Raw genomic sequence first — 273,782 nt, 5'->3', positions numbered from 1 at the left:
TCTGAACGCCTCCTAAGCAGAGGTTATAGTAGGAAAATGATTAAGAGTGCCCAATACCAGGCTCTCAAAACGGATAGACAGACCCTGATCTTCTCCAACAACAAATCTAGTGAAACAAAAAACCAAGTACGTTTCATTACAAATTACTGTAATGAGTGGCGAGAATTGCAGGAAATCGTCACACGACATTGGCATGTCTTACTCATGGATGATGATCTGAGAAATTCTCTGGAGAGTAAACCCACCTTTAGCTGGTGAAGATCCCCAAATCTCAGGGATTGACTGGTAAAGAGCCATTTTGTAGGAAATCCCAGAAGGCAGATGAAATTAAAAGGTACTTACCCATGTGGTAAGTGTAAAGCCTGTGGCTATATCACCAAAAAAGATAACGTTATCGATAGATATGGCCAGACTATCATGCTAACACAATTTATCAACTGTGATGCTATGGGGGTTATATACTGCTTGGAGTGCAGTTGCAACCTTAGGTACATAGGCATGACAAGTCGCATCTTTAAACAGAGAATCTTAGAACACGTGGGGAATATCAAAAATGCAAGAAGCGACTTCACTAAAATGAAGAAACTGACATCTGTCGCCAGACACTTCTTAAAATACCACAATGGAACAACACAAGATCTGAAAGCCTTTGGGCTAGAACATATTAGATTGGGCATAAGAGGTGGCAACCTGACAAAAATATTACTACAGAGGGAAAGCAACTGGACCTTTAGACTCAATACTGTGAGCCCTAATGGACTCAATGAAATGATCAACTACAGTATCTTTCTCTGAGAGGTCTTTTTTCATTAAAACTTATGTCATGTCTGACTAATTTTTATATGCAAGCAGCAATGGACGATCATTGGAAGCTTAACTCCAACACAGACATAATTTTAGTATTTTAGTGACCAATTCTTAAACTTGATATTTCACATATTTCTTAATATATATTTTTTTACACTTTTTTCTCTCCCACCATCTCCACATACACTTATTCTCTATGTATAAATACATATCTCAGCATTATTATTGAATACTCATTACCCCACACTGTTTTCATTTGTCTTCTCATTTGTTTATCTTAGCCATGTTCTCATCACTTTGATGTTTCATCAATTTTATAACCTTAATTCCTGATCACTCTATACATCCAACATATCCTTTTGGTATTTACCTTATACTTCATGTCAACTTATGTCAAGGTATTTCTGCACACAATCTGTATTCACATTTGTATACACTTTTCTAGAATATATAACTGTCGTCACATCACCATTCATATTCATATATTTATTAATTATTTATTATCTACTTTTATTATTATTATGATTATTGTTATTATTGTTGTTATTATTATTATTTTTTTATTATCTTTAGATTTATTTTTATCTTTAATATTTTTAATTTTAATTTATTTTTATTTTGGTATCATTCTCTTTATTCTAATCACTTTATACACACTTATTTATATCTACTATTTATATATCTGTATAATTGGTATTAGCATTTTTGCATAACTATTTTTGCTGCAAGACAGACACTTTAGCTACTAGTCAGGTTTTCCACCTTAGCCTGTTAGCCTGATTGTTATGAGCTTCATCTAACCCAAACACTCCCCCCTCCTATGACTCACTCCCTCCTGTTGCTGTGGACCAATAGAGGGAGTTAACACTTGGACCTATTGACAAGGGTATTGCATCTGCAACACACAGCACCTGCTCTCCCATTGGTCACAACGCAGGTTAAAGATCACCTGTGTATCACAGTCCACATGCATCTGAGGAAGCGACAGTGAAACGCACGTCTCAGACCCGCGAATCCGGCTGTGTACAGGCGGGATTCGTCATGGCAGTATACTGACAGGCTCTTCTAGTGGCAGATTTTCTATACTACACACCGGCTCCCTGGAGGTGAGCGCTCAGGTACTTTTCATACTACACTTTCTTTAGCGCACTGAGTGGCTTTATTTAACAGAGACAAGTTTGTGACCCTGCAATACCTTTAGGGCAACAGAGCTCCACTTGTCCTGTACTAGCCATAGTGCAGCTACACTCATACTCTTTCTTCCTATCACTGCATATGCGATCTGGGTTTCCCACCACTCACCACTACCTTTGGTATATGACTGGCAGCAGCACAGATCGCAAACCTATGCTGTGTTATTTCATTACGATAACTATTGTCTCAAGGAGTACTCTCATTGGGGTGCGCCTATTAGAGGTTCCTGCAATGTTTACACCAGGACCTTCTTTTTAACGCAGTCCAACAGCAGATACTCATTGTACTTATTCCCTACCCTGGGAGTACCTTTATAGTACGCTCACATGCCATTCAATGGCTATACAATGGCATGCAGCAGCTGCTATTTTGTAAACTCCACATAAAGGAGTAGCTTTACTTTTTCCTATAACCTTACTGTCTACAAGTACCTGGGTGGCATCACAGGCGACCTACGTGTGATCTGCCTCTCATTACAACCTGTGATTTACTTATATTCATTTTGATATTTGCAGGGTCAGCTATTATTTCATCTGACCCCCTTATCATTGTATTTCTCTGATTACTGTTCAGTGTTATTGTGCTGTGATATCTCACGTAACCTATATTGAATATTGTATGGTTATTATCACATTCTTTTCTAGATTTCCTTGTATGCTTCTGCCGTAATTCTGATTAGCCATTGTGCTATGACGACATTATGAGGTCATTGAACTAGTATATGTTTTATATAGGTCTCAATATTGTATGAGACAGAGAATTATAGACCTATTTGTAATATTTCACTTAGCTTCACATAATTGTAATAAGTATTGTATTATATGTTGTCTTATGTTCTATGTATGTTCGTGTTCTGCTTGTGATAAATTATAGCTGTTATTCCAACAGTAATGCCAATAAGTAACAGGCTCAGACTTGTTTTTGGTATTTTAAAATATATCTAATAAAAGTTATTTTTTATATATTATTCTTATTATAACCTTTACATTCGAGTGCCCCCAACAAGAGAGTTTTCTTCTTCTTCCCCATACTAGGGCAGGAAGAATGTTGGCAAGGAAATTAAGGAGTAAAATAGCTAAAGAACGAGTTAAGATGATTTATAACTCCAAAGGAGCGAAGGTAACAGATCCTTGTGAAATAGCAAATGCCTTTGCCGACTACTATTCTAAACTATACAATTTAAAAGATGATCCTCTAATATCCCAACAGACCACGACAGATATTGATAAATTCCTAAATAATTTAAGACTCCCTTCCTTAGATGACACAACCGCTGCATCCCTAAATGAGCCATGATAGATTGAAGAGGTGAATGACGTGATTAAATCTCTACCCTTAGAAAAGGCTCCGAGCCCAGACGGGTTTATCAATAAATTTTATAAAGAATTTAGAGAATTGTTGAATTCCACATTGGCAAACCTTTTTAATAAAGTCTCTGAATGCAGCTCTTTACCCAAGGAAATGTTGGAAGCTAGATTAGTGGCATTTCCCAAACCAAGCAAAAACCCATCCCTTATTTCAAATTATCGCCCGATAGCATTATTAAACACAGATATTAAGATTTACGCAAAACTTATTGCAAATAGACTGAAATTATTTTTACCCTCCCTGATTCACCAAGACCAAGCGGGGTTTGTCCTGGGCCGCCAGGCCCCAGATAGTACCAGACGAGTAATTGATCTGATCGGGCCTTCTCTGGTTCGGGTGAGCCATTGTTGGTGCTTTCCCCGGATGCGGCGAAGGCATTCGATAGACTCCACTGGGGCTACTTAACAGCGGTTTTACAGCATTTTGGAATAGGAAATAGAGCCTTGTCCTCTATAATGGCCCTATATTCTAATCCCACAGCTAAAGTGTTTTCAAATGGTATGCTTTCTAATGGGTTTGATATAACTATTGGCACACGCCAAGGTTGTCCATTATCCCCGCTAACATTTGCGCTAGCTATTGAACCCTTGGCAGAATCTATCAGATCCATATCAGATATTCAAGGACCTATTATTGCAGGAGTACATAATAAAATATGTTTATTTGCAGATGATGTGTTATTGACCCTCACCCACCCCATTTTTAGTTTGTCAAAACTTCATGACTTAATAGAAAATTATTCGCATGTATCATACTATAAATTAAACACATCCAAGACTGAAGCCCTCCCGATTAATATTGAATCAAATATGCTTGCCTCACTCAAGGCATCTTACTCATATGTTTGGAAAACCGGGAGCCTTACATACCTTGGGATCCATATTACCACACAAATTACTAATCTGATATCAAGTAACTACCTCCCTTTATTGAATACGCTATCTTTATTGCTGAAAGATTGGATGATGCAGGAGGTTTCTTGGTTGGGACGAATTGCTGCATTAAAAATGCTTCTTCCCAAGCTGATGTATCTTTTTAGAACAATTCCGGTGTTGGTTCCAAGATATATATTGGATAAATTTCATAAACTGTTCGTTACATATGTCTGGAAAAGTAAGAAGCCTAGAATAGCTAGGAATATCTTATCCCTACCAAAACGGAATGGGGGATTGGCATTTCCAAACTTGCAAATATACCAATTAGCATGTTTAGTGAGTCAAATTGGAGAGTGGTTCGAATTAGACAAACCAAAAACATGGGTTATATTAGAGAGGAACACGATTTTTCCGCTACCTTTGACGGATATGCTATGGCTGCCCCCATCCAGTAATTTTCAAAATACGAAGTTTTTAACAGCTACCAAGTCTTCTAGAAAGGCTTGGCTAGATAGTTTCTAGATTGAATGACTTTTCCCTACCTACTACTAATCTCTTCCTTAGGGGAATCGCGGCCCTTATTCCAAATACCACCTTGAGCTCTTTTACCCAGATTTGTGAGAAGTTTTCTATTCCAACAAAGGATTTCTTTAAATTTCTACAATTACGCCACTGGTTATATAATGCAACAAACTCCCCTCATCATATTAGTAAAATACCAAGTTATTTACAAAAAAGGATGGATAGTTACTTCCAAGGGAAGCACAACCTGGTGGTATTCTCTTATACTTGATTCCACAAAACCCTTTAAATTTTCTTCTCTGGTTAAATGGGAATCAGATCTATCATGCTCTTTGAATGAAGACTGGCAGTCAGTCTTCCGTAACTGCTTTACACTCTCAAAATATATCGCTCATGTAGAACAATACTATAAATTATTATTATTATTATTAGCATTTATTTATATGGCGCCACAAGTGTTCCGCAGCGCCTTACAAAGTACAAAAACAAATTGTATACAAGTGACTTACAGAACAATACAATACAGGACATGGATAATATATATTGCTACATTAGTGACCATATCACCCAGATAAGCAACAGAGCATAAGCAACCAAGTGTTAGGTGCCCTAGTGGTGAGTAAGAAGTAAATGACACTATAGTAAGGAGAAGCGCAAGAGGGTAGGTGGCCCTGCTCGTGAGAGCTTACATTCTAAAAAGGTGGGGGAAGACAAACTGGGTTGACACAGATGGGGTAGATGGGGACGAATGAGCATGTAGCAAGGAGTTAGAATGATAGCTGGAAGGCTTTGATGAAGTAGTGGGTCTTGAGAGCCCGTTTGAAGGATTGCAAACAGGTGGAGAGTCTGATGCGGAGTGGGAGAGAGTTCCAGAGGTGGGGAGCAGTGCGGGCAAAATCTTGGAGGCGGGAGTGGGAGGAAGTAATCAGCTGGCATGAAAGGCGGCGTGCATTAGTTGAGCGAAGAGGGCGGAGAGGAGCGTGAAGGGAGATGAGATCAGAGATGTATATGGGAGAAGATTGGGTGAGGGCTTTGTGAGCGAGCGTGAGAACCTTAAATTGGACTCTGAAAGGGAAGGGGAGCCAGTGTAGGGCTTGTAGGAGAGGGGAGGCAGATACAGAATGTTTGGAGAGGAAGATAAGCCGTGCAGCAGCATTGAGGACAGACTAACCCCAGAGAAACTTCATAAGATTTGGCCTTCAGTTTCCAATCTATGTTGGCAACAATGTGGGATGGTAGGTACGCTATCATACATGTTTTGGACATGTCCCATGCTACGCCCACTATGGAGCCAAGTATTTAAACTTATAAAAACGGGTTTTGAAGATCTCTATTGATCCAGATCCTTTAACTGCCATCTTCCATATATACCATGGACCCATTTCCAATAGTGACCATTACATTATGGGACATATATTGATCACCACAAAATTATTAATAGCTCAACAGTGGAAACGAATTCGAAACAGCAGGTGCCAAATACTCGCCATCAATTTCTAACTCCTTGGACAGCTGGTTTGTATGGTCCGAATATAGGAACCATAAATGTGGCCCAGATAGCTAACGTGAACTAAACAATACAATAACATGTTTAAGATTTTATTTGATAAAATTTATAATAAGGTTACACGGTAATACTGATTATCAAGTGGAGTATTGAAAATTATTATATAAAGAGATTACGACTAAGTGAGTATGTTTTTTAATAATAGTGCTATATTTTCTGTATTTGAATATACGATTTATTCTGATTTAACAATATAATTATATTGTATGTACCTTTCTAAGAGGAATTCAGCTTTTTGTAATTTTCATTTACCCCTATATTTTTATTCTTTATTTTCTGTTTCTATTATGTATATACATGTTTTTCTTTTGAAAATCAAAAATTGAATATTGAAAAAAAAAAAAAAAAATTTAAAATGTAGAAAATGGAGGTAGGAGGTGCAGTGAAATAGGTTGTCTGCTTATTGGATATGGTCATGATTCTATTTGTGATTTTTATATTTTTCTAATTTATTCAACTTGATTTTGTGTAGGGAAAAGTTCAGAATTCGGCACGGACCTGGGTGGGACACTATGGACAAGGTTTTCTGCGGGATATCTATGGGTGAATGGGGTGAGTAGCCATGTTGTCTTCTAGAACCGACTCTCCCACCCCAACCCCTAACTATTGTTTCCTGGAATGTTGGTGGACTATATACTCCTATGAAACGAAAAAGGGTAATAATTCATTTGAAACTACTCAAACCAGATATCGTTTTTCTTCAGGAGACACTGGGTTTCAACAGAGAATAATTCATTAAAAGCTTCATGGATTGGTCAATGTGTATCGGCCTATTTCCATAGGAAGGTCCGGGGAGTGGCCATTTTGTTTCAGAAAGATTTACAGGTCTCAATACTATCACAAACCGTGGGTTGTTATATTATTATGCATGTGGAAATATTTAAAACAAAATACACATTGGTAAATTTATATGCCCCTAATGTCAATACTCATTTATATATCCAGAACCCTAGGTCAAATTATACAGGGATGGACCAATTATGCCCTTATATTAGGAGGAGACTTTAATATGGTAGAGGACCCTCTTGTAGACAAGTCGTCTCCTGCACCGAGACTTCCATTGTCACAATGCCAAATGCTTCAATCCTTTACGGTTCATCTTGGTTTGGCGGATCCTTGGAGGATTTTAAATCCTACGGACAGAACGTGCACATCCCTTTCAACGGTGCATGGTTCTTTCTCTAGGATTGACAAAATTCTAGTATCAGATGAATGGATGACATATCGCTCGGGTAGATATGTCATGACAATCATATATGACCATGCCCCTGTGATAATAAGTGGATCAAGAACAACCAAAGCCAAAATTCCCATGACTTCAACCCTGGTTTTTACTAGGGTCGAATTCCCGGGAATTGTAACCTGGGTTTACCCTTTCACACAGAAGAAATACCAGGGTTAATCTGCAAAATACCAGGTCCAAATGCTTGACCCAGGAATTTGATTATCTGTGTGAAGGGAATACAGGCTGGCACCGGCAAAAACAGTGCATCAAATTCAGGGTAAAAGCCAGGTTATTTCGATTTTCCTGTGTGAAAGTGGTATAAGTCATCTGTTTAATCATCCTATTAAAGTCATGTCTTTTGAAGTGGGTGGAAATGAGAATTACTACATTTTTTATTTTATTTAAATACTCTAGGATGATATATTTGCATGCGTGGTGCAACATCTCTTTTCCATGGTCTCTGAGAACCTTCACAAGATGTCCTGAAACATCAGGCAACATGGTTGGGAATATTGGGATGCCATGGAAAAGTTCCAGGAAATGAAATAAACTGAAATCCTTTCCTAGTTTCCTGCAGAAACGTCACAGCAGCCACAATTCAATGACTGGGATGTACTCAAGGAATATATGAAAGAAAAAAAAAAGGTAGCATAAGCATAAAAACACTGATTGTTTTCTTTACACTATTTTTTATTTAAAAAAAACTGAAAAATGTTCCTTCCACGCTGAAGATCAGAAAAAGATGCAACATCCAGTAGATAGTTGTTTTTTTTTGGTAAAAAGGTATAGAGAAGCACCCTGCTGTTATGCTTAGAATGGCCTGTAGAAGCCGGAGCCCCGTGTATCCAGAAGGGTGCTACTGCCAAGTAGAATACACCCTTAAGACAACTCACATCAGTTCCCCTTGGAAGCCTGTGCACTAACATCCCTGATCTATCTTGCAATATTATGTTTGGACAGAGCATGTCCTTGACAATGTCATACAAGAAGGACAAACCGCTGATCCAGCTTTCTGAAACCTTTCATTCTGTAGGAGATACAGACATTGCCTTGACAATATCCAGAATATGTAACCATTCTTCCTTTAGGTGGTTGCGGTCAGAGATACTGAAGTATAATATCCTGATTGACATGAAAAAAGGAAATTAAAATTAGTTTGCAACAACAATGTTCAAAACAGGCGCTTTACACCATATAACCTGACTGGCAGATATGACAGCTACCAGAAATACCTCAAGTAAGAGCCACTAAAAGTAGGCAATCTTGCAAAGGTTCCACAGCACATGGCCAAATTAAGGCCATAAAATGCCACAAAAGACTTGTTAAGAGATCCAAAAAACCCATGCACTCACACTACAACTCTGAAATTTTTTTTCGTTCACTACTCAGCTGATGAGGGATTTAACTCGTTGGTTATGGCCACCATTGCGTTTGAGAGCAGGTTTAACTGGGGAAGACATAGGTTTAGATTTACTATATATATTTTATCAAACCCACTGATTATAGGCGACTTTGATCGATGTTTATCATTGACTTCTATTGTCTTTGAATCCAAAGTTAGTTTTGAATTTCTTTTGCGGGTTTTAAACCCATCGGTCAATGCCACCAATCGGCTGCTTCAATAAACTGATTTACTACCTACCAAATGTTTTTTTTACAAAGTAATGTAAATACTAAAGGCCCTTACACACGCTAGACTATTTTATAAATGATTTGACAGATTCCGATGCATTGGAACGACAAATCGTTAAAATCTTCCAAGTGTGTATGCACTACATCATGTAGTGCGCACTCCCGTGGGGTTGTCAGCCGCATTGCATGTTTTTTTTTTGTACATGCAGGAAGATGTGGCAGAGGATCCCATGCGGCGAGCACCTGCATATTGGGTGTACAGACAACCCGATATGTTGGCCTGTCGGCAGGAGGATCTTGGGTTGCATCACTTGGTACACGTCAATAAGTGTGTACCAAGCGTACAACTATTGTGATCATTAGTTTCCTTTTTTGCTTTTTATGGACAGGTGTATTATTGTTCATTACGATGTCTGTAAATGTGACACTTGACGATACAATATAAAATGTGTTTATAAAAAAAAAAAAAATTGTACCGAGGTTTAGAAATATTGTAAAATTGGAACTTGTTATTAAGGGGACAATTCAATCATAGGCAATGGCCGCAAGAAGCCAGTATTCCGACCACCAACATTGCAGATTTTCCCTTGAACTCCCATGGAGGCGAGCAGGAAAATCTGCAATGTTAGAGTACCGTAAAGAAGCAAATGTGTACAGCCACAGTTTGCTAAGTGCCTAAGAGGGGAATTGAACGTCTCACTGAGATATACAGAGATTAATTTATGCTAGCAAAGACCCACAAACATTTTAAGTGTCATGGTATCTTCTAAAGGCTACATGCTAATTTTAAAACCAAGTCATCATCTGTGCTAGTCTTAAGAAATTCTAGTTCAACGAACAAACTTAAAACAACTGTGAATAAGTACTTTGAGGACATTTGTGCTCTGCTCATTTCCTGAACCAAGTATTTATTATATACAGAAATCGAATCAATATCAGCATTTCCAAGTACATTCATGAGATGTAAAAATTACAAAAGCAAATGGATAGCTTGGACAGATAGGGCTGACATAGTATATGTTGGAAAAGTGAGACCTAATGTTTTACTGTTTTCCTCCATGATCAAAGCTTTTCCTGCAATCAGTCACAAAGTCAAAACTTTAGTAAAAAGTTCTTAATTTAATGAACAAAAAAAATATAAAAATAACCTATTTTTTTCCAATGATAAAGCCATCAACATGTTGTAACAACCTATTTACCTTTCCATAGCTTCTTATAGTATCAGGATAAACAAGTCTTCCTTTAGAGCAGTGGTTACCAAACTTTCTTGAATCACGGCACCCTAGAGTATCAGCATTTTTTTCACAGCACCCCAGGGAGAAAAGTTTCTTATTGAGAAATTTAGGCAAAATAATTAAAGTAAATTGCACTTACTGGTCATCCTTCGATTCAGTTATGTTGTAGAGGACAGTGTTGCAATTTTGTTTGCCAGCCATGAACACTGGTTTCACCCATCACATTGATCACAAATAATTAATTTGAATTGGTACCGGACCACCAACTCATGGTGCCCAGTTTGGGAACCACTGCTTTAGATGTCAATATACGGCAGATTAGAAATCCCAAAGTACTGCCAAGTCCAAAGGAGATGGCAAGATGTACAGTAGCTGCATCTGCAATATACTGACAGCTAGGGTTATGCACATAAATTATTGCATATAGGGACATTTTAAAGCCAATGGTGGCAAATATTAAAAGCAAAGTCTTGTATAGGCTATCTTGCTGCATGCCAATAGTCGGCAATAATTCCGCGAACAGGTGTATTCACACAATACGATAGACTTAATGAATTACTCTTCATGCAATTGGTTTTCCCAAGTTTATTGGAAATGGTATAATACAAACATTTAAACAGCCCCCCGTGGTGTTTTGAAGTTCATCCCCACAGTAGGCTGGGTCACTTGCAGGTTGGACAGGCCGCCAAAGTCCTGAAATCAGATAGATATGGAGTTAAGAGTTTGATTACATAGAACTTCCTTTACAGATGCGCTGAATTCTGTGGAAAGCTGGATCCACTGGACAATGAATGCTGGATATTTGCTAACAGACTGCAGCAGGTACATTTAAAAGGAAAGGAGCACCACCCTTAATGAAATATGCCCATCCAAACTAAAATCAAAGTCGGCTGGTACAAATGTGTTTTTCTTTACTGTAAACTCTACAGAGCGGTCTATAGCACTTCTAGGGCCTTACCGACTTCCCCAGATTGCTACACATACTTATTGTATTGAGGATGGGGACATTTTCCTTTAAGATTGATTCGCTTTCCTTCTAGTCAATACTTTTTGTAGTATTGTGGCAATTTTAGTAAACAGTCTATGAAAGGAAAACCAAGGTTGTTATGCTATTCACAGGCCAATATGTTGTCAATAAATGAACACACTTTTATAAACTTAGATGTTTGAAAGATACAGGGTTTGAGATGTACAAGTGACAACCAAACACGGGAAAGTCTCACATTATGATCTCCCTGCAGTATCAATGACTGGGCCAATGATCAAACCACAATCACTTTCGATGCAGGTGTCATAGACCAAGGTCTAAATACTGTCTGTAGACTTGCAAAATAATAAATATAAATAGATTTAAGACAAAAAAAAAAAAAAAAAAAGTTAGTTCACCCTGGGTGAAATATTTGCACCTACCAGCAACTTCAGCATTTCCTTGGTGTCAGGATCAACCTCAATGATCTCTTGATCCAGGGCAGATACCTGCAAAGACAGACCAATTGAATCAACAGAATAAGACCTGTTCCTTGTGAGGACACTGAGAAGCAGCTGGCGGTTAATTAGCACATGTTAACTTAAGAGAGCTAATTGAATTCCCCCACACAATGAGCCCAGCTTATCGGGAATTTCTTCTTGGGGCTCCAGAGACCTGAAAAGAAATGTGCACTAACCCTGCAGCTAGATACCGTACAAATCTGTGTACTTTACATGGCTTCTGTGTGCCAACGGCCGTTGACACGTTCATCTAATGGGCATTAACAGCTATCGGGGGAATTTTTTAGGCTAATTGAATAGTCCCGGGTATTAAAGCACGAGGCTACCTCCCATTACCCGCAGTAAATTACCGTGGGTAATTGAATTTCCTCCTGTAGATCAACTTAGACATTAATCAACACTGAATATTATTTGCTATACTATGAACCTTAGAAAGGAGTAGGATACAGTTTTCCAGAGAAGTTTACATGCAAATCAAAGTCTCTTAAAAAGGAAGGGGTTTAAACAATACTGAGCGCTGCTTATCAGAGTCACTTTATATCTATACTATAATACCCTTTATCCAGTGATACACTGATCCTGCTGGATGTCAGGTTACTGACGGCAGAAATCATAGGAGCCGTGTAATATAATCGCCACTGATATGTATACAGTCAGTCCATAAATATTGGGACATTGACAGAATTTTCAGATTTTGGCCTCTATTCACCACCACAATGGCTTTGAAATGAAACAAACAAGATGTGATTTAACTGCAGACTTTCAAATTTAATTTGAGGGTAATTACATCCAAATCAGGTGAACGGTGTAGGAATTACAATGGTTTCTATATGTGCCTCCCACTTTTTAAGGGGCCAAAAGTAATGGGACAAACTAAACAATCCTAAATCTAACATTCACTTTTTAATACTTTGTTGCAAATCCTTTGCAGGCAATTACAGCCTGAAGTCTGGAACGCATAGACATCACCAGACGCTGGGTTTCATCCCTAATGATGCTCTGCCAGGCCTCTACTGCAAATGTCTTCAGTTCCTGCTTGTTCTTGGAGCATTTTCCCTTCAGTTTTGTTTTCATCAAGTGAAATGCATGCTCAATCGGATTCAGGTCAGGGGATTGACTTGGCCATTGCATAACATTCCACTTTTTAGCCTTAAAAAACTCTTTGGTTGCTTTTGCAGTATGCTTCGGGTCATTGTCCATCTGCACTGTGAAGCGCCGTCCAATGAGTTCTGAAGCATTTGACTGAATATGAGCATATAATATTGCCCGAAACACTTCAGAATTCATTCTGCTGCTTTTGTCAGCAGTCACATCAATAAATAAAAGGGAACCAGTTCCTTTGGCAGCCATACATGCCCACGCCATGACATTACCACCACCATGCTTCACTGATGAGGTGAAGCATGGTGGTGGTAATGGATCATGAGCAGTTCCTTTCCTTCTCTTCCTATCACTCTGGTACAAGTTGATCTTTGTCTCATCTGTCCATAGGATGTTGTTCCAGAACTGTAATGGCTTTTTTAGATGTTTGGCAAACGCTAATCTGGTCTTCCTGTTTTTGTGGCTCACCAATGGTTTACATCTTGTGGTGAACCCTCTATATTCACTCTTGTGAAGTCTTCTCTTGATTGTTGACTTTGACACATATACACCTACCTCCTGGAGAGTGTTCTTGATTTGGCCAACTGTTGTGAAGGGGTTTTTCTTCACCAGGGAAATTATTCTTCTGTCATCCACCACAGTTGTTTTCCGTGGTCTTCCGGGTCTTTTGGTGTTGCTGATCTCTCCGGTGCGTTCTTTCTTTTTAAGAATGTTCCAAAGTGTTGATTTGGCCACACCTAATGTTTTTGCAATCTCTCTGATGGATTTGTTTTGATTTTTCAGCCTAATGATGGCTTGCTTCACTGATAGTGACAGCTCTTTGGATCTCATATTGAGAGTTGACAGCAACTGATTCCAAATGCAAATGTCACACCTAGAATCAACTTCAGACCTTTTACCTGCTTAATTGATAATGAAATAACGAGGGAATAGCCCACACCTGTCCATGAAATAGCTTTTGAGTTGATAGTCCCATTACTTTTGGTCCCTTAAAAAGTGGGAGGCACATATTGAAACAGTTGTAATTCCTACGCCGTTCACCCGATTTGGATGTAATTACCCTCAAATTAAATCTGAAAGTCTGCAGTTAAAGCACATCTTGTTTGTTTCATTTCAAAACCATTGTGGTGGTGAATAGAGGCCAAAATCTGAAAATTCTGTCAATGTCCCAATATTTATGGACCTGACTGTATATTAGGATTGCCTGACCATATTAGAGGTGTTTAATCCATATGTATAACCATCCAACAATGATGGTATAAGGGTGATAGTATATGTGGAATAAGTGCATAATATTACTTTGTTAGGTATTTATACCAAGAGCAACAGAACGTTGCTATAACACCAGCTTCTGGATACAATAAATATCCAGTAATATACTTGGCAACTAAAGTGACAACTGCAACATAAGCGTTACAATTACAGGAGGAATTTCTGTAATAGTCATATCAGTGGTCTATTACAAAACAACTGCACACAATATATTAAGAACAGCACTACCTCAACTTGAATTATTATTTTATGGTGAAAGCATAGACATATCCTGGATGCCAGTTTATTTATACAAAAGCAGAGTCATATTTTAAACACTTGTTTATTTTCACATTCTTCTCTATGTTTTGTTTTTATTTCGCTAGCTTCACATGTGCTTATTACAATTAAGTATTTTATATGATTTAATAAAAGTTATATTTTAACATTGAATACATTGCCAGAGTGCACCTAGCTTTACGATTCTGTTTCCACTTTCCCCATTCCCTGGTCAAGTTATTGCATCTACATGTAATCTTTGGTAGCACCTCTTTATTGGACTCTATTAATATTATTTAAATATCTAGACTCCAGTGCAGTGGAAATATTTATGGTTTCTAAACAATACTGATGCAGTACTTCAATATAGCAAATTATTATTATTTTATCATTTGTTATAGCGAGAGAAGATGAAACAAATCACAATTTATTCTAATACATTGTTTCAAGTGGGAATTCAGGACAAGCAAAAATAAGCTTGAGTAGATACAGGTACTTCCATGTAGCTTAAAGTAAAGGGCTTAATCCTATTGGAACAAATATTTGAGTTAGGAAAGACTAGAGGAAAAAAAAAAAACACTAATTACTTTACTGCAGAAATGATTTTATAGGCAATATTAAAAAGGGGCTTGAGGTAACTGGAGTAATAGTGTTACCGCTAGGCTGTTATAGCCACACCAGGCACGATTTTTAAAAGGGCTAAATGCGCCCTGCTAAAACAGCCTGCCCTGAGCCTTCCCCATCCGCGAGCCAGTGTCTCGTGGGTGGGAAAAGTTGCAGATACCAATCACCGCCGGGTGAATAGCCATGTACCACTAAGTGCAGGGCATCACAAGGACACGCTCTATCCAATCAGCCACACACGTGCGGAAAATGTGCCCTCCCAGCGACTCTTCCCCCCACTTTTTAGTGGGAACACTAAGTAGGGCTCAAAACAAAAGTGCAGGAATGCATGTATGCGAGAATATATTAATCTCTGGTCATCATTTTGCAAAGCCATGAGAGAAGGTAGAAGGGGCCCTCTCATAAATCTTATATCTTTATAAGCTGAAAATCCAAAAGTTACAGTACAGTTTAACATACGATACAGTCCAAAATTCAGGTCGTGTGTGAACGTTACAGGGTTTGACAGGTACCATATTACACAGCAAACACGGGAAATTCGTTCAGTTATGCTCTCCCTGCAGTATCAATGATCGGGTCACAAGCAGAGCCACAATCACTTTCGATGCAGGTTGGACCACAAGTTCTAATCACTTAATGAAGGATATAATATGAGCTATGGTAAGAACTTACCCTAGTTATCTCTAATTCTACGAAGTCCATAGGGTTCCACAGGATACCTTGGGGTATAGGTGTGACGTCAGTTGCCGGGCACCATAGAGTTAAGCTTTTCAGCCTCCCAGGATGCACTAGGGTCCCCCTCCTATACCCCGGCCCCGAGCCAAGGCACCTCAGTTAGTTATCAAGCCATAGGCCGGAGGAGAAGGAAGAGAGAAAAAAGATCTGGACACATACAAGAATCACATTCTCACCAGAGGGAGACGGACTTTGCTCTGGTCACCGGTTTTCCATCTGCAGCACAGGTGCGACAGGGTGGGAGTCCTGTGGAACCCTATGGACTTCGTAGAAATAGAGATAAGGGTAAGTTCTTACCACATCTCATATTTTCTACTTAAGGGTCCATAGGATACCTTGGGGATGTCCCAAAGCAGTATCCTTTAAGGGTGGGGACGCTCCTGTGCAGAAAGGAGAATCCGCCGCCCGAAGGAAGCATCCTGAGAGGCGAAGGTGTCAAACCTGTAATACCTCACGAAGGTATGGACAGAGGACCACGTAGCAGCCTTGCAGATCTGGACTGCAGAGGCACCACGTCGAGCTGCCCACGAAGGACCCACCGACCTAGTGGAATGAGCCTTCAGAGAAAGAGGAACCGGTAGGCCTTCATGAAGATAAGCTTCAGAAATAGCCATACGGATCAAGGCTGCCAAAGTTTGCTTTGAAGCAGGCCAACCCTTTTTACGGAAGCCATAGAGGACAAACAAAGTGTCCGACTTCCTAAACGAAGAAGTGCGGTCAACATAAGTCCTTAAGGCCCGCACAACATCCAAAGAGGCCTCACCCAGGGAAAGACCCGGTGAGTTAAAGGCCGGAACAACGATTTCCTCGTTAACATGAAACTGGGAAACAACTTTGGGAAGAAACTCGGGCCGAGTGCGGAGCACTGCCCTGTTCCCATGCAAAACCAAGAAAGGGGGTCTACAAGAAAGAGCCCCTAAATCAGAAACACGTCTGGCCGAAGCAATAGCCAGAAGGAAAACAGTCTTAGCTGTTAGCCATTTAAGATCCACTGAGCTCAGTGGTTCAAACGGCGGTCCTTGGAGAGCCCTCAGGACCACAGCCAAATCCCAAGGCACCACAGGTGGAACAAAGGGCGGCTGAATGCGGAGAACACCTTGCATAAAGGTGCGCACATCCGGGATTGTAGCAATCCTACGGTGAAACCAGACAGATAGGGCCGAAACCTGTACCTTCAAAGAAGCAAGGCGAAGCCCATGATCTAGTCCCGCTTGCAGGAAGGCGAGAATCCGAGACAGACGAAACTCCCGCGGTGCATAACCTCTCGGTCGACACCACTGGAAGAACGTATGCCACACGCGATGGTATATCCTCGCGGAAGACTGTTTCCGAGCTCGCAACATGGTACGCACCACAGAGCTGGAAAACCCCCCGGGACCTCAGCATGGCCGTCTCAACAGCCACGCCGTCAAAGACAGCCGAGTCAGGTCCGGGTGAAGACAAGGACCCTGAGACAGAAGGTCCAGTCGTAGCGGCAACCGCAGAGGACTGTCCACGGACAGACCCTGGAGGTCTGAGAACCAGTGCCGTCTGGGCCACGCGGGAGCTATCAACAGGAGCGTCCCTCCTTTCTGTTTGAATTTCCGGATTACCCGTGGAAGGGAGACCGGAGGGAACAGGTATGCGAACCGGAACGTCCACCGGACGGACAGAGCATCCACCAGAGACGCCCCTTCGTCTCTTGTGCGAGACCCGTACACCGGCAACTTGTTGTTGTGCCGGGACGCCATGAGGTCGATCTCTGGAAGACCCCACCTGTCCACCAGCAGTTGAAAAACGTCCGGGTGCAGGGACCATTCCCCCGGATGAACGTCCTGGCGACTTAGAAAGTCCCAATTTAGCACTCCCGGGATGAAGACCGCTGATATGGCTGGAAGATTGCGCTCCGCCCAAACCAGGATCAGAGAGACCTCTACGAGAGCCGCCCGACAGAGTTCCTCCTTGCCTGTTTATGTAGGCCACGGTGGTAGCGTTGTCCGACTGGACCTGCACCGGGTGACCCTGGAGAAACTGATGTGCCTGCTGGAGAGCATTGAAGACCGCACGGAGTTCCAAGATATTTATTGGAAGCTCCGCTTCTGTCGGCGTCCACCTGCCCTGGAACATGTGTGGACCCGAAACTGCTCCCCAGCCCCGAAGACTGGCGTCCGTTGTCAACAGGACCCAATTTGGAACCCAGAACGGACGTCCCTTGTTGAGGTGGGTCGTCTGTAACCACCAAGCAAGGGACAGGCGAACCTCCGGGGTGATCACAATCGTCTGGGACTTCAGAGACTGAGGCAGCCCATTCCACTTGGACAGGATCAGGTGCTGCAGAGGTCTGGAGTGAAACTGGGCGAATTCCACCATGTCGAACACCGACACCATGGAGCCCAGTAACCTCATCGCCGAGTGTAGGGACACCCGGCGGCTGTGCAGACAACTGCGCACCCTTGACTGTAAAGCAGAGATCTTGTCCTCCGTCACAAAGATCCTTTGCTGTCCCGAGTCCAATAAGGCTCCCAGAGGCAGAATCCTCCGAGACGGGATTAGAGTGGACTTCTGCCAGTTGATTAGCCAGCCGTGCCGTTGCAGCAGTGCAATGGTCAGGTCCAAGTGGCGTAACAGGAGCTCTGGAGATCCTGCCACCAATAACAGGTCGTCCAAGTACGGCAACATGCGGACTCCCTGCAGCCGCAGAGAAGCAGCCATGACCGCCATCACCTTGGTGAAAACACGTGGTGCTGTCGCCAGGCCAAAAGGTAACGCCCGAAACTGGAAGTGGTCGCTGCGGATTGCAAACCTGAGGAACTGTTGATGGCGCAAAAGAATAGGGACATGCAGGTAAGCGTCCTGTATGTCCAATGACACAATGTAGTCCCCAGGTTCCAGCGCCAGAATGATGGACCGTAGGGTCTCCATCCGAAACTTCGGAACCCGCAAAGACTTGTTGAGTGCTTTGAGGTTGAGAATCGGACGATACGACCCATTGGGTTTCTGTACCAAAAAAAGATTTGAATAGAAACCCTGGCCCCTCTGGGAGAATGGAACAGGCACTATAACTCCAGCCTGGAGCATAGTGTGCAATACCTTCCGCAGCCTTGTTCCGGTCTGATGGTAGACCCGTGGTGAAGAATCGCGCCGGGGGTCTGTGCCGGAAGGAGAGGGTGTACCCGTTGGAGACCACCTCGAGAACCCAAATGTCTGTCGTAGTGGCCGACCAACACTGGGCGAACTGCAGCAGGCGGCCTCCCGCCCTGGGATCCCCCAAAGGGAGGCCCGGACAGTCAGGCCGCAGGCTTGTCATCTGTCTTGGGGGCCGGACGTCTGGTACTCCATGCCTGCGTCCGGGGCTTGGCCAATTTCTTAGGGCCAGCCTGTCGAGGAAACGACTGTTGTTTGGGCCTGCCCTGAGCCCTAGATGACCGAAAGGACGATGGTCCAGAACTAGAAGGAGCAGCGGCCGACGGGAGACAAGCAGATTTGGCTGCCGCCAGCGTGGCCACAATCTTATCCAGATCCGGACCGAAGAGAACTTCTCCGGTAAACGGCAACGCATCCAGACCCTATTTGGAATCTGCGTCCGCCTTCCAGGATCGCAGCCACAAGGTGCGACGAGCAGCCACCGCTGCTGAAGAAATTCTAGACACCAGAGTACTAATGTCTAGGGCCGCCTCGTTGATGTAGGTGGCCGAATCACGGAGATTACCAATCAACTCCGCCTGTTCGGCCGGACAGTCGGAATCAAAAGAAGCCTCTAATGAATCCGCCCAGCGCTCCACCGCTCTGGCAACCCAGCAAATGGCCATAGCCGGTCGTGCTGCCCCCCCCCCCCCGCAAGGGAATAAGCGAATTTCAGGCAGATCTCCACCTTGCGGTCCGTAGCATCCTTAAGGGAGGACATGGATGGCATCGGCAATGTGGCACTACGGACAAGACGGGTCACGTGAGAATCCACCTGTGGAGGGGATTCCCACTTTGCAAAATAATTATCCGCGAACGGATAAGCCACCGCCAGGCGTCTCTGCGGCTGGTATTGCTTGCCAGGCTGTTTCCACGCCTCCTCTAAATGGTCCACTAATTGACCCGAAAGAGGAAAGACTGTGGCATCGCCCTTCACATCTTTGAAAAAGGCATACTTAGATTTAGCCGCTGGGGGAACTTCGTCCTCAATCACCAAGGCTGTGCGGACCGCCCGAATAAGTCCAGGAATATATACTTTGGACTTAGCATCAGCGTCCTTAGTGTGGAGAGGTTCCTGATCGTAAGGATCCAGAATCTCCCCATCAGACGTCCCCTCGTCATCCTCATAAGGAGCCGACAGACGCCACCGGCCGTTTATGCGGCCGCATCACAGACTCCCCTTGCAACACATCCGACAAGTGCTGTACAGAACTCGTCAGGGAGTTAACCCACGCTGGCTCCTGAGAAACCGGGAGCGGGGAAATAGGGAGACTGTGGGGTACCACCAATTGTCGTGGGAAACCCTGCATGGGTGACGACACCACTGACTGCTGGGACAAACCCATCGGTGTAAACGCGGGCTGCGGAGCTAACTGGCCCACTAAGGCTGTAAGCGCCTGAGCGAAACAAGCCCAGGGCGGCTCCTGTACCGGTGCTGTAACCGTAAGCGGCCGCGCCATGGACAAACACTGCCGGCAAAGGCCCTCCGCGCTACCCTCCCCCTCCGCTAACGGTACTTTACATGTAGTACACTGTAGCCGGAGAGGAAAATCACTTTCAGACATGATGGCACCAGGTATGTGACCCCTCTCAAGAATTATATAGTAAATAGGCGAGAGACCACCCTGCAGCACCGCACCGCAAGGGCTTAGCAGAAAGAACAGGGACAGAATAAAGCTGACAGTTTAGAAGAAAAGTTACAGGCAGCAGCGCTAGCACAGTCACATACAATGCAAAGAAAATCAATTCCTGCACTAACAGCGCTGATCACTCAACTACGCAGACACAGGGCCTGGTAGGACACAGCGCTGCATACACAGACCTGACCACAGCGGAGGAGAGGTATGCAGGGGGACCCAGACCACGATGCTTCCTTCCAGGCTTCCAGCAGCGTTCACCATGCGTTCAGAAGAAGATGGCCGCCGAGGAGCAGAGAGGAGGCTGGCCTGGGGGAGGAGCGCTGCCACAGGGCCAGTCGGCAGCGTGCAGAGAGGGCTGTGTGCAGCGGGGGAGGCGCCGGCTGTGAGACAGGGAAGACGCGCTCCCCTGGCATGCATTTAACCCCTGGGACGCCGCAGCGCTACCACTCTGCTGCGGTTCGCTGTTCCAAGGGGTAGTGGAAGCGCAGGTTGGTCGCCTGGCTCCACGCTGCAGCCAGTCCCCAGGGAGCCCCCTGCCTGGGGACTTAGGACCATGTGACCAGCGTGGACCCACCTCGGGACCCCGCTGCTTACCTTTGTCCCCCTTGAATCCGGCCATGGTCCGGAACATCTGGGGTCACCGCTAGCTGTGACACCAGATGCTCACCAGCATCCCCGGATCGGTACCGGCGTTCTGGTACCGGCGGGGGTGTAGGGAAGACAGCATGGACGTCAGGACTGGCTGTCCATGCTGTACATCCAGATGTGCAGCCACAGCTGCATAGAAGAAAGCTTCAGGGGCTCTTCTAGCCCCCACTCCGACAGGTGCACCCGACTCCGGCCGGGCACCAAACTAAACTGAGGTGCCTTGGCTCGGGGGCGGGGTATAGGAGGGGGACCCTAGTGCATCCTGGGAGGCTGAAAAGCTTAACTCTATGGTGCCTGGCGACTGTCGTCACACCTATACCCCAAGGTATCCTGTGGATACCCTATGGACCCTGAAGTAGAAAAAACAATTTTCAATTCAAGAGATAGTAATTACATGTTTATGCATAGATCAGTGTGCAAATAACACCATTGACACTTAGAAACGATGTAAACCAATGTAGATGGTTGTTAAAAGTTACAACACAAATGCAGTGTCTGCACCACTATTCTGTCAGGCTTCTCAAACAATTTTGACTCTAAACTTCTGTTCGTGGTCTAAGCATTACATACTCAAACTCAATGGGTGGTATTCAATTGTATCACACCCCTACACGCCCGACAGGCTTGGCTTGGCGGAAGAATGTGTAACTTTTTCCAGAAACCAATTTTGGGCAACAAATATCACTACCAAAGATTCATAACATTCCAATCCCTCGCTGTCTTATTTTGAGCCCCAGATTCTACTCAAGAGGGTGATTAAATTCAGCGCAATGCTGATTAACCCAGGGAATGATTTCCGGAGGTATTCAATTCAGTGCGTTGCAAAGTCCAATTACAAAATTTCTGCTTGCACACTCCTGAGGCACGAGCAGAAATCCGATTTAAAGTGACAGCAGCGATGCAGTTTTCCAGCTTAGCGCGGCGCCAACATCCTCGTGGCCGCACTTTAGTCTGAGAATGTCCAACAAGTGACCAGGAAGTCAGAGAAAATGACAGCTGAGAGTAGCTTGCAGCAACTACTGAGAAGTAATTCCAAATGCTGATTAAGGAGCTTAGGGGGTACAGCGACTCCTACACCTAGGAGCACTATGTTAGTGTACAGCTGACACTTCAGAGTGTGGCTGGACTACCCATTAATAGGATAAGGACAGTATGCAGTGTTCTCCCAAGGCTGTTTTTTGCGGGTGCACCACCTGGCAAGAAACAGCCTACAACCCGGCACTTTGGCAGCCTGTCTCCAACCAGATACTGGAGACAGTATCTGGGAGCCGTTTAAAAAGGACCAGATCCTACAGACTTTGCAGCTTTTTCATAATCAGACTCGGCCTCTAATAAGAGAGGGAGAATATATAAAATGTTATTTCAAGTTTAAATCATTATAAAAGGTCAGGGTCTAAAACATTTTATTATTGCGAAGGCCCCCACCCAGCTACTTCTTGATGCCACCCGGCTGGAATAGTTTTCTGGGGAGAACACTGAGTGCAATACCCAAGCTGTAGTAAATCCATTCCCTCACCTGTAAGCAAACACCTCTAGAACCCAACACATCTTTGACACTTTCTGTAAATCTCTCAATTTCATGATTATCTGAGTATTATTATTTAATGATTGCACAGACTGTGCGCCGATCTTTTGCAAAACTTTTGTATTCCTGGTATTGTATTGAGAATAGGAGTTTCTCTTATTTGAAAGTGGCTGTGCAGTGTTTAGTTGCGCCTTGGAAACCTATCCAAGCTAAGGAAGATTCCCTGGAACTACTTTCACTTCCACTAAATTAAAGAATCAAGACAAAGCTCACAAATCAAATATCATTTTCTCATGCCTAAGGGCAAAATGGGCAACTTTATCACAATACCATCATGGGGCTGACCAGGAGACTATGGACTGGTACATTAACACAAAATCAGCTCAGACATACTTCATGGGATCATATAATCCCCAACATTATATACAAAAATGTACAGAAGATTTACAATTTATAGCAGACAAGTTAGCAACAGTGAATTAAGTAATAAAGACTCAAATTCAGAATTGGCCCAATGGTCTAATAAAATCGCTAGTGGTGCCATAGCACTCAAGTAAAGGTGCGTACACTCTAGATGATATTTAGCATGATTTGCCCAATTTCGACGCATTGGAACGACAAATCATGTAAAATAGGTCCAAATAGTGAGAGTCCACTCATGATCACGATGCGCGTACCCGCGAGTCGTACATCACATCTTCAGATCTTGCCTACAACAGGCAAGACCTGCCAATCTCGTTAACAAGATTCGGGTCGTTGGTCAGATCGTTTGTCAGATTGGACAGTTTATGCAAGATATTGTTTGTCCGGGAGTGCAGGGAGTTCAAGGGAAATAGTTGACGACTTTGCATCTTTCGCGAGTCGTCTAGTGTGTAGGCACCTTATGAATTCTATTAAACTTAAAGATGGGATTAAAAAGAAAAAGAAACCAACCAAGTTTATACAAAGTCCAAAATTTAGCAATAATTTAGGTGGCCTATACCTACATCAGTCTACCAATTCCATTGTTAATACCAAGAGAAACTTCTTAATACAAGCATCTGTGCTGCAAAACACTGACCTCTGGGACATAATTATCCCTCCTCTCTCGCTCCTCCTCCTGCAGTTTGATAGAGATGCCTCTGACAGGGCCTCTCTGGATGCGCTTCATTAGATGTGTGACATACCTACAGAGAGGAAAGTTAAACACTGGAAATCCAAAAGGTAACAGAAGTCTAGCCTAGGCTGTACAGACCAAAATTCAAGACTTGTGTGAACGTTACAGGGTTTGGCAGGTACCATATGACACGCCAAACACGGGAAATTCGTTCAGTTATGCTATCCCTGCAGTATCAATGACCGGGTCACAAGTAGAGCCACAATCACTTTCGATGCAGGTTGAACCAGTAGCTATCATTTAACACAATGATGGTCCTAAAACAGAGGCCCATATATTACAATACTACTGTTTAAAGCAAAGAATCTCCCGCCATTTTTGAATCACATTAGACTTATCCTTGTTACTGAGGTCAGAGGTCACTGCAACCTTTACCAATGAGTTTGATAAAGAAGCATTCCAGGCAGCAATGCTAACATTCAAAATAGTTTTATTTCAGTCTTTTTTTATGTTGCTAGTAAAACACATGAAGTTAATGCCAGTTATACTGCACTGTAGATTCTATACACCAGCACAAGGCAAATACTGCTACTTACGGCTCAGTTATACTAAGACTGCAATAAATTGTCCATGTCTGCATTAGACTAGACACCAATATAATGAGCCAAGCAATATATTCTCTGTACCACTTCTTACCCAGCGATCTTGTTGCGCAGCTTTTTGCTAGGGATGATGGCGATCTCCTCACACACACGCTTGTTGGTGTGGAAGTCATTGCCCAGTCGGGTGTAGTATTTTTCAATGATGACCCGGGCGGCCTTTTTCACGGTCTTTGTCCGGACGCGTCCCTGTGTCAAACATACATAAATGAGAAATGACAAAAAAACCACCGCTGTGTTTCTGACTATGCAGTGTTATACCCCAACTTGAATGGAAAGGAATCTGTATAAGGCAAGATCTGTCAAACAGTACCAGAAACACTTAAGGCATATCTAGCAAACACCAAATGAGATTATTCCAGTCAACAAAATGTTATCCTTAGCACAGCTAGCAGATCATACTGTATAGGCCAATAACATTAGCACATCTATACAAGGTACTACATGATAGTCAATGTTTGGTACCCAGAGTGTACTCTAACCAAGCACAGGAAATGCTTTCCATCTACACCATCGTCTGCCTGCAGCTTTGTTATATGGGCTGCTCCCAGAACCAGTCACCTAATGCAGATTCTCAAAAAAAAAAAAAAAAAACACAAACAAACATGCAAAGTATATAAGGGACATGCAAATACTCTGCATACATAGAAAATCAATTCTCCAACATGTAAAACAAGTAATGGGAATACATGATTGTCATCTCAGCTAGAGCAATCAAAACCAGCAAACGTGATACACAGTACCTGGCAGGAACCATACTTTACCTGTGACAATATAACAGCAGAGACATCTAACAAATGAGTGCAACCTTAAATCGCTGTATGACACACTGGGCGATTAAAGTGGACGACTGAACGATAACGATATCGTTCAGTCGTCCACTTTACCGTCCATTTTTAACACAAAAAAGATGAACGATGACGACGCGCGTTCCCACGGGTCGTTCGTCATCATCGTTCATCGCGCTGACATGCAGGCCAACCTGACGACCTCGTCAGGTTGCTGCATGTCAGGGAATGGGTGAGAGAGCCCGGCGCTGAACGATATCGCTAATGATATCGTTCAGCGGCTGTGCTCAATGTCATGAACGACATTGAGCACAGCCTGCCGGGGACACACTAGACGATATCGCTCAGGGAGCATATCGTCTAGTGTGTATGCACCTTAAACAGAAAGCTGGCATATGTAACATGCTGCATTAAACAAGCTGATATATTAGCCTAAATATAAAATGTTGTGTAACATGGGACATTAGTGTCCCAGACTTAAAATGACGTTGGAATAAATTGTACACAGCAAGTGTGTTACAAACCCATATATACAGTGCACACACACACATATATATATATACCGCCTCCTATACCACCACCACCCTGCCGGGCTATCAGGGAGCACAGCCCCGCGGTGCAAGCACTGCAGTACCATACAGGGAGCTATAGGCCCCAATCCCCGGCCTGTCCTACAGGCACTACCAAGCGAGGCACCCCACAACCCCACCCACATGACACAGCGCCCTCCGGTAACCACCATGCCGGCATTGCACAGGAAACCCGGCAAATAGCCTCAAAGCCCCAGAACAGGCCGGCCTCCATGACACCCTCCCTGACTCGGTCACTGCTAAATAATGACGATTAGACCCGACTCCCTCCACTAATATATCACTCCGCTGCACGGCCGAGGTATCAGGCGCCCTCCGCGGCCCCGAAGCAGCAGCCGCTGGGGGTTTGATCGGAGGATGAAAGGGGATTGCACAGGCTGCACACTCAGAAAGGAAACCCACCATGTTGGACCGAGATGGTAGAAGAGGGCAAAGGATGCCGGGAGCGAAGCTATAAAGAAGCGGAAGATATAGCCATGAGAACGCTGCCACTGGGGACCCCTAGCGGTTTGGAGGAAAGCTGCAGTCGAAATGATCTGTCTCTATGTCTAATAGCGTCACTTTATTCCATGTTTTTACCTTTAGCGCTCTGTAAGCAGAACAACAGTGTTTCCTGGGTCTTTTCTACATGTTACAACAACCTGTTATGCCGGCTGCAGGATGCAGAAACAAATTAAACAAAAGGAAACCTCACGTGTCCACTATGGATATTATTGCTATTTTACCTGTGGTGTTTATTCTGTTAGCCAGGGCCAAGTCTAGGGGTGTTCGACCTGAGCAGTCGAACATGGGAGCCACCCATAGAGGGGTGCACCCTTCCCCGCTGTTCCACCAGTGGGCCGAAGTGGCCCGCGAGTGGGCAAATTGGAGGGCGCGTGGCATCCATTCAGTGTCGTGAGAGGGCTGGGGGAAGCGCAGCTAGTGAGGCTCCCCCCAGCCTGACATTATTTGGAGGAGTGCCATGCGGGTACGCCCCTCAGATAAGGTCACATAAGGAGGCGTGGCCTATGGTAATTAGGCCACACCTCCAAATTCGGTCGCTAGGCGCGATAAGGAGTGCAGAGCATGCGGCCGGCACAGGGTGGTATTAGTCCTGGGGCCGGCCCTGCTGTTAGCTGCATTGTCTGTCACCGTTTATGCCTCAGTGTCAATTTTATCCAGGGTTGCTGTTAAGTAGTTAGTGAAATTTTGCATGAAATTTAGGAGTATACTGTAAACAAACAATCACACCTTCAGAAGCTGTTGCTGTCCTTGATTTCCAGGCAGTCCCAAGATTTAAAGAATTATCCTTTGTAATTTTTGTCCCTGGAAACAAGACTAATGCTGGGCATACACTATACAATTATCTGTCAGATATCTGTCCAATCTGGCTGGTTGGAATGAAAATCTGGTAATGTATGATAGCAAATGACAATCGACCATATGGTCTTTAACACTGGAAAACATTGGACTTATGCAAGTGTGCATGAGGCTGCGATGGTACCTGATTGTACCGATGGTTTTGCAGGCTTGCTGAACATTCCGGATGTGTGTAAGGTAAAGTGGGCGTCTCTGTGTAGTGCAGCGGCGGTATTGCGATCACAATGGATTAGCATACTATCGCAGCCCAAATTACATTATAACAACATTCATTATGGTACACAAACGTCTACCTAGACAAGGTGCACCTGCTTGGCAGCATAACATCCCAGGGATGTTGTGCAACTAGTTTTTTTTTTTTTAACAAGTGATTTTTATTAACATTTTTAGAAAACATAAAACGAACAAAATATAGCAGAATCCATAGCATACTGCTTACAGCCATGTGTGCAATAATCCTAAAGAACATACAAATCAATCCATCCAGCAAATAAAGAAATTGAAGTCAAAGTAAAGCATATTGACATACGGCCACTGGGCATATAAAGGAAAACTGGGTATTACAGGCACATATGAAAATATAGACATGGGCAAAAAACATATGTTAAAGAAATGAGTAGAAAAGGCACCTGTGGGACACAGTGAAAAGATACGGGGAGTATCAGAGGAGCCCCATCCAGTTTTACCACAAGGACCATATTTTACCAAATTTAAGAGGGCATTTGAGTCTGGAATACAGGAAGTGCTCATTTGCACCCATGAAATTTACCAACCCAATCCAACCCTGTTCAGTTGGGGCCTGGGGGGCCATCCAGCACCTGGTTATGCACACCCTTGCCAGCGTCAGAAGAACTTTAACATAAAGCTGCAGATAAGGGAGTCATGAAGATGTAAACCAATAAAGTAAATAGCAGGAGTCAATTAGGGGATACGGCTCCCAGCATTATCAACACATTGCGCCACCTGAGCCCACAATGAGGAAACAAGGGGCAGGGCTACGGCTGGTACCTAAAATCTGCATCTAGCACTCTACATATTGGGCAGGTGGAGGAACTCGATCTGCCCACTTTAACCAATGTGACCGCAGTCCAATAGACTCCGGGCCTGATTCAGATGTGGACGCAATGCCGATAGGTAAACAGATTGAACAGTAGTTTGCCATTGCACATGCATGTAAGCCACACTGCACACCCGCCATGATTGATTTGTGGTAACACTCACACAGAGAATTCACTCGTACAAGTAGTCAGTGTTTGGGGGAGGTAATGCAGTGGTTAGAACAACTCAGGCAACAGTGCCGGACTCACTGTTTTCTGGGCTTTCATAAATTAGCCAGGGTGTCCTTGCTCCTAGCAGGAGAGCCCTCTGTGTGTCTGGAGACCCGCTGTGTCTGCGGCAGCTTATACTTACTCAGAAGGCTGATGGCCGCCTGATCTGCATTAAATGTTTCTAGTATTGTGCAGGAGTAGCGGATGTGAGATGCTTTCAGTGGGTGTCTCTAAGCACTGAACGGTGGGTGAGTTCAGGGCCGTTTCTAGGGGCGGGCAACCCGTGCAATTGCACGGGGCGCCCCGCCTCTGACCCCTACCTGTGAACTTCAGGGTGCCCGCTGAGATTCAGTCACCAGCGGGCGCCTGAGCGCCCGGCCCCCTCAACGCAGAGCAGCTAGATACGGAGGCTGGAGCTCACGGGTGAGTTCCGGCTTCCGCAGTGTGCACTATGGGAGAGATGTCATGACGTCTTTCCCATAGTGCAGAGGAGCAGCCAAGCGGAGCGGGCGACGGAGCGGAGCTTAAGGTAAGTATTAGGGTATTATTTTTTTTTGTGCAGGTGGCTTTTACTAGGGACAATACTTGGGGGAGGCACTACCACTGGGGGCACCGGGCACTACTATTGGGGACATTACTCTGTGGGAGACACTTCAGGGGGCACCCGGGCACTACTACTAGGGACATTACAAGGGGTGCACTTCTACTGGGGGAAACACTACTACTAGGGACATTTCTCTGGGGGCACTTCTACTGGGGGAGACACTACTACTGGGGGCACCCGGGCACTACTACTGGGGACATTACATGGGGTGCACTTCTACTGGGGGAAACACTACTACTAGGGACATTTGTCTGGGGGCACTTCTACTGGGGGAGACACTACTACTGGGGGCATCCGGGCACTACTACTGGGGACATTACATGGGGGGCACGTCTACTGGGGGAGGCACCACTACTGGGGGCACCTGGGCACTACTACTAGGGACATTATAAGGGGGACATTTCTACTGGGGGAGGCACTACTACTGGAGGCACCCGGGCACTACTACTGGGGACATTACAAGGGGGGCACTTCTACTGGGGGAGGCAATACTACTGGGGGCACCCGTGCACTACTACTGGGGACATTACTCGGGGGGCACTTCTACTGGGGGCATTGCTTAGGAGGAACCACTACTGGGGGTATTACTCAGGACCCAGGGACACTACTACAGGGGGCATTACTCTGGGGGCACTACTACTTGGGGCACTACTACAGAGGGAGTATTACTATTGGGGGCACTAATACAGGGGCATTAATACTGGGAATTTATACAGGGGACACTACTACAGGGGGCAATACAACTGGGGACACTACTGCAGGGACAATTACTATTGGGGGCACTACCACAGGGGGCATTACTACAGGGGACATGACAACAGGGGGCACTACTAATGGGGGCATGGCATAGGGGGCAGGGGCTGGCTGGCAACTTTTAGCCTGGGGGCAAATGCATACAGGTGGCCCTGGCAGAGGAGTAGCGTGTAGCCAGGGTGCCCGAAAGAACGTGCGTGCTACGGCGCCCCCCCCCCCTCCCTCAAGTGTTCTAGGGAGGAGGCGGGTCCATATGGGATTAATGTAAGGTAAAAATAAAGATTAGGGGCAGCCCCCTGTCGTAGTGCCCATATGCAGTGCCACCCTGTGCCACAGGAGGACACACTTATGCAGGCCTCGAGTAGTGCCCCCAGTAGTGATCCCCCCTGTGCAGTGCCCCTTGTGCCCCCAGTAGCAAGCCCCTTATATAGTGCCCCCAGTAGTGGTAACCCTTATGCAGTGCCCCTTAAATAGTGGACCCAGTTGTAGTCTTCCCCCTATGCAGTACCCCCACTATTGCCCTTCAAAAAGAGCCCCCAGCAGTGGTCCCTCGATGCAGTGCCCCCAGTGGTAGTCCCCTCCCCCCTATGTAGTGCCCTAGTAGTAGTCCCCTCCCCCCTATGCAGTGCCCCTAGTAGTAGTCGCCCCCAGTAGTAGTCCCCCCCTTGTAGTGCCCCCAGTAGTAGTAGTCCTGCCCTTGTAGTGCCCCCAGTAGTAGTAGTCCCCCCCTTGTAGTGCCCCCAGTAGTAGTAGTCCCCCCCTTGTAGTGCCCCCAGTAGTAGTATTCCCCCCCTTGTAGTGCCCCCAGTAGTATTCCCCCCTTGTAGTGCCCCCAGTAGTATTCCCCCCCTGTAGTGCTCCCAGTAGTCCCCCCCTTGTAGTGCTCCCAGGAGTCCCCCCCTTGTAGTGCCCCCAGTAGTATTCCCCCCCTGTAGTGCTCCCAATAGTCCCCCCCTTGTAGTGCTCCCAGTAGTCCCCCCCTTGTAGTGCTCCCAGTAGTCCCCCCCTTGTAGTGCCCCCAGGAGTCCCCCCCTTGTAGTGCCCCCAGTAGTAGTCCCCCTTGTAGTGCTCCCAGTGGTATTCCCCCCCTGTAGTGCTCACAGTAGTCCCCCCCTTGTAGTGCTCCCAGTAGTAGTCCCCCCCTTGTAGTGCTCCCAGTAGTCCCCCACTTGTAGTGCTCCCAGTAGTCCCCCCCTTGTAGTGCCCCCAGGAGTCCCCCCCTTGTAGTGCCCCCAGTGGTAGTCCCCCCCTTGTAGTTCTCCCAGGAGTCCCCCCCTTGTAGTGCCCCCAGTAGTATTCCCCCCCTGTAGTGGTCCCAGTAGTCCCCCCCTTGTAGTGCTCCCAGTAGTCCCCCCCTTGTAGTGCCCCCAGGAGTCCCCCCCTTGTAGTGCTCCCAGGAGTCCCCCCCTTGTAGTGTCCCCAGTAGTAGTCCCCCCCTTGTAGTGCTCCCAGGAGTCCCCCCCTTGTAGTTCCCCCAGTAGTAGTCCCCCCCTTGTAGTGCTCCCAGTAGTCCCCCCCTTGTAGTGCTCCCAGTAGTCCCCCCCTTGTAGTGCCCCCAGGAGTCCCCCCCCCTTGTAGTGCCCCCAGTAGTAGTCCCCCCCGTAGTGCTCCCAGGAGTCCCCCCCTTGTAGTGCTCCCAGGAGTCCCCCCCTTGTAGTGCTCCCAGTAGTATTCCCCCCCCTGTAGTGCTCACAGGAGTCCCCCCCTTGTAGTGCTCCCAGGAGTCCCCCCCCTTGTAGTGCTCCCAGTAGTATTCCCCCCCTTGTAGTGCTCCCAGGAGTCCCCCCCTGTAGTGCTCACAGTAGTTCCCCCCCCGCCGCAGTAGAGACATAATAAAAAAAAACACACTTACCTGACACCCGCTCCTGGTCCCGCCGCCGAGATCAGCTCCTCCGTCCGCCGCTTTGCATTATGGGAGTGACGCGTCATGGGAGTGACGGGTCACTCCCATTACCCACTGCGGGAGCCGGAAGATGTCCGGCTCTGGCAGTGGGAGCAGCAGCCGATGAGAGTCTGTCTGACTCTCATCAGCTGCTAAAGCAAACACACAGCTGCTGGAGCCGGCGGCTGTGTGTTTGTGCTGTGTAGCGCTGACCGAACTCCGTCCGGTCAGCGCTACACACGCGGTGCAGTCTGTGTCACAGTGACAGACTGCACCGCGGCCCACATGACGCTGTGGCCCGGGGGGCACATGGCACCCTGCCCCCTGGCCCAGCCCGCCACTGATAGGGGGTACCACTCCTGGGGGCACTACTACTGGGTGCACTGCATAAAAGGTACCACTACTGTGGACTCTGCATAAGGGGCATAAATACAGGGGGCACTGCATAATGGGCACTTTTGCCTGGGAGCCAGTGGGGGGGGGGAAGCCTAAGACCTGTTGGGCTGGAATGGCAAGGGAGGGGGCTGGAATGAAGTGTGTATTATGTGAATCTTGTTTTTTCAATGTGTTTTATGTGGTTCTGGATTTCAAAATTTATTTTATGTGGTTATGGATATAATAATGTATTTGAGATGGATGTGGTTTTAAAACGTAGTTTATGTGGCTCTGGTTTTTCTAATATATTTTATGTGGAAGTCGTTTGTTGCAGTGTAATACTGAAGTGTCTTTTTCAGTATATTTTATGTGGACCGGGCTTATTTCACTATATTTTATGTGGATCTGGCTTGTATTTTCAATGTGCTGGGCTTGCGCCCAACGTGACTAAAAACGGATGTGATACAGGGTCATACTCCTGCAAATGTCACACCAAAGGCATGCACACACAAATGCGGCGTGGGCTTGTGACACTAGGCCACACCCCATTTTTTGAGCGCACGCCTCCTTACAGTCTTTAATTTACCTACATATATTTTTCAGCGCTTTGCCTCTGACAGGTTAGCCACCCCTGGGCTCAGTAGTCACAGAGGCTGACATTCTGTGGTCTTTAGAGACCACGCTCCCTTACTGTGATACCACACCCCCTCACAATGAGGCCACACCCACTCCTCAATATTACTTTTTCTTGGGGGGGTGAGTTATTAGCATATTTTTGCAATTGCGATCCGTGAGAGATCGCAGCTGCAATGGCATTTGCGGCCACATCTGAATCAGGCCCTGTATGCACTATGGGCCTGATTCAGAGCCGGACGCAATTAGCACTCGCTCGTCCAAAAAATAGGGGTGGCTATTCAAATTAACCGTTCGCTCTTTGCGGTCTGTTCACGCCTCTAGGTCTGAACGAGCGAACAAAACTTGCGATCGTTTTTTGGATAAATACGCCCCCTGGCCGCTCGCATCCTATGTCATGTCCGCTATTTATTAGATTAATCAAGTACATCGACCAGCGTATGAACTGCTCGCTATTCTTGTGGTTGGTTTTTGCTGCCACAATCTTGCGAGCAGTTCTGGCTATAAAATAACCCAGTGACGTGGTCAATGACGCTGCTGTTTTAATAATGCACACCCATAAAACGCCCGTTTTGACCTTTAAGCACGCCTGCGTTCGGATCTCCACTCCCCGTTTTCAAGCACCTTCACCTGTTACCACCCACATACGCCTCTTTCTGTCACTCAAAATAGCAGGCATTCGCTATTTAGCGAACAAACGATTTTCGGCCGCACTGACTGGTTCGCGCATGCGTATTACGCTCCGTACGCATGCGCAGTTGGGCAAACATCGCTCGGAACGAGCGTACTGCCACTTACGAGCGGCTCTGAATCAGGCCCCATGTACAGCTGGATCTGTTGAAATCTCGCTGATGATGTAGCACATCTAGGTGAGCTAAAGAGAAACAGCCATTTTGCAACTATGGCCCGTATTTTGCCGTTTTTGCGTGTTTTTGGCGGAAAGTTTTCGACGATGACGTCATTTTCGCCTATTTTGACTTTACTCCGTATTCAATTTGGAAGACTTTTCGCCTAGGTGGAAAGTCAATGCAATGTAATAGGCAGAAAAGTTTCGCCTATGAATAGCAGGCGGAAAAAAGTGCAGAATTGGGATTTTGGGGTGCAATGTTGCGGAAACCCCCGTGCAGCCTTCAGACAGTCCCCCAAAGGTAAACTGTGTCAAAAATGTTTTAAAAAAGACTTAACACCCCAAAAAATCACTTTGAATTTGGGGGCAAAAAAAAAATGTTGGGGGACAAAGTTAAAAACTAGCGAACTTGACTCTGAGGGGGTCCCCAAGTATGCCCCAGGTGTTTTTTTCATTGCAGGGGCTTGCGGCTTCTGGGCATTCTCAACCCTGAAAAAATAATTGCGCGGAAAGAAGTTCTCAACAGATGAAGTGAAAAATGCCACAGCTGCACCACTAAAAGTAATGTAACAAAACAGTCTACTGCTTGTCTTTGAATCGTTGTTGAAATGCTGCAAAAAATAATTATTAAATATGAAGGACGCTACTTTGAAAAAGAAAAATGTTCAGATCCTGAGGAGTCATCTGATTCTGACTAAAGAAATCAGGGGGTCATTCAGACCCGCTTGCGAGCGGCAGTACGCTCGCAAGCAGGTCGATGTTCCCCACTGCGCATGCGCACGACAGAGGGAGCTCCGTGGTGCGCATGCGCGAGACCCGGGGAGCGACGGGCTCTCCATCGCTCCGGGTCTCGCACCAAAGGGGGTGTGCTGTCGATGTTGATTGACAGCACGCCCCCTTTGGTGGGCGTGCCTGCCAGACGGAGGCGTTCCCATGGGAACACCTACCGTCTCAAGCCGGCCCCACTGACATCACTAGTGATGTCAGTGGGAGTGATTTTGGCTCTGATAGAGCCAAAATCACTCCAGGGCTTGTGGCAGGGAGACCCTACCGCAGGGTCTCCGTCGCAAGTCCGATGGTCGCGATGGTCTAGACCATCGCGACCATCATCATGGACGCTCGCTATAGCTGTGGGTGGTCACCCACAGCTATACGAGCGTCCAGGAGGCCGCTCCATTTTCATGGAGGAGGGCCCTGATTCTGAGCGAGCGCTCTGGTGAGAGCGTTCAGCTCTGAATCAGGCCCTCAGTCTCATTACTTTTCAATCAGCCCTCGTATGTCTCTGTGTGTGAACATAGCACTGTGGATTATAAGGTGAAAAAAATTATTTGATCTGTAGCCTAATGCATGTATATGATTTTATATCACCAGGGAAACTATATAATTATATACCAAGGTATGGATTTATTATTCCAGATATCAGTTGCTACTTATTATTTTGCAGAATGTAAATTTCTTCACTGGAAAGCAGCATTTGTATATGTATGTAATGGAATGGGATTGAAATACAGGTTCAAATCCTGACAGCGGATGCCCGACAGGATGAAGATTCCGACTGGGGCGTACCCTAACCCTCACCAGTCCCCCCCCCAGGTCCTCCCTTAGTGGTGCCAAATCCTAACCTCCCCCCGGGGGTGCCTAACCCTAACCACCTGTTACCACTCCATAAACCTAACCGTCCCGGGGGGTGCCTAACCCTAATCTCTCCCTGGGGATGCCTAACCCTCCCTCCTAAGGGTTCCTAGACCTAATCTCCCCCCCCCAAACAGAACCCTAACCCCACTAGACTCCCTAATCCTAACCCTACCCCCGCGGTAAATGTTAAGGGTGACTTACCTTAGTTCGGGCTGGCGTCCTCGGCGTTCCGGCATCGGGATTAAGATAGGTGTTGGTATTTCGACGCCTATCTTGAATCCCTTGCCGGGATTCTGATGTTGGGATTGCGGCCGCCGGTCTTATAACTACATCCTGTATGTAATCTAAAGGTTGTTGTACAGTTACAGTATTTTACACCCATTAGCCATAACATTAAACCACCTGCCTAATATTGGGTAGGTCCCTCATGTTCCACCAAAACAGCTTTGACCCATTAAGGCATGGACTCCACAAGATCTCTGAATGTGTCCTGTGGTATCTGGCACCAAGATATTAGCAGCAGATTCTTTAAGCCCTGTAAATTGCAAGATGGGGCCTCCATGGCTCGAATTTCTTTCTCCAGCACATCCCACAGATGCTCGATCAGATTGAGATCTGGGGAATTTGGAGACCAAGTCTCAAACCAATACTGAACAATTTTTGCAGTGTGGCAGAGTGCATTATCCTGCTAAAAGAGGCCACTGCCATCAGGGAATACCGTTATCATGAAGGGGGTGTACTTGGTCAGCAGCAATGTTTAGGTAGGTGGTACACATCAAAGTAATATCCACATGAATAGCAGAACCCAAGTGTCAGGATGGGGCCTGGGATCAGCTGCTACTCACCTCCGTGCTGGTGTCCTTGGGCTTAGGTGTTCAGTTGGTGGGAGTGGAGGTGAGTGGTGTCTGAGTATTCTCCCAGGGGTCTGATAGGGCTCCCGTGCGTGCGTCCTGGTTTCCGGGGTGCATATTACCTGACTAGTCTCTCCCAATGGTAGTCCTGTGGTCACTCAGTTGATCCTCTGATCTAATGACCAGCTACCCAGGGGTATTTAAGTCTGACTTCAGGAACAGGAAACTGCTGTTCAACTTTGCTGTTCCAGTGATTGTTATGCTCTCCGGTGTTTTCCACAGAATATCTACAGTGTGTTGTTTCAGCCCTCACGCTGACCACCAGTGTTACTTGCATTAGCTCCCATGCTAATTCCCAGTGTGTTACTTGAGCTCTCACAAAACTCCAGTGTTTCTTGTAAATCCATGTGTTGTCTTTTAGTGTGCTGCTCAGCTCTCTAACTGCCTTCCTGTGGTGTCAGCTTTCATGCTAATTACCAGTTAGCTCTCAGCCGGATCTCTAGTAATTCCCAGTACATGTCTGTATCCACATTTCTCTGTGTTTCTCTGTGCAAGTCAGCACCTGGATCTCTTGTGCTCAAGTATTCAGTTCATTGCTGATCTCCTGTATTTAGATATTCAGTTCATTTGCTGATATCTCGTATTCAAGTATTCAGTTCATACCCTGATCTCCTGTGCTCAAGTATTCAGTTCATTTGCCGATCTCCTTTGTTCAAGTATTCAGTTCATAGCCTGATCTCCTGTGCTCAAGTATTCAGTTAATTTGTTGATCTCTTGTATTCAAGTATTCAGTTCATACCCTGGGTTCCTGTGCTCAAGTATTCCGTTCATTTGCCAATCTCCTGTGTTAAAGTATTCAGTTCATACCCTGATCTCCTGTGCTCAAGTATTCAGTTCATTCCCTGATTTCCTGTGCTGGAGTATTTAGTTTTCACGCTGGCCTCTAGTGTTATTACATTCTTAAGGTTCCCAGTGCTAATCCATTCTAATATAGTTCTGGTCTTCCTGCCACTCCCAGGTACCTGTTTCTTCAGTCACAAGTTTCATCTATACCTGCAGCAGAAAATTCTTCTAAGTCTTCTAGTCCACCTTTTAAGTGACCTCTGACCTCGCAATTTTCTGATACCAGTGTCATTAAACATCTTACGATTTTTTCCCAGCTATTAAAACAACTACAACATCTTCTCCCCAAAATTTTTCAAGGTTTCTTTAAGTCTTCTAGTGCCACCTCTGATTCAGTTACCATCTCCTCCAGTCAAGGCAGGTCTAGCCAAACCTGGGTTTGGCCGCAATAGGGAGACCTAGCACTGTCACTCACCTGCTTGTTCCCTAGCCACCCTAACCCCCTGGCTTTTCCCATATGGTTCCAGACACCAAGGTTTCTCAGCAGAACGTTACCCATCATGCTGCCTCTACTGGCTTACCTTCTTCCCATAGTGCATCCTGGTGCGATCTCTTCCTCAAGTAAACAATGCACACGCACAAGGCCATCCACATGATGTAAATGAAAATGTGATTCATCAGACCAGGTGTCACAACTGTCACTGGGATTATCTGGCTGCTGACCGTACAATTAGGATTGGTATAAATCCAGAACAGAGGTGAGGAGTCTAACGTTTCGGTGCCTTCACCAGGGACCCTCAGCAATGGAGTTTGGGCTTCGCTGCACTCACTTCGCAGGTCAGGTGGGTATGAAGACAGGCAGTAAGACTGGCTACCGTGTGGCGTAATGGAGCATAGTCATCAGAAATGGGTCAGAACCAGACGGGCAAAGTGGTACCCGGGGATAGGCAGAAACAGGTCAGAAATATAGCCAATGTCGGAACCAGGAATCAGTAGAGCTGTACCAAAGGGACAGGCAGGGAGAATCATCAGACGGATTAGATCAGAACACATGATAATATTCAGAGAGTTCAACAGGAACAGACACTGGAAATCAGGTAGTGAGCCTAATACTGAATAGTGTCCAGAGGCTTCCATAAATAGAGAGGAGGTTTGAATTTGGTACCAAATGTAATTTGTGATACATTATCTCCTGTGGGATAGGACCAGACGGGCTAGCCTTCACTCCCCAAGTGTATCAATGAGCCTTGGGCACCCATGATCCTGTTGCTGGTTCACCAGTTGTCCTTCTTTGGACCACTTTTCGTAAGTACTAACTACGGCATACTGGAAACACTCTGCTTTCCCATTTTTTCTGCTTCCAACACATCATCTTTTTTTTTTCCTCTGGATTTCTTTATAAATTGGGCATAAATATTATCTGCTCCTTATCTAAGTCACAACAATAGGAATATGCAGTCTGCTTAAACTGATAACACACAAACAATGATATGTTTTGATGTCTCCATTGAACATACTGTGTAAATATTCACTGTGTAGGGTGGAAAAAGAATGTGAACCCTTGGATTTAATAGCTGGTTGACTCTCCTTTGGTTGCAATAAGCTCAACCAAACATTTCCTGTAGCTGTGGATCACACCTACAGAACGGTCAAGAAGAATTTTGGATCATTCCTCCTTACAATACTGGTTCACTTGAGCAATATTCCAGGATGTCTGGTGTGAACCACTTTCTTGAGGTCATGCCACAGCAGCTCAATCGGGCTAAGGTCAGGACTCTGACGGGACCACTCCAGATGGCAAATTTTCTTATGTTGAAGTAATCCAGGCACTATGATTTGGGTTATTGTTGTGCTGCACATTCCAGCTTCTGTTGAACTTGAGTTAGCACACAGCTAGCCTTTCATTCTTCTGCAAAATGTATAACTTTAGATTAATTATTTTCTTTCAATGAGAGCAAGCAATCTAGACCCTGAGGCAGCCAACTCCCTGCCCTGTCTCCCACTATTACTCCCCTTTCTCCCTATTGTGCAGAGGTGGTTGTTTTATTTTCTCTATCTGTCTTGGGGCCCATCTTCTCTCCCTCTTTCCTGGGATGCCTCCTCTCTGCACAGCCACGTTGTCCCATCTCCTCTCTCTCTCTCCTAAAAGCCCTCATCTCTGCCCTGTCATTGCCCCTCTCCTCTTTCTTGGAACCCCTCCTCTCTGCACTGCCATCTTGTTCCCGCTCTTCTCTCCTGAGACTCTCCTCTCTGCCCTCCTCCAATCCCAAGCAACTGAGATCTGTGAGGGGGCGGGGCATCCACTCAGTTCTAGTGTGCATCTGCTAGCCATTATATTATATTATAGATTTGTTTTACCATGGACTGATGAACATCAAGGCTTTGGTGATACTTTTGTAACCTTTTCAGTTTTATCCGTAGAACATTTCCTCATCTAAAGTCTTCTGAGATATAATTTGTTTGCGATATGATTCACATAATGCAATGCTCCCTGTGAATAGCAAACAAAATATGTGAGTGGTTTTTTTTATAGGGCAGGGTAACTTGATTTGACATTAGGTTAACTAATGCAAATTAGCTTTTTTAGAAGTCATTTTTACGTCTCTAGTCAGCAGCCTGCTCTTATATATAGCTTCAGGGGCATAATTGCAGGGGTTGATGTTGCTATGGCTCCCACAGCAAAGGGGGGCCTCTCTGGGGCCCAACTCACATGCATCTGCTGGGCGCGTAAGGCTGGACCATTACGCCGCCACCAGTGGCAGTGAACCACTGGAACTCACTCAGTCCCCCGCCCATCCCGGACACTGACTCCTGTTATCGGCGCACAGCTCCATGTGTCCCGCCCTGTCCCTGTGTGTCTCCCGCTCTGTCCCCGCGGCCGGCCGGATTGCTGGGTTAGGGCTATTTCACACACAGAATAAAAATATACTGGACTCATACTATCTCTTATGCTGGGACATGTGTAAGACACAAAGCAAGTTAACTGTATGAAATAGTTTAATGATAATAATTAAAATTAGGAAGAAACCTTGTATCACAAAGAAATATACTATAACAAATTGCACATAAATTTTAAAAGAGTCATGGAATATTGATATAACGAATACACATTATAAACAACATATATTCCCTTTATGGACTCCCCTCCTCTGTGTGTGTATATGTATATATAAACTATGTGTGTGGGCCTATATTACAACCACTTACCACTTGCCTTTCAAAATACTGATCTCATCTTATTCTGGACAACTACTTCATTCACCTCACCTGTACCCCCCTGATGGCGGCCCTGCTTGGAACACTGGGCCTGATTCAGAGCCGGACGCTATTTGCGCTCGCTCAGAAAAAGGGGCCGGCTATTTAAATTGAGCGCTCGCTCTTTGCGGTCTGTTGACGCCTCTATGTCTGAGCGAGCGAGCGAACGAAACATGCGCTCGCTATTTTGTAAAGACGTCCCCTGGCCACTCGCATCCTACGTCATCTCTGCTATTTATTAGATTAATCGAGTACATCGAAAGGCGTCTGAACTGCTCGCAGTGCTTGTGGTAGGATTTTCCTACCGCAATCATGCGAACAGTTCAGGCTAAGAGACAACCAAGTGACGTGGTCGATGACGCTGCTTTGTTAATTATGCACACCCTTAAAACGCCCGTTTTGACCGTTTGGCACGCCTGCGTTCGGATCACCACTCCCCGTTTTCAAGCACCTTCCCCTGTTACCACCCACAAACGCCTCATCACTCAAATTAGCAGGCACTCGCTATTTTGCTAGCGCTCGAATTCCGACCGCACTGACTGGTTGGCGCATGCGCATTACGACCCATACGCATGCGCTGATGTGTGAACATCGCTCGGAGCGAACAAGCGGCCGCTTACGAGCGGCTCTGAATCAGGCCCACAGCGCTGGAGGTAAGGTTGATGTACCGGGACACCGCAGTCACAGGCGGCGCCCGTCTCTTTGCTGTTTTTGCGCCTGTGACTGCAGTGTCCCGTTACATCAAGCCTACCTCCAGCGCTCATGCTCATTTAGCGCTTGTCATATATCTAACTATTTCACACACACCAGTTTTGACCAGCCAGCAAAGTGGACGTTTTTTTGCCTTGTACTAATTTTAGTGAACTACGTAAATAGATGGATCCTTTCAGATGGCACGGACACGGCACGGTTGTTGTGTTACAGCCAGAAGTATCCACTGACAAGGATGGCTGCTGTGCCGTGTCCGTGCCGTCGCTGCAAGTCAGTGAAGTACATGTTGCTATGTTTGCTTTCACACACCGGCTTTTCTGAGCTTGTACCCACCCACAACTCCATTTTTCCAAGTGTTGTGGTACCTGAGTGTCAACATGAGTGACGACTTTGACATAGATACTGAGAGGCTGATATCATTAGTAGAAGCCAGATCCAGTTTGAGCAGGGGAGGGGAATCGGTGAGTCAGCAGCACATGCGCGGACACCTCACTGTATTTTTTGCGAAAAATATTGTGAGAAGACTATGCAGAGGATTCACAGGGACAGAGATTTATCGCAAGCTCTGGGCCTAATGCGCCCTAATGCGCACGACGGAGGGAGCTCTGGGCCTAATGGTGCCCTAATGCGCATGCGCACGACGGAGGGAGCTCCGTCGTGCGCATGCGCGAGACCCACATAGCGACAGCCAAGCTGTCGCTATGGGTCTCGCACCAAAGGGGGCGTGCTGTCGATGGTGAGTGACAGCACGCCCCCTTTGGTGGGCGTGCCGGGGGCGTTGCTGCCCAGACGGAGGCGTTCCCATGGGAACGCCTACCGTCTGGGTCCGGCCCCACTGACATGACTAGTGATGTCAGTGGGAGTGCTTTTGGCTCTGATAGAGCCAAAAGCACTCCTGGGCATGGTCATGACCATCTTTTTGGCCGCTCGCATAAGCTGTGGGTGGTCACCCACAGCTATGCGAGCGGCCAGGAGGCCGCTCCATTTTTAGGTAGGAGGGCCCTGATTCAGAGCGAGTGCTCTGGTCAGAGCGTCCGGCTCTGAATCAGGCCCTCTGTCCCTGCAAGAGATTTTTGATAAATTCCTGTTATATTTCCTAAATTCACAATGCAAATTTAGGCAAAAATATCACACTACAACCGCATTTGAAATGTGGATTGTAGTAAATAGGGCCGTAAATCACTTTCTTCCAGACTAGCATCTAGGATCTTGTAGAGCTGCAGCATACATGCTGTAGAGGAGCTAGGTAGGAGCCCGTCAAGCACATTCTGAGGAGAGCAGCAGCAGAGTGGCCTGTGATCTGGGGGCACTATGTAGCATACTGTGATCCTAGGGCACTACAATGGGGCATTAAATTAACTGAGGCACTACTATGGGGCATAAAATGAATGACCGCTGGGGAGAGTTGTGTCTCTCTAGAAGTATTGTAATGCAGCTTGTAATTCATACTTTATGACTTCTTGGCTGCCCCCTCAGGTTAGCTCAGTGGTGGGGCATGTCGCAAGAAAGTGGGTGGACTGGTGGGCATGATAATGTAATTGTGATTACCAGCATTATAAAGCAGGGGAGGGGGCCACGATGATGTGAATTAGCATGAATTGTGTCATCGGCCGCCCGGACAATCCACTTTCGATTGGTAAGTGGATGGCTGCGGGTAGGTGCCGGCTGGTTCTGGGTAGCTCCATGAAACCGGAGACCAGCGTTACAGGATCAGTTTCCCACAGAATCGATGATCTCAGGCTAGCCAATCAGGAGGTGAGGCTGTTTAATGGGCTGGCAGGACATTGGCTGGCTGCAATGATTGGCTCACTAGTGCAGTGTAGCTGGTGAGGGGGGGCGGATGTGGATTTCGGTGCTGCTGTTTCTGGTGGAGAGACAAGGGCTAGAGCAGGGGGAGTGTGGAGCAGGCAGAAGACAGGTAAGTGGGAGAGCTGCTGTCTATATTTGATTAACTCTCCAGCTGTACTGCAAGTCTCAGCATGTCTCTGACTGGCATTGTCCGGACCCGGACTGTCAGGCTGCAACTGAAGTCCCGGTCAGCTGCGCACCTCCTATCCAGATTCCGGCACACTTTCCTGCATGCCTGCTCTCCCCGCAGCTGTGAGCGGCGTCTGCCGCGTGGAACAGTTTAACACTGCCATGGACCCTAGCGTCCAGTCCCACTACCCAGTGGTTCTCACTCACCTGCTATAGTGCTGCTCCGCTGTATCCACGAGGGCTTCTCCCATCCATGGGCGCAGCCATCTTGGTTTGATCATGTGATCTTGCAAGTACCAATTCTATTCACTTCTGGGATCAGCTGTTAGTGTATGGCCAACCAGCAGCAGGTACAGGGTATATAAACTGAACTCTCAGTCAGTGTCTGTGCAACGTCTCCTAAAGGTTTCCTTTTGGTTCCTGCCGGATGTACGTTTGTTCCTGACTCAGTACACTTAAACCAGCTTCCAAAAACTTTTGCTATTTACTGAGCATTGCTTAGCACCTTGCTACAAGAACTTTGCTAATTACTGAGCATGTCTCAGCTCCTGGCTAAAAGTACTTTTATTATTTACTGAGCATAGCTCAGCACCTTGCTCCAAGAACTTTTGCTAATTACTGAACATAGCTCAGCACCTAGGTCCAAGTACTTTTGTTAATTACTGAACATAGCTCAGAACCTGGCTCCAATAACTCTTGCTAACTACTGAGCATAGCTCAGCACTTTTCTCCTAGAACTCTTTTACCTGGACCCAACCTAGTGCTTCTGCATACAGTCTTCAGTCTCAAAGAATCATTCACGGACCATTTCAGGCATCTATCTAGTGGACTATTACTCAGTATTGCTACTACGTATTACTGGGACTGGTTCTGTGCCTATACCACTATTTCCTCCAACCATTCTTGTTAACATTAAAGTTCTATTTTTCAGATCAACACGTTTCCAGTTCCAGCTTCTATACAGTCTATATGCATCTATCGTTCCTGTAATCAGTTCCCCCAGTTTCATGCAGTCATATGAGGAAAACGGGATGCAGTCAGGAAGCCAACTGTCGAAATGCCGACCGCCGGCTTCCCGACTGTGTAATCCCGATGGGTTTAATGACAGGCGTCGAAATCTCAACGCCTGTCATTATACCTACGCCCGGCAGACCGAACGAAGGTAAGCTGGGTGCAGACAACCACAGCGGTTAGGTTAGGGGCTACCAGGGGGGACTTAGGGTTAGGCTTGGGGAAGGGGGGGGGTTAGATTAGGCACCCACGGGGGGAGGTTAGGGTTAGGCACCCCCCAGGAGGGTTAGGTTTAGGCTGCGGGGAAGGGGAGGTTAGGGTTAGGCACTGGGTGAGAGGTTAGGGTTAGGCACCCCTAAGGGAGGGTCAGGGTTGGGAGGGGAGAGGGTTAGGGATAGTGGGGTACTCACCTCCGTCGGGATCCTCACTGTCTGCTTTACGGCGTTGGTATGACATCCGCCAGGCTAACGTCCGGCGGTATATCATAGTGATTCCGGGGAACACTTATCTTAGACCTCCTCAGTTTGTGCTGCCGGAATCTCAGACAGCAAAGCCTGTTCTATCACAGGAGGCCAATTTCTCTAGAGTCATGACAGGCATGCAGGGATCCCTAGTCACACAAGCACATCTGTAGAGTCATAGGCTAATAATAATAATAGCTCCTGTATAAGTGACTGACACTGGTGTTGGCACTCTCCACAGTGAGGCTTCATTGGTATTATCAGGCTTTTGGAAGGAAGCCTCAGTGCTCAAACCTTTTACGAGTGGATGCATTTTCTTGTAATTAATTTACTGAAGTACACAAGATGCATATATTTTATTTCAACATAACTGTTTAGGAAATTACATAGTTGTATTGTACATACTATTATTGATATATGCTGAGACATTGAGGGCAGTGATAGCACTACATGACAGCTCAGCAGTAGTTTATTCCACAATGGGGTTCCAAAATCTTTTTTTTTTTTTACTTACCAAAATTATTAGGGTCCAGCCGGCCCTGGAGAGCACCTTAAGAAAATATTTTTCTAGGAGGTAATTCATTTTTAAATAAATACACACACGCACACACACACGAAAACCTTTAGATAATAATCCTAATCTGTTTAGTGTACACTGTTACAAACGCTACAATCATTAAAACAAGAGACAGTATATAGGATGAGTGTAAATTTAAATCTAGGAACCAAACTCAAACATTGATTATTTTGGAAGAAAATGGGGAACAAAAAATTAGAGTTATGGTAGACTTACCTAGATAACTCCTTTTCTTTGAGGTCCATAGGGTCCACAAGGATACCCTGGGGCTATTATGGTTGGAAGACCAGGCACCAAACAGTTAAAGCGTCTGCTCCCAGAATGCCCTGGGTCCTTTCCCATATATACCTCACCCCTAGCTATAGGACAGTTTAGTTGACAAGCTTCAAGGCAGGAGAAGGAAAGAGGAGAAGGGAGAACAATCGTACACCAGAAACACTCTTACATGGGATGAGGGAATCTGTGACCGAAAGAATACAACCCAATGAAGCCAGGTGCGTCAGGGTGGGTGCCCTGTGGACTCTATGGACCTCAACGAAAAGGAGTTATCTAGGTAAGTCTACCATAACTCTAATTTTCTTTTTTGGGGTCCATAGGGATCCACAGGGATACCATGGGGTTGTCCTAAACCAGTTCCCCTAGGGTGGGGGATGCTCCTGAGCAGAAAGTAGAACTTGTCGCCCAAAAGAAGCATCTGAGAGGCAAAAGTATCAAAGGCATAAAACCTAAGAAAAGTGTGGACAGAAGACCACGTAGCTGCTTTACGCAACTTTTCAGCAGAGGCACCACAACTAAATGCCATGATGGCCCTACCGACTGAGTAGAATGTGCTGTCACCGTGCTTGGGACAGGGAGATCAGCCTGTGTGTACGCCTGAGAGATAGTCATGCGTAGCCATCTCGCCAGAGTCTGCTTATTAGCTGGCCATCCTCATTTGTGAACACCATATAATACAAAAGAGCATCTGATTTTCTAACAGAGTTTGTACGCTCCACATAGATACGGAGAGCACAAACTACATACAAGGAGGCTTCACCTACAGAAAGGTCCGGAGCCTAAAAAGCTGGAACAATTTCTTCATTCACATGAAAACAGAATACTACCTTAGGAAGGTAACCCTCCCTTGTACGAAGAACAGCTGGTGAAAAATCAAAAATGGGGAGCAACAAGAGAGCACTGCCAAATTAGAGACTCTGCAAGCAGAAGAAATAGCAAGAAGAAAAAGTGTATTTGTTGTTAACCACTTCAAATCCACAGAGGTTCAAATGGAGAAGTTTGTAGTCCCTTAAGAACCAAAGACAAATCCCACGGTGCTACTGGTGGAACAAAAAGGAGGCTGAATGCTCAAAACTCCTTGGAAAAAAATTCTAACATCTGGTAATGAAGCAATCTTCTTCTGGAACCAGACTGACAGAGCAGAAACCTGCACTCTCAAAATGTCCTTTAGACCTTTGTCTAATCCTGCCTGAAGAAAGGCCAGTACCCTGGAAATCCTGAATATCTTAGGATCATAATTCCTATGGGAACACCATTGACCAAAAGAATACCAAACTCTGTAATAGATGAGGACTGAGGCAGGTTTCCGTGCACTAATCATCGTTTGAATTAGAGAACTGGAAAAACCTTTCGCTCTTAGGATGGAAGATTCAAGAGCCATGCCGTCAAAGCCAAACGGGGTAAGTCCGGATGTCGGCAGGGACCCTGCGTTAGCAGATCCTGCCATAGAGGAAAAGGGTATGGACTGTCTATGGACAGATTCTGCATGTCGGTGAACCAATGATGTCTGGGCCAAGCCAGAGCTACCAATATTACCGTTCCGCCTTCCTGCTTGAATTTTCGGAGAACTCTTGGGAGTACAGAAATTGGTGGAAAGATATGCCAGCTTGAAATTCCATCTTACTGCCAGTGCGTCCACGAAGGCTGCAGATGGGTCTCTGGACCTTTACCCATACCTGGGGACCTTGTGGTTGTGGTGTGATGCCATGGGATCTATCTCTGGTAGACCCCATTTGTTTATCAGGAGCTGAAACACTCCCGGATGGAGAGACCACTCTCCGGCGTGTATGTCCTGGTGACTTAGGAAGTCTGCTTCACAATTGAGTACTCCTGGTATGAATATTGCCGATATGGCTGGAAGATGACATTCTGCTGAAATCAGAACCCTTGTTACTACTTCCTTCATGGCTGCATAACTTCTTGTACCTCCCTGATGATTGAGATAGGCCACTGTAGTCGCATTGTCAGACTGCATCTGGACCGGCCTGCCCTGGAGCAGGTCCTGTTCCATGACCATAGCTCTCTATACTGTTTGCAGTTTCAGAATGTTAATTGGCAGATGACTTTCTTGATTTGTTCATCTTCCCTGAAAGATGTGATGACCTGTCACTGCCCCCCATCCGCGAAGGCTGGCGTCCGTGGTTAGAAGCACCCAATTTGAAATCCAGAATGGGCGCACTTTGTTTAGATCACAGGTTCTCAAACTCGGTCCTCAGGACCCCAAACAGTGCATGTTTTCCAGGTCTCCTCACAGAAACAAGTAAAATAATTATCTCCACCTGTGGATCCTTTAAAATGTCTCAGTGAGTAATGACTACATCTGTGCAGTGCTGGGTGACCATGAAAATGTGACCTGTGTGCGGTCCTTAATTCCGAGTTTGAGAACCTCTGGTTTAGATGATCCTTTCTCAGCCACCACAGGAAGGAGTGACGAAACCTCTGGAGTGAGAAGTATCCTATGAGACCTTATAAGATGATCTTCCTCCTATCCAGAACTAGATCCTGGAGAGGAACCCTGTGCATCATCTGATTCTTCTGATGATGTGTCTGAATCCATATGTTGGGCAGAATGACAAAAAGATAACTTGCGCTTAGGTCACTACTGGTCTGTTATCAACATCAGATGGTGCCATACTCTGACTAGAATGGCCATAAACATCCTTCCATGAAGGTTGCATAGGAAGTGTAAACATAGTATACTGTGGACACCCCATACAAGGAGGCATCGTAGGAGCAACTATACGATCCTCAACCTTAATCATAACCTGGGAAAAAGAGGAAACCCTAGATGGTTCTTATCCAGGGACAGGTAAACTCGATTGGTGAGGTGACTCTTTATAGCAGCCAACACACAAACCATCTTTTACATCCTGAGAGGACACATAAGCCGTACATGACTTACATGGAACCAACACAGGCTGCTCCCCCTCCTGTTTCCCTTTATCTTTTGACATGGTCAATAAAGGCAAAAATTGCAATGTTATGTGACAGCCTTCACAAAATCTTATTTGAATGTGAAGTACTCAGAAAGAAACCTCCACCCAAAAAGGATGGAGAGAAAACAGTGATAGTTATAATCGACAGATTTAGAAATAAAAGACAGTGTCAATCAGCAGCTAGCAAACAGTCACATACAATGCACATGTATATATAATTACAATCGGCTCTAAATCAACTACAGCAATGCAAAGGAATGGTAGGACATAGAGCACCATATACCTGTTCAAGAGAGAGGTATACGGGACGACTGACTCAGACCCTCCTGAGACCACAGCTACAGGGCGCATTGAGCATCTCATATACACGTGGAGGGTAGGCGGTGCAACCCAGACGCGTGAAACCCTTTGTAGGGACTGCGTCTAGGGAGGAGCTGCCCGAGGAGCGCCTACCTCCCTTAGGCTGCGTTAACCAGCCAGGTACGCTGGCCTCGTGGCAGCAGAAGCATCTGCTGCCAATCCCCGGCGTTAGACGATAAGGGCCCGACTGGTGTAGTGAAGATGCGGACAATTCCTGGCCCTGACAGCAGCGGCTTCTGGTGCGTCTCTGACACCAAAAGCAAGGACTGCTGCGCGCAATTCCTCGTAGGCAAGGAATCGCCTTACCTGACATCTCCAAAAATCTGGTGCAGTCCAGGTCGCAACATTGCTGCTAGCTAAGCTCAGCCGAAACCCGCCGAAATCACCAGCACAATTACTGATGTTGCGACCTGGCGGAGGTAGATGGAGTCACATTATCTGCGTCTTAATACAGATGCTGAGTATTGCTGACTCAAACATAATAAAATAAAATAAAACATAAAATAAAAGCTGAAGACTGCCAGAGCAGTCCCCTGTTACAAAGGTGCGTCTTGATCCCGCCAAACCAAACGAACAACTGAAGTCCTATGGCTGGGGGCGGGGTAGATATGGGAAGGACACGGGCATTCTGGGAGCAGAAGCTTTAACTGTTTGGTGCCTGGTCTTCCAACTATAATATCCCCCATGGTATCCCTGTGGATCCCAATGGACCCCGAAGAAGAAATATTCAAGTCCAATAAAGGGAATATTGGAAGGTATGTGTTTTACTTAGATATGAACTACTACATCTGTATGTGATTCTAAATAATAATTTATCTGTGTTTTAGGAGTATTTATTTATATAGTGCTTCATTTATAGAGTGCAGCGCTTCATATATTTTCCCTCCAATATTCATTTTGGTGGATACTTTGGAGGAGCCATCTGATGTCCCTCTAGAGTCGCTTGTCAGGGGAACAAAAGGAGTGTTTTGGGTTATAAGATCAGGGCTTCTTTGCCTATTTGTAGAAGAAGATGAAATTGAGGAATGACCTGAGTTACTTTTTGTTGATTGCAGTAAGGAACAGTGACTCTTGGATTCTTCTGGTGAAGGTCCTTGTGAGACTACATCCCGAATCCTGTTTGTCACAAGTGATAAAGAGTCTGTGCTCCTGTTGGTCACTCTTGAGGAATGGCCTGAGTTATCTTTTGTGGATTGCAGTAAGGAATAGTTACTCTTGGATTCTTCTTGTGAAGGTCCTTGTGAGACTATATCCAGATTCCTGTTTGTCACAAGTGATAAAGAGTCTGTGCTCCTGTTGGTCACTCTTGAGGAATGGCCTGAGTTATCTTTTGTGGATTGCAGTAAGGAATTGTGACTCTTGGATTCTTCTGGTGAAGGTCCTTGTGAGACTACATCCAGATTCCTGTTTGTCACAAGTGATAAAGAGTCTGTGCTCCTGTTGGTCACTCTTGAGGAATGGCCTGAGTTATCTTTTGTGGATTGCAGTAAGGAATAGTGACTCTTGGGTTCTTCTTGTGAAGGTCCTTGGCTTCTACTAATATTTGGTGGCAATGTATTTGAAATTTCCATTTTGTGTAATGAATTTTCTGGAATCTCTGAACTCTTTTGTGATGTGGGGCTTGTACTTGTTGTTCTGGTTTTCAGGTCTAGGCTAAGACTTGACAATGTTTCTGAAATTCTTGAATATTGTGTGGGAGAAGCATGAGGACTTTCCTCAGAGTCTTGGAGGGAGTAACAAGAGCTTTCATCAGAATCCACTGGTGAGCAGTCAAAGCTCTGATTTGATCCTACATACATATGTGTTTTTGTATCTGTGTCTGAAATGACTGTTTCACACTCTGTGGATCTGTAAGATGCTGTCCCACTCCCAGACTTTTTTTTAGACTGATTAGACTGAGCTGTACATTGGTCTTGCTCATTACTTGACTGACATTTCCCTCTCACACAATCCTCATGAGCAATATCTTCCCTTCCATCAGAATCCTCTAGAAATAGGCACGGCCCTCCAGGATTCGCATCACTGATACTATTTTCAGAATTGCTAAGAGATTTCTGATCTCTTGAGTTACTACTTGTCTGTAGTTTATGATCAGTTCTCTCATATTCTCCACTGTGAAAGGTCCCTCGCTTATGGAAGCTATAGGTGGATCCTTTCCTCGAGTCACAATAGGTTGAGCCCCCGTACAAAGTCAGTGTGGATTTTTCAGCCTGAATTGGAGCGACTTGTCTCCTCTTCTCTGTGTGGTATAAGGGCTCTTTGCTTGACCTATGTTCTGCAGTTTGTGGGATACTCTCAAGTTTGAGTGTTGATCCTGGAGAAATAACAATATTAAAGTCTCATGAAGAGTACCCTGCCATACAGTTCTGAAAAACCTCACTGAGGACTAATTACTACAAATAGCTTTTGTCACACATAGGGATAATTCAATTCGGAGCAATGTTGGAAATGTGCCATCAGAATAAAGGGGAACTCCTCCATAGGGGTGCACCGGTAAATGAGCAATGTTGAGCTACCATAAGTATTAGTGATGTGTACAGCCACACATAGTGACCCTATATCGCTCCAAATTAAATTTCCCCTGTAGCGTACAAGGCAAAACCTTGTCTCTTGTTAATGCATAGGTTACGCAGCCACATGCCAGAATGCCCACACAGTGCACTGTCTGCACAGATGTTACACTGGTCAAAGTGCAGTGCAGGGCACTAGTGGACAAGATGTCATGTGGGCACAGGCAATATCTGATGAGTACCTGATTGTGGTGAGTTTGAAGATTTTGTTGGTTATGAGGACTGTTCAGTTAAACACTGGCAGTATAGAGGAGAAAAAACTGAGCGCATCAGTGTTAGGGGTCTATTTACTAAGCAGTGTTAGGAGACAGAGTGAAAAGTGATAAGAAAGTGATAAGGTGCCAGCCAGTCAGCTCCCAACTGCCATCTCACAGGCTGTGTTTGAAAAATGACAGTTGGGAGCTGATTGAAAAGTGTTAAAGTGTTAAGGTGCCAGCCAATCAGCTCCCAACTGTCATTTTTCAAACACAGCCTGTGAGATGGCAGTTGGGAGCTGACTGGCTGGCACCTTATCACTTTCTTATCACTTTTCACTCTGTCTCCTAACACTGCTTCCCCTCAGGGGTCTATGTACTAAGCAGAGTGAAAAGTGATAAGTCTGTGATAAGTGCCAGCCAATCAGCTCCCAACTGTAACTTTTCAAACACAGCCTGTGAGATGACAGTTGGAAGCTGATTGGTTGGCACTTATAAAAGGTTAAGCCCCCCTCTCTTTTCTACTTGGTATGACCCCTCCCTTTCATGCACCTGAAAAAAGTACTACCTGATTGATTGAGCAGCTGCCATTTTTTGTTTGTGGTTATGAGATGCATGAATGAGCCAGCATTAGCAGGGCATGCTGGTTCTAGTAGTGCTAGTTGGAGTTCCCAGGGGTGACTCCCAGGTAAGCTGGCTCTCAATTTGGATGCATTTATGTATGTGCCTTTATCATGAGGCCTTACATTTGCCAAAAATATATATGTGCCTTTATTATGAGGCTTTAATTGGCATACATTACATTTGGGGTGAGCGTCGTTTGGGCGTAGGGCCGCTGAGGCTGCTCTGGCTGGGCCTCCTGAGGGCATCACCACTTAATACACATAGTTACTTTTCACATCACCTTTTTATGTTTGTTTATTATTCATGTAATTTTTCACATATATTTTAACCCCTTAACACTTAGTAATTACTTGCACACTACTATACTTTACACTGCACTGTCACTCTTTTTCCATTTTTCGTGTGATGCCCTGGGGGGGTCCTGGGCTGTACGTAGTTTTGGGGTGCTTTGCGCCTGTACGTGAACCGTTTAGTGTAGGGACTGCTAGTGACAGAGAAGCCTTGACGAGGCCTAGCAGCATCCCATGTATTTGCAAATGCATGCAACTAATATCTCTGAAATTCTTTTACCGTATAGCGTTCATATATTGTTGCTAGTATAATTCAGTGTGCTGAGGAACAATAGGGGGTTAAGCCCCCCTCTCTTTTCTACTTGGTATGACCCCTCCCTTTCATGCACCTGAAAAAAGTACTACCTGATTGATTGAGCAGCTGCCATTTTTTGTTTGTGGTTATGAGATGCATGAATGAGCCAGCATTAGCAGGGCATGCTGGTTCTAGTAGTGCTAGTTGGAGTTCCCAGGGGTGACTCCCAGGTAAGCTGGCTCTCAATTTGGATGCATTTATGTATGTGCCTTTATCATGAGGCCTTACATTTGCCAAAAATATATATGTGCCTTTATTATGAGGCTTTAATTGGCATACATTACATTTGGGGTGAGCGTTTGGGCGTAGGGCCGCTGAGGCTGCTCTGGCTGGGCCTCCTGAGGGCATCACCACTTAATACACATAGTTACTTTTCACATCACCTTTTTATGTTTGTTTATTATTCATGTAATTTTTCACATATATTTTAACCCCTTAACACTTAGTAATTACTTGCACACTACTATACTTTACACTGCACTGTCACTCTTTTTCCATTTTTCGTGTGATGCCCTGGGGGGGTCCTGGGCTGTACGTAGTTTTGGGGTGCTTTGCGCCTGTACGTGAACCGTTTAGTGTAGGGACTGCTAGTGACAGAGAAGCCTTGACGAGGCCTAGCAGCATCCCATGTATTTGCAAATGCATGCAACTAATATCTCTGAAATTCTTTTACCGTATAGCGTTCATATATTGTTGCTAGTATAATTCAGTGTGCTGAGGAACAATAGGGGGTTAAGCCCCCCTCTCTTTTCTACTTGGTATGACCCCTCCCTTTCATGCACCTGAAAAAAGTACTACCTGATTGATTGAGCAGCTGCCATTTTTTGTTTGTGGTTATGAGATGCATGAATGAGCCAGCATTAGCAGGGCATGCTGGTTCTAGTAGTGCTAGTTGGAGTTCCCAGGGGTGACTCCCAGGTAAGCTGGCTCTCAATTTGGATGCATTTATGTATGTGCCTTTATCATGAGGCCTTACATTTGCCAAAAATATATATGTGCCTTTATTATGAGGCTTTAATTGGCATACATTACATTTGGGGTGAGCGTTTGGGCGTAGGGCCGCTGAGGCTGCTCTGGCTGGGCCTCCTGAGGGCATCACCACTTAATACACATAGTTACTTTTCACATCACCTTTTTATGTTTGTTCATTATTCATGTAATTTTTCACATATATTTTAACCCCTTAACACTTAGTAATTACTTGCACACTACTATACTTTACACTGCACTGTCACTCTTTTTCCATTTTTCGTGTGATGCCCTGGGGGGGTCCTGGGCTGTACGTAGTTTTGGGGTGCTTTGCGCCTGTACGTGAACCGTTTAGTGTAGGGACTGCTAGTGACAGAGAAGCCTTGACGAGGCCTAGCAGCATCCCATGTATTTGCAAATGCATGCAACTAATATCTCTGAAATTCTTTTACCGTATAGCGTTCATATATTGTTGCTAGTATAATTCAGTGTGCTGAGGAACAATAGGGGGTTAAGCCCCCCTCTCTTTTCTACTTGGTATGACCCCTCCCTTTCATGCACCTGAAAAAAGTACTACCTGATTGATTGAGCAGCTGCCATTTTTTGTTTGTGGTATGAGATGCATGAATGAGCCAGCATTAGCAGGGCATGCTGGTTCTAGTAGTGCTAGTTGGAGTTCCCAGGGGTGACTCCCAGGTAAGCTGGCTCTCAATTTGGATGCATTTATGTATGTGCCTTTATCATGAGGCCTTACATTTGCCAAAAATATATATGTGCCTTTATTATGAGGCTTTAATTGGCATACATTACATTTGGGGTGAGCGTTTGGGCGTAGGGCCGCTGAGGCTGCTCTGGCTGGGCCTCCTGAGGGCATCACCACTTAATACACATAGTTACTTTTCACATCACCTTTTTATGTTTGTTTATTATTCATGTAATTTTTCACATATATTTTAACCCCTTAACACTTAGTAATTACTTGCACACTACTATACTTTACACTGCACTGTCACTCTTTTTCCATTTTTCGTGTGATGCCCTGGGGGGGTCCTGGGCTGTACGTAGTTTTGGGGTGCTTTGCGCCTGTACGTGAACCGTTTAGTGTAGGGACTGCTAGTGACAGAGAAGCCTTGACGAGGCCTAGCAGCATCCCATGTATTTGCAAATGCATGCAACTAATATCTCTGAAATTCTTTTACCGTATAGCGTTCATATATTGTTGCTAGTATAATTCAGTGTGCTGAGGAACAATAGGGGGTTAAGCCCCCCTCTCTTTTCTACTTGGTATGACCCCTCCCTTTCATGCACCTGAAAAAAGTACTACCTGATTGATTGAGCAGCTGCCATTTTTTGTTTGTGGTTATGAGATGCATGAATGAGCCAGCATTAGCAGGGCATGCTGGTTCTAGTAGTGCTAGTTGGAGTTCCCAGGGGTGACTCCCAGGTAAGCTGGCTCTCAATTTGGATGCATTTATGTATGTGCCTTTATCATGAGGCCTTACATTTGCCAAAAATATATATGTGCCTTTATTATGAGGCTTTAATTGGCATACATTACATTTGGGGTGAGCGTTTGGGCGTAGGGCCGCTGAGGCTGCTCTGGCTGGGCCTCCTGAGGGCATCACCACTTAATACACATAGTTACTTTTCACATCACCTTTTTATGTTTGTTTATTATTCATGTAATTTTTCACATATATTTTAACCCCTTAACACTTAGTAATTACTTGCACACTACTATACTTTACACTGCACTGTCACTCTTTTTCCATTTTTCGTGTGATGCCCTGGGGGGGTCCTGGGCTGTACGTAGTTTTGGGGTGCTTTGCGCCTGTACGTGAACCGTTTAGTGTAGGGACTGCTAGTGACAGAGAAGCCTTGACGAGGCCTAGCAGCATCCCATGTATTTGCAAATGCATGCAACTAATATCTCTGAAATTCTTTTACCGTATAGCGTTCATATATTGTTGCTAGTATAATTCAGTGTGCTGAGGAACAATAGGGGGTTAAGCCCCCCTCTCTTTTCTACTTGGTATGACCCCTCCCTTTCATGCACCTGAAAAAAGTACTACCTGATTGATTGAGCAGCTGCCATTTTTTGTTTGTGGTTATGAGATGCATGAATGAGCCAGCATTAGCAGGGCATGCTGGTTCTAGTAGTGCTAGTTGGAGTTCCCAGGGGTGACTCCCAGGTAAGCTGGCTCTCAATTTGGATGCATTTATGTATGTGCCTTTATCATGAGGCCTTACATTTGCCAAAAATATATATGTGCCTTTATTATGAGGCTTTAATTGGCATACATTACATTTGGGGTGAGCGTTTGGGCGTAGGGCCGCTGAGGCTGCTCTGGCTGGGCCTCCTGAGGGCATCACCACTTAATACACATAGTTACTTTTCACATCACCTTTTTATGTTTGTTTATTATTCATGTAATTTTTCACATATATTTTAACCCCTTAACACTTAGTAATTACTTGCACACTACTATACTTTACACTGCACTGTCACTCTTTTTCCATTTTTCGTGTGATGCCCTGGGGGGGTCCTGGGCTGTACGTAGTTTTGGGGTGCTTTGCGCCTGTACGTGAACCGTTTAGTGTAGGGACTGCTAGTGACAGAGAAGCCTTGACGAGGCCTAGCAGCATCCCATGTATTTGCAAATGCATGCAACTAATATCTCTGAAATTCTTTTACCGTATAGCGTTCATATATTGTTGCTAGTATAATTCAGTGTGCTGAGGAACAATAGGGGGTTAAGCCCCCCTCTCTTTTCTACTTGGTATGACCCCTCCCTTTCATGCACCTGAAAAAAGTACTACCTGATTGATTGAGCAGCTGCCATTTTTTGTTTGTGGTTATGAGATGCATGAATGAGCCAGCATTAGCAGGGCATGCTGGTTCTAGTAGTGCTAGTTGGAGTTCCCAGGGGTGACTCCCAGGTAAGCTGGCTCTCAATTTGGATGCATTTATGTATGTGCCTTTATCATGAGGCCTTACATTTGCCAAAAATATATATGTGCCTTTATTATGAGGCTTTAATTGGCATACATTACATTTGGGGTGAGCGTTTGGGCGTAGGGCTGCTGAGGCTGCTCTGGCTGGGCCTCCTGAGGGCATCACCACTTAATACACATAGTTACTTTTCACATCACCTTTTTATGTTTGTTTATTATTCATGTAATTTTTCACATATATTTTAACCCCTTAACACTTAGTAATTACTTGCACACTACTATACTTTACACTGCACTGTCACTCTTTTTCCATTTTTCGTGTGATGCCCTGGGGGGGTCCTGGGCTGTACGTAGTTTTGGGGTGCTTTGCGCCTGTACGTGAACCGTTTAGTGTAGGGACTGCTAGTGACAGAGAAGCCTTGACGAGGCCTAGCAGCATCCCATGTATTTGCAAATGCATGCAACTAATATCTCTGAAATTCTTTTACCGTATAGCGTTCATATATTGTTGCTAGTATAATTCAGTGTGCTGAGGAACAATAGGGGGTTAAGCCCCCCTCTCTTTTCTACTTGGTATGACCCCTCCCTTTCATGCACCTGAAAAAAGTACTACCTGATTGATTGAGCAGCTGCCATTTTTTGTTTGTGGTTATGAGATGCATGAATGAGCCAGCATTAGCAGGGCATGCTGGTTCTAGTAGTGCTAGTTGGAGTTCCCAGGGGTGACTCCCAGGTAAGCTGGCTCTCAATTTGGATGCATTTATGTATGTGCCTTTATCATGAGGCCTTACATTTGCCAAAAATATATATGTGCCTTTATTATGAGGCTTTAATTGGCATACATTACATTTGGGGTGAGCGTTTGGGCGTAGGGCCGCTGAGGCTGCTCTGGCTGGGCCTCCTGAGGGCATCACCACTTAATACACATAGTTACTTTTCACATCACCTTTTTATGTTTGTTTATTATTCATGTAATTTTTCACATATATTTTAACCCCTTAACACTTAGTAATTACTTGCACACTACTATACTTTACACTGCACTGTCACTCTTTTTCCATTTTTCGTGTGATGCCCTGGGGGGGTCCTGGGCTGTACGTAGTTTTGGGGTGCTTTGCGCCTGTACGTGAACCGTTTAGTGTAGGGACTGCTAGTGACAGAGAAGCCTTGACGAGGCCTAGCAGCATCCCATGTATTTGCAAATGCATGCAACTAATATCTCTGAAATTCTTTTACCGTATAGCGTTCATATATTGTTGCTAGTATAATTCAGTGTGCTGAGGAACAATAGGGGGTTAAGCCCCCCTCTCTTTTCTACTTGGTATGACCCCTCCCTTTCATGCACCTGAAAAAAGTACTACCTGATTGATTGAGCAGCTGCCATTTTTTGTTTGTGGTTATGAGATGCATGAATGAGCCAGCATTAGCAGGGCATGCTGGTTCTAGTAGTGCTAGTTGGAGTTCCCAGGGGTGACTCCCAGGTAAGCTGGCTCTCAATTTGGATGCATTTATGTATGTGCCTTTATCATGAGGCCTTACATTTGCCAAAAATATATATGTGCCTTTATTATGAGGCTTTAATTGGCATACATTACATTTGGGGTGAGCGTTTGGGCGTAGGGCCGCTGAGGCTGCTCTGGCTGGGCCTCCTGAGGGCATCACCACTTAATACACATAGTTACTTTTCACATCACCTTTTTATGTTTGTTTATTATTCATGTAATTTTTCACATATATTTTAACCCCTTAACACTTAGTAATTACTTGCACACTACTATACTTTACACTGCACTGTCACTCTTTTTCCATTTTTCGTGTGATGCCCTGGGGGGGTCCTGGGCTGTACGTAGTTTTGGGGTGCTTTGCGCCTGTACGTGAACCGTTTAGTGTAGGGACTGCTAGTGACAGAGAAGCCTTGACGAGGCCTAGCAGCATCCCATGTATTTGCAAATGCATGCAACTAATATCTCTGAAATTCTTTTACCGTATAGCGTTCATATATTGTTGCTAGTATAATTCAGTGTGCTGAGGAACAATAGGGGGTTAAGCCCCCCTCTCTTTTCTACTTGGTTGGCACTTATCACAGACTTATCACTTTTCACTCTGTCACTTATCACTGCTTAGTACATAGACCCCTTAATCTGTTGTGGGGTACAAACTGCTGCTCACCAAATGGGGGTGGCAAAACCCTATGAAATGCAAGAACAAAGAAAACAAATATTGGGAGCGCTGTGGTACCAGTATAAATGTATTTAATGTCTAAAATACAAAATATAAAATATCAATGTAAGCACAGAAATGAAAAACAAATCCTATAGTTACAATATAATAATCCTATAGGTACAATATAATAATAGTAAATGTCTGACCTTTCACTCCACATCGGAGCTTTTCCTGGGATAAAGCGCGCCCGCTTTATCCCCATATTCAATTAAAAAGCTATGAAAAAGCGAGCCAGCGAAATAGAATCGGTGTCAAAACATGGGGGATCACTATGGGGACCCCCGTTTTAGCCTGCAAATGAAAGTCAGGGTTTTAAATAGCCGCTGCAGGTTTTTTTTTTCCGACATTGAAGAAGTGATGCAGAAGAGCACTTAGGTTATTTTTTTCGTTTTTTTAAGTGGTCCCATCAAATTTGGGGTACATGAAAATGGGTACTAGCATATTTTTAAGTCCCTAAAGTGCTTTTTTAAAAATTCTGCAAAAATGCACCTGCCGCTAATAATCTATTCTAGAAACACCTGCCGCATACTTACAGAATAGCCCTGAACCTATTTCCCTATTTTAAACACTTTTTTTCCTTTTTTTTTCACCCCAAATTTTTTAATTAATTCTTTGGCGTGTCCCTATTTTTTTTTTTTTAAACTTTTTTTGACACAGTTATTTTTTAAATGTCATTCCCAGGGGTGCAGGCTACTTTTTTTAAGCCTGCACCCCTAAACCCCAATTCTGCACTTTTTTTCGCCACCTATTAAGTGGTGAAAAGTTATCCCCGTTTTTTTTCAAAGACTTTTCGAACCTGCGAAAAGTCTTTGAAATTGAATACGGGGATAATTGAAATCGGCGAAAATGACGTCATCGCCGATTCCGAAATTTCGCTCCAAATTGAATACCCCTGTAAGTCTGCGTGGTAACAACAGGCTCTGCTGTATAGCTTCTCCGTGTGGTTCTGAAATTACCGCAGTGGTGGTGAGCATATGAGTCCTAGGTGCATCAAAGTGAATGAGGTGATGTCCTGACTAGTTTCTCAGCCTAATGGAACCGGCTGTTTCCTCAGAGGTACAGTAGGAGAGGCCTCTAGCACAATCACGGCAGGATTGTTTTACATTTTTCTCACGAGAGACTTCTAAGACACGGACACACTTGGAGTTCACAGGTACACATCCACCAATGTGGATTAATAATTGTGTTACCTACTAATTGTTTCCTGCTTTCAGGATATTTACTATGCATTCATCTGTCATACTAAAAATGTATTCTAATTAAGTTACAAGTACTACAAACTGTATCCATCCCTGCACTGCTGGATCATTACTCCAATTGCATTTTAGATGTGCTCTTTATTACGTGACTTTTGCTGTTGTACTAAGGGAGCTATATTCTTGATACTCATCGGTTCTGTGTGGACTATTTTACATATATATATTTTTTAATTTTTACTTTTTATTTAATATTTATTTTTTATGGTTATTTTTATGTGGCCACATTGTTGCTTACTTATTCCAGTGCTATCAGCTACTCATGTTCACCTAGATCCATTAGGTCAGACATTTACTAATATTGTACCTATAGGATTTGTTTTTCATTTCTGTGCTTACATTGAAATTTTATATTTTGTATTTTAGACATCAAATACATTTCTACTGGTACCACAGTGCTCCCAATATTTGTTTTCTCTGTACTGGCAGTATAGGTTGACATGGGAGGACTAAAGTACATATGAACATTGTTATATTAGGCACTGGGGAGTATATTGTGAGTATAGTACTGTGGTGGACATGAGCCAATAAGGGCAGTATGTGGCAGGCATGATACTACTGTTCTGATGCGTACAGAACAATATATGGTTGGCATACATCAACACATGGTGGATCTCAGGCTGTCAAGCTGGCTAAAATGCAGGATTACAAAAATGGGATGGGATTAGCTTCCCTACTTCCCAGTACCATTAGATAAACTAATATTGGTGGAGTAATTTGATACCTTGAAAATTATTTCTGTCACTTAGAAATCCTAGGGGGTTGAAGCAGGCGAGATGTACAATTTTTACTGTTTAATGCTGGATACACACCTAAGCGATGGATCAGTTGCCCGGGTACTCGATGAGATGATTGATTCATCAATTTAGTAAGTGGTATGTACATATGGGTTGAGTATGATATTCCGGCGGCTGAACAGCCACGGGTTCAAAAACCGACGCCGGAAGCCCAACTGTTGCAGATCACGACTACGGCTGGTAAGTACTCTAACTCTCCCCCTCTCCCCCCCTAACTCTCCCTTGGTGGTGCCTAACCCTAACCTCCCTGGGGGTGCCTAACCCTAATCCCCCCTCCCCGTAGCCTTACCCTAACCCTCCTCCGGGGGTCCCTAAACCTAACCCCCCATCCCCATAGCCTTACCCTAACCCTCCTCCGGGGGTCCCTAAACCTAACCCCCCATCCCCGGGCTAACAGTGAAGGTACAGTCAGGTGCATAAATATTGGGACATTGACAGAATTTTCATATTTTGGCCTCTATTCACCACAACAATGGCTTTGAAATTAAACAAACAAGATATGCTTTAACTGCAGACTTTCAGATTTAATTTGAGGGTAATTACATCCAAATCAGGTGAACGGTGTAGGAATTACAACGGTTTCTATATGTGCCTCCCACTTTTTAAGGGGCCAAAAGTAATGGGAAAAACTAAACAATCCTAAATCTAACTTTCACTTTTTAATACTTTGTTGCAAATCCTTTGCAGGCAACTACAGCCTGAAGTCTGGAACGCACAGACATCACCAGACGCTGGGTTTCATCCCTGGTGATGCTCTGCCAGGCCTCTACTGCAAATGTCTTCAGTTCCTGCTTGCTCTTGGGGCATTTTCCCTTCAGTTTTGTCTTCATCAAGTGAAATGCATGCTCAATCGGATTCAGGTCAGGGGATTGACTTGGCCATTGCATAACATTCCACTTTTTAGCCTTAAAAAACTCTTTGGTTGCTTTTGCAGTATGCTTCGGGTCATTCTCCATCTGCACTGTGAAGCACCGTCCAATGAGTTCTGAAGCATTTAACTGAATATGAGCATATAATATTGCCCGAAACACTTCAGAATTCATTCTGCTGCTTTTGTCAGCAGTCACATCATCAATAAATACAAGGGAACCAGTTCCATTGGCAGCCATACATGCCCACGCCATGACACTACCACCACCATGCTTTACTGATGAGGTGGTATGTTTTGGCTTATGATCAGTTCCTTTCCTTCTCCATACTCGTCTCTTCCCATCACTCTGGTACAAGTTGATCTTTGTTTCATCTGTCCATAGGATGTTGTTCCACAACTGTAATGGCTTTTTTAGATGTTGTTTGGCAAACTCTAATCTGGTCTTCCTGTTTTTGTGGCTCACCAATGGTTTACATCTTGTGGTGAACCCTCTATATTCACTCTTGTGAAGTCTTCTCTTGATTGTTGACTTTGACACATATACACCTACCTCCTGGAGAGTGTTTTTGATTTGGCCTCTGTTGTGAAGGGGTTTTTCTTCACCAGGGAAATAATTCTTCTGTCATCCGCCACAGTTGTTTTCCGTGGTCTTCCGGGTCTTTTGGTGTTGCTGAGCTCTCCGGTGCGTTCTTTCTTTTTAAGAATGTTCCAAACAGTTGATTTGGCCACACCTAATGTTTTTGCTATCTCTCTGATGGGTTTGTTTTGATTTTTCAGCCTATGATGGCTTGCTTCACTGATAGTGACAGCTCTTTGGATCTCATATTGAGAGTCGACAGCAACTGATTCCAAATGCAAATGTCACACCTACCAGTAGAATCCACTCCAGACCTTTTACCTGCTTAATTGATAATGTAATAACGAGGGAATAGCCCACACCTGTCCATGAAATAGCTTTTGAGTTTATAGTCCCATTACTTTTGGCCCCTTAAAAAGTGGGAGGCACATATAGAAACCATTGTAATTCCTACACCGTTCACCTGATTTGGATGTAATCGCCCTCAAATTAAATCTGAAAGTCTGCAGTTGAAGCACATCTTGTTTGTTCCATTTCAAAGCCATTGTGGTGGTGAATAGAGGCCAAAATATGAAAATTCTGTTAATGTCCCAATATTTATGCACCTGACTGTAAGTCGGATACTTGCGGTCAAGATGCCAATGCTGGTATCTTCATCCTCTTCGGGATGCCGGCGTCGGGATCTCGGTCTTGTTCGGGATTCCAGCGTCGGGATATTGGCGGATGGCTTCCCGTCCACTGGCATCCTGACTACATCCCGTACACTTACCAATATGCCACCCAACATGTCTGGCCACAGAAACCGGTAGAGATGATATTGTGCATACACACTTACCAATACGCCACCCAACATGTCTGGCCACAGAAACCGATTGAGACGTCACTGTTGGCGGTTCCAGGGCCAGCATATGGGTTGATCAGCGGGTTGGCCATACAGACAGTCAGATGTACTGATATACTGTATCTGCAAGATAAATCGGTATCGGCTGTGCTGTATGGCAATGCGATATATGTCTGTGAATGACGTCGGCTGATTGAACGACATATTGCATAGTGTGCACCCAGCATAAGGCACTCAAACACAGTACAATACATACTAACATACTTACTCAATTTCTGGCTGCCCCCTTAGGCATTTGTAAGTCTTGTAATGATGCATGCTAAGACAAGACTATGGGCCAAAATAGCCATACTTGCCTACTTTTTATTTTCCTTCTCTCTGGGAGAAGCCTGGAGAGGAGATGCACCTTACCACTTTGGGGGTTGCGCTGGGCTCATTAAGTCATGCATAATGCCGCAAAGCTCAGGTGTGTACGGCTTTGTGTCATTTTAGCCCACCCCTCTCACTACAGACCAGTGATTCCCAGTATTACTTCCCCAACCTACCCACTTCACTAGGAAAACTACCCAAAAAAAATCTGGATTCTACCGCACTTCATGGAGAGTAGGCAAGTACGGTAATAGCACATGATTTGAAGGAGCATGATTATGTTGAGATGGTCATTATATTTAAAGTGGCTATTAGTTTAAAGACAATTCCAGGTTGGTCTTGCCTTTAAACTAATTGCCGCTTTAAATCTTGCCGGAATCACGCCAGCTTCTGCAGTTCGTGGGCTATAACAATTGGCAATATGTTTTGTGTGATGCTATTTCAATAAGATTCACTGATTAACTGATTTTTATGGGATATTTGCCTCAGAATTTAAAGCTGCAAAACCAGGTTGCTTTAGCCTTTAAAAATATTTAAATCCCACTGCAAAAATCACTACAAACAGCTTATCATTACATTTCCCTCGCAAAGGGAACACCCAGAAGTCAGACACACGTTTATGCATACATGTGGCAGACAACCATTTGTTTATAATGAAATGTGCTTTTGTGCAGCATTTTACATTTTGGTAGATGAGCCTGTCTGTGTCTACTCACTGCTGCTTTGGGAGCCATTTGCCTTGCTCCCCTCCACCAGATCATAGACGTTCACATTTCTTCTGATGTCCGTTACTGTCTGCTGGCCTGCCTGTAATGACATAAATAACACAGACTCTCAAATAGTTACTGCTACATTGCATGGTAATTATTTTTCTATAAATATGTTTTTATTCATAGAAGCAAGAAGAAAACAACAGAAATACAGATGAAAGAGGGAAGAAAAACAAAGAAAGGCACATACAAAATCGTAGCCCAACTGTGATGTTCAAATAAACTACAGACATTCCTCACTGAACGAACGAGTTCCGTTCCTACGACGAATCGGTCGACAAGCGAGGACATATAGTGGCCGGGAAGCAGCAGGACCCATGCTGAGGGTGACATGTGCCTGTGTGTGCCCCACCTCTTCTGAGAGCGTGCCGTATCCCGTCCATCCTTTCCCTCATGGGGGGCAATGTCTCCTGTGTGTCCCGTGCCACAGCCACGGCCCCCTCTCGGACAGAGTTGAATTTATTTTTTTTTATGAGTGCAAGCCACAGTGAGTTGGTTGGAGCGCCGGTCGTAAGTCCGAATGGTCGCTAAACAGGTAGGTCGTTAAGTGAGGAATGTCTGTACTATAAATAGTCAGGTTTTTCGTTTCTATGTGGCAAAACATGCATTATTGGTCTAGATCCAGTATCACATTTCAGTCTTACTAACAAACAAACAAACAAACAAATAAACAAAGGGTGAGGGGGGATTATTATTGTTATTATTACACAGACCATATATAGCCATTTACAGAAAATGTGCCATGTGTCACAACTGAATTTCAAGTGTTGCTATAAAGGCAAAGATTTTATTTTGGAGTAATAAATGCATGTAGGTGGCTAAATATCCCTACATTTTCTCACCCCTGGTAAAATATGGTAAAAAACCCCCACAGTGATCAATCTACACCAGAGGTGTCAAACTCGTGGCCATCCAGCTGCTGTGTGACTACATATCCTAGCATGCCCTGCCATAGTTTGGATGGCCTGAGTTTGACACCACTGATCTACACCATGGGCCTAATTCAGAGATGAACACTTTGCACACAGCAGCTGCGCCTTTGGACGTACCTGCTATGTGCATATATGCTAATGCTGCAGTTGGCGTCTGATGGAAAAAATGCCTCCAGCCAGCATCAGATCCGATGCCTGCGTCTGAAGATGCAGGATCGGATCAGTATTGCGACCATCTGAGTAAGCTTAAGGCTAATTAGACTGGCCAGCTTATATGCGATACCAAGGCCTCGGCACTACCAAAAAATGGGGACGATACGCTACCGTCCAGCGCTGCCCTCTCCTCGCCCCCAAATGGGTGCAGTCTATCAATCAGCCTGTGGCTTAGGGGGCACTGTGAGTAATGTCACAGGACCCGTTCTGCACATGCGCAGAATGAGTTCTGTGCTTCCGTAGTCCACCCGCCAACGGAGATATACGCAAACCTGAATCAGGCCCTATATACATTATTACACCCGTGGTTTAGATTTGAACAGTGTTACAGTGTTGAGTTTGGTCGCCTCGTTTGGATGGTTTACTCAGAGATGCATGCTATTATGCTAGGTACACACTATGCCGATCACTCAGCAAATCAGATTAACGCTGCGATTATTTGATCAGTGTGTACCCTGTATTTGTAGCTCAGTATGTACGTACTTCAATGGATCGGGAGGTCGGGCATCTTAAATATTAACTTGCTCATAAAATGCGTTTTCTTAATTTTTTTAATTCAGGAATTATAGGCAAATGTTTTCCTATGCTGCATCCGTAGTTTGGAAAGCTCTATCTCTCATACTTTTTCCAAACCTTCAAGTGTCATAATGTAAAAAATCCATTATGAAAAATCATTTTGTAACATAAACAAATGTACATGTCACCATTCAGTTACTGTGGCAGGAAACATTATATATGAGTTTCTAAAAGTTTTAACACAGCCACATAGCGGCCGATCCACACATGACACAGCATACACTTCTATGTGGTTACACATGCCTGGACCATTGTACATATCTCAGATTTTAATGTATGTTCTATTATAATTTTATATTTGGTTTGTTTCCCTATTATTTAGTGATGTTGAATATGGGGGTGCTTATTAAATAAACTATAACAATTACAATGTATGCTGATGTCAGCCTCCACTACACAATGATAACAAAACAACAGTGTAACTTGAAGCGTAGGACTCAGTTACACCTGTATTTTCTTTTACTCTGCCCGGTCAGTAATATGAATAAATTATGCATGACTATCATGTCTCTGAAACAGGCTTACATAGTGGGAAGAAGAGATCTGCAGCCTGGTCAGCATGGGGCTGAACCCCCTAGGGAAAATCGAGCCTTAAGTAAATATGTTGCCCACTTCCAACCCACATGGGGTCTAATCGCAATAACCTTCATTATTGCAACAATGTATCAATTAAGTGTCTAGAATAGATCATCCCACATGGAACCATGACACTACTAACCAATAAGATTGGCTTTGTCATGCCCCGACCAATCCATTCTGTATTGGTTAGTTGCTGAGATGCCTCCAGGTCTGTCTGTCATTTTGGGGCTTTGCAAGGAACAAGTTAGAGTCATCAATGTGGCTTCTTCCCTATGCATTTATAAGTTGAAGAAAGGGATAATAATGAGGAATTATGTGAATAATTGGTGAATGAGAGAAATGTTCATTTGTTATTTAATGTGGTATTTCAGGTGCCAGTGGGCCTTGGATGTATATTACCTCTATGTTTTGGGTGCAAATACATCCAAATCTACACAAGTCCTTTTATGTGTAAACTGATGCTGCATGTAATTACTTATCCAGATAGGGGGGAAAAACAATGACATGGGGTCTATTTACTAAGCCTTGGATGGAAATAAAGTGAACGGAGATAAAGTACCAACCAACTATCTCCTATTATTTTTCAGACACAGCCTGTGACATGGCAGTTAGGAGCTGATTGGCTGGTATTTTATCTCCGTTCATTTCATCTCCATCCAAGGCTTAGTAAAGAGACCCCAAAATGAGCAGCAGTACGTATCAAGCCACCAACTGGTATGGCAAACGTCTATAAGACAAAATAGTGTGTTTCAATGTGTGGAGTGCAACATACAGTATTTATTTATATTATAGTATGGCTCACAAGTGGGATTAGTGGCAACTGTGAGGACCCCTCCAATGCTTGTCTATGACACCCATGAAGCCTTAGCAATGCACAATGCAACTGCCTCTTACCCAAGCAGCTTCAGAATCCTGTGGATAGCGGGATATGTTTGATCTAATCCGTTCCATCCTTTCATACTCTGACTTCCATCTTCCATACTCAGATTCCCTTTTGAGGATCCTTTCCAGTATTTTACCGTTTTCCTCAACTATCCTGCTGAGGTGTTGGTGCCGCTGTCCTATATTGAGGCTAATTAGGAACAGATATGAAGGAGACAAGTTAACACTGAAACAGGAAAAAGTAAAAAGGAAGAATTGTTGTTGCGAACAGTATAAATCAGTACTCTCATGATAAGGCCAGCCGGAATGCCTTCATTGTTTAGTTACAGACATGATGGCGGAGATGTGTCACACCTTCTACAGAGGACAAGTGGAGGTGTTGCCTATACCAACCAATCAACCAGGGCCGTAACTAGGGTAGTGCGACCAGTGCCCTGGCACAGGGCACCACAGGGAAGGGGGCAATGTTTGGGCCTGTCAATTTTCCTGTTTATTATCACTTTCACTTGTAGCTTCCTCTTCTTCTATCCCCAGCATCTCCTGGCCTCCCCTATCTCTTCCCTAGCCCTTCCCCATCAGGCCATGGCCCTTTTTCGGGTGTACTATATTATGTCCCTATTTACAAAATGAAGGGGCATAGGGCACCAAAAAGTCTTGTTACGGCTCTGCAATCGCAATCACCTGCTAGCTATCATTTATCTAATACATTCTATACAATATTAGCTCGAAGTCGATTGGTTGCTATAGGCAACACCTCCACTAGTCACTTGTTCTTGTTAGAGGGTTTGATACATCTCCCCCATTATTGTTTTTCATGGTTCCTAGTTACAACGAATGGTTGCATCTATCAATCTTGCATTAGTATGTGACCATGACTAATCTACATATTAGGGGCCATTAATAACTAACAGTAAGAGGCGCACTGTGATGTTACACTTATACAGGACTATACATAAACCATACTAGTATCAGATAGCATTCACTGGTGTAGATGTACTAATCCTTGGAGAGGGATAAAGTGGACGCGTATAAAGTACCAATCAATAAGCTTCTGTCATTTTTAAACACAGCCTGTAAAATGACAGTTATGAGCTGATTGGTTGGTACTTCAGGCTCGCTCGCTAGGCTGTGTTCGCACGTAGCCTGCAGATATTTGCAATCTGCGCATGCGTATAAAACGCAGTGTGCGAACCAGTCCATGCGCTCTTCCCTTGTACATAGACGCCTCGCTAGAATGAGTGACAGGACGAGCCATTTGTGAGTGGTGACAGGTGTTGGTCGATGAAAACGGGGGTGTGGTGGTGCAAACGCAGGCGTGTCTGTGCATCTGAACGCCGTTTCAAAGGCGTGCATAATTAAGATGCAGCGTCATAATACACATCACATGGCTGAATAACACACTGAAGCACTCGCAGTGCTTGTGGTAGAGTATGGTCAACCACAAGTGCTGCATACACTTCCAATGTTACTCGATGTTACAGATTGTTGCATACACTTACTGGAGATGAAGTGCATCACTAAGGGAAAGTAGGCATCTTAAGACAGGCTGGTGGGCGTCTATATACACACCGCGATTGCACGCCAAGACATAGTGGATGTTCTAATGCCTTGCCGTGCAATCGTGGGATATGCATACTTTGCCAGCGTGCGAACGCATCTAGTGAGCGGGTCTGAATCGGGCCCTTTATCCGCATCCACTTTATCTCTCTCCAAGGCTTAGTACATCTCCACTGTGAGTGAGAGTATCTATCGTGGTGAGATGGGCTGCAAATTAATGGGGGCTTGTTCCTTCCTACTGTACAATACAAATCCTGAGCTTTCACAGCCTTTTCAGCATCTGTGTAAGCTATTGCTAGGTATATCATACATAAGACTACTTCAAACATGGTTATGGTTGTGGAAGTGGGAGGAAGCTCAAGCCTTACTGCCATGAGAAGTGAGAAATTTGGATTCAGCTACACACACGACATTTACCATCTTGTACTTGATAAGCCTATCTGACAATGTACCAGTGTATTGTTTCAGTTTTCTACTTGTAACTCTGAACTACTAATGCGGAGATCAGGATAAAGAGAGAAATAAACCCAGGAACCAAATATTCCAGATATACATTATGATGGTCCAGTATATATCCTTAGGCTTTCAAACAGGGTTGGACTGGCCACTAGGCATGTTTGCCAGATGGGCCACCCCAGTCAACAGTCAGAGGCTGAGCCGTTGGAAGGCCTGGCCAAGTATAGGTGAGGACCCATAAAGTTATGTGCAGTTATACATATATTCACCTGCTGCACTAGGAATATGCTGCTATGTGCATACGACCTACATTATGTAACTATGTTTAGTGTGGACTGTATGTGGCTCGGACATGATGGTAAAGGCAGGTGCGATACCCCGCATTTTGTGAAGTTTTACTTTCATTGGTGCCGGATTTGGCCACTGGGAGCCAAGATATCAGAAACTACACTCCCCACAATGCATTGCAGGAGCTCAGAGAAAAAAAAAAACAGGCAAATAAATGACAGTTAGAGGGGGGCAGGAGTGACAGTAAAGGCTCATACACTAGACAATGTGCTGTATGAACAATAGTGGTGAAAGGTTTCCCTTGAACTTCATGTAGTGCAGGACAAACGATATTGGGGTGTACACACTGAGAGATATCTTTAAAGATATCTTTCAGTGAAGTCATTCTGCCACATCTCTGAACAGGCGATTCTTGACGATATCGTCAGATTGGTCTGCATGCACAAATGAGAAAAGACATCGTTAACGACCCGCGGAAGCGTGCATCGTTGGTCGTTCACTGCATACACACTGAACGATATGAACAATATCGTTATCCATATCGTTCATAAAAATTGTCTAGTGTGTATGCAGGATAAAGCTGGGTACACGCTATACGATGTGACACAATGTGCAATCCAATGTAACAATACATCACACGCACTGTACACACTGCATGATCTGGTGTATGACAGGGCAATCAGACGTTACTGCACCAGGCCATTCATTGCATCATTCCATCTGCTGTGATAAACAGCAGATGGGATGATGTCATGAACGACGGATCGGGCGTACACACTGCATGACCCATATGATATATATTGTATAGTGTGTACCCTGGCTTAAAGGTGAGACTCACTTCTGGGTGAAGTAACTGGAGGTGGAGAGGAGGTACAGAAAGGAGTCCATCAGAGCCGGGCTGATTGGGAATGGGTATAAGGTAATTAACCCTAGCTTTTATTCTTTACAGTAATTAATCACTAAAATAGCAATTGCTAATGCTAAATACTTAAGTAAAATGCTTTCACACTGAGGCTGACTGGTGAAAAATAGCACAGTAAGCTCAGTATTTATAATGCAATGCATGCAATATTTACTGTGAGCCTGAATCAGAGATGGGCGCAGCTCACAACGCTGCTGCATCTTTGGACGGAGCAGCGATGTGAAGATAATGCAGCAGGTGTCTGAGAATAGGCCTCCTGACAGAGGGCCTGATTCAGCAAGGAATACATGGATGCAGACACATGCACCCGTCTGCTGCGAGAACATGCTAATCAATGCATATGCACGGAGACCGTTACACAAGACGCAGACGCCCAGCCCCATATTAAGCCGCCCATCTCCCTTTACTCTCAGCCTGATCAGTACACAAGATAGCGTAAACATCGGTAACATTGAGAACCATCGCTCCCATTAGCATAATAGTGGTTGACCTGACCTGCCGCAGGAATTTGGCCACTTCCTCCGTACAGCTTACTGTATGGCTGCGTATGCCGCCGCACTGCCTTAATTATGCATTCCCCTATAACGGCGTTATAACGACTGCGTTTGCGTGACCACCCCCCTTCACAACCTACAAACGGCACTACCTGTCAATCATTTTCAGAAGGGTCTGCGTACACACCGCGTGTAGTCTGCTTACCATAATCTAATCACACTGGCAAGTTCGCGCATGCGCAGAGCAAAAACATTGGCTAAGTGCGTGCGTTCTCTCCTGTGTGTTCCTTGCTGAACCAGGCCCAGAGTTGCAGATCCAAGTGCTGAGTCATAAGACACAGCATCGGATTATCTGCAAGACCATTGGACATCTGAGTAACCGTGAGGTTACTGAGATTGGCCTCGCAATTCCGTAGCCGAGCCCAGGATGTGACTCTGGTCTAGGCAATCCCAAAAAATGGGGTGATATTTCTCAGTTTTCTGAAATGGGGGCCGGCACTGCCACCAGATCAGGCTGTAGCTCAGGGGGCACTGCATGCAACAATGCAATACCATTCTGCACATACGCAGAACGCATCCGGCGTATGCGCCCCACCATCGGAGTTGTACGTAAACCTGAGGGTTTCTGAATGAGGCCCTATAGCAGCGATTCCCAACCTCGGTCCTCAAGGTACACTAACAGTCCTGGCTTTAGTGATATCCATGCTTAAGCACGGATGGTTAAATAAAAAAAACTAAGGTACTAATTAAGTCACCTGTGCTCAACTATGGCTATCCTTAAAACCTGGACTGTTAATGTGCCTTGAGGACCGTGGTTGGGAACCCCTGCCCTATAGCAATAAAGGGGTTAATATTAATTTGTATTCACAGTATAAAAGCACAATGGCTTCTACATGTAGCTGTGATACACACACATGATCCTTGCTTTAAACGGCACTGGTAAAGGTTTACACCTATTAACGTCTTTACCTCCGCTGAGGGTAGTAGTTCCAATTATCCACTCGTCCATGAGATTGACGTATTGAGCTCAGCTTGGTTGAATGAATACGGTTCTGTTTCTCCATAAGTGATCGTTGATCTCTATCCATCTGGGTTCGCAGGAAGTGTTTAAAACATCAAACATATTTTACCTTGTTCATTTCTTTAAAATAAATAAAAAGACCTAAAGCCAAGCAGCATGTTCATCTCACCTGTAGTTTGTGACTTCATGTAAGAAAAGTTGCATTGCATATAACAATTTCACCTATTATCTACACACTGGTAATGTAACTTATGAAGCCTTAAGTTTAGCTTTGGTTTTAATGTGCTAATGGCGGGGGTTACAGAAGGGGCTGTGAGGAGATGAGCAGGGTGAGGGGATGTTCCAGGTAAAGCTGAGTTGCATGTGAATTCTTATTGCCCTACTATTTCTTTCTAGAGAATAAAGTTCCTCTTTTACCTTTCAACCAGGTTCTGATGCCTGGAAGCAAAAATTTTCTTTATATTAGGTCTGCATTGGAAGAAACATAATTTGCTTAAATATGTAAATTATTGCTGGAGAGGTTATGGGTAAGAAGTTATCCTGTCCCATATATTCATGGTCTATCATTATTTATCAGATAATATTAATTATTTTAAAATTAAGCCAATATAAATTTATTATTTTATAACAGGAGTCATAAATATTTATTTTTTCTAGTGGTTTGCAAACCACAGCTTGTTACATTGCATGATTTCTATTGTTTACATTTGTAATAATCATAGGGGAATCCAGTCAGAATGACGACAGGGAAAATGTCTACACTAGAATGTCGGCAAGTTCTGAAAATCGATACTCATAATGTCAACAGTACATTTTAGTGGTAGATTTAGGTTTAGATTTAGGCTAAAATAATGACTAAATGCTATGCTGACATGTTAACATAATGAGCATGTCGACATTCTGGTAGTGACAGTCTGAATGTCGAATGAGCGCAGTTTCAGGAGCAGCGCTTTCAAATCAGGCAGTTTGTGGTACGGTTATGCTTCTATGAACTTGCACAGTTTACAAATATAAAACAGTCCAAAAATGTGGTTTTACAAACACGCAAGTAAGAATATTCTCCAGAGTAGTTGAGGGAAAGCCTATCAGCGAATCAGTGACGCTTAATTATTTTGATTGGCAGACTGACCTGTTTGAATGCTACTCTCACTGAGACTGGGAGGCTATAGGGCACTCTCAGCACTTGCACACAGTCTCTTGCAAGGAGTGCCAATGCTGCACCATGCTCTGTGCAGTTTTCATTTTAACCCCTGCAGCAGCACAAAATGGATTATCAGCATATTACAGGAAGGAGAGAGGTGTGCTGTACGAGAAGATGGTGAGGGAGCACCTATATTCCTTTCTTACCCACACCACTGCAATAACTGGATTAATGTCACTATTATTCATAATAAAAATGAGGTATGTTATTCAGTATCCAGTTATTCAGAATAACATACCTCATTTTTATTATGAATAATAGTTGGCAGTGACTAATAGCGCTTAGACAAACCCAATCAAAGTTTTGGGTAGTAGAATAACTTGTTCTATTAACCAAAACTTGGATTGGGTTTGTCTAACCAGCATATAGGGAACTCCATACTGAACACTGCAAGCGCTATTAGTCACTGCCAGCACTTCAAATGTTTTTGGCATTGCTGGCATATTCTGGGCATTACCTTTTGCGCTAGTGACTGCTAGTACATTCTGCATACTACTATGTGTGATAGCCACTATTCCTGAACTAAAAATAGAGTTTTCAATTGAATTCGGTGACCTCTAACAGAGAATTTTACTTATTGCTTCTTAGAGAATCTGGTGATTTGAAAGGTCCCTGCTTATTTGGGGGTGTTGAAGCCCCTCCCCAAGAACTTAAATTTCACATGTATTTTATGTTAGGACACCTAATCCACCTGCCTAATTAGAGTTATGCTTTAACTACAAAAAAAAAAAAAGTTTCCTGCACTCTTTTGTGTTACTTTGGTACTGAATATCTTTATGGCAGGGCCTTAACTAATGGTGTTCAAGTGGTGAGGTGCCCCATGGCACCAGCATATGGCTTTCAGAGTCCCTGCAATGGTATCCTGCAGCCACTAGTGCTACTGCAGATCTGCCCAGAGCATCCAAGGGATGATCCGGGCGGCATAAAGCCCTGTTACGGCACTGCTTTATGATAATTAATGATCAGCAGGTTTATACGTTCCCTCCTGCTGACTTTGAAGACATTGATTGTTCATAACCAAATTTTCAAATACTTATTCAGCTTTTTTTGTTGAGGACACTATGAATTATTAGCTGAAAATGTATTTAAAGGAGGGGAAGTCAGAGAGAGAGAATATACAGTACACTACTTTTTATTTTTTTACTTAATACCACCCCAATAATAATGTTACATTTGCTATTTAGGGTATTAGATCTTATACATCTGATCTCTTGTCCACTAACATCATCATACCTGTGTCTTTTTCATATTCACAAGGAGATGTGTAGGTGTTTGAAATCCTTTGCAGTTTACTGCAGGAACAGCTCTCTCTACCTGTAAAAAAACATAATGCAGCAGGTTTTGCTCTATGCCTTATGGTGTGTACACACGGTATATGCTGCATACACACATGCAGTAACCTCTTAATGACTATAACGAGGCCAACCTGGTCGATATTGGCCAGGTCTGCCTGCTTGCACAGACGACGGTAGTTGGTCGATAACAACCATACGTGGCCTCGCATCGACCATCGTCTGGTCGTTTGCAGGGGCCAGAAGCTGTCAGATTTTAACGATAATAGGATCGTTATCATTAAAATCTGACAGCTTATCGTACCGTGTGTACGCAGCATTGGTTTTGTCATCTCTCCATATTGTTCTGTTTTTTTTTTTCCCCGTTTTTCTTGCCATTTTTCTTGATATGTTTTGTGTTGGTTTTTCATCTGTTCACATTCATAAGAACAGGTTACAACAGTAAAACAAAACTGCAGTATCACACTGGCGCATGCAGATTATTTTCATACATTAATAAAAGGCAAAGAAAAGATGAGAAAATAATGGTAGTGTGACCAGTCCCTACAATCCCTTCCTATTAGCTGTACCCCTTCACTGCTAAATAACAGATGCCACTAAATGGAGACACTTGTTATACAGAATGTTTGTTATAATCATGTGTATGGTACTATAGCTGAAAACCATATACAGTACAGTACTGCTCATGTGATCATTCTAAAGCTTGCCACACACTAGACCAACTTATATCCAACCAGCCAACTAGTTGATTGGTTGGAATGAAAATCTGGTAATGTATGAAAGCAAATGACAATCAGCAATTTGCTCCCAAACGCCGGAAAATGGACAAAAACTGTTGTTTGAACAAATTGTTTAGATCAAACATTTAACAAATTTATCTGACGACCATTTTCATCTGTTTTCTGGCATTTAGGATCATCATTTACTCCCATTCCTTGCCAGATTTTTATTCCAACCAATCAACAAGTTGGCTGGTTGGATGTAAGTTGGTCTAGTGTGTGGCCAGCTTTAGTCAATCAACTGAAAGAAGGTCGTTTCTCATGAGTAGAGATCATGCTCCTGCCAATCGTAAACGGATAGAGGTTCGACAATGAATAGGTCAACAGGGACAAAAGGTAGTCAGGTACAAAAGGTCAACAGAGACAATTTGTCTACGCATGTTTTTTCTAAATTTTTAAGTTTAAGGTTAGACACTTGGCAGAGAGTTAGGGTTAGGCACTAGGCGGAAGGTTATGGTAAGGCACCATAGGGAGGGTTAGGCCCTAGGGGGATGGTTAGGGTTAAATTACAAAAATGTTTTTTTTGACAATTTGTCCCTGTCGACTTTTTCAACCATTTGTCAGTCAACCTTTTGTCCTTGTTGACCATCTGCTGTCGACCTATTTATTGTTGATCTTTTATACTGCACCCTCTGCCAATAAATAGGCTGTTCACACTGCTTAAGACAGAAATAAATAGCATCTTGAAAGTGTATATAGCATCAGTGTCAGATTATTAACTAGAATACTGGGGCGGATGCCCAGGGCTCCCACACATAGCTACATCTCAAGCATGGGGGGACTGTGGTATAATGTGAATTAGGCTTTCTGTGTGAAATGAGGTCACTACAGTATGTTTAACACAGTTGTGGTGGTGGTGGGAGTATTAGCACATTATACTTTTAATAACATTGCCAGCATATCATTTTGACAATTTTATTGGTAGGGGCTTCCAAAAGTCAGTTGCCCAAACTTGGGTCGCTACAGTGTATTCAACACACTTGTGGTGCTGGGACTATGAGCACATTACACTTTTTTTTTAAATTCTTTATTTAGAAAGCTCACAGAAAAAATAAACATGGAAAGAAAACACAAGTATAATAAACTTTACAAATGAGCCCTTTTTTTAATGAAATAAATAGCAATAAGCATATGAGGGTTGGGAGGGTGTAGGGGGGGGGGGGACGGGGACAGGACTACCAAGGGAAGGAAAATACCATAAAGAACACCAGATGTTAGACAAGAAGTATTATAAGGAAGAAAAACGTGCCAATTGGAGAACAGCAGAGAAAAGTATCCGGTTAATTAGGGAGGTTTGTCAAAGAGGAGTCGGATTGGGGGGAGCAGACTCAGCCAACGCGCATGGATCACATATGTGTAGTGAGCGTGGGAAGCAGATGTGGTGAAGTGCTATCGTATGAGAGCCACGGTGCCCACACCTGAGAAAACATATGGTCTCTATCATGAAGATAGTAGGTAATATTTTCCATTTCCACTATATGCTGGATTTGTGATTTTAGGGCAGAGAGGGTTGGTGGAAGAGGTTTTTTCCAGTTACGGGCAATCAAACTGCTAGCAGCAACTAAAATGTGGGACAACAATTTAACAGAGCAGTTGCTAAGATCAGGAGGGGGGTAACTTAAAAGGAAGGTGCACATTACACTTTTTAAAAACTACCAGTATATAGTTTTGACAATTTTAAGGGTAAGGGCCCCAATAAACCCTAATTCACCTCTCTATGAGCTGTAACAAACTGTAGCGTAGCATGCTTAGTTATAGGTTACTTGTTTAGATGTTTTATAGGTGACAATTGCACTTTAATTAGCATGTGAGCCATGTGATACACATAATGTAAAAGTGTGAGTATTAAATGAAGAGTCAAATGGGGATAGTCTACAAACATGGAACATAAATGGTATCAGATATTTATTAAATCATATTCTCTAAAGCAAAAAGAAAGCAAAGTGAAAAATATTGACAAATTTAATTTGGGGGCCTGCAAAAAGAGGTAAAATAAAAATAATAAAACACATAAAAAATGAATGCAAAAGATTGTCCTGAAACCTTCCGAAGAGAAAAAATAATATGTTTTGAAATTAAAGTTACATTGATATTTTAGGGGGGAATCCAATTAGCCATAGGATGTACCCAGCAGCTAATTGATCGCACTACGTGGGGAAAAGCTATTTGAATCAATGAGTTTCCGAATGCGTTAAAATGCAGAAGCTCTTGAAACTGTGAGGAAAAGTCCATCTATGGGGTCAATCCTATTCCATGCAATGATCTCACCAGTGTGAGTAATCGCAACAGTGGCCACACTTTACGGCAGCCCGGATCCACAAAATCTTTCTTGCGGCACATTCAGGGTCAAGTCGGGCTGCAAAGGGTGCGATTGCTAGTCTGTTGCCGGCGTTTTAACGCCGTTGCAACGGCACTTCACACGGAATAAGATTGACCCCTATGGGTCTTAATACGTGGGGGTAAACCCCATGGCTGATTGAATCCCCCCCTTGAACTTTTTTTTTTCTTTTTCACATTTTTCCAGATTACCAAAGATATAAAAAAAATACTTGAAATACAGCCCCCTCGGGTTTGCTATTTTAGCAAAGACTCTGGCTTGATGCAGCTCTGTAAATAAAAGCCAAGTGTTGATTGGATGAGTGCTGTGCAATGTCGTTCTTACATGAATTAAGTCGGACTTTGATAAGACAATACGATGGTCATTGGTGCCTTGAAAATAAAGTCAAAGTATTGGCGACAAAAAATGTAAACCAGATCTAACAAGTGCAGTGCCTGACAGTGATGAGAATGGTTATCAGTGGTATACTTATTGTAGTATTTATGAGTGGCAGCACCACACCCAGTTGATGCAAGTACTACCTGGCAATGCCTGAATCATGGTTACAGTGTATTGTTCTTATGATGACACAATACAACAGGTGGCAGCTATAACACCCCATTCTCACCATGCCTGGCTCATTACCTTTCTCCTGTGTTCTGCATATCTGCTTCTGTCCCATTTCTCCTGGAGGTAGAGGTTGGCAGTTGGCAAAGTGGGCTGATAGGCTCGATACATTGTGGACATACAGGAGACAACTGCATAGACTGTGGAGAATAATCATTGAACTCCTTGCCCATGTGACATGGCGGTGAAGATTGTGTGTCTCAGAACAAAGGTTCCTCTGGATGAATGACAACATGTGCACAGAGATAGTGTGTCAGATATCCTGCTGACTTTTTTCAGTGAGGGGATGGTTAAGTGTACATTAATCACCTTGCTACTAGTATTTTGGCATACCTAATGTAAACAAACCAAAAATCACAAAATCAAACAAAATAAACATCTTGCCACATTGTAAATACACCCTTTCGTTTTATTTGTTTTCCGCTTAAAAATGAAAAGCACATGCTGTTGCTCCTGTAAGATCAAGTGAGGAAAAAAAAGGATGAATAAGATACAATGTAATGACTAAACAAATCAACATGCATTCGGGCTGTGGCGCCTTTATAAGATTATCTGATGATGCTGAAAATTATAGACACCCATAGTGTCCAGGTGCCTTCACAGGTAAAGTTCATAAAACAAATGTAGAGGTGTGGCATTCAGGGATCCCAAGCGATCACAGCGACATATCTTGCTTCAACATTTCAGTGTCTGTATTACTTCACACTAACATCAGGAGTATAAGGAATAAACTTACCTAAATACCATCACCCACATGGCTTCCTTGCACGAGACCACCCTCCCGGCTGGTGGCTCAACTCAATGTCATCACTTAGAGCAGTGACTACAATCATGTGACCCTCCAACATACACACACTAGTAAAATACAATTAAAAAGATACAAGAATTGGACACAAAGATTAGCGCTTGCTGATTAGTAATTTGAATTCCTAGAGCAAATGTAATGAATATTAAACTGCAACAGAGTAATATGTCAGAATGTTACAATAAATCCACTGTTTTGAATGCGGTTTCAAGTGGTGATACAGATGTGGGCACACTGCGGCTAAAGGAGACGAAGGCCAGACTCTCACAGCTCTCCTAGCTCACATAGGGGACTGCAGTACGTTGCTGTCTGCATCGACACCCTGCAAGTTTACACTGCTTACACAACACTCCCTCCAGGTGCTGGTCTATGTTGTGGTGATGCTGCTTGCAAGGAGACTGTGGCCAGATCCTCACAGCTCCTTATACATACAAAAGGTGACTATATTACCCTGTTGTTCACACCGACACTATGGAAGCTAAAGCTGAAAACAAAGCAGCAGCTAATGTTTGACGAATACCATATATGCTGGGATGCAAGCAACGGTCAATGCATGCCTTCTGTTGAAGTAGTAGTGTTTTTGAGAGGACTGCGATCAAGAGAATATTAGTTTATAAAAGTGAAAGCAACTGGCGTCAAACTTGCGGCCCTCCAGCTGCAGTGGAACTACACATCCCAGCATGCTCTGCCACAGTTTTTGCTATTAGGGCATGCTAAAACTGTGGCTGGGCATGCTGGGATATGTAGTCCCACAGCAGATGGATGGCCACGCGTTTGACACCCCTGCATTAGACGTTATGTCATCCGATCTGGCGGATCGAGACGACATATATCCACATCGGCAAGTGTCTGCCCATACATGCTCCCACGGGGTCTTTCATCGCATCGACAGATCGAGCCTACATGCTGCTCAATCTATGAATTTGATGAACGACTCCATGCTTGTGGATGCAGTTGGTGAACGACATATCGTGTGGTTGTTCACCCCATCGTACAGTGTCAAATGACCACACAATATGTCGTCTATCGCATCTGCTACGGCTGAGTACACACATTGTGTAATGTGTACCTAGCATTAAACTGTTCTGGGATTCGTCACTTTTTATTCTCCTCGCTGTGCACCTGTTTGGAATACTCATTGCACTTAAATAGTTGAAATCTTGGTGAAACCATGCTGCACTGCAGGTGGGGCAGATTTAAAATGTGCAGAGAGATTTAGATTTGGGAGGGACGTGTCCAAACTGACATCTAAAATTGCAGAGTAGTAATAAAGCTGTGCAATATTTGTGGGCTACATGCAAAAGCAGCCAGTATTTACCCTAAATGCAAAAAGAAATATATATATATATATTTATTTACACCGCTTGCATTGCAATTTGCTTTGTTCAGGTTCACAGTTAAGTGAGAATTCTCACTCTATTCCCAAGTCTGAATCAGGCCCTTAAACGGTAGAACTGTAAAGGCAGGTATCCACTACTAGATAAACAAACGAGAGCACGATTACGACATTGCAATCGCGCTCTCGTTTGTATATCTAGTGATGTGTCTAGACTGAACATTCACTCGTTCAGTCCAGGCACATCCATCATCCCCGCACATGCTGAACCCGACGGGATCGTCAGGTTGACCAGCATGTACGGGCAATGATCGATGTTGGAAGCAGCCAGCGTGCACGCGCATCGCTGGTTGCTTCCGACCAAAGCATGCTCGATGCATGCACTATTTGCAAGCGATTGCACGATAACGACGTCTTTTTCGTGCAATCGTTTGCTAAAATCGCCTAGTGGATACCCCCCTTTAATAATACTAATGCTGCCCATCCACTAGGCGATTATACCTAGCGATGGAGCGATAACAACGGTCGTTATCACTCCATCGCTAGGTAATCGCCCGCAAATCGGGCAGTAAAAGGTTAAAAATGACCAGCGATGCGCGCGCCCGCTGGTCGTTTCTAACATCAATCATCACCCGAACATGACGGCCAACCTGACTACCGCCGTCAGGTTGCCATGTTCGGGGATGATTGATCTGCATACTCTGAACGTTCAGTGTATGCAGTTCACCCCGCGGGAGACGACGGCGTCGTAATTGTGCCGTTGTCCCCCGCATCGTTAAATGGATGAGCAGCATTAGAAATCTGATCTCAGACCTCCATCAAAATGTTTCCAGTTTACTAATAAGGAGTGAAATTGACATATTTTATCAAAGTCAAAAATCAATTGTATACCAGTTAGAAAATAAAGATACTGTGAAAAGTTAGCACACAAAGGAGAATTGAAATTATCAATTGATCTAACTATGGGCCTGTTTCTGAGTCTCACGCTGTGTCTTACGTAGATGTGCGATTTTTTTACTGCGCACCACTCTTACACCCCAATTGTGTTCATATAGAGTTGCAGTTGAGATTTCACACACACACAGAAATGTGTTATTGGGTTGTGACTGGTAAGTGGCTATTCAGACGCACATTGATGGTCCATCTTATGGTTGTGTTATGGGAGTGTCACGAGCATGTAGCTGAAGTGTATGCATACAGAAGATTACATTGGCGGCCACAAGTTTCGATGGTGGCATTTAAAAAGGCACCCAGCAGTATTAAAGGGTCTGAAGATGCACCAAGTGGGCTTCTCAGTCCTTGCACAGTCAGATGCACGCTTGTACACCAGGGAAAGTACATTTGCATATAATCTCAGACTCTACTACAGCTAAAGCGCTAAAACAATTTTTGACCGTTTTCCAGTGTTTGTGAGCAAATGGTCGAATGTCATTTGCTCCCATACATTACAAAAGTTTTAATTCCAACAAGCCAGATTGGACAGATAATTGTATAGTGCACAGGTTCTCAAACTCTGTCCTCAGGACCCCAAACAGTTCATATTTTCCAGGTCTCCTGACAGTATTACAAGGGAAATAATTAGCTCCTACTCGATCTATAGCAACATACCCCTAACAGTGCATGTTTTTCAGATCTCCTAGTTGGTGCACAGATATTACTTGCAGATACATTTTATAAGATTCACGGGGGGTGCTAATTATTTGATTTGCGATATGTAGATCTGTAAAACATGCAGCTCGAGTAAAATTACCCCGGTAGAGCTCTACTGCTTGGCCTTATGCCTACCTACATTTATTCCATTAATTTGGACGCAGATTCTTGTAAATCAGCCCAAGCAACATGCATGACCAGCCTCAAAGTGCCACCCCCCCATATATATGACTACACCAATAAGATAAGGATACTTAGGTCTTACCGGTTAAGTCTCTTTCTACGACTCCATAGGGGGCACAGGGAAAACTCTGGGATAGCCTGGAGAGGGGAGACTGGGCACCAAACGGTTAATGAAACATATCCACAAGCTCAGTATGCTTTCCTCTATACCCCACCACCAGCCACTGGGACCTCAGTTTAGTTTGCAAGCCCAAGGAAGGAGCGAGGCAGAGGAGAAGGAAGGCCGGCATACATACAGAACCATCCACGCCATGGAAAGTACAGCCTGCCCGGTTACCAAGGAAACACCCCCTGGCAGACAGGTGCGCCAGGGTGAGCACGCTGTGCTCCCTATGGAGTTGAAGAAAGAGACTTAACAGGTGACAACAAGTCTCCCTTTCTTCTTCCTCCACTAGAGGGCACAGGGACAACTCTGGGACATCCTAAAGCTGCCCCCTATGGGTGGGGATGCTCCTGAGCTACAAAAGGGGAAATAAAAGTATCAATGCATAAAACCTGATGAAGGTATGAGCCGAGGACAATGTGGCAGCCGTACAGAGCTGTTCAGCAGAAGCCCCACAGCATGCTGCCCACGAAGTACCCACTGACCAGGTGGAATGGGCCGTTCACCACGGCAGGGATACAAAGGCTCCCCAAGGTGCAAGCTTGGTGAATGGTAAAGCGAAGCTAGTGGCCAAGGTCTGCTTAGTAGCCAGCCAGCCAGCCACTCATAGGAACCTCATAAAAGACAACAGAGAGTCCAACTTGCGAATCTCTCCAGTTCTCCTGACAGAAAGCCTCCGGCAGAGATGGACCTGTAGTCTGAAATGCAGGAACTACTATGTCTTGATTAATATGGAAGCGGGATACCACCTTGAGAATGTAGCCCAAGCGAGTCCCCAATACAGCCCTGTCCCAAGGGAACACAGGAAATAGGGGACGAGAGGGCTCTCAGATCCGATACCCTCCGGGCTGACGCAATGGCTAGTTGAAACACAGTGTTCCACGTAAGCCAACGCAATACCACCATCTGTAACAGTGCAAAAGAAGCCGACTGGAGAGCTCAGAGAACTAAAGAAAGATCCCAGGGAGCCACAGGGGAAACTAATGGTGGCTGAACACTGAGAACTCTCAGAAAAAGTTTGCACTTCCGTAGTAGAGCTATCTGGCTTTGAAAAAGGACAGACAAGCCGAAACCTGGACCTTTAAGGATGAGAGCCAAAGGCCCAAAACCAGACCTGACTGCAGAAAGGAAAGGATCCAGGAAAGGCAGAAAGACCTGGGGTTTAAACCCCTAGTCGAACGCCAAGAAAAGTGGTATGCCAAACCCTATGATACATACATGCCGATGAAGGCTTGCTAGCCTGCAGCATGGTCCGACCAACGTTCCTGGAGAATCCTTTAGCTCTTAGGATGGACGTCTCAAAAGCCACTCCATCAAAGTGAGACGGGCTAGATCCAGATGGAAGCAGGAGCCCTGAGAGAGCAGATCAGTCCGCATTTGAAAACGCAGAGGGGCGTCTATGGGGAGGCCCAGCAGATCTGCATACCACAACCACCGTGTCCAATCCGGAGCCACCAGGATCAGAGTGCCTCCTTCCAGCTTGAACTTGCAAAGGACCCGAGGAATCATTGAGACTGGAGGGAAGACATAAAACAGAGGGAAGGTCCAAGGAACCGGCAGTGCCTCTACCAGGAGAGTTTCCTGATCCCTGATGCGGGAGCTATAACTTGGAAGTTGATGATCGTAGCGAGATACCATCATGTTGATGTGAGGTAGGCCACACGACAGACTAATAGCTGGAAGAAGTCTGGATGCAGCGCCCACTCGCCTGCCTGGACGTCATGAGCACCTAGGGAATCCGTTTCCCAATCTTGAATGCACGGGATGAAAATGGCGGACAGTGCTGGAAGATGATGTTCCGCCCAGCAAAGAATTCGGCTGACTTCTTACATGGCTCCCTAACTGCGAGTGCGGCCTTGGTGGTTTATGTAGGCCACCGTGGTTGCAACGTCCGACAGTACTGTCACCGGACATCTCTGAAGGAGGAGCTCTGCATGACACAGAGCCCTGTACACGGCATGAAGTTCCAGGATGTTGAATGAAAGCTGGCTCTCCTGACACGCCCAACGGCCCTGAAGATTAGATAACAAGTTACTGCCAACCACCCAAGAAGGCTTGCCTCGGAGGTAAGTAGGACCCAGTCCTGGATCCAAAAGGGGCATCCCTTGTTCAGATGTGAGAAATAGAACCTCCACAGCAGGGAGAGCCGTACCTCCTGGGGAAGAATAAGAATCTGACCCTTCAGATTCAGGCGAGACTTAATCCATCGCTTCAGAATGACTGTTTGGAGAAGTTGGGAGTGGAACCGACTGTACTCCACTATATCGAACCTTGAGACCAATGACCCCAGAATGTGCATGCACAAGTGTATGGATACTCAACACTGACTGAGAAAGGTATGTATTCTGGCTAGTAAGATCAAACTCTTGTCCGGAGGGAGGAATAACCTGAGATCTGGAATCCAAGAAGGCTCCCAGGTGGAGCATCTCCTGATGGAGATCAAGTGGATTTCCTCTAATTGATTACCCTGCCGTGGGACTGTAGGAGCTCTACTGTCAGACGGATATGATCTGTTAGAATTGTCGGAGACTGAGTCGTCCAGGTAAGGTAAGATTTTGACGCCCTTGCATCGAATACATGCTGCCACTACCGCCATGACCTTGGTGAACACACAAGGGGCTGTGGACAGACCAAAGGGTAACACCCGAAACTGAAAATAGTTGGTTTGTATTGCAAACCTGAGGAAGCAATGTTAACTGGAGCGTATTGTAAATAGGCCTCCAGGATATCCAACAATGCCATAAAGTCCCCAGGTTCCAATGCAATAATGATGGACTGAAGGGACTCCATGTGGAACTTGGTAATCCAGAGAAATTTGTTCAGGTGTTTCAAATTGAGAATGGGTCGAATAGAACAGTCAGGCTTCTGAAGCAGAAACAGACTGGCATAAAAGCCTAACCTTCTTTTGGACGGGGGAATCGAATGATGAACCCGAGGCCATGAGAGAGTGAATAGACGCCTCGAAAGCCTCTGCCTTTTTTGGCTGTGTAGTAAGACCAGGGGAAAAGAACTGGGAAGTTGGACGCTGTCAAAATTGAGAGCGTAGCCCATTTCTACTCAAGTTTCTATATGCATCCGCACTGCCGAAAAATGAAGAAGCTGGCCTCCCACTCTTGATGTCTCCCGGGAGGAGGCCCGCCTCATCCTGCAGTAGGTTTGTCCGCTGGCTTGGCAGCTGGACGTCTACTGGACCAGGGTTGCTTACCTCTAGGCTTGGAGCTCTTAAGAGGCTGAACCCTGGCTTCTGGGAAATGGCTGACCTCTGGCTCTGTATGGACGAAAGGAACGAGACACTAAAGCTCTAGAACACAGGTATCAGACGGCTAGAAAGCAGATTTAGATGATGCCAACGTGGCCACTATCTTGTCCAATTCTGGACCAAACAGAACATTACCCGAATAGGGAAGGGCCTCAAGGGCCTTCATCCATTTCCAGCTTCCAGGCCTGAATCTATTGATAAGAAGCCTCCTTTCTAATGTTGTAACCATAGATGCACCAGAGGAAAGCTCTTCCTCCAAAGCATCTGCCCAGCGACTTGCCGCTTAGCCAATGCAAGGGCAGGACGTGCTAGAGCTCCTGCATTCACATAAAGTCCAGGTGTTCCATCATGAACGCTGGCTGGTGCAGAAGTGTGGTATCACCAGCGCATCCATGTCCAGCTTCCCGTCTGGCTGCTGGAATGCAGGGTAATAGCGCGTGCGCAACTAGTGCTCCCGGCAACCTGTCAAGGCCGCTGAAACGCAATGCTACCCAGCATCCAGTGATCCCGGTGACCTATCATGGCTGCTGAGACGCAGGATAATAGCGCGTGCGCGACCAGCATTCCCTGCGGATTGTTAACTAGGAAGTGCCAATTTCCCAAGGACACCTGGGAAAATGGCACAAGAACACAATTAGGTGGTTTATAAAGGTAAATAATCAATTTTCACAGAGTTTTTTTTTTTAGGGAGGTAATCACAGCTATTCAATGTTTACTATAAGGGACTTTCATCCATGGTCAAGATGTAATAAGTGGTGTTCCAGAAGTTATTACTAAATTTAGGGATAGGAAGTGATGTCATACCCATCAGGGTATATAAGGGGAGAAAAAGTGAGTTCTTCATTGCTGCCTGATCCTGGGAACAGGTCACATCACACCACTGAAGGTGAACTAAAAGGTACCAATACATCTGCGACAGATTGCCGCGATCCTGCATCACAGGATCGCAGAAATTCAATATGTTGGATTTCACCGATATGACAATCACGATCAAAAAATGATGGAGATTGTCAAATCGGACAAATTTAACATGTGAAATTTCAGCGATCCTGCGATGGATCGCTGAACATCGATGGTCCCCGGTCGGCATTTCCGACCAGCGGATCGGCGTTTCCGCTTCTATCACAACAATCCATCACAGATGTATGGGTACCTTTAGTCCACATTATTAGTAAGTATGAAGGAATCTTTCATTATAATCCTTGTTATTCTGGGTTATTATTGTATTTAGTGCATTTATTTAGGTTTTTTTTTATCACATAGCCTCCAGTATAAAATTATCATTATTGTTGGATTAGCTATATTTCTTGTTTCTTTGTATATCACAGGCTTACACGCCAGTCTGCGTGTAAGCCTGTGATATAGTCATGCAAATCCATCTGTCCAGAATCTGTTTATTAGCTGGTCATCTCTTCTTGTTGAATCCACATAGGACAATGAGGGAGTCCAATTTTCTGATGGAGGTAGTACGGTCCACGTAGATCTTCAGAGCACAGACCACATCCAAAGAGGCCTCACTTGCCGAGAGGTCTGGTGAATTAAAGGCTGAAACCACAATTTCCTCATTCAGGTGGAAGAGAGGAAGCATTGGCGTGTTCGAAGGCTAGCCCTGTCCTGACGAAATATCAAGAAGGGGGAGCGACATGAAAGCGACCCTATATCCGATACCCTACGGGCAGATGCTATAGCCAGAAGAAACAGTCTTTGCACTTAGCCATTTAACATCCACCGATTCCAGGGGTTCGAATGGAGGTTCCTGAAGTGCTTTGAGCACCACTGACAAATCCCATGGAGCCACAGGAGGGACAAAGGGAGTTTGTAATTGTAGAACACCTTGCATGAAGGTGTTAACATCCGGTATAGGAGCAATTCTGCGCTGAAACCAAATAGACAAAGCAGAAACCTGCACTTTGAGAGATACTAGGCAGAGGCCTAGATCCAGTCCAGCCTGAAGAAAAGTGAATTTGAAAAACTTTAAAAGACTTGAGAGACATAGTTTCGTGGAGCACACCATTGGAAATACATATGCCAAATTCTGTGGTAAATCCTTGCTAAGGCCGGTTTACATGCTCTGAGCATGGTCTGGACCACAGAGCAGGAGAAACCCTTAGCCGTTAGGAGGGATGTCTCAAGAGCCAAGCAGAAATTAACCTGCACTATAATCAACTATGCAGACTGTCTGGTAGGCAATAGTGCTGCATAATGCGAAACAAATATAATATGAGATATGGTAAGAACTTACCCTTGTTATCTCTATTTCTACGAAGTCCATAGGGTTCCACAGGATACCTTGGGGTATAGGTGTGACGTCAGTCGCAGGGCACCAAAGAGTTAAGCTTTCAGCCTCCCAGGATGCACTAGGTCCCCCTCCTATACCCCGCCCCCGAGCCAAGGCACCTCAGTTAGTTACCAAGCCATAGGCCGGAGGAGGAGAAGGAAGAGAGAGAACAAAGATCTGGACACATACAAGAATCACATTCTCACCAGAGGGAGATGGAAAACCGGTGACCAGAGCAAAGCCCATCTGCAGCACAGGTGCGACAGGGCGGGAGTCCTGTGGAACCCTATGGACTTCGTAGAAATAGAGATAACAAGGGTAAGTTCTTACCATATCTCATATTTTCTACTTCAGGGTCCATAGGGTATCCACAGGATACCTTGGGGATGTCCCAAAGCAGTATCCTTTAAGGGTGGGGACGCTCCTGTGCAGAAAGGAGAATCCGCCGCCCGAAGGAAGCATCCTGAGAGGCGAAGGTGTCAAACCTGTAATACCTCACGAAGGTATGGACAGAAGACCACGTAGCAGCCTTGCAGATCTGAACTGCCGAGGCACCACGTCGAGCTGCCCACGAAGGACCCACAGACCTAGTGGAATGAGCCTTCAGAGAAGGAGGGACCGGTAGGCCTTCATGAAGATAAGCTTCAGAAATAGCTATACGGATCCAGGCTGCCAAAGTTTGCTTTGAAGCAGGCCAACCCTTTTTACGGAAGCCAAAGAGGACAAACAAAGCGTACGACTTCCTAAACGAAGAAGTGCGGTCAACATAAGTCCTTAAGGCCCGCACAACATCCAAAGAGGCCTCACCCACGGAAAGACCCGGTGAGTTAAAGGCCGGAACAACTATTTCCTCGTTAATATGAAACTGGGAAACAACTTTGGGAAGAAACTCGGGCCGAGTGCGGAGCACTGCCCTGTTCCCATAAAAAACCAAGAAAGGGGGTCTACAAGAAAGAGCCCCTAACTCAGAAACACGTCTGGCCGAAGCAATGGCCAGAAGGAAAACAGTCTTAGCTGTTAGCCATTTAAGATCCACTGAGCCCAGTGGTTCAAACGGCGGTCCTTGGAGAACCCTCAGGACCACAGCCAAATCCCAAGGCGCCACAGGTGGAACAAAGGGCGGCTGAATGCGGAGAACACCCTGCATAAAGGTGCGCACATCCGGGATTGTAGCAATCCTACGGTGAAACCAGACAGATAGGGCCGAAACCTGTACCTTCAAAGAAGCAAGGCGAAGCCCATGATCTAGTCCCGCTTGCAGGAAGGCGAGAATCCGAGACAGACGAAACTCCCGCGGTGCATAACCTCTCGGTCGACACCACTGGAAGAACGTATGCCACACGCGATGGTATATCCTCGCGGAAGACGGTTTCCGAGCTCGTAACATGGTACGCACCACCGAGCTGGAAAACCCCCGGGACCTCAGCATGGCCGTCTCAACAGCCACGCCGTCAAAGACAGCCGAGTCAGGTCCGGGTGAAGGCAAGGACCCTGAGACAGAAGGTCCGGTCGTAGCGGCAACCGCAGAGGAATGTCCACGGACAGACCCTGAAGGTCTGAGAACCAGTGCCGTCTGGGCCACGCGGGAGCTATCAACAGGAGCGTCCCTCCTTCCTGTTTGAATTTCCGGATTACCCGTGGAAGAAGGGAGACCGGAGGGAACAGGTATGCGAACCGGAACGTCCACCGGACGGACAGAGCATCCACCAGAGACGCCCCTTCGTCTCTTGTGCGAGACCCGTACACCGGCAACTTGTTGTTGTGCCGGGACGCCATGAGGTCGATTTCTGGAAGACCCCACCTGTCCACCAGTAGTTGAAAAACGTCCGGGTGCAGGGACCATTCCCCCGGATGAACGTCCTGGCGACTTAGAAAGTCCGCCTCCCAATTGAGCACTCCTGGGATGAAGACCGCTGATATGGCCGGAAGATTGCGCTCCGCCCAAACCAGGATCCGAGAGACCTCTACGAGAGCCGCCCGACTGCGAGTTCCTCCTTGCCTGTTTATGTAGGCCACGGTGGTAGCGTTGTCCGACTGGACCTGCACCGGGCGACCCTGGAGAAACCGCTGTGCCTGCTGGAGAGCATTGAAGACCGCACGGAGTTCCAAGATATTTATTGGAAGCTCCGCTTCTGTCGGCGTCCACCTGCCCTGGAACAAGTGTGGACCCGAAACTGCTCCCCAGCCCCGAAGACTGGCGTCCGTTGTCAACAGGACCCAATTTGGAACCCAGAACGGACGTCCCTTGTTGAGGTGGGTCGTCTGTAACCACCACGTAAGGGACAGGCGAACCTCCTGGGTGAGCACAATCGTCTGGGACTTCAGAGACTGAGTCAGCCCGTTCCACTTGGACAGGATCAGGTGCTGCAGAGGTCTGGAGTGAAACTGGGCGTATTCCACCATGTCGAACACCGACACCATGGAGCCCAGTAACCTCATCGCCGAGTGTAAGGACACCCGGCGGCTGTGCAGACAACTGCGCACCCTTGACTGTAAAGCAGAGATCTTGTCCTCCGTCACGAAGATCCTTTGCTGTCCCGAGTCCAATAAGGCTCCAAGATGCAGAATCCTCCGAGACGGGATTAGAGTGGACTTCTGCCAGTTGATTAGCCAGCCGTGCCGTTGCAGCAGTGCAATGGTCAGGTCCAAGTGGCGTAACAGGAGCTCTGGAGATCCTGCCACCAATAACAGGTCGTCCAAATACGGCAACATGCGGACTCCCTGCAGCCGCAGAGAAGCCGCCATGACCGCCATCACCTTGGTGAAAACACGTGGTGCTGTTGCCAGGCCAAAAGGTAACGCCCGAAACTGGAAGTGGTCGCTGCTGATTGCAAACCTGAGGAACTGTTGATGGCGCCAAAGAATAGGGACATGCAGGTAAGCGTCCTGTATGTCCAATGACACCAAGTAGTCCCCAGGTTCCAGCGCCAGAATGATGGACCGTAGGGTCTCCATCCGAAACTTCGGGACCCGCAAAGACTTGTTGAGTGCTTTGAGGTTGAGAATCGGACGATATGACCCATTGGGTTTCTGTACCAAAAATAGATTTGAATAGAAACCCTGGCCCCTCTGGGAGAATGGAACCGCCACTATAACTCCAGCCTGGAGCATAGTGTGCAATACCTTCCGCAGCTCCGTAGCCTTGTTCCGGTCTGATGGGAGACCCGTGGTGAAGAAGCGAGCCGGGGGTCTGTGCCGGAAGGAGAGGGCGTATCCGTGGGAAACCACCTCCAGAACCCAAGTGTCTGTCGTAGTGGTCGACCAACACTGGGCGAACTGTAGCAGGCGGCCTCCCACCCTGGGATCCCCCAAAGGGAGGCCTGGACCGTCAGGCCGCAGGCTTGTCATCTGGCTTGGGGGCCGGACGTCTGGTACTCCATGCCTGCTTCCGGGGCTTGACCGATTTCTTAGGGCCAGCCTGCCGAGGAAACGACTGTGGTTTGGGCCTGCCCTGGGCCCTAGATGACCGAAAGGACGATGGTCCCGAACCAGAAGGAGCAGCGGCCGACGGGAGACAGGCAGATTTGGCTGCCGCCAGCGTGGCCACAATCTTATCCAGATCCGGACCGAAGAGAACTTCTCCGGTAAACGGCAACGCTTCCAGACCTTTCTTGGAATCTGCGTCCGCCTTCCAGGATCGCAGCCACAAGGTGCGACGAGCAGCTACCGCTGCTGAAGAAATTCTAGACACCAGAGTACTAATGTCTAGAGCCGCCTCGTTGATGTAGGTGGCCGAATCACGGAGATTGCCAATCAACTCCGCCTGATCGGCCGGACAGTCGGATTCAAAAGAAGCCTCTAATGAATCCGCCCAGCGCTCCATCGCTCTGGCAACCCAGCAAATGGCCATAGCCGGCCGTGCTGCCCCCCCTGCAAGGGAATAAGCAGACTTCAGGCAGATTTCTACCTTGCGGTCCGTAGCATCCTTAAGGGAGGACATGGATGGCATCGGCAATGTGGCACTACGGACAAGACGGGTCACGTGAGAATCCACCTGTGGAGGGGATTCCCACTTCGCAAAATAATTATCCGCGAACGGATAAGCCACCGCCAGGCGTCTCTGCGGCTGGTATCTTTTGCCAGGTTGTTTCCACGCCTCCTCTAAATGGTCCACCAACTGACCCGAAAGAGGAAAGACTGTGGCATCGCCCTTCACATCTTTGAAAAAGGCATACTTAGATTTAGCCGCTGGGGGAACTTCGTCCTCAATCACCAAGGCTGTGCGGACCGCCCGAATAAGTCCAGGAATATATACTTTGGACTTAGCATCAGCGTCCTTAGTATGGAGAGGTTCCTGATCGTAAGGATCTAGAATCTCCCCATCATCAGACGTCCCTTCGTCATCCTCATAAGGAGCGGACAGAGACGCCCCCGGCCTTTTATGAGACCGCATCACAGACTCCCCTTGCAACACATCCGACAAGTGCTGTACAGAACTCGTCAGGGAGTTAACCCACGCTGGCTCCTGAGAACCCGGGAGCGGGGAAATAGGGAGACTGTGGGGTACCACCAATTGTCGTGGGAACCCCTGCATGGGTGACGACACCACAGACTGCTGGGACAAACCCATCGGAGTAAACGCGGGCTGCGGAGCTAACTGGCCCACTAAAGCTGTTAACGCCTGAGCGAAACAAGCCCAGGGCGGCTCCTGTACCGGTGCTGTAACCGTAATAGGCCGCGCCATGGACAAACACTGCCGGCAAAGGCCCTCCGCGCTACCCTCCCCCTCCGCTAACGGTACTTTGCACGTGGTACACTGTAGCCGGAGGGGAAAATCACTTTCAGACATGATGGCACCACGTATGTGACCTCTCTCACCAATTAAGTATTAAATAGGCGAGAGACCACCCTGCAGCACCGCACCGCAAGGGCTTTAGCAGAAAGAACAGGGACAGTAATAAAGCTGACAGTTTAGAGAAGAAAAGTTACAGGCAGCAGCGCTAGCACAGTCACATACAATGCAGAGAAATAACAATTCCTGCACTAACAGCGCTGATCACTCAACTACACAGACACAGGGCCTGGTAGGACACAGCGCTGCATACACAGACCTGACCACAGCGGAGGAGAGGTATGCGGGGGGACCCAGACCACGATGCTTCCTTCCAGCGCTTCCAGCAGCGTTCACCATGCGTTCTGGAGAAGATGGCCGCCGAGGAGCAGAGAGGAGGCTGGCCTGGGGGAGGAGCGCTGCCACAGGACCAGTCGGCAGCATGCAGAGAGGGCTGTGTGCAGCGGGGGAGGCGCCGGCTGTGAGACAGGGAAGGCGCGCTCCCCTGGCATGCATTTAACCCCTGGGACGCCGCAGCGCTACCGCTCTGCTGCGGTCCGCTGTCCCAGGGGGTAGTGGAAGCGCAGGTTGGTCGCCTGGCTCCACGCTGCAGCCAGTCCCCAGGGAGCCCCCTGCCTGGGGACTTAGGACCATGTGATCAGCGGGGACCCACCGCGGGACCCCGCTGCTTACCTCTGTCCCCCTTGAATCCGGCCATGGTCCGGAGCATCTGGGGTCACCGCTAGCTGTGACCCCAGACGCCCACCAGCATCCCCGGATCAGTACCGGCGTTCTGGTACCGGCGGGGTGTAGGGAAGACAGCATGGACGTCAGGACTGACTGTCCATGCTGTTCATCCAGTTGTGCAGCCACAGCTGCATGAAGAATAAGCTTCAGGGGCTCTTCTAGCCCCCACTCCAACAGGTGCACCCGACTCCGGCCGGGCACCAAACTAAACTGAGGTGCCTTGGCTCGGGGGCGGGGTATAGGAGGGGGACCTAGTGCATCCTGGGAGGCTGAAAGCTTAACTCTTTGGTGCCCTGCGACTGACGTCACACCTATACCCCAAGGTATCCTGTGGATACCCTATGGACCCTGAAGTAGAAATAAAGGGTTTCCACCTAATCTGCGCACAGCAGCCAATAATAGAAGTTCCAAATACCTTTGGATGTCACCACAACCAAATACAATACGCAATATACAAAAATTGCAAAGGAACTATGCCTGGGCGCTGAGGTATACACACTTTAAATGATCTGAAAAAATATATACATCCCTTATGGTACAGGATCTTTCCATTAGTTTCTTTTTAAATCAATGGAGTAATTGATGTTGTACGATCTCCTCCTCAAAAGGTGGTTTGACATGTCAAAAGATATATTTTTTTTTTACATATCAGTGTGTCAGTACTCGAGAAAAATATAATTGTAATTATAATGCTAGATAGAGAAATCAATCTCCCCAGAACCCTCGTGGCATCCCTCCCCAGCATCCTGATTTCAGCAGGACAGTACTGCTCCGGTGGTCAAATCGGGAGGCTGGGGACCCCCACCGCCGCAGCTGTGAATGCAACCATTCACTGACTGGAGAGGGCTGGGGAAAGCCCAGCCAGTGATGGAGTGCTGGGCTTTAACCCCAGCCTGACGTTATTTGGAGGCGTGCCATGCGGGCACGCCTCCAAATGTCACATAGGGGGCATGGCCTATGGCCCCCAAATTCGGTCACGCATGGCTTCGCCACATGAGAGGTAAGGACGCCTTCTCAAGGGCCAGCACAGGGTGCTCCCACCCATGGAGCCAGCCCTGCCCTTAAGGTACAGGATCTTTCTTTTAGTTTCTTTTCAAATCAATGGAGTAATTGTAAGTAAGGTGGTTTGACATGTCAAAAGATATGTACAAAAAAAATACATCCGTGTGTCAGTAATTATTGTAATTATAATTCTAGATAGAGAAATCAATCTCCCCAGAAACCCTTCCCAATCTGGAAAGGTGGTTATAAGCTTATAATGGTTTATTTTCCTTGTCTTTTCACACATGTATTTCACGCTCCAAATGAAATTGATAGATACCCGATAAAAGTATTATAAATAAAAAACAATCCCAAAAATTATACAAATATAAAAATTAAGCCAGATTAAAAAAACTATTATAAAAAAATAAGATAGAAAAATCAAACGATCCCCCTTTTGTGGGAAATGTCAAAATATTAGAAGTTCTGATAAGGTTAGATAGGACATGTACCAAAAATCAGTCAGACATACCTCAACAAAGGGGGATCAAAAGAATTCACACTTCCTGATAGTTGACGCGCATTTCGGCTCGTGCAGGAGCCTTTGTCAAGACATAAAGGATAGTGTGTAAAGAAACCAATATTTAAGCTGTGGTCCTCCAATCCCAAAGATCCGTGGGACGGACCGTATAGACGAGAGCCAATCAAAGCTCTGCATTTTTCTTCTATGAACAGCCCCGTTGTTAATGGTAATAGAGGAACCAGAAGTGATGTTTCCTCCATCGCCGGAAGCGTGTCACTTGTCGGCTGGAAATTGTTTCATCCGTCGCCGGAAGTGACGCCAGCGTGTCACTTGACGGACGACGATGGAACGCAAACATGCTGGTAACGGTTGATTCGGATACCAACCCAGAAATGGCATGTCAATGTCTAAAATCCGGGATGACAGAGCCACAAGAATACATAAAAATAAATTTTACCAAGAATGACACAAATAAATTATGATACATGCCAGTATAAACATAATACAATAAAAGGCAATCTTATTATACAGAAAGAGACAATTGACGAATAGTCCATATAAGGCCTTCATATAGAATAGAAAGACAGAAATAGTTTCCTTTTTCCTGGTGTCCTGTTTTTTAAGTCCAATGTTTTCATAGAGTCCAGAAACATAGGTGATAAGATGGAGGATATTTAACGAAAATATAAATAAGAACACATAATAAAATAAGATCACACTTCCAGATGATAATTTAGAGATGTTGATTTATAAGAACCATTTTAACTCAAAATCCTTGCTCAATCCGTGAAAAAATACCATTAATTTCAGCCTTTGCTAGCATCGTTGCTGTATCCCCCGATCTTAAATTGCCTTTCACCCCATAAAAACCTTTTATATCTGTAGGTGAGCATCCATGCGTTTCTTTAAAGGGCATGGGTCTCTACACCCTTCTTTATGTTCTGCAGATGCTCACCCAATCAGACCTTTTAGCGGCCTAGAAGTACGGCCAAAATAAAATGTATCACATTGACACTGTATGGCATATATCACATTTTTTCTATTGCAGTTTATGAAGTTTCTAATATGGAAATCATCCCCATTGATTTGAACCACTTCTATTTTGTTTCTTCCAACCCCCTTGATGGACTTACACCTTAAACAGGTGCCACATCTGAAGAAACCCTTGGAAAGAATAGTAGTCTTACTCTTAGGTGGTTGAAGAAAACTTTTGACTAACTTGTTCTTTAAATTCAGAGCTTTCCTATGTAGACATGCAGGCCTACCTGGAATAGCTGTACCTAATATCGGATCTTTCTTAAGGATTCCCCAGTGTTTCCAGAGGATCTTTTCAATATCCTTATATTGCTCATTATAGTCAGTAACAAAAGCCCATTGATATTTTTTATCATTAGAGGGTATTGACATTTACTATAATTAAATAAAGCATTCCACTCTAAAGCTTTCACTGTATCAACAGGATTTATTAATTATATCTTCCCTATACCCGCATGCTCTGAATCTGGTTTTCATCTCCTCAGCTTGGGAACATAACACTTGTGTTTCTGCACAATTTCTACGTAGTCTTTTTAGCTGTCCTGATGGTATCGAATCAAGCCATTTGCTGTGATGGCAGCTGGCCATACGGATATATGCACTGGAGTCCGTCGGTTTTGTATAATTTTTGGCTTCTATTCTACCATCTTTAATGTATATTGCGATATCAAGGAAATTCAAAGTTTCTTGACTGATTTCAAAAGCCAAGAGGATATTCTTATTATTCAAATGATTACAGAAGTCATCTAAACTTGATTTATTCCCCCTCCAGACGAAGATGTCGTCTATATACCTGCGATAGGACACCAAGCTCGCCCTGAGCAAGCCACACCCCACACAGCTTCCTCCTCCCACATGCCCATGAAAAGGTTGGCTTAGCTCGGGGCGAACCTGGTGCCCATCAGGGTACCTGTTCTTTGTAAAAAAAAAAAAAAATATATATATATTATACTCCTTGAAAAGAAATTTAATATAAAATTGATTCCCTCTAACAGGAAACACTGCAAATCCTTCGATGTATCGGAGCCATTCAAAAAGTGTCTAGTGGCCTAAATCATGGTTGATGATGGTATACAGTGAACTCACGTCTGATGTTAAACATATAGAAATCATCTTCCCATGTTATCTCCTCCAAGAACATCAGAAAATCCTGTGTCCCTCAAGTGGGATCTATTACAAACTACTATTGGTTGAAGATGGTAGTCGATAAACTCTGACAAGCTCAAAGAAATGGAATCCACCCCGCAGATGATAGGTCTCCCGGGTGGATTAGTGAGGATCGTGAGTACCTTTGGCAACACATATCGCTGGAGTGACAGGCTTATTATTCACGATAAATAGGACTTTGGATATTAAATACCTTTATGCTCATATTTATCTATTAAGATGTTTAATTTGCTACAGGTCATTTTTGTAGGGTCTCCCCACAATTTTTTTAATAAGTTTTTGTATCAGTTGTCTATACACCACTGCCTCGTAGTCCTTGATATTTAAAAGGACCACTCCTCCACCTTTATCGGTAGGTTTCACAATAAGATCTTTATTATCCCTTAGATAATGGGGAATACTTAAGAAAGATCCGATATTAGGTACAGCTATTCCAGATAGACCTGCATTATATCATATTATATATATATATATATATATATTAATATTAGATAGAGATATAGGAAAGCTCCGAATTTAAAGAACAAGTTAGTCAAAAGTTTTCTTCAAGCACCCAAGAGTAAGACTACTATTCTTTCCAAGGTTTCTTCAGATGTGGCACCTGTGTAGGTTGTAAGTCCATCAAGTGGGATGGAAAAAACAAAATAGAAGTGGTTCAAATCAATGGGGATGATTTCCATATTAGAAACTTCATAACCTGCAATAGCAAGAATGTTATATATGGCATACAGTGTCAATGCGATAAATTTTACATTGGCCGTACTTCTAGGCCGCTAAAGGTCAGATTAGATGAGCATCTGCAGAACATAAAGAAGGGTGTAGAGACCCATGCCCTTTCAATGCACTTTAAAGAAACGCATGGATGCTTACCTAAAAGGTATAAAAAGGTTTTTATGGGTTGAAAGGCAATTTAAGATCGGGTGATACAGCAACGATGCTAGCAAAGGCTGAAATTAATTGAATTTTTATACGAATTGAACAAGGATTTTGAGTTAAAATGGTTCTTATAAATCAACATCTCTGAATTATCATCTGGAAGTGTGATCTTATTTTATTATGTGTTCTTATTTATATTTTAGTTAAATATCCTCCATCTTATCTTACCTAGGTTTCTGGACTCTATGAAAACATTGGACTTAGAAATAGTTTCCTTTTTCCTGGTGTCCCGTTTTTTGTCTTTTTATTCTATATGAAGGCCTTATATGGACTATTCGTCAATTGTCTCTTTCTGTATAATAAGATTGCCTTTTATTGTATTAGGTTTATCCTGGCATGTATCAATTTATGCATCATCTTGTTAACATTAATTTTTATCTATTCTTGTGGCTCGGTCATCCCAGATTTTAGACATTGACATGTAATTTCCAGGTTGGTATCAAGATCAATTGTCCCCATCATGTCTGCGTTCCATCGTCATCCTTCAAGTGACACACTAACATCAATTCCGGCGACGGATGAAACATTTCCGCCCGACCAGTGACACGCTGGCGTCACTTCTGTGGATGGAGGAAACATCACTTCTGGTTCCTCTTACCATTAGCAAAGGGGCTGTTCATAGAAGAAAAATGCAGAGCTTTGATTGGCTCTAGTCCATATGGTGAGTCTCATGGAACTTTGGGATTGGAGGACCAGTTTAAATATTGGTTTCTTTACAAACTATCCTTTATGTCTTGACAAAGGCTCCTGCATGAGCCAAAACATGCATCAACTATCAGGAAGTGTGAATTATTTTGATCCCTTTTGTTGAGGTTATGTCTGACTGATTTTTGGTACATGTCCGATCTAACCTTATCAGAACTTCTAATATTTAGACATTTCCCTCAAAGGGGGATCATTTGCTTTTTCTATCTTATTTTTTTTTTTTTATAATAGTTTTTTAATATGGCTTAATTTTTATATTTGTATAATTTAGTTTTTTTATTTATAATAAACACTTTTATCAGGTATCTATCAATTTCATTTGGAGAGTGAAATACATGTGTGATAAGACAAGGAAAAAAAAAAAAAGTTAAGCTTATAACCACCTTTCCAGATTGAGAGTTTGGGTATGCTCCGTGTAACTCCCCACTAAAGAAACATTTACATGTGGGGTCTTCTCTCACTAAAGTGAGTTTTTGGTACACAGTATATACCTTCTACCTCTACTCCTTTGAATTCTCCTGGTGATGATACTCCATAAAAGAAACCTTTTGAGAACTATACACCAGGTCCCTTGTGTGAGTGAGGGATGCTGATGTGCCACAAGGGTTCTGGGGAGTTTAGAATTCTAGATAGAGAAATCAATTACAATTATATTTTTCTTGAGTACTCAACACCCAGATATATATATATATATATATATTATTTTTTTTTACATATCTTTTGACATGTCAAACCACCTTACTTACAATTACTCCATTGATTTGAAAAGAAACTAACAGAAAGATCCTGTACCTTAAGGGCAGGGCTGGCTCCATGGGTGGGAGCACCCTGTGCCGGCCCTTGAGAAGGCATCCTTACATCTCACATGGTGAAGCCGTGCGTGAGCAAATTTGGAGGCCATGCCCCGTGACATTTGGAGGTATGCCCACACAGCACGCCTCCAAATAACATCAGGCTGGGGGTAAAGCCCAGCACTCCATCACTGACTGGGCTTTCCCCAGCACTCTGTCAGTGAATGGTTGCATTCACAGCTGCGGTGGTGGGGGGTCCCCAGCCTCCCGATTTGACAACCGGAACAGTACTATCCTGCTGAAATCGGGATGCTGGGGAGGGGTGCGCGCTCTATGGGTGGCGCCCCTGTGCAACCGCACTGGTCGAACACACCTAGAGCCAGCCCTGCTTAAAGTATGTATATATTGTTTCAGATCATTTAGTGTGTATACCTCAGCGCCTAGGTGTAGTGCCTTTTGCCATTTTTATGTATTATTGAACAGTGCTGCATACACTGACCCAATAGGGAGAGATATGAAGGGGGACCGGGCGCACGCTGGCCAGAGAGAAATGAGACATGGCCATTCAAGAAAATGGCCAGAGATCTGAGGTGATGTGGCCAGAGGAGGCGAGCAGCTCAGATTAGCCAGACCGCAGTGGAAAGGCACACTGAGCTGAGAGGAGGAGCTGGCTGTTTGATTGGCCAGGGGAGGCTGCCTTCCCTGGCCAGTGTTTAACCCCCAGGATACTGGAGCATTTCCATTATCACTCCAGCCTGCTGTCCCTGGTGGCCTAGTGGAAGTGCCTGACTCCACATGCTGTCAAACCCAGGGAGTACAAGCGTCTGTAGTGAAGATTCCAATCCCACACTCTGATATCCTTTCGGTACATCTAAATGGAGGGAAAGCAATTTGGAGTTCTGGAACTTAACCATTGGTTAATGAAAAGATGGGATCCTGCCCATTTTGAGAATAGGTCTAGCTGAAACATCCTTCCGTAAGGAACGGCCACCATCTTCCCCAGGTGTCAAATGCAACCACGCACGATGTCGAAGAACTGCCCTCACCAGCTCCTGAATAGAAGTTGCGTCTTCTTGAGGGAGGAACACCCGCTGACAATGTCCATGATCATTCCCAGAAACTGGAGCCTCTGCGTCTGTTGCAGATGGGACTAGGGAAAGATCAGGATCCACCCTGAACGAAAAAGGGTAGAGAGTCACTGATGTGCACAAAATTTGCCCCTGGAATGGGTCTTCAGAAGGAGATTGTCCAGGCAAGAAATAATAGCGATCCCTTGTTTCCAAAGGAGACTCATCATTACAGCCAAGACCCTTGTGAATACCCTGGGGGCTGATCAGTGAAGGGAAAGGCCCGAAACTGAAAATCTGAATTCCAAACTAATCTCAGAAACGCTTGGTGATGCGGCCAGATAGTGGTGTGAGGGTAGGCGTCCTTGATATCTAGAGATGCCATGAATTCGCCTTCCTCTAGGCCCACAACCACCAACTGAAGGAACTCCATCCTGAACGTGAAAATCCTTATGTATAGATAGTCATACCTATTCTGTACTTGATGGATGAGCAGTCCAGCTTCGGAACCACAAAGACTGGAGTTAAAGCCTTTCCAGTCTGATTTCTGGAAACGTGGACCACCACTCGTGAATAGAAGCCCGTCTATTGCTTCTTGTAAAATGACACTCCTGTTGTTGGAAACTGCTAAGCCTGGTTAAAAAAAAAAAAAAAAAAAAACCTAGGTGGAGGTTGAAGCTGAAAGACTAGTTTGTATACCACACTTCTCTGAAGTCCCAAAGACACACTTTCACTCTGGGGTCTTCCAGGTGAGAAGGAAGCCAGTCATGCATGAGGCTTGGTAGTGGACCTAACCTGTTGTTGCAGCTTTGCCATGTCCTCTGGAACCACAGGAAGTTGATGGACTGAAGCGACCACGTGAACGTCCTGGAGCATGAAAGGACCAAAACGAAAGGTCCAGAGTAAGTTCTAGAGGGAGGAGCCGCAGACAGAAGAAATGTGTATTTACCCCCAAGTAGCTTAGTCATATAGTCATCTACTTCCAAAAAACACACTTTCCGTAAACAAAAGTGCTTTCACAGCTGCATTTGCAGTGCCCTATGAGTCAAAAACGCCAGAGCTGAAATTATTGCAAACATCTTTGAACGTAGATCTCATCTAGTTAGCCAATTTCTCCAAGGTAAGTCACAGCATCACCTATATTGCTACCAGAATAATGTTCCGGCAGCTTACTATCGCCAGACGCAGAGGCCTGTAGCTGTATAAATGGACCCGAGTAGTCTTTCAAAGGCGTGGCCCTAGGGACTGGTATGGTAGTCTTCCTAGACAGCCTACTGTAGGGGGAGTAAACAGAAGTGGCATGCTGTCCCAGACTGGTTTTCGATCCTGGGACCTGCCACTGCGCCTTATCAGGTGAGCCACTTGATCTCACCAGATTTTTTTTTATTTATTATCTGTAGGAAAAGTATAAAACCGCGGGAACACCTGAAATTTTTTTTTTTTTTAAACAGATGTTCCCAATCAGACTTCAATAGAGAATCCCGCTCTACTAAATGCAAAAGCTTGTCTTTTGTAAATGCAATACCTGGCGGATTGCAGAAAGCAAAGCCTCTATCCGTGCACCGGCTCAGACTCCTACTGGATTTCATTGGGCGAATTTGGAGCATATTCGCCCCTTCGAAAACCGGCATATTCTCCTGCTCAAGAGTGGAGGACTGAGGGCAAGAGTCTGAGACCTGTGGAGAAGATCCAGTCGTGTACAAGAATGAGTCACACTTTTGAGCTCCCTTCGATGGATTCAGCTAAGGACCTTGCCCATGCTGGTTTTTCTAGGATTGAAGACTTTTTCAGAGAAGCCTCCAGCTCAGCAGAGAGATGGGACATAAAATTAGATTTGCTCCAGGTGAGTGAACTCAACTCAGCATTGCTCAACAGATACTGTCTTATAAGTACCGCACTTGAAATTATTGCGCCACTGGAGCACATTGTAACCTGCGCCGTTCAAGACGGCAGGTCTGACATCCCTGAATATATTGTTATTCAGGATTGCATTGTCACACAATAGGGAGTTCGAGGACTGCCCCTGTAAATTTTTTCTGCACTCTTTTTGCAGGTAAATAACTTTTGAGACGCCTTAGCACCTTTTTCGGTCATGATACTGCCCCCAAACAGTAAAGTGTAGTGAAAATGGTCAAAAGAAGAAACAGATACAGAGAGGCAGGAGAGAGCCTCACTTGTCCGAATAGCACTCCTAGCAGTGGCAGAAAACGCTAGGCATAGAAAGGAAGTAACCACTGTAAGTAGTATTGCCTTAAATGCTCTCCTGACCAGCCTAAGCCCCACTGTATACTTTAATTGTAAATGAGAAATCAAGAGCTGAAGAATGGATCAGTGTCCGAATCAGCTATTTTTCTGTGCCAATATATAGTCTTAAAAATCATGGTGATAATGGAATGCCTCCGATCAAATACTTGTTGGATGACAATTATAAATGACAATTGATCAATTTAACTGTCTCATTGAAGGAACAATCAGGCGTTTGATATTGTAGTAGTTTCTGCTAATATCAGTTTGCTAAATTGTAGCAGCATAAAATTGTTACTATGTACTTGATGTGATCTGCATTGGTAAATTGGCCACACAAAACCCAACATTGTTAAGTGATGGTTGACACCCTGAATGAATGCACACCTGTTAATTGATACCAGTTTTTCTACACCATGTGGTAACTATGTTTTTATGGGTGAAATTGTCTGCCACATATACCCGACAATAATAGCGGTTTTGGAAAGGCGCATACAATGGGCGGAATTCAATTCTTTTTATCCCCTATCGCGCCCGATGGAGCTATTCTATTCTTACTCCTGTCGGGCGCGATCAGCTGCCAAGCGCTACATTTCAGCTTGCAGCCCCTGGGGGATGAGAGCTGAAATGTGTGAAAAGTGACCTGTTTGGGTGCCCAAACATCACTTTTCGCGATCACGTCCAGCACTTTGGTCGGGTTTAGCTGCTTTACGCGGCTAAACCTGACCTCTATGGGCGCGATCAGCGTGAAATTCTGGCACAATTGAATAGCAGCCCGCGCTCTCCTGTCACTTTAGATGGGAGATGCGGGCTGCGAAATCAATTGAATTCCGCCCAATGAGTATTAACTCTGAATAAATAGATTTCATCAGGTGGACTTTCTGATGACTCATTGAAGCTGCGAATATACTAATTTAAGAGGAACACTTATTTAAATAATCTCACACTGAAGTACTAATATTGCCATTTATTTCAAAGATCCTAAACAAATATGTTTACAATGGTTTCAAATGTTAAGGGGTGACTGTCAGTATTTTTTGGATACAGAAGTCATATTCCTTTTTATAAAATATCAGGGAATATTTTTTGGATACAAAAGTCTTTTTTCTTTTTTAAATACTAGGGTATAAATTAAAAGTTAAATATTGATTTTTTTTTTCACTAAACACACAAACATTTGATTTTAAAAAAAGTGCCCCACGCAGGAATCTTGCTGTATATTGGCTGAGGTCATATACTTTAATTTGAGTAAAAAATTTAAAGTGCCAGCTCCCACTTAGCACATGTCTATACCCCACTGTCTGAAGCCTGAAGTGTCCCCTAGTGGATGAATGAGAAATCACATCTAGGGACAGGGGACTGATGTGATCAGTTTACTTCTGGATTCAGACCCTGGTATGCACAGACTGCGGACTACAAGTCAATTTTTTTTTTTAGGCCTTTCAATTTGTATCAGTTAAACAGCTCTCCATTCATTGTGGTGGTTAATTTGTATCGTTTAAAAAGGGATCAGTCCAAGAATAATGCATTGTTGTGATTGCAAGATATAGGAGGAGTATTTTATCCTGCATGTTTATACATCACTGATGACTATACCCTGCTGTTCTGAGGAAAACAAACCACACACATTTACTGCTTCAACGTGTTTATTATGTGCCAAAACAAAAAAGGAAAAAAAAAAATTACACCACATCTGTAGGTCAAGTGCATTTTCTGCTTGCATAACTACAATGAGGTAGAGACTTACACACACAGCTTCACATAAATACCCATATAGGGCAGCTAGTGCAGATTTAGCTCAGCATGTACTGAAAGAGGGAGAGTTACAGACAGTGGGATCTTTGGCACAGAGCTTCCAAATAGAGGGGGGGTACAGAAATAAAAAACATGGACACATTTTAAAGGCTTGCAACAATTTGCATAAGTCAGCTGCTCCCTATAACAAAAATAACCTAAGAGCATGGGCACATTCCCTCCAGGAGAAAGGACTCATCTCTTACCTCTACCCCATTCTCAAAAGAAAATATATTACAGCCCTTCTGTCCAGCCAAACAAATAGTGTTTAAAAACTCTACCATCCCCTGAAGTGCAAATTAAAAAAAGTGCAACAAACATCCTTAAAACTATATACACACACACTGTAGTTATCAATTTCAGCCAAGGCCCCAAGTCTCCTTTGTTGCAAATAGTTGTACAAATATTGTTTAAGTTTATTCTCTTAAACTAGCAGCTCCCAGAAACAAATGTTGCAATTATGTTAAAAGCTGCCAGGAAAGAAAAAAAATGGACTTAAAAACAGTCTTTTTAAGAGTGTAAAAAGGAACTGGTAAAAATCCCACAGAGGGTAAAAATATGAAATATGATTTGGTTTAAATGAAGAGCAGATCCTGCTATTGTTGTTCCAGTAAAAATACCAACTGAACAACCAGTTTATGCAGTTCAGATGGGACATTAAAGAAATTGGAAGGCACTATGGCAACAGCAAAAAAAACGGGTAACAGGTAAATGTAATGAAATATCACCCGCAGTATTTGCAATGAATGTAAAAGAAGCGCCTGTAATAAAAAAAAACCCAAGGCAGAGGCATTAATAGTTAAACCAGACACTGCCCACACACTGCTTACATTCAGCGAGTGTTGGAGATCAGAATGGGAACTGCAAAACTTCTGGGGCAGTAAATCCCCTTTCAGAACGATAAAAAATAAAAAAAGGAAACATACAAAAAAAAAAAAAACCACTAACCCTGGCCAGAATTCACTGTGCACAAGTGCAGAAAACTGTTACAAGGTACAGCAAGTGCCCAAACAAAAGTGACTTCCCCCACCATTCACCGACTTCTGCTTTATTTCTGGAAAGATTCACGAGTGCTCTGCGTGCTGGCAGGACACCGCATCCTCTGCCGCACATTGTTAATCGTAAATGGCCTGTAGACTTTCCACTTTTTAGCTGGAATCACGGCTCTTCTGATTACGCATTAGAGGGCGATGGTGACGTAGAATTTCCATTGAATGCTGCCAGTGCCAGCAAGAACGGCAGAAATACTTGAAGCAAACCTTGGGATGTGTAAAAGTTAGAGTTTAGAAAATACATGTCAAATAGTCACAATATTAAATTTAGTTATACATTTTGGTGGCATGAACTCAATGGCATAAAAAACCAGTAACCTAGGTATAGTAAGAGAACCCCTTCTCCAGAGAAAAAAATGCTCCCATGAATGTATACAAACTACTGCAGTGTTTCAAAAAAAAAAAAAAAAAAAAAAAAAAAAAAAGGGGTCCAGCAATGGCATTTCCAATATACAGGTCAAAAGGGAAATGGGATGTTGTAGAGGTCTTCAACACTCAGGTCACACTGCCTAACCCCTTGTGCCTAATGTGCAGCTGATATTAAACATTGCACTACAATAAAAAGTCCTGCAATGTACTGGTTGAACTAGGAGCAGTCTAGAAAAGTCAGACTCCAGAGGGAAGTTGGTGGTTTTACCATTTTACAATACTGGAGGAAGGGCAGCACATTGTTTGGGTAGAAACTATTTACTAGTATTTAAATGAGTGATCCACCAAGTAAACAAGGAAGCTCCCTAGAGAAAAGAGTACTCATTCCTATGTAAACAGACGGCAGCTCATGGGGTTACCTGGTCTCTGCAGAAAAATGGACCGGGCTGAGCATTGCAAACCTGGCACACTGAGTCTTCAAGATAAGGGTCTATCTGTACCTAAAGTGAACATTGGGAGAATTAAAAATATTAAATGATATTTCACTTATTTTATTTCAAACACTGCCCATGACCTACCCACAATCTAGATCCCAACATTCCACATTCAGAAGGAGAATGTGTAAAAAACAAAAAATAAAAACAGGGATGAAGACAGGCCTTCAATATTACCCATTAAACATTTCCAGCAAGATTATTAATGAAGACTAGACAGAAACTCATGCAGTACCTCATAAGAAAAATCCTTTAACAGATCACTTCAACATGCCTGAACAAGGTTGTAATTTAAGCAGCAATTTTAAATGTTTCAAAGCAACACTGACAAGTGGCTCTCAAGACTAGGTACATTAACCTACAGTATAGTGTAAACAGGGAATTGGATGATACCCAGTCCCAGCTAGGGTAACAGTCTTCATTTTGCCAGGGTGGTAGATTTGTGGCACCAGTCACTACAACACAAATGCTGCCATACTGTTGTAGCTCCAGTAAGTTAATATAGTTCCAAACTTAAGTCTTTATATATGCAATTAGGTTTCTTGCATATAAAACACTTGTGCTTCATGCTGTTGACTATAGTTCTTACTATATTTCTAGCACTTAATCTTATTACTTTTTCATACACACGTTTACCTTTGATATTCTGTTATGCATCCAGTGCTGTCACAAGCATTTCATAGTCTGATAAACTAATATAGTCACTATATGGTAATTTAGTTTCTCCTCTACCTGCATCTAGGTAATTTGTGGGCCATCATACAATTGGCTTGGTCTCTGGTCATATAGTTGGTACTTGCTCTTGCACTGTAACTTCTAATCATCTGGAAGTAGAATGGTCGGGCCTCTTGTGTATATTCATGTACTGTTCCTTATTAGCACCAGCTTCACTTTGAAGTGTAGTGGCCTACCTATACTCCTGTGACTTGGTTTATCAGTGAATTGAAATGAACATCCACTTAAATTGCAGACTCATTTCCAGGGCTCATTACATTTTGAAGTAAACTTGCTAAAAGGTTCAGTAAAGGCTAGGCTAAAAGGGTTTTTTCAGTTCAAAATTTCGATAGAGCTGTGAATTAGAAGGTACCATATATGGCAAATATACATACTATTAAATCATGGCACATCACTGGGACTGAAACAACCCTGACTTAAACCTAGATCAAACCTAGATCAAACAGTTCAACAATAGACTAAAAAAAATATATGTAGTTAACTATACTTCCTGTGTATACCTCTGCTTAATAGGTCACACTAAAACCCTTAATAGGACAGGCCAGTTTATAAGCTCTACCAACTAACAGATTTATATGCACAAACCACTGCCTACATGCCAGTTTATAATGGACTATCCTATTAAGAATTACAGATGTGAAACAAGACTGCTTGGGTCACTAATTACTTCCAAGAATTTGGAGGTAATTAATTAGTGACCCAAACACTGCAAGCCAAATGAAGGTGCTATGGGGCAGCAGTGGTGCTGCCCCCAGGTCCATATGCGACAGCACTGCTGTCCCTGACTTATACAAGCAGTGCTGGGCATGCTATAAAAGCCAAACACTGAACTCTATAGTACTTAAGAAAACAGCGTCTGAACCCTATTTCATTGAGCTGAAAGACAACTGCTCCTAGTTTGTGTTCTCACATGTGATATCTGGAAAAGGAGTTATGGTAAAGCTTACCTTCATTAACCCTTTCTTCAAAGTCCATGGGGTCCTCAGGGAGACATTGGGGAAGGGGGGAGGACCGGACACCAACAGCAAAGCTTTTCAATACCAGGATGCACTGGACCTTCCCCCTATAACCCCACCCACAGCCTGAGGGCAATTCAGTTTTGTTAACAAGCCCAAGGCAGGAGCAGGCAGGAGAGAAGGAAGACTGGTACACTGAGGAATCACATTCATGCAGAAAAGGAAACAAGTGACCAAGGAGAAGAATCCCATAGAAGCAAGGTGCGTCACTTCAAAAAAAGTGAAACGAAAGTAAGTTTTACCATAACTCCTTTTCTTCTTCAGGGTCCATAGGGCTCCACAGGAAGACATTGGGGATGTCCCAAAGCAGTTCAAGGACAGGAATGCTGAGCTGAGAGCAGAACCCTACACCCAAAGGAAGCATCCCAAGAGGCAAATGTATCAAAGGCATAAAACCCAAGAAAGGTGTGGACAGAAGAACAGGTGGCCACCATGCATAGCTGTTAGGCGATAGTCTGGGCTGCCCACGAGGGACCCACAGAGCCATCTGGCCAGAGTCTGTTAGCTGGCCATCCCTTCTTATGGGATCCATACAGGACAAAGAGGGAGTCAGATTTCCTAATGGAAGTAGTATGTGCCACGTAGATCTGTAAAGCACGGATCACATCCAAAAGAGGCCTCACCTGCCGAGAGGTCTGGTGAATTAAAGGCTGGAACCACAATTTCCTCATTCCGGTGGAAGAAAGAATCCAACTTGTCCAGCACTGTCCTGAAATATTAAAAGGGGGGGAGCGACATGAAAGCCCCCCTAAATCCGATACCAAATAGGCAGACACCATAGCCAGTAGACTTCACAGTGAGCCATTTGACATCCACTGATTCGAATGGAGGTTCCTGAAGTGATTTGAGCACCACTGACAAATCCCATGGAGCCACAGGAGGGACAAACTGAGGCTGTATATGTAAAACACTTTTCGTGAAGGTGTGAACATCCGGTACAGGAGCAATTCTGCGCTGAAACCAGATAGACAAAAGCAGAGACCTGCACTTTCAGAGATGCTAGGCGGAGGCCTAGTCCAGCCTGAAGAAAGGCAAAAATATAAGAAACTTTAAAGACTTGAGGGTCATTGTTTCTTTGAGGACACCATTGGAAATTTGTATGCTTTATTCTGTGGTAAACCCTGGCTGAGGCTGGTTTACAAGCTCCGAGCAGGGTCTGGACCACAAAGCTGGAGAAACCCTTAGCCTTTAGGAGGGACGTCTCAAGAGCCACGCCGTTAAAAACCAGACGGGCCAGATCCGGATGTAGACATGGACCCTGAGACAACAGGTCTACTCGTAGTGGACGTTGAAGAGGAACATCCATGGAGAGCCATTGAAGATAGGAGTACCAATGAAGGTCTGGGCCAAGCCGGAGCCATTAACAGGATTGTGTTGCTTCCTCCTGTCAAAATTTCCAAAGCACTCGAGGAAGCAGGGATATTTGAAGGAAGAGATGCCAACTGAAGCTCCATTTTAGTGACCAGGCACTATGAAGGCCACATCAGGGTCCTTTGTTCTGGCTCCATAAACTGGAAGTTTGTTGTGTCTTGAGGCCATGAGATCCACTTCTGGAAGACCCCATTTGTCCACCAGAAGCTGAATGACTTCTGGATGTAGAGACCATTCTACTGCGTGTACATAGTGACTGCTGAGGAAATCCGCTTCCCAACTTAGAATCTCTGGGATGAACACTGCGGAGATGGCTGGGAGACTGCGTTCGGCCCATGTGAGAATGCGGGACACTTCTGTCATTGCTGACAGAGTGCCCCATTGGTGATTGAGGTAGGCCACAGCCATGGCATTGTCGGACTGTACTTGTTGGCCTGTTATTCAGAATATTCTGAGCCAGAGCGAGAACTCTGTAGATTGCTCAGAGTTCCAGGATGGTGATTGGCAACACTACCTCGACTGGGGACCATCAGCCCTGGAAGAAGTGCTGGCTGGTTACTGCGCCCCACCCTCGGAGGCTTGCGTCCGTGGTGAGGAGAGCCCAATCCAGGATCCAAAAGGGATGACTTGTTCAAATGGGCAGTCTGTAGCCACCAGGCTAGTAACAGGCAAACATCTGGGGAAAGGCGTGTCTGGGATCAGAGCATATGGGGTAGCCTGTTCCACCTGGAGAGGATTAGGTTTTGTAGTGGCCTGGAGTGAAACTGGGAGAATTCCACCATGTTGAAGGTAATGTTGCTGTAGGTGTAGCAAATCGGAAATATTGTTGATGAGGAGGTGCTATAGGTACATGTAGGCAAGAGTCTTGAATGTCTAGGGCAGGGGTTCCCAAACTGTGCTCCGTGGCACCCTGGGGAGCCTCGGGACACTTGCAAGGGTGGCTCAGGTTAGTGGTCCATCACCAAATCAAATTATATATTGACAATGGAATGTAAATACGTGGACAAGCAGAAGTGCAAACCTGTCCACCACCACATAACTGAACCCAAGGACGACGGGTAAGCACAATTTACTTCTTTACTACACACTTTAGAATTTTGGCTTAGGCATGACGCGAAAACAATGTTAATATTCTAGGGCGCCGTGATTCAAAATATAAAAAAAAAAAAAAAGTTTGGGAACCACTGGTCTAGGCATACCATAAAATCTCCAGGCTCCATAGCTAGGATAATAGAACAGTGTTTAAATACGAAACCTAGGCACCCTAATAAACTTGTTCTGAGATTTGAGGATAGGCAGATGAGACCCATTGGGCTTCTGAACCAAGAAAATTAGTTATGTGGGAAAAAAAAAACCCCCTTACCTTTGTTAACTATGTTTTCTTCAAAAAGGTGTAGGTGGTGGACCAGGCACCGAACAGTTGAAGCTTTCAGCTCCCAGGATGCACTGGTCCAACCCCAAGCCAGAGGCCAAAGGCTGGCAGAGGAGAAGAGAAGGAAGACTGGTATACACAAGAATCACACTCACATAGAAGATGATAAACTGGTGACCAGAAATATAGCCCATATGAAGCCAGGTGCTTCAGGGGGGGTGCCATGTGGACTTTGAAGAACGTTAACAAAAAAGATAAGTTTTACCATAACTCTACTTTTCTTCTTCAGCGTCCATAGGGCTTCACAGGGAGACCTTGGGCATGTCCCAAAGCAGTCATTCAAGGGTGGGGACGCTCCTGTACCGAGAGGAGAATCCCACGCCCAAATGAAACATCCTGAGAGGCAAATGTATCAAAGGTATAGAACCTCAGAAAGGTATAGACAGAGGTACTGACAACTCCCATAGAGAAACTGAAGGGACAAAGGGAGGTTGTATATGGAGGACACCCTGGAGGAAGGTGTGGACATCCGGTAGTGGAGCAAGTCTACGCTGGAACCAAATTGAGCAGAGACATGCATTTTCAGTGAGGCCAGGCGGAGTCCATTCCAGCTTGAAGGAAGGCCAGGACTCTGGAAATGCTAAACACTTGAGGGTTGTAGCGTCTGGTAAGACCATTGGAAAAATGTATGCCACACAGATCCGAGCAGAGGCTGGCTTACGCGCTCTGAGCATAGTTTTGACCACAGAGCTAGAAAAATTTTTGATGGCGTGGCTCTTGAGGCGTCCCTCCCGAGATCCAAAGACAGACGACCCAGGTCCAGCTTTAACAGTGTGGTGCCTGGTCCTCAACCACCACCTACACCCCAAGGTCTCCCTGTGGAGCCCTATGGACCCTGAAGAAGAACAGGTTAGAATAACCGAATTGTTACCCCTGAATTCAGCAAGGACTGAAAGGCTTTTTGAAGCAGCAGGGCCTCGGTAGAGTCCGATGGAGGTCCTGTTCAAAGGAATAGTTGTGTGGGTCTCCCCAGGAAGGAGAGGGTGTATTCGTGGGAGACCACTTCTTACCCAGGCATCTGATGTGGTTTGATGCCAAACCTGGGCGAATTGAAGAAGTTGGTCTGCCACCTTGGGAGCCCCCAGGGAGAGGCCCGCCCCGTCAGGCTTGTCCTCAGACTTGGCAAGTGGACATCTAGTAGCCAAGGCTTATTTGGCCCTAGGCTTGGAGGCCTTGGCTGATGACTGCTGCCGTGAAAAAGGACTGACCCCTGGCCTTGCATTGAAGGCGAAAAGACCGAAAAGGATGACATCCTAGGTTTTGTATTATATGTAGAGGGCAGGAATGCAATCTTGGAAGCTGCCAAAGTAATCACAATTTTATTTAAATTCTGGACCAAATAGAATGTCTCCCGAATAAGGCAGAGACTCCAGAGCCTGCTTTGAGTCAGAATCTGCTTTCCAGAAACGGAGCCAACAATACAGCAGGCCACTACTGCAGTGGCGGATATCCTGGAGGTCAGGAGAGCTGTATCCTAAGTAGGTGGCTGCTTCCCTAATGTGAGATACGAAGGATAGTTGATCCCTTGAAGCATCAGGGGGAAAGGTCTCATCTATGGCCTCTGCCAAACTCTCAATGGCTTTCGCCACCCAGGCCATAGCCCTAACAGTACGAGTAATAGCTCATGTAAGAGTAAATGGATTTATGACAAGCTTCTATAAGTCTCTGTAGTCTCCTTTAAGGAGGTTGCAGTATGAATGGATAATGTGGCATTTTTAATCAGACGCATTACATGAGAATCCACTGCTGGGGGAAGTTACCATTTAGTGCAATCAGCAGCTGGCAGAGGGTAAAAGGAACGGAACAGTTTTGGAAGGAAACCAAAAGGTGAGTCCGAAGCACAGCCCTGTCATGAAACCTTTTACCAGGCATATTCCATGTTTTACTCATGGGATAAGAGCTGATCAAATTGAGGGAATTCTGGTAAAATGAGAGTTTAAGAACTTACCTTTGTTAACTTTCTTCGAAGTCCGAGGGTCCACAGCATAACAGCCGAGGCGTCACGGCGAGCTGCCCATGAGTGACCCACAGAGTAGCAGGAGCATTAACAGAAGCTGGAACATTCACGTATGCCTGCGAAGTGCAGCCCTGTTGGTGAAATATCAGAAAGGGAGAAAGCTTCCAATTTGGACACCCTCCTGGCAAATGAAATAGCCAGAGTAAAAAAGGTCTTATTAACCACTTAAGTTCCACCAAATCTAGTGGTTCAGATGGAGAACCCTGGCAGGGCCCGAATAACTACTGTCAAATCCCAAGGAGCCACTGGGGGAGTAAAGGTAGGTTGAATCCGGAGGACACCCTGGAGGAAGGTGTGGATATCCGGGAGCAGAGCAATTCTACGTTGGAACCCACTAACAGTGCAGAGACATGCACTTTCAACAAGGCCAGGCGTAGGCAGAGGGCCAATCCAGCCTGAAGGAATGCCAGGACACTGGAAATCTGAAACACCAGAGGGTCGTAATCTCTAGTACGACACTCCCAGAAATGAACGCCAAACTGTGGTAGATCAGAAGCAGGCTTACGCGCTATAAGCATTGTGTTGATGACAGAGCTAGAGAATCCTTTGGGCCTTAGGAGGAATGTCTCAAGAGCCAGGCAGTCAAAGACAGACTATCCAGGTGCAGGTAAAGGCAAGGACCCCTAGACAACACGTCCGGAACGTTGAGGTAGCAGGAACGGAGTGTCGATGGAGAGACTCCGAAGATCTGAGTACCAATGACGTCTGGGCCAAGCTGGAGCCACTAGCAGGACAGTGCCTCCGTCTTGATTGAGCTTCCGAAGACCTCGAGGAAGAAGGAGACTGGAGGGAAGAGGTGCGCAAACTGGAAGGTCCACTCGGCATCTCTTGTTCTAGACCCGCACACAGGCAGTTTTGTGATTGTGTCGGTAGGCCATGAGGTCCACCTCTGGGAGACCCCATCTGTTCACTAGGAGTTGAAACACCTCTCAGTGAAGTGACCTTTCCCCGGGATGCACGTCGTGATGGCTGAGGAAGTCTGCTTTCCAATTGAGAACTCCCAGAATGAATACTGCTGAAATGGCCAGGTTGTGACCCTCGGTCCATGTCAGAATGCGGGACACCTCTGTCATTGCTGCCTGACTTAGAGTACCTCCTTGATGGTTGATGTAAGCCACTGTTGTGGCATTGTCGGACTGAAACTGTAAAGATTCTCCGTGAAGTATGTGCTGGGCCAGGTTGAGGGCCCTGTAGACAGCTCAAAGTTCCAATCTGTTGATTGGCAGGGTTGATTCGTTGATGACCAACGGTCCTAAAAAGGATTGGGGACCGGTCACTACGCCTCAGCTCTGGAGACTGGCGTCCATTGTTAGGATTACCCAGTCCGGGATACTAAAAGGGGCTACCCTTGGTAAAATGAGGTGTATTTTGGTGGCTACAGACGCACCTCTGGAGAAAGCACCATCGTCTGAGTTTTGATCCAATGGGGTAAGCCGTTCCACCCGGAAAGGATCAGCCTTTGCAAAAGCCGAGCATATTCCAATATGTCAAGGTGGACACCCTGGATCTCAGAACCTGCATTGCTGAGTGGATCGACACTCGGCGACTGTAGAGAATTCTGCGCACTCGTAGTTGAAGTGTGGAGATATCGTCTGATGTCAGAAAGATTCTCTAATCCTGAGAATCCAGCAGGGCTCCCAGATGAATCAGTCTCAGTGAGAGATTCAGGGAGGACTTTTTCCAGTTGAGTAACCATCCGTGCTTGTGCAAGAAAGCAATGGTTAACTGCAGATGGCGGTGAAGCACTTCCGGGGATCCTGCTAGCAGCAGGAGGTAGTCCAGATAGAATAAGTCAGACACCCTGACCATGTAGGTGGGCCACCATAATTTTGGTAAACACCCGTTGAGCTGTGGATAGTCAAAGGGCAGAGCCTGAAATTGGAAGTGCTGCTGTATAGCAGTGGTTCTCAAACTCAGTCCTCAGGACCCCCACACAGTTCACGTGTTCCAGGTCACCCAGCAGCTGCACAGGTGTAGTCATTACTCACTGACACATTTTAATAGATCCACTGGTGGAGCAAATTATTTCACTTGTGATTCTATGAGGAGACCTGGAAAACATGCACTGTTTGGGGTCCTGAGGACAGAGTTTGAGAACCTGTGCTGTATAGCAAAATGGAGATATCGCTGATTAGGGCGCTATAGGTACCTGTATGTACGCGTCCTGAATATCCAGAGATACCACAAAGTCCCCAGGCTCCATAGCTAGGATGATTAAGAGTAAGGTTTCCAAACTGAACCAGAGTACCCTGAGGAATTTGTTCTAGGATTTGAGCTTGAGGACAGGCCGATGAGACCCATTCAGCTTCTGAACTAGAAAGAGTAGAATAACCACCATTCCCTCGCTGAGATAGTGGGACTGGCATAATTCCCCCTGCTTGCAGAAAGGACAGTATTGTAAGGCCTAGTTCAGATCTGAAGGAGGGCCTGTGTAGAAAACTGGTGGGGAAGCAGTCAGAGAAATGAGAGGGCGTACCTGTGAGAGACCACTTCTCTAACCCAAGCATCCGTGGTGGATTGACACCAGCACTGGGTGAACTGAAGTCGGACTCCCCACTCTGGAATATCCCAGATGGAGACCCGTCCCGTCAGGCTGAGGGTTTATCCTCTGGTTTTGAAGCAGGGCGGCTGGTGTTCCAGGTCCTGGGTTTGGCGGCCCTAGTGGAAGCAGACTGCCTTGGAAGGAACTAACCTTTAGGCTTTCCCTGAGGACGAAAAGGACTTTAATGATGCAGTCCGAGGCCTAAGAGTAGTTGCTGAAGACAGAAATGTAGTTTGATGCTGCCAATGTGGTTACAAACTTGTCAAGGTCGGAGCCAAACAAGGTCTCGCCATTGTAGGGTAACCCTTCTAGGCCTTTCTTGGAATCCGCACATGCCTTCCATGAGCGTAGCCACAGGGTACAGCAGGCAGAGACAGCCGCGGCAGAGACCCTGGATGTTAACTACTGGCTCCAATGTCGCAACTCGAATGTGAGCCACAAAAAGGCATCTGATCCCTAGAAGCATCTGAGGGAAGAGTCTTCAAGTGCTTCAGCCCAACTCTATAGCTTTACCCACCCATGCAATAGCCATGGTTGGATGGGCAACATCCCCTGAAAGATTATATAGATTTGAGGCAAGCTTCCACTTTGCTATCCGTAGGATCCTTTAAGAAACTAACTGTAGGAATAGGTAACTTCGTGCCCTTAAACGCAAAACATGTGAATCCACCGCAGGGGGTGTTTTCCATTTTGCACATTGAGCCACAGGAAAAGGGCAACATTAGGTCAGAGGTTTTTGTGGCTGAAACCTTACCAGGCGATAGCCAGGCTACAGCCCTGTGTTCAGCTATTTGATCCAAGAGGAAATTCTGCTGAAGCCACTTTGTCGTTTAAACAGAGGGTGCTTGGATTTCGGGGCTGGCTCATCTTTTAATAAGATGAACCCGACAGCTCATACCAAGGCAGGAATATTAACTTTTGACCGACGCTCATCCTCCTCCAGATGGGAGTCAGTGTTCGAGAGATCAGCATCTACTGCCTCCTCAGATAATACAGAGTCTGAGAGTTGCGTGGACTGTGACAATAACAGGATGCTTAGAGGGCTTACTGGGTAAGTGCTTCTCACCTTTCAACATGGTTTGAAAGGCATTAGATATAGCCATTAGACTCTGCACAAAGTTAGAGAGTACATCTACCCATGGTGGGGGCACAAGAGGCCTGTATTGCATGAACCTGTTGTGGCCACCCCAAAGGGGTAATTACAGCCGTAACCGCAAGGCAGTCCGCAATAGTGGCCAGAACCTGAGAAAATTAAGCCTCTTTTGTACAGGTGCTGGGTTGTCTTATGGGCCTGCGGAGTATATTACTACATAACCCATCTCAAATCCTCCTCATTTAAGCCTTCAGGACATAATTTGCCTGAAAGCAGTATGGATGCAGATGCCAGTTTGCAGCGAAGTCTAGCAAAGGCAAGAGTAACAGAGTAATCTGGCACACAATATGGCACTGGGTATAAAGCAACCACTGTATGTAGGATACTAGTAGGAATGAAATATACTGGTCCTGTCTTATGCTTGTGTGCTCCTGCAGCTTACCCAGCACAAATATGGCACAGTGCAGTCACCAACTATGTGACCACCCTCACAAATACATTAGATTTTAGAGATGTGAGGCACAGGAAAACCCTGAATACACCTGTATGTTAGGGCAAAGTCAGAAAAAAAAGGGAAAGATATATGCTGACAGTAGAATAGAAAACAGTCAACGCTAGCATTAGTCACATACAGTGCAGAAATAACTGCAAACTGGCACTAGAATCAACTACCCAGACTCAGTGTCTGGTAGGCAATAGTGCTACACGCTGACCCTGGTATGCAGGTATGCAGGGGGACCGGACCAAGTGTTGTCCTGGGAGAGCTGCGACTGCACCATGAAGAAAATGGCCGCTAGAGACCTCAGAGGGGGCATGGCCAGAGGAGAGCAGCTCAGGGAATCCAGACTACAGTGGAAAGGCACACTGAGCCGAGGAGCCACTTAAACAGGGAAGCTGTCTCCCCATGCCGATTAACCCCTGGGACACTGGTTTCCCGCACCAAGTTGTCCCTGGTGGTCCAGTGGAGTGCGATGGCCGGAGCCTCCATCCACACTCAGCCACTTCTCGTCTGTCCAGAGACCGGAGGTATCGACTGCCATAACGCGCGGGTCACCACCCCTCTTACCTATTCCGATGTCCGGGTGCAGTCTGGGTCCTCTCTGGGGGCCCTGGCGAGAGCTGACCCCCGGAACAGTACTGGTGTCACGGCACTGGAGGGGTGACGGAGACGCAGATGTCCCACGAACAGTCTGCTGCTTCACGCTCTAGTTGTAAACATAAGAAAATCATAAAAATAAATAAAGCTTTAGGGTCTGCCTAAACAGCCCCCCCTTGCAAAGTGATGACCTGACTCTGGCCAGGCACCAATGAAACTGAGGTGCCTCTGGCTTGGGGGCAGGGTATAGGGAGATTAGACCCAGTGCATCTTGGGAGCTGAAAGCTTTAACTGCGTGGTGCCTGGATTCAGTTCCACCACCTACACCCAAAGATCTCCCTGTGGAGCCTATAGACCCTGAAGAAAAGCACATTTAGTCGGGTCTCTGTGCTGCCTCTCTGATTAATGCCCTCCATGCCCAGTCTGAGTTTTGGTGGGCGGCCCTCTAGGCAGTTTTGTTGTGGTACCATGTTCTTTCCATTTGATGATCCCCCGAAGCACCATCAAAACAAAGATTTGGGTTTTTTATAAACTAACCCAGAATTGTACTTCAACAACTTTGTCCCCGACTTGTTTGGAAAGTTCCTTGGTCTTCATGGTGTGATGCCTCTTGCTTAGTGGTATTGCAGCTTCTGGGGCCATTCAGAAAAGGTGTGTTTATACTGACAGATCATGTGACACTTAGATTCCACAGAGGTGGACTTCATTTCACTAATTATGTGACTTATGAAGGTAATTGATTGCTATGAAGCCCCTCAAAAGTTCTGGTGCAAAGGGGGTGATTACCTATGCAAATGCCTATTTTCAGAATTTTATTTATAAAGATCTCTAGATTTTTTTTCCATTTCACTACACCAAATTAGACTATTTTGTGCAGATCCATCACATAAAATTCAGGTAAAAATAAATAAATACAGGTTGTAATGTAACAAAAAAGGTAAAAAGCCAATGGGTGTGAATACTTTTGCAAGGTGCTTTATGTGGTCTGTAATTTTTGCCAGCATCTGTGAAAAAGCTGCCAAAGGTGGGTCCTGAGGGAGACACACCGGGGCCAAGGGGGCTGCGGCTGTGTAGCAATACAAAGACCATCCTGAATGAGGTCCACTAGGGCTAAGCCTGCTGAACAGGACTTGCATGACATAGTAGGGGCAGCAGCCTCAGGCTGCTTGTTTTCTTTCCACTGCCAGACAGCCACAAGAATATTATAATACACAGTATGATACAGTGCAGTGAACACCCTGCAGTATGTGTAATATGGTACAATGTAGTGTGCAACAGCACTATATAGTATGTGATTGAACCCCCTATACCTTAGGGTATAGTAGAATAAAGGGACAGTTATAAACAGTCATACTGCCAGATTAGTGCTAATACAAGTCACATACAAATGCAGAAAACATTACATGTCTGCAATGGGCACTAAAATTAACTACACAGACTGCAATGGCTGGTAAGATATAGCGCTGTATAACCTGGCCCGTGAGAGAGGTATACAGGGAGACTGGATCTAGTGTTTTCCGGAGAACTGCTTGCAGAAAGTGGCTGCCGCACGTCTCAGGGGGGAGATGGGTGAGGGAGGAGCAGCTCAGGGATCACCAAGACCACAGTGGAAAGGTGCCCTGAGCTGGGGGGAGGGGCTGCAGGGAGAGCACCTGTTCCCCTAGCTGACTTTAACCACCGGGTCCCCTGGTCATAATAATGTGCCTCTGCACCAGTATAATTTTGCCCCGGTGGTCTAATGGAGTAGTAGGTGAGCCAGTGTCCACATCAGTGCCTCCGGCCTGTATCCTGAGAACAGAGGAAAGACTGCACTAAACCAAGGGTCCCCCCGCCTTACCTGTCCCCTGGATTCCAGGCTGCAGTCTGGGGAGCCTGCTAGCTGGCCCCCGTCTGAGCCCCGTCGGGAGTACCTAGCACAGGCTTGGTGTTACAGCGCTGCAGTGGGGTGATTGTGCGCCAGCACAGACGTCGGGAGGACATTCTGGTGCTGTGCATCCGTTGTAGTAAAAGTATAAAATATAAGCTTGGACTGCTTAATGCAGCCCCGTTAAAATGGTGATCCTAGCTCCTGCCGGACACCAACGAAACTGAAGTGCCCTCATGTTGTGGGCAGGGGGACCACAGCATCCTGGGATTGAAAAGCTTTGCTGTTCGGCCCTCCAGGTCCCACCCTACACCCCACTGTCTCCCTGTGAAGCCCTATTGAAAGGTTATGTTTCTTGCAGAGGTTTTTTGTTTTTTTTTTGGGATGGGGAGGAATCTATAGTACTTATCTTGAGGGAACATGATAAAACTGGCTTGAAAAACACTGGAACTACAATTTGCATGGGCTGGTAGTAAATTGACACATGTAATCTGCAGTGTCCTTTATCCTCTAACAAACCAGGGCTATACAGCCATGGCCAAAAGTTTTGAGTGACAAGTATTGGTTTACAAAGTTTGCTGCTTCAGTGTTTTAGACCTTTTTGTCAGATGTTACTATGGTATACTGAAGTAAAATTACAAGCATTCATAAGTGTCAAAGGCTTTTATTGACAATTACATTAGTTTATGCAAAGTCAATACTTGCAGTATTGACCCCTTTTCAGGATCTTCAATTTGCCCTGGCATGGGGTCAATCAACTTCTGGGCCACATACTGATTAGGCAAGCATGGGAAGCCATCAGACAGTGCTTGGAGTTTGTCAGAATTTGTGGGTTTTTGTTTGTTCACCTGCCTCTTGAGGATTGACCACAAGTTCTCAATGGGATTAAGGTCTGGGGAGTTTCCTGGCCATGGACTCAAAATTTAGATGTTTTGTTCCCCGAGCCGCTTGTCACTTTTGCCTTATGGCAAGGTGCTCCATCATGCTGGAAAAGGCATAGTTCATCACAAAACTGTTCTTGGATGGTTGGGAGAAGTTGCTCTTGGAGGTTTTGGTACCATTCTTTATTCATGGCTGTGTACCCACTTCCTTGGCTGAGAAGCAACCACCACACATGAATGGTCTCAGGATGCTTTACTGTTGGCATGACACAGGACAAAGACTTTTGGAGGGTGGCCTGGTGTCAAGGGCAGCAAAGAAGCCACTTCTCTTCAGGAAAAACCATCAGGGACAGAATTCTGAACTTAGTCGAGGAAATTGAAGCAGCACTTAAAATCCAGAAATCATCCAAGGCGCCAGGCCCAGATGGATATTCAATGGCCTACTACAAAACATTCACCCCTCAGCTGCTACCATACATGGTTCAATTATTTAATGGAGTTCTGCATGGAACCCTGTTCCATTATGACTTTAGCTTCTCGCATTATAGTCATTCCCAAACCCGGTAAGGACCCTTCGCTCTGTACCAACTATAGGCCCATCGCTTTAATAAATTCTGATCTTTATTTGCCAATGTACTTGCTACTAGGTTAAATTTTGTGTTAACATCTTTGATAGACTCTGATCAAGTGGACTTTATGCCAGGACGTCAAGCCTCGGACAACACAAGACACTATTAATTTGATCCATCATATTAATGTTACCAAAACACCCTCTGTAGTCCTGGCACTCGACGCTGAAAAGGCGTTTGCCGCATTTCATGGCCCTTCTTATTTTCTACTCTCATTTGGATTCCGGGGCCACTTTATCATGGCTATTAAAGCCCTCTATTCCTGTCCCTCTTCTATGGTTCTGACAAACGGGGTCTGTTCTCCCAGATTCACCCTTACTAATGGTACACAAGGATGCCCATTATCGCCCCTCATATTTGCCCTACTCTTCCCTGTATCAGACTAATTTAGTCCCTTTGATTGATATTTTAACACATGACCTTCATAACTGGGACCAGATTTATATATCGTGGTTTGGCAGAGTAAATGCTCTTAAAATGAACCTTCTCCTCAGTTTTCTATATCTATTCCAGACCCTTCCAATCCCGGTAACCCGCACAACCCTCGCTTCACTACAAAAACTAACAGATTTGTATGGGTGGGCTGAAAGCCTCGTATTAAGAGATCAATTCTTAGCAAAAGCAGTCACAGGAGGCTTGGGACTCCCTATTATACAATCCTACTATGAAGAGTGTCATCTTAATCATATCTTATCATGGTATTCAGCCCAAGAGTTAAAAAATGGGTTGATAGAGAATTCTTTGACTCAATGTGATGCGCTTCATACTTTGGTTTGGCTTCCCAAAGATTGTGGAACAGCATCAGTGTACTCTGTCCCTATCAATTTTTCTCTCCAGCTGTAGGACAAAGTACGCATCACCCATGATTTCTCTCCCTACCCGTCCCCACTAACCCCAATATGGGACCATCCACATTTCCCCTCAGGATGTTATAGAAGAATGGCAGCTCCATGGCGGGCTCTAGGTAAAGACAGTTTTATCCATATCAAGGGTGACATTGCTACTTCCTAATTCCAGGAACTCCAAGATCGTTCAAACTTCCCCTCCTCTTGTTTCTTCCAATATTTTAAAATTATTAGCTTTATCCAATCCCAATCCAAATCTCCTTCACTAGGCAAACCTACCTCATTTGAACGCTTGTGATTATATGCAGTTGGGAAGAGGGAATATTTCAACAATTGATAACTCAGTTTTGGCCCTGGATATTCCGCCACATGAATTGAATGAATATGGGAATCTGATCTTGCTGTGACTTTGGATGATCAACGGGAAGAAATTAGATCTCGTACTGCCAAAGCCTCTATTACAGTTTATTTGCGAAGCTTGCTATAAAGTATATACTCGTTGGCATTTAGTCCCCACTAGACTATTCCATTTTTCTTGCCACGTCCAAAAAGTGTTGGGAGACTGACCAGGCAGGGACATTTTCCCACATTTGGTGGTCTTGTCCCTCTATTCGTCTTTTTTGGTCCCATGTCCACCAAGTGATTCATCAGGCTCTTGGTGCAGGACTTGCATTGGATCCTATCACAGCATTATTGAATGCACCACTCATTGGTGTCTCCAAAACCCAAGATAAACTGATTACTCATATTTGTAATGCCACTAAAACACTTCTAGCCAAACACTGGAAAGATCACCATCCACCTTCAAAAGATGCTCTTTTGGCTAAAAATTATATTGCATCAACAGAATATATTTCCATCTTACAAAATAACTCGGTGATGAATTATCATTTGATTTGGTCACCATGGTTCCATTCTCAGGCCCGCTCTACTCCTGGAATCAGTTGATTAGTCCATCTTAAAACCCCCTTCCTTCCCCTCCCTCTGAATTCCCACCCCCATCTTATTTTCTTTTTATTCTTATTTAAATTTTGTTCTTCCTGTTAAAACAACGAGATATGGTAAGAACTTACCTTTGTTATCTCTGTTTCTACGAAGTCCATAGGGTCCACAGGGTGACCTTGGGGTATAGCTGGATCCTCGGGCACCACAGAGTTAAAGCTTTCAGCTGCTCCCAGGATGCACTTGGGCCCATCCTCCCCTATACCCCGCCCCCGAGCCACAGGCACCTCAGTTGGTAAGCAGCCCAGGCCGGAGGAGGAGACAAAACAGAGACAAGGAAGACTGGAACACACAAGAACCATACTCACAGAAATGGGAGACGGAAAACCGGTGACCAGTCACAGAGCCCATATGAAGCCAGGTGAGTCAGGGCGGGTGCCCTGTGGACCCTATGGACTTCGTAGAAACAGATAACAAAGGTAAGTTCTTACCATATCTCTTGTTTTCTACTTCAGGGTCCATAGGGGTCCACAGGGTGACCTTGGGGATGTCCCAAAGCAGTCCAACTAAGGGCGGGGACGCTCCTGTGCTGATAGGAGAACCCGGCACTCAAAGGATGCATCCTGAGAGGCAAAGGTATCAAACGCATAGAACCTCAAAAAGGTCTGAATGGAAGACCACGTGGCCGCCTTACACAGCTGAACAGCAGAGGCGCCACGGCTAGCAGCCCAAGAAGGGCCCACAGACTGAGTGGAATGAGCCTTAACAGAGGCTGGAACAGGTAAACCCTCCTGCATACAAGCCTCAATAATAACAGAACGAAGCCAACGGGCTAGAGTGTTTGTTGGCAGGCCAACCCCTCTTGTGAAAACCTAAGAGGATAAACAAAGAATCAGACTTCCTCACAGAACTAGTCCGGTCCACATAAACCTGGAGTGCACGGACAACGTCTAAGGAAGCCTCCCCAGCCGAAAGATCAGGCGACTGAAAGGCTGGTACAACAATTTCCTGATTAATGTGGAACCTGGAAACCACCTTAGGCAGGAAATCAGGACGAGTGCGAAGCACCGCTCTGTCCTGATGAAAAACCAGAAAAGGGGGACGACAGGAAAGCGCCCCAAAATCCGAAACCCTCCTGGCAGAAGCAATTGCCAAGAGGAAAACAGTCTTAAAAGTTAGCCACTTCAGCTCCACTGACTGCAAGGGCTCAAAAGGAGGACCCTGTAAGGCCCGAAGAACCACCACCAAATCCCACGGTGGCACAAAGGGAGGCTGAATTCTTAAACACCCTGGAAAAAGGCGTGTACATCCGGCATAGCAGCAATCCTGCGCTGGAACCACACCGACAGAGCAGACAAGTGCACCTTCAGTGAGGAAAGACGTAATCCTTAGTCCAAACCCGACTGAAGGAAAGCCAGAATAGACGAAACCCGGAACACCTGGGGATCATATCTTCTGGCCTCACACCACTGAAAGTAAGTGTGCCACACTCTGTGGTAGATCCTCGCGGAAGCAGGCTTGCGCGCCCTCAGCATGGTGGTAATAACGGAGCTAGAAAAGCCCCGAGACCTCAGGACGGCTGTCTCAAGAGCCACGCCGTCAAAGATAGTCGACCCAGATCCGGGTGAAGACAGGGTCCCTGAGACAACAGGTCCCGTCGTTGAGGTAGGAGGTACGGAGCGTCGATGGACAGGCTCCGCAGATCGGAGTACCACGGCTTTCTGGGCCACGAAAATGGCTGCTGGAGACCTCAGAGGAGGAGTGGCCGTGTAACTGCAGCTTAGCGACGCCAGACTACGTGCTGAAAGGTGTGCTGAGCTGAGGGGAGGAGCTGCTAGACAGGGAAGGCTTCCTCCCCTGGCTAGCAAATTAACCCCCAAGGTTGCCGGCATCCCGCTTGCCTTATTCACCCTGGTGGTCTAGCGGTCTGGCGGAGTATGCCTCCACTGGAGGGGGAGCCCGCCGCCACCGCTAGCGCCCACGGTCTGTCCCCTAGAACCGGGGACATGGGACTGCATTTTTAAAAAGGAACCCGCGCACCTCCGCTAATCAGCGGTGCGCGGCTTACCTGAATCTCCCCGGCGTCTCCGGCAGCAGTCCCGGGGGAAACCAGAGTCCAGCTAGTACAGACTCCGGCTTCCCCCGCCGCGATCCCCAGTTCAGTGCTGGCGTTGCGGCGCCAGCAGGGAGAAGGAGCGGCAGAGTGGGCGTCTGTACAGACAGCCCATCGCTGCCGCTCTGGTATTAAAAATAAATTTAACTAATTTAAATAAAAAATTAAAAGCTTTAGGGGGCTGCTCCTGCAGCCCCCCCCCCCCCCCGCAGGGTGACCAGACTCCGGCCGTGCACCATCTTAAACTGAGGTGCCTGTGGCTCGGGGGCGGGGTATATGGGAGGATGGACCCAAGTGCATCCTGGGAGCAGCTGAAAGCTTTAACTCCGTGGTGCCTGAGGATCCAGCTATACCCCCAAGGTCACCCTGTGGACCCCTATGGACCCTGAAGTAGAAATAAAAGTTTGAGTGTTCTGGATTATACTAGTCAGTAAATTTTGTTGATTTCAGCCAATATACTAACCATCGAAATGTTTATACTGTCAACATATAGCCATTTCTGTAAAACATGTTCAAATTCATTTTATATTCAAGACAACAAGAGATATGGTAAGAACTTACCTTTGTTATCTCTGTTTCTACGAAGTCCATAGGGTCCACAGGGTTGACCTTGGGGTATAGGTTGGGAACCAAATCCGGGCACCACGCAGTTAAAGCTTTTAGCTCCCAGGATGCACTGGGTCCACTCTCCCTATAACCCCACCCCCAAGCCAGAGGCACCTCAGTTTGTAAGTAGCCAAAGGCCGGAGGAGGAGAGAAAAAGAGAGAAAACTGGAACACTCAATAACCATACTCACAGAAATGGGAGACGGAAAACCGGTGACCAGCCACACAGCCCATATGAAGCCAGGTGCGTCAGGGCGGGCGCCCTGTGGACCCTATGGACTTCGTAGAAACAGAGATAACAAAGGTAAGTTCTTACCATATCTCTTGTTTTCTACTTCAGGGTCCATAGGGGGTCCACAGGGTTGACCTTGGGGATGTCCCAAAGCAGTTCAACCAAGGGTGGGGACGCTCCTGTGCTGAGAGGAGAATCAGTCGCCAAAAAGGAAGCATCCTGAGAGGCAAAGGAAACCAATGCCTAGAACCTTAAAAAGGTGTGGACAGAAGACCACGTGGCCACCTAGTAAGGCAAAACAGCCGAGGCGCCACAGCGAGCCGCACACGAGGGTCACATGGCCCGAGAAAAAACAAGCATCAACAACAGGAAGGCCTACCCATGGGTAGGCCCCTGAGGAAGACCTACGAGGCCATCCAAGCCAACATTTGGTTATAGGCCGGCCATCCTTTCCTGTGAAAACCAGAAATCTCAGACCACCAATAAGGAGTCCGATTTCCGTAAGGAACCTGAACGGATCACATAAATCCAAAGAGGCCAGACCACAGTCAATGAGGCCACACCAGCCGAGAGGACTGGGGACAGAATGGCTGTACCATAAGTTCCAGAATATGGAACCTGAAAACCACTAAGAAGAAACACAGGGCGAGAGCAACTCCCACCCTGACATGATGCCCTCCAGAAGAGGGAGCCACATGAGAACGCTCCCAATTCAGACACTCTCCTGGTTGATATAAACACCCTGAGAGAAAGAGAGAGCCTAAGCAATAGACCATGTAATGGCTATCACAACCAGCGGTTCCATTGACTGTCCCCGGAGGTAACGAAGAACCACTACTTACTCCCAAGGAGTCCCTAGGGAGGACAAATGGAGGCATAATCAAGAAAACACTCCAAAGGATGAACTGGATACCAGAGTGAAGCAATTCCATATCTTAACCATACTGACAGTGTAGAGATCCGCACTGTCAGGAAGACCAGGCCAAGTGTGAAACCCAAGCCAGCCGGAAGGAATGCCAGAATATCTGGAAATCCTGGACACCGGAGGATTGTATCGACAGGTACAATACCATAAGATTTATGGCTGCCACAGTTTGTGGTAGGTCCCAGCAAAAGCTGATCCATGTGCTCTAATCATTCCAACGATGACAAAGCCAGGGAAGCCGTAAGACCACTGTAAGGACACAGTCAAAGACAAACGACCCAGGTCCAAGGCAAAACCAAGGACCCTGAGACAACAGGTCCGGGCAGTGAAGCATCAGGGATGGAGTATCGATGTAGAGACTCCGAAGATCCAAGTACCCCTGACATCTGGGGCAATCAGGAGCCACCAGCAGGAAAGCATCTCCGTCTCGATTGAAAACACTTCCAAAGACCTCGAGGAAGAAGGGAGACCGGAGAACACAGGTACACAAAGTGGAAGGACCACTTCACCGACAAAGAGTCGCTGAAGTTTGCTTCAGAATCCCCAGAGCTGAACTGTAACACCATAGTGTGATAAAGTCAGAAGGCCATGAGGGTCACCTCAGGGGGGCCCCCCCTGCTCACCAGGAGATGAAACCTCTCTTGGGGAAGAGACTAGTCCCCGGGATGCACGTCGTGACGGCTGAGGACTCCCGCTTCCCAATGGAGAGCTCCTGAAATGAACGCTGCCGAGATGGTCGGGAGGAGACCCTCGGACTATGTCCGAATATGTGACATACCTGTCATTGCCACCCAACGAACAGTGTTGCTAAAAAGGAAGCCACTGTCCTGACCCTGTCGGACTGAACCTTTTCAGGTTCACCGGGAAACAAGAGTTATGCCAGAGTAAGTTAATTGACAGGGTGGAATCGACAGACGTCCAACTGCACTGAAAAGGATTCGGTCCAGACACTGTCCCTAGCAAAGAAAACCCTGGACGAGATGGCCATAGCCACCCGGACAGGGACCGACTTGCCTCCGGAGAGAGCATCATCGTTTGAACAGTTATCCGACAGAAAAAACTCATTCCATCTGGAGATGAGCCAATTATGGAAAGGCCTGGAATGGAACTGAGCCCATTCCACCATGCATCCCAGAGTGTAAAGACATCTGTCGACTGCGCAGACAACCATGTACTCCTAATGGAAGAGAGGAGATTCCGTCTTACGCCAGAAGAATTCTCAGATTCTGAGAATCCAGCAGGGATCCTAGATGAAGAATACCCAGAGAGGGATGCAGGGAGGACTTTTTCCCCGTTGATTAAACGTCTGCACCCTGAAGAAGCCACAGTCATCCTGACCTGGCCGTAAAGTACCCCGGTGATCCCGCTAAGAGCAGGAGGCCGTCCAGGTACAGGAGCATTGGGATATACTGAACAGAAGAACTGACAGAAAATCCAAAACGCTGGTAAACCCCTGTGGGGCTGAGGACAGTCCCAACAGGCAGAGCCCGAAAAATTGTAAGTGTTGCTGTGATACAGCAAACCTCAGCCCATGCTGAGGAAAGGTCTCTGTAAGTACCCGTAGGCACGCGTCCTGTATATCCAGTGATACCCTAAAGTCCCCAGGTTCCAAACATCGTATGATGGAGCATAGGGATTTCCTCCTGAGCCCAGGTAGCTTTAGGAACTGGTTCAGGGAATTGAGACAGAGAATAGGCCAAAGAGGACCATTCAGCCACCGCACCAGAAAGAAAACAGAACAACCAGTCCCTCACTGAGATAGTGGGGATGGCCTAATTAGCTCCGCTTACCGCAACAACTGCATAGCTTTCTGGATCTGTAAGGCCCTTGTAAAGAGGGCGTACCCTCCTACCCACGTAGCCGCGGCAACTTGACACTAATACCGGGCGAACTGAGAAAATCGGTATCTCCCAGTTGTAGGCCTGTCCCGTCAGACTGAAGAGATATCCGTAGGTTCAGAAGCAGGATCGGCTGGCAGTCCAGGCCTGCTCGGTACTGGATATGTCGGCCCTTGTAGATGCCGACAGTCTACGAAGAAACAGACCTTTAGGCTGACCCAGAGGACAAAAAAGACTTAACAGACTTAGTCTGAGGCCTTGTAGTGGGCATAGCTGAAAGCGGTAAACTTGTCGTTAGTAATACTGCCAATGATACTACAATCTTGTCAAGGTCAGGACCAAACAATATCAACCCTAAAGATGGTATCTGCACCCCTGCATTCCCAGAGCGCAGCCATAGGGTATTACGGAGGATACAGTCGCAGCCGGAACTCTGAAAGTTAGGAGACTGGTATCCAATATAGGCATTTCCACCTATGACAACAGCATATATTACGTGAGCGACCAAATACATTTGAACCCCCGACGTGTTGGAGGGGAAAAAACGTTACAAATGCATCAACCCAATATGCAATAGTATTAACCAACCATGCTATAGCCATGGTAGGATGGGTAACAACCCCTGAAAGCAAGTATACTGATTTCAGGCAGAGTTACCACCTACGGATCCGAAGAATCCGACCACGCAGGAATGGGAGACGTAGTAACGTCTGTAATCAGACGAGTAACACGCCCATCCCCCCCAGGAGGGGCTCGTGATGACCCTCAGGGAATTTGGGACAGGAGGCCAAACACTGTTGTAACACCTCCTATCTGGCAACAGCCAGAGTCCCGCTATGCGATCAACCCGCTAGTCAGGAACAGGTAACCCGAAGGCACGCAATACTGAGTGTGTATGATACAGGTGCAGGTCAACATTCACTCTAACCAGAATGGACCTGCTACCAGCCCTAAAGCAGGGATAATAATACCTGAAATAGGCTTCCCCCCGTGTAAGAGGGAAAGAGCCCCGAACAGTACCCAGTTTACGGCAGAGCCAACTGGGAAGTAACCACAGGGCGTCAACCACGCCAATTAGCGTTTCGTAGAAAACGACATCCACCCAGGGTGGCTGTTGTGGTAATCCCTGCAAGGGGAATGACAGACTATTGTGGCACCAGGGGGAATTCATATACCCTGCAGGGAGCGGTAGTCTGTGTCACAGGGGAAGAGTGCAAGAAGCTGCGAGATACCCTGAGATGAAAAGGGCAGTATGGTGAAGTAACCCCCAGGTGAGGTACAACAATGGGGCCCACCCGGCGATCCGCAATTGAGAGGATCCCGAGAAAACAAACCGCCCAAGGGGGTCGTGAAAGAGGCCGGCACCAGATGACGCCACATACAGAACCCTTTATGAGTCAAATCCTCCGCACTAACACCTGCAGCACATGACTTGCAGGATAGTAAAAATGGGTGCAGTATAACGCTCTCTCTCTTGGTCAGACATATCTGACCAATCTTGGCGGAAATATTAAGCAGCGCTATACTGGTCCTGACTGATGCCAAAAATTAGCTGCAGGGACCCATTTTCAGCGTATGCAACACACAGTTCCATCTAAAATATGGCAACGTGCAGCACGCAACAGTATGTGACAAACCACACAAATATTAACAAGTATATAAATGTGAGGTCTCAGAACCACCCTAAGTACAGCTGTATTAGGGCAGATAAAGAAAAGGGATAGATATACACTGACAGGTGAGAGAATAAAGTACAGACAGTCAGCACTAGCATAAGTCACATACAATGCAGATATATACATATATACATAAACATGTCATATAATATACTGCACTATTACACTGCATTCAACTTACCCAGATTCAGTGTCTGGGAAGGCTACAGCGCTGTGTACACTGACCTGATGGTGAGGTACGCAGGGGGACTGGACTCACTGCCATCCTGAGAGATTTCTGCTGCACCACAGAGATAAAATGGCCGCTGGAGACCTCAGAGGAAGCGTGGCCCGCGGAGGAAGCAGCTCAGCGACGCCAGACTATGGATTCTGAAAGGCGCGCTGAGCTGAGGGGAGGAGCCGCTGTAACAGGGAAGGCTGTCTCCCCTGGCCGGCTATTAACCCCCGGGACGCCGGCTCCCTGCACCGATCGTTAAGTCCCTGGTGGTCTAGTGGACACACGGGGTATGGGGGGCCCGCCGCCACTGCCGGCGCCTCCGGTCTGTCCCCTGAGACCGGAGGCACAGGACTGCATTTGAAATGCGCGGATCACCGCAAGCGGTGATCCGCGACCTTACCTGCTCCCCGTGGATCCGGCAGCAGTCCTGGGCGCCCGCAGAGTCCGGCTAGTACAGACTCTGGGGTCCCGCTGAGATCCCCAGATCTGTACTGGCGTCTCAGCGCCAGCGGGGTGACGGAGCGGCAGCTTAGACGTCCTATGGACAGTCCGACGCTGCCGCTCTGAAGAGTCCAAAGTCCATGGAAAAACTTTGTCCCTAAAAAAATAAAATAAGCTTAGGGGCTGCTAATCAGCTCCCCCTGCGCTAACGGTGACCCGACTCCGGCCGGGCACCAACTTAAACTGAGGTGCCTCTGGCTTGGGGGTGGGGTTATAGGGAGAGTGGACCCAGTGCATCCTGGGAGCTAAAAGCTTTAACTGCGTGGTGCCCGGATTTGGTTCCCAACCTATACCCCAAGGTCAACCCTGTGGACCCCCTATGGACCCTGAAGTAGAAAATGTATTGTTTTTTTGTATTTTGATATCCTCCAATAAAATATTTTGTGTAAAAAAAAAAAACAAAAAACACATCAGGGACAGACTGATAGTCTGCAAAAGGTGCAGGGATTGGACTGCTGAGGACTGGGGTAAAGTTAATTTCTTTGATGAATCCCCTTTGATTGTTTGGGGCATCTGGAAAAAAGCTTGTTCAGAGAGCACTACCATCAGTCCTGTGTCATGCCAACAGTAAAGCATCCTGAGACCATCCGATGGCCGGTAGATATATTGGTCGATCAATTGATCGGTCAGTGTGTACACAGCATTATGAACAGTAGAAAAATCAGATCAAATACTGGAGTCATTCTGAAAATAGATATTTAGTGCTTTGTTAAGCACTTTAACAAGATCCCTATTTCGCAGCATGTCACATTCTCCCTTCTCGGGGACACAACCTCCACTTCGTTTGAGCAGAGATACAGCACTGTGATGCACCAAGAACTGCATTGGTAGTCTCTGTTCATAGAGCCCTTGAGGGTTTGCTCGTGCTGCTGTCATTTTACAGGATCACCATGAAACGGAGGTAAAGTATTCAACCATAATATTCTTCATATTGGCACATTAAGTTAGTCCAGTGTGGTCTAGTAATATCAGTTGTGCTGAAAGCCGCATTTACAGAAGTGCCCTCACTGGTCTTTGCTGCAGTCACGCCAAACAGCCTCTATCAGCGAGCCTGTTCTGGCAAGATTGCTAGCACCAGGCGCCTTATTTGCTGAAAATGTGTCTAAGCGGCTATGCGACAGTCCCTTAATCTGCATCTGAAGTGCTACGATGCAGTGGACGCAGCTTTTTTCCATGGTAAGTTTACTTTACAGTCTCAGGCACTCTATATAGAAGTGTCGCATCAAATTATTCAGTCTCCTGGTGCGTCCTAGTACATCACATTACAATTACAGATTTTCAGCGAACCAAAAAAAAAAAACTAGCAGAGTTGCCTCAGGAGCAGACTGCAGTAGGAGCTACGCCCTGTGGGACAGTAGTAGGCAACTGTTTGGGGTGTGGCCTAACAAGCCACACCCCCTAAATGTTATTTGGGCGCGTGCCAGCATGGCACATCTCCAGTGTAATGTCTGGCTGGGGGCGAGCCCAGCACTCAGTCACTAGCCGGGTTTCCCCCAGCCCTCTCCCTGCACTGAATTGTTGTGCGCAGCATCAATTCAGCTTCTCAGTGGTCCTGCCCAACCTCCCGACCACGGGACACTTTGCCCACGGGTGGAACAGCGCCAAAGTGGGACTGTCCCGCTGAAATCTGGATGTTGGGAGGGTTGCACCCTCTATGGGGTGGCACCCCTGTTCGAGCATGCCTCGAGCCGAACCTGTAGACTCCTCTCACGCTAGGCATAGTGCGCTGCAGGGCATATTGAGGCTAGATGAGCAAGTACATCTGTATATGCCCACAACATTTTTGATCTGTGTTCAGTATTCAATAGCAAGTTTTTATTTTTTTCTTTACAAGAAAGCCAGTTTTAAAAGACTACATTGTAATACATGTCAAAATAAGACATAAAAAGTCAGTAAACATTCGTACAGCATAGGCAGAGCGCAAATTATAAAAAAAAAAAAAAAAAACACTTGTACCACTTACCTTCTTGGTGAACTTTGCCGTTTTTATTTCCACAAATGCAGCGCTCACAGCCTTTAGGTAACTGCGCTGGTTGTTGAACGTCACACGCCCAGAACCTGTTAGAAACAATGTAAACAGTTGTATCTACAACAGCATTTACTAATTGATATTAAGAGAAGGACACTACTACTTACCAATTGGGTACTTGTGCTTATCGGTATCAATGCCAGCATAGACCACGCCACCAAACAGATCATTCATTATAGAGGCAAGGGCTTCAGCATTCAGCATGCCATGCAAAGCACCAACAAATACAGTCTTACTGGGATCCAGACGCTGAGAAGGACTACGTACAAAGTTGCTGTCAGCCAGCACCCAAGGAATGACCTGCACCTATAAGACATTTACAAACCGAACTTTAGCATTTAAACTTTTGAACTTTAATGGTTCAAAGACCAACTGCATTTCTTCATGACAAGACATCTCATTATGGGGGAGATTTACTAAGCCTTGGAGAGAAAGTAGAGAGAAAGTACAAGCCAATGAGCTCCTGCTATTTTGCAGGCTGTTTGAAAACTAATCAAGTAGCAGCCAATCTGCTACTAACTCAATCTCAAAGGCTTAGTACATCTCCATTGTTCCAAGTCCTGCAGCCAGAATCAACCCATTTTAATAAGGCATTTAATATGAGGTTTAACTAATTTCCTAATATACAAGAGCACCTAAAAGCATTGCACAACTGTAAGACATTTTACAGTATTAAATTTACAGGACAGTAATACAAGTCTTGGTAGTGTAGCAGGCTGGCATTCACCACAGAGAAGGTAGGTTACAGTACAGAACGGCATTTAATATGAAGTTTAATTTCCCAATATACAAGAGCACCTAAAAAGCATTGCACAACTGTTATGCTACATACACGGGACGATTTTCTTGAACATGAACGATAACGTTGAACGATACATCATTCATATAATTTTTTTAGGCAGTGAACGACCGACCAACGATGTACGTTCCCGCATGGACGATTAAGATATCTAGTCGTCCATGCATGCAGGCCAACTTGGACGATATTGTCAATTTTCCCTGTTCAGAGATGTGGCAGAATGACTCACTGAAAGATCTATGAACAATGTCTACGAACAATATCTTTTAAGTCGTTGGACAGAAGATCACGTGGCAGCCTTGCAAAGCTGAACAGCAGAGGCCCCAGAGCGAGCTGCCCACGAATGACCCACAGACCTAGTGGAATGAGCCCTAAGAGGATGGAACAGGAAGGCCTTCAGGAATATAAGCCTCAGAAATTGCCATGCAAATCCATCCTGCCAAAGGTTGCTAAGTGGCAGGCCAACCCTTTTTCCGGAAGCCATAGAGGACAAACAAGGAGTCCGACTTCCTAAATGAATTGGTACGGTCAACATAAATCCTTAGAGCACGTACCACATCCAAGGAGGCCTCACCAACCGAGAGGTCTGGAGATTAAAGGCCGGCACTATGATTTCCTCATTAATGTGGAAACTAGATACCACCTTAGGTAGGAAACCAGGGCGAGTGCGAAGCACCGCTCTGTCCCTTTGAAAAATTAGAAAGGGAGATCGACATGAGAACCCCCAATTCTGAGACCCTTCTGGTCGAAGCAATGGCCAGAAGAAACAGTCTTAGCTGTAAGCCATTTTAAATCCACTGAGCCCAGTGGTTCAAATGATTGTCCTTGGAGAGCCCTCAGGACCACAGTCAAAACCAAAAGGAGCCACTGGTGGAACAAAGGGAGGCTGAATAAAAAGTACACCTTGCAGAAAGGTGCAGACATCAGGAAGAGTAGCAATCCTACGCTGAAACCACATTGACTGGGCAGAAACTTGCACCTTCAGAGAAGCAAGGAGAAGATAGTGATCTAAGCCCGCCTGTAGGAAAGCCAACACCCTGGATATCCTGAACACCTGGGGATCATAGCCTCTAGGGCGACACCATTCAAAGAAAGTATGCCATACTCTGTGGTAAATTCTTACAGACACAGGCTTCAGAGCATGGTGTTAACAGCCACGCCGTCAAAGCCAGAGGTTTTTCCAGCTCTGTAGTTGAGACAGCCCTCTTAAAGTCCAGACGACTCAGGTCCGGGTAATGGCAAGGACCCTGTAAGAGGTCCGGACGTTGAGGCAACAGCATCGGAGTGTCTACGGAGAGAGAGTCAGAAGATCTGAGTACCAGTGACATCTGGGCCATGCTGGAGCCATCAACAGGAGCATGCCGCCTTGACTGAATTTTCAAACCACTCGGGGAAGGGAGAACAGAGGGAATAGGTACGCAAACTGGAAGGTCCACCGGACGAGCCTCAGTGGCTCTTGTTCTTGACCCGTACACAGGCAGCTTGTTGTGTCGGGAGGCCATGAGGTATATCTCTGGAAGGCCCCACTTGTTCACCAGCAGTTGAAACACCTCCAGGTGAAGAGACCATTCTGCTGGATGCACGTCTTGACGGCTGAGAAAGTCTGCTTCCCAGTTGAGGACAGTCAGTATGAACATCGCCAAGATGGCAGGGAGAATGCCCTCCGCCCAAGTCAGGATGCGGGACAGCTCTGTCAGTGCCGCCTGACTTCGGGTTTCTCCTTGGCGGTTTATGCAAGACACTGTGGTGGCGTTGTCAGACTGTACCTGCACGGGTTTTCCATGGAGAATGTGTTTTGCTTGCTGGAGAGCTTTGAATACTGCCTGACGTTTCAAGATGTTTATTGGAAGCGCAGATTCTGCTGGGGTCCACCTGCCCTGGAACAAGTGTGGACCAGTCACTGCTCCCCAGCCTTGGAGACTGGCATCAGTCAGACCCAGTTTGCCACCCAAAAGGGGCATCCCTTGTTCAGGGGAGTCGGCTGCAGACCCCAGGCCAGAGACAGACGTACCTCCGGAGAAAGTACCATGGTTGTGTCTTTATCCGATGGGGCAACCCATTCCATCTGGAGGGGATCAACTTCTGCAGAGGTCTGGAGTGAAACTGGGCATATTCCACCATGTCGAATATTGACACCATAGAGCCCAGTGACCTCATCGCCGTGTGATTAGACACTCGACGGTTCTGAAAGCAACTGCGTACCCTTGCCTGTAATGCAGAGATCTTTTGCTCCGTCACAAAGATCCTATGTTGTCCAACAGGGCCCAGAGATGGAGCATCCTCTACGAGGGAACCAGGGTGGATTTCTTCCAGTTTATTAACCAGCCGTGATTCTGCAACACAGATTGTCAGTTGCAGATGGTGCTGGAGGACCTCTGGAGACCCTGCTAACAGAATTGTCCAGATAAGGCAAAAACCGGACCCCCTGCATCCGCAGGTGGACTGCCATTACCGCCATGACACTGGTCTGACAACAGCGCCTCGAGTCTCTACCAAAGGGCAGTGCCTGGAACTGTAAATGTTGGTAGGTGTTCTGAATGTCCAATGACACCATGAAATCCCCAGAATAATGGAACGCACCCTGCGTTCATCCTGAACCGAGGAACCCTCAAGGACTTAAGAGATTTGAGGTTGAGGATGGTCAGTAACACCCATTGGGTTTCTGTACCAGAAAGTTTGGAATATAAACCCGTGCCCCTCTGGGAGAACAGAACAGACACTATAACTCCAGCCTGGAGCATAGAGTGCAACACCTTCTGTAGTTCCAGGGCCTTGTCCTGATCTGACGCAAGGCCTGTGGTGAAGTCTGGGAGGCCTGCGCCGGAAGGAGAGGGCATACCCCCGAGAGACCACCTCGTGTACCCAAGTGTCCTTGGTAGTCAGGTACTAGCACTGGGCGAACTGAAGCAGGCAGCCTCCCACTCTGGGGACCCTCAAAGGGAGGCCCGTCCCGTCAGGCTGAAGGCTTATCGTCTGACGTCTTTTACTCCAAGCCTGCTTCTTTGGCTTGGCAGATTGCCCGTTACCCGACTGTCTGTGAAAGGACTGGATCTTAGACTTACCCTGGGCCCTATAAGGCCGAAGTACCAGACCCTGATGGGACTGTAGCTGATGGCAAACACGCTGATTTAGCTGCTACCAGTATGGCCACAATTTTGTCCAAGTCAGGACTGAACAGGACCTGTCCATTAAAAGGCAAGCATTCCAATCCCTTCTTGGAATCTGCGTCCGCTTTCCAAGAGCGCAACCACAGGGAGCGGCGAGCCGCTACTGCTGCCGAAGAGACTCTTGAAGTGAGGAGACCTAAATCTAAGGCTGCCTCATTGATGTACGTGGCTGAGTCTGAGATTGACTCTTCCTCTGAACAGGTGGAGCTAGTGGGCAGTGTCCAGAGACACTTCCAAGGTATCCGCCCACCGCTCCATAGCTCTGGCCACCCAGCACACGGCCATAGCCGGTCTGGAAGCCACTCCAGCAAGATAATAAATTGACTTCAAGCATATTTCCACCTTGCGATCCGTAACATCTTTTGAGGACATAAGCAATGTAGCACTCCTCACCAACTAGCTCATCCTCAATAACCAAGGCTGCACGGACCGCCCGTATAAGGCTGGGTATATAGACTTTAGATTTAGACTGCCTCCTTTGATGACTGTGAAATTACAGATTTTTCAGACCAAGAGCCCCTTTGTTTTAGACGGCTCAGTATGATGGCATGGTGTCTGCACAAAGGCTGATTAGGAAGGCCACAATGGTGACTCCCTCTGTAAAACATCCGTCAGGTGCTGTACCGTAGTGGACAATTAATTCACCCACAGGCTCCTGTGAAACCTGGGGGGGGGGGGGGGTGAAACCAGGAGACCCTGGAGGTATCATGCAGGGGTTCCCCAGGCAGTGGATGAGACTACAGTCTGCTGCGATAACCCCATCTTGGGGGAAACGCAGAGGGGGTCGCCAACTGGCCCACAAGGGTTGTGAGTTCCTTAATAAAAACAAGCCCAGGGTGGTCCCTGCAAAGGCGCAGTGACAATAATCAGGCATGATATAAGATAACATGTCCTGCATAAACCTTCAGCGTTCACATCTCCCTCCGCCAACAGTACATTACATGTGGTACATTTTAGCTGAAGAGGATATTCACGTTCACGTTCACTCCGACATGTGTAAACGGAGCGTATGTGACTCCCCACACAAACTGTTTACTGTGAGGCAATGAATAGCCTGCAACACCGCACCACAAGGGCTTTAGCAGAGGAAGAACAGGGATAGTAAAATAGCTGACAGTCATAAGTGAAAGTACAGGCAGACAGTGCTAGCAGAGTCACATACAACACAGAAATAATTAAATAACCTGCACTACTACAAGCGCTGTGATCAACTACACAGACCAGAGCCTGGTAGGAAACAGCGCTGCACAATAACCTTATTGGAGGAACCTGGACTGTGATGCCACCTGTATCAAGATGCCAACAGCGTTTGCACATTCCCTAGAAAGTGGCAGCCGAGGTACTGAGGAGGAGAAGCGCTGACAGCCTGCCAGACCACTGTTGAAAGGCACTGCAGTGGGGGAGGCACACTCCCCTGGCATGCTATTAACCCCTGGGATGCTGGACCATATCCACACTGCTGCAGCCTGCTGTCCCTGGTGGTCTAGTGGAAAGTGCAGGATCAGTACCTGGCTCCACGCGCAGCCTGCCTCCAGGGAGCCCCCTGCTTGAGGGCTAAATGACTGAATTGGCAGGGACCCTGCAGCTTACCTGACCCCTTGAATCCAGTCAGTAAGGGATACTCCGGGGTCACTGCTAGCTGCGACCCCAGACACCCACCAGCATCCCCAGATCAGTACCGGCGTTCTGATCCAGCGAGGTGAAGCATATAGACATCTGGTTGACTGTATGCTGTACAGCAAAGCTGCTTGAAAATAAACTTCAAGGGCTGTAACAGCCCCCCTCTGAATATGGTGATCCGACTCAAAGCCGAGTACCTACGAAACTGATTTGCCTTGGCTCGGGGCTGGGTAAAGGAGAAGGACCCCAGTGCATCCTGGGAGGCTGAAAACTAACTGAGGTGCCCAATGTCTGCCACCATAGCCTATACCCCAAGGTATCCTGTGGATGCCCTATGGACCCTGAAGTAGAAACACCCAATTGGAATCCAGAATAACTGCCCTTTGTTCAGATAGTCTTTTCAGCCACCACAGAAAGAAACCTCTGGAGTAAGAAGGATCCTCTGGGACCTTATTAGAGGATACTGCCCGTCCCACCTTGAGAGAATCAATCTTTGCAGAGGCCTAGAATGGAACTGAGCATATACCACCATGTCGAAGGTGGATACCACTGATTAACCCGCATTGCTGACAGTATGGATACCCTTTGCTTGTGTATCCGCGATAAGGCCGTAATCTTGTCCTCTGGTGGAAACTCCTTGTGCCTGAGAATCCAGCTTCTAATTGATGATCCAGCTGTGCCTTTGTAGACAGGCTATTGTCAATTGAAGATTGTGTTGCAAAACTGGAGTCTGTGCCAATATCAGAAGTTCGTCCAGATATGGAAGTATTCTGATACCCTGACACCTTAGGTAAGCAGTTATAATTGCCATAGACCCGAGGGGCAGTTGACAGACCAAAAGGCAGTGCCTGAAATTGGTAATGTTGCAGAACAGCAAACCGTAGAAATCTTTGGTGGTATGACGTAATGGAACATTTAGAAATGCATACTGCTGTCCAGGGAAACCATAAAATCCCCAGGTTCCATTGCCAAAATTATTGACCGGAGAGTTTCCATACAAAACTTGGGAATATGGATAAACCTGTTGAGGGTTTTGGAGATTCAGGATAGGGCGAAATACCTTTTGGTTTCTGAACCAAAAACAGATTGGAATAACCCCTTCCCTGTTGTGACACAGGGACCAGGATTATTACCCTTGCCTGCAGTAGAGATTGAATAGCCTCCTGAAGGGCCAAGACCCTGACCGCATCTGTGCAAATAAAAAAAACAAACGGCTTCTGGGGAGGATGCCTCCTGAAAGTGAGGGCATACCCTTAAGAGGCAATTTCTTGGACCGAAGGAATCTGTTTGGACACAAATAATCCGCAAATTGAAGAAGTCGGCCTCCCATCATGGGATCGCCCCATCAGGCCAAAGGTTTGCGGTCCCATTTAGAAACTGGATGTTTGTGGCTCCGACCTCCTACTTTGAGCCGTATTACATTTGAGCCGAACCGCGATACTTTTCCGCCTGCAAAGTAGGCAAAAAGTCCGGGCCACGAAAAAAGTATCGGGCGAGTGCCCGCTTTACCCCGTATTCAATTTGAAAGTACGCGAAAACGGGACCCGGCGAAACTTGAACAGGCGGAAAGTACTGTCAGATTTGGGGAAATCAGCCTGACACACCCAAAAGATGCTCTGACATGAGGGTTCACTATGGTACCCTCGATTTGGCTTGAAGGTATTTGGGGTTTTTAAACGGGCTCAATAGCTGCTAAATAGCGTTTTTCTATAAGTGATGCAGAATAGTATTCAGGAGTATTTTTTCCAGAAAATAAGTTATCCCAGCAAATTTGGGGTACTTGAAAATGGGGGTCAGCATATTTAAAAGTTGCTAAAGAGAAGTTGAAAAAGAAAAAAAAAAAAAAACCAAAATCATGAAAAATCCACCTTCTGCAAGCACCTGCAATCAAAAAACACTTTGGGCATACTTGGGGTACAAAGTTAAACTGGCGAACTCTACTCTGGGGGGGTCCCCAACTATTTCACCCTTTTTCAAAGTAATTTTTTGGGGTGTCCTTAAGTGTTTTTTATTGGACAGTTTACCTTCGGGGACTGTCTGAAGGCTGCAGGGGGGTTCCCGCAATGTTGCACCCCAAAACTCCAATTCTGCACTTTTTTCTGCCTGCTATTCATAGGCGAAATTTTCGCCTAGTACATTGCATTGACTTTCCGCCTAGGCGGGCAGCCTCAAATTGAATACGAGGTAAAAGCAAAACAGGCAAAAATGACATCGGCGAAAAGTATCGCGGATCCAGACTTTTCACCTCAAATTGAATATGGGTCTTGGTCGCTTTGCGAAAACTAGCAGATTTGGGGAACGCATTCCTTTGCTCTTCCCTGAGGTCAAAAGCCAAACTGCTTAAATTTTACTGTAGGCGTAGATGGCAATCCTGCTGATTTTCAAGCTGCCAGAGCAGAAATCTGGTCTAATTCTGCTCCAAAAAGTATAAAGTATCCTTCCTGGAAAGGTAAAGTTTTCCAAAGCCTTTTGGAATAAGGAGGAGACTTCCGATGGGAACTGGTACGGTCCAAAGCCTGAGGGCACGTACCACATCCAATGAGGCCTCACCTGCCGAGAGATCTGGAGAATTAAAGGTCGGTACAATAATTTCCTCATTAACGTGGAAACTAGAAGCCACCTTAAGAAGGAACCCAGAGAGAGTCCGAAGTACCGCCCTGTCCTGATGAAAAACCAGAAATCGGGGACAAGAAAGAGCCCCCAAGTCTGACAGTCTTCTGGCGGAAGCTAGAGCCAGAAGAAAAAAAACAAACAAAAACAAAAAGTCTTTGCTGTAAGTCATTTGAGATCCAGAGTCCAGGGGTTCAAATGGAGGGCCCTAAGGACAACAGCCAAATCCCAATGCACCACAGGAGGGACAAGTTGATTGACAGGGCAGAATCGACAGAGGTCCAACTGCCCCGAAAAGGAGTGCGGACCGGTCACTGCGCTCCAGAGACTGGCGTCAGTAATAAGGATTACCCTAGTTGAGATGGCCATAGCCACCCAGATAGAGAAAGATGCACCTCCGGAGAGAGCATCATCGTCGGAACGGGTTTCTCCATCGCATCACTGTTCAATCTGGATAGGATCAGTTTTGCAAAGGCCTGGAATGGAACGGAGTATAATCCACCCTTCCGAAGGTAGACACCCTGGATTCCAGAACCCACATTACAGAGTGTAATGACACTTGACTGGGCCAAACAAGATCTCCCTGTTGGAGGGCAATACTTATAGGCCCTTCTTGGAATCCGCATGTGCCTTCCATGAGCTTAGCCACAGGGTACGGCAGGCAGACACCGCCATGGCTGAGACTCGAGGTTATGAGACTGGTATCCAATGTCGCTTCTCCAATATAGGAAGCTGCATCTTGTATGTGAGCTATGAGACATCTGATCCCTAGAAGCATCTGAGGGAAAAGTCTTCAAGTGAGTCAGTCCAGCTCTATAGCTTTAGCCACCCATGCCATGGTCAGACGAGCAACAGCCCCTGAAAGAGTACATAGAAAGGCTCAAACTTTCCTTAAATCTATCTGCAGGGTCCTTCAAAGAGGATACTGTAGGGATAGGCAACGCATCACTCTTAATAAAGCGGGTAACACGTGAATTCACTGCAGGGCGGAGTCTCCCATTTTGAACAAAGAGCCACAGGAAATTGATAACAGGTGGTCAGACTTTTTGGGAGCTGAAACCTCTAACCAGGCTTCTGCCATGTGTTCAGCTAGTTGATCCGATGGAGGGAATTCTACTGAAACCACTGTTTAAACAGTGGGTGCTTTGATTTAGGGGCTGGTTGGTCTTCTATAAGATGAATCTAATAGCTCTCACCAAAGCAGGAATATTAATTTTTGACTGACTCTTCCTTGGAGAGGAGTCAGTGTTAGATTCTGAGGAGGCAGAAGACGCTGATCTCTGTGAGCTGCGCAGACTGTGGATAACACAGGACGCTTAGAAGTCCTACTGGGTGGGGCCATCTCACCTAGCAACAAATTTTGAAAGGCTGTAGAGGTAGACACCAGACTCTGTACCTGTATAGCCTGAACCTGTTGTAGCAACCCGAGGGGGAGATATACAGCCAGTACAGCTATGTGGTCCCCAATAGTAGCCAGCACCTGACAAAATAAAGCCATGGGGGCTCTTGTGCAGGAGCTGGAGTCTGATGGGCTAGTGAAGTTTAACACTTAGCACGTAACCCATCTTGCATCAAATCTAGGGTTGCATAAAAATCAGATTTTTTTTTTATTTAAATCAGATTTCTTGGGATTTAAAAAAAAAAAAAGTAAACTTTCATTTTGGATGTTTACACCTTGTTTTAGTAATACATGAATAATATTTGAAGTGAGAATAGTAACAAAATCAGTTGTTTGAGTCACACGTACATGTCTTTGTCTAAGTCTTCAACAGAAGGGGCTCTGTAGCACGCAACCAGCTTCGCAGCTTTTTCATTTCCCAATCTGTTGGGTGTTTTGGATTGTACAAAACTATGTTAAAAAATCCTTTCAATTACTGCACTTGATGAAACTGCAGTGAACATCTGCTTCAGAAGATTTACTCCAGAAGTGTCCAACTGAAGTTGAGCTGAATAGGACATTCACCAGGCTAGAGGAGATACTTGGCGTAAAGTGTCCACTTCAACATGTATGGTGCAAATGGTTTCATGGATGCCCCCAACCTACACATCTCTAAGCAAAAGTTGCAGTTTAACGTTTTGATTTAAAGGATTATTTAAATCAAGATTAAACAGACCGGAGGCGCTGAGAGTGGAGACCGGAGGTAAGTGCCACTCCATGGGTCACCGCGAGCGATGACCCGTCCTACCTGTTCCCTTGTGTCTGGGTCTATCATCAGTGCTGGCTAGCGAGTACTGCAGGATGCCCACCGAAATCCCGAGTCGTAGCTGGCGTGGCACCCGGAGGGTGGACAGTCTGCTGCTGCATGCTCAGTAAGTACTAACAAAAATAAAAAACTATTTGGGATGCCTAAGCAGCCCACTGTATAATGGTGACCCAACACTGGCCAGGCACAGACGAAACTGAGGTGGCTTGGGGTATAGGAGATTGGAGCAATGCATCCCAGGAGCTGAAAGCTTTAATTGCATGATGGCCGGTCCTCAACTACCACCTACACCCCAAGGTCTCCCTGTGGAGCGCTATGGACCCTGAAGAAAGGTTTTTTTTCAAGCTTTCACCAGAAAAACTAGAAATATTTCTCCAGCATTTTATCAAATAGACCCCTATGGAACAAATTGTTCCTTATCGGAGTGACTTTTGGCCAGTTTGTAAGTAGGTGATTACCCATCAGTAATCAAGCAACAGCTACTGGTATTGCAGGTTTACTAAACTTTACAACTCTTAATTAGTAACCATTTCAAGGATGTACCAACACTATTTTAACAGCAGATTTTAAAGACCATTCCAAGATTCAAAATGTCAATGGTTCAGAACTATAAAAGTCAACTAATGAAGCAAAGTTAACAGGCATAACTAGGCATTTACAACAGTTTTCAGATACAACTATGGTCGTTCAAAACTGCTTAATTTTTACTTGACTGGTCTACCCATCTGCTGGTACTTTGGTTAAGACGATGAAGTACTAACAGTGCTCCTAATTGTACCTCCTTGCAGCGCATCCTACGACTTGACATTTTGAAGTAGTGCTCACTCAGTCCATCCTGGCTTAACAAGTCTTGAGTGCAGGCTTGAAGTAGAGCACGGACTGATTTTTCAGACTCAAACACCAAATACACGTAGCCTGCAACAATAAACTATAGGTAAAAACCTTGAATGGAAGAGACAACTGGCCACTTTACTTATTACTAATAACTATGGCCTACAAAAGTTATTGCAGCCATACCAAAGCCATGTTAAGATGCAGTAAGAAGTAATATTTGCAAGGCAGCGCGTTAGTATTGGAAAGATAGTTTACTACAAATTAAATGACCTACTGAAAAGCAAATAAGGTCTTATTACATCAGTGATCAAGACACCAATATGGGACATGCTATTACATTAGGAAACTTCTATTGCGTTAAGTTATCTGGCTAATAAAGTATGCATCTTACACAGCTTAAGGTCTGGGCCATTCAGTGTCAAACACTTATAATTTTACCTCACCAGCTCAGATTTTGTTCAAATTTGGTATATGGAGAGTATATACACAGTATGTAGTAGAGGTGGGAATGGTGTCATTTTACTGAGTTTATGCCCTTTCCTATAAACAAACAATAGGCTTTGTGAGGGAAAAAAAAAATATCCAAATTAAAACTGAAATTTTTGATCATGGTTACCTCGAAGAGTCGACAAAAAAAGTCGAACACATTTTTGGAAATAGTCTATACTAATGTTTGAACCAATTATTTTTAACTATGTCAAAATTTAAGATAGGAGTTTTTTTTCATACGAAGTTTGAAAAAAACAAAGACAGGGCCTTCTTTTAGTTCCAATTATATGACGAAACAACTAAAAGTATGGCGAATTGAACACAAACACTCCTTTGCAAAATGCTATGCAATCCTGCAAATACAGATTGCAACATGAGTGAATGTACATTGACTATAGCAGCCCAACTGATCAGTAGTGTTAGATGAAAAGTGTTTGATGTATGGGGGCCTTTAGTCTTGGTGATCAAATTGTACTTGCACTTATAATCAGATTGCAAATTGCACGATTGCGGCAATCAATCTATTGAAAAAGGGAAAGATTTTTATACACAATCGATTGCAGAATTGCACGACTGCTGCAATCAATCTGATTTATGGGGGCCTCGAGTTAAGCTGGAGGAAAACTGATGAACATCCTCAAAGCCAGATCACTTTCTGAAGGACATCAAGCAACATTTATGTGAATTAGCTAATTCACCATCACTAACAGCTGCTGTATGCATAGGAAACTACTTACTGCACTCCCTGCTTGGACATTACAAGTACTTCCCTATCTACGTGCTGCTCAGATTGCTCTTGTTCAAAACACCCGACTGGATTGGCTCTGTACATTGTAATTTTTGCCTTCATACTGCTTAAAATCCTGTTTGTATTGCTTTTTCCATTGCATCACATCTATCCACTTTAAACACTCTTTATTTTAAACAATTCCAGCACTCACTACTCCCATACCTCTGTCACTTTTGGAGCTGAGCTCTTACATTAGCAGAACTGTTCTTTTGCCTGTATTTTTTAACATTTAACTACTTTTATCCACACTGACTCCATCACACAGCCTCCACTCCATGCTGTAGACAAGGTAATAAGCAAGATGAAAACTGAATACCTTTACATCAACCATCCCCCTTATTCAAGGTCTAGTTAAAACAGTATTAATGTACTTTTCCATCCCTATCCTCCCCCTTTTGCTGTTCCCTTTTTTCTCTCCTCAGTCTCCCTTCCAACCCTCTGCTTCTTTCCCCCACTCTCAACCACCTTCCTCCCTCCCTCCCTCCCTGGCCTTGCTAGCAAACTACTAAGCCCCATTTCCTCCCGTCTCTGCTGTCACTTCCAGGGCTGCCAAGAGAAATTTTGGGCCAGGGTACAGCAACATGTGGGACTACAGCATGTAGGGCATAGCTGCACCCCTTTGTGGGTAGGTCTAGCATGTGAGAAGCACCCACTCACAGGAGCATGGCATAGCATCCAGCAGCTGGGACTAAAGTATTCACTATTGGGATGGCGAGGCTGTCCCATAACTGCTGCACTTTTAGATGGATGTATTTAGACTCTAAAATTTAACAGATAGAGTTATGGTAAGAACTTACTATGTTTGCTCTTTCTTCAAAGTCCATAAGGTCCACAGGGAGACCATGGGGTGTAGGTGGTGGATCAGCTATCCAGGCACCATGCAGTTAAAGCTTTACAGCTCCCAGTATGCACTGGTTCACTCTCCCTATACCCCGCCCCCAAGCCAAAAGGCACCTCAGTTAGTGACCAGCCAAAAGGTCAGAGGAGGATAGAAGAGAGAAGGCAGACTGGTACACACAAGAATCACACAGAGGAGGAGATGGAAAACAGTGACAAGAAACAAAAACCCATCTGAAGCCAGGTGAATCAGGGTGGGTGCCCTGTGGACTTCGAAGTTAGTTAAGGTAAGTTCTTATAACTAATTTTCTTCTTCAGGGTCCATAGGCTCCACAGGGAGACCTTGGGGATATCCCAAAGCAATCCTTTGGAGTGTGGGGACGCTCCTGTGCTGAGAAGAGAATCCGGTGCCCAAAAGGAGGCATCCCGAGATGTGAAGGTATCAAAGGCACAGAACCTTAGAAAATGTCTGGACAGAAGACCACATGGCCGCCTTACAAAGCTGAACAGAGGCGCCACGGCGAGCTGCCCATGAGGGACCCACAGACAGCAGAATGAGCAGTAACAGAAGCCGGAACAGGAAGGCCTGCCTGCGAGTAAGCGTGCAAGATAGTCATAAGAAGCCATCTAGCCAATGCTTACTGGCTGGCAATCCTTTGTGAAATCCATATAGCACAAAAAAGGAATCTGATATCTGGTGGGAATTTGCACGGTCCACAAATCTTGGGGGGGCGCAGACCACATCCAATGAGGCCTCACCTTGCGAAAGGTCTGGTGATTGAAAGGCCGGGGCTATAATTTCCTCATTAATGTGGAAACTAGAAACAACCTTAGGAAGAAACCCAGGGTGAATCCTTGTGAAATATTAGAAAAGGGGGAGTGAGAAGAGCGCCCCTATATCTGACCCTTCTGGTGGACACTATAGCCAGAAGAAAGTCTGCTGTGAGCCACTTGAACTCCACAGAATCCAGGGGTTCAAATGGAGGACCCTGAAAGGCCCGAAGAACTACTGCCAAATCCCAAGGAGCCTCTGGGGGGGGGGGGGGGACAAAGGGAGGTTGAATCTGGAGGACACACTGGAAGGTGCGGATGTCCAGCAGCTTTGAGGCCAGGCGGAGGCAAAGGTCTAATCCAGCTTGAAGGAAGGCCAGGGCTCTGGAAATCCGAAACACCTGGGGAGCGTAATCTCTGGGACTACACCACTGGAAATATGTACGCCACACTCTGTGGTAGATCCTAGCAGTAGCTGGCTTATGCACTCTAAGCATCGTGTGGATGACAGAGCTAGAGAATCCCTTGGACCGCTCAAGAGCCACACAGTCAAAGACAGACGATCCAGGTCCGGATAAAGGCAAGGACCCTGATACATCAGGTCCGGACGTTGAGGCAACAGGAACGGAGTGTCGATGGAGAGACTTTGAATATCTGAGTACCAATGACATCTGGGCCAAGATGGAGCCACCAGCAGGACAGTGCCTCCATCTTGTTTGAACTTCCAAAGAACTCGAAGAAGGGAGACTGGAGGAAACAGATGCGCAAGCTGGAATGTCCACTTCACTGAGAGCATCCACCAAGGTTGCCCTGGCATCTTGTTCTGGACCAGTACATTGGCAATTTGTGATAGTGTCAGGAGGCATGGAGGGCCACCTCTGGGAGGCCCAATTTGTCCATTAGGAGTTGAAACACCTTGGTGAAGAGACCATTCCCCGGGATGCACGTTGTGACTGCTGAGGAAGCCTGCTTCCCAATTAAGAACTACCGGTATGAATATACTGCAGAAATGGCCGGGAGGTGACCCTAGGCCCATGTCAGAATGCGTGACTTCTGTCATTGCTGCCCGACTTAAGAGTGCCTCCTTGATGGTTGATGTAAGCCACAGTCGTGGTGTTGTCGGACTGAACTTGCACGGGTTTCCCCGGAAGTATGTTTGGCCAGCTTGAGGGCCCTGTAAGCCACCCGAAGTTCCAATAGGTTTATTGGCAGGGTTGCTTCAACCGCTGACCAACGGCCCTGAAAAGGAGTGTGGACTGGTCACTGCGCCCCAGCCCTGGAGACTGGCGTCCGTTGGGAGCACCCAGTTCGGGATCCAAAAGGGGCAGCCCCTGATTAGATGAGAGGTTAGTAGCCACCAAGACAGACAGATGCACCTCTGGAGAAAGCACCATTGTCTGATCTTTGCTCCGATGGGGGAATCCGTTCCACCTAGAGGGGGGATCAGCCTTTGCAGAGGCCTGGAATGAAACTGAGCGTATTCCACCAAGTCGAAGGTTGACACCATGGATCCCAGGACCTGCATCGCTGAGTGGATTGACACTTTGTGACTGCGGAGGCATCTGCGTACTCGTAGTTGTAATTTGGAAATCTTGTCTGACATCAGAAAGATTCTCTGCTGCTGAGAATCAAGCAGGGCCCCCAGATGAATCATCCTTTGTGAGGGATTCAGGGAGGACTTTTTCCAATTGATTAACCACCCATGTGCTTGTCGAAAGGCAATTGTTAGTTGCAGCACCTCTGGAAAGCTCGCTAATAGGTCGTCCAAATATGGTAGCAGCAGACACCCCGACTCCGCAGATGGGCCTCCATGATGGCCATAACTTTGGTAAATACCCACGGCGCCATGGACAGGCCAAAGAGCAGAGCCCGACATTGGAAGTGTTGCTGTAGTATACAGTAGCAAACCAGAGATAACGCTGTTGAGAGGGTGTTCTAGGTACGAGTCCTGAATGTCCACTAAAGTCCCCAGGTTCCATAGCCAGTATGATTGGTTTCCATCCTGAATCTTGGCACACTGAGGAATTTGTTCAGGGATTTGAGGATAGGCAGATTAAATCCATTCGGCTTCTGAACCAGAAAGAGTAGAAAACAGATAGTGGGACTGGCACAATTACCCCTGCTTGTAGCAGGGACTGTATGGCTTTCTGAATCTGCAAGGACTTGTTCGTGTCTGAACGAGGGCCTGTACAGAAAAACTGGTGGGGAGGCTGTAGACGAAATGAAAGGGCGCACCCGTGAGACCACTTCTTACCAAAGTATCCGTGGTGGCTTGACACCAGAACTGGGCGAACTGAAGAGGTCTGCCTCCCACTCAGGTGTCCCCCAGAGGGAGGCCCATCCAGTCAGGCAGAGGGTTTATCCTCTAGTTTAGAAGCAGGGTGTCTTGTGCTCCAGGCCTGTTTGTTAGGTTTGGAAACCTTCTTAGCAGCTGACAGTCTAGGAAAGAACTGTTCCTTTGGGTTTTCTTTGGGGACGAAACGACCTAAAAGGAGAGGTTTTAGGCTTTGTTAGCATCGAAATCTGCATTTCTGCCTTCAGCATCTGCTTCTTCAATCTGGTCTAGGTCTGGGCCAAACAAGACCTCCCCATTGTAGGGTAAGCCTTCCAGGCCTTTCTTCGAATCAGCATCCGCCCTACAAGAGCGCAGCCATAGGGAACGGCGAGCAGGCACGGCCTCAACTCTGGAGGTCAGTAGACTGGCATCTAGTGTAGCCTCTCCAATATATGCAGCTGCATCTCGAATGTGACCAACCAATGACACCTGATCCTCAGGAGCTTCTGAGGGAAATGAGTCCAAGTGCATTGGCCCAGCTCCCTATTGCTTTTGCCACCCATGAAATAGCCATGGATGGGTAGGCAACAGCTCCTGAAAGACTATATAGATTTCAGGCATGTTTCCACTTTCCTATCTGTAGGAACCTTTAAGGAAGAAATGGAAGGCATAGGTAACGTAGCACTCTTGATTAAACATGTAACATGGGAATCCAACGCAGTGGGAGATTCCCATTTTTATAATGAGCCTCAAGAAATGGGTAACATGAGGCTAAACGCCTCTGAGGTTGATACCTCTTACCAGGCTGCAACCATGTGTTCAACTAGCTAATCCGACAGAGGGAATTCTGCGGAAGTCACCTTTATATGTTTAAACAGAAGGTTCTTGGATTAAGGGGCTGGCTTGTCATCTTCTATAACCAAGACTGATCTGCAGCTCGCACCAGAGCAGGAATATTAATTTGAGAGTCTCCACCTCTTCCGGAGAGTCTGGGTTAGAGGCATCAGCAATCTGTCAGATGACATCTCAGACTCAGATAGTTGTGTGAACTGTGTACATTTAACAGGCTTCAGGGGTTTTTATCCCTGCAGCATGGTTTGAATGGCAGTAGATGAGGCCGCCAGGCTCTGCACTGAAGTAGAGATAACATCTACCAATGGTGGAGGAACAGGAGGAGTTTGTATACTTGGAATCAGTTGTTGTAATCCCTGTGGGGGAATACCGGTGTGCTGTGATAACCCCACAGGGGGAAAAAAAACCAGCCAGAACTGCTAAGCGGCTCGCAATGGAGGCCAGGACCTGAGAGAAGGTAGCCCAAGGGGGCTCCTGTACAGGTGCTGGAGGGGGGTTTGATGTACCTGGTGAATTAAAACACCTAACATCCTGTACCAAATCTTCAACAAAACCTGAAGCACATAATCTGCATGATAGCAGAATGGGTGCAGAAGTCTGCAAATATGTCTGGCAGGGGCAAGGATAAATAGAGCAATATGACACAATATGGCACTGGGTAAAATGCAACCACTGAATATGTAGGATACTGTAGAAATGCAATATACTGGTCCTTTCTGATGCTTGGATAAGCTGTAGGAGCACACAGGTGGAATATGGCATAGTGCAACGCACAACTGTATGTGACCAACCTCAAAAATATGTTTTATAGATGTGAGGGGTAGGAAACCCCATGACTACACCTGTATGTTAGGGCAGAATTAGAAAAAAGGTAGATATATGCTGACAGTAGAAAATAGACAGATAGGCACTGCTAGCATAAGTCTAGCATAAGTCACATACAATGCAGAAATACAACTGCAAATTGGCACTGCAATCAACTACACAGACTGTCTGGTAGGCTATAGCGCCACACACACACTGATTCCGGGGAGAGGTATGTAGGGGGATCAGACCTCGCATTACCCTGAAACTGCGACTGCCACTGAAAGAAAATCCATCCGTACACCTCAGAGGGGGCGTGGCTGAGGGAGAACAGCTCAGAGAAGAAAGACCTCTGGGGAATGGCGCCCTGAGCTGAGGGGGCCACTTTAATGGGGAAGCTGACTTCCCCATGCCAATTTACCCACTGGGACACTGGTTCCCGCACCATCTGTACCCTAGTGGAGCGTGGTGGCTAGAGCCTGCATCTACTCGACACCTCCGGTCTGTCCAGAGACCGGAAATATGACTACTATCACGCGGGTCACCGCAAGTGGTGACCCCGCCTTACCTGTCCCATCGACCCAGTCTGGGTCCGTCCACTGGGCCTGCTAGCAAGGACCCCAGATTGCCCGCCTAAATCGGAGTTGCGGTGCCAGAGCTGCAGCGCAGACATCCTATGGGCAGAAAAAAAAAAGAAAAGAAAAATCTAAATAAAATTTTAGGGCTGCCTGAGCAGCCCCCAGCGGAATGGTGACAGACTCCGGCTGGGCACCAACAAAAACAGAGGTGCCTTTGGCTCGGGGTATAGGGAGAGTGAACCAGTGCATCCTGGGAGCTGTAAAGCTAACTGCATGGTGCCCAAATTCCTGATCCACCACCTACACCCCAATGTCTCCCTGTGAAGCCTATGGACCCTGAAGATATACAAAACAAAGTTGTTGCACTCTCATTTGTCTCATGTAAACAAAACCTATTTTTTTGTCAGAGATAGATGAACGAAGGACTTAATTTTGACATATCAGGTCATCTTAAACACATTCCACAGCATCTACTTTAAACCACTGTTCCGTGCTCCATCACCATTTACCCCATCTGTCACCCCAGCCCTTTAGAATGTAAGCTCTCATGAGCAGGGTTCTAGTCTCACATGCTTCTCTTGCCCCTACTTATACTATAATTTACTCCCAATTCCCCAATTGGCACCTAACACTTGGTTTATAAACATAGCTGCATAACGCAAGCAGCAGGGCGTCAGTAACAATGTCCTTGTCCTGCATGGTTTTGTATTATTAAAGGTTTTTCTTGTGTGCTCATTTATGTACTGTGTAGGGCTCTGTGCAACCTTTGTGGTGCCATATAAATAAAGGATAATTTTGCCCTGGAGATGCTGGGATGCGCAGCATTCTAGAAAAGGCTTTTGAAGAAAACCTCATAGAAGAGGTCACCTTTCGCCAATGGGTATCTTTTGATCACTGCAACCTTGAAACGTTTACAGATAGTCAGATTTTATAATCTATTTTGCGACAGATTGGCTCTCCTAGTCAGACATGATTTTATTGCAAAGCAGCAATCATTCATTAATAACCCGAAAAAGGTGAGAATGACAAGTATTGGTTTTCACAAAGTTTGTTGCTTCAGTGTTTAGACTTTTGTCAGATGTTACTATGGTTTACTGAAGTAAAATTACAAGCATTTCATAAGTGTCAAAGGCTTTTGACCATTACATTAAGTTTAAAATTAGGCAAGGAGGGCAACATGATAAAGTACTGAGTTTTGACATGCCTTGTTGAAGCAAGTGTCAACAGCAGAACCACCTTCCAGGTTAAGTACTTTATCTCCACCCTCTGCAATGGCTTGAAAGTTTCAGACTGGAGGAAGGCCAACACCAAATCTAAATCCCATGGTGCAGTGGGAGGTACGAAAGGAGGCAGAATCCAGACAACTCATTGGAGAAAAGTTTGAATATCCGGTAGCAAGTCTAATTTCCTTTGCAAGAAAATTGACAACACGGATACCTGTACCTTTAATAAACCAAGACAAATGCCTGGTGTTAGACCAGCCTGAAGAAAAAGATGGAGACGTGATACCTTAAAGACTGACGTAGGAGAATTAAGTCTCTCGCACCAAGCAACATATGTTTTCCATAGGCGGTAGTAGTGTTGAGAAGAGACTTCTTTCCTAGCCCGAATCATAGTAGGAATCACACAAGACCACAGGTTCTCAAACTCTTTCCTCAGGACCCCAAACAGTGCATGTTTTCCCATGTCTCCACACTGAATCAAGTGAAATTAGCTATACCTGTAGACCTTTAAAATGTGTCAGTGAGCACTAATTACACATGTGCACCTGCTGGGTGACCTGCAAAACGTGAACTGTGTGGGGGTCCTGAGGACAGTTTGAGAACCACTGCACTAGACTGAATACCCTTTTCCTGAGGACGGCCCTTTCAGTAGCCAGTCTGTCAAACAAAGTCGCCTTAAGTCTTGATAAACAAACGGCCCCTGAAGAAGAAGGTAGTCTTGAAGAGGCAGTGGCCACGGCTAGTCTATTAACAGATTCTGTATCTGCGAGTACCACGCTCGTCTGGGCCAATCTGGTGCTACAAAGAGCACCTTGACTCCTTCTCGCTTGATTCTTCGAAGTAAGCAGGGGATGAGTGGAAACGGAGGGAATAGGTAGATGCAATGAAATTTCCAAGGAGCTGTCAGTGCGTCCATTGCCCGTGGGTCACTTGTTCTGGAGTAGTAAACTGGTAATTGGTGGTTTAACCTCGATGCCATGAGGTCGGCTTGTGGACAGCCCCACCTCAGTCAGTTGCTGGAATACCTGAGTATTACGCGACCATTCCCCTGGATGAATGTTCTGCCGACTGAGGTAGTCGGCCTCCCAGTTTTCAACTACTGGGATGAAGATTGCAGAAATCGCTACTGCGAATTCCTCTGCCCAAAGCAGAATCCTGCTCACCTCCCTCTGCTTTTTGTGCCACCTTGCCAGTTTATATAAGCCACCGTTGTGGCATTGTCCGACTGAACTCTGATTGCCTGACCCTTCAACAGGGGATACACCAACTGGAGAGCGTAAAACACAGCTCTCAACTCTAGAATATTTATAGGCAGTCTGGCTTCTTGCCGAGTCCAGTGCCCCTGAAAATGCTTCCCCAGGGTCACTGCTCCCCACCCTCTCAGACTTTCGTCAGTGGTGAGGAGGATCCAATCCCACAACGCAAACCTCCTTCCCACCAGCAGGTGGGAAGGATTCAACCACCAAATGAGGGATGTTAGAGTTTGAGGAGCCAAGAGGACAGATTGAGAAAGGTGGGATCCTGACCACTGGGAGAGGATATCTAGCTGAAAAGGACGGGCGTGAAATCTCGCATATTGGACCGCCTCGAATGCTGCCACCATCTTCCCAAGAAGGCGGATACAGATGTACAGACACTCGGCAATGTTGTAAAATCAGGCGCACCATGTGCTGAATGGAGGAAGCCTTGTCCTGAGGCAGGAATATTTTTTGTTCCACTGTGTCCAGTATCATTCCCAGGAATAGTAGGCGTTGTGTAGGGAAAAGGGAGGATTTCTTGAAATAGTATCCATCCGTGTTTCAAGAGAATACTCTGAGTTAAGTGAAAGTCCCTTAACAGACTAGCTTCCGACGAGGCTTTGATCAAGAGATCATTAAGTATGGAACAATGATGACCCCCTGACAATGCAGCAGGACCACCATCACTGCCATAACTTTTGTGAACACTCTTGGTGCTGACGAAAAACCGAAAAGGTAGGGCCTGAGTTTGGAAAGGAGTCTAGGACCGCAAAACGAAGAAAAGCATCCTTTATGTCTAGGGACACCAGAAACTCGTTCCTCTCGAGACCCGCTATAACGAATTGGAGAGATTCCATCTTGAATTTGAAAACTGATGAGGGTTTAAATCCTTGAGATTGAGGATGGGCCTCATGGAGCTGTCCGGCTTGGGCACCACAAACAGGCTGGAATAAAACCCCTGACCTCTCTGGTGGGTCGAAATAGTCACTATTACCTGAGACAACAGCTTTTGTATTGCTTCTTGGATTACTACTTGTTTTTCTGCAACCAGAGGTAAACCGGTTTTGAAAAAACGAGAAGGTGGTTGGACCTTGAAATCCAACTTCATGTTGTGAATAATGATGTCCCGGACCCAGAAATCCTGGCAAGACTGGATACAAATCTCCTTGAAACGCAAAAGAATAGCCCCAACCCTGGGATCCCCCAAATGAGAAGGGAGAACGTCATGCGGCAGGTTTTGCAGCTGCTTTGTCTTGCGGCGAGCTTCAGGCAGCTGATGCTGAGGCTCTACCGCAGCCTCTGGAACCCCTGGAGAAGGCTGGAGCTCCTCTGGAACGCCCTCTAAATTTCCCAGGGGCACGAAAGGACCAAAAGGAAGGGCCTGCTGAGGGTCTTCTAGTAGGAGGAGGAGCTGCAGATGGTAGGTAAGTGGATTTCCCACCTGTAGCTTGCAAGCTTCCACTTAGTTAATTCCAAGCCAAGAAGTACCTCCTCAGTAAAAGGAAGGGCCTCTACTGCTCTTAGACTCTGCTTGCCATTGACGCAGCTACAGAGCTCTTCTAGGTGATCTAGCTAATGATGAAGATCTGGTGGATAGACTACAAATGTCCTTAGACGCTTCTCCAAGGAATGCAACCGATTCTGCAATCTGTTCGGCTAACTGAATTAGGTTAATTTGCGTTCCGGTCTTAATCCCCTCCGCCAGATGCATAGCCCAGGCCTCAATGGCCTTATTCACCCAACTACTAACTAGTGCTGGACACATCAAAACCCCTGCTACTGTATATAAGGATTTTAATGTGTGTTCCAGCTTCCTGTCAGAGGTTTCCTTTAAGAAAATAGAGCCAGGCACCGGAAGCAGTCTTCTTGGAAAGACGGGCTACTGACAGGTCCAGTGCTGGAGGAGTTTCACATAATCTCCTACTGTCAGGCGGAAAGGGGTAATAAGATTTCTTAGAAATTTGAAATTTCTTATTTGGGTGTTTCCATGCGGAGGAAAGATCATCCAGCTCTTCAGAAGCTGGAAAGTGAAGACTGTTTAAATCTTACCGAAGATAGACTGTTTAGCAGTTACCTCTAAATCTTCTACATGTAAGACCTGGCGTACTGCAGTAACTAAAGCATCTACGCGCTGAGATGAAGGTTCAGGGTCTTCATGAATGTGAACCTCCTCTACTTGAACCTCACCCTCTTCAGGGTCCTGCATCTCCTCTTCCTCCGATTCATCCCAGCGTAAGGGGTTATGAATCAATATCTTACTAAGGACCAGAGTAGAAGATGATGCAGGAGGGGCCTGGGACATTGCTTTTGTAAGTCCCTCAACAGATCTGGCCCAGTGAGCGAGCCCAATCTGGTTCAGCTGCTTTCAGTTTTAGCCTCTCCCTGTCTTTGTGAGCCGCTTCCAGCTCTGATGACAGATTTGATATAACTGATGTCAATTGACCAGACCACAGGCTGAATTGCATGATCAGTAGCTTGAGGCTGAGACATACATTTGTCACACAGCAAGAAGCATTAGACTGTCCCTGTGTCAATCTCACCACAAGTTTTGCAAGAAAATTATTTTTGGCCAGCTTTAGACCCCTTGCTAGCCATGTCTATAGTGTACCACACACACACACACACACACACACACAGTAAGATTTGCAACAGTAAGATTATGCAATCACACCAACTGAGACCTTGACTGAAAAGGTCATAGAGGGAGATAAACTGATCCCTGCAGCGCTAACTGAATAGTGCTGATTACAATAAATTGCAAGTGGCGATACACAGTACTAGCCTGACTCCTGACGGCACTACAAATGTGGAGACTGTGCAGGCTGTTAAAATGGCCACCAGCTTTCTTCTGGAAGCGCTGAGGCTGCTGGGAGGCAGGAGCAGAAGGGATACTTAGACTCCGCCCCCCCACTATGGCATGCTCAGATTGCACTGTATGCCCGCCTAAAGTTTTGTCCTGGCTCCTCTGCTAACCAGAGAGCCAGGGAGCAATAACCTTAGCCCTTCCTGTGCTGCCGGCGGCAGACATGTGCTACGGGAGCCCGCGACGTGCACTGCATACAGCGCGTCTTTGGGCTCGCCAGAGACTGATGGGTCTGTAGCAGGAGACCTCAGCGCAAACCGCATGCAGCAGCTGTGAGGTCTCCCCGGCAGCTCCATCGGCACAGACAGGCAGGGGCAGTGGGCTGCGTCTTCTTGCTGCTTGAAGATACTTTTCTTGTTAAACAGAGCCCTAAGGAGGCATGTGTCCATCTCTCAGGCACACTTTTTTTAGACTGACCCTGATACCATTAGTATTTTATTTAAAGGTGCCAGCTCCCGGTTAACCCACTCTTATACCACATTGTACTGCGGCTCCAGTGTCCCCTGGTGGATGGAGAAATGCTTGTAATTTTACTTCAGTATACCATAGTAAAGGCCCCCATACACGGCACGATGCAAGTGCTATATTGTGCAGTGTATGAGAATGATATCGTACCTGTTCTCATGCTGCAGACTTCCGCGGGATCGTAAATCGCATCCCCAGGTCTGCCTGCATGTTCATCTGATCTGGGATGAGATGTATGATCCCATTCAGAAGGAGGGGGAGCCGCCATAACGTGCGGTCTGCGGGGACCACACGACTGCCGGCAGTGACAGCACGATCAGTCTGCCGACGGATTGGCAGTCGCCCTACACGGTGCATCGCACCGTGTATGGGCACTTTAACTGACAGTGTCTAAAAACACAAGCAGCAAGCTTTGTTTAAACCAATACTTGTGTCACTCAAAACTTTGGGAATGGCTGTAGTAAATTTAGATTTTTATGGGAAAATTACACAATTGTTGTACAGGACGAAGCCCAGAGTTAGCATTGGGCTAGCGAACATGTCACAATACACCCCTTTGTAGTTTATTACAATGGAGAGGAAAAGGTGGAACACATCAGTTTTGTTGCAATATCTGACTGCCTAGAGCAGTGGTTCCAAAACTTTTGAAACATGGCACCCTATAGTATCAGCATTTTTTTCATGGCACCCCTAGGCCAAAAGCTTCTGCAAAAATTAAAGTAAATTGTGCTTGCTTGTCATTCCTAGGTTCAGTTAGGTGGCGGTGTACAGGGTTGACTTTCTGCCTGTCCACATTTTATAGTTAGTAGCCATCAGTACTGGTTTTGTCTATCACATGGACCATAAATAATTTGATTTGGCCCTGGAACACCAGCCTGAGACACCCCGCCTCACCCCAGGGTACCACAGCACTCAGGGTGGGATCCACTGGCCTAGAGTATAACATGGTCGGAGCTTATACCTTCCAAAAGAAACTCATTAACTTCTTAAAAAAATATTTTTTTAAATTTTTGTTTTTATTTCTGGTCTGTTGACCAATACAAAAGAAAAACTTCAAACTTGTGTTGTCACAAGCTAGACTTCGATGTTGAGGCAGAGTGGCATTTTCCAGCTATTGTGCATGAAAAAGGACCCTGTGATGGAGTTGGCGACTCAGTCAAGAGACTGGCAGCTAGAGCCAGTCTACAACGCCCATATGAGAACCAAATCCTCACCTCTCCGACTATGAGTGGGCAGTTGAAAAAATATCTGGAATTAAATTTGATATTCACAACACAAGACTATATTGTCTGAAACATTTTTGAATGCTTGTTTCAGCCAGTCAGTAACTATTCATGCTTTTATACCAGTTCAAGTAAAGCAAAAATATATGAAAACCTTTTCTAAAGACTACATCTACAATATTAGTTACAAAGTCTCTAGACAAACTCCAGTTGATCAAGATAAATGGCTATAGATCAGTTGTGTATAATAGTGACCTTCCTTCATCCAGCTGGACCTTCACCATTATTCTTCTATCCAAGGAAGCATGATGTACTATGGATACCGCTAAGAGATATCTTGTGCAGAGTTGACACTAACTCAAAACTGGAAGAATTTATGTCATGTCTCCTGAAGACACTTTAAAAACCACAGGCATTGGCAAACTTTCAGCTAACATTGTTGATGGACTAATACAGGGATGGGGAACCTAAGGCCACCGGAATAAATTTTGTCTGGCCTTCTGACTTTTTCTGCTCGCCTCATCTGGATAGCAGGGTGCCTAGAATGGCACCCTGCAGCCAAAATCTATGCAGCAGCACCACCTGCGGCATCCTTAGGAACATCCGGAGGACCATCTAATCACTGGCGATTGTGGCCCCATCCCCATTTGATAATCACACGGAGGGGGCAGTGCCCTGCACCAGACCTACAAATACATATATATACACATATAGATATATAGATATATAGATATATAGATATTGTGTGTGTGTCTATCAAAATTGCCCTCAGCAGAACAAAAAAAAAAAAAAATTCCCCACCCCTGGACTAATACAATGTTAAGTATTTCTATTCGACTTGATTTACATAATCAAACTAATGAAGCCATCAAATCTATTAATACTTGTATTACACCAGGCTTTTTTGAACAAACTACCTTAGTTAAAAATAATTTTAAAGCATGAACCCATTATGCACCCACTTAAATTGGAACATTAGTATAGACTATTTACAGAAATTTGTTGACGCACTGAGATCATGATCAAAAATTTGTTTGAATTTGGAAGTTTATCCACAAAGCCTATTGTGTCGATCATAGGAAAGAACATAAAACACAGTAAAATGAAACCACTCCCACCTCTATAGCTTAATTAGGAGAGTTGCTATGGTAATTTGAAAATATGCTGGTTGTGCATTTGACAGATTTTTGAAAACTTTACATAGCCATATTTTGGAAACTGCATGATCCATTTAAAATAATATTTTGTATTTTTCTTAGACTACATATATACTCTCCATGTACCAAATATGAACAAAATCTGAGCTGGTGAGGTAAAATCAGTGTGTTGACTTGACACAGAATGACCAGTCTGCCAACTTTTTAGGTATCTATTAACATGTTAATGCACTATTGAGGAGATTAAATTTTTTTAACTAATAGGCTCCAGATTGAGCAATTCAACTGTTGCTCCGTTCGGGTGCCCGTGTGTGCCCAACAGCACTGGGTTTAGCCGTAAAGATGTTAAACCCATCTAAAGTACCGTTTTGGGCACCAAAACTCCCGCTTGTCTGCGTGGCTAAACCCAGTGCTTTTTAGGCACGTTAAATACTAATGGGTGCCCAAACAGGAAAAAAAATTTAATTTCTCAGTCAAGCACCTATTCGCATAGATGCCCAACAGGGGGCATGCAAAACAATTGAATCTCCCCCTGCAGAGGCTGCATACAGTACATGGCTGTTTAGAACTTCTCCAATAGTATGACGAAAGCATCAAGTGTTAATAGTTTCAGTAGCATGTGAAAAATGTTGCCCTATGAAGATGGTTTTTGCTTAACACATTCTTGAGGAATATTTTGATCATATTCATTATATTAAAGCTGCCCTGAAACATGCAATATCCCATCACCATGTGATCAAGTCATGTTGTCCCATGAAACAGCAGGCCACCAGTGCACCACCAGGAAGTGCTGAAAAAAAAAAGTTTATTCCTACCATTCTGGCATTACCTTTAGGCATATTACCTTTAGGAGGACAACGGGGATGCTTCCCATCCTTACCAGGCCATTCAACATTTAGACCACCAAACACACGGAAGGTGTTTATCAGTCCAGCTGTAAAGCAAAAAAAAAAAAGTAAAGTTTCAGAAATGGATCAATTCATCAGTGCTTAACTCAAATAGTCTGTAGACAGCCAAAAGGGTCAAAGTTTAATTAAACAACTTGCAGAAGTTTGAGAACCTGGAAACCTTGAGAACATGGCAAAACAGTTTCTACCACCTGTATTTGGGGGAAGCAGGTGGAGTAGATAGTTAAATTGGTATATTGCGTACTTACTCTCAGTGATGTCCCAGGGAACACCACCAAGAAACACCTTGCAGGAATAAACTGGATTCTTGTAGTTGCGTGGAGGCAGTTGACCACTCCATGTACAAGTTGCTTCGTTCACAGCTAGGAGGTATGGGAATGAGAAAAAAAATTGCTGCAAGTTATATGGAAAGTAATCACACTAGTTACCACTCAATTACACATCCAGTTGAGTTTAACACAAAAAAACCTAATAGTTTTCCAAATATACAACTAGCAAGAGACATTTGAACATAATTCTGTTTGCTTTAACTCAGCAACTGGAGTTTTTTTCAAATGGAAACCTACTGTCCATTACTCCACCAAAAGTAACTGCATGTTCATGATATTCCATTTATACACTTACCTAAGGCCAATATCAGCACAATAGGCAAAAACACAAGCATTACCTGCTGCCTGTCTGTGCAGCCGGGCCTCCCTTTCAATACTGAATGGATCTTCAGCAGATTCCAAAAGATCCCAGGAGGGCCAGACAGACGTTCCAGGCCATCTCTTAGACATCCCCATAGGGGAACCAGTTGCTGCTGCAAGAGCAGCATGGTCAGTGTCCAACCGTGAGCCAATACCCAACTTTAACGGGTCACGAGAAATGCCACTCCCCAAAGGAAGAAATGGTAGAGGGGGAGAAATACGGAGACTAGACTAGAAAAGGAAAAAAAAAAAAAAAAAAAAAAATTATAAAGTCATGCGCTGTAAAATTGTTGTATGTCTTTGCTATATGGAAGTTAGTGTTACACATACATCACAGTACCTAAAGACTACAGCTTGTAGTGCCTATATAGCTGCTGCCGATTGACTGAAGTGCCACTCTTCAGCTGGGTACACTGACCGATATTGGCCGATCAATTGATCGGCCAATATATTGGTTGCCAGTCGGCCAGTGTGTACCAGCGATATGTCTGAATGACGTCGTTCAGACATATCACGTTGGCTGTGCTGCATAGCTGATTGACAGATCTGTCCATCGGTAATGGTGTATGGGTGACATGCAGCGGCAGCCGCGGGGAGGGGAGGGACCCGTGGCTACCTGGAAGATTATGCTCGTTGAGTATATGAACGACCATCATCTACAGATATATTTGCAGATCACTCAATCTGCAGATATATCTTTGCAGTGTGTACCCACCTTTAACTAGAAACCTTAATACTACAAGGATATTTTGTCCAACTCCTCCCTCTAACTGTGCATCAATAAGTTACAGTGCTTACAATCAAGTCCGAAAGGTGGTCTGAGCCAGAGCTAAATCCACTCGTATCGGAATCAGAGGGGCTGCTGGAGCGGGAGTCTAAAATGGAGCGGCTGTCCAATCGTGAGCCACGCAGCAGCGGAGAGGGGTATTTTTCTACCAAATCGGAGCCAATTGGATCCAGGGGCAAAAAGCTCAGAGATGGATGTTTTCCTAGAGGGTTGTTAAGCAGGTTGAAAACTAAGGAGAGGAAAAAAAAAAAAAAATAGTTATTCAGCACGACACCTTTACCTACCAAACTTATTTCTGAGGATATTCCTGTAGTATCATGCATAAACTGTAAAAGCAGCTATACATTGTTGACTTAGTGTTGTACTATTTCCCATGATGGAGTCTGTACACCAGACTGAAGATTTCCCACCAACAACAATACTCACTTAACAGGGGTTTCCTGAAGCTGCAGTTTTGTTTACATCTTCTACAAATTTTTATTTAAACAGATTTCTACCTCCAACATTAACTAGGAAAGACACCCCTGCAAAAGTTGAACATATCTACACTGAGAATCAAACACTGTTAACTTCATCCAAACAAATTTAATATTTAAACTTGCTAAGTCATTTAATAGTAGTTATTTAAGGGTGGCATAACAAGCAATGATACCAAAGGCAGTTTATGGAGCCAATCCCTATTCGGTGTGAAGGGTGCATTGTGCCGTTGCAACAGCGTTAAAACACCGGCAACGGACCAGCACATTGCACCCAGACTACCAAAATTTGGCGAATCCAGGCTGCCCTAAAGTGCGGCCACTGCTGCGATGACTCGCACTGGCGAGTTCACACAGAATAGGATTGACCCCCTAAGTGTCAACTTACGAGGCAACACTAAGACAGATCTAGGAGACCAGAGACGCAGCCCTCACTCCTCTGCAGAATCTATTTTGGGAACTGGCATTGATGGTCCAGACCAAGCTAAGGGCACATTCTGCTGAATCACTGTCTTAATACAGGGACAAGATCCAGAATACAGCTTCCTGTATCAACACCATCACTGGTACATGGCCAGAACATTTGCAAGCTTGGGTAGAGTAATTTCAATAGTTTCAAAACTTTATTTCTTAAAGGACTTCCATGGAAGGCTACAGATCAGATTTAAGGCAAGCTACTGTACACATGTTTTGCTTCGGATTAAAAAGTGTTTCTATTCATGAATATACTATGGCACTTAGCATTCCCAAACTTTCCTAGCAAACCCCAAGGAGCTGCATACAATCTACAATGGATTCATAACCAATTGTAAAGAAATTGTATACTGAAATTTTTTTTTCCTAATATAGGAAATGTGCATATCCTTGTCAGGAAGTGAAACCATGCTAAAACAGAATTTGACTTTAGTGTTGGCTTCCATCCATTGCTTAAAGAAATTTAGGAGAATTGTTAGATTGGGTTTCCTCCCAAAACTAACAATTTGCCATTTTGGTTTAAATTGAGACCCAAATGACAAGCCTTAAATATATAGCTGATTAGACGTTATAGAGCTCAAAAGTAAAACAAAAACACACATGTGAATTGTGTTTATAGATACCTCATAATAGCATTTTACCCATACAGAAGTTATTTTACTATATAATGTGCAATGGAAGCCCACTCCAGTTAGGTTACCGTGCAGGTTTCGTTTCATGACAATATCAGATGAATTGGCACAAGCTGCAGGTATTAAATGGTTAACGTCATCTTGGAATCTGCTTTATGCAAATACCAAGATCTTGCTAATGAAATACAAGGATTATCTAAATAAGTGACATGCAAACATTTTATGGGTATATTGTGTTACGATCTTGCTTATGCTGGCTACACACTGGCCGATATATCAGCTGTTCAATTGAACGACTGATATATTGTGCGATATGCCCGAAAGAAGTCGTTCAGACAAATAGCGTCAGCTGTGCAGCACAGCCGATGGCAGATATACTCCTTGTCCTGTGTGTATGGGCGGTCAGCTGATGTCCGTACATTTGCTGCAGAGGTCGTGGGTGACTGACGTGGGCAGACACCTGTAAATGCCCACCCAGTATTGACGTCGGGCATGACACATCGGGCCGACAATTGGCAAGTGCGTATGCACTTACCAAATGTCAAATAGGACGGCGGATCGGCCGACCCGCCTTCCTAATGAGTACCCACCTTTAGAGGGGAATTCAATTAGGTGCGAAAAGTCGGAACATCTTTGCCTGTCTGACTTTGCCTCATTCACCTGTTTGAGGTGAAATCATTCCATGCGCGTCGCCGCTTTTCACCTAATTCAATTGTAAAACAGGCGAAAACGGAATTAGGCAAATGCGGAACAGGTGAAAAGTGCTGAAAGAATTGGTGAAATCAGTCTGAACCCCAGAAAAAGATACAAACATAGGAAATCAATATAGATGTGTACTAACAGCCCTAATGAAAAAACTTTTTGCGTACTTTAGTATAAATTGCTTGCCATTAGAGTCTTTGTAAAAGTGGTGAATAGCATTAAGCAGTATTTTTTGGTGAAAATAAGTAGTCCAGTCAAATTTGGGGTGCTTGAAAATGGGTGCTAGCATATTTTTAATGTCTCTAAAGTGAACTTTTAAAAAGCGTGAAAAATCCACCTGCTGCACGCACCTGCAATCCCAAAAACACCTGACCCATCCTTGTGCTTGCAGTAAATGAAATAGAGACAACCACAGCTGGGTACACAATTGTCAATATATCGTTTGTTGGACTACTTGCATCATGAGTGCATCAGTGGGTGGCTTCACCCTATATGTCTGGACGTCATTCACAGACATAGCAGGTCAGCCCTGCAGCACAGCAGATGCCAATATTGCAGTCAGTCTGGCTGTGTGTACGGATGACTGCCTGTACACTGGCTGCAGGGACAGGTGACAGACCACAACTGGATGGGCAAATTTAAATTCGTGCCCTGCCCAGTTGTGATGTTAGAACAGAACGGCCAATTGGCAAGTGTATAGCCTACAAACTGGCTGCCAAGACAGCAGATCGGTTTGATGCGGTAGTCGTTTAAGTGTGTACCCAGCATAAAAATCCTGGTCAGATCCGACCCAACTGCATTTGCATCTTAATGATTGATTAGGCAGATTAAAACTTAAACTGTCCCTTAGTACATCTGGCTATTTTAAATTCACATAAAACTTAAGCAGTTTGGGTTCAAATGACCTGAAAAAAAAAAAAAATTCTTCTGGAACAAGCAGATTTAAAAGCAAACGTCTCTGCGTGGCATGCAGTGACCTGTAGGAAGAACTCCAGATCAATAGGATAAGGAGTAGCAATATACCAGAGTTCCAAAACATGGCTAAATTTGTAATTTAAGACCTGTCCTAGACACCAACTGCTACATTGCAACCCTAGGGGTCTAGTTACCAAGGGGAGAAAAAGAGGGGGGGGGGGGGGGGGGGGGAGAACCACTAAAGACAGAAAATCCCTGTACTAAGGGGATTTTCGCAGCCTACAAGTGCTGAGCGCAGGCTGCAATCTCACACTGCACCTGGTGCACTTAGCGCTGCCATAAACACCTATGGCAGCGCTAAGTGTCCCAGGTATTACTAAGAGGAGACGTCACTTACTGTCTGCTGACTTCTCCAGCGCTGATATCGCCTCCTGTAGCTGCTTCGCTCTGGAGAGGCAGGACTTTAGCTGTGTCAGGTTGGCAGTTTGCAAAAAGTTTGTTGGGGAAAAAAAAAAAAAAAAAAATCACTGCTGCTGCCGCCGGCCGGAGATGGTGAGTAACACAGGGCTGTAGGGGAAGGGAGTCTCAGCTGTTACCGCCGAGGGGGTGATTTAACGTTCACCCTCCTCGGCTGGTTTATTTTTAGTAACTGCTGCGTTAGCCAGCTCCTGCTTCGCAGCGGTAGCAGGCGAAGGAAGAGTGGCATTAACAGAGCCTTAGTAAATAGACCCTAGAGTTTCAGCACATTTTCCCCCAACTAACCCTTATCGTGCAATGTAACAAAAATGAGAAGTATGATGCATGAAGTGCAGGCTTCAACAGAATAGCGTTTTTAGTTCATGGGAACCTCATGTTTCAGAAGAGCTTTTAATGATTAGCAGACATACATTCTGGTGGGGAAATTCAATTGTTTCTCCATTTGGGTGTGATCAGCCACCAACAATTTCTGCTCACCCCCTCCTGAGGCGGTGAGCAGTAGTGCAAAGAGTCTGGTTTAGGGGCCCTAAAATTAGTGTGGGTACTCTAAACAGGACTTTAAACGTGTTTAGCCACTATGTGGCTAAACCCCATCTAACTGGGCACAACAAGCGCGATAAATGTGCATATATTGCTATATTGGGCACCCATTAACAGAGTCCAAAACAATGAAATAGTCCCCTTTGAGTTACATTTACAATAGGTATGGAGTATAACATACCCAAATGCAGGACTTCGCGTGACTGCTTACTACTAGCATCATAGTAACTTGGCAATTTTCTACCAAAGCTGTTCTGTAAATTGATACGCTACAGAGTTATAAACCTCTATGTGAAAGGGTACAGAAGGGGGGGGGGAAAACAAAAAAAAACCCCACAAATTCAGTGTCAAAAACAGAGGCAAATCGTAATTTACATGAAATATCCCCACAGAGGCAGAAGGTCTCCAGAATTACACTAAACACCATGGGGAGGTGAAAAGATTTAGAAGTTTGTACAGGAATGAATAGACTGGAGCTTAGAGCAGCATGTGAGTAAATATTTATGAGCAGCAGCTACAGTTGGATTCCAACGGGCAATTCAATTCTGTGCAACAGCTGCTATGTGTTCTGGAAAGACAGGCTACCAACATCACAGATTTTGCCTCACCCCATAGAGGTTCACAGGAAAACCTGCGATTTATACAACATATCGCAACCCAATATTGTGCATAACTGAATCAGCCACAAAAGTGTGTGGCTCAAGCACTCCAGTGACAAGAAACAGATTATGGAGGTCAAATTATACTGGTAGTAGGTTACAACCCATTAATCTGCCAGACTTTGTGGCCAGTTGAATTTTTTGGAAGAGGGATCTGGATTTTTCCAGTTGACCACCATGAGGCTTTTGGATGCTGTGAAAATGAACTATTTATCAATTTTATTTTGTTGTACCAGATGGTGGCATGGTAAGTGATAGTAGAAAATGTTGGATGGGAGATTTACATGCATTATAGCCATAACCAAGTCTGACACCTAGTCAGAACACCTTTTACAAAATGGAGGTAAGGGCTTTCATTTCCCTAGCCTGAAGTTTTATTATTTGACGGTTTGTTATTGGGAGACTCATTGCTGCGTGATGCTGACTAGTCCCAGGAAGGAGATCCTGGAGCTATTCAATTCAGTGCTTTTAGCTGACCAAAGGAGTTCTTCGCTCCCTCCTGAGGGTGCGAGCAGAAATCAGACTAAGGTGCCAGCCGTGATGCGGTTTTCAAGCTTAGTGCGGTGCTAACAACCTTGCGGTCGGCACTTTAGTTGTGCTAACCGGCATTTTCAGACTAAACACCCAGCTTTAGTTGCACCAACATGCATTCTCCAACTTAAGTGGCTTTAGTTGGACTTAACAGTGCGGTGAATTGACTAGCCTCGGGAACACCTTCCCGATGCTATTCACATCTCACGGAGGGCCCCATTTACAAACAAAATGAAATACCAGTGGGAATTTGTTTAGTATTGCTGTGATACTAACGAAAATTCCACTGGCATGTAGTAATACTTACCCCTCCGGCAAGGTCCCATGAAGTCTAAGTCCTCAGCGAGGTCCTCCGCTGGGCTGCTGGCAGCCAAACGCTGCCAGAGACGGATCTCCAGTGTTATGCACATGTGCGATGGTCCGTCTGCGCATGTGCATGACACGGAACCCAGCAGTGCCTGGAAGGCATCGCTGAAGCCGGAAAGGCACCGCTGGGTCTCCATTGCCAGCAATGGGGCCTGCATCGCTCTTGCCTAAAAGATGGCGAGAGCGATGCTGTAAAAACAGCGATAAACTAAGATTAACGCCGTTTACTAAATACAGAATCCTGGCATAACCCCTTTAGAGAGTGCTAAAGGGGTTATTCTTAGTTTGTAAATGGGACCCTGAATTGGATCACCCCCAAAGTTTGGTGATAAGAAACTACTAAGAGGGCACATTGAAAGCAGAGACTTCAGTCTTTCAAGACAGGTTTACCCAATGTGTGGGTCAGTATGGGGAGGACCTGGAGCTGGGCAATATGGTCTGGCAAGAACTAGTGATCACCAGAAAATAGCCAGAGGGCCACAATTTAAAAAAAAAAAAAAAAAAAAAAAAAAAGAAGGAGACTCCCCTCTGTCATATGGTTATGGGTATAGGTATGTAGTACTCACTGACCCATATATGGAAAAAAAATCTTCTGTTCCGCAGTGAAAAGTAATACTGCCTGGCAACCAAACAGCTACTAATGGGCCACAATTTAAAAGCACAAGTTCCCCTCTATTAAATATGGGTGCAACAGAGTTGCTGGTTACATTATGGGGGTGAGAAATCAGTACATATTGTCTGATCACCTAGAACAATGTTACAAAGTGTACCCATCATTTGGAAGAGGGGACTTCCTTCTTTCTAAAATGGGTGTCCCCAATTTTATGCATGACAGGTCAGGGGGAGTTGATGATCACACTAATCAGGCAATAATCTCTATGGAGCACACTTTGAAAGACGGGACTCCACAAGGGTGCTCCATCTCTGACTTAAAGTTCCTCACCACATCCATGGCAATGTGATTAAGTTTAAGAAAACACAAGATGGGAAGAGCATTGCTCCAGGACTCTGATCGGTGGGACTCCCCACAGGTGATTAGTGCTGATGTGGAGAAGGTAAGTTAGCGCAGGGGGGTGCAAGGAATAGAAGGTGGAGATTTAGCACTTCGAGAAAAACCTGCATAAGCAGAGGGCCCCTAAGTAGAGGGCTGAAGTTTCATGTCTAATTAGCAGTGGAGCTGTCAAAGCTGTAAACATTGATAGAAGGAAGGAGGAATATTACAAATAAGACATGAGAACTGCAATCTAAAGTTTGCAAATTTTGGATACAATTTATTAAATATTTAGAGCTTCTATAAATGGTGGCGTTAGAAATGTGCAATATTGGCTTTAAAGTGCACTATAAAGAGCTAGTCCACATATGCTTGCCTTTACAGGGATACCCTTTCATTTTGTTACCAGGGGCTTAGTGTGATGCATGGGGCAAGCGTTCCCTAGGAGACTGCTTTCCCTATTTGTCACCCTGACATAGTGCCCCACTCTGCAGACAGTTTTTCAAAGTACCCTTGAACGTCACAACATGGCTAAACCCGTGCTTTTGGGCTTCAAAGTAATGGGCGCCTAATCAGAGCAATAATTGAATTGGTCTGACGGGGTCTCCAAAAAAGTCAAGTTGAAAAAAAATGAAGGCATTGACTTTTGTTGCCCAAAAACAGTTTGCTGGGATTCCCAAAATTTATATAGTGTTCCCGCTAGGCTATTTTAGCAGAGTGATGCACCCTGCCACTTGTCAGACAACCAGCTCAAATGCAGCCCTCCAATGAAAGGACATTACAGGTGCTTATCTACTGGAGTCAGGAATCTCACTCAAAATGCATATTCAGGACTACAAACATCTGATGCTTCATTCACAACCCAGACTGCCTCCAATGGCAGCAACCCTACAACACCAGAAGATATACCAGTGCACAGCAAATGACAGGGCTGACAACTACCTGAGGCATAATCATGCTGCAGGTAGATCCTTCACCACAGACCTTGTGGAATTCACTTTACAGTACACAAAATGCACACTCAAAGGGCCCTATATGCAGCTCACACTATAGATGTGCTCAGGCTATAGTAATCCATCTGGACAGCACTCAAATCCTTAGGTCAGTTTGCTAGGAGTGTTAATTTAATACCAATGCACAGAGGTTGCAACACATCTGTTAGAGCACATATGCTGTGGTTAACAATAGAACACTTCACTAACCAGACCACCCACTTTCATCTCATCTCAAGAACAGAAAATTGGTAATAAAGCGTATTTTGTTCATATAAAGTCATCCCATTAAAACAGTGTTTGGAAAAGCAGTAAAAACATGTGGTTAAATATGTAGCAGATCACTGTACACCTTAAAATTAGGGATGTGCGTCGACCCCCATATTTTGGTTCTGGACCTGTATCGCCTCATGTTTTGTACTTGGATTTGTTTTTGCCAAAACAGCCGCTTACGCGTTTCGGATCTGAACTACAGCACCAACTGTAAAACATTGCTTGTTTGATTTTAAATGCCCTGACTTAAGCCCTTGGGCATCGGCCTTCGTAGAGGATGCCTTGCATAGTCATCATGACTGCTGGCAGCAGCTGCAAGACTGGTAGGTGGTTCCTGCTCTCCTCATTTGATCACCCTCCATATCAAACTTACTGAGGTCTGACCGGCAGTGTCACTGGACATTTTTATTTATTTATTTTTAACACTGGGAAGAGCACCCCTGAACGAGGCAGCAGCCCCTTGATGAACAGTGTCCCTTCTTTATGGACAAAGCACCCCTGCCGAGTGCAGACAGACCACCTGCAGTGTAGTCACAAATATGTGGACTGGACAGAAAAAAAAAAAAAAAAAAAGTCTGGCTGGTGGTGTCACCAAACAATAGCGCAGCTAAGTTGCTAACGCACAACCCCCTGGATACCACAGCTCCCCTTTATTATGGACTGCAGCCCTAGCCCCTTGGACAGGACAAGTGACAGCAGCTGCAGCACCCACTGAAGCCCCCCTTTATTTACTGCAGCCCCAGCCCCTTTATGGACAATACAGCAGCAGCCTTAAGCCCCCAACACAGACAGAACAAGTTGGACAACACACTGAGACAGCAGCAAGTCAGTTCACCATCCACAGTGAAAATGGAGCAGATCACCAGGACCTTTTATAGAATCCAAAACACGCGAGAATGACGTTTTGCCTAGTTTTGAGATCAGAGTCAGGCGGAAAAACCCAAGCCCGTCTTGGATCAGACTCGGAATTGCAATGTTCGGGTGGGTCAGGTTCTCGGAGAACCGGACCAGCCCATCTCTACTTGAAATGCATGATAATTTGCAGCTTTAGGGACAAAAAAAAAAGTGCCCTCCCAAGTGATCAGCACCCTGCCCAAAAAACCTAGAGTGAACACCATTATTGTAACAGATGGACAAAATTGTATGAGAGCCTGTTGCATTTTATTTCCTGCTATAATATCACAGTTCATAAAGCATTTGCAGAAAGAATGGCTTGTTTGGTTCTATACAGACAGGCTGTGCATTATGCTCCCAAACCTACATTTGAATTTTACAACGATTTGTATTACTGCAATTGTGTGTTATTTGCCTTTTAACTGTGCTGAGAAAAAGTAGGATGACATAACTTGCCTTACAAACCATAATTCTGAAGGCAACTGACTGAGACACCAGTTTGCCTAAATGCAGTATGCAATAGAAAACTGGGTAGATACCTAGAATTAGGATTCAGTCACATTGCTGGAAGCAGTGGAGGATTTAGTGTGATGCAGATCAGATATAGAAACTGCCAGATATTTGTACAGCATAAAAGCAGAAGAGGAAAGATCCAGATGATATACAAAATTAAGGCTGACCTAAAGCTGGGTACACACTATACAGATATCTGCAGATTGTGTATGAACGACCATCTGCAGATCACTCACTGAATGGACAAAATCTGCTTCTGCCCGTGGGTGCCAGGGGGCATGTCCCACCCACTGCCTGCTGACATATCAGTCCATCAGCTACGCAGCACAGCCAATGCGATATGTCTGAACGACATCATTCAGACATATTGCCTGTACACACTGGCAGACAGCAATATATCAGCCAGTGTGTACCCAGCATAACCCTCCATAGTGCCTGACCTTAATCCTCCCTCCTGGTGCCCAACCCATACATAAACTCCCCCCCACAAAAAAGGCCAAACAAAGTCGACACTTTGTTCATGTTGACCAATCGTACCAGTTGACCTTCTTACATGACATTCAGTTTGTCACCTTTTGTCGGTCTAACATCTAGTGTCTACCTAAACTATGTCGACCTTTTTACTGTAGATCAACCGGATACCGGCAAGGTTCTACAAAGGTTTGTGTTTTATATAGGCTCTTAAAATTGATGCACCACTGATCGCTACATGAAGGCCTGTAGCAATGACTGCTTTGCCTGATAATGTTCCTGCCTTACAATAACCACACATTGCCTCCAACATCCACCTGTATGAAGTTGTCACCCACACTTCCTACTGTAATATGATTTGAGCAGAGCCATCTTTACTCTCACATAATTGAATGCAGTCTGTCTCATGATCAACTCCATGCAACACTAATGTTGGCACTATATGAAGAGCTATCAGCAGCTGTGTACAAGTACCTGCGTGACATCTGCACTGGGAAGCAGCTAACTTGGTAGGTAGCTGGAAAATGCACAGCATCATATGGTCAAGTTCTTACACATGAAGCTTACCAAGATATTTAGAGACTGCATTCTACTTTAATACTGGCAGGAAGAAGAATGCTCTTTAGCACATCTGACAATTCAAAGTAAGGTGTGGCCTTAGGCTGGGTACACATCAGGAGATTTATCATTTCTAGGTAAATTGGAACGTCATTGTTCACATCGCATAATGTGTACACTCGATTGCGCTTCGTTCATCACATCTTCCCATCTGATGTGCTGCATGTCAGATGAGACGATTTAATTAAGGACACCATGCTGCTTAAATGCAGCATGGAACGGCACATCATGCCATCTTATACTGCATCATGCAGTGTACGAAGGGCGCGATTTATCATTCCAGCGCTAGGTACACATTGTGTTGTGTAGCTAAACTTGCTACACAAACGTGCTGTGTTTTGAGTAAAAAAAATGTGGTAGAGTAAGAGTCCCCAATTGAAGCCATTAAAAATATTGCTTAAGCTGGGTATACACTAGACAGTCAAATTTTGCTGATTGTCATGGTGATTTACCTTTGCCTTGGACCATGCAAGTTTTCTAGAAGAGTTAATGGACGGAACAATGTGTCATTCCTTCATTAATAAGCACTGCAACACGAGATCTTCAGAATGGCATGCACTGCAGGGCAATCTGAAGATTCAATGAATGACACGAGAGCGCACAGTAATGTGTACACACTAGACTATTAGTTGCTCCAATTTGTCTAAAATAGTTAAAGTGCAGGGGCGAGCCGCATACTGCTCTTGTAGTTCGGCAAACCCCCACTGGAACTGAACGCTGGCCTACGAAGCAATCTAAAGCTAAAGAGGCCAGTGTTCCCAGTGATGCAGTGCGCGGATGATGTCATGACAACCACGATATGAGGAGCCTGCACGCCAGCTGGATCTAGTCAGATCCAGTCAGCAAGGACCAGATAAAGGCAAGTACTGAGGTGGGGCACTGCATAAGGGGCCCAACATAAGGTCATGCACCTGCAAATGTCATACCAAAGATTTGGGCACAAAATGGGGCGTGGCCTTTGACAGCTAGGTCACACCCAATTTTTTGCGCACGCCTTCTATCGGCTCTTTAACTTGACTACGGCTATTTTGTGGCTCTGCCTCTGACTGGTTGGCCACCCCTGGTCTAATGTGTACCCAGCTTTAAAGATCAACCTTGTTTTAAACCACTGTGGAATTACTCCTTAGCCTTGACCCAGAAAGTCATATCTACCAAAATAATTTTAATTCACCAACTTTAGACACTCAAACTAAAGCTGCCCATCCACTAGCAGACCACAGAAACGACAGCACGATTAAGACATTGCTCGTTCAGTGTAGGCTTATCAGACATAGAAACGACTGCACGATTACAATGTTGTAATATTGCTGTCGTTTCTATGTCTGATAAGCCTACACTGAACGAGCAATGTCATTCAGTGCAGGCTCAATCAATCTGGCAACATGCTGAACCTGATGTTATCGTCAGGTTGACCAGCATGTTGGAAAGATGATAGATGTCTAAACGACCAGCGAGCACGCGCATCGCTGGTCGTTTTAGACAGAATTGCAAACGATCGTTATTGTTCAATTTAATAGTCTAGTGGATGAGCAGCATAATGCTACTGATGTGTAATGAAAACTAGCACATCAAACCTTGTTACTGCAATTTTAAAATGATCTAGTACAGATTAAGAGCTGTCTGACATCTCTTCAAAACAGACTAGAGTGATTCAGCATCAGGAGATCACACAGGCACAGTCACATGTTCAGAGCTCTCCCAGTAAAACCAGTGGCTGAGAGCAATTTCATAAAGCAGGGGGAATAGGTGCAAGCTCCAGGAGTAATATTAAATATTAAGTTATATGGTTTGCCATACTGAAAACATTTAGCCAACTTCTCCTTAATTCTGAAGGAATTAGAACATTGTACGATTTGTAAGACAGGATGCAAGCTAAACTATTAAAGGGGGAAAATATCCCTGTATAGATACAAGGGGATGTATATTTTGCTAGTGTCGTCCCTTCTGCCAATCATTTATAGGCCATCTTTCAGTTCTGCTCACTTCTTTGGTATGATTGAACAATGGGTACACACCTAAAGATTCTGTCCAACCATCCAACTAGTTGATTGGTTGGAAAAAAAAAAAATCTGGTAATGTATGGGAGTAACTGATTATCAGCAATTTGCACCTAAATGCCAGAAAACAAATGAAAAATGGACATTCAGACAATTTTTTTTAAATAAATGTTTGATCTAAACAATTTGTTCAAACAGGTTTTTGTCCATTTTCCGGCATTTGGGAGCAAATTGCTGATTGTCATTTGCCTTCATACCTTACCAGATTTTCATTCCAACCAACTAGTTGGGTGGTTGGACAGAAAATCTTTACGTGTGTATCCAGCCTAAGGGACACAAGTTATAGTTGCTTATGGTGCCCAACACTAGTCAATACCCAGAACACCAAACATGTAAGCTATACAATAAAGATTTTGTTCATACAGTGAATACACATTCTCAAGATCTAGAAACAGTGAAACATTAGTTGTAGCATTTGACTCAAAAGCTAGAATATTGACCATTATCTGTGGGCTTTTATGTCACCCTGCAGATATACAAAGACGGGTTAAGCATTGACACTTGTTTCTACAAGTTGCTGGGATGAGATACCTGCATGGTAAAGTAGCCATTTACACAGAAAAACACAGGGACTGAAGATCAATCGGAACATTCGCAAGTGTACACAAGCGTCCTAAGGTAATGTAATGTAATTGATTGTAAGGGGAGTGCATTTCAATAGTTCCTAGAAGGTTCAGACCCCAATCTCTTTACAGCAATATAAAAAAAAAAAAAAAAAAAAAAAAGGAGTGCCTTACCTGACTGGGCAGCTGATTGAGTGTTGGATTGTCCAGAAATCTCAGAGTCCTGAGTACTCCACGGTCGGTCCCAACCAGTGAGGCTAAGAGACTGCAGACCAAGGCACAAGTCGTTTGTGTCCGGAAGGCCACGAGGCTGTTGATCATGTGATGTAGGGAAGAGCATCCTGCTTGCTGTTGCTCCCTCTGTATCTGGAAACTCTGCTTAAAATAAATTAAAAACTCAATTGCTTTTACGTAATCTGTTAAACATTAAGGAATTTCCACCTACAGCAGGTAGCACCTACTGCTTTGTAACTAAAGCATTGCATTACCCACAGCCCAATTCTGCCTTGCTGGCTACGTAAATATTTCAGCAAGCATAGCTTGTTTTTGCATCAAAGGATGCATCAGGGAGAAAATTAGAATCAGGTTTGATAGAGTCTGCAGCAGTCAAGATAAAATGAGCAGAGACTCCTGCGCACATAGATGCAGACACTTTGCTTCCAGTGGCCCTGCCTTCATCCCCAGCCCTTCCAGCACCCCTCCCACACATGTCCTGGATAGACTCCAAGCCTGAATCAGCAGCAGCAATGTAGGGATTCACCATTGTGCTAGCATAATCTGTTTGCTTGGAATATAGACAAGAGCCTGGTCTTTGAGCTACTGTTTATTAGCAAGCTAAAAACAATAACCTTCAGAGAAGTAGTGGGATCTAATTAATGGATTTTATACCATAGTAAATTGAGTCATGAATAGGGCACCAAAACAAACTTACATTAAATCTTGCATACAGAATTTTGTACAAGTATCTCCCCCTCATGTGTGCCAGCTGAAGTTTGTTAGTCAGGGATAGAGTCCTATGACAAACTCCGTACACCCTAGTCACAGATCAGGTCATTTATAACAAGTATGTAGCAAGCGATTTCTTTTTGGCACTTTTTGCCAAACGTACAAATATAACTATAGTTGCAAGAAGAATGACATTAGAAATACTCACTGTGGTATGGCATTCCAAATACACCTCATTTAGCTTTACATGCAAGCTCATAAGTTTAGCAATATACTGTTATACTGGTGAAATAGCAGGTAAGACTAAAGCTGGGTACACACTAAGCAATATTTTGGACGATTTCTGATGAATTGGAGCAACATTGTTCAAATTGTCCAGTTTGTTCGCACGATCACCTGCTCCCGTGAGTTGCAACTTTTAGTCATCCCTACACGGCTCAATCTGAGGATCTAAATGAACAATTTTTACCACATTGTGCAGTGTGTACACTCTACTGAACGACCAGGTGATATAGTGGACTACGTTGCATAGTTTGTGATAGAGGAAAAGGGGGCAGTGGGTTGGAGACTCTGCCCAGACCTAAACAGTTCCCAAACAGTTGCATGCCCCTCCCCCAGTGGGTGCAGCTCAATATTCCTGCATCCTCATTTCTATTGCAAGTTCCAAATTTAGAAGAAAGCCATGAGTCCAAATTCATCAAGCAGTGAAACGAGTGGCGAAGTGAACCTGTGGAAAAGTTGCACATAGCAATAGGCATCTACCCATCATTTTATAGAATATACTTTATCAATGCTTCCCGAAAACTGATTAGTTGCTATTGACAACTTCACCACTGGTCCACTCTTTACTGCCAATACATCAACCCTATGCTAGGTACACAATATGAACGGCGAACGACATATCGCATAGTGCACGTGTTAGTGTGTATAGAATATATTCCAAAACTACATTGACATCACATCGGCCCTGCAGCATAGCCATTATCAGTCAGACCCCTGGGTCGGTAGACAAGTCACCCATGTGTGTACCTAGACTTTGTCCCTATTCATTTCTTATATCAGTTTACCTCCAGACAGCTTTCCCTTCTATTAGTTAACTAAAAGCAGTTATTCTGTCACCTATTGTACATTTTGATCACTTTAAGAAGTGTGCAATACTAGTGAAGCATGCCAGCCAATATCACTAGATTGAATAAAGCGATGTCATGTTTTTCTTTAAAAATCAGACAAAAGATCACATCAAAATCTGTGAAAGGAACATTTCTGAGCTAGTCTAAAGGTGCATACACTGTCAGATTTGTCAGATGAACGATTGAACGATCTGATGAACAATTTGACCAACGATTTGAACTACGAACAATTTTTGACATTACAATGAATGGAATCGTCCAAATCTGACTGCAAACACATCAGATGTCAGATAGTTATCTGACCATCGGGAACTTTCATTGTTCATGTCAGATTTTCCTTCAAATATGAACGATTTTTTAAATAGTTATCGTTCAGATCTGAAGAAAAATCTGACCGTGTGTATGCACCATTAGGAATAAAACAGATGGTGGCATCTTTGGTGTCTTCACACGGCTCTAGTACTCCTTACTCCTAGTAAAGTTTTACAGCAGTGATACTAGTTCCCTCGACAAAAGACATTTCCAATTTAATTCAATGGGCAATTCCCCACCTCCTTGTCCACTTATGCTTCCCTCAAAAAGGGTGAGAAACTGACCTATTTAGCATAACCACAATGCATATTTACATTCCAAATTTGACCAGATTAGAATCCAATTATTAATTAGGCGCCCAGCACTAACAGGAGTCTATTGGAGCAGTTCAATTGTTGCTCTGATCAGATACCCATTAGCCATGGTACTTACCGATAAATCCCTTTCTCAGATTCCGCAGGGGACACTGGAGTCTCAGTACAATGGGGTATAAATTTGTGATAACCAGAAGCTGGCACTGAGAATTTTAAATAGAAGCTTGCTCCTCCCCATCTATACCCCCCTACAGGTCAGTCTTGGTAAACTGCCCAAGGAGAGCTGGAAATAGGCAAGTGCAGAGGGGAAGAGAAGCTAGAACATATATGAACAAAACAAACAAAACCAGGAAGGCAACAAATAAGACAGTCTGAACCTGTAAGGAGAAATCAAACCTAGAAGGCAGAACAGCGCAAGGTGGGCGTCCAGTGTCCCCTGTGGAATCTGAGAAAGGAATTTTTCAGTAAGTACCAAAATCTGGTTTCCTCCTTCATCCACTAGGGGACACTGGAGTCTCAGTACAATGGGGAAGTCCCAGAGCTCCCATCCCAGGTGGGAGAGCGCAGAGAACCCTGCAAAACTGCGAGGCAGAGGCCACGAAAATGTTAACTTGACAAAAAAGTATGTTGGCCCGACAAAGCAGAGCCACAGAAACCCTGCAGGCAGCTGCCCACGAGGGACCCAGCGAGCATGTGGAATGTACTGTAATTGAAACAGGAGACTGTTTTGAGGCAGACAAATAGGCCTGTCTTGATGGTCAGACGAATCCAGCGTACAATAGTTGTTTTGAGGCTGGCCAACCAGGACGAGCAATATACTGAACAAAAAGCGTATCAGTCTTACGGAGAGATGCTGTCCGATCAACAGATCCCAAGAGCTCTGACCACATCTAAGGATCTGGAGGCCGGAGAATAGTCTTTCAACACTGGAACCACAAAGGGTTGGTTAATGTGAACAGACACAATCTTCGGAAGGAACAACATCTGCGTACGAAGCTCAGCCCTGTACTCATGGAAAATCAAGAACAGGAGAGAGTCCCTAGCTCCGACAGACACCTAGCAGAAGCTAGGGCTAAAAGAACCACTTTACAAGAGAAATACTTGAAATCTACAGTCTAACGGTCCAAAAAGAGAAGAATGTAGAAAAGAAAGTACCAAATCCCACGGAGCCATGGGGGGAATGAATGGAGGTTGTAACCAGATGACCTGCAGGAAGGTCTGAATGTCCGGCAACAAGGCTAGTTTCCTTTGTAGGTTCAAGTTTCGGCTCTATTTTCTTCCAGAGCTCCAAGACGAAGGACACGCTGAAAATCCAGCCTGCAGAAAAAGGCGCCTGGACACCCTGAACTGTGTTGGGGACAAACCCCGGCGTTCAGACGTATGCCTTCCAAATTCGGTAGCAATGCTTGGAAGTTACCATGCTACAGGCTAGAAAGGAGGTAGGAATCACGATGGAAGGAATCCTCTCTCAAGATAACCCTTTCAACAGCCACGCCGTCAAACAAAGCCACCTTAAGTCATGAGAGAAAAAGGACCGTTGCAGCAGATCCTCTTGCAGTGGGAGTGGCCACGGGTCATCTAACAGCAGACAGATTGGAATACCACACCTTTATCAGTGAATCTGGAGCCACCAATAGAACTTTGGCCCTCTCGATTCATTGTAGAAGACGAGGAAGTGGGATCGGTGGAAAGAGGTAATCAAACTGGAACTGCCAGGGAGTTGTTAGTGCATTTACGGCCACTGCCTGCGGATCTCTTGTTCGAGAGCAGTAAAGAGGCAGTTAATTGTTTGACCTTGATGCCATCAGCTCGATTTGAGGAAGACCCCATCACTGAGCCAGCTGCTGGAACATCTGAGGGTTGAGCGCCCATTCCCCTGGAAGAATGTCCCTACGACTGAGGTAGTTGGCCTCCCAATTATCTACACCTGGAATGAAAATAGCAGATATTGCCACTGCAAATTCCTCTGCCCAGAGTAGAGCTGCTTACCCCCCTAATGGCAGCCCGACTTCTGGTGCTGCCCTGCCTGTTTATGTATGCCACAGCAGTAGCGTTGTCCGACTGTACTGACTACTTGACCCTGCAACAGAGGATGTGCCAACTGTAGAGCATAGAACACTGCCCTTAATTCTAGAATGTTTAATGAGCAGAACAGCTTCCAACGGAGACCAGCAGCCTTGAAAGTGTTCAGTCACTGCCACCCACCCTCTCAGGCTTGCGTCCGTGGTGCGGAGAATCCAATCCCACACTCTGAACTGCTTGCCTACAAATAGGAGAGGAATTCAGCCACCAAAAGGAGAAACGTCTGAGTTATGGGTACCAATCATACTCATTTGTGGTAAACAGATGGGAGACCGACTACAGAAGAGGTCCAATTGGAAAGGCCTGGAGTGGAACTGTCTGTATGGTATTGCCTTGAAAGTCGCAACCATCTTCCCGAGGAGTCGTATGCACAGCTGCACTGACACTCGCCGATGTTGTAGAATCAGTCGTACTATATGTTGGAGGATAACTTTTCTTGAGAAAAGAAAACCTATACTACGGTGTCCAAAATCATTCCCAGAAATTGAAGATAGAGTAGACTGCAGGTGGGATTTTGGAAAATTCAGGATCCAACCATGTCTTATGAGGAGACTTACCAATATATCTTGTAACAATTAGGTCTTAGAAGCTTTCAGGAGGAGATCGTCCAAATAAGGGACGACTAATTCCTTGATGCCGAAGGAGAGCCATCATCACAGCCATGACCTTTGTGAAAACCTCTTGGGGCTGAAGACCGAAGGGAACTCCTGAAATTGAAAATGAGTCTTGCACCGCGAACCGAAGGAACGCCTGGTGAGGCGGCCAAATGGTGATGTGGAGGTAGGCATCCTTTATATCCAGGGACACGAGAAATTCGTTTGAGCCCCGCAATAGCAGATTGAAGAGACTCAATCTTGAATTTGAAAGCATGCAGATAAGGATTAAGATTATTCAGGCTCAGAATGGGTCTCACCGAACAGTCCGGCTTGGGAACTACAAACAAGCTGGAGTAAAATATCTGCTCAGGTGTTGGTACACGTTCCAATTTATCAGAGAGGACAAACAGAAGCTTGTCTATAGCTTCCTGAATCACAACTCGCTTGTCTTTGCCCACTGGTAAACAGTTTGTGAAAAAAATAGAGTAGGTTGGAGCTGGAAATTGAGCTTCAACCCCTGAACAATGATGTCCCGGACTCAGACGTCCTGACAAGATAGAATCCATTCTTTTTTGAAATCTAGACGATCTCCCACCCTGGGATCCCCAGGTGAGAGGGAAGAGATTCATGCAGGGGGTTTTGCCGATTGCTTACCCTCCTGGTGAGACAAGGATGCCTCTGGAGCCACGGGAGATAGAAGGGCCTCCTCTGGAACGTCCTCTAAATCTTCCCAGGACATGAAAGGATGGTCCTGTAGATGGTTACCGAGGAGGTGGAGCAGCTGAGGGGAGATAAGTGGACTTACCACATGTGGCCAGAGAAATCCACTTATCCAGTTCTGGCCCAAACAGAACTTCCCACGTGAAAGGGAGTGCTTCCATTGCTCTTAGACTCTGCATCAGCTTGCCATTATTGCAGCCAAAGGGCTCTGCAGGCAGAGTTTGCCAAAGGCAAGGATCTTGAGGAAAGATTACACACATCTTTAGATGCTTCCTCAAGGAAAGCAGCTGATTCAGCAATCTGTTCTGCCAAAGGAATAAGATCCTCAGCCGGAAGCCCAGTCCGCAACCCCCTCAGAAAGCTGTGTAGCCCATGCTTCAACAGCCTTGTCGACCCAGTAGCTCACCAGCGCAGGGTGAAGGGTCACCCCAGCTACTATGTAAATGGACTTCAAGGTATTATCCAACTGTTGGAAGATTCCTTTAAGGAAACAGCTCCTGGTACCAGGAGAACAGTTTTCTTGGACAGACGAGACACTGAAGGCGGAGTCTCACATAACTTCCTGCTATCTGTAGGAAAAAGGATAATATGATAGAATCTTACGTGAGACTGAACTATTTATCCAGGTGTTTCCATGCAGAGGCAAGTATCATCCAGTTCCTCTGATGCTGGAAAGGTAGCAGCCTGTCTTTAATAGGACAGCCTAGTAGAGACTGGATCTACATCCTCAACATTTAACACCTGGCGGATAGCTGTAATCAATGGCTCTACCCCCTGAGATAAAGGCTCCGCCTCTTCTGGGGCCTGTTCCTCTACGAGTTCTTGAAATGCACCCTCCTCTAGAGCAGACATATCCTCATCTTCCAATTCATCCCACCTAAGGGTAGTCGGAAGCAGTCTCTTGGCAGGAATCGGAGGACGTGCCCGCGGAGGGAACCTTGGCCATCATAGCCTTAGTGAGACCATCTACAGACTTCGCTAGAGAACAAGCCCAATCCGGTTCAGTGAGGACCGACGTCTGAGCTCTGGAAACCTCTTTCCCTGAAAGAAGCTTCCAGCTCTGCAGACAAATGTGACATAACTGATGTGAACTGCTCAGCCCAAGTAGGTTGCTGCTGAGGAGATGCAGGAGTCTGAGACTCAAACATTTTTTCAAACAGGGAACTAGAAGACTGTCCCTGTATAAATTTCTCTGCACAATTCTTGCAGGGGGGAAAAAAAAATAAAATAAAAAAATATAAAGGACTTCTGAGCAGCTTTAGACCCTCTTGAAGTCGTTACAAACACTGACCCACACAGTGTAGGGGACAGTGGAATTAAAAAGACCAATATAGAAAAGCAGATAAGGGCATAGAGGGAGAAGCTCCAACCCTGCCCAACCAGCACTGGTAAAATGACCAAAAGTGCTCTGCAATCACAGTAATAGCAGTAATTTATAGTACTGTGCTCCTTAAATAACCTAACCCCACTGCTGCACTCACATAACCAGGGTAGGTTAGAGTCTCCACACTTCGTTCAGCATTCAACAGCAGCTTAGTCTCTGAAATGGCCGCTAGCCTTCTTCTGGAAGTGCCGGGGCAGCTGGGAGGCAAAAGCAGAACTGAGTTAGGTTCTGCCCTACCCCCCACTAAGGCGCCCACTGAGCAGGCTGCAATAAATACTCCCCATCTAACAGACCTGGCAACCGTGCTACTCAGGGTGCCATACTACAAGCACCTGGAGGCTGCCAATTGCTGCTGGTGACGGGGTGGCTGACAGGGAACTGCAACGTGGGATCCCTCAGACAGTGGTCTCTGTAGCTGAAGACCCCAGCGCACACCGCAAGCAGCTGCAGTGGGGTCTCCCTGGCATCGCCAACGCCGCAGACAGGGGGCAGGAGCTGCCTGTCTATCCTCATCCTGATCGTGGATCTGCACCTTGAACTGGAGAGCCCTGAAGGAGTAGTACCAGCTCCCTTGGGCACAAAGACTGACCTGTAGGGGGGGGGGGGGGGGAGGAATAGAGGGGGAGGCGCTAGCTTCTATTTAAAATTCTTAAAGTGCCAGCTCCCGGTTATCACACTGATATTCCAGTGTCCCCTAGTGGATGGAGAAAAAAAAAAAAAAAAAAAATGTTTTAAAAGTCCTTAGTTTAGACACCTAAACCAGGAAGCAATTAAATTCTACGGGAGCTGAAGAGTGCCAGGAGGGAGCTCACATAGCTAGTCAATTCACCACGCAGTTAGGGCAACTAAATGATTTCTGATGGTGAGAAGAAATCCGACTAAAGTGCCGGCTGTGAGGCAGTTTTCCAGCTGAGCATGTCGCCAACAGCCTCGCAGTCGGCACTTATGTCTGAGAATGCCGATTCTCGCTACTAAAGTAGTAAGTGTCGGACTAAACAGTTGGCTGAATTGAATAGCTCTAGGACCAACTGTCCAGTGCTATTCAACTCCTGCTGAATTGAATTGCCCCCTTTTAGTTCAGTTTGTGTTTAATCACTTCTACTGTAAGACTGGGTACACACTACACGATGTAGTGTACCCACGATGCAGTGGATGACGGCACGGTGTAGTTCCATGCTGCATTTAGCAGCATGGCATCACTCTTTGCATCTTCCCATCTGCTGTGCTGCATAGCAGATGGGACGATATGATGAAACACCTGCGGCCAAGCGTGATCGGGTGCACACTATGCAATCCGCACACTACTGCATCGATCTGTGTTGGTACGATATATCGTGCAATGGATTGCGTGGCGTACCCAGCTTAAGACAAATATATGCAGATGACACAGCAAATATGATTACAGAAGAGCCTAGTTGAGCCATCAAATCATTACACTACCAGAATTGGCAATTGCTTCAAGTAAAATACCTTGTAGGTGATCACATTTACCCTTTGCATTTGGGGTGGTGCAGACACCAGTGAAGTCCAGAGAATTGTCCAGCATGGCGTTTATCCGACGAAAAATGTCAGCATTGCTGCATGTAGAAAGCGCTGGGGTATCAGAAGGGCAACCCCAGCAGTCTTTACTTCTCCCTAAATCATCTTTCTGCAACAGGAAAAAAAACGACTAGTTACACAGACACCTAACCATTTGGGAGAGAAATAGACTAGCAGAATTATCCTACCATGTTTCTTATCCATACAGTTTTGGGAAGCAGTTCTGCCATCATTCTGCCTTAGAGGCTAGCCAAATATGTCAGTCTAGCAAAAGACTGCATTACCTTCTATATAAACATTGATAATTACAGTTCAGTGAATTCTACAGACATTTCCTAAACCTTATGGGATTAGCTCAATTATAGGACGAGACATGCAATGGGAATCTAAAAACAAGAATTCACAAATCCCACACCTATATTACAGATAAACAGCATCCAGAGGCCAATGCTTGGGACTGAAATGTAGCAACCCCACAATGAGACAAAAACATGTTGTGGCTCTTGCTGTAAGAGGAAAAGTTGTATGTGACAACTTTACAAGACCAGCATAATAAGACCTAGGGGCACATTGTACTATTAAGATTAGAGTATCTAGAAAATTACTTAAGGGGCCTATCCATTAGACTGTTTGAACGATCTGACCAAAACCAGGAGGTTTTGGTCGGAACGTTCAGAAAGTCTAAATTTCTAGCTGGCAAGGACCAGCTAGTCAACCTGATAATGAGCGTCAGGTTCCACATGTTCACAGATCGGTCGGTCTCCTGCACTGAATGACGTTCAGTGAACGCCGTTCAGGGCGGGCACTGCACCCAGCAACCTGAAGGACTGAATGCTAGAAGTTTAGTTTTTCAAGTCGCCTAATGGATAGGCCCCTTTAGGATGATATTTTATTACTGCAGGGACCAGGGGTGTTCAACTTCCAGCAAACCCTTCTATTATGAGGTTCAAGACACCCTATTTAACAGAATTTGAGGTTAGAGTGCTTTCTTAGTCTTCAAAACTGAAGAGTTTGTGGCCCATCTTACGGAGATCAAGTCTCAAGGTGCCCATACACGGTGTGATAAAGCAGCCAATCTGACGGATTGGTATGATTTGGCTGCTCTATCATACAGTGTATGGGCATGATATCGGAAGGAGCGCACACCCGTGGGGTCTTTCATCGCACCCCCAAGATCTTACTGCAGGTTCAGTTGCTCAGGGATGCAATGTGCGATCCCATGCAGTGCTATGCATGTGGGGTAGCCAGCATACCGGGCGGGAGACCACCTGTTCATAGTGTGAGGACTGCCCGATAGGTAGGACCCCCCCCTTCGTCATCACATGGTGCATATCGCACAGTGTATGGCCAGCTTTAGAGATAAGTACCAACCAGCTTCTGTCATTTTTCTAGCCTGTAAAATGACAGCTGATGCGTACTCTCTCTCCAAGATTTGAAGAATTCCTCCTCCACAGACTTTCGTCAGTGGTGCTGCAATTCTATTCCCTGTAGCTCTTCACCCCTTCTTCATTTAAGTGGTAAATGGGGATCTTGTGGAGGCAAAATTAAGCAGATTAGCTCAAGTGAATGCCTTTAAGCAATCTTATTTGGTCCACTGCTATTCTAGAACAAAAAAAAAAAAAAAAAAAAAAAAACTAACCATACTACCAAAATGCTCAACTACATCATTTACTACAGATGCATAAATGGACAAAGGTTTTCCCCCTTATGGCTTGAAAAACGAGATATGGTAAGAACTTACCTTGGTTCTGTTTCTACAGGGTCCACAGGGATACCTAGGTGGTTGGGGACCAATCCGGGCATCACGCAGTTAAACCTTTCAGCCTCCCAGGATGCACAGAGCTCCCTTCCTAAATCCCACCCCCCGGCCAAAGCACCTTCAGTTACGTACCAAAAGAGGCCGGAGGAGTAAAAAAAAAGATGAAAGAAGAAAGTCCGGCACGCACAAGAAACTCACTCACAGAAAGGAGACAAAAACTGGCGACCAGAACAAGACCCGTCTGAAGCACAGGATGTCAGGGTGGGCAGCCTGTGGACCCTAAGGACCTCGTAGAAACAGATAACCAAGGTAAGTTTTTACCATCTCTTGTTTTCTATTTCAGGGTCCTTAGGGATACCTTGGGGGGGGAAGTCCCAAAGCAGTATCCTTCCAGGGTGGGGACGCTCCTGTGTAGACAGGAGAATCTGCCACTCAAAGGAAGCATCCTGAGGCACAAAGGTATCAAAAGCATAATACCTCACAAAAGGTCTGAACTGAAGACCACGTGGCTGCCTTACACAGCTGAGGGAACACGCCGAGCTTAATGCCCTCATGAACATAAGCCTCAGAAGTCGCCAAGCGAATCCAATGGGACAAAGTTTGCTTATTGGCCGGCCATCCCTTCTTCTGAAAACAGTGCAAAAAACAATTAGATTTCTGGAAAGAACAGGTTGGCTCCACAAATGCAAAAAGCGCAAACATACAAAGTGGCCTCACCAACCGACAAACCTGGAGAGTGAAAGGTTGGCATAATCTCATTGAGAAAACTTGATACCACCTTAGGGAGGAAACCAGGGCAAGTCCGAATAACTGCCCTATCCTGATGAAAAATCAAATGGGGGGGCAACAGGAAAGAGCCCCCAGATCTGACACTCTCCTGGCAGATGCAACAGCCAAAAGAAAAACAGCCTTAGCTGTAAGCCATTTGAATTCCACTGAGCCCAGTGGTTCAAATGGGGGACCTTTAGGGCCTTCAGGACCACAGCCAAATCCCAAGGAGCCACCGGAGGGACAAAGGGAGGCTTTATGCAAAGGACCCCTTGCATAAAGGTGCAGACATCAGCAAGAGGAGCAATCCAACGCTGAAACCACACCGATAAAAGCAGAAACCTGCACCTTCAGAGAAGCGAGGCGTAGACCCTTATCCAAGCCCATCTGAAGGAAAGCTAGAACTGAAAATACGAAACACCAGAGGATTGTACCCTCTAGGTCAGCACCATTCAAAATAGGTGTGCTAGACTCTGGTAAATCCTGGCTGAAGCTGGCTTCCTAGCCCAGAGCATGGTATTCACCACCAAGCTAGAAAAACCTTTCGACCTAAAGGAGGGATATTTCAAGAGCCACGCCGTCAAAGACAGACGACCCAGCTCCGGGTAGACAGACCCTGAGACAGCAGGTTTGGTCGTTGAGGTAGCAACCATGGAGTGTTAATGGAGAGACTCCGAAGATCTGAGTGCCAGTGACGTCTGGGCCACCAGCAGAATCGTCCCTCAATTTTGCGTGAACTTTCGAAGCACCCGAAGAAGAACGGAGGTAACTGTTACGCAAACTGGAAAGTCCACCGCACTGACAGAGCTTCTGTGTCTCTTGTTCAGGATCCGTATACCCGCAGCTTGCGGTTGTGTCTGGAGGCCATGAGATCCATTTCTGGAAGGCCCCACCTGTCCACTAGGAACTGAAATACTTCCTGGTGAAGGGATCATTCCCCTGGAAGCACGTCATGACGGCTGAGGAAGTCTGCTTCCCAGTTGAGCACTCCTGGAATGAACACTGCTGAGATGGCTGGCAGATTGTTTTCCGCCCAAGTCAGAATGCGGGATACCTCTTTTAGAGCCGCCCGACTTAGAGTTCCTCCCTGATTTACATAAGCCACAGTTGTGGCATTGTCTGACTATCTGCACAGGTTTCCCCTGGAGAAAGCCTTGCTTGTTGTAGAGCCCAGTGATCATGGTGAGTGACAAAATGTGGGTCCCAGGGACCCTCCACTTAAAATAAAAAAAAAAAAAAAAAAAAAAGTCCTTCCTGACAGTTTCTGGGTCCCATCATAATTTATGCTTTAGAGTACCCCATATAAACAAACCTCCCCATACAAATTATGCCACACAGCCATGCCTGGCCTTTACAAATTATGCTGCACATTAGTGGCCTTTATTCCCCCTATGCATTGGTCCCAGTAGTCGACCCCTTATGCATTGCCCCCAGTAGTAATCCCCCTATGCATTGCCCCTAGTATAGGCCCACCTATTTCCCCTTTAGTGACTTGGGTCTAATTCCCAGGTCGTTCACCTATTTGCGGGGCAGATACCTTCAATTGGGCCTAATGCCCACCTATATACCCACAGGCCTATTGCTTGAATTAATGCCACAGGCCTAGTGCCCGACAACCCTGGAGATCTAGGGAGGGGTCAAATAACGGTGGCCCAAGGCCGCCTACCCGTACGGAGGAAGAGGCTTGGGGGGGGGGGGGGGGGGGGTTTAGAGTGACACGACTTTGTTAGCTCTTTCCACCTCCGCAGTCCTCTCCAGTCCTCAGCCTTATTCTGCCACTGGCCCATCCTAGCCAGCGGCGCTGCCTCTTCCTTACTTCCTTCTTGATCATGCAGTCTTCTGGCCTCATGCCACGACGCTCTTCTCTTCGGCAGGTCTTCACTCCTCCCCTTCGCCACCACTGAAGTATCTCGCTCAGCGGTGTCCAATTCAAGACGCCACGAGTAGGTGGGGCTATGACATGGCGAGCCGCAATTGGCTCGTTTAGTCTGCCTCCTGCTGGACCGAGAGCTGTGTTTGGCTTGCAGCCAGTGCCAAACAACCGCCGCTGCTACTTGGCTTCCAGGCGAGCTCCGCTTAGCTTGCACCCCGAGCCAAGCTTCTCCCGCCGCCACTTTACCGCCAATGCTGGTGGAAGGGACCAGTCAGTCCCTTCACCAGATACCCGCTGCGGTGGCTTACCCAGCACTGGGAACAAACAAACACTGTCCCAGCACAGGGCACGGATGCTGTGCCGATGCTGGGATCAGACACTTTATCCCAGCACGGCTTTCCACAGCAGCAGCCAATGAGAGTGACTCATTGGCTGCTCTAACAGACAGCGTTGTGTCTCTCAGGGGGACACGCTGTGCTGCAGCCAGCTGTCAGGGATTGACCACAGCGCGTCCCCGGGTACTTTTATAAAAGTGAGTCCCCAGTGCTCGATATTGGGTAAAATAAGTGCTATAGCGCATATTTGCGAACACTGGAGCCCGGAAAACTGCTAGAAGTTCCAATATGTTGATTGGAAGAGCAGACTCCACCAGTTTCCACCGAGCCCTGAAACGTGTGGACCTGTCACAGCACCCCACCCCTCGGAGACAGGAGTCAGGACCCAATCAGAGATCCAGAAGGGTTGTCCCCTGTTCAGACGGGACGTCTATAGCCACCAGGCCGGAGACAGATACCTCCAGAGCAAGCACCATCATCTGAGTCTTTAGACGATGAGGCAACCCATCCCGTCTGGAGAGGATTAACTTCTGCAGAGGCCTCGAGTGGACCTGGGCATACTCCACCATGTCGAAAGTTAACACCATGGACCCCAGTAACCTCATTGCAGAGTGGAAGGACACTCAGCGGTCTTGCAGGCAATTGCGAGTGTCTGTAGCACAGAGATCTTTTCCTCGGTCAAAAAGATTAGTTGTTGCTGCGTATCCAACAGTGCTCAGAGCTGGAGCATCCTCGGAGAAGGCGTCAGGGACACCTTCTTCCAATTTATCAGCCAGCCATGAGTCTGCAACACAGATAGTCAGTTGCAGGTGGTGGTGAAGTATCTCTGGAGACCCTGCCAACAGTAGGTTGCCCAGGTAAGGCAAAAGGCGGTCCCCCTGCAGGCATAGATGTGCCGCCATAACCGCCAAGACCTTTGTAAATATCCTCGGAGCTGTAGAGAGGCCAAATGGTAGTGCCTGAAATTGATAATGCTGGTTCGCTACCGGAAACCTGAGGAATCGCTGATGAGCTGTAGCTATCGGGATATGCAGGTATGCATCCTGGATATCCAGAGACACCATAAAATCCCCAGGTTCCGTAGCCAAAATAATGGCATGCAGGGTTTCCATCTTGAACCGAGGTACCCTCAAATATTTGTTTAAGGACTTCAGGTTGAGTATAGGCTGGAACGATCAGTTTGGCTTTTGCACAAAAATGAGGTTGGAATAACTCATCCCCCTTTGGTGTAACAGGACCGGTACTATAACCCCCTTCCTGGAGCATAGAGAGTACTACCTTGTGAATCTCCAGATCCTTCACTGGATTTGAATGAAGGTCTGTGGTAAAAAAACCTGATTGGGAGACCTTCTGCAGAAGGAGAGGGCATACCCGTGAGACCACTTCCCTTACCCAATTGTCTGTGGTGGTCTGACACCAGCACTGGGCGAACTGAAGTCGGCCTCCCACCTTGGGGGCACCCAAGGGAAGGCTCGCCCCGTCAGGCTGAAGGCTTGGCAGCTGGTGCTCCAAGTCTGTTTCCTAGACTTAGTGGTCTTGTTTCCTCAAGGCCTTGGAAAGGACTGTACTTTTGACTTATCCTGAGATCGAAAGTACCAAAAGGAACAAGTCCCCGACCCAGAAGTAGTTGGAGCAGAAGGCAGACACGCAGATTTTGCTGCTGCCAGTGTCACCACAATCTTGTCCAAAGCCGGGCCGAACAAGACCTGACCATTGTGCGGAAGACATTCCAAGCCCTTCTTGGAGTCAACATCTGCTCTCCAAGAGCGTAGCCACAAAGAATGGCGAGCTGACACTACCTGCCATAGAAATCCTGGAGGTAAGTAGGCTCACATCCAATGCTGCCTCACTGACATAAGCAGCAGAATCTTGGAGTTTGCCTACCAGCACAACTTGCTCACTGGTAGCCCCAAGGCATTGGCCCATTTTTCCATGGGACCCAGCATACAGCAATAGCAGGGTCTGGCGACCCCTCCAGCTAGAGCGTAAGTGGACTTCAGACATACCGCCACCTTGCGGTCCATAGAATCTTTCAAAGAGGACGTGGACGGCATAGGCAGGATCGCACTCTTCACTAGGCATGTCACGTGAGAATCTCACTTCGAAAAATAATTCTCCGCAAAAGGGTAGGCATAAGCCAAACGCTTTTGAGGCTGAAACCTCTTCCCAGGAGCTTTCCACACCTCCTCCAGATCTACTAACTGACCAGATAAAGGAAATACTGCATTATGCTTATTTTTTTTTTTTTTTAAAAGTTAAAAGCACTATGTGGGCTTATTCTCATCTGAATCTTTGTCTTCAATCACCATGACCTCACAGACTGCCCGTATCAGGCCTTGGATATATATAGAAGACTTAGCCTCCATCTCCTTGGTAGGAAGATCAGTATCCAATAGATCTAGAATTTCCCCATCTTATGTCATATCATCCTAATGAGTAGACTGGGACGACAATAATGGCCATTTTGCAGGCCTAAGCAGGGATTCCTGCAAACTCTCTGCAAGGGTATGAACAGTGTTAGGGAGAGGGTTCACATTAAGTTCAGGAGACACCTGAGGCACAGGTTGAGGATGGTACTGTACCGCCACCATCTGCCCAGGCCAACCCTGTAAGGGAGCGGATACCATTGGCTGCTGTGTAAACCCTACGGGGGCTTGGGGTACACATGTGGGACAGGACTATTATTGCCTGTGCTAGACAAGCAGAAGGGAGCTCCTGAGGAGCACGGGAAACCTGAGAAGGGCCTGGGAGCGCACATGTAGCACATAAGCCTCCCCTATCAGCCCCATCCACCTTAATTTCTGCCTTACATATGATCAAGAAATCAGGGCAGGTGCAGCAAGCTGCACAGATTAGTCACTACCAGACATGGTAGTTCAGTGTATGACACTTAGGCACAGACCAACTAGCTATGCGCAAATAAACCCTCCCCGCAAACAGCACTTGTACTGTAAGGGTGTTTTTTTTTTAATGAAAGACAGGGACAGTTTACATGGCTGACAGTGAAAAGAAACACAGGCAGACAGCACTAGCATAAATCATACAAATCAAAACAACCTGTTCTAATGGCGCTCCTTGTCAACTACACTGCTGACTGTGCACCCAAGATGGCCCCCGGAGCTCAGGAGGAGCTGTTCACAGCTCACTGAGAAGGCGTGCTAAGCACAGGGTGAGGAGCCAGCTGTAACAGGGAAGGCGTCCTCCCCCAGTGTGCAATTAACCCCAGGGACGCCAGAGCGGTACCGCTGCCTTGGTCCGGTCCGCTGTCCCTGGAGGTCTAGTGGTAGTGCAGGACTCCATGCCTTGCTCCATATGCTGGCCACTTCTCCAGGGAGCCCCCAGCCCTGGAAAGACTAATGGGGCACCCACCGCGGGCTTCTGCTACTTACAGCATCCCCCATACGCCCGGCACAGTCAGGGATCCTCCAGGGTCCTTGCTAGTGAAAACCCCGGAGGCCCGCAGATCAGTACTGGGGTCTCGGCGCCGGCGGAACGGTGATGTGGACGTCCGCTGAATTGTCCACATCACTGCTATTGAAGATCTTCAGGGGCCATCAACACCCTTGCATGGAGCACCCGACTCTGGCCAGGCACCTACGAAACTGAAGGTGCCTTGGCTGGGGGGGGGGGGTTGGACAGGATATAGGAAGGGAGCCTTGTGCATCCAGGGAGTCTGAAAGGTTTAACTCCGTGGTGCCCGGATTGGTCCCCAACCACCTATACGCCAAGGTATCCCTGAGGACCCCAACTACTAAAATACCATGAACACTGCATTCAGTCAACTCTAGCGGTTACCTATAGTATTTACATGTTCACTGTATACCTGGATCTAGCTCGGCACCCACACATTAGTACTGTTAAATGGACCCCTTAATGGTTTATTTAATCAAGAACCCACCCACCAGTAGGCAACTTATTTTAGACATAAGCAAACTAACTAATCTCCAATGTCTAAAGTATTTTTGAAAAAAAAATTTTAAGTGGTGAAACTGTAGATTTGAGTTGTATATTTGAGTCAGCATTAAGAATTTCCTCCAAACAGGGGTTGGGGCAGAGTTTCCCAAACTCCGCCATTACAGTCCATGTTTTAAGAATATCCATGATTGGTTAAATCAAATTGACTAAGATCCATGCTTGAGCACAGGTGACTTAACTAGTATATCCTTAAAACCTGGACTGTAACGGCAGAGTTTGGTAACCTTTGGGTTGGGAAAGCCCAGGGAAGTACAGTCACGGGAGCCTGTCATGTCATACTCCTGAGATTTGATATAAAAATGATTAAAATACTACAAAGATATTTATAAGTTATAAATCTTCTTTATTGTAATCATTTTTATAGTCACTCACTAGCTTTGTGGAGCTCCCTGGAACTGCAGGGAGATGAGGCTGCAACAGCTCAGCCTCGCTTCTGTATAGTCACACAGCTTGTAGAGCTGGGGGCAGGGCCACAGCACAGGCTGTAAGTTGCACAAAAAAGCAAACAGAGGCATGCTTCAGAGTATGGGGTGGTGTGCCTTGAGCAGTGATGAACACCATGGATGTGTCATGTAACCATGAAATGCACTACCATGTTTAAAGATAGGAACTCAGGGAGCAGCAGTGAGGACAGTGATGCAGGTAGGAGAATCAGTGGACACTAAAGCTTTGTGTAGTGAGGAGAGTTAGTGAGTAGAGGGTGAGAGGCTCCCAGCACTCAGACCCATCTCCACGTGTGCCTCCCCAGCCAGTGAGCTCTCTGCAAGTCACTGGGAAAGACCAATAATTAGCTCCACTGCAGAAGTGAAAGGACAATTTATAACAATACATATCAAGAGAGGGAAGGGAAACACTGGAGTCATTTTATCATAACCTTGGGTCAGATGTGGGTGCTCAGATATAGGTTGAGACTGGAAACCTTTATAACGTTACATCCCCACATATGGAAAAAAAAGTTATGGTAAAAACTTACCTTCGTTAATTCTTCGAAGTCTATAGGTGGGACCTGGAGGACTGGACACCAACAGCAAAGCTTTTCAATCCCAGGATGCTCTGGTCCATCCCCTCTATACCCCACCCACAGCCTTAGAGCACATCTGTTTTGTTAACAAGCCCAAGGCAGGAGCAGGACAGGAGAGAAGGAAGACTGGTACACTGAGGAATCGGTCACTTGTTTCCTTCTCTGTGTAAGAGAAGCCCATAGAAGCAAGGTGCATCAGGGCGGGTGCCCTGTGTACCCTATGGGCTTCGAAGACATTAACTAGGGTAAATTTTACCACAACTCCTTTTCTTCAGGGTCCATAGGGCTCCACAGGAAGACATTGGGGATGTCCCAAAGCAGTTCAAAGGCAGGAACGCTCCTGCCGTTGAACAAGAGGAGAACCCCAAGTCCAAAAGGAAGTATCCCGAGAGGCAAATGTAGCAAAGGCATAAAACCAAAGAAAGGTGTGGACAGAAAGCCAGGTGGCTGCCTTGCATAGCTGTTAAACTGAGACGCCACACTGGCCTGCCCACAAGGGACCCACAGAGCGAGTAGATGAGCAGAGACTGTAGTCGGCACAGGAAGGCCAGTCTGCGTGCAAGCCTGAGAGATACTCTGGCCAGATGAATTCACATGACTATTAGCTGGCCATCCCTTCTTATGGAATCCATATAGGGCAAATAGGGAGTCAGATTACCTGGAAGCACAATTTCATCATTCAGGTGGAAGAGAGAAACCACCTTGGGAAGGAAGTCTGGGTGTGTTCGAAGAACAGCACTGTCCTGATGAAATATTACAGGGGGGGGGGGGGGGGGGGCGACATGATAGTGTTGTACAAGTAGAACACCTTGCAAGAAGGTGTGAACATCTGGTATAGAAGCAATTCTGCGCTGAAACCAGATAGGCAAAGCAGAAACCTGCACTTTGGGAGATGCTAAGCAGAGGTCTAGTCCAGCCTGAAGAAAGGCACGAATATGAGAAGCTTTAAATACTTGAGGGTCATAGTTCCTTGGAGCACACCATTGTAAATATGTATGCCACATTCTGTGGTAAATCTTAACTGAGGCTGGTTTACATGGTCAGAGCATGGTCTGGACCAGAGTGGGAGAAACCCTTAGCAGTTAGGAGGGATGTTTCAAGAGCTGTTAAAGACAGGTCTGGATGTAGAAATGGACACAAACAAGTCGACTTGTATAGGAACATCTATGGAGAGCCTTTGAAGAAGATCGGAGCACCAATGACATCTAGGCCAAGCTGGAGCTTTTAACAGGACTATGCCCCACCCTCCTGTCTGAACTTCCAAAGCACTCAAGGAAGCAGAGATATTGGAGGGAAGAGATATGCCAACTGGAAGTTCCATTTTACCAACAAGGTGTCTGAATGCCGCGTCGGGGACCTTTGTTCAGGCTCCATAAACTGGAAGTTTGTGGTTGTATCTTGAAGCCACGAGATCCACTTCTGGAAGACTCCATTTGTCCACCAGAAGCTGAAAGACTTCTTGATGTAGAGACCATTCTCCTGCGTGCACATCGTGATGGCCGAGTAGACCGCCGCCCAAATTAGAATCCCCGGGATGAACACTGCGGAGATGGTGTTTGGCCCATCAGAGAATGTGGGACACTTCTGTCATTGGTGATTGAGGTAGGCCACAGCCATAGTGCTGTCAGACTATTTGTTACTGGCCTGTTTATTGGAATGTTCTGAGCCAGAGAGCTCTGTAGATGGCTCAAGGTTCCAGGATATTCTAGGTATCCAGGAGACTCTAGAGCCATCTTTGATTCTGAACCCGCTTTGCAGGAACATAGCCAAAGAATACGACGGGCCACTACCGAAGTGGCAGATATCCTGGAGGCCAGGAGAGCCATAGTCATAGCTGCATCACCCAAGTAGGAGGTTGCATCTTTAATGTGACTCTTCTAGGGCCTCTGCCCAACTCTCAATGGCTTTTACCACCCAAATCGTAGCCCTAGCAGGAAGATTAATAGCTCCTGTAAGCATATATAGATTTATACAAGTCTGTGGTGTCATTCAAAGAGGTTCCAGTATGAATGGGCAAGGTGGTATTTTTAACCAGATGGTTACAGGAGAATCCACCGTTGGGGGAACTTTCCATTTAGTACAATCAGTAGCTGGAAGCGAGTAAAAGAAACTGAACCATTTTGGAATTTGAAGCTTGGAATATGCCTGGTAAAATTTCACTCATGTGATAAGAGATGGTCAGAGTGAGGAAACCAAGGTAAAACCACCTTTTTTGTTGCTTAAAAAGTGCATGTTTTTCTAAGGAGCGGGTCCATCCTCTTCTATTTGTAGAATAGTTTTAACAGCTTGCACAAGAGCAGGTATATTTAGTCTAGAGGGTGGCTCCTCTTCTGAGAGAGAGATTTGAGTCTTCTGCCTCCCCAGATAACTTGATTGGGAAGATCTAGTACGTTTAGTAGGTAAGTTTTTTTTGTATCATTTGCTGAAAAACCAGAAAGGTATTAGCCAAAGTCTGTACTGAGGTAGAGACGCAAAGGATTTGCAGGTGGTATGGAGACTGAAGTTCGGAGCACCAATGGCACCTGGCCAAGCCAGAGCTACCAACAGGACCGTGTCCCCTTCTTGCTTGAACTTTCAAAGAATCCGAGGAAGGGCGACTGGAGGAAAGGTACACCAAATGGAAGGTCCACCACTGAATGCGTTCACAAAGGCTGCGTCTGGGTCCTTTGTCCTGGCCCCGTACAATGGAAGCTTGTGGTTGTGTCGTGAGGCCATGAGATCCATGTCCGGTAGACCCCATTTGTCCACCAGGAGCTGAAAGACTTCTGGATGTAGAGACCACTCCCCTGTATGCATGTCGTGAAGGCTGAGGAAATCTACTTCCCAATTGAGAATCACCGGGATGAACACTGCAGAGATAGGGTTCGGCCCATGTGATAATGCGGAACACTTCTGCCATTGCTGACAGACTGAGTGCCTCCCTGGTAATTGAGGTAGGCCACTGCCATGGTGTTATCAGACTGTACTTTTACTGGCCTGCCCTGAAGATTATCCTGAGCCAGAGTGAGGGCTCTGTAGATGGCTTGGAGTTCCAGGATGTTGATTGGTAAGATCGCCTCAGCTGGAGTCCAGCATCCTTAGGAGTGCTGACCGGTCACTGTACCCCACCCGCGGAGGCTTGCATCAGTATCCAAGAGGGGCAACCCTTGTTTAAGTTGGACATCTGTAGCCACCAGGACAGGGACAGGCAAACCTCCAGAGAGGCCCATCATCTGGGATCTGGGCAGATGGGGCAGTCCATTCCACCTGGAGAGGATCAGGTGTTGTAGGGGCCTGGAGTGGAACTGAGCGAACTCTGCCATATTGAAGGTGGGCAACATGGATCCCAAGGTCTGCATTGCAGTGAATTGACACTCGGCAACTGGAATAACCTGCGCACTCGGTGCTGTAGTGCAGAGATTATGTCTGCTGTCAGGAAGATTATCTGAGCCTAAGTCCAGAAAGGCTGCCATTTGCACCATTCTTTGAGAAGGGGTCAGGGAAGACTTTCCAGTTGATCAGGCAGCAGTGTTTGTAAAAAGGTAATGGTGACCTGTAGATGGCGGTGAAGAATCTCTGGAGAGCTTGCCAATAGCAAGAGATCGTCCCAAGTATGGGAGTAGTCTGATCCCCTGATGAAGATAGACTGCCATAATCGTGGTAAAGACCTGTGGAGCTGTAGAAAACCCAAAAAAGCTGGGCTTGAAGTTGGTAATGTTTCTGTAGGACAGCAAGCCAGAGATATTGCTGATGAGAGGTGTCGAAGCTGGATTATTGGCTGAGACAAGATCAGTTTAAAACTGAATCGCAGCGACACCATCTTGCGACTGGCCGCAAGACACCATCTTGGAAATGAGATCGCAAGATGCCATTTTGCGAATGGCCGCCTAAGCGCCATTTTAGATAAACTCACTTTAGTACATGTGGCGATATTACTATTAGCGTCATTCGATTGCATCGGTGACTATCGCCATAAGGTATGGCGATTCATCAAAAGCCCATTTCATAACTATGTAGTTTGGGTGCTCTGGATAAAGTGTATATTATTATAATTCCCCTAAAGGATATATTTCAGAAATGGCTGTACAGTATGTCAAAATTGGATTGCATTAGCTAAACAGAGCAAATGGCCACGTGACAACTAGCCTGTGTAGACAAGCTTCCTGGACATAACGTCTGCTCACTCCAGGTGGCCCCGCTCGAATACAGCAAGAGGGTCATTTGTAGCACCTTACATTAGCAGGCTTCCTACAATAAAATACCTTCAAAGCCAAGAGTGTTATCTGAGGTTTGGGTCTTGTAGCTGTGCTAATTTGCATCCACACAGGCCCTGGGAGAACAAAGACCAGTATTTGAGCCTGAAAAGGGTGGGGGCTGCTGGGGCATGAGCAAGTCGTGGAACTATAAGGCTCAGCATTCCACACTGCTAGGTGTTCACTTAGTTTAAGTGAAATTTAAGTGCACCATCTCATACACATTAATATGCACAATTGCGCTGTTAACTAATCGCATATTAGCAAATGCATAAGATCCTGTTTGAAAACACTGTTTATTAGCTTCATGCGCACGCATCTGCCCCAAGTTAACTAGCGTCTTTACATCACACCCCGCATACTTACACATTACATATTCACATAAAAGGTTTAATAAGCTTTAAAGTATAAGATTTAAGTTTGTTCATTCTGTGAAATAAAGATTTGGTAACTAAGGTTTTATACACAAGTAAGCCATGATTGGTATTGTACTGATGCGACTTTCAACAGTATTCCGGTACCATCGATGTGGAGATCGCATCATGCATTCTCAACTTACGGACCGCAGAGACTTCAAGCAACAAAATGTACATTATATGAACAACTGTTAGGATGTTGCATGAGGCAGGAAACCAGAGACCCCCAGTTGTTAGAGGCTGGGTTGTGTCTATTTGAATCAACCTGTTATATGCCTTGTAACATATGCCCTCTCCTTTAGGACCAATGGTATTAGCAACAAACGTCTCTATTGTGTTTATTTCTGGGGGGTATAAATATGTGTGCTTTGACCCTGGGTTCCTAGTCTTTGTGCTGAATGCTGATTGACGAGGGTTTCTTGCTGATGCCTAACACCTGGACCAGAGAGCGCTGCGTATGTATAATTGTACTTGGGTCTGTATAATCTCTTTGCGCCAAGATTATATGAGGATCATAGCGTGTAACTGCTGTACTTTTACTTGAATAATACTTTGTGTTTTGGAACCAAATGTTCTAGGTCTGGAGACTATTTACTGGATGACTGCGCATCGCAAATTAGCATCATCCTTAGAGGTTTATAGGAAGGATATTAGAAGGTATAGGCAGGGGTATATAGAGGTTCAAAGGCAGTATCCTTAGAAGGCGCTATAAGTACACACCCTGAATGTCCAGAGACACCAAAAAGCCTCCAGGCTCCATAGCCAGGACAGTAGAGCGTAGGGTTTACATACGAAACCTGGGCACCCTGATAAACTTGCTCAGAGATTTGTGGTTGAGGATAGGCCAATGAGACCCACTGAGCTTCTGAACTAAGAAAAGGGTAGAGTAATAACACGTCCCTTGCTGTGATGACGGGATTAGAATTATTACCCCCGAGAGCAGAATTGACTGATTAGCCCAAAGCCCTGCTCCTCCAGAAGGCCAGATTCAATTCAGCGAGAATTGAAGAGCACCGGGAAGGAGCTCCTGGTGCTATTCAATTAAGCGCGCTGTTAACCCGGACTAAGGATTTCTTCTTGCACCCCTCCTGGGGTGCAAGCAGAAATCCGACAAAAGTACAGGCGTGATGCTGCCTTAGCGCAGTGGAAAAAGCATTGAGCCAAGAAGTTTAGTTGGAGAATGCCTGTTCTAATGACTAAACATCCTGTTCGAGGGGGTGGGAGAATGGGCATTTACTGAGCTAACAGCGCACAGAATTGAACAGCCCCAGGTGCTCCATCCTGGCACTATTCAATCGTTGAATTGAATAGAGCCCTTTGCTTGGGTCTGATAGAGGTCCTGTGCAAAAAAAAAAAAAAAAAAACTGCAGGGGTGGGCCGCCTCAGGAATGAGAGGGTGTACCCATGGGAGACCACTTCTTGTACCCAGGCATCTGGTCTGACATCAGAACTGGGTGAACCAAAGAAGTCTGCCTCCCACCATGGTGGTCCCCAGGGGGAGGCCCATCCCGTCAGACTGGAGGCTTGCTTCAACTTTGTAAGTGGACGTCTAGTAGCCCAGGCTTGTTTGGTACTAGGTTTGGAGGCCTTTGTAGATTCTGATTGCTGTGGAAAAACTGACCTTTCGCTTTCCCCTGGGGACGAAAGGAGGACACCCAAAGCTTCGTAGTAGACGCAGAGGGCAAGAACAGTCTTAGAAGCTGCCAAGGTAGTCACAATTTTTTACAATTCTGGGCTAAACATGTTCTCCCCAGAGTAAGGCAGAGACTCCAAAGCCTTTTTAAAGTCAGAGTCTGCCTTCCATGAGCGAAGCCAAATGATACAGCGGGCTACCACAGAAGTAGCAGAGGTTTTGGAAACAGATTAGTATCCAAAGCAGCTTTTCCTAAATAGGAGGCTGTACCCCTTATGTGAGAGATTAAGTGCTCCTAAGCAGCATCAGAGGGAAAATGAGAGATGGTAAGACCTTACCTTTGTTATTGCTTTCTTTGAAGTCCATAGGGTCCACAGGGTTGACCTTGGGGTAGAGGTTGGGAACCAAATCCAGGCACCATGCAGTTAAAGCTTTCAGCTCCCAGGATGCACTGGTCCACTCCCTATAACCCTGCCCCCAAGCCAGAGGCACCTCAGTTTGTAAGTAGCCGGAGGAGGAAAGACTGGAAAACTCAAGAACCATACTCACAGAAAGATTGAAAACTGGTGACCAGTAACAGCCCATATGAAGCCAGGTGTGTCAGGGCAGGTGCCCTATGGACTTCGAAGATGGATAACAAAAGGTAAGTTCTTACCATATTTTTCTTCAGGGTCCATAGGGGGTCCACAGTGTTGACCTTGGGGATGTCCCAAAGCAGTCCAAATAAGGGTGGGGACGCTCCTGTGATGAGGAGAATCAGTCACCCAAAGGAAGCATCCTGAGAGGCAAAGGAATCCAATGCATGGAACCATAGAAAGGTGTGGACAGAAGACCATGGCCACCTATCAAGGCAGAACAGCAAAGGCGCCACAGCCAGAGTAGAATAAGTATCAACAAAAATAGAAAGGCCTACCTATGAGGAGGCCCCTGAGATAGACACAAAGCCATCTAGCCAATGTCTGTTTCTCAGTCGCCCATACTTTCCTGTGAAATGTATAGACCACAAAAAAAGTGTCAGATTTCCTGAAGGAACTTGAATGGACCCTGCAAAGCCGGGGAGGCTGGACCAGAGTCAAAGGTCACCCCAGCCGAGAGGACTGGAGACTGAAATGGCGGTACAATAAGTCTGAATAATATGGAACTTAAAAACCACTTAAGGAAGAACACAGGGCAAGTGCGACTCACAACCCTGTCTTGGTGAAAGATCCAGAGCCACATGAACGCTCCCAATTCCGACACTCTCCTGGCAGATGCAAACGCCATAAGTCTAAGCCATAAACCATGCAAGGGCTAATCAAGAGTAGTGGCTCAAATGTAGGTCCCAGTAGGGCACAAAGAACCACCGCCCAAGCCCAAGGAGCCCCTAGGGGGGACAAAGAGAGGCAGAATTCAGAAAACACCCTGAAGGAGTGTTTTAACACGAGTGGAGCAATTCCACATCCGAACCATACTGACCGTCCAGGCGGAGGCCCAGACCCCAAGCCAGCTGGAAGGAATTCCAGAACTTCTGGAAATCCTAAACACCTAGGGTATTGTAGCTATAGGTACGATAGCTTAAGAATTATGTATGCCACATTCTGTGGAAGCTCCCAGCAAAGGCTGACAAACATGCTCCAAGCATCCAGATTATGACAGAGCCAGAGAATCCGTAGGACTACAGTAGGGACGCAGTCAAAGACAGGCGATCCACATCCAGGGAAAGGCAAGGACCCTGAAACCAGTCCAGATATTGAGGTAGCTGGAACGGAGTGTCAATGGAGACTCCGAAAACTAAGAACCAGTGATGACTGGGTAAATCTGGAGCCACCAACAGGACAGTACCTCCGCCTCGATCGAGCTTCCGAATAACCCAAGACCGGAGGAAACAGGCACACAAATTGGAAGGACCACTCCACTGGCAATGTGTCACCGAAGGTTGCTTAAGTACCTCCAGTTCTGGACCCTAACACCGGCCGTGCGTGATAAGAGTCAGGAGGCCATGAGAACCACCTCTGGAGGCCCCCTCTGCTCAGTGGGAGTAGAAACCTCTTGGAGAAGAGACCAATCCCCGGGATGCACATCGTGATGGCTGAGGAAGTCCGCTTCCAAATGGAGAACTCCCAGAACGAACACTGCAGAGATGGCTGGGAGGAGACCCTTGGTCCATTTCAGAATGTGACATTCCTACCATTGAAGCCACTGTTGTGACATTGTTAGACTGAACCTTTACAGGTTTACTGTTAGGCCAGAGCGAGGGCCCAAGACAGCTTGAAGTTCTAATAGAGTTGCAGTAGTAGGGACCTGTCACTGCGCCCCAGAGACTGGTGTCCGTTGTAAGGATTACCCAGATCAGGATCCAAAAAGGGGTGACCGTTGGTGAGATGAGAAGGCCATAGCCACCTAGATAGAGACAGATCCACCTCCGGAGAGAGCATCATCGTCTGAATAGTGATCAGACAGAGAAACCCATTCCATCAGGAGAGGATCAGTTTTTGCACAGGCCTGGAATGGAACTGAGCATATTCTACCCTTCTGAAGGTAGACACTGGATACCAGAACCTGCATTACTGAGTGTAATGACACTTTTAGACTGCGGAGACATTCTCAGGATTCTCTGATTCTGAGAATCCAGCAGGGATCCCAGAGGAAACATACCTTGTGAGGGATGCAGGGAGGACTTTTTCCCAGTTGATTAACCATTTGTGCTTGTGAATGAAAGCAATGGTTAACTGGAAAAGGCTTTAAAGTACTGTGGTAATCCTGCACAGAGCAGGAGGCTGTCCAGATACAGGAGCAGTCTGATATTCTGAACAGATGGGCTGTCATAAGCCATAAACCTGGTAACCCCAGTGGGGCTGTGGACAGTCCAAAGCCCAAAAATTTTAAGTGTTGCTGTGGCACAGCAAACCTGAATTAATGCTGATGAGCGGGCTCTATAGGTACCTGTAGGTATGAGTCCTGACTATCCAGCGACACTATAAAGTCCCCAGGTTCCATAGCTCAGATGATGGAGCATAGGGGGTTCCCTCCTGAACCTAGGCAACTTTTAGGAATTTGTTCAGGGATTTCAGATAGAGGATAGGCCAATGAGGACCATTCACCTCTGCACCAGAAAGAAAGTAGAATAACCAATCCCCTGCGGAGATAGTGGGGCTGACATAACTACCCCTGATTACCACAAGGACTGTATAGCTTTCTGGATATAGCAAAACATGTGGGAGGCAGTCTGATCACTGAGAGGGCGTACCCACGAGAGACTTCAACTCTTACCCAAGAATCCATGGTGACTTGACACCAGCACTGGGTGAACTGAAAAAGTCAGTATCTCACTCTGGGATCCCCCAGATGAAGGCTTGTCCTTTTAGGCTGAAGGTGTATCCTGAGGATTAGAAGCAGATCCAGGTCTGCTTGGTTTCAGGTATGGCAGCCCTTGTGGAGGCAGACAGTCTAGGAAAGGACTGGCCTTTAGGCTTTCCCTGAGGACAAAAGGACTAAACAGATGTAGTCTGAGGCCTTGTAGTGGAAGTAGCTGAAGGTGGAAATGTATGTGATACAGGAAACCTTGCTCCAATCTTGTCAAGGTCAGGGCCAAACAAGATCTCCCCATTATAGGGTAATCCATTTTAAGGCCTATCTTGGAGTTCACCTCTACCATCCAGGAGCACAGCCATAGGGTATGGTGGGCAGATACATTCGAGGCCGAAACCCTGTAGTTTAGGAAGCTAGTATACAAAGTTGTTACTCCAACATATGAAAACTGCATCTTAAATGTGATCAGCAAGAGACATCTGATCCCCAGAAGTGGAGGGAAAACTGGTCTACAAATGCATCCGCACATCTCTCAATAGCATTAGCCACCCAAGTGAGCCATGGTTTGACGGGCAACAGGCCCTGAAAGAGTATTTTGATTTCAGGTAAAGCTACCACCTACGTATCCAGAGAATCCGTCAGAGCATGGATGGGAGGCATAGCAGCGCTCTTAGCCAGAGAAGTAACATGAGAATCCATCCCAGGAGTTGATTCCTATTACCTGCAATGACCTTCAGGGAATGGGTAACATGCCAAATGCTTTTGAGATACCTCCTATCCAGTGATTGCCAGACCCCCACCATGTGATCCACCCACTGGTCAGAGAGGGGGAAAACAGCAGAGGACACTAATGCTTAAATCTAGGGCGATTTGATTTAGGTGCAGGTTCAACATACTCTATAACTAGGATGGCCTTGAATCCGCCAGCACCCAAGCAGGGATAACAATACTTGTTTTAGGCTCCACCTCTTGTGAAAGGAATAGGAGTCTGAAACATCATCCAGTACTCCCTTGATCTGTGTTAGACAGCAGTGCAGACTGGGAAGTAACCACAAGGCGTTTATTATGCCATTTTATGTTTCATAGCCACCCAGGGTGGCTGTTATGGTAAATCCTGCAAGGGGAATGACAGACTGTTGTGGTACCTAAGGGAATTGCATGTACTGCAAAAAACCCTGGTAGGGAGCGATAGTCTGTCACAGGGGTAAACCGGAAGAACTGCGAGATAACCTGAGAGGAAAGGGTAGCATGTTGAGGCAACCCCAAGTGGGTTACAACTATGGACACCGCCAGGTGATCCACAATGGAAGCCTGGGTCTTGAGAAAACAAACCGCCCAAGGAGGTCCCGAAGGAGCCCGGCACCATACACAACCCTTCCCGAGTCAAATCCTCCATACACACACCTGCAGGATCGTCAAAATGGGTGCAGTATCGTGCTCTATTTCCTGGTCAGACCTATCTAATCATCCTCGTGGACATATCAAGCAGCATTATACTGGTACTGACTGGTGCAAAGATTAGCTGCAGGGACCCATTATCAGCATATGCAACACACAGTTCCATCTAAAATATGGCAATGTGTAGCACTCCACAGTATGTGACAAACCTCACAAATATTGGCAAGTATATATGTGAGGTCCCAGAACCACCCTAAGTACACCTGTATTAGGGCAGATTGAAAAGAAAAGGGATATACACTGACAGGTGAAAGAATAAAGCACAGACAGTCAGCACTAGCATAAGTCACATACAATGCAGAAATATAAATACATAAACATTCCATATAATATACTGCAAAAGTCACTACATTCAACTGCCCAGACTCAGTGTCTGGGAAGGCTATAGTGCTGTGTACACTGACCTAAACGGTGAGGTACGCAGGAGGACTGGACTCACTCATCCAAGGAGATCTGCTGCATCCATAAAAGAAAATGACCACCTGGAGACCTCAGAGGAAGCGTGGCCCACAGAGGAAGCAGCTCAGCGATGCGACTATAGCACTGAAAGGTGCACTGAGCTGAGGGGAGGAGCCGCTACAACAGGGAAGGCTGCCTCCCCTGGCCGGCTATTAACCCCCGGGATGCTGGCTCCCATTGCCGATCTTAAAGTCCCTGGTGGTCTAGTGGACACACGGGGTATTGGGGGGCCCACCACCACTGCCAGCACCTCCAGTCTGTCCCTGGAGGCATCGAACTGCATAAATGCAAGTGGTGGTTCTTGACCTTACCTGTCCCCATCGATCCGGCAGCAGCCCTGGGCACCCAGAGTCCAGCTAGTACAGACTCAGGGGTCCCGCCGAGATCCCCAGTTCTGTACTGGCATCTCTGCAGTGGTGGGGTAGAGGAGCAGCAGCTTGGATGTACTATGGACAGTGACGCTGCCACTCTGACTAGTCTAAAAGTAAAATAAAAAACCTTCTGCTAATCAGCCCCCCCTGCGATAACAGTGACCAACTCTGGCCAGACACCTACTCAAACTGAGGTGCCTCTGGCTTGGGGGCATGGTTATAGGGAGAGTGGACCCAGTGCGTCCTGGGAGCTGAAAGCTTTAACTGCGTGGTGCCCGGATTTTACTCCCAACCTATAACCCTGAGGTGAACCCTGTGGATCCCTTAAGGACCCTGAAGAAGAAATGTGTGTTTTAGGGCCTCTGCCCAACTCTTAATGGCTTTTGCCACCCAGGCCATAGCCTGGCAGGAAGAGTAGTAGCTCCCGTAAGAGTATATATACACTTCAGGCAAGCTTCTATCCATAATCTCCTTTAAGGAGGTTTCTGTATGGATAGGTAAGGTAGAATTCTTAACCGGGTTTGTCACATGGGAATCCACTGCAGGAGGAACTTCCCATTTAGTGCAATCAGTAGCTGGAAGAGGGTGGAAAGAAATCAAGTATTTAGGCAGCTGAAACATTTGGCATATTCCATGCTTCTCATTAGATCAGATAGCTGATCAGAGTGAGGAAACTCCAGCAAAGCTACCTTCTGTCGTTTAAAGAGGCTCTTTTGCCAGGAGTGGTTTCAATATCTTTAATTTGAAGAATTTATTTTGCAGCTCACTAGTTCAGGTATATTCAATTTAGAGGGGGGCTCCTCAGAGTTAAAGGTCTGAGTCTTCTGCCTCACCAGATAACTCAGAATCTGAAAGCTGGGTGGACTGGGAAGATAACAGCACGCTAAAGGAGGGTATCCAATACCAGACAGTGAAAAGACTGAACGATAACACTATTGTTAACTACACTGCAGGGTGCCCACACTGAACAATAGGTCGTTCAGTGCAGGTACAATCAATCATCTGCAAACATGCTGAACCTGACGATAGTCAGGTTGACCAGCATGTTTGAACGATGATAAATGTCTAAAAGATGTCTCAAAGACCCGATGTTCAAACGATTTTATCGTTATCGTTCAACTTCATTTAGTGGATACCCCCCTTTAGCAGTTTTATTATCTTTCTTGCAACATTTGTTGAAAGGCTGTAGAGGTAGCTGCCAGACTCTGCACAGAGGTAGAAAGTACATCTACTCATGAAGGCAAAGGAGGCACTGGATTTGCAGGGTGTACCTGTTGTGGCCATTCCATAGGGAGAGCTACCACAGGGACCACTAAGTGGTCCACAATTTTTTACATCACCTGTGAAAAAAGCCATGGGGGTCCTGATGAGAGGTTGCAGGGGCCAATGGGCCAGGTGCTGTATAAAAAGATGCACATAGACCATCTTGAATGAGATACTCTGGTTTCTTGCAAGTCCTGTTTAGCTTCAGAGTGTGAGCAGTAGCCTGCATGTTACTCTTGCCTTTGCTAGACATAGCTGCAAAGATAGTATAGCACACAATCTGGCAGTGCAGTGAGCAACAGATATATGTACAATATGGCGCAGTGCGCCACACAGCTATATAGTATGTGACAGCCCTCACAAATACAGGTATGTGAAGTACAGTGAACCCCCAATACCTCAGTATTGCAGGGTTATAATGAAAGAAAGGGAAAAGTATAAGCCAATAGTTGGGGGAACCAGCAGCGCTAGCACAAGTCACATACAATATAACTGCAGTGGGCACTAAATTCAACTACACAGACCAGTCGCTGGTAGGAAATAGCACTGTATAACCTGGCTCCTAGGAGAGGTATACAAGGAGACTGGATCCAGCATTCCCAGAGAGCTGTGGCTATTACAGAGGGAGGACATCTGCCTCCCCTATGCTGACAGCCACCGGGTGGCTGGCCTCAGCTGTCCCGTGCAGCAGTATAAGGCATGCCCTGGTGGTCTAGTGGAGTTCTGGACAAACCGGTATCTACATCAGCGCCTCCGGTTTGTCTCCTGAGACCAGAGGAAAGACTATGCAGATCCGATGAGCCTTCTGGGATAGAAGCTTTGCTGTTGGTGTCCAGTCCTCTAAGTCCTACCTACACCCATTGTCTCCTTGTGGAGCCGTATGGACCCTGAAGAAGAAATATTCAATTACATGCAACATTACATTGCATTTCCTGGCACGAAGCTGTGGCCATGTGTACATCACCAGTACATGCAGTAGCAATACATGCATTTTTCTGCAAACTCCTACAGGGGTGAGGGATAAAATGCACAATGTAGGGTTCCATTGCAGATAAATGGATGGACCAGTATGTATCAGTTTACTGGCCACTTTCTATAGAACAGAGGAATTTGGGATGGAAGCCCAGACTCCCTTGACAGATGTCACATTAGTTATAACTTCTGTATGTTTATATTTACCACAAAAGCAGTAAAAAGTGTTAGTAATTCAGATCTTGATATTAATCAAGAAATTGATTCATGGAGTCAGTTATATTTACTGTATAATTTGAGGTTTCTGATCACATTACAACATTATACATGGGGTCTGCAGTATCTGACAATGGTTGATCCAATTTTACTACATTTTTCCGCAAGATACTCGGATGTTTTATTTGGGAGTGTACAGCCGTGGCAGCACAATTCTGATTGCAGCCCTCCGGGCAGGCGAGCAGACATGTGCGATTATTCGGCACTTGGTGACCAAATTGGCGTTTTGGTACCCAAAGCAGGACTTTAAACTGGTTTTTACTTCTATGCAGCTAAACCCTGTCTATTTGGAGGGAGAGATGCAAGGGCCCCCCAAAAAATAAAATAGGATATCACCCTGATCTTCCGTCAGTTTAGATGGGAGCTGGGTGCAATAGAACAACTGAATTGCCTCCTCTGCTAGTAAAGTTAGTACGTTCTAAAGCAGTAACCACCTTCATGAACTGAAAGCTGCCCAACCCAATGGGGGGGGGGGGGGGGGGGGGGGGGGGATTCAATTCAGCACGATGTTGAATAACCCCAGGAAGGAGTTCATTGAGCTATTCAATTGACTGCGTTAAGTCATACTACAGGATTTATTGCAAGCAGAAATATGACTTAAGTGCTGCCTGTGATGCTGTTTTCTGGCTTAGTGCGGCACTACCAGCCTCGCGTCCGGCACTGTCAGAAAATGCTGGTTAGCGTAACTAGACACTCAGCTTAAGGCACAGTAACAGTCATTCTGACTTCTAGTTCTAGTCGGACTTTACAGTGCAGCGAATTGAATAGCTCCAGTAACATGCTGAATTGAATGGCCCCTAATTAAACCAATTTCTAAAAATCTGGTTCAAGCTGAAGGGTGTTAAGACTTGTCAACATTCGCAATGTTGACAATCAATACTTAGACTTAAAGTGTCAACATTTAACATGTTGACACCAACATGTCAACTTTTTGTTATCCGAACCTAAACCATAAAAAAAAAAAATATATGTTGACATTTGGTTGATATTTTAACCATGTTGACCTAATGCATGTCTACATATTTATTGTCAACCTAATGACCATGTCGACATTTAGGTGTTAAAAAGTCAACAGGATACCTGTCCCATTTAAGTGCTACATACAGTTTTCCCACAGCCCTGGCTAAAAGCCAAGAGTTTGAGAGTTGCGATTGGTCACAGCAATTACTATTTTAATGTATTGAGTTGCACCATCCAACAGTTCTCTTGAAGAACGGGTGGAAGAGATTCCAGGTACAAACATTAAAATATACTGGTCAATCTTGCAATCCACAATGGATCGCAAACACCATCGTATATAGAGAGTACACCCATCTGATTTACTGCAAATTAGGTGGGATGCACCTATGTGAGAAATGCGGTCAAACCCACCAAAAATGTGGTTTTAACTGCATTTTTCATATGCACCAAGCCTCAGATTGCAATGCATTCCAGGGCTTGGATGCGGTAGGTAATGCAATCTTCTGATGGAATTACCCTATAGAAGCCAATGGGCTTCTCTCCGCAGAGTGCTGTGAGGGATCCAATCGGATCCCTCCAAGCACCCCCTGCGGTACGTGCGTCATTCTGCACATTCGCAGAATGACACCAGAGGGACTTTGATCCGGAAGTGCCTCATTTGCAAAGGTAGCTTTTACCCATATAGCGTTCCTTTGAGCATTTCTACATGGATACCTGCATTACCAATGCTGGCATGCATGTGAAGAGCAGCGGGATACACCACATTCAGATTGTGACAAGTCATGCTTCCCGCCTTAGATAAGAAGATGCCACAGACATGCTGTATTGTAACATTAACCATGTATGATATACAGAGTCTGAACTGCAGATTGTACAGTGTGTGGCGCTGCTATATATTGTTAAATAGTGTTTGGTCAGCACATTGCTGAGGTGTGTACCCAGCTTAAGAGCCTCTGGGCTCCAGCTAGGGGGCTGAACACTGATTTTACAGTTAGTGGTAGTGAAGCTTTAGTACAGCTAAAACATTCATGCCACTGTCAGTTTATGCAAGGGATCTACCTCCAGACTGACAATCTAGTTTAGACCACAAGCATGCACACAAAACACCACATGTAAAATGAAAACACAAACTGCTCCCAAAAGACGGCAGTTCCTAGATGCAGGCTATACACTGCAAAGAGCATACATGTTAATGTAAAGAGAATAGTTTGCTGCAGAAGACAGGACCTTGTCAGAAGCAGCAACAGCCATATCACTTCCATTATACATACTGCTGTGATAAACTAGTTTATTTAATATTGACAAAACATGCACATTAACACTGATCATATGCCATAATGCTTCATAGCAGTCAATACAACATACATTATAAATCAGACCCACCTCTAGCCTGAGTCACTATCCCTTCTGCAGATGCATTCACTGCCAGCATGAGTAGCAACTAGTGGCATCAATGCCTGCACGAAGCACCTCCCCCCGAGAAGGGCAGTGAAAGGAATCTTATACTTCATCTCCATGACTAGGCAGGGTCTGATTGCACTAGACACTCCAATATAAAAGCTAAAAAAGCAAGTGGACCCAGACAATGCAACCAGGGAATGCTGATTAACCATATGAAAGATCCTGATTTACCCTTTATATAATTGCTGGGCATCAATCTGACCAAACTACTACTAGACTTATGTAAAAGGTTAAGTAGTGTCTACTTAAGTTCTGTAAATGCAGCCACACAACTCTGCACTAATGCCAGGGACACTAGACTATATAGGTCATCCTATCTGGCGGATCGTAACGACATAGTGGGTACAGTCTAGTGTGTACCTGCTATATTGCTGATGCGCACTCCCATGAATCGCTACATTGCCCGTCAGAACTGCATGCAGCAATGTGTTCTGCAAAAAGTGTAGCATCTCTTTGCAGGAATCATGTTAGATGACATTGGGCGGGATGCATGACGCATCGCAAATTGCATGTGAAGCATCCCGCCACTCACCACATGCATGTCAGCATTAATTACACCAGTATGCATGCAGGAAACCTCAAAGGACTTCTCTCCCCACAGGGGAGATGGGAGGAATCCAATTGGATCCTTTCCAGGGGGGGCGTTGTGAATAGAAACCCATAGGCTTCTATTGGGCAATACAATCTAAAGTTAGCAATGCCCACTGCATTCAAGCGGACTTGGTGCATTTGAGAAATGCAGTCAAATCCCACATTTCTGACATTGTCTTCTAGTGTACACAGCTTTAGGGCTACTGGGCAGCATGTAGCATTGTTTGTACAGCTGAATATTTTGTATCTCCCATTTGCACACAATATAGCTGAACAATGTTTTTTACCCATATATTGCATCTGCCGTGCTGCACGCAATATTGTACGGATATATCATTCACATTAGTGTGGACACAAGACCACATGTTATGTTAGCCGCAGGAATCATTGCAGACATCAAAACTGGGCAGGCATATTTAAATAGTTCTGGCCGGACATATTGTCTGAAAGCTTGGCACGTGTGTACGCTAATTAAATTGATCAGGTCAATGAGTCATTCTAGTGTACCCACATAAAGGTGGGTACACATCTGATAGATATCTGCAGATCAAATGATCTGCAGAATAATATGTGCTGCATACAGTCTGCCCGATCAATCATACTAAGTCATTCAGACATATCGCTGGTACACACTTGCCAATGCACACAATACACTGGCCGCTCAATTGAACGGCCGATATGTTAGCCAGTGTGTACCTAGCTGAAGAAACCAAGCAGAAAACAAAAAATGTGTTACATTAAGGAAGATGGGGGGGAATTTAATTAGCCACAGTAGTTTACTGCAGGTTAATTGATCCCCCAGGGTTATCCCATTAGCCCCGAAGACAGACTGCAGCACTGCACTTTCTGCATATTTTCAGGTCTGAGCAGCACGAAAGATACACGATAATTAGCCTATCAGATACAAACAATGGCTTAACAGATGTGTCGGGGCGCTTTTCTCTGGCTATGGGAGGGAATTAAATTGTTTGTGGCCTCGGCCGATGGTGCCGGGTGCCCGATAGAGCAAGTCAATTATTGCAAGTGAATATCGCACCCTGATATACCGTCACTGTAGATGGTAGATAAGGGGCGATAAAACAAGTCACCATATCCAATTACACTGACCAAAAGCCTAAAAAGTAAAACCACAAAATTCAAATATAAAAAATAATTTTCCAGTTCTTTAGTTCGTTATTCGGTATAAGGTGAACCAGAAAGATCAAGAAATAACTTTAAGAGGGAGATTGATTGTTTTGGGCATCCAGCACTTACTGTGGATTTCTACTTGCACCTTCCTGTGTTGTAACAGAAATTTGCCTAAAGTAGGACTTTAGAGCTGTGCTCAAGTACAGACCGCACGATATGTCGTCCGTCGCATCGTGGGTAGGCTAGGTGTACTTTGTTTTAAACATTCCATTTGTTTAGTTTAAGACAAATTAGCAAAATAAATTATATTAGGAAAACATGCGTGTAGAATGCAGATTTAAGCAGTTTTGGAATGATGAATTAATGCAAAATCAAGAAGGAAGAATATTCATGGAGTTCACCAAATACAAATGTATCATTTGCTTTAGCTCACATTCTACCATTAAAATAAAATTGTCTATTTTGGATAGATTATATCTGCAATATGGTGTATAAACAAATAAGGCATAATTTCTGTGAATTCAAAGCCTTCTGAAAAAAAACAAACAAATTAGCTGTAAATAAAGAAAAGATTGAGGTTAGTACAGGACCAGTAGAAAATGTGCATTATATTTACAGCTATTGAAAGGGAAACCTGGCTTAAAGCTGCCCAATTAACAAAACAAGGTCATTTAAATAGAGTTCTCCAGCAAGTCAGCATATTGTCCAATTGTGAAAAGTTAAACTAGGTATACACTTTTACAATTATACTTGAAATGCGATTCTTTTTACAGGTAAGCTGGGTACACTGTATAACCCAGCGATGGAATGACCCTAAAGAAACATCACACACATTTTATGACAGTGGGCAATGTATTGTTACATGCGGCATTTAACAGTTCATTGCATCATCCCATCTCCCGTGCAGAACAGCAAAGGCACGCTATGATGGATGGATCAGCCGTACACTATATAATGTGTAAAATATATTGTTCTGATCTACATTGGAATGACCTCATTACACTTAAGATTCAAAGGCCAAATGAACATGCAGATTCATGTGTACTCTACCATGTTATCCATGATCATCTTCTCTTGAAACCATCTGATGAAAAGGTTGTGACTGCAGGAGCAGCAGAATGATTGATGGTGCATACAAACTTCCAGGTTTGCCAGACACTGCACCATCAAGTAAATATTAGGACTCCCATAAAACCAGATCAGCAGATGAAACTGGTTTTTGGAGATAAAACATGACCATGGGTGCGTACAAGACGTACCAAGAGGCTGTGAAGCTTATGATCAATTCAGATGATTGTATAGTTGTGTTACTAGTCTATGTCCCATCCCAGCCTGCGAAAGATGTCAGGCTTTTAATACAACCACTTTCCCACCTTCAGCTCTAATATCATAAGGTATGGGATCGCGGCAGTCAGAATCCTGAGTACCCCAATGCTAACCCTTACCCCTAACCCTCCTCACCCCCCTAATGCCTGAATCTAACCACCCCCTTGCACCCTAAACCTAGCCATCCCCCCCTTAATGCCTAACCAGATACATAGCTTCCGGATGCAGACTGTCAGTATTCTAGAGCTGGGATCCCAACAGCTGCCAATATTTTGACAGTCGGCATCCCGTCTCCCGGGATGCTGACTACCTCCCCAATGTCAGTCTCAGAGGGCTTATATAATCTACGTCAGTGGTTCTCAAACTAGGTCCTCAGGACCCCACACAGTTCACGTTTTGCAGGTTACCTTGCAGGTGCACAGGTGTAGTCATTACTCACTGACACATTTTAAAAGATCCACAGGTGGAGATAATTATTTCCCTTGTGATTCTGTGAGAACTGGAAAATATGCACTGTTTGGGGTCTTGAGGACAGAGTTTGAGAACCTGTGATCTACGTTAACTGATAAGTGTTAAAATTGAGCAATTTAGAAACATGTCTAGTGCTGTGCAGTGTCTCGTTGCTGCATCTTTAAAGAAAACTAACTATGGGAGGAAACGTGGGGTATAAGTTCTATTTATGACAAAGGAGGGGAAAAAAAGAAAACCTCCCTTCGGACAGAGAGGGCCAACACCATCTTTAGAAAACTGTTCAGGGCTTGCCTCCATTGGTTAAGATTTCAGACTATTAAAGTGCCCCTTAACACTGCTCCCACAGAAAACTTCTCGAACAGTGGTTGCTCAGGAAGCAGGAGCATATTTACCAAAGATATTTTGCACAAAATTCACTGCAAAGATGTATTGGAAAGGGATCCTGCTAAACTCATTTACAAAGCTCTGGAATACAAAGCAATCTGAAGCTTGGCCCCAGCAGTCAATGGGGCAGATGTATGAAGCTCTGGGAAGTGATAAAGTGCAGAGTGATAAACGACCAATCAACTCCCAACTATCATATTTTAAACAGTCTGTAACATGACAGTTGGGAGATGATTGGCTGGTCGTTTATACCCATCTGCCCTGTGGTAGCAACTGCTATAACTGTTTTAAGGCCTTCGCATTAAGAGCTTAAGAATGTCTTTCCCGGAGTCTCAACATTCATAGATCCATATGGTCATTTACATTATGGCATTGTGGGTTGTGGAGATATTGTCATGTCGCAACTGCCCCTTTTAAAGGTGGTCCTTGAGTAGGACCTGGTGTAGAAACTGGCCAGCCAATAGAGCACAAAGCCATATAATGGTCCGAGACCGCTTGTAACAAAAAGACCTCCGAACCCTTTACTTATCCTGAGCGGAATATATAGACTAGTGACACAGTGTAACAAGTCACACAATGCATGTTTCAGAGGTTAGACGTTCCTACTCGACTGCACGGGAAAGTAATAACACGCACATACAGTACACACCACTCCCATGTATGCTGCGCAGGAAAAATATAACACGCACATACAGTACACACCTCTCCCATGTATGCTGGGCAGGAAAGACAACACTAACATGCAGTACCCGCCCCACCCATGTATGTTGGGCAGGAAAGATAATAACACGAACACACAGTACACACTACGCCCCACCCATGTATGCTGGGCAGGAAAGATATACAATACCACGAACATACAGTACACGCCCCACCCATGTAGGCTCAGCAGGAAAGCTATATAATAACACGCACATACAGTATACGCCCCACCCATGAATGCTCAGCAGCCGGCTTGCACTCCGCACTTGTAAGGAACACGCTAAGGAATCTTTCCGCCCTACACAACGGGAGGGCCACACGACGCAGAGCTACCGGCAGTCGATGCCAAGGAGCACCATAGGACCTACATATACAATAAACAGTGAAGCGCCAGCACCTGCAAGGACCACATGCTTCTAGCTTCTTCCCGCCAGCAGCTCTCCGCGGGGCGTGGGCTATAGAACGTGGGACCAGAGGTGTGACATCACTAGCCAGTCACACAGTTACCCCCTGACAGCACTTGGGGGAAATGTACCAAAGCTTGGAGAGAAATGAAGTACCAATACGCTCCCGTAATTTTAGTGCTTGAAAAAAAAATACAAAAAAAGACAGGAGTCTATTGGTTGGTACCTTCTCGCGCCAAGCTTTGATACATCTCCCCCATGATAATCCAATTGTCCGCCATAGGGTCTCACGTAGAATCTGCATCCTCCAAATGAGTACATTCAGAGTGACATCAAATGTGGAGGCTGGAGATCTGTACGGAGGCGGCTGCTATAGATGCATATAGGTTAGTATACTTAAATTACCAGTGTACTGACTGAGCCAGCGTGTTAGGAGTCAGTGGTGCTTTCCGTGCCCTACACAGACTACAGTCTCCTCACCTGCTGATGCTATATGCACTCACCCAGCATATAGTGATTTGAATTGCACGCAGTTTACATGGTTACTATAGTTACACGGTCAACCAGTTCCTTACCAGTGGGAAAGCCATAGCACAGGTTCTCTATATGCAGATTAGATTTTCTATTAGCCTCTATATCCGCTGGCCTGTTGTGGCTTTCTGAGATATTTCTTTTAAATGAGGCGAGTTCAGGCACAAGAGACATTTATATCTCCCGCCCTAATGACCGGTGCCGGCTAATGAGCAGCACCTGCAGTGAGGCTGACGGAATCTGGTTGCTTGCGCTCTGCAGTGAACCGAGTGATCTGGGTGTTCCTTCCTACTACTCAGTGTAGGAGCCTGGGGCTGCACTCGTGCACTGCAAGGCACATTGGATAGAGCACAGCAAATAACACGAGATGGATGCAGGAGTGCTGTGCCACTTTTATTATAGGTGTCAAAGACAACTCAGAGCATGGCACAGTCTTGTGCTGGTCACTCACCCACGATTGGTCGTTGAGCTGTATTGGTAACCCTACCATAAGGACATGGGTGAATTTGTTTAAATAAAACAAAATATAAGAATTCCAATTCCAACCACGTGTTTGCTCATGAGAGGAACCACATTATTATCAGCAGAGTGTAGCGTGACAGTAGTACTGTCAGAAATATGTGTAGCACAATGGACCTCATTAAGAGTCGATCGATCGATCTGAATGAGGGCGACCACTTACTTTTTTAAGTGCCGCCTTCTGGTCGATCGCTAGGCTGTGGGTTACCACCCACAGCTCTAGCGACCGACCAGGGTGATGGTCGCGATGGTCATCACCGGCTCCGTCGTGCGCATGCTTTGTAGGGACCATCGATCTGGTTGCGACCCATTGTGCTTGGTGCAGAAGTCCTCCAGATATGGGGCGGGATGCACTATGGTGAAAAATGCGGTCAATAGATTTGACCGTATTTCCTGTATGCACCAAGCTCTGGAAAGTTTCATTCCCGATAGGCAACGCCATCTTTAGGCATCTTTTCTGAGTTTTTGCTGAGAGGGACCCAATAGGATCCCTCCCAGGCTCCCCCGCAGCTCGCGCATGCACTGGCCTACAGCCACGCATGCGCAGAGGGACACCTGGAAGCAGGGACGGACTGGGGCGCGCACTCGCGATGGGGGTGTGGTTGATTCAAGAGGTCGTGCACCGACCCATCACTGCCGCCACCCCTTCCGTCTCCCTGAAGTCACATAGTAACTCCGGAGGCAGGGGGTGGAAGGCGGGGACACTTCCGCCCTCCTCGAGCCGGCCCTGATGCCATCGGCCCTTCTGGCTTTTGCTAGAAGTGCCTGATGGCCAGTCCGGCCCTGCCTGAAAGGCCCCACACTGCAAAGGACAGCTCTTATCAGGAGAGTTGCCCTTTGCTGAAACCATCATGCATATGGTGTTAATGCTATGCATGCGGTCAGTGGCGTTAAACCCATGTACATTTGTATTAGTCAACATGCTGATATTGTTTGCCTAATGCAGGTCTTGGTGCTTGTAGTGGTTAGTCCACACGTGGTATGCTTAACCAGTTCGTAGATTTATATGTAGCAGTACACGTCCACTTTACTGCCTTGCTCATAGTACACGTCCACTTTACTGCTGCAGCGGTGTGTGCTCACCCCCCACAGCCAGCCATCAGATGGGCATCGGAATCGAATCCATCAAATTGGAAACATCGATGGTTGCTAACCATAGGCTTCTAATGTCCATCCCTAGTGTGTGCAGTGGCGGGTTCGGCCGGGGGGCAGGGTGCCATGTGCCCCCCGGGCCGCAGCGTCATGCGGGCCGCGGGCAGTCTGTGTCACTGTGACACAGACTGCACCGCGTGTGTAGCGCTGACCGGACGGAGTTCGGTCAGCGCTACACAGCACAAACACACAGCCGCCGTAGCCGGCAGCTGTGTGTTTGCTTTAGCAGCTGATGAGAGTCAGACAGACTCTCATCGGCTGCTGCTCCCACTGCCAGAGCCGGACATCTTCCGGCTCCCGCAGTGGGTAATGGGAGTGACGGAGGAGCTGATCTCGGCGGCGGGACCAGGAGCAGGAGTGGGTGTCAGGTAAGTGTTTTTTTTTTTTATATTATGTGTGTCTACTGCGGGGGGTCTGGCACTATAAGGAGGAGACCACGATTGGGGGCACTACAAAGGGGGGGACTACTACTACTGGGGGCACTACAAGGGGGGACTACTACTACTGGGGGCACTACAAGGGGGGGGACTACTACTACTGGGGGCGCCACAAGGGGGGTACTACTACTGGGGGGGACTACAAGGGGACTACTACTAGGGGCACTACATAGGGGGGAGGGGACTACCACTGGGGGCACTGCATCGAGGGACCACTGCTGGGGGCTCTATATAAAGGGCAATAGTGGGGGTACTGCATAGGGGGAAGCCTACAACTGGGGCCACTATTTAAGGGGGACTGCATAAGGGTTACCACTACTGGGGGCACTATATAAGGGGCTTACTACTGGGGGCACAAGGGGCACTGCATAGGGGGCACTACTCGAGGCCTGCATAAGGGTGTCCTCTCCTGAGGTGGGGGGGGCGCCGTAGCACGCACGTTCTTTCGGGCACCCTGGCTACACGCTACTCCTCTGCCAGGGCCGCCTGCATGCATTTGCCCCCCAGGCTAAAAGTTGCCAGCCAGCCCCTGAGTGTGTGTGAGACAATGGGTGACTGCTATACACCAGCATAGTTGCCATATCTATCCAGTTTTTAATCTTCATTGGATGCAGATTAATTTTTTCATTGTTCAGATCAAAGTCCGGTAACAGGAAGGGAGTGGCATGCTGAAATTTGTTGCACTGTTTCAGTCTGGTTTTTTTTATCACCTGAACTTACTCTCAAATGCTGGCCATGCCCCCTCCCCATGTGTGCTTTAGCAGAAGTGGGTGGGGGGCACTGTAGCATGCATTTGCTCCAGGCACCACAGCTCCATGCTACACCTCTGGCAGCACCGTGCCATTCCCTGGCTTGCGAGGGGCAGCCCCTTAATTGGAAGGAGCGACATGACGTTGCAGTGCGGCAGGGGATGGCTGGACGCCGCGGTGGGGAAGACTGGGAGCTGTGGCTGCTATATTCCTGGTCAGTGTGCTTGGCTCCTCAGTAAAAAAAAAAAAAAAGGCAGATAGCTGCTTAGAGCAAGTGGTGAATAAATGCCTTGTGCATGCACGCCGCATCTATTCACAGGGACTGGGGGCATGTCCAGCAGCTACCAGAGTGCTGGGCATGTATCCAGCGTGTCAAAAATGTGGTGTGGCTTGTGGGTACGGATTTTCTCACAAGACCACGCCCCCTTAATTTTTCGGTTGCCTTTGGCACGTGCAAAAATACATCCTAGGGGCACCAAATAATCTATTCGCTTACTAAAATAATTGGGATTGGGTTAGGGACGGCCCTGGAGACCAGTGAACTGCGCAGCCAGGGTCAAACTGCTATCGCCACGCTGCAGAGAGACTAGTGAGCCGTGCGGTCTTACTGCAGCTCCTGGCCAATTAAACATTGACTTGGATACTTAGCGATGTGGAGTGCTCCTAAAGCAGGTAAAAAAACCTCCTTTATTCAGAGATTGTCTCCGGCATACAGCATCTTGCTCCTTTATCTAAGGACAACCTACACAGCACTGTGATTATAGGAGCTGCCAACAAACGAAAACTAGAATCCTGCTTTCATACCTGCACCCATTCTGTACTTAAAACATACAAGGGGAGATGTATTATAGCGGCACTTATCGCGCCGCTCTCACTTTTCCTGCTTCGCCTCTTTACCGAGGCGAAGCAGGAGGCACTAATGATGAGATGTATTAACATCTCATCGGCCAGAGCGGGGGAGTGATAACTCCCCCCTCCCGCGATCCCAGTTAGAGACCACAGCGCATCATCTTAGTGCTGATGTGCTATGTCTCAGTCCCGGCCGGCTCCACTGAGCATGTGCGGGATCTCACAAGCATCGCGAGATCCCGCCTGGAGCCGTCAGCCCCCGCAACAGGGATAGCACTGTCCCTGCTGTGGGAATAGGGCATCGCCAGGCTGCAGCTGTCGATAGCGACAGCTGCAGTGGACGGAACGGTCAGGCGAACTGACCGTTCATAAATAGCCCTGCCTATCGGTGCTGCTATCTTGTAGATAGCAGCGCCGATAGTACAGGGCGCATAGCGTCCCTGTCATATACCGCCCAGCCCCCCAATCATACATGGGGAGAAGTGGCATCAGCACACAGAACGTACGCTGATGCCGCTTCGGCAGTTAATACATCACCACAGTGCATTACAACTGGATACAGTTAAGTAACAGACATGAATATTACTGTTTAGAAATAATAACAATAAACAGTACTGTATGCTGAACATATATAAGAACTTTGTTATATTATGCACGAGACAATAAATTCAGCAAGGATCCTTTTGTGAAACATTACCATTATAGAGTGAATTGATATATAGGGCACGATTCTATTCAACGCAAAGTGAATAGCGCTGGGAATCAGCTCCCGGAGCTATTCAATTAATTTGCGCTGCTAAGCCCGAATTAGGATTTCTTCTCTCATCCCTCAGGGGATGCGAACAGAAATCCGACAAAAGTCCAGACGCGATGTTGTTTTCTGCCCTTAGCGCCGGGAAAACAGCATCGCACCGGGAAATTTAGTCAGAGAATGCCCCTTCTCGCACCTAACACCCTGTTTAAGGTGCGAGTACGAGCCTTCCTCGACCTAACTTCGTGCAGCATTGAATATCTCCGGGAGCTCATTCCCAGCGCTATTCACTTCGCGTTTAATTGAATCGTGCCCATAATATACACAAATTGCTACATTTTATTGCTACATTTTTTTAAACTTTTGGATTTTTATGACATTGAAACGTGTTATGAATTAAAAGTCTGCTAAATAAGTGCATGTGTCTTTTTAAAACTGGCTGATTGCTAAATGGTACACCAGCGTGTTTTTTTTATATGATTTGCCTGATTCAGTGATGGTCGTATATCCCATTGTGACTGCGATTCCATAGGCAGAGGACTTGTGCAAATATGTGAATGACTTAGCTGATGTCTTGTGCACTGACACTTCCACCTCCGGTGTCTCGCATCCACCGCTTACGTACAAAAGCGGAAACATCGGTCGCACATCTAACTTCTGAGTAAGACTATGCTGTTTTAGAGAGAGTGGCTCTCCTAAGATGCCAAGCCCTCTCCAGCTGTGAATGAATTCGCAGAGGCTCACTAGAGCACACCCTGAAAACAGACCTGACACGCCTGTGTTTTAGGTTTAGGGTGCAGGGAGGGGGAGGTTAGGTTCAGGCACTGGCAAGGGAGGGTTAGGATACCTAACGACAGGTGATGGTATCCTAACCCTGTCATGATGCCGGCTTCGGGATTTTGACTGTCGGGATCCTGAGCGCCAGCATCCCGTGCCCATCCAGATTCCCCCCATGCAATGTTGATGCCGCACACAGTTGGCCAATGTTGTAAGTCTGCGCATGCATCCAAGTTGCACTGCGCATACATCCTGACGGTTACCGCAGTGAGATGCAGAGAAATTTTGCACTCAAGAGCTGGGGATTTCAGTGGGCGTTGATAAGAGGTAACATGGAAGTGACTAGGAAGACACGGGCGTGCTGCTGACAGCAGCGCTGAAACAGGACACCATGGCTGGTACAAGTATAGATGGTGCAGCGATGGTGCGTCTAAAGAGGCACTGCAACTAATTACCGCCGCTGCAAGTGGACGTCTCAGTAAGCTCAGAACCAGCTGTGGCATTAGCATAAAGACGCTGAGTTTCCAGATGACAGGTCCTCTTTTAGGGACATATTTACAGTATTTTGCGGGAAATCCCCCCCAAATGAAATATCCTCAGAATGTAAGAAGGAGGGACAAATATTGTTGTTATCTGCTGCGCTCCCCCTGTATTTGTTCACAAAAGCAGTCCCCATAGGTTTCTATGCAGGCTATTAAAATATTAAATGTACCCAGCATACGGAATAATGGCTGTCCAAAATAATTTTTTGTAGCTCCTACATTCAATATAGTCGCATTCACTTTGTGATTTGTCTGATGACTAGGCATGCATCAGTCATCTGAACTGAATACTGTGCAATTTTGTGACATGCGCAAAGTGATTATTTAATCAGATTTGCAATGTACATTTTGTAGCATTTTACCTGTACTCTAAACCTGACCAGTCAAGAACGACAAGTTGAATTCAAATCTACTGTATATTGAACTGTATTTGTTTTAAATCAGCATTCATAACACATCTACATGAAATCTAAACATGTTTCCTTATCAGTGTAATAAAAAGAAAAGTGTTTGTTAAGGGCACTTTATTATGCTGCTTGTTTCTGACCAGAAACTCTAAAGTTATGATACGTCGAAACAGCTCATTATGAAAGTTAGGGCCGTATTCAATTAGTCGCAAAAAGCTGAGATCCGCGAAAAAGTATCGCCGATTGCAGCTTTTCGCCTGTCGGAAACTTATCTCCATATTCAATTCCAAATACTTTTTGCATACACGGAAAGTCAATACAATGTAATAGGCCAAAAAGATTTGCCTCTGTATAGCAGGAGAAAAGAAGTGCATTTATTTTATTTTGGGGTGCAAAGGTGGGGAAACCACTCAGAACCCTTGGGACAGTCCCCCAAAGGACAACTACGTATAAAAAAAAAATCCTGAAAAAAAACTTAAGAACACCCCAAAAAAGTACTTTCATTTTGGGGGCGAAAAAGCACAAAGTGGGGGGACAATTTCAAAAACTAGTGAAATAAGGTTCTGGGGGTGCTCTAAGAAGGGGCCAAGTGTTTTTGGGGTTGCAGGTGCTTTTATGACGGAGGAATTTCACTTTTATTAAAACTTCACTTTAGAGACATTAAAAGATGCTTGCACCCATTTTCAGGTACCCCAAATTTACCAGGACTACCTGTTTTCTCCAAAAAATACTGCTTTATGCCATTCTTCACCACTTGTGCAAAGACGCTAATTAGAGGCAATTGTACCAACTTAAGTACCCCAAACAGTTTAATTAGGACTAATCGGGCACTACTACATTGATCCCCAATGTTTCTGCATCTTTTTGGGGGGTTCAGGCTGATTTCCCCGATTCTGACACCACTTTCCGCCTGTTCTGACTTCGCATGTCGCCGGTTTCGCATCTTTTGGAATTGAATACGGCGAATAGCAGGGACGCGCACGATAAGTTCCCGCGGCCAAAAGATGCGATGTAGGCTAAAAGTCCGTCAGGCGGAACTTTATTGTAGGTGCAAAACTAATTGAATACCGCCTGTGACTGGATGGCTTCCAGCCCGGACTCCCGATCACAGGTTGGGGTTTCGATCCCCACTTGACCTTGGTGTATCAGGTATTCCCGCTAACCGTCGGTGACCGCCTGTCACTGACTCTGCCCACTGTGCCGTGGGCGTAACAATGCTGCCACCACCAAACTCTACCATCAGCGTTTGGGACCGCTTCTTAGGTACACTCAGGCTCCTACCTCGGCACCTGGAACCGCTTCTGCTGCGTATGCGTTTGACTAGCTGCGGCCACAACCCCTGATTGGTGTCGGCTGATTCCTCCTGATCCCTCGCAATGGACCAGGTCTGCACGGAAGCTGGCAGAGGGCTTGAACTTGGAGACGCTGAGCTCTTACCCAGATCAGCCGGAGAACAGAATAGCGTTTGGCACAATTATGTTGGTCGCAGGATTGAGATGCAATTGAAGTCAGGCAAGATGTTTATTGCTCAAGACTCAACCTTCCTAATGAAGGGGTTCATTAGCATACAGAAATCTTATCAATCAGCAGTTCTTATCCTCAAAGAATTTACAGGGTTGTACAATTTTACAAGGCACAAAGCCTTCTTTTATGCCACTTCAATACACATTACCACAGGGGGTAAGTCCGCCCTGGGTTCCTCTTAGCCAATTAGGCTATCTCACAAAACATAAATAAATACGTCTTACATTTCACAGAAATTAAATCAATTTCCTCGATACCACCCAAAAACATTTGGCTTTCCTAAGCACAAACTGAGTTAGCATATACTGTTTCTGAAAAGGTAAGTATAATGCAAATTTCTATTGCATTCGTCCTTTCACATGTCTATGAATAAAACCCAGTTTTGGCTTTCAGAGTCTTAACACCTTCTTCTTATTCTGACACAAAATAGAAGCTTCCTAAACACAAACAAATTGTTTTTACCAAACGTGCTGGGGTATTGTATATAGAGACACACCAGAGACCTCTGCATTGCATTTAAATGAAAGTGCTGTAAATGAAGGTTTGGTCACTACATCAGGATAATTAACATATCACTAGGAGGTGAGGATGTTTCAAAACCTTGACTTAAATGTTACAGCCGTCTAAAACAACATAACTTATACATTCCTTATATGTGCATAGCTTAAACATTTAAAAAGTACATTTCCACAACTGCACACAGCACATTGAATATGACATGTTCAAACACATTACGTATACATTCGCAGTACGTGGCGCACTGCTCCTAAAGGTCCTTTGAAAAATAGTGCCTCGGCATGAGGGTTAATCTCTTCAGTGCTGTGGCAGCCATTTTAATCACATGTGGTCGGCCTCTGGCCACACCGCCCTTAATGGGGAACGCTGTTCCCCTGTGTTACCAAGGTGGTTCCACTGTCAAAGCACTGCATGAACAATTTTGACAATGCAATACCTTTGGATTGACTGGTGCACACCATTCACGTTTATTATGTACAGAATGAGCATATCATCTCTATAGAACACAACAGCTTCCTGATGAGAACATTCCAACATCGTAAACCTTCTGTCTGATACAGCCTGAAAGCAGTTCTTCCAAATTACAATCACACACTTGGACCTCAATTGAGACAAGTAAAACACTGGACTTATGATACACCTCACATGATTTGCAGGACACTCATGTAACAAACATTGTCAATCCCTAGACTGTGCTGCAGCCCTTCATTATAATAATTTGCCATGCACATGCTTGGAGCCAAGTGTAGGCATCTACGGGTGATGTTGACAACTGCAGCTGGTAGCAGAGTCAAGGGCAGTAGTGAGGGTATTGTCAAAGAAGGAGATAGCTTGGTCAGGGCATGTGATGGTAGTAATGGGGGAGAGAAGGGAGAGACGAGGAGTTTGGATCTAGGGTATCAAGATTCAGCCTAGTAGAGTGCTCTTAGGGGAGGGTGTGCAATCAGTGGCGTAGCCAATGGGAGTGCAGTAGTATCGGCTGCTCCCCTAGCTGAAAATTGTCACCTATTTGGTGCCTTTGCTGTGTGCTCCTTGAATAAGGCAGGGATAGGGGGCACTGCTAGGACCAGGATCAGCTCATGGTACAAAATAGGCATGTAGAGGTGTCTGAAGGCATGTGGTCCTAGGAGTCTGGTACTATATAAAGGGCATGTGGGTTATGGTATAAGAGAGAGACAGTAACAAGGTCAACAGTGTCTAGATAGACACCAGATGTTAGACAGTCAATAGGTGGTCGACTGGGACAAAAGGTCAACACAAGAAGGTCGACAGGTACAAATGGTCAAAACATTGTGGACACAAATTTTTTATTACTAGCCCTAATCTTCACTCTAACCCTCCCTCCTGGTGCTTAACCGTTGGGGCAGGTGCCTGACCCTAATGTCTCTTCTAGTGCCTAACCCTCCCTCCTAGTGCCTAACCCTAACCGTCGGGGTAAGTGCCTAACCCTCCATAAGTGCCTAACCTTAACCCCAATACAAAAAAAAGAAAAAATGTCGACCATTTGTGTGTCGACCATTTTCGTATCAACCTTTTCACAATGTCGACCATTGTAACCGTCGACCTCCCATGACGATCTTTTATATGTCGACATTTTGTCTCTGTCAACCATTTGTCCCTGTCGACCTATTGACTGTCTAACATCTGGTGTCTATCTAGACACTGTTGACCTTTAAACTATCTATCTAAAATACGGATACAGGGCATATGATGGGTCTGATGGTCCCTATAAGGGGAACATGGGAAACACCAAGCCTTTTGGAGACTATTTATCTTTGTTTGCTCCCCCTCATTTCAAAAACTAGCTACACCACTGGGTGGAGTAGGAGGAAGGGTAATGCTGAGACAGGTTGTTGTCAGAGAAATGGAGGGAGGAGTTGTCAACGCAAAAAACAATACGGAGATGAGAGAAGACCAGGTCAAGTAAGTATCCATTGATGTGAGAGGGCGATGAGGTCTATGGGGAGAAGGCAAATAAGGAGGATAGGGAAAGGTTTGAAGGTATCAGGTTATACTTGCCAACTCTCCCTTATTGTCAGGGAGACTCCATGAAATATTAGCAATCTCCCTATCTCCCTGAAGAGTCCAGCAATCTCCCTGACCTTTGTTATGAATCTCTTGGAAGATTCACAGTAGAATGGTTAATCAGGAAGAAAGAAGCTAATAATTTGTGGTGTGAATCGATTGATAAGAAGCTTTGAGGAGTCAATTGATAAAGAAGCTTTGAGGAGTCATTTGATGAGAAGTCAATTAAAAAAGATACTTGGAGGACTGTAGCATATTTGACTGGAATGTGGCCTAATGGTCAAGTTGCAGCCTTGAGAGCTTATGTATACTTGTCTGGAGTTGTGGCCAAGTAGAAACCTTTAGGGCTGATATGTACTTGGCAGGGGTTTGGCCTTGTGGCCAAGTTGCAGCCTTGAGCGCTGATATGTACTTGGCAGGGATGTGGCTTTGTGGCCAAGTTGCAGCCTTGAGGGCCGAGGAGTACTTGGCAGGGATGTGGCCTTGTGGCCAAGTTGCAGCCTTGAGGGCTGAGGAGTACTTGGCAGGGATGTGGCCTTGTGAGCAAGTTGCAGCCTTGAGGGCTGAGGAGTACTTGGCAGGGATGTGGCCTTGTGGGCAAGTTGCAGCCTTGAGGGCTGAGGAGTACTTGGCAGGGATGTGGCCTTATGGCCAAGTTGCAGCCTTGAGGGCTGATATGTACTTGGCAGGGATGTGGCCTTGTGGGCAAGTTGCAGCCTTGAGAGCTGATATGTACTTGGCAGGGATGTGGCCATGTAGCCTTGAGGGCTGAGAAGTACTTGGCAGGAATGTGGCCAAGTTGCAGCCTTGAGGGCTGAGGAGTACTTGGCAGGGATGTGGCCTTGTGGGCAAGTTGCAGCCTTGAGGGCTGATATGTACTTGGCAGGGATGTGGCCAAGTTGCAGCCTTGGGGGCTGATATGTACTTGGCAGGGATGTGGCCTTGTGGCCAAGTTGCAGCCTTGAGGGCTGAGGTGTACTTGGCAGGGAAGCGGCTGAGACAGCCATGATGTAATAACTAAAGTCCACTCAGACGCAGCAGTATGTATGAAAACTAGTAGTCCACCTGAACACTGCACCTCACGTTGAGACTGTCGTGAGGAATAGATATTAGTTTCCTTAGATGCCCCATACGGTAGAGTCTGGCAGGATACACGCTAGGCAGGAGAGACTGGAACACACAATGAGGATGATACCACACACGGAACCGGAAGCCACGTAAGAACTGCTATTGCCGGCATTAAAGCAGAGACTCAGCAAAGGTAAAAAGGAGAGGGATCCAATCAGGACAGGACGGAGATGACGGAGCAGCCAGGTAGGAGGACCTTACGGAGTGACAGCCCAGCGTCCCGGTCTCTTAGCAACAGGCTTGAGAGAACCGCCAGGTGCACTATTGTCAGAAAAGACGCAGTGGCGGCTTGTGACAACCTTATCCCCATTATGAAGCTGTTATATAGAAAAAAAAAACAGATATATACATTCAAATGGGATCATTAGTATAATTTCCCTGCATTGGGTATAAGGCACAATTATCCCTATACATTTTCTGAAAAGTATCACTGTGTTTTCATCAACAAATAGATCTTACTAACCAGGGGCGTTTCTAGAGAAGAGGGGGCCCGTGTGCAGTGTCCGACACGGGCCCCCTCCTCTCTGTCCAGTGGCCAGCAGCGCACTGAGCTGTGCGTGGCCAGCGCCGGAGTTATAGACTCTGGGCACTAGAGTGCGCCCAGAGTCTATAGAGGATGCGCTGGTCACCGGGAAAATGGCCACGGCAGCCATTTTCCTTGTACTGCGCATGCGCAAACAACGGAAAAATGGCCGCAGCTGCCATTTTCCAGTCGTTTTTACTGCGTCGGACCCCCGCGCCGATGTGGGACTCCGAAGAGGTAAGTAATTCTATGGGTGCAGGGTGTGCGGTGCAGTGCCCCCCTGCACCCAGGGGCCTGTGTTCCCCGCACACCCTGCATCCATTATAGATACGCTCCTGTTACTAACAGCTTTGGGGCTCATTTACATTTGGCTGTAAGTCAATTTTATAACGCGCCTCTCAGATGTAGCTGTACACGCCCACTTTACCACCGCGCTCATAAGTGCTGCTTTCACAATCTCCCTGAAATGCTTTTTCAAAAGTAGGTAAGTGTGTATCAGGTTCGAGTGACCATGACTCAGAATGTTACAGTCCCCAGAATGAGGTGGGGAGGTCAGTTGAGAGGAAGTAGGAAAGCAAGTAATGGAGACTCATTCCTAAAGCCAGATGATGGATTAGTGATACACCAGACAGAGAGGGGTGTGGCATTGCTGTCTTCATTACAGGTACACGTAAAAATCGAGAAGAGAGAAAATCTTTGCATAAGGTTTGTATGATAAAATTATTAAATACAACTATGTGTGAGAATACATATATATTAATGTAATCATTTAATTAAATCTATTTAATGTTTGGCGTGCACCCTGAATAGCTACCGTAGTAAAATATTCACATCACAACAAGACAGCACAGCCACATTACCTATGGCATAGCGCAAATTAACTGTAGACTGAAGAACCTGGACAATTTAAAAATTGCACATGTCACAAGGAGGAATGCCAAGTCCTTGCAGCCTAGATAAATACATTTTTATGAATATTTATTACCTGATCAGTGGGTGGGAAGTCTTAAGCAGGTAAACTACATATTTAAATCTGCTGTGTCTGCTAATAGCGTACACTTCATTGCCAATCAGTATACATGAAATTTTGCTTTTGCAGTTGTGAATGCTGAAAGAAAAATTTTCATTCTATACCACCTTTTCCAGTTATTTTAAAACATGATTGGAGGAATTTGATTCTAAGCAATGGATGCAAGGCTCAGAGCCGTAGCTAGACTTTTTGGTGCCCTGTGCCAGAAAGCGCATTGGCGCCCCCTAATTTTTAAAGGGACATAATGCACTCAAAAAAGGGCCATGGCTTCATGGGGAAAGGCCAGGGAAGAGATAGGAGAGGCCAGGAGATGCTGGGGATGAAATAAGAGGAAGCTACAAGCAAGAATTATAATAAATAGAAATTTGACAGGCCCAAACAGCGCCCCCTGACCAGTGGTACCCTGTGCGATGGCACTGGCCGTACTACCCTAGCTACGGCCATGGCAAGGCTTCTCTAGCAGTTCTAGCAGGCGAAGGCACTTTGTGGACAGTAACACGCCATAGAGGTGCACAGGAAAATTAGCAATGTATTCTGCCATGATGTGTGTAGCCTGAACACTCATTGCTTATAACTGAATCTCCCTCCATATATATGAAAATGATTGTAAGCTAACTTGGTGTTCTCTTAAAGAGGCTGAGAAATAAATTTATATACAGTATATAGGGCCTGATCCAGAGTTGCACTGACACAATTGTGCCCTTTTAGCGTGTTTGGAAATAAATGTGGATTTCTGTCTGTATTTAGAGTCAGCTGCATCCATGCATCCGCACTGCCCACATTCATTCGCTGGTAAAGTTATCAGCATCAGCAGCATTTGCACCAACCCCCAACCTGAAATTTGTCTGAAAGCAGTCAGATCTCTGCATATTGATGCCGTTGGTGTCATACCGGGTCGGGCCGCCTATCTGTAAGAAGTTTCAGCTGAGTCTCACCCGGAATGAGCGCAGGAACATAGGGCCTGATTCAGAGCCGGACGCTATTTGCGCTCACTCGTTCAGAAAAAGGGGCCGGCTATTTAAATTGAGCGCTCGCTCTTTGCGGTCTGTTGACGCCTCTATGTCTGAACGAGCGAACGAAACATGCGCTCGCTATTTTTATAAAAACGCCCCCCGGCCACTCGCATCCTACGTCATCTCCACTATTTATTAGATTAATCGAGTACATCGAAAGGCGTATGACCTGCTCGCAGTGCTTGTGGTAGCATTTTCCTACCGCAATCATGCAAGCAGTTCAGGCTAAAAGTGACGTGGTCGATGACGCTGCTTTGTTAATTTATGCACACCCTTAAAACACCCGTTTTAACCGTTTGGCACGCCTGCGTTCGGATCTCCACTCCCCGTTTTCAAGCACCTTCCCCTGTTACCACCCACAAACGCCTCATTCTGTCACTCAAAATAGGCATTCGCTATTTTGCGAGCACACAATTTTCGACCGCAATGACTGGTTCGCGCATGCGTATTACAACCCATACGCATGCGCAGTTGTGCGAACATCGCTCGGAGCGAATGAGCAGCCGCTTACGAGCGGCTCTGAATCAGGCCCATAATCCCATGTGCGACCCAGCAGGCAGATGGAAAATAAGTATTAGGGGTCTATTTACTAAGCAGTGTTAGGAGACAAAGTGATAAGAAAGTGATAAGGTGCCAGCCAATCAGTTCCCAACTGTCATCTCACAGGCTGTGTTTGAGAAATTACAGTTGGGAGCTGATTGGCTGGCACCATTATCACGTAAAACTTTTCACTCTGTCTCCTAACACTGCTTAGTAAATAGACCCCTTAGACTGCTGTTTCTACAGATAATAATTATTGTTGCTTATACTGCTTTTATACCTAAATTCCTGGTCTGATCCGGAGGTTGGAACAGGGGGCCTGATTCAGACCCGCTCGCGAGCGCTCGAAACGGGTTGATGTTGGGCCAGTGCACATGCGCATACGACCCGGCTCCGTCGTATGCATGCGCGAGACCCGGATAGCGACGGCCAAGCCGTCGCTATGGGTCATGCTACAAAGGGGGCATGCTGTCGATGGTGAGTGACAGCACGCCCCCTTTGGTGGGCGTACCGGGGGCGTGGCTGCCCAGACGGAGGCGTTCCCATGGGACCGCCTAATGTCTGGTGCCGGCCCCACTGACATCACAAGTGATGTCAGTGGGAGTTCTTTTGGCTCTGATAGAGCCAAAAGCACTCCAGGGCTTGCGGCAGACGAGACCCTACCACAAGGGTCTCGTCGCAAGCCTGATGGTCGCGATCATCTTGACCATCGCGACCATCTTTTTGGCCTCTCGCTATAGCTGTGGGTGGTCACCCACAGCTATGCGAGCGGCCAGGAGGCCGCTCTAAAAAAGAGAAGGAGGGCACTGATTCAGAGCGAGCGCTCTGAAAGAGCGTCCGGCTCTGAATCAGGCCCAGGGTTCCAAACCGGATTAGACCCGGAATTTAGGCAGCGTCAACCCAGGAAATTCCAGAGACAGCGCCGTTCATACCGGAGCCGGGACTGCAGTGACCCGGCTCTTCCGGCGTGAAAGTGGACGCTTGGAGGTGACATCATCTCCAAGTGCCACAGAAGCGCACTCCAGGTCATCGTGACCCGGATTGCGCCGTTTACACTGCAGGATTTCACGGGTTATTCCCGTGTTAAACCCTGCAAGTTACCTGGTTTGGATTGCCGGGTCACTGGACCCAGAAATCCAACCCTGTCCCCTTTTACACCAAGGAGCTCCCCGGGTTAATCCTGCAATAACCCGGGTTTTAGCTCTGGTGTAAACGGAGTATCAGATACATTGCAGCAGTCAAGTTTACCTGGCAAATATTCTATACATTAGATATACCTTTCCTTATAATGTCAAATTTAATAATTATACAGTAATAGGCAGGTGGTGTATACTAACTGGGTCGTGGCCACATTATTTTTTTATCCTCAATGGATTATTAATGGTAGGTTTATTGCAAATTGTATAACTTTATTTTCTTTGTAGCATGTGGTGTAGTGGTAGGCATTATTGCCTCACAGCATTCAGGTCATGAGTTCAAATCTATCATGGCCCATTGATGTGGAGTTTGTATGTTCACCCTGTGAAAACAAGAGTTTTCTCCAGGTCCCACACTTCCAAAAACATACTGGTAGGTTATTTGGCTTCTTACAAAAAAATATCCTTTGTTTGTCCATATTGTAGGGAATATACGGCCTGATTCATAGATGTACACTATTGCATGGCCTCTGCATAGCAAGTCGCAGCGGCTGTGCAATAGCGTACATCTTGGAGGTATCTTGTGTAAATAGATGCCTCCTGCCCACTTCTGTGATCCACTGCTGCGTTCGAGAATGCAGCCATCGGATCACTTACGTGAACATCGGCCATCTGAATAACCATCAGGATGGCCATTAATTTCATGCAGCCTGGGCCAGTGTAGGGTTGTTATAGTTAAAAAATAAAAGAAACTGGGGGCGTGGCCTTCCTGGCTCTGGGAACGGACGTGCTGCTTTCTGGCTCCCGCAGCTGGGACTGTTAAGACCTGACTTTGGAGATATATTATCCCTCAACAAGATCCATACTGCCTCCTACACTGTTTTGGAAGCTCAGACGCCCCGGACAGCCACACTCAGGCTCTCTCTGGACTGCCCCTCCACCCGTGGCCTACCTCTCTCCTGAAGCAGCGGCCTCTGGTAGCTGCCGGGTCCCTCTACGACACACTCCCCTCCCCCGCCATGAGCGGGATAATGGCGGCTCCTCCGGAGGCGGTGTGGCTGAGAGGTGAAGCTGCTCCTTCTCCGTGTGGTCACTGCAGCTACAGCATTACGGATTGGAGATCCCTCCTGACGCCATCTTGGAAACCTCCTCCTGCAGGCTGCTGTCTGTGGATGCAGGAGCTGTATTGCTTCCTGCCTGTCTGCCGTGCCCTCCTCACTGTGCTACAGTCTGTACCCCCCTCACTGTGCTGTGGCTTGGCTGTCCTGCTGTGTCTCCCCTCTGGACTGGACTGTCAAGCCCTGCTCCTGGAGCCCTGTGTGCAGCAAGCTGCTGTTGGACTTTTCCTCTGATGCTGAGTCACTTCTGGGGGACCCTGAGGCAGGTACTCTGACCTGGTGCATTCTTTACGAGTCTGTGGGGTGATATCCATATTTTGTCAGGACTTTGGCTGATGCTTTTCCCCTCCTCCTGCTTCATTTTGGCTGCTGTCCATTCCACACAGTGTTCAGCTATACTCATACCCGCCAGTAACCCCTGCCTTGTTGCTGGACATACAGAAACTGTTCTTATAATTATATGACATCCTGTCCTGACTCCAATTTTACAAAGTGTCCAGCTATACTCATACTCACCAATTCACCCCTGCCCTGTTGCCGGATGTACAGAAAACACTCCTATAATTATGTGAGTCTCTGTCTTGCTACCAGTCCCACGCAGTGTCCAGCTATACTCATACCTGCCTAGCAACCCCTGCCTTGCCATCGCCTGTGCAGAAAATGTTCCTATAATTGTGTGAAGTCCTGTCCTAGTATTTTGCTGGCCATTTTATAGGGAGTAAGGACTAGTGACAGCCTTACCTGCGATACACGCTGTGTCAATTATTTCCTATTGGTGCCTGCTTTACAAGTTTTTCACCTGTTTCACCTACCTGCTTCACGGGGAACGATAAGAAGAATTCCCAGAGGAGAGACTCTACTCGCCCTGTTAATACCCCCTCTCGCTCTGACCTGCGGCAGTTTCTCCTACCCTCTGGTACTACCCTGACTGAGAAATCATCTCCACCTCCCTCCCCCCAGTTTTCCTCTGCCTCTGGTTCATCTTCCCAGGCGGATGAACCGCAGGGTGAAGCCAGGACACAAATATGGATGTTGGAAGTGTCTCATAGATTTTACAACTATTGCGGTCTATACCGACCAAGCAGGACTTTGAGCAGTTGGAACGTAGAATCCTGGACACTGTCCGCACGGAAATAGCCTCCATTCAGTCTAACGTATCACATCTTGGTACTAGATTGGCCTCGCTGGAAGACTTTACTGCTGACTTCATATCAACTCATAATGCGCTCTGGGAAACTGTAATCCAGCAGGCAACTGAATTCAAACTCCTCCAAAATCGGCTTGATGATTTGGATAACAGAGGTAGGAGGAATAACCTGCGTGTCAGGGGTGTATCAGAGGACATACCACCTCAAGGCCTCATCGATTTCCTTACTAGAGTTTCAATGAAATCTTGGGTCAGGACCCTGGCTCCACCATTCTGTTTGACAGAGCTCATCGTGCCCTCTGGCCTGGGGGTGCTCCGACAGAGCGCCCACGAGACATCATATGTCGCCTACATTATTATAACCAGAAAGAGGACATTTTACATAAAATTTGTCGCCTGAATGACATTAATGTTGATAGCCAACGTATCCAAATCTTGCAGGACCTTTCTTGGGCGACCCTTCAGAACCGAAATTTGCTGCAGCTTTTGACCTCAGAGCTTCGTAAACTGAATATCAAATATCACTGGGGCTTCCCGTTTAGCCTACAGGTCTTCCAAAATGGAAAATTAGTTCTAAAATAACCGGATAATCTCTCCTCCTTCTGTTCTGCCATAGGCATCCCACAGGTAGAACTTCCAGACTGGCAGGACTCTCTCCAGGGTTCTGTTCCTCCTGAACTCTCTTCCCATGAAGGCAGTTGGCAACCTGTGGGTCGAAGTCCTAGGCCTCCCCGACGTCATTGTGATGTTCAATCCCACCGTGATGAACAGTTTAACCTCTACCTGGGCTTTATGGCTCCTTAGACGCATTGCTTTACATTTTTCCCACAGCTACCCTTCTTGAAGGTTTTTTTCTCAGGTTCTTTTTCATTGCATTTATGGGAGGGGAAGACTTGGGGAAAAATATAGAAATGGTAATAATAATAATAATAATAAAATAAAAAAAAGATAAAAACTCCCTCTCCTTTCCTGACTCAGGGAAATTGTTGCAAGTATGATTCTACTTACTTTAGATAAAAATGCACCTATTGTTTATTGTGTTTGCTAGACACTTTTACTCTATTTTTGCTATATAGTGTACCTTCATTTTCCTACTGTTGGATAATATTTTCTGCTTAGGTTGTAAGTTAAAGGTTGTCGTTGTCACCAACCCCCGTTGACCCTTACATCGCCTAGATTCTCCCTTGATTCCGGTCATGACTATCATGCCCGAACTCCCAAGGGGCAGTTATTTTTTCCTTAGTTAATTTTATTGTGATGTTTTATGTCTTATTGTGATTGCTGTTTTTTTTGTTGTCTGTCCCCCTCCCCTTTCTCCTATTGTGGTTTTCCTCCCCCCTCCCACATGCCTAGTGTCTGATTTATGTGATGGCGGTTAACACGCAGGTGAAAACTATTACAGTAGTCTCCCTTAATGCCAAGGGGTTAAATATACCTGAGAAACGTTCTAGGACCCTTCGTGATTTCTTTGCCTCTAAAGCTGGAGTAGTATTTGTCCAGGAAACCCATTTTAAAAAGGTGATTGCTTTGAGATTCACAGTCCATAATTATCCCACCTCCTTCTTCAGTAACAACAGTGATGCTAAAACATTGGGGGTTGCTATACTGTTTTCCAAATTACTCAAATTTCAGGATTTTATACAGACTGTTTTGGAGGAAGGTAGAGTGCTAATGGTTTAGTGTACCCTGTTTGGCCAATCGTATTCCTTTATTAACATTTATGCTCCCAACCAGAATCAACCAGCTTTTCTCGGTAGTGTTCTTGATCGTATGGAGCCTCTGGTAGATGGTATACCCATCATCGGAGGTGATTTGAACTGAACTATACAACCGGAGATGGACATCTCAGGCACCTCTGCCAGACGCTCCTCCAATTGGCTCTGTCTGGTACGGCTTATGTTACATGAACACCAGCTGGTCGACTCTTGGAGGCTTTAGAACCCAGGAGATAGAGATTACACATTCTTTTCTAGGCCTCTTGACATGTATTCTAGGATAGATTATCTCTTCTTGCCACATAGGTTCCTCCACCTTCTTCGGCATACTGATATTGGTCTCACCACTTGGTCAGATCATGCTCCTGTCACCCTGACACTGTTGACCTCCTGTCCTTCTACCAAACAATGTGTGTGGTGACTTAATGAGCAAATTCTCACTGACCCTTGTTGTAAATCCCAGCTGGAGGCAGTACTTCATGATTACTTTTCCACTAATGAAACATCTGTGGTATCCAGTGTCAGAGTGTGGGAAGCCCACAAATGTGTACTTTGTGGTAAGTTCATCCCATTGGCAACCATGTTGAAGAGGGAGAGGGAAGTTGAAAAAACTTGCTCTATTACAAAAACTAAAGCCCATAGAGACGTCACATAAGGCTCTCCTTTTTGCCCAGATCTTATCTGACTTGACTGCTAACAGCTGAGTTAAATAAACTTCTCTTCGACAATTGCAGACGGGACTATCGGAAATGCCGGAATCGTTTCTTCAAGAGGGGTAAAAACCAGGCAAGTATTTGTCCAGGGCCCTTAGGGCACAGAGAGCCTCTCTTTATATTCAGTCTGTTAGGGATTCTATGGGCGACACTTACACAAATACTTGCGACATTGCAGCTGCTTTTCGTGCCTACTATACTACACTGTACAATTTACGTGACCCTCAATCCCCAGAGCAAATAGCATCCTTTCAGGCTCTAGTTGCTGACTATCTTCACAACGCTGGCTTTCCTACTCTCTCAGAGGAAGATCGGACCTGGTTAGACTCTCCTTTTTCTCTTACTGAGCTAGAGGAGGCCCTTAAGTCGACCCCCTCTGGGAAAAGTCCAGGCCCCGATGGCTTTCCCATCACATATTATAAGACCTTCCGAGCTCACCAACTACCTAAAATGCTTATGGCGTTTAATGCGATCACAGGTGACCGATATTTCTCACCACAATCCCTGGAGGCCCATATTACTGTCATCCATAAGGCAGATAAGGACCCAGCCCAATGTTCCAGCTACCGCCCAATTTCCTTACTTAATACGGACATTAAATTGTTTGCTAAACTTATAGCTAATCGGCTTAAAATTTTACTTCCTACGGTCATACATTTGGACCAGGTGGGTTTTTATTCCTGAGAGGGAAGCCCGGGACAACACCACAAAAATTATAGACCTCATACACCTGGCTTCCGGTAGCTCTGTCCCAGTAATTTTACTCTCAACTGATGACGGGAAGGCGTTTGATAGGATTGACTGGTTGCTCGTGCAGTGGGTCCTGCTACACTTGGGCTTGGGTCCTGAGTGCTTCCATAGGATTATGGCGTTATATCATTTCCCACGGCCCGGATAAGGATCAATGGCGATTTATCAGATTCGGTAAGGATTAGAAACGACACCAGACAAGGTTGCCCTCTTTCCCCTATAATATTCGTCCTCTGCATGGAAGCAGTGGCTCGTTCTATCCGCTCTAACTCTAACGTCACGGGTTTCCAGGTTGCGGGAGTGGAATATAAACTAGCATTATTTGCAGATGATCTTTTAGCAGTTCTCTCCGATCCGGTCGTCTCTGTCCCTAATATTTTAGCGGAATTCTAGAGGTTTGGCGCTCTCTCTAATTTTAAAGTAAACTACTCAAAATCAATTGCTGTAAACTTGATGACACCCTCGCACTCTGTAGATATGCTGAAATAATCTTCTGCTTTTGCTTGGCATAACACTAGCCTTAAGTATCATGGAGCTGTCCTTAACAAAGACCTCACCAGTCTGTTTGCGGACAACTTTAGGCCTTTACTCTAAACTCTTCAGTCCGAACTTAGAAATTGGAGTGCAAAAACCTTTTCTTGGTTAGGACGGGTTAGTGTTGTGAAAATTAATATTCTACCCAGAGTTTAATATTTACTGCAGACTCTCCCCATTCATGTCCCTAAGCAGTGGTTTCCGTGAGCTACATAATTTGTCTGGGGAGGGGGGGGCCGAAAGCCTAATTTTGAGCATGCCATCCTTTTCAGACGTAAGACTTTAACTCCCGCACTTTTCCATATTTTACGACGCTATTATGCTTGATAGAATAATGGACTGATTGCAAGACGGGACGGAGATGCAATACAGTGGGTTCAGTTGGAGACCCATTTCGCCTCTTCTGCTCTTTCATTATACCCATGGAGTTCAAGGGTGCTTATTTTAATGCATCCGACGATAGGACCTACAGTACCTTGGTGATATGGAACAAACTAAGGAGACACATATGGATCACATCTTCCTTTTTACCTTTAACCCCTCTCTTCGGCAACACTGATTTCCCTCCAGGTGCACCTGGGGCGCTCTTTCGTATTTGGTCACAGCAGGGTGTCTCACGGGTCGGCCAGCTGGTGGATTCTGGGAAGATCTTGCCTTTTGGTTCTCTACAATCTAAATGGGAGTTGCCGGATGCTGAGATTTGGCGTTATTTACAACTCAAGCACTTTGTTCAAAGCCTTGAAATACGATTGGCCTGCAGTAGACCATTGACCCTTTTTGAGGACATGTGCCTGGCACCTACATGCCCAACACATCACCTCTCTACATGTTATAAATTATTAATTGAACATATCTACTCTGAACCCCCTTATTTCTTGGTGATTGGGAACGTGATTTGCAGGTCACCTTTAGTCCCGAAGATTGCCATAAGTTTTTTGCTAACTCTTTTGTTCGGTTAGCTACTCATTTATTGAGACTCAATATAAGGTGGTTTCACATATAGATGCCCCCAAATTTAAGCAAAAATGTTTCCTAATGTGCCTAATAGTTGTTGGCGTTGCAACTCCGCGGAAGGTTCGCCCTTACGCATCTGGTAGGAATGTTCGGCCTTACGCCCCTTTTGGGAGAAAGTTATTATTCTCTGCATCAGATTTGGGTTGTGAAGTCTCCTCTGACCCCTCCTTTTGGCTCTTAAATCTATACCTTGGCCCCTTAGCGAGTTACAAAAAATCCCTACTTAAATTCTTCAATTGCGCTGCAAAGGCGGTTATTCCTGTCCATTGGAAATCCATAGTACCACCCTCCTTGAAGGATGGTTTACTAGAATAGATTTTACAGTATATATGGATATGGAGGATCTCCGTCTTGAAGTGGAAAAAATTAAGGAATTCTGGGCCTGAATTAGTTCCCTCGCTTTCATTTTTTGGTTTTGCGACTAGTAGACTCTGCTTTGACAGGTGAAAAAAAAACTGTTCACTTTTCCAGAAGTTAAAGAAGCCTGAGCTGCAAGTTTGTGTTTCTTTAATTTTATATAGGGCCTGATTCAGAGATGTACGTTATTCCGAGGATGAACACACATCCCCGATGTGCATCTGCACAGGACCCGTTCTGCGCATGGTGACTGGTCCTGTTCTGGACGGGGATGTGCCTGGGCGCCGTTCCCGGAAACTGAGGCGCGTTGTCCGGGAGGGACGAGGCCAGGGTCTGCGTCGGCATGATTACTCCTTTTATAATTATAACTCTAATGGAGTGATGGAGGGATTTCAAAGCCCTATGTGCTACCTTTGGAGGTGACCACTTGTAGCCCCGCTTTGGGACTATGGGCCTCATTCAGAGGCGGTCGGAGGATGCAAGCGGTCACTCAGAAACTGGGCGGCCGCTGCATCCTGACCGGCCGCCACTGTTTCGGTCGTTAGGCTGTGGGTTAACACCCACAGCTCTAACGACCGCTAGGGTGATGGTCGCGATGGTCAAAGACCATCGCGACCATCGGGGCTTACGACGAGACCCTAGGGTAGGGTCTCACTTGTCGTAAGCCCCGGAGAGCTTCTGGCTCTGTCAGAGCCGGAAGCTCTCCACTGACATCACTAGCTCACTTGTTATGTCAGCGGGGCCTCCCCCAAACGGCAGGCGTTCCCATGGGAACGCCTCCGTTTGGGCTGCCGTCACCCCGGCCCGCCTTCCAAATGGGGCGAGCTGTCAATCAACATCGACAGCTCGCCCCCTTTGGAAAGAGACCTGCTACAACCAGCGCTGTCGGTCGTAGCGGGTCTCACGCATGCGCACGAAGGAGCCGGCTCCCTCGTGCGCATGCGCACTAGACAAACATCGAGGCGGCCGTGCGGTCGTATCTATGTATCTTGAGACCAATTTAATTGAAGATACGTCGGCATTCACCTTCTGGTGTGCACTAAAAGCCGTTGTCCGGGGAACAGCTATCCAGACCGCAGCCCGACTCCACAAGCAGGCTATGCAACACCAGACGGAGTTGGAATTACAACTCGCTGATTTAGAAGCTAGGCATAAAGCATCCCCATCTAATAATAAACGTTACCATGCCCTTCTTAAAGTAAGAGAAGAATGGAATATTTTGGCTCTGAAAGACGTGCATAGAACTCTTTTTAAACTAAAACAGAAATTCTATGTCCAGGGAGATAGGGTGGGTAGAATGCTCGCCAGGAAACTTAAAGGGAAACTAGCTAAAGAACGCATTAGTATAATCACTAATTCGAGTGGTATCAAAATATCAGACCCAATGGAGATTGCCAATGCATTTGCCAAGTACTATTCCCAGCTATATAATCTCACTAATGATCCCTCAATTCCCCAGCCAATGGTGGACAGTATAGATAATTTTCTGCATAACATTCATTTACCTTCTCTAGATGCTTACAATTCCTTGATCGTCCATGGTCGGTCAAGGAAATAGCAGCAGTCATTGGTTCCCTTCCTATAGATAAGGCTCTGGGCAACGATGGTTATATAAATAAATTATATAAATGTTTTCAAGACTCTTTAGCCCCCATTTTAGCTTGGGTATTTAACAAAGCCTTGTCTTGTGGTTCCTTCCCCAGGAAGATGTTAGAAGCTAGGATAGTGGCTTTCCCCAAACCCAGCAAAAAACCTAGCCTGCTGGCTAAGTATTGCCCTATAGCATTACTCAACACTGATGTGAAAATTTATGCTAAGCTCATTGCTAATAGACTTAATCCTCTTCTTCCCTCCATAATACATCGGGACCAGGTAGGTTTTGTGCAGGGGAGACAGTCCCCTGATAATACCAGGAGAGTTACAGATATTGTTATTGCCTTCTCTGCTTCGGATGATCCTCTTTTATTTTTGTCGTTAGACTTGGAGAAGGCATTTTATAGACTCCATTGCGATACCTATATGCTGTTCTCCGTCAGTTTGGGATTAATAGTAGAGCACTGACCTCTATATCTGCTCTATATTCTGACCCATTAGCAAGAGTCTTCGTAAATGGACTCCTTTCTCCCATATTTCGGATAACCAATGGTACTCGTCAGGGCTGCCCCCTCTCTCCTCTAGTATTTGACTTGGTGATTGAGCCTCTAGTCAAAACTATTAGATCTAGATCCTATATACAAGGTCCTGTACTGTACGAGTCAGTCCATAAAGTCTATCTGTTTGCGGACGATGTCCTCCTATCCCTCACTGACTCTCTGTCCCTTCTCGCTCATTTACATACGGTTTTAGAGGAGTACTCTAAGGTATCTTACTATAAATTGAATTGTTCTAAGACTGAAGCTCTTCCCATCAACTTTCCCCCAGAACTTTTGCATTCTCTTCGAACTAAGTACTCATACATATGGCAGGATAGAAGTCTTAAGTATCTAGGGATCCAACTTACTCCTCAAATTTCTTCAATGATATCCTGTAATTACCTTCCTCTCTTGAGTAAGATCTTGCTTATGTTATCTGATTGGATGATGTAAGAAATCTCTTGGATGGGACATATTGCTGCTTTAAAAATGGTCATATTACCTAAAATACTGTATTTATGTAGAACCATTCCCATTCTAGTCCCCAGCTATTTATTAAATACATTTTATACCATTTTTCTCAGATATATTTGGAGAGGCAAATAACGTAGGATAGCCAAACGTACGATGTCCCTTCCCAAATCTGATGGTGGTCTTGCATTTCCGGACCTACACTATTACCAAATTGTGAGCCTACTATCTCAGCTTGGAGAATGGTTTGTACTGGACAACCCCAAAGCGTGGGTCCTCCTTGAACGTGGGCTGATATCCCCTTTTCCCTTGACTGATTTTGTGGTTACCGTCTACTGTCAAACCTCATCCGACTACTCATTCTATGGCAATACAGGCTTCCCGTAAAGCGTGGTTAGAATTTGTATATCCCGACCTTTAACTGAGCTTTCACTGACAGGCTTAGCGCAATTGATCCCTGACCTGTCTTTTCACTCTTGGATAGTTCGGGGAATATCCTCTCTGAGCGAGGTTACATTGGAAGGCTTTTTGGTTTCGTATTCTCAACTCCAAACATAGTATTCCGTGTCACATAGAGATTTTTACAAATTTCTTCAATTCTGACATTGGTTGTTTAGTATCACACAAAACCCTCATAAGGTCTCTATACTACCCTGCTACATACGGGAAAAACTTTTTAAAGCTGGTAGTAAAGGCAACATAACATGGTGGTACTCCCTGCTGATACATCCCCAGACACCTGTAATGTTTTACGAAGTGAGAGGCTGACCTCTCGTGCTCTCTTTCCAATGATGATTGGAGTGGCATGTTCCAAACTTGTTTTCGCTTATCTAAGTGTATATCTCACAATGAATATTTTTATAAACTCCTCCATCGTTTATATTTAACCCTGGCCCTTTTGCATATTGTACGACCCTCAAATTCTAATCTCTGTTGGCATAATTGTGGCCACGAAGGGTCCTTTATCCATATTTTCTGGTCCTTTAAGGACTACTTTAAGGAAGTCGGTTTTTGCTCTTATCTCGACAGTGATCCATACTCCCATTAACCCGTGCCCGGTTGTGGCTATGTTTCATGTATCTCGTGGAGCTATTACCCCTAATGATAGTTATTTAGTGGGGCACATTCTTATTTCCCACAAAAAAAACTACAAATTAGGACTGCGCTATAAAATATAATATCTCATATATATTGCTTGTTTGAAATTAATCAATGATCAAGGCTCCTCTAAATATAACAAACTAATTTATTCACAATCTACAACAGATAGAAGTAAAAACACGTATCTAACACACACAGTAATTGTATAAAATAGCACTGGTAGCAATTAAATTTAAATCACTTGTGACATGCACATAATCATTCAACATAAAGCTTAGTGCATCAGCAAATGTCCTTATGGAAAAGAGGGAGATATCTCTCCTTTAGTTGGTATATATCTGTCTGTATAAGCTCTTATCCATCTGCATAATATCGGTTAAAGAAAGTATTTTCATGCACTGTGATGCCTTTAGTAGTTAATGTATGCTCTCACCACATAAGTTCAAATTGTAGAAGTAGCGGAGCAATGCCGTCTGCCTGTGTTCAAAAGCAGTCCTGGGAGACCACGGTGTGGTGAATGAAAAGCGGCCACTCTCACACTGGATGTTTCCCTTTGTGTACAGGAGACTCCTGGTAGATTAATGCAATCTTTTTCCAAACGCACTGGATAGTAGCGCAAGTGGGTGAACAGGTAAGTACCCAGGTAGGTACGCGAATCACAGGCAGGGTCACAAGTGAAGTTTAAAACCCCATGAATGGACTTCCAGCTCCGCCCCCATGAGAGATGGCTGCAGTCTGAAACAGCTCCCTTACAGCTGCAGCTTTTACACTGCTCCAAGACCTCCCGAGGGTCTGAAAAGTCAGGTCTTTGCCACCGCTATTGTAAGGAACATTTTGGCTGTGCATGGAGAAGTATTTTATACCTCTCATGCCCCCTAAACAGCAGCACCAGAAGCAAGAAAAGGTGAGGGGTGAATCCAAGATGGCCACAACTCACACACAGTCACCACACCCAGCCACCTCTGCCTCTCCCTCTAAGGCCCTGGAAACCCCTCCTCATGCTTTAACCACTTATGCTGACATAGTTCAAGCTATTAAAACAACCATTGCTCTTCTGATGCAGGAACAAGCTGAGTCTTTTAAGCAAGCACTCCAGGAAGCTAATCACAATATACTGCAGCTTACACAGAGGGTGCAATCTAATGCAACTAAGGTGGGCGAGGTTTTTCATTATGTTGTTCTACTGAAGCAACAATATGATGCCTTACAGAAAGAACATGATCAAATTCTTAACAAGCTCGATGATTTAGAAAACCGCTCAAGGAGAAACAAATTGCGCATAGTCGGCCTTCCGGAGTCACTTAAAGGTGATGGACTTATTAGTTTTCTCACCACCTCTCTGCTGGCTATGCTTGATATACGGGACTCCTGTGGTGACTTTGTGATAGAACGTGCTCACCGTATCGGCCCACTGCGAGACAACCCGGAGATTCGCCCTCAAGTGACCTTCTTTCGCTGTCTGAATTTTCTCCACCATGAGGCAATATGGCAAGCTTCCAGAAAGCATTGCGCGCTTACATGGGATGGTTGCAAGATCTTCATATTCCAGGACTATTCGGCAGAGGTCACGAGAGATTTATCTGTGGTCACCACTCCACTGTAAATATTTGCAAAGTGGTTTCTGTGCTGCAGTCGACTGTGGTTTCGCTTTAAACACTGCCCCTTCCACCCAGGTATCCAGCAATCGCTTCCTATCTGCTCCCTTCTATGTACAAAGAGGCACTCATCAGGGTTGTCCTATGTCTCCCCTTTTATTTGCGATAGCCCTGGAACCCTTGGCTGTAGCGCTACATCAGTCACATAGCTTTACAGGTATACGTATTGGTTCGGCTGAGCTTAAATTGTCACTATTTGCAGACGACATGCTCCTGTTTGTTTCCAATCCCGCTTTGTCTATACCAAGTATTATTTCTCTGTTAGCCCAGTTTGGATCATTTGCAGGGTATAAAATCAATTTACACAAATCAGAATTGATGCCTCTTGCGAATATCACAGCAGCAGATTTGAGGGATCCTGCCTATCAACATTTTCGTGTTACAGCCTCCCATTTCAAATACTTAGGTATTAATATTCCTGTGGGTACCTCCTCCCTATATCGTCTTAATTATACTCCTATTATTGCCCAACTGACTAAATTGCTGGATGCCTGGAAGATGCTACCCCTGTCCCTATTTGGTAGAATCTCATTACTTAAAAGTGTAGCTTTTCCTAAATTATCTTACTCCATACAAATGCTCCCGATTAGCATGTCACTAACAGACATAAAAACCTGCACCAAGCTATTTACCAAATTTCTGTGGAGAGATGGCAGACCCCGGTTGGCAGTGAACAAGTTACTACTTCCTAGGTCTCATGGAGGGCTGGGTCTCCCCGATATTCTCACATTTACTAGGGCGGTGCATTTTAGGTATACTGGTGATTGGTTGTTGAACAGGGAAACATACACCTATGCACCTACTGAGGTAGCTGTGTTTTCACCTTACTCAGCTGCTGCTTTGTTGCATGCACCTAGAAAATCTATCCCAACTCACATATTTCATAATGTCTTATTTCATGATACCTATTTGGCCTGGAGAGCTATTTGTACCAAACTATCTAGACCCTATACTGCCTCGAAGTATATCCCTTTTACTGGTAACCCTATGTTCCCACCAGGACGAGATAAATTGTGGAAACAGAAGGTTATTGCCTTAATTAAGGACATTTTCGACCCAGGTGGAGTTATTCTCCCTTTCTCTACCCTCCATACCGATGCCCATATTCCACACAGACAATTCTATATGTACCTTCAAGCCACTCATTATGCTCGTTCTCTTCAATTCCCGGTTCATTCCTCTAATTCGCCTGATCCTCTGCACAGTCTCCTATCCTTTCTCGTGGTACACCCCTATAAGACTAAGTATCTTACCACAGATCTGGTGGGGAGTTCGCATGACAAGGTATGGAAACATACATTTTTATCATGGAGCAGAGACCTGGCTACTGTCACTTCCATGGACTGCTTGTTGTATACTTATGATGCTACTCTTACATTTTTGCGCTGATCCTGGCTACAAGAGGTTCACATCAAAACTATTAATAGAGCATATATTTCGCAGGCTCGCAGGAGCTTTATGGTGCAAGGGGAGACGGGTGATTGCTTAAAATGCAGGCACCCAAATGCTACATTTTTTCATAGTTTCTTGACATGCCCTAAGATTGCAAAGTTCTGGGGTAAGCTAATGATCTTTATTAACTCTATTTTTCACCTAAAACTTTATAGTGATTTGCTGGCCTTATTATGTGCTAATTTCACAAACTGGGATTTGGGCCCTGATAAATCTCGCATAATCCCATTACTGACTGTCATTGTCACCGTAGCTAAAAAGTTATTTTATGTGCTTGGACCTCCCCTTCCCCTCCCTTTTTGGGAACGGTTAAGTCTATTATGCTCCAGACCCTGTATTATTATAGACGGTATACAATCGACTGTCATATCCCGGCGAGGGATGAAATGCCGGGCGTCTAAATGTAGACGCCTGACATTTCCCCGATGCCGGGAGACAGGCGCCCGGCATCCCGATCGAAGAGATGCCGGGCGCCGCGAGCGGACAGCCACGGGGGGGGCAGGGTCTTGTTTATTGCACCTGGGGGGGACTTAGGGTTAGGCCTTCCCCCGGGAGGGTTAGGGTTAGGCTAGGGGGAGGGAGGGTTAGGGTTAGGCACACCCGGGGGGGGACTTAGGGTTAGGCACCCCCGGGGAACTTAGGTTTAGGCAGCGGGGAAGGGGGGGTTAGGGTTAAGCACTTAGAGGGGGGATTAGGGTTAGGCACTTGGGGGGGAGGTTAGGGTTAGGCACCCCTAAGGAGGGTTAGGGGGTTAGGTTAGTTAGTACTTACCTATCCACGATCGGGATTTCCAGCGCTGTCGGGCTTCCGCTGCCGGGATCTCTGCATTTGTCGGGCTGTCACTGCCGGGATTCCTGATAGACAAGCAGTTTTCCCTGCGCTGGAAGCAGGGGTTACATCCTTTTATAAAAAATGGGGCGCATATATTGAAGGTGTTTGAGTCTACCTCATGGTATTTACTAAGACAGTTATCTTGAATGAAACGGAAATTCTTATGTATTGTATTTCTTTTTGATCAATTGTAAACCTGGATGTTCCTATATATAGTATGTATGCTCAGGGGACATGCTCTGTACATCACCCTGATATTGACCACGTATTCTCTCCATTGATTCTTCTGCAACGCTTTCTTTCTTCCCCCACCCCCCCCTCCTTTTTTCTAATATTTGTAATTTTTGCTGTTATTTTTGTGTTTTGATCCTGATATCCATATGTATTGTTTTACTTTTTTGGATATTATAATATTGTTCATGGGCTATTTTTGTAGTGTTATACAATTATTATTCAAACTGGGACTATATTTCTACTTCCCTAATGTATGTTTAGCGTCTGAATCTACACACCAGTTTGCTTTTCCCATGTTACCTTTGTATAACTATTGCACATTGTTATTTACTGTTATTGATATCTGCCTGTAAACATTTTCTATTTTTTCTGTCACTTGATTTTTGAAAATCCAAAATAAACAGATCTTTAAAAAACAAACAAACCATGAATCTTCGACATGTTTCGCTGCACCAGGTGGAGCGAAATATGTCGACATCCATGAGGTTTTAAAATCCACTTGTGACCCTGCCTGTGATTCGTGTAACTACCTGGGTACTTACCTGTTCATCCACTTGCGCTACCTTTTTGTTACTAGAATATCTCTTTTATCTCCAGATGTCTATACTGTTATTATTTTATAGGCATGTTAATTTGTTGTTTTCCATCTGGGCGGATTCCTATATATATGTGCTTGTTAAATCTGGCGAATACCAAATTTGGAGTTTGTTTATTCTATAATGTATACAGATTATTTATCTGATATTTTTTGTGTGTACCCCCATACCCTAATTCCCTTCCCCTTCTTTATTCTATATGATTCCCCTTTTTTTCCTCTTTTCCCCTTATATCTTAAATTAAAATTAATATTGAAAAGTAATAAAAAATTATAGCAAGTGGTTTTGTTTTTGTTGTTTTTTTTACAACATTGCCCATGAATGGCCGTAGCGGCCTTTTCCAGACGTTTTGTATAATGCCTCTCCAGCCGACGTGGGACTTTGGAGAGGTAAGTATTAGAAAGTATGGTTGCAGTGTGGGCCCCGCACACCCTGCACCCATTATAGATACGCCCCTAGTACCATCAACGTACATTGGGCAGTCACGCAGCAATTACAAATCTGACCAGTTGGTAACGCTGCAAGTCTCCTCACATGCAGAGAGCTCTCATCGCAGTAGCTGATTTATGCACACCCAGGAAACGGCGTTTAATCATATAGACACGCCTGCGTTTTTACAACCACCCCCCGTCACCACTCCCAAACGTTGACAGCCTGTCACTCACTTTGCAATGGATTCCGTCCATAATCACAAAGAAATTGCTGCCTATGGGCAGTGTGGCTTATACACATGCGTGAAGGCAAACAATTGCTCAATCTGCGTCCGTAATCACAATTTCGTACGCTGCTGAACTAGGCCCCATAGTCCCTGAAACACAAACTATCTATAGTCTTAGGTAGCTTAAGCAATCAAATGCTTCTCAAAGACTAATGCTAGGTACACACTTGGCGATATATGGCTCTTTCTATTGACGAGCAATATATCGCGAGTGCATCAGTAGGTGGTTTGTCCTGCAGCACAGTTAATGCCAATATTTCTAAAAGATATATCGGTGCATCTGATCTTGTGTAGGGGTGACCCGTTGACCGCAAATACACTTGCTGAAGTGACCGCCAGCACTTAAATCTCAACTGGGTAGACAAATTTAAATGGCCGGCCAATTGCGATGTCAGCCCAGACACATTGAGCAGCCGATTGATAAGTGTACAAAGCTTACCAATTGGCCGCTCTGATGGCGAATCGTCTGCTGACCGATTCTGTTCTGTAATAACATATCGTCTGCCGAAGTGGGTGAGTGAAAACTCCCCCCTCCAACAATCCCTGCCAGAGCCCACAGTGAATCAGCCTAGGGCTAATGTGCTGTGTCTCACCTCCCGGCTGGCTCCACTGGTCATGCATGAGATCTAGCAAGCATCACGAGATCTCGCATGCTGCCCAGCAGCCGCCACAACAGTGACAGTGCTGTGGTGGCGGGTCACTACAGTCGTTGACCCACAACGGGTCAACGACTGCTGCAGCTGTTGAAATTGGAGAAATTGCATTTGCCATGGAGCTGGTGCTATTTTCAATGGTGCGACCAATGGTGGCGTACAAGGAGACACCAATTGGTAAGTGTCACGGCCAGGGTATTTCAGCATGGCGCTAGGCGGGTGTTACCTGTGAGGTCGTTGTGGCGCGGGCTGTCTGGTGGCGGAGCTGGTGTCTGGCGGGGGGCTTTGGCTGCGCGCGTTGTTGTGCTTGTTGTGCGGCCCTGTTGTCACTCTGCGCTGGTGAGGCCTGGCAGCGTCTCCGTTCCGTTTGGCATGGGCGCCGCCATCTTGCCTTCTGGCCATGTGATGAGGCTGGCCAATCCTGGTGAGTCACATGTTCCCTCCGGCCAGTAACAGCACGGCATGGGGTATTTAGGAAGGGTCAGTGCCTTCCTTCTTTGCCAGTGCAATGTGTATCTCAGCCTAGCTGAGAGGGAGTTCTCTGTGCTTTCCTGTTCCTGTGAATTCGCTGTCTGCCAGTCTGCCTGTCAGCTCCTAGTTCCCACTGGACTACCCCGCTACCTCCATCACCCTTGCCCATACCTGAGTGCCTGAGCCTGCTGACATCCTGCGCTTCAGTTCACTATCTGCAAACCTGGCTTGATTATTTTCAGTTCACTACCTGCAAACCTGGCTTGATTATTTTCAGTTTCACTACCTGCACACCTAGGCCCTCATTCAGAGCCACTCGCAAACAGCAGTACGCTCGTTGCGTTCCGATGTTGAATAACCGCGCATGCGTCGGTGTAACACTGCGCATGTGCGTACGGCAGTTTGCGAGTTTTTTTGGTCTCGTTCGTCAAATAGCGTACAGGAAGTGACATGTCAAATGTGATTGACAGAACAGGGCGTTTTTGGGTGTTGACGGGGGTGGAGATGGAAAAACGCAGGTGTGGCGAGGCGTTTTTGGGGCGTACATACATTAGCAGATGCGAGCGTAAAATGTGTTCGGACCGACTCATACGTCACTGGATAATCCTCTTTCCCTTCAAAATGCTCGCACAGCTTAGGGTCTGGATTACTCGACCACATTGGCGATGGCCTTCTCCTCCGTCCCGGGACTCCACGATGTTGTTGCGATTAATTGCGGGTGATTTGAAAAGCAATTAGTGTTGGATTGAAAACCGGCTTGATATGTGTTTTGAAATCAGTTTTTTGGGATAGCACAAAACCGTACGCAGGTGGAAATCAGAGCTGCTAATGTCAGGATGACACAATCAATTTGCGTACATTTGTGGGGGTTTATTTTGCCCTCAATTTGGTGGTTAGGGCCTATTGTAACAATAATGTCATCATGTTTTAAATTTCTCACCATTTTATTTTGGCCTCTTGAATTTGCCTCGTTATATGAATTTTTTAACGTTCCTTAAAGAGCCCTTTTTTAAAAAAAATTTTTTTTTTTTTTTTGGCAAGTTTTTGCCTTTTGGGCCAGGATTAAATGTAACCCATTTGTACAATAATGTCACAATACAATGTCAGATTTTTGGCATCAATTTATTGGTCAAACCAAAACTAAAATAATAATAAATTTGGGGACATCTTTTTTTTGCAAAGATCATTTCCAAAATCAAACAAATTGGCCCAACATAACTGTAGACATAAACGTACAACAAAAAATTAAAAACATTTCACAAGAAAGGAGAGGGAAGTTTTGACCAGAAAGGAATATGAGCCAAGCACAGAAGGAGTGTGGGAAAAGTCGCCATTGCTGTCACCGTTTTTTCACCTGTTTGGATGGGGGAGGGAGGGCGCCAGACCGGGTCCGGGATGTCATCGGGCTGGCCTGTCCAGAGGCAGATGTTGTGGCCTCTGGACTAGGCACAGGGCTAGGCACATTTGGAGGATTGGCTGATGTTGTGCCAGAGGTGGAGGATCCTGATGTTCCGGCAGGAAGGGAGGTCAGCTCCACCATGTGCTGGCGAACGAGCTGCTCCAGGGCATTGGCGATGCGGATGTTGGCCCTGGTATTTTCCGCCAGGGCCTGACCAATGGTCACGTTGGCCGCAGCATTTTGCTCCAGGGCCTCAGCCACCCGTAGCAGACTGGCGTCCATCCTCTGCAGAATCTCCGTATGGAAATCCGATTTGAAATTGAGTTATGTGAGGAGGGACACTGCCTGCGAGGGGGATTGCCCTGGACTGGCTTCTGCAGGGTCCTCAGCCGGATGTACTGGTTCCTCCCCTGCCGAGCCAGCAGAAATTCGGCGGCCAAGGCTCCCCTCTGGAGCAGACTCATCCGCCTGTGTCTCTGTTAGGAAAAATGAGAAAAGACTCACATTAGAATCTACATATTGGCCCACTAACATTTCAGAGTTGGTGACATCAAAAGATTTACCTGGGACAACATGAGGAGCCGCAAAGTCTGGCATGTCCGTATCCATGTTGGACACGCCAAACACCTCCACAGGCTGCACACACTCCTGTGCCAGCTCTTCTAAATCCGTCAACTCCAATGACACAGGGGTGGGACCCCCACCTGTCCCCCTTGCATGCCTAGCCCTGTCCGCGAGTTTTTGCTTTAGGCGATATTTGAAGTCGCCCCATCTGTGGGAAAAAATGGAAGCCATTATCCTTTTGTTTAAAATGGTGTTTGTTTTTAGGGGGGGCAAGTGTTTACTTACCGCCGTTTGACATCCCGGGCTAGACGGACATAATCACCCACCCTATTGACAGCAACGGCTACCTCTTCCCACATTCTACACTTCTGGCTTAGACTCATATTCCTGTCTGCCTGTGGCAGGATGTCCACACACTTCTGTATCAAAACCTCCATCTCCTTTCTTGTGAAATGTGGCTGCCTTTTTTTTTTGGCAGCTTTGGCCGGAATACTGGGTCCAGCAGCCTCTTCCATGTCATCCTCCTCACCTATTTGTGTAAATATTCAGATTTCACAAAATCACAACTTGCCCAATCTTATGTTTCAAATTAATCATTGATACAAAATGCATGAAAGACTTACCGCCTGACTCTTGGGCATTGTTTCCCTGGTCTGTCGCCATGTCTGAGGTCCAAACAAGAAATACACCAGAATTTAAATGTGTTTTCGTGACGTATTTATACATGCGTCCTTATTTTGCGGCCGCATCATTGATTGTGCGTTCCTATGATCCCTCCTTAATTTGTGCGGGAAACGAAACACTATTTATGGCTTGGTGTGTCTCGAGTCGAGGTGGCGTTTTTGGATTGTTGGAGGTTACCTTGGTTGGAGTTTCTTGTTTGCGGATAAAGGAGTTGGCGTTTGGAGTTTATTTTGTTTGCTAGATTTGCGTTTTTATTTTCCGTTCTCTTTTTTGGTATTTTTTTTTTTGGCCTCGTTTCTTGATTTGGTAAGTTTTGTGAAGTCAAACTTTTGTTCAATTGGTGTCTCATTGTGTTTCTTCTTGTTTTTAATTTTTGGAGCCATAATTTCATATCTTTTAGCTTTTTATTAATTTCGGACCCAAAGACCTTTTAATTTGGACTCTTATATATTTGCTCTTGGTAAGTCCATTTTTTATCTTGTATTTGTGAACTAATTAGCGCATTTTTCTCAGTTTGTATAGTGACTTGTATTTGCGAACTAATTAGCGCATTTTTAATACTTACTATTGTGACTTGTATTTGCGAACTAATTAGCGCATTTTTACTACTTACTATTGTGACTTGTATTTGCGAACTAATTAGCGCATTTTTACTACTTACTATTGTGACTTGTATTTGCGAACTAATTAGCGCATTTTTACTACTTACTATTGTGACTTGTATTTGCGAACTAATTAGCGCATTTTTACTACTTACTATTGTGACTTGTATTTGCGAACTAATTAGCGCATTCTTAATACTTACTATTGTGTATTGTGACTTGTATTTGCGAACTAATTAGCACATTCTTAATACTTACTATTGTGACTTGTATTTGCGAACTAATTAGCGCATTTTTAAATGCTTATTAATCCTGTAAATTTTTTTGTGGTTGCCCTTTCGCTTTTTTGGGAAACATTTCAACCCATTTTGATGTACTGTGTGCAATGTCGTTTTGCTCTTTGGCCAAATGTGTGTTTCGCATATTTTAAGATTTGTCTAGCACAAAATTTAGAAACATAAATGCACATAGTAAAATGTGTCAAATTAATTTTGTGATTAATTTCAGTTTGGACGTATCATGACAATACCCCGGCATGTAAGCAGCAATGGATGGTATCATCAAGCTAAGTTGTTCTTAATTTTCTTTAGGGGTGGGTCCAAAGCCTTACATTCCAATCTTGCCATTTCAGGTTGATCTTGGGCGGATTGTTCTGGCCATGCTCCCGGAAGCCGACCAACCTCAATCTCGTCCCAGGCATAGGCATCGTAGGCGTGCAAGGCCCCAGATATTTCGAACACGTGTCACCCTTTTTGGAATGCCCGATGATGAGGATTTAAGACGCTACCGTCTTCCTCCCAAAATCATCATAGACACTCTCTCATTAATAGAGAGTGATCTTGAGCGGCAAATTGACAGTCCAACAGCAATACCACCACTTACGCAAATTATGGCGGTGTTACATTTCTGTGCCTCAGGATCATTTCAAACAACGGTGGGAATAGTGGCGGGCATCTCCCAATCATCCTTTTCCCGGATCCTGAGGGCAGTGATGGAGGCACTTTTCAAGCACCTCCATCATTTTATTCAAATGCCTTTGGATATGGGTGCCCTTAGTGTGGCCAAGGCCAATTTTTACCAAATAGCTGGCTTCCCACACATCATAGGGGTTGTGGATGGTACTCACATACCACTTCAGCCTCCAGCACGGCTGGAGGCCATATTTCGAAACAGGAAACACTATCACTCCCTGAATGTAATGGTGGTACGTGATGCCTCCCTCCAGATCCTGTCCCTGAATGCAAAATTACCAGGAAGTGCACATGACTCCTTCGTCATCCGGCAATCAGGGATATGGCACAAATTAAACAACCTACAAGCTGGTGATGCGTGGCTTCTGGGTAAGTGTAGACCTTTAGTACATAACAATGTTAAGCTTGATACACAGTGATCCTGATGTTGTCTATTCTTTTTCACAGGAGACAGTGGATACCCTTGCATGCCCTGGCTGCTCACTCCTTATTTGGCTCCCACACCAGGTCCACAAAGTGAGTTTAATACCGCACTTACAGCCACCAGGCAAGTGGTGGAGCGCTGTATCGGCCTTTTAAAAGGCCGATTCAGATGCCTCCACCGCTCTGGTGGCGAGCTCATGTATTTGCCGGATATGGTTTCAAAAATTGTGGTCCTGTGTGGGATCTTTCACAACATCGCCATAAGGAGTGGTGTTCCAATGCAGCCAGAGGATGCCTTACCTGAGGATGGCCCCCCCGAGGTTGGTCGGAGGTCAGTATGTGGGGGGGCCATACGCGATGATGTGGTGGCCCGATATTTTAGGTAATTATTGACCAAACAACAGTGTGTATACCCAATGTGTTACGGTTTTTTAACGTTCATCTTTTTTTAGATTAATTTTTGCACCATCTTCTGTTTGTTTGCATAATCTTTGGACCTCCCACGATGACTACTTCCTGCTACCCTTCAAAAACCTTTATGTTGAAACTTCGGGAATATATTCTGACACCAATATTGCAACGCCATATTTTTTAAATCATGTGGGCATGGACCTTCGTCAACCAGTTCTTGATTTGTTGTGTGTTTGTTTCGTGTTTTTGGTATGTGGTGTATTTCTGATTATCACTGTGTGTTTTGTTTGTGAGTGACCACTTTGTATTTTGATTTTTGTTGTGAATAAATATTTGGAGAGTGTAATTTGTTTCCTTTTTGGGCACGTTAGAAGCAAGTGTAAACAAACTCCCAAACGTTAATTTTACCTAAGGGGTAACCCAGTAATGAAGCAAGTGGAGCTAAAATGTAATATGTTTTCGGGGTACTAACCAACACAACAAGGAATCGTGTACAATCAGTTGCCTTCGTAAGATTGTCCTAAGCAGTTTGGCCACCAAATAGGAACCTGAAAAATGGTGTAAACTATCATGTTGACCACCACAAAAAAGGAAAATGACATTGGTACTGGGAGGTGTTTCTTGTGCCTGTTTGCCTTCAAAATACAACACACAATCTGTAGTGAGATTCTGTGGCAATCCTTGCTTGAAGAGTCTACTTATGTCAGTGTAAAGAATCTTGGATTTACTCCAAACGCATGAGACAGAGCTTGATTTAAAACTGATTTATTATGAAACAAAACGAAAATAAAATAAAAAAAAAACTAATTCCTAAGGAGGACCAACAGATGGTCAAGGCCCTGCATAAGGCCGGTGACCTGCTCCCGCATACGGCCCACACAATTCACTAGCTCTTCCCGACGCCTCTGTTCCTCTGTGGGTGACAAAAGTTTGGGGATTAATAAATCGATAATGAAGCAACATTCTAAAAAAACACAAAACAAGCAAACCAAAACTTACAAGCTTGTGGGCCAAAAAAACATTACACGGATAAAACCCAGCACCCCAAAATGTCTAAGGGCAAAAATACAAGGGCCCTAAAAAAAGGCACACAGGTGTGATATGTGTATGGTGACATCAGCAGGAACAGATAAAGACAACCCCCAAAAATACCCTAAGGCGACAGAAAGGCAAAGAAAATGGGGACGACACATGATTACATACAAACAGTTTGTGGTGTCCAAAATAAACTTTAAAAACATACCGTTCTCCAAAACGACAGAGCCAGAAGCCACTCCCTGGACCACCTCGGAGGTGGCTACATTCCCCAACCCTAGGGGCAAGGTGTTTGTGGAATCCTGGGAGGGGGTATTTGGAGGAGGGACGGATGGAGGAGAGGGGGAATTGGGCTGGAGGGGAAGTAGGCCTGAAATTTCGGCCACAGGGTCTGGGGAGGAGGGGGTAATCGATGAATTGGGGGTTGGAGAGAGGGGCCGGGACCGGCGTCTTGTGTGGCGATGCCGCCGTAGTGTTTGCTGTGCCCCTAAAAAATGACAAAAATATTGTGGTTAGTTTCAACAGGAATCCCAAAAAAAAAAAAGACTAAATAGGACAGACATGAAAACATGCACATGCAGATATGACTACAATGACTCAATAGGACAGACATGAAAACATGCACATGCAGATATGACTACAATGACTCAATAGGACAGACATGAAAACATGCACATGCAGATATGACTACAATGACTCAATAGGACAGACATGAAAACATGCACATGCAGATATGACTACAATGACTCAATAGGACAGACATGAAAACATGCACATGCAGATATGACTACAATGACTCAATAGGACAGACATGAAAACATGCACATGCAGATATGACTACAATGACTCAATAGGACAGACATGAAAACATGCACATGCAGATATGACTACAATGACTCAATAGGACAGACATGAAAACATGCACATGCAGATATGACTACAATGACTCAATAGGACAGACATGAAAACATGCACACGCAGTTAGGGCCCACAAGATAAACTTGAAAACCACAGTCCAGAACACTTACTTTCCGCAATCTGCATGCGAAAGCATGCCAGCAAGTGGGGCGTCCGCCGGTGCAGGTCCGACCACCTGCGCTCCAGCTGGCCAATATGTCGGCGTGAGCCGAAGGAGCGCAGGCGTCGACGTACCTCCGCATATGCGGAACGCTTGCGCCTATTGGAGATGGGTGGAGGCTGACTGGTGATCCGCCTGTCCATCACCTCTGTCAGCACCAGCAGTTCGCGCCTGGTGAATGCGGCGGATCTCATGATGGCAATGGTGTTTTTTTGACAAAATATTTTTAATAAAGCACCCCAAACAAATTTGATTGGCTAATGTATTTGGGAAATTAACAGGACAAATTCTATTGGTTAGTGTATGAGTCATGTGTTCGACAGGGCCACAAATCTCTTGAGAGTTATGATAGGCTTGATGCAGTGACATGCGTAAGCAAATTTAAATAAAGAAATGAACCACAGAAAATTTGTGGGGATACAAACAAATAGAACAATTGTTTAATTGGGGCTAACATGTCTTTTGAACAATAAAAGCGAAGGTTTCAGCCGTACGTATTCTGCGAGCAAATACAAACACGGACAAGATTAAAGTTTATTGCATTGTGTTGAAAAAAACAAAACAATTAAGCTAATTGATACATTGATTGCCATGATACGATTGAGGGAGGTAGGCCGAAAAAACGAGCAGGTAATCGGAATCTGACAGTCCCACTTCCGCTTTGTACTTGTGCGTGCGTTCCCTTCAAGCCATTTCGGGGATGTACGCTCGCTATTTGGCACGCTCGTTAGTTAGAGGAGGGGTCGCCTGAGTTTGGGGCGGATTTTTAGCTGCGTACGAAAATCCGAGCGAGTGCTTGAATTTAAATATTTTTTTACGTACGCCGAACGTGCGTACGCCCACTTGCGAGTGGGTCTGAATCAGGGCCCTAGACTGCTCTAATTGTTTCTACCTGGACATTAACCCTTTTTGCTCCCACCACAGAACTCTTGTGCACATTTATATTTTCTTGGACTTTTATTTACTGCCACATTATATGTCTACTCAAGCGCTTATTAAAAATCCTAGTTTTATTTTCAAATCTGCTTCTGTGATCGCTCCTGTTACCACCCCGGGTCCACAAGCAACCCAGAACATAACAGTTTGCACTGGCCCCATGGAGCCGGCCACGGATCAGGAGTCAGGAGTGGATTTGTTCAGGTGCATTTCTGGTCGTTTAGAAAATCTGGAAAACATACAGCATCAGATGGCTAAATTTCTGCAAGAGATGTCCAAGCGACAGGATAGTTTGCAAATTTCCTTTTCTACCCCTGAAGTACCAGCATCTACATCCGCATCAGCGTCTGGGAATACAGGAGGCAGATCATCTCCCCGCTTACGTCTTCCTTTACCAAATAAATTTGACGGCAATCCTAAACTCTGCCGAGGTTTCCTAAATCAGTGTGACATACATTTTACCCTGCAGCCTGACAACTTTCTAACTGCAAGAACTAAAGTGGCTTATATAGTCTCTCTGTTATCCGGCCAGGCCTTGGAATGGGCTTCCCCTCTCTGGGAGCGCTCAGATCCGCTGCTGGATAATTATGCAGGCTTTGTGTCATCCTTCAGGAGGATTTTCGATGTATCAGCATCATCAAACATCATGACACTGAGACAAGGGGTCCGTCCTGTCAGTCAATATGCCGTGCAATTTCAAATTTTAGCATCAGAGCTCAAATGGAATGAGGAAGCCCTCACCTCGACCTTCTGGCATGGGTTGTCAGACCGACTAAAGGATGATCTAGTCACTCGAGAGCTTCCTACTAATCTGAACGACATGATTTCATTGTGTATCAAAGTTGACCTACGCTTCAGGGAACGTCAGGCTGAAAAAAACAGAACTGACCGGCAAAGGTCATTTACCCCCTCCATTTCTACCCGTCCCATTCCTTCCCCTACTGAAGAGGAGCCTATGCAGGTGAATCATACACACCTCTCTAAAGAAGAACGTCAGAGAAGAATGCAAAAGAACCTCTGTCTGTACTGCGGAGAGTCCGGTCACCTGCTGATCTCCTGCCCCCGTAAACCAGGAAATGCCAAATCGTAACTACCCTGGAGACATCAAGTTAGGAGTTATGAACCCGTCTCCAAAAATTAAAGATTTCACGATTACCCTAGCCTTGGATCTTAAACCCAAACCTGTCTTTGCTACTGCTCTACTCTACTCGGGAGCAGCCGGAAATTTCATAACGTCTAGTTTCATTGTTAAATTTCAGATTCCTTGTTTGTCTCTCAACCATGCCATCTCTCTGACCTCTATAGACGGACGCCCTCTAACTAACGGGATAGTCACCAAAGAGACTCAACCAGTATTGGTCCGAATTGGGGCACTTCATTCTGAGTCCTTAAAATTCCTGGTGATATCTGAGGCCTCTCAAGAAATTGTTCTTGGTCTACCCTGGTTACGTCAACATAATCCCAGGATTGATTGGAGTTCTATGCAGATTCTGTCATGGGGTATGGACTGTCAGAAATCCTGTCTTCCAAAAATTCGACCTGTGAGAAAGACAGTTCCATTAGTTTCTTCTGCCATTCCCAAGGAATATCAGATGTTCGCCGACGTTTTCTCTGAACAACAAGCAAATATCTTACCCCCTCATAGGGAATGGGACTGTCCAATTGAATTGATACCTGATAAGATACCACCTCGTGGTCGTACCTATCCGCTGTCCTTGCCTGAGACTCAAGCCATGACCGAATACATCCGGGACAACCTGGCAAAGGGGTTCATTCGCCCCTCTACTTCACCTGCCGGAGCTGGGTTTTTCTTCGTTGGCAAGAAGTACGGTGGTCTAAGACCATGTATCGATTATCAAGGCCTTAATGACATTACTGTAAAGAATCGATACCCTCTTCCCCTGATTACTGAGTTGTTTGATAGGGTCAAGGGCTCTGTCATTTTTTCGAAATTAGATCTGAGGGGCTTACAACCTCATTCGTATCCGAGCTGGCGATGAATGGAAGACCGCTTTTAATACCAGAGATGGACATTTCGAGTATTTAGTAATGCCTTTTGGATTGTGTAACGCCCCTGCTGTCTTTCAAAGTTTCGTTATTGAGATTTTCCGGGATCTGTTATATGTTTCGGTTGTTGTCTATCTGAATGACATACTGATTTTTTCACCCTCTGTGGCTAAACATCAAGAACATGTTAAAGAAGTTTTGACCCGTTTGAGAGAAAACCACCTTTACTGCAAACTGGAGAAGTGCGTCTTTGGAGTGCCCAGTGTACCTTTTCTCGGCTATGTAATATCTGGCTCCAGTTTAGAAATGGACCCCAAGAAGGTACAGGCAATTCTGGATTGGACCCGACCTCAGACACTGAAGGTCATCCAGAGATTGTTGGGCTTCGCAAATTATTATAGACGCTTCATTAAGGGATTTTCTACACTGCTGGCTCCCATTACAGCCTTGACCCGCAAAGGTGCTAATCCTGCCCAATGGTCACCTGAGGCAGAGTCTGCCTTTCATCTTCTAAAACAGGCCTTTATCTCAGCACCAGTTCTTCAACAACCCGATCTGGACAGGCCTTTTTTGTTGGAAGTAGACGCATCATCTGAAGCTGTGGTAGCAGTCTTGTCTCAACGTTATGAGGACAACCAAGTCCATCCGTGTGGGTTCTTTTCTAAAAAATTCTCTCCTGCCGAAAGGAACTACGCCATAGGTGAGCAAGAACTACTAGCTGTAAAGTTGGCGTTGAAGGAATGGAGATATTTGCTAGAAGGTGCCAAGTTCCCATTTACTGTATTTACGGACCATAGAAATCTCCTATTTCTCATAAACCTCCAATGTGTGAGTCCTCGTTTGGCCCGCTGGGCAATATTCTTTGCCAGGTTTCAGTTCACCCTGACCTTCCGGTCTGGAGCACTTAATCAGAAGGCTGATGCCCTATCGAGATCTCTCCTCTGTGATGAACAATCTGAAAATCAAAGCAATACCCCTGTCTTGGAATCAAGAGTTTTCACCGCATTACAACTTCAGCCTCCTACGGGAAAATCATTTGTGGCCCCGGAATTAAGGAAGCAGCTTCTCACCTGGGCACATTCCTCTCACTTCGCAGGGCACTCAGGCACTCGGAAGACCTTGGAGTTCCTGAAAAGACACTATTTGTGGCCTTCTATGAAGGCAGATATAATGGCGTTTATATCTTCCTGCTCCTCCTGTGCCCAGCATAAATCATCACGACAAGCTCCAGCTGGGGAATTGCTTCCATTACCTACTCCATCACGTCCATGGACGCATCTCTCCATGGATTTCGTCACAGACCTGCCAGTCTCTCAAGGTTTCAACACTATCTGGGTTGTAATAGACCGATTTTCTAAGATGGTCCACTATATACCGTTGAAGAAGTTACCTTCTGCCCCTGACCTGGCACAGTTGTTTGTCCAACACATATTTCGTCTACATGGCCTTCCTGCTGAAATTGTCTCTGACCGTGGTGTGCAGTTTACTGCAAAATTCTGGAGAGCTTTGTGTTCTGTTCTTCAAGTGAAGTTAAACTTTTCCACGGCCTACCATCCGCAAAGCAACGGCTCCACCGAGAGAGTTAATCAAGATCTAGAGACTTTCTTAAGAATTTTTATGTCATCTTCCCAGGACAATTGGGCTGCCTTGCTGCCGTGGGCTGAGTTTGCACATAATGCTTCCTACCACTCGTCAACTAACCAAACGTCATTTCAGGTTGTATATGGCCTTCATCCTCGTGTTCCCGAATTCCGAAGCCTGCCTGTTTTCGATGTTCCAGCCGTGGAGGACACGGTGCGGAATTTTGCTGCCATCTGGACTCAAGTACGGTCTGATTTGTTCCACGCATGCAAGTAGGAAACCAGGTCTGGTTGTCTACTCGGAACCTTCGTCTAAGAGTTCCGTCTATGAAATTCGCACCCCGCTTCATCGGTCCCTTCACCATAACAGAACTCATTAATCCAGTAGCCTACCGTTTACAGTTACCCCCATACCTAAAAATTCCCAATTCCTTCCATGTTTCCTTATTAAAGCCCCTAGTCCTGAATAAGTTCCATAATGCTCTACCTGCTTCTCCTCGAGTCCAGACGGAGAGAGGAGTTGAGTTTGAAGTCGCCCAGATCTTGGACTCTCGTCTGCGCAGAGGTCATCTTCAGTATTTGTTGGACTGGAAAGGTTACGGTCCAGAGGAACGTTGCTGGACCGATGCTCGTGATGTCCATGCTCCCACGCTCATCAGGAGATTCCATTCTGCCCATCTGGAGAAGCCTGGTGAGTGTCCTGAGGCCACCCCAAAAGGGGGGGTACTGTCACGGCCAGGGTATTTCAACATGGCGCTAGGCGGGTGTTACCTGTGAGGTCGTTGTGGCGCGGGCTGTCTGGTGGCGTAGCTGGTGTCTGGCGGGAGGCTTTGGCTGCGCGCGTTGTTGTGCGGCCCTGTTGTCACTCTGCGCTGGTGAGGCCTGGCGGCGTCTCCGTTCCGTTTGGCATGGGCGCCGCCATCTTGCCTTCTGGCCATGTGATGAGGCTGGCCAATCCTGGTGAGTCACATGTTCCCTCCGGCCAGTAACAGCACGGCATGGGGTATTTAGGAAGGGTCAGTGCCTTCCTTCTTTGCCAGTGCAATGTGTATCTCAGCCTAGCTGAGAGGGAGTTCTCTGTGCTTTCCTGTTCCTGTGAATTCGCTGTCTGCCAGTCTGCCTGTCAGCTCCTAGTTCCCACTGGACTACCCCGCTACCTCCATCACCCTTGCCCATACCTGAGTGCCTGAGCCTGCTGACATCCTGCGCTTCAGTTCACTATCTGCAAACCTGGCTTGATTATTTTCAGTTCACTACCTGCAAACCTGGCTTGATTATTTTCAGTTTCACTACCTGCACACCTGGACTGCTCTAATTGTTTCTACCTGGACATTAACCCTTTTTGCTCCCACCACAGAACTCTTGTGCACATTTATATTTTCTTGGACTTTTATTTACTGCCACATTATATGTCTACTCAAGCGCTTATTAAAAATCCTAGTTTTATTTTCAAATCTGCTTCTGTGATCGCTCCTGCTACCACCCCGGGTCCACAAGCAATCCAGAACATAACAGTTTGCACTGGCCCCATGGAGCCGGCCACGGATCAGGAGTCAGGAGTGGATTTGTTCAGGTGCATTTCTGGTCGTTTAGAAAATCTGGAAAACATACAGCATCAGATGGCTAAATTTCTGCAAGAGATGTCCAAGCGACAGGATAGTTTGCAAACTTCCTTTTCTACCCCTGAAGTACCAGCATCTACATCCGCATCAGCGTCTGGGAATACAGGAGGCAGATCATCTCCCCGCTTACGTCTTCCTTTACCAAATAAATTTGACGGCAATCCTAAACTCTGCCGAGGTGCACATTTATATTTTCTTGGACTTTTATTTACTGCCACATTATATGTCTACTCAAGCACTTATTAAAAATCCTAGTTTTATTTTCAAATCTGCTTCTGTGATCGCTCCTGCTACCACCCCGGGTCCACAAGCAACCCAGAACATAACAGTAAGCATGCAGGGCCGGCTCGAGACACATTCGACCAATGGGGTCGAACAGAGGCGCCACCCCATAGAGGGAGCACTCCTCCCAACCATCCCGATTTCAGCGGGACAGTCCCATTTTTCGGGCACTGCCCCGCTGTTCCACCCGTGGGCCAAAGTGTCCCGCCGGTGGTTGGGAGGTTGGGCACCCCCAACGCCGCAGCTGTAAGGCGGTGCCAGCCCCGGAGAATGCGCACAGCATCCATTCAGTTCAGGGATGAGGGCTGGGTGCAGCCCAGCTACTGAAGGAGTGCTGGGCTCGCCCTCAGCCTGACATTAAATGGGAGGCGTGCCATACGGGCACGCCCTCAAATAGCGTAGTTTTGGGGTCGTGGCCTATGGTAATTAACCCTGAACGCCCATTGCGCGTTCAGGGTTAAGGGGCATCAGAGTCCCTGACTGCACGGGGTGCGGTTTCTCCTGGAGCTGGCCGTCACAGCATGCATAGGCACTATAAGTGGGCATCTTCACATTCGGCTGCATGGATGTACACAAGGGAGGAGTTTGTAGGCCATTTGCATCAACTCGCAGATGGGATGAACACCAATAGATGCTACTGCATGCCCTTTTGCATGTGACTCCAAATCAGGCCCCATATCTCCCCAATTTAGTGTCAATTAAAAAAGTGTTAGAATGAGTGAAAAGACTAATGGTATTTTCTGAAAACGGCGTTGCATGGGCGTGCATAAATTAGTCACTGCAAAACCAGACGCAGCCTGTGGCCTCATAGCGTGCGCAGAAGTAAGCATTTCCTGAGTGAGGTCTGACCTGCCTTAACCATACATGCCTATTTTCCCGGAAGTCGTGGGAGGCTCACGATTTTTTGGGTAACCTCCGCACCCCCTGAAGAGTAGGCATATCTCCCGAATCCTGCCCACTTCCTAGTAAAGTGGGCAAGATCGGGAGATTTTACAAGGTATTTTTGGGTCCGCGAGTAGGGGGCGGGGCTAAAATTATGCAAATTGTGATGTATACAGTCCGGCCTGCCCCCCAAAGATGTCACAGAATCTCCTCTCCGGTGATTCTTCCGGGAAGGAGATTTAGAATGTCGGTAGGTATGGCCTTAACTGTGCGTATGGGTCTGATGTTACTCAATGTTACTGATTATTTCGCTATGTTGCCCAAGTATACGGATATGGGTAAAGGGAAGTGGGCGTCCTTATGTTAGGCTGTGATTGCAATGCGGATGCAAACATTTACATATCACCGCAGATATTAGCAACTGCATTGAGCGCGTTTAAGCAGAATAGCGATCCTTCCTGAATCAGGCCTTGTATCATATAGTCCACCAGCATTTTTTACCCTTGCAATCTATGTGAGCAATATGCAATATATGTACCTTAATTAAATGTAATGAACTCATGTTATCTATTATATTGTAAGATTGTGAGCAGACCCTCTTACCTCTCCATCTGTTAATAACCTGTCTTGATTTATTGCTGTTTTGTTCTAATTTGTAACGTACATCCGAATATGCTGGCGTTAAATAAATAAATGTTAATAATAACGAAAAATGTTATCTTTTGAGTGTATGTATATATATTGTGGCAGGGACAGCAGGATTTCTCTGGTTTAAATGTGGAACAGCAGTTGAACATCGATCCAGTCCTTTCTTTAAGGTCAGAGATGAACTGCAGCTAGGCTGATTAGTAGCACCTGTTAGCTAGATTTAAAAATTGTGTTTGTGCACAGGGATGATGATCCTGACGGTGAATTAGTCGCCCAGGTTATAGGCTTAGTGGTGACTAGTGTTAGGGATCCTGGACCTGTGAGTCCACTAAAGAACTGTATTGCTGATTGGAAGGTTCTGTGCACCAGCCTGCAACATTTTGCCTATGAACACTGCACTGCCTTGTGTAACTGCCCGTGGTGAGAAAATAAATGTCTGTTGGATTTTACCCGGTCTATGTGATTCTTGTCACAATATATATATATATATATAGATATATGTGTGTGTGTGTGTGTGTGTGTGTAATCTTTACTGTCCTTCCCACTGATGCTCTCTAGCACAGCACAGCACAGCATGCTTTAAAGTGATTTGCCTGGCTGGTGTTAAAATAAAAAAAACAATATGCCCTTCAGAAGAGAGAGAGAGAGTAATGATGCCTACACAGATAGCGATATTTTACACAATTTGGCCGATTCCGACGCATCGGAACGACAGATCGTGTAAAATATGCCCAAATCGTGAGTAAATCGTGAATCCCCACTCACAATCACCATGTGATGCGGGTCCATGCTGGTCGGACATCGCATCGTCAGATCTGCTGTGCTGTAGGGCAGATCTGCCAATCTGGGACCCAATGCACTGGAGAAAAGTCTGGATGCACGATAGATCATTTGAAGATTGGACACTGCAAACACCAAATCGTTTGCAGAGCTGCGGAGGAGAGTTTTCAAGGGAAATTGTTCACGATGTCGGATCGTGAGCACATCGCTATGTGTGTAGGCACCTTATGAGCAGCAGGGACTTCTTGGACTGTCTATTATTCTACAATATAACTCCCACTGTCTGCTGAGGATGCAGATAGATTATCTAGAACACTGACAAGAGTGTGGAACCATAGCTGAAATCATCCATGAATGAAGGACAGACTCCAGACTTTCTCTCATTGATGCACAACTCAACCTGATACACTACATGGCCAAAATTATGTAGACAACTGAACATCATATCCATATGTAATTGGTGACCATCTCATTCCAAAATCACTGGCATTAATTGGAGAAATGACATGTTGGAAAGGCGGCATTCTATGACAGTGCTACATTGAAAGTCACTGAGCTCTTCAGTCTAGTTAGAAGAGGTGTCCCTATACTTTTGGCAATGTAGCTAATATATATTTATTTCCTTATTAACACCAGATGTCCTATAACCTAAGGCATTGTGCACAATTTACCCATGTCAGAAAGATTTTGCTGACTGTAAAACACAGAAATGAAGCATTGCACACGGCAGTGGAATTCCCTTTGTCAACAATATTGAGATGTTGTGGATTCCTGTTATCAGTACTTTCTCACTTAAAATGTCTCAAGTAAAAATCAACACATTGTAAAATAACCGGAACTTATTTCTTGAACTGTTGCACACACTAAGTTGTACTACATCAGTGGGTTCTATCTGGATTGAAAATATTCCTTAATAAGGTTTGTATTCAAATATGTACCTCAGCCATAGTCTTGAGTCACCACTGAGCTAGCTTCTGAGAGAAGGAAGCTTCACTCGATCTGCTGTGATTTCCGAATCTTCAGTTACAAACTGTTCTGCTGAAAACTGAATAGGAGGCAAACCTAACTGGGTAGCATAAATTTTCAGTGTAAGAGGTACAGTGGTCGTTTTATTATATGGATTTAAAACTGCAGCTGCATAAACTAAAGTTTATTCGGCCCTGACTCAGTATAAAGTATTACTTGCATGTACTAGTGAGATACACATTAGTTAATACTGCAGGTGGTTTTCTAGTGTAGCCAAGAAGGCATTTGCTAATAAGATTACATACTTCCTTAAGATCACTGTATCAGTACAATGATACTCTTAATAGCTGTAAGTATACAGTATATGAGGCAAAGTAATCCTGATGTCTGCAATGATTGAGAGCTTCCTTGGCTTCCTTGAATTATTTGTAAGGTAATGGAACTATTGTGAGATATCTTGCATTAAGCCAATAGCATTAATTATGGGTGACCTTATCTATAAAATACACACATAATGAGGAATACGTATTTTCTACTTATCCCATATGTCCTAGTTTTTGTCACTGGGGTATGAATTATTTAGACTTTTCCAACATGATAGTGGATTCCTCTAAATCTTTTACTGCATTTGGCATCCAATAGAAAGCATAATGGATAAACACAGCATTGAGGTTTTATAGCAGTCCATTTTAATGGCTCATTGACTTGTGTCTTTGCAGGCATTTCAATATGTGACTGGGGTTACTTACAAAGCAGAAAATAGCATTGGACAGTGTAAAATATATGTACCTCTTGTGACACCACTAACGTATTTTGTGCCCATCACAGGGACATCACAGTGCTTTTTCATTGTGTCCTTTGCGATACTACTTTCAACCAATTATGAAGCACTATTTGCTTACCTTAGGAGTACAATGTAGTGGATTATTTTATATCTTTTAACAAAGGTATTATCTATTATATTGTTTTGTATGAAATTGTGTGTACATTATTTTCTGAGGTGGACAGATCTGTAATTTAAAGTAACAGAAATTGGCAATCAACGTTTTGGTTACAAGTGAAAAAAAGTACAAAAAAAATAAATGTTTTAATAATACAAAAAAACAAAGACAGGCTTTAACATTGTTCTAAGTACAACTTTATATAATCTATGATATTTTCTATGAGGGTACAAGCATTTGTGTATTTTATATATATATATAATTTATATATATATAATTTTTTACTTCAATGAGCTTGACAAATAGCACAACTCTCTTATATAATATCTGCCAGTACGATGTTCAGCATACAGTCAGGTGCATAAATATTGGGACATTGACAGAATTTTCATATTTTGGCCTCTATTCACCACCACAATGGCTTTGAAATGAAACAAACAATATGTGCTTTAACTGCAGACTTTCAAATTTAATTTGAGGGTAATAACATCCAAATCAGGTGAACGGTGTAGGAATTACAACGGTTTCTATATGTGCCTCCCACTTTTTAAGGGGCCAAAAGTAATGGGACAAACTAAACAATCCTAAATCTACCTTTCACTTTTTAATACTTTGTTGCAAATCCTTTGCAGGCAATTACAGCCTGAAGTCTGGAACGCATAGACATCACCAGACGCTGGGTTTCATCCCTGGTGATGCTCTGCCCGGTCTCTACTGCAAATGTCTTCAGTTCCTACTTGTTTTTGGGGCATTTTCCCTTCAGTTTTGTCTTCATCAAGTGAAATGCATGCTTAATCGGATTCAGAAATGTTAAATAAATACAATATATCAGGCGCCAAACAGTCACTTATCAGGTGAAAAATATATAGGTGATATATGCTGCCGCTTGCCACCTGGGAATAATTGCCAATCTTCCCAACAGTAAAAATAGAATAAATATAGGTGGAAAGTGCTGCACAAACACACAAGGAATCAAAAGAAGTTTAACAAATCACTATTTAATAAACAGTAATACACAATAATATACCTCCAGTCTACTAATACTAAAAGGTTAATATCTGGAATAACGTGGTACACTGCTAGCATAAATACACAATGTAACAATACCAATGGATACAATAAAAGATATCAAATATGTCATGGATAAAAATGACTGAATAGTCCCTCCTACATAAAAATAAAGTCACTAGTAGGACCGTAATGTTTGTCCGTGGAAAGAAGATATATATATATGCTTAGGAGCCACACTCTAAATAAAGCAGTGGTGGCTTTGCTAGATGAATGAGGCAGGACAAATGATAGCTGTTGTTAGCTGACGAAATGTCCACATATATTGCACATACCCACAGCGTTTCCTCAGGTAGACAGATCTGTCCCTGCCGCAATGGATATATCCTCCGGCAGCACAGTGGGATCGCTGTTCCTACCAGCTGTATAATAGCCCTGTGGTCAGTGCCAGGACCCATCCCCTCCTGTGGATATGTCCGTGCCGCACCAGTGTGAGCTGCGTCCTCACAGCCAAAGTCTGCTGTGTTGTAGAGAGGAAGTCCTACACCGCACAGAGCGAGTGGATCACATCAGGAGTGTCAGCTAACCGACAATGTGGAGTAGCGGCGCTGGTGTGAGCGGCTCCACGGGACAGCCAGCAACAGCTCCAGAAATGTGGGAGTGCACAAATTGAACAGACGCGTTCCCTTTAACGCGTTTCACCGCTAGCAGCGGCTTTATCAAAAAAGCAGGATAACTTGTCCATGTCCACAATGGGGTTTAAATAGCCTGTAGTTGGGCTCAAACACCTGTCGGTAGTTGATTAATTCCCAGGCTTAAAATAGCATACCGGGTGCAGCTAATTCCTAATCCACCATTTGCATCAATAGTTCCAGCAGCAAGCACATACTATATTTTATTATTCAAAAAATGATGGATAATAGAAACTAAAGTAAGAGGGAATACATGCGCAGCTACATTGTCGGTTAGCTGACACTCCTGATGTGACCCACTCGCCCTGTGCGGTGTAGGACTTCCTCTCTACAACACAGCAGACTTTGGCTGTGAGGACGCAGCTCACACTGGTGCGGCACGGACATATCCACAGGAGGGGACGGGTCCTGGCACTGACCACAGGGCTATTATACAACTGGTAGGAACAGCGATCCCACTGTGCTGCCGGAGGATATATCCATTGCGGCAGGGACAGATCTGTCTACCTGAGGAAACGCTGTGGGTATGTGTAATATATGTGGACATTTCGTCAGCTAACAACAGCCATCATTTGTCCTGCCTCATTCATCTAGCAAAGCCACCACTGCTTTATTTAGATTGTGGCTCCTAAGCATATAAAAATATCTTCTTTCCACGGACAAACATTACGGTCCTACTAGTGACTTTATTTTTATGTAGGAGGGACTATCCAGTCATTTTTATCCATGACATATTTGATATCATTTATTGTATCAATGGATACAATGTGTAATTATGTTAGCAGTGTACCACGTTATTCCAGATATTAACCTTTTAGTATTAGTAGACTGGAGGTATATTATTGTGTATTACTGTTTATTAAATAGTGATTTATTAAACTTCTTTTGATTCCTTGTGTGTTTGTGCAGCGCTTTCCACCTATATTTATTCTTAATCGGATTCAGGTCAGGGGATTGACTTGGCTATTGCATAACATTCCACTTTTTAGCCTTAAAAAACTCTTTGGTTGCTTTTGCAGTATGCTTCGGGTCATTGTCCATCTGCACTGTGAAGCGCCGTCAAATGAGTTCTGAAGCATTTGACTGAATATGAGCATATAATATTGCCCGAAACACTTCAGAATTCATTCTGCTGCTTTTGTCAGCAGTCACATCATCAATAAATACAAGGGAACCAGTTCCATTGGCAGCCATACATGCCCACGCCATGACACTACCACCACCATGCTTCACTGATGAGGTGGTATGTTTTGGATCATGAGCAGTTTCTTTCCTTCTCCATACTCTTCTCTTCCCATCACTCTGGTACAAGTTGATCTTTGTCTCATCTGTCCATAGGATGTTGTTCCAGAACTGTAATGGCTTTTTTAGATGTTGTTTGGCAAACTCTAATCTGGTCTTCCTGTTTTTGAGGCTCACCAATGGTTTACATCTTGTGGTGAACCCTCTATATTCACTCTTGTGAAATCTTCTCTTCATTGTTCACTTTGAAACATATACACCTACCTCATGGAGAGTGTTCTTGATTTGGCCAACTGTTGTGAAGGGATTTTTCTTCACCAGGGAAATAATGCATCTGTCATCCACCACAGTGGTTTTCCGTGGTCTTCCGGGTCTTTTGGTGTTGCTGAGCTCTCCGGTGCATTCTTTAATTTTAAGAATGTTCTAAACAGTTGATTTGGCAACACCTAATGTTTTTGCTATCTCTCTGATGGGTTTATTTAGATTTTTCAGCCTAATGATGACTTGCTTCACTGATTGTGACAGCTCTTTGGATCTCATATTGAGAGTCGACAGCAACTGATTCCAAATGCAAATGTCACACCTAGAATCAACTCCAGACCTTTTACCTGCTTAATTGATAATGAAATAACGAGGGAATAGCCCACACCTGTCCATGAAATAGCTTTTGAGTTGATAGTCCCATTACTTTTGGCCCCTTAAAAAGTGGGAGGCACATATAGAAACCGTTGTAATTCCTACACCGTTCACCTGATTTGGATGTAATTACCCTCAAATTAAATCTGAAAGTCTGCAGTTAAACCACATCTTGTTTGTTTCATTTCAAAGCCATTGTGGTGGTGAATAGAGGCCAAAATATGAAAATTCTGTCAATGTCCCAATATTTATGCACCTGACTGTATTTTGAATGAGGACTGGTGTTGAGGGGTAACAGGGATGCTACCCAGTACCAGCAAGTATACTTTATGTTTTACAAGGGGTTTACTTTACACCTCGTTTAATATTGCAAGTAAAATATGTCTGATTGCCCCAAATCTTGAAGTGTAGCCTTTATACTATGTTCTGGCCAGAGCCGTTACTAGGGGTGTGTGACCGGTGCGGCCCCACGACCCTAGCTTGTGGCTGGCAGGGTGCCTGGAACAGCACCCTGCGGCAGTGCCACCCATAGCGTCCTTTGGACACTACAGGCAAGCACCCTGCCGTACTTACAGCTGTCTGGACACTGCTGTAATTCCAAGTGTCGGTGGCCCCGCCCCACTATGTGCGACATGACATCATGCGCAAGGGGCCTGCACAAGGCACTCAAAGCCCTCGTGATGGCGCTGGTTCTGGCATATGTATTGGGTGTGCCTAGAGATATACAGATTTTGGGTGATGGTGTGGAATTGTGTTCAAAGTAACAACAGTGGGTGCGACTCTTCTCTTAAGCCCTTTGATTTGCATACTTACCGACTTTGCTTCCCCCTCCTCTTGGAGTGTTGGCCGGGAAAGTGGGATGTGCAGGGGGCCTGGTGGTACGATCGTGTCATCGTGGCCCTTCTCCCTGCTATACAGTGGCGCAAAAACAGGCATTGTATAGTGGGGGGTGTTTAGGGCCTGATTCGGAGGACGGATTTGCAGAGCCGCACACAAGCGGCCTTGCAAATCCGTCCAGCTCTGATGCAAATGCAGAAGGAGGTGTTAGCACTGCATGGTGGGATCACCATCGCAACGCGATGGTTGCTCCTGTGGTTAGGCTGCGAGAGCTGAAGCTTCCCACAGCCAGAATGGATGCTGGTCGCGTAATACGCCATGAATCTGCATCCGCCGATGCAGACCCTGGTCTCATCCCTCCTGGAAAACGGGACAACACTCACCTGTTTCCGGGAACTGTGACTAGCCCTGCCCCCCAAACAGCGCAGCATGTCAATCATGCTACTACTTGGGGGGGGGGGTCTGTGAGCGTAATCACAGGTCCTGCGCAGCCCCGGACCCGGAAAGCATCGGAGATGTATGTTTATCATCGGATGAACGTACATCTCTGAATCAGGCCCTTAGGCTTTTACTCAGGCTGTTCTGTTGATATTAGATTTTTCCTTGCATGACAGGTATATTTGAAGATTATTTTAATTTCACAAAAGAAGAATAATGTTTGACATAGGCTATGTGGTACACAAGGAAAGAATCACCTTCCAGCCTCTACTACTCCCAGGCAGTTCTACTTTATGTACTGCTAAAGCCAGCCTTACCATCACTATCGCTCCAGTGCTCTTCAGTCTTCGGGCAGGATGTACTAAAGGTAAAAATGTGGTAAACCCCCCCCCCCCGAAAATGCGGGGGTTTTACTGCATTCCCTGAATGTACCAAGCACCAGAATGCAACGCCACCGTTACGTTATTGCCGTTTCCCAATAGAAGTCTATGGGCTTCTTATCAGAACGCTCCTGGCTGGGAGAGATCCGATCGGATCCCTCCCATAAGCCCCCGCGGCCCACGTCCCACATGCGCAGAAGGATGCCAGAGGGACTTCTGGGTGTTAAGCCCGGAAGTCCCTCTGCCCAGCAGCATCGCAAAGGACAGCTCTTATCGGGAGAGCTATCCTTTGCAAAATTCTTGGTACATACCATGGTAATGAACCACGGAATGAATCGCGGAAGCGATGCTTAGTACATCCCGCCATTCACATGTTAAAACTGCAAAGAATCTTTATAGAATCAGTCACCTTCCTCTCATATGAATAGAATGTCATCAAAATATACAATATAAAGTATAGGCTTAGATAATCGCATATACCAGAGGAACCCAAACGCGGTCCTCAAGGCTCCCCAACAGTTCAGATTTTAGAGATATTTATTGTTGAGCACAGGTGACTTAATTAGTACCTCCGTCAATTTGATTTAACCACCTGTGCTCAACCATGAATATCTCTAAAACCTGAACTGTTGGGGAGCCTTGAGGACCGCGTTTGGTAAACTTTGTTATATACTGAACTG

At 45.6% G+C, this 273,782-nt stretch overlaps 3 protein-coding genes and 3 non-coding genes across 11 annotated transcripts; all 6 read right to left on the bottom strand.

Moving 5' to 3' along the window:
• Positions 1 to 8,661: 8,661 nt before the first annotated feature.
• Positions 8,662 to 26,517, bottom strand: RPS17 (ribosomal protein S17). Of its 2 annotated transcripts, XM_088445988.1 has the most exons (6): positions 26,414 to 26,517; positions 24,671 to 24,822; positions 23,939 to 24,044; positions 11,836 to 11,901; positions 11,036 to 11,118; positions 8,662 to 8,680 (listed from the first exon to the last, which is right to left on the bottom strand). In XM_088445988.1, exons 1-5 carry the CDS (start codon positions 26,414 to 26,416, stop codon positions 11,038 to 11,040), a joined length of 408 nt encoding a protein of 135 aa, XP_088302114.1. In that variant the 5' UTR covers positions 26,417 to 26,517; the 3' UTR covers positions 8,662 to 8,680; positions 11,036 to 11,037. The 2 variants fall into 2 exon arrangements, with proteins under 2 accessions (XP_088302114.1, XP_088302112.1); XM_088445986.1 differs by lacking the exon at positions 8,662 to 8,680 and having other exon boundaries at positions 10,996 to 11,118.
• Positions 11,589 to 11,715, bottom strand: LOC148540409 (small nucleolar RNA SNORA71). Its single transcript, XR_015869849.1, has one exon. It is a non-coding gene; the product is annotated as a small nucleolar RNA SNORA71 (small nucleolar RNA).
• On the bottom strand, positions 15,651 to 15,780 carry LOC148540408 (small nucleolar RNA SNORA71). Its single transcript, XR_015869846.1, has one exon. It is a non-coding gene; the product is annotated as a small nucleolar RNA SNORA71 (small nucleolar RNA).
• LOC148540407 (small nucleolar RNA SNORA71) lies at positions 24,127 to 24,256 on the bottom strand. The gene has a single exon (XR_015869850.1). It is a non-coding gene; the product is annotated as a small nucleolar RNA SNORA71 (small nucleolar RNA).
• Positions 26,518 to 49,458: 22,941 nt separating the features above from the next.
• Positions 49,459 to 78,533, bottom strand: LOC148540405 (uncharacterized). The gene is made up of 7 exons (XM_088443693.1): positions 78,441 to 78,533; positions 74,641 to 74,721; positions 72,155 to 72,273; positions 67,481 to 67,658; positions 64,233 to 64,323; positions 49,983 to 50,939; positions 49,459 to 49,655 (listed from the first exon to the last, which is right to left on the bottom strand). Exons 1-7 carry the CDS (start codon positions 78,531 to 78,533, stop codon positions 49,459 to 49,461), a joined length of 1,716 nt encoding a protein of 571 aa, XP_088299819.1.
• A 26,168-nt stretch (positions 78,534 to 104,701) lies between these two features.
• Positions 104,702 to 216,923, bottom strand: CPEB1 (cytoplasmic polyadenylation element binding protein 1). Of its 5 annotated transcripts, none has more exons than XM_088443655.1 (12): positions 216,823 to 216,923; positions 184,653 to 184,830; positions 175,874 to 176,077; positions 162,567 to 162,784; positions 161,747 to 161,999; positions 161,328 to 161,441; positions 161,001 to 161,105; positions 144,551 to 144,687; positions 133,480 to 133,678; positions 133,307 to 133,401; positions 106,698 to 106,778; positions 104,702 to 106,116 (listed from the first exon to the last, which is right to left on the bottom strand). In XM_088443655.1, the coding sequence occupies exons 1-12, from the start codon at positions 216,835 to 216,837 to the stop codon at positions 106,006 to 106,008; spliced, it is 1,710 nt and encodes a 569-aa protein (XP_088299781.1). In that variant the 5' UTR covers positions 216,838 to 216,923; the 3' UTR covers positions 104,702 to 106,005. The 5 variants fall into 5 exon arrangements, with proteins under 5 accessions (XP_088299781.1, XP_088299795.1, XP_088299787.1 ...); XM_088443669.1 differs by having other exon boundaries at positions 161,016 to 161,105; XM_088443661.1 differs by having other exon boundaries at positions 175,874 to 176,074.
• Positions 216,924 to 273,782: the final 56,859 nt, after the last annotated feature.

The sequence above is a fragment of the Taudactylus pleione genome, unplaced genomic scaffold (genome assembly GCF_031769625.1).
Source record: "Taudactylus pleione unplaced genomic scaffold, aTauple2 ptg000019l, whole genome shotgun sequence".
NCBI lineage: Eukaryota > Metazoa > Chordata > Amphibia > Anura > Myobatrachidae > Taudactylus > Taudactylus pleione.
The sequence above is the reverse complement of the archived record's forward strand: the minus strand, read 5'-3'. Positions and strand labels throughout refer to the sequence as shown.

What these genes read in the sequence shown, in the direction of transcription:
- RPS17 (XM_088445988.1), bottom strand. An exon ending in CTGCGCAACAAGATCGCTGG is followed by an intron (nt 24,045 to 24,670) that starts GTAAGAAGTGGT and finishes TCCTCTCTGTAG; the next exon opens with GTATGTCACACATCTAATGA. An exon ending in GGGATAATTATGTCCCAGAG is followed by an intron (nt 11,902 to 23,938) that starts GTCAGTGTTTTG and finishes CTGTCTTTGCAG; the next exon opens with GTATCTGCCCTGGATCAAGA.
- LOC148540405 (XM_088443693.1), bottom strand. Translation starts at nt 78,533, where the DNA reads ATGTATCGAGCCTATCAGCCCACTTTGCCAACTGCCAACCTCTACCTC. An exon ending in AAATGGCTCCCAAAGCAGCA is followed by an intron (nt 50,940 to 64,232) that starts GTGAGTAGACAC and finishes TTATTTCTCCAG; the next exon opens with GATCAACACTCAAACTTGAG. An exon ending in TTCACCAGAAGAATCCAAGA is followed by an intron (nt 49,656 to 49,982) that starts GTCACAATTCCT and finishes AAAGTAACTCAG; the next exon opens with GTCATTCCTCAATTTCATCT.
- CPEB1 (XM_088443655.1), bottom strand. An exon ending in TCAATCAGCTGCCCAGTCAG is followed by an intron (nt 162,785 to 175,873) that starts GTAAGGCACTCC and finishes TCCTCTCCTTAG; the next exon opens with TTTTCAACCTGCTTAACAAC. An exon ending in TAAAGGTAATATGCCTAAAG is followed by an intron (nt 144,688 to 161,000) that starts GTAATGCCAGAA and finishes TTATTGTTGCAG; the next exon opens with GCTACGTGTATTTGGTGTTT.